Here is a 288,358-nt window from a genome sequence, read left to right as displayed (position 1 = left end):
AGTGAGAATTTTACTGAGTGACTTCCATACAAATAGAGTCCCTGACCTCTTGAAATTTTCTTTATGCAAGTAAGACTTTACTAAAATTTTGAGAAGAAAAATAAAATGTTCACTGCTGTCTACTGTGTATTATTCCTTGTCCAAATTGCACTATGTCACAGTAACCCAACAAAGTAGGCAAAATTATTATCTTCCTTCAGCAACTGAAAAACATTGAGATTCAAAATGGTAAATTGATGAGCCCAGGATTACCAAACTAATAAAAAATGAAAGTGCTTTCAAACAGCTTACCATAGCTACACTGCCCCAGGCCCACATTAGGAGACAAAGAACTCAATGATCCAAACAGCATCTCTGTAGCACAGCCATTTACTACATTAGCTTTAAAACAGAAGTTCTTATGGGTTTGTGACATAAATACAAACATTTCACATTTACATACAGAACATTATAGGTGTTTTAAACATTATATTTGTAATGTCTCAAGTCTTCAATATAAACTACAAAAAGAAAAGAAAAGCCAGTGCTGGTGGCTCACACTTGTATTCCTAGCTACTTAGGAGGCTGAGATCTGAAGATCCCAGTTCAAACCAGCCTAGGAAGAAAAATCCAGGGCTGGGAATGTGCCCTAGTGGCAAGAGTGCTTGCCTTGTATACATGAAGCCCTGGGTTCGATTCCCCAGCATCACATATATAGAAAATGGCCAGACGTGGTGCTGTGGCTCAAGTGGCAGAGTGCTAGCCTTGAGCAAAAAGAAGCCAGGGACAGTGCTCAGGCCCTGAGTCCAAACCCAGGACTGGCAAAAAAAAAAAAGGGGGGGGGCGCAGAAAGAAAAATCCAACGAGACTCTTACCTTCAATTTAACCACCAAAAATCCAGAAATGGATGTGTGGCTCAAGTGGTAGAGCACTAGCCTTGAGTAAAGTAGTCAAATGGGAATGCATGGGGACCAAGTTCCGGACCCAGGAAAGGCACAAAAATAAATAAAACCACCCTTAAACTAACTAAATTTGTGTGAGTTAATTGCATTTGATCAATTAGATGGAGGCTGTAAGGTTTATTAAAGTAGGTAGCCGATGAAGGAGAACACCACGTGGTATTCAGGCAAGAGAGAAAAGTTTATTACTGAACTGCTTGGCCTGTGGCCAAGATCATATAGGGCTGGAGAAAGTACTGGACGGAGACTTAAAGAAGCCTGGGGCTGGGTGGACCTTGTATTCCAGCCTCTTGGTACTTTAGTACACAGATTCCCTCTGGCTACTTCCTGCTGACCAAAGGCATGGATGTTGGGGTAAAGGCGGAGATATGGCCCCCTCCAGGTGAAGGTAGCAGGCAGCAGCTGTCCTTGGCGGTCGAGTCCCTAAATGAAGCCTGGAGGAAGTCTCATGAGGCAGGGGCTGGGCAATAATTAAAAAACAAAAACGACTGAGATGTCCCTAGCTACTTCTGACATCTGGCGATTAGGTGGGGGAGAGCGTGCTAGACTAGGGCTGGATGGGAGAAGCTAAGAGGCCTGAGGCTGCCAAGCCCAACAGCCCTGAGTCTCAGACTCACTAGAAACACAAATAGCAAGTAACAACGGCAAGAATGTCAACTCTGTCCAGTTAGAAGGTAGACAGGCACGGACATTAGATGAACACGCCTTCATCTCTTGATCTCCCCGCTCTGATTAATTTTGAACAGGTGAGTGTAAAGTGACTCCATTTAGGATGCGACATCATCTCCTACTCCTCTCTAAGGGCCCTGGTTCCCCAGACTGGCCAGGCCTTATCCAGGGCAGGGGCAGCAGGTGTGGCCAGGTGGATCTGGGTGTTACCTTGGAACGAGGGGTCGGCAACTGCCTCCGGGTGTGCCAGTTCCCTAGGTAATGCAGGTACTGGGTGGAGATTTAAACCATGCACCGGCATGGGGTGGGCAGACCTGACAGAGGCCAGGGTCTCCTGGTCGGCGCTTAATCAATCAGGGGTGTTCATCCGACAGACAGCTGGGGGGGAGGGGGGGAGGGAGGAGACGGAATTGTCAGGGGTGTGGATGGGCTCTGGTTGGAAACCCAGACCCTAGATCCAGCTCAGCTTCCATCCCCAGACCTCGGCATCTGGCAGTCACCGGCTGCCTGCCCTTTGACCCTCACTGCACGTGAGAGCAATGGAGGCACCGCCCAGGGCGAAGGCCAGGCGTCCCCTCCTCACGGGCGCTGGCCAGCACCTGCTGGGGACTCCCTGATGTGCTTGGGGCCCCGCCCCGCCTTGGCTTGCCATCCTCAGGGCACAGAGCTGGGTACAGCAGAACCTGTGCTAAGTACTCTCCAAGTGCCACCTCCGTCACTAAGGTGAGCACTCACCAGGCCTAAATGGTCCCGGGAAACGGCCCGCAGCAGCCCGGCGCCTGTATTCTGAGTTGATGGCTTCTCACAAGACAAACACAGACATGCTCATGGGCGCTTCAGGTTGGTTTTGTTTCCTTCTGTGCTGAAGAGTTTTTCAAGTGGCATCTGCTGGGTTTTAGGACAATAGTGGCATGTTGACTCATTTTATAGTTACATGGCCAGATTATTTTGACCCAGAATCAAGCATACTGCTGTAAGAAAACTGAGTCCTTCTGAAACTATTGAACGTTTTCTCCTTCATATGGTAAGAAGTACTGGCTCCGCAGACTTGTCTACGCAGAGTTCAGCCGACCCAGTGTGCCTCAGAACTCCCGACGAATGGAAAACTCGGGCTACAAATACCATACATGCCAAATTACTCTAATCACCATGTTTATGTATTTCATCCATTATATTATTAGTTCACATTATTATCAGTTCAACTGCTAGGGGAAGACAGCATTCACGTTTAAACACACAACTAAAATTTCAGCTTGTAATTATCAACTATGCAAAAGATTATGAGTTGAGACAATTCACATTAATTTCATGATTTTCAGATTCAACTTCTTCCATTATAAGATATTTAATAGCTATTGTTTCATTACATTCTTTTAGTGGTGATGGGTGTGAAAATATTTGCAGTTCATAGTTGAGTTTGATTTTAAAAGTACTGAGTCTTGTAATTATTTAGAGAGAGGTTTCAAATAGGAAGATAAAATAAGTTCACCACTTTAGATTCAGTAATAATAAATCTCCAATTCCCTGGTGTCTATTTACTTTTTCTGTCACTAAAGCCTACCTTTATGTATTTAAATATCAATGACATATAAATCAAAAGTATTTAATCTGCTTAATGGTTTATGGAGGCAGTTTACTGGAATAAAAAAGCAGATCGTGAATGTTGTATTCAAATAGACCTGGAGGAATGATAAAGACTAGATAGATACGTGATAGATACATAGATAAACAGCTAGACAGAGAGAGACTGGGATAGGGAGCAGAATAGAGGTAGAGAAATAGAGAGAAAGAGTCAAAGAGATAGCTATCTTGAGACATAGGTATTGTTTCTTATAGTTACTTATTTGCTTATGAGAGAGATTTGTTTTACTTGTTTTCTGTATTTGGTTCCTCAGTTTTTCTTTAATGAGTCTTCAATTTATTCTTTCCATTGGGAACATCATTATTTTAACACTTCTTTAAAAAATTTTTATTTATTATTTTTATTTTTTTTTCTGTCTTCTTTATTGTCAAAGTGAAGTACAGAGGGGTCACAGTTTCATATGTAAGGCAAGTACATTTCTTATCCCACTTGTTACCTCCTCCCTCATTTCCCCCCAGGTCCCCCCTCTCCATTCCCACCCCCATGAGTTGTATGGTTGGTTTACATCAATTGGTTTTGTAAGTATCACTATTGCAATGGTTTGTCTTTTTATCCTTTGTCTCTCAATTTTGGTGTTCCCTTTCCCTTCCCTATTGCTAGTATATGTCTATACATTATCTGGAGTATTAAGATCAGTTACAGTAATAGCAGAAATAAAACCACAAGAAGGGAATACGAGAGAAAAAAAGGTATGGTTTCACATGGAATGTTGAAATCAATTACAACAATGATATACCACTTATTTCCATAACAGGGAGTTCATTTTGCTTAGCATTATCTTATGTGTTCACATGGGCCTAGCTATTGAGCTATTGTGATCTTCTGCTATGTCTATCCTACAGATGTACTAATTATTCCCTACTCATAGGGAAACCGTAGAGTCCATGTTTCTTTGGGTCTGGCTCACTTACTTAGTATGTTTTTTTCCCAAGTCCTTCCATTTCCTTATGAATGGGGCAATGTCATTCTTTCTGATAGAGGCATAAAATTCCATTGTGTATATGTACCGCATTTTCCTGATCCATTCGTCTACTGAGGGGCATCTGGGTTGGTTCCATATTTTAGCAATGACAAATAGTGCTGCGATGAGCATAGTTGTGCTGGTGGCTTTAGTGTGGTCTTGCTTGTAATCTTTTGGGTAGATGCCTAAAAGTGGGGCTGCTGGATCATAGGGGAGATCTATGTTTAGCCTTTTGAGGAACTTCCACACTGATTTCCAGAGTGCTTGAACAAGGTTACACTCCCACCAACAGGCCACATCCTTGCCAGCATCTGTTGTTATTAGTTTACTCAATAATGGACATTCATACTGGGGTGAGGTGGAATCTCAGCATTGTTTTGATTTGCATTTCTTTTATGGCCAGTGATGTAGAGCACTTCATGTGTCTCTTGGCCATTCTCATTTCCTCTTCAGAGAAGTCTCTTTTTAGGTCTTTGGTTTAACACTCTTTTCATATCACTCTATAAGTTCCTGTCCTATCTTCTTCTTCTGGTGGTGATATATTCTATTTTGTGCTTTGTGATTATTCTTTTCTTTAATGGGCTACAATCTTCAGATTGGATAATTTACATTTATATTAATTGTATTTTAATTTAATGTAGGGTCTATATACAGTAAAATGCATAAATATGAAGTGTTCTGATGGATTATTTTGCACCCAGGCCCTGAGTTCAGACCCATTACCAGCATACCCACACACACACAAATCTTCTATTAAAGGTGTTTATTCTTGTTGCACTTAATTCAGAGGCCTGCTACCTGGGGGAGCAGCGATCGGTGGGGAAGGGGCCTGCCCTGCTTTGCATTAGCTCAGGGATCACCATAGGCCAAATCTGTTTGGACTTCCTGCTTACTTGCTTAGCAAAAAATAGCTATTCTTCCTTTGCTGCCGCAAGAATCCATCTGCCTACTCAAAGGTTTGCAGGTGCTTCCTCCTACATTGCCCGACTGCCTGCACCAATGTTGCTGTCCTGGATGTCTACCCATCACCCCCATCAGCCCGTCTGCTCCCAACACCTCATGGAGGAATGCCACCCATCACCTTCACCCTTCTGTCTCTCTCTACACCTGCTCTACAGCACGGCTTGTGCCCTCACACCAACTGTCACGCCTCAGCCAAGACCATGTCCCCTGGGTCTCCATGACCTCATCCCGTGTCTCCATGACCGTGTCACCTGGGTCCCCATGACCGCATCCCCTGTGTCTCCATGACCGCGTCCCTCTGTCTCATTGACTGTGTCTCCTGGGTCTCCATGACCGTGTCCCCTGAGTCTCCATGACCGTGTCCCCTGTGTCTCTATGACTGTGTCCCCTGTGTCTCCACGACCACGTCCCCTCTGTCTCAATGACTGTGTCTCCTGAGTCTGCCTGACCGTGTCCCCTGGGTCTCCATGACCTCATCCCCTCTGTCTCCATGACCTCATCCTCTCTGTCTCCATGACCATATCCCCTGGGTCTCCATGACCTCATCCCCTCTGTCTCCATGACCGTATCCCCTGGGTCTCCATGACCTCATCCCCTCTGTCTCCATGACCGCGTCCCCTCTGTCTCCATGACCACATTCCCTTTGTTTCCATGACCACGTCCCCTGGGTCTCCATGACTACGTCCCCTGGGTCTCCATGACTGCATCCCCTGGGTCCCCATGACCACATCCCCTGGGTCTCCATGACCGCGTCCCCTGGGTCTCCATGACCGCATCCCCTGGGTCCCCATGACCACATCCCCTGTGTCTCTATGACCGTGTCCCCTGTGTCTCCACGACCACGTCCCCTCTGTCTCAATGACTGTGTCTCCTGAGTCTCCCTGACCGTGTCCCCTGGGTCTCCATGACCTCATCCCCTCTGTCTCCATGACCTCATCCTCTCTGTCTCCATGACCGTATCCCCTGGGTCTCCATGACCTCATCCCCTCTGTCTCCATGACCATGTCCCCTGGGTCTCCATGACTGCGTCCTCTCTGTCTCCATGACTGTGTCCCCTGGGTCTCTGAGACCACATCCCCTGGGTCTCTATGACCTCATCCCCTCTGTCTCCGTGATCACGTCCCCTGTGTCTCCATGACCTCATTCCCTCTGTCTCCATGACCGCGTCCCCTGGGTCTCTATGGCCATGTCCCCTGGGTCTCCATGACTGCGTCCCCTGTTTCTCCATAACAATGTCCCCTGGGTCTCCATGACCATGTTCCCTTTGTCTCCATGACCATGTCCCCTGTGTCTCCATGACCTAATCCCCTCTGTCTCCATGACTGCGTCCCCTGTGTCTCCATGACCACATCCCCTCTACACTGAACACTCTGTATTTCACTCCTCACTTCCCCAGCACCGAGAAGCTTAATGCAGGCCTTGGGTTGACAGGAGGTCGAGTCCTTTCTCCATGTGGTTTGTGTATTTACTTGAGGAAAAATAAGTGGAAATAAAGGTCTCCGGCCTGTTTCTGATACCAAAGGCTGGGAAATTTCACAGCACTGAAAACAAATGGATCGAATGACTCATGATCTACAGCAGGGAGTGAAATCTCCTCAAGTCAGGATCCAATTTCTGAAGCCACTGAGGAGGAGCAGCAGGTCTGAGTCCAGTGAGACGGAGCCAGGGAGAAGCCCTTGGAGGATGGAGTCCCATCAGAGAAGGGACTGGCGGTGGGAGGGGAGTGGGGTGCCGCAGCTCTCCCCAGGACGCTGCTTATTTTTCTGGGCCAGCTGGCACGGCAGGTGGCTGCCGCGGGTGGTGGTGCCACCCAGCCAGAGAGCTGAGCCGGCTGCTCGCCAGGGCCGCAGGTCCTCTCCCGTGTCTATTCTTTGCGGACATCTGGTACAGCCTTGATCTTTTTCTTGCACAGACATAAGCAGAAATAGAGATCACGTACTTACATAAAGAGAGTCAAATCAAGACTAAAAAGGTCAAACACTGTAATCCCAGCTACTTGGGAGGTGGAGATCAGAGAGCAGGAGGAAAATAGGCTTTTTCGTTAGGATTTTCTAAGAACTGAAAGGAAACCTTCATTGAAAATGAGGTTAAAATAATAGCTCCTCAGTCAGGAAAATTCTGACAGCCCCAACTGTCTCGCTAACGAGGTAGTGTGTGTTTGTGTGTGCATGTGTGTGTGCGTGTACGTGTGTCTCCTAGCCATCATGTACGGTTCTCTCTGGGTCATGCCGTATCACGACGCTCAGACACCAGGCACCACACGGGCAGACAGAACCACAGGTTCTATTCTGGCACCACAGGAAGAGGCAGACACGGCCGGCTCAGGAGATTCGATGTTTGGTGCTGTGGCTCACATGCCAGCCCTTCAGCTCCTGGAGTTCTATTTCTAGAATAAAAGCTTCTCTTCCTTGCCTGAAGAGCTCTCTGGCCACGCAGGCTGCTGGGAGCACGAGGGAGACCATGAAACACAAAACACCCGCAGGCCAAGGTTCCAGTGCAATTCCCCAAGGGGGCAGAGTCCCCACCCAACGCCAGCGGTGTGGGAATGCAGCTCTAAGAGAGAGAGAGCAGGCGAGGGGGGCTGCCTGCCCAGGAGGCCGGGGGGGGGGGGCGTGGGGTGACCCCGGCATGGGGACGGGGCGGGGGGTGACCCTGGCGTGAGGAGGGGGCGTGGGGTGACCCTGGCGTGAGGAGGGGGCGTGGGGTGACCCCGGCGTGAGGAGGGGGCGTGGGGTGACCCCGGCAGGAGGAGGGGGCGTGGGGTGACCCCGGCATGGGGACGGGGCGGGGGGGGTGACCCTGGCGTGAGGAGGGGGCGTGGGGTGACCCCGGCATGGGGACGGGGCGGGGGGTGACCCTGGCGTGAGGAGGGGGCGTGGGGTGACCCCGGCGTGAGGAGGGGGCGTGGGGTGACCCTGGCGTGAGGAGGGGGCGTGGGGTGACCCCGGCAGGAGGAGGGGGTGTGGGGTGACCCTGGCGTGAGGAGGGGGCGTGGGGTGACCCCGGCAGGTGGAGGGGGCGTGGGGTGACCCTGGCGTGAGGAGGGGGCGTGGGGCGACCCTGATGAGGAGTGTCCGCACTAAGGGGCTGTGGGGCAGGAAGGCATGACAGCCAGGCCCCTCAGCCCCACAGGAGCCCCCCTCCACATGCGATTAAAGTGGGAGCCGCCCCCTCCCTCCCAGGCCCCCCTCGGGCAGGGATGAGGCCCTCCCTTGCTCCAACGTTCCATCTGTTTGAATTATTTAAAATAACTTTATAACCAGATAAAACTTGAGGGTGTTTCTATTTCAAAGTTAATATCCGTGTTGTTTCGGTTTCCTTGCCAAATGGTTGGCCCCGGTGCTGAAGTCAGCTGAAATTCCACTCCGCTAGACGGGACGGGAGTGGAGAGGTTATCTGGGAATGGGCAGGCATCCTTGCCAAACCCAGCGTCTATTTCAGTCTCTGAGACATCTGCTATGTTGAGAAAGGACTCTGCCCCATCCTCGCTCACTCCCCCCAGCCCACCTGCTTCTCTCAGCTTAGAACTGTCCTCATTCCTACTAAGGGTGAGCCACGCCCGTGGTAAAGCACCGTCTCTTCAGACACGATTTGGGGATGGAGGACGTCGACCCCAGAGAGGGAGGGGCGGTGGGGAGGCTGGGGTGGAGGGCTCCCCAAGGGCCACGGTTAATTGTGCACACTGCCCCTCCATGCGTTCACTGTGGATGAAAGTCTGCGTGGGAGGGGCCGGGAAGAGGGGGCCATGCACCCAACATCAGCTTGAGCAGTGAGTACCCCTACCTGCAGCCCTGGCTTCAGACATGCCCTCCTCACCGCAAGATGCCCCGGGCGTGGATCAGTGGGAAATGCGGTACTTCTTCCTCCTCCTCCTCTTCTTCTCTTCCTCCTTCTGCTCCTCCTCCTCTTCTTCTTTTCCTCTTACTCCTCCTCTTCCTTCTCTTCTTCTTCTTCCTCCTCTTCCTCCTCCTCCTGCTCCTCCTCCTCTTCCTTCTCTTCTTCTTCCTCCTCCTCTTCTTCCTCTTCCTCCTCCTCCCCCTCCTCCTCCTCCTGCTCTTCCTCTTCTTTTCCTTTTCCTCTTCCTCCTCCTCTTCTTCCTCCTCTTCCTCCTCCTCTTCTTTTCTCCTCCTTTTCCTCCTCCTCCTCCTCCTCCTCCCCCTCCTCCTCCTCTTCTTCCTCTTCCTCCTCCTCCTTCTCCTCCTCCTCTTCCTCTTCCTCCTCTCCTTCTTCTTATTTTGTAAAAGATGATACACAGCAAGCTGACAGTTACATAAGTGAGGTCATGGGTACATTTCCTTTTGAAATTGAAATTCCTCTCTCATTTTCTCCTGTTTCCTCCCACAGCCCACCCCCACCAAGTTGTAAGGTTCATTTCCAACCTAGTGTCCAGTTGCATTGGCTCACCCTTTGCCGCCGTTTCCATGATTCCCCTCCCCCTCCCCAAATCAGATAAACTTATATACAAGACAAAGGGTATGGAAATCAAAAAGTGTCAACAGAGAATAAACCAAAGGGACGAGGAAAAGAAAGGAAATAACCACAAACACAACATACACACACAAAAAAGGGGGGGGGGGACTTCTTGTTTCCATTTCTTGGAGTTCATTTCCACAGCATCATTTTATAGTCATATACACCTAGCTATTGTGATCCTCTGCTAAGAATACCCTAGACGTGAGGGAAGCCACGCAGCCTATGTTTCTTTGGGTCTGGCTTGCTTCACTTAATATGATGTTTTTCCAAGTCTTTCCATTCCTTATGAATGGGGCGATGGCATTCTTTCTGATGCAAGCACAAAGTTGATTGTGTATATAGACCACATTTTCTTGATCAATTCATGCACTGAGGGGCATCTGGGTTGATTCCTTTAAACATAGACCCTGGGCCCAATGCCTGTGGCTCATTTGTAATCCTAGCTACTCAGGAGGCTGCAATCTGAGGGTCAAGGTTCTAAGTCCAGGTAGAAAAGTCTGTAAGGCTTTATCTGCAATTAACTCCCCCAAAGCCAGAAGTGGAGTTTGGGTTCAAGTGGTACAGCACCAGCCATGAGTAAAAAGCCAAGCAAAAGCAAGAAGCCCTGAGTTCAAGCTTCAGTACCGGTACTCCCAGAATGCATACCACGCAGTAGATATCACAGTATTGACTGGGAAGTGCAGACTGACTTCTGTTACCGTGTGACCCCACTAATAACCCCCCAGGATACAGAGCAGAGCGAGTGCACCCAGTGGGGCCACTTCAGCGCCCCTTGTGGAGAGACGCAGCGAGCAGTCACTTTCTCTAGAGAGCAAGGGGATTATCCACACTCACACAAAATCTCAGCAAGAAAACGGGGTCCTGCCACGTGGAGTTTTAGTCTGAGCACTAGAAAGCTTCCAAAGAAATGGAAGAAGTCGAAATTATGGGCAGTACGAGCCTTTTAATGACTCAGCTGGTACACAGGTATGCGTCTCATTAAAAGTCACAGAACTGTTTTCTTTTCCATTGGGTTCTTGAAGGATTCAAATCCAAGTGCCACTGACATTGCTGGAGGTCTCAGTGGCTTTTAAATTTATTTCAGAAATATAAAATAGGATGGATGGATGTGGGGGCAGCCTACATATTCCTAGCCACGCCTGTGGTGAGAAGTGGGCAGGGAGAGGAGCTGAATCCTGGCCATACCTAGGTGTGGTGAAGCTTCCGTGCTCAGAAGGCCAGGACTGCGTGAGCCTTCTTCACGGGGGCGGGGGGGGGGGGGGCGGGGGGGGGCGGGGGGGGGGGGGGTGGCAGGGGGGGCCGGGGGGCTGCCTTCTGTGTTATTATAGGTAAGTGAAGCAGTATGTAGGACCTGGCTTAGCTCGTAAACCATGTAATCATTTCATGAACAGCCTGCAACAGGACAGAGGCACGGGCCATTCTTGAAGCCATCTCCTCTGCTGACTTCACCTTGCTGGCCTTTGCAGCTCTAATTGCCCGAAATAGCAGTAGGTCCTCAGTGAATATTAATTAAGGGTGATGTGGCATTCTAGGTTGCATTAAAATTCTAAATGACATTACCAATTATCAGAGCATTGCCTCTATTTGAGATGTCTGACCCTCCTTAGCAGCTCCACTTTCTTTGTGCGAAACCCTCTGGACTGACTTCCACAATTCAGGTCCACAGCACCGCAGGCTTCGGTGGCCCAGGCTCTGCTCCAAGACATCACCGCACAGGACCGGGGCAGTGGACGCCGTGACCCCTGGGGGAGAGGTGGTGGACAGGTGACCCCAGCTCCACAGTCACCCCATCCCTTGGAACAGAGTGTCTACAACCCCCGTCTGGGTCCACACTGACTGTGGTTTAGACTATTTCCCCACTATGTCTACACGCCTGCCACAAAATGTGTCATTAAATCAAGACGAGTTCTGCGGTGCAAAGCATTTGACTGTGTGCCCGCTTACTTATTTTTAAAACAAACACTGGTTATAATGACTCAGTTGATTTCAAGACCTACTGATAGTCCAGGACCTACCGTGTGGAAACACTGCTCCAGAGAGATTTACCTAGGTCACAGCTCCTCTGCTCCAGAAAGATTGAGGCAGGCCACAGCATCCCCTTCTGACTAGTAAGGTGAGTCCACTAAGGGGAAGGGGAGAGCTGGAACATGGAAGGACCATCTGTGTTTGGAGGGGGAGGGAAGAAAAGGGCTGCGCACACGTCTCTCACCATCAGAATAGAACCCGCACACTCCCAAGGCAACACCAGGCCTGCGTGAGTCATCGCAGAGCCTCCAAGCAGCAAAAAACCGCAGCCCCCGCAGACAGGAAGGGAGGGAGGAGGAGGGAAGACCAGGCAAAAGAGGAGGGGCGGAGGGGCAGATGGGGAAGAGCCCAGGGGAGGGAGGAGGGCGGAGGAGGAGCAACAGTGTAAGCCTGAGGTCAACGTAAATGCTCGGAAAAATCCTCCCTTGTTTCCAAGGCTGTGCTGGACTTCCTGCCCTCCCCTCCCCCGCCGCCCCCGCCCTCCCCTCCCCCTTCTCCGCCCTCCCCCTCCCCTTTCTCCGCCCTCCTCTCCCCTTCTCCGCCCTTCCCTGCCCTCCCCCGCCCCCGCCCCGCCCTCCCCGCCCCCGCCCCGCCCTCCCCGCCCCGCCCCGTCCTCCCCTGCCCCGTCCTCCCCCTCCCCCGCCCCCGCCCTCCCCTCCCCCGCCCCGACCCGCCCTCCCCCTCCCCTTCTCCGCCCTCCCCTCCCCTTCTCGCCCTCCTCTCCCCTTCTCCGCCCTTCCCTGCCCTCCCCCGCCCCGCCCCGCCCTCCCCGCCCCCGCCCCGTCCTCCCTGCCCCGCCCTCCCCTCCCCCGCCCCGCCCTCCCCTCCCCCGCCCCGACCCGCCCTCCCCTGCCCCGCCCTCCCCCTTCTCCGCCCTCCCCCGCCCTCCCCCGCCCCGCCCCTGTCCTCCCCTGCCCCGCCCTCCCCCCCGCCCCGCCCTGCCCTCCCCCGCCCCGCCCTCCCCTCCCCCGCCCTCCCCGCCCCGCCCTGCCCTTCCTCGCCCTTCCCGCCTCGCTCTTCCCCACCATCTCTCAGCCGGGGCTCGGCCGCCTGACCGGAGCTCTCGACTCCGGCACCCGTTATAAAACCTAGCGCGGGTGGCTGCGACCCGGCGGCCTGGGCGCGCAGGGCCGAGCTCCGAGTCCGCACTCGGTCCCTGCCGGCTGCCGTGGGGACGGAACTCAGCGCAAGGGTGGGGGGCTCCTGGCCTGTGAGGGATGCTGTTCCCCTCCCCCCGCCCTCCGCCCCCCGCCCCCCCGCCCCCGCCCCCCGCCCCCCGCCCCCTCCCCCGCCCCCCTCCCCCCCCCCCCGTCCCCCTCCCCCTCCGCTCTAGGAGCGCTGGGCCTTCCCGCCGCCAGTGCCCGCCCTCCACGGCTCCACAGTCGGTCGCAAGCGGAGCGCGTCCTCTCTCGGCTACGCCGCACGCTTTCAGGTTACTCCGGGAAATGTCGAAGGCAGAGGACACGACTGGGAGCTGAGGCGGCACTGAACTGGCGGCGACACGCGTGGCTGGCGCTGCAGCAGCGACCCCACAGACGCGGGAAGAGGAGCCTTCCGGAGCCGGAGCCGGGCTCCCCGGGAGGCCCCGCCCCGTCCTCCGGGAGGCCCCGCCCCCCGTGGGAGGCCCCGCCCCGCCCCCCGTGGGAGGCCCCGCCCTCTCCCTGTGGGAGGCCCGCCCTCTCCTGTGGGAGGGCCCCGCCCTCTCCCTGTGGGAGGCCCCGCCCCCGTGGGAGGACTCGACACGTACCTGTGTGAGCCCCGCCCCTACGCTTGCCCCACCACCGTGGGAGGCCCCATCCTCTCCCTGTGGGAGGCCCCGCCCCCGTGTGAGGCCCTGCCCCTGTCCCCGTGGGAGGCCCCGCTCCGTCCCCGTGGGAGGCCCCGCTCCGTCCCTGTGGGAAGCCCCGCTCCATCCCCGTGGGAGGCCCCGCCCCTGTCCCCGTGGAAGGGCCCCGCTCCGTCCCGTGGGAGGCCCCGTCCCGTCCCCGTGTGAGGCCCCCGCTCCGTCCCCCGTGGGAGGCCCGCCCCTGTCCCCGTGGGAGGCCCCGCTCCGTCCCCGTGGGAGGGCCCCGCCCCCGTCCCCGTGGGAGGCCCCGCCCCATCCCCGTGGGAGGCCCCGCCCCCGCCCCCGTGGGAGGCCCCGCCCCTGACCCCGTGGGAGGCCCCGCCCCATCCCCGTGGGAGGCCCCGCTCCGTCCCCGTGGGAGGCCCCGCCCCGTCCCCGTGGGAGGCCCCGCCCCCACCCCCCGCTGCCTCGGCCCTGGCGTGTCTTCCTGTCCCGTCTCACGGCTCCCTTCTGTCCGGGCACGGAGCACTGAAGGACCACCACAGAAACTCGCCCCAGGTCTCCCCCTTGACGGAAGCAACAGAGCCTGGAATCAGAAGGAAGAGGCGGCACGTCACAGTGGTGAGAGGCTCCGAGTCAGGGGGCGGGGCGCAGGGGGCGGGGCGCAGGGGGCGGGGCCCGGGGGCGGGGCCCAGGGGGCGGGGCCCGGGAGCTGCTTCCGCCTTCGGAGCCATCCCCAGGCAGCTAGGAAGCCCTGCACGCCGGCGGGCACCGGACAGGCCTGCAATCCGGCCCGTGAGGCGGAGACCGGGAGGAGCCTGGGACCCCCGTCCCGTCCCTGGCTGGTGCGGTGCTGCGTGGCCCGCCGCTCACCCCGGGGCAGCGGGAAGCCCGAGCCGGAGGGCCTCCGCCCCAAGCGCCACCCAGCTTGCTCATAATGAACGCACACGCACACGCACACACACGCACACGCGCGAGCACACGCCAGGAGACCCTGGCAAGTGGCCGAGGACCCAGTGCAGAGCTGAGTAGGACAAGACACCGAGATCGGAGTTCCGCGGGGAAACCTGGCAGCACCGCAACCTAAGAAAAGGCAATTGCTTCCCACTCCTGCAGCTGCAGTGGGGCGGCCCCTGGGTCCCGCCCTGCCCCCCCTGTGTCCCACCCTGCCCGCCCCTACATCCCATGCGTCCTGCCGTGGCTCCCACCCTGCCCCCCTGGATCCCGACCTGCCCGCCCTGGGTCTTGTGCTGCCCCACCCTAGAGAAAACTTAGGATTTAGCCAACAACAAGCAGAATTCACCCCAAGGAACTTAGCCAACATCAATAACAAGAACAGAAAGCCTTTAAAGCAGAATAAGCCCTACTCCTCCTGGGCAGCCAGGGGGCTGTCTCCCCTCCATCCAAGAAGCGGGAGGAGTGAGAGTCTTAAGGGGCCTTTACTGTCCCCAGGCGTTGGGAGACCTGGGGAGAAACAGGCCTTGAGGGGGGATAGGGTCGGGTAAGCTCGGAGAGGGGGGGTCCTCTCCCAAGTTAATTTCCCTGCTCCTCACCCCTTGTTCTACGCGGTCCCAAGTAGACCAGCTGAAGAGATTAGCGTCCGCCAGCCAAGGCATGGCGTGCGTCAAGGTCTCCCAGACCCTTTTGGCCTGGGGGTCTGAGATGTCTACACCTATGCTCTGGAGCAGGAACCTCAGCACCCTAAGCGCCGGGTCACCATGCTGCGTTTGAGATTGCCCCATCTTTTCCGGGGATACCCTCACCTCTCGGAACTCGCTTGACTTGGCTCACCGATAGCTTCACTTCTAAACCCTACGCTTCCCTGGTGCCCCACGTTGGGTGCCAGCTGTCGGGGTCTTTAGCTCCCAGTGCTCTCCTGACCTGCGGGAGAGATGGGGAAGCACGCCCCAACGGGGGTGGGCCAAGAAAGGAGAAGGGTGGACAGACTGCTCGCACCCAGCCCCCCTCACCAGAGGACAGTCAGACCGCGTCCGGGAGAATGTCATGGGCATGTCTGGCTTTATTGAAAGAAGCTCCGCTCTTAAATAGGTCAGAGAGCGGCAGGAAGGGGAGGGGTGTAGGCGTTCCTATGTAGGGACTGTGAGGGGAGGCCTGAGCTGTCCGTCAAGGGTGGAGGGGCCGAGGGACCCATCCTAAGAGACGGCCTAATTCTACGTCACAGCTCACAGGACCGCCTCCGGGTTCACCACCAGGCGCCATCTTGGCACACGTGGTCCCAAGGCTGGGAGGCGGGGCCAACCAGAACCACCTTTCTGGTTTCCGAGTAATAGCCACACATGACCCCAGGGCCGGAAGACAGGCAGGGCCAACTAGGACCGCCTTTCCGGGTTGCGGCCTAACAGCCACACGTGGCCCAAGAGCTGGGAAACAGGCGGTGCCGGCTGGGACTTCCTCTTTCTGATGCAAGGCATCCGATGTGCCCCCACACTCTGGGCCCTGCCCTGGGTCCTGCCCTGCCCCCCCTGCCCCCTTGGGTTCCGCCCTTCGTCCCGCCCTGCCCCCCCTTGGTCCCACCCTGCCCCCCCTGGGCCCTGCCCTGGGTCCCACCCTGCCCGCCCTGCCCCTCCTGGGTCCCACCCCTGCCCGCTCTGCCCTCCCTGCCCGCCCCTGCCCCCCCCTGGGTCCCACCCTGCCCACTCTGCCCCCCCTGCCCCTCCTGGGTCCCACCCTGCCCGCCCTGCCCCCCCTGGGTCCCACCCTGCCCGCTCTGCCCCCCCTGGGTCCCACCCTGCCCGCCCTGCCCCCCCTGGGTCCCACCCTGCCCGCTCTGCCCCCCCTGCCCGCCCTGCCCCCCCTGGGTCCCCCCGTGCCCCCCCGGGTGCCGCCCTGCCCCCCCCCCCCCCCCCCGGTCCCACTCTGCCCGCCCTGACCCCCTTGCATCCCGCCCTGCCCCCCCCCCCCATCCCACCCGGCCCTTTGTGGGAAGCCCCAGACCCTGTGCCTTGTCTCCTTGAGATCTCGCCTCCGCTGACACCCGTTTACCCTGTCAGCCCAATGTTTGCCCTTTGGGGTTGGGTTGTGCTGCTACTGAGGCTCGAACTCCCACCCTTACGCCCTCAGTTGGCTTTTTCCGCTCAAGGCTGGTGCTGTGCCACTTGAGCCTCGGCTCCACTTCCAGCTTTTGCTGGTTCTTGGAGATCAGCTTCTGGCTTTGAACCACAGTCCTTAAACCTCCGACTCCTGAGTAGCTAGGATGACAGACGTGAGCCACCGGTGCCTGAGTGCATCGCTGCCCTCGCTGCCCCTCGCTTGAGCTAGCTGCGTTCTCCTCTGCGTGCCTCACCCTCATCTCAGCCTGACTTCCTTTGCTCCCAAGGTCTCTTCCCAGTATCTGCCCCTTTAAAACATTACCACCCCTCAAGGCCCAGATGAATTACCTTCTCCAGGACCCAGCGATCTCTAACTTCAGTTGGAATACCTGCTACATAGGACAGCAGTGTCCAGGTGTGCATCTCCCAGGAACGTTGGGGTTTCCCTGGATTATAGTGATAGATTATATTAATACACACAGAGAGAGAATACATAGAAAGTGGATGATAAAGATGATAAATGATAGACAGGTGATAAATGATAGATGATAAAAGGCAGATAGATGATAGACAGGTGATAGATAAATGATAGATAGATAGATAGATGATAAAAGGCAGATAGATGATAGACAGATGGGAGAGAGATGGGGGGGGGTTCTAGACCGTCAGGGGGGAAGCCTGGTCCTGGGATGGGGGAGCTGTGGAGAGCGCTGGGCCCAGGGTCTCGGTGGCTGCCCCTTACCCTCTGCCCCTCCTGCGGCCCAGCCCCGGCAGCTGTCAGGGATCCTGGCTTATCGGTGGACGGGAAGGGGGAGTCGCTGGAACTCTGGTGAAACACTGGTGCTCAGCGATCGTAAGTTGTTCCACATCCTCCACCCTGATGTCCCTGGAGCTTCCGGGAGGCAGGTGGGTCTGTGGAGGGAAGGTCTGGGGCCGGGGAAGGGTGTCTATGGGGAGAAGAGTCTGGGTGGGAGGGATCTGGGAAGGTGGGGGGGGAGTATGGGGCTGGGAGGGTCTGAGCCCCAGAGCAAAGCTGTCCCCCAGAATAAGCAAAAGAGAAGGCAGGACAATTTCAAATTAAATACTAAAGCAAGAAACATAAAAGCAACATTGTGCTGCTCCCCAGTGTCTATGCCATTCCTGAACAAGAAGAGCAAATGGTGTGCAGTGTGAACTTTCTCTTCTTAAAATCATTCCAGCCATTAAATGACTTATCTCACTTTTATACACCTATCTCATAGCTACACACATAAATGATCGGGTCTTCCTTTTACTTTTTAACTGGTAGAAGGGTTTGGCCCAGAGCTGCACTTGCCCTTGGCATTTGAGCCATGACTCCAACCTGACTTCTTGCTGATGATTGCATGATAAATGGTACTATAAGAATGCAATCAGAAAATTTTATCGGACAAACGCCCACTCTTTAGCAACAAAAACGTACATAAAAATATGAAGGAAAAGAAGGTGAGAACTTGTTTTTTATTTAATTTTTATAGCTACTATAAAGGTGATGCACAAAGGGTTGACAATTGCCTAGGTCAGGTACAGAGCACATTTCTCTGTGGACACTGTCTCCTCCTAAAGGGAGCTCTGGTATTTGATAATGAGGACTGCCTGTCGGCCTGTGTGAGCAGCACCGTGGCCGTGTCTCAGAGCGCGCCCTGCTCCTGCCGAGGTGCCGTGAACTCCACCGAAGGTGGCGTGCGGCCCTCAGCCCCAGCAGAGCAGTCTCACTGCGTGACAGAAGTTATGGAGAGACAAGGCAGTAATGCTTGCCATGGCTACAGGGAAGCTCATTACCAACAATAATTATAGAAACAAAAAAGTTACAGGAACAAGAGTCAATTTTTTCACTGGACAGAGCAATGGTGAAATAGCCAAAAATCCTAAGGAGAAATAAACAGAAGTACGCATGTCCCAAGGACTGATTCACCTCTTCCCATCCACCACAGCCAATACGTCCTCTTTTGTAGATGATGAAAATGTGTTACAGTGAAATGAATTCAACTCTTTCAAAGTTGGCTTCCAGCATTTAATTTTTTAAAAATTGCTGATGCAAAACACAACTCTGGCATAATTCCCTGTACAGTTACCCAGGGGCCCTTCATGGCCCAAGCTAGTGGAAATGCATAGGAATTAATTACCATCCAATTTATTACCTTCCACATCATCTTAGCTCCTGAAGAAACCAGTTACCTGGAAAATTATGTATTTTTGGAATAGTTGTCAAGTTTAATTTGGTTGAGTTGTAAGGCAGAATCAGCAAGCATTTCCTGTTTCTTGTGCCTAAAGAGCTACAGATGTGTCTTCCACAGGGTGGGGGCTGGGCGGCTGGAGAATTCCTGGGCTGGGTGGGCGGCTGCGGCAAGGCTACCCAGAAGTTAACAGCTCAAAGTACGGGAATCGCCACCAAGGTCCGCAGCTGTCCACAGCTAGCTGCTCGCAACACACCTGGGTTTAGAACACCATGGTGAATGATCAGATCTGTGCTGTGCGGAATGCATTCCATCGAGGGTGCAGTCATTTTAAAAGCCAGACTCCTATTGATGCAGAATCAAAGTGTCTTCTGTTTGTGTAGTCTTCATCAGTTTGGTGGAGACAGCTGCGGTGGTTCTGACACCAGGAGATTGCAGGAGTCTCCAGAGTTTCCTTTATGTATCCTGTGAAAATATATGCATACATGAATACACATATCACATGTGTACACACACACTGTATACAAATATGCATGTATGGACATCCCCTGGATGTACACGTGTGCATGTCGTATGTGTATACATCATGCACACCATCCACATGATATACACACCAGATGCATATATGCACACAGCATATGCTTATGCCCTAATACATGCTATATACACGTACATTGCATGTACCATACATATCATATACACATATACATGTATATGCATACATGTCATCACATATGCACACCTACTATACATACATACACAGCATGCACATATAGACACATCAATGCATCTGCATACACGTCATAGACATTCATAAACATTGTATGTGAATGCAGACATCATATGCATATATGCATAGTATACACACGTATGTTGTATGCGTATACACTTATAGGTGTGCATCATACAAATCATACACACATATGCACACACACACTGGGGATACCCCCAGTACAAGAGCACTAGCCTGTGCATGAGGCTGTAGGCTGGATCCCAGACATTATATATATAAAGTGTGGTTCTGTCCAGGTGCCATCCAGAAAATTCAGTGACTAGGAAAGCAATCAAAGGAAGTTCCAAAACACATATTTGGCACTCACTCTTGTCCTGCTGCTCAGCTGGGGTGGAGAAGCCCAGGGTGCTCCGCTATGGTCAGGGTGCTCACGTGGTGCCATCTGCAGTTTCCCTGCCCTTTGTTTTGTGAGAATCCACCTCCTACAAAGCAGTGGAAGTGAATGTGCTTAACAGCGGGGCGCAAAGTCGGGGCAGGTGCTGAGAGGCATTGTGGGAAAAGGGAATCCGGAGTCGTCAGCGTCTGAGAGGGAGAAGGGGGACACAGATGAAGTTCTGTCAGTCAGGTATGGCAACACTGCAGCTGACTGTGTAGTTTGGAGTTTTGGATGCTCAGTTCTATCACCTGTGTGGTAAACCGAGTCATGTTAGCGCGCGTCCTGAGTGTCTGGGGAGCCCGAGAACCGGGTAGCCATGAGGAGCTGGGGCTAGGCAGGCATGTCTTCCGGATCAACCTGATAGTGAAATTTGACTGGGTTAAACTTACCCGGGTCCTGTATTTTCCCTGGAGCCCAAGCCTTCCCAACATCACCCAAGAGAGAAGCTTCCAGAGCTGATGAGAGTGAGAAGCCTTTTCAGATCGTTTCAATGACTTCAGCTCTTGCCAAGTGGCAAACTGCCTGGGCCCGAGACAGCATCGCAGGGAATCGATGTGAGTTCTTCCTAAATCGATCCCAAGACCCACTTTTCACCCAAGAGACAAAATCGTCAGGTAGAAGCCCAGAGCGGACTTTACACACAATTCAGCTGGAGCCAGGCACTGATGTCATGAGGGGGACCCAAGCTACCCAGGGGACCGGGAGCTGAGGAGTGAGGTTCAAAGCCAGTCAGGGAAGGAGAGTCTGTGAGACTCTTCTCTGCAATGAACCACCAAAAGGCCATCGGTGGAAATGTGGGGCAAGCAGCAGAGCAACAGCCTTGAGCAGGAAGAGCCAAATGAGAACTGGAGGCCCTGGCTGGGTTCACACCCCAGTACCAGCACATTCGCCACACACACACACACACACACACACACACACACACGGAGGTCATGACTTCACCACCTTGAAGAGTTTATTCAAGAATGCATCTAATATTAGACACTTGGAAAATTGACTTTTGGTAATGTGGCCTGTTTTCTATGAAAAATATATGGGAGGAATTTCTTTCCGAGTTATTCTATGCTAATCTTTGCTTCTCTACAGACCTGAGACCATTAACTCCTAATAAGAGGTAAGGTCTTCATGACAGAGCATACCCCCTGATAACAGAGCAGGCCCCCTTAGAATGTTCTCCTTTAAACAGTGTGTGTCCCCTTATAGCAGTGTGCCCCCTTGTAGCATAGGATGTCCCTTTATAAGTGTGCCCCCTCATAACAGAGCATGCCCCCTAACAGAATAGTCCCCCTCCGAACAGAGAATGCCCCCTTATAACACCATGTGCCCCCCTTTTATCCCTCCTGCCTGGAGGCATGGGGTCGAATCTATGGTTTGGTTATTGTGTCTCTTGGAGGCCATGTCTCTGTATCCATACTCTGCTTCCCCGTTTGTATTACAGTTCTGGGTTTGATAAAGTTTACCCAGAAACATTGCTGTAGTTTCTTTGACTGACAGTTACAGAACCCTACTCCAAGCAAAATTGTGAGCATCCACCACCACTGGCTTTGAACATCAAGACAATGAGCAAAGAAAATCTAATGGCATGAACACTATCTGGGAAATGTTGCAAAAACTTTTTTTTTTCCTTTCCATTTTGTATTGGTACTGGGGCTTGAACTCAGGGCCTGGGTGCTCTCCCTTAGCTTTGTCTGTAGGCTGGTGCTCTACTGCTCAAGCCATACCTCTACTTCCAGCCTGGTGGCAGATAATTGGAGACAAGAATCTCACCGACGTCCCTGTCCAGGAGTGCTTCAAGCCTTGATCCTCAGATCGTAGTGTCCTAAATAGTTGGGGTCACAGGTATGAGCCATGAGTGCCTGGCTCATCTCATGGCAGCCAGAAGTATAACCATTTGTGCAACTGTGGGTTTTGTTTGTTTTTGCCTTTTCCAGATGTGTGTGCTTCTGGACCCAAGGCCTGCTCAGATGCCCACCTTTCTCCCTTGTCCCCAGCACCAGTGGCTGTGTCTGGGCCGGGCTGAGCACAGTGTCCTGTCCCCAACACAGGTTCTCCTTTCTCAGCCCCGGAACCAGGCATAAACAAGCAAAGGAAAGAAAGCTCAGTCTGTTGCAGGAACCTGGTTTCTGCCGCTGTCAATCCCTGGCTGGCCTGCCCACAGCCCCCTCCCAGCCAAGGGGAGGGTGGAAAACTTTACCTTAAGGAAGACAGAACACAGGTGATGAGGAAACGCTGGCAGCGAGGCAGTGTTGGAGGGAGAGCGGCTGGCCCGGCCCGTAGCTGGGTTAGTTGCTAGCAGAGGACAAACGTCAGCTTGGATGGATATGGGCTTTTCAGAGACATCCAGTGGTAAACACATTTGTGTTTTTTAAAGACTGCATGGCACAGAGTTCATACTCAATGGATGATACACAGCGCAAGGTAAGAAAGGAACCAGGGCAGCGTTTCTCTAAACACAAACTGGAAAGGGGAGGCTGCTCAAATGACTTCAGAATATTCCTTTTCAACTCATGTAAGACTGAGCCCAATAATAGCCAATCCTATCTTTTTAATAGAAAGAAATCTCACTAAGCCAATACAGTATTGGGAACAAGTGGATTTATCTTAGTACCATTTAGTCATATATCAAAGGTTAGACAGAGGCAAAGGTGATTCCAAATTCATTCACCAAGGCAGCTCTGCCTGCAGCCCTGGTACACAGGCCAAGCCATCTTCCCTCCCAGTAGCTGAAATGAACCCTGCCCCTGGTGTCTGGGCCAGATCTGTGATTTCTTCTGCTCCCAGTCTTCTTGTAGCTTCTCACCCGGCCTCAACCTCTTAGATTATAAGACCATTTAATCTAAAAGAGAGAATAAATAAATAAAGTCTGCCCAGCCAAGGGATAAGGGACTTGTACGAAGGCCCACATATCCTCCCCCACACAGAAGAGGTGTTTCTCACAGGGGCTTTAACAAGTGAGTCCAGCCTGGGAGAATACAGGAGGAGGCCCCTGCCAGGTCCCACAAGGCCGCTGGAATGTGCGCCAGCGCCCCGTGCTCTGGGTCAGCCAGTTCACCCATCCTCAGTCCTGGTCCGGGAAGGAAGGGTGCCTGCCAGCCAAGACAGCCAGAATGGGCATTCAGAATCTTCGCCTGACACAGAAATATGACTCATGCACGATTTCATGAAGCACTGGATTTGCATCATGGTTTCTTGCAATCCTATTTGGAGTTTCCAGCCCAGAAGGAAGGACTGAAGGGAGAGTCAGTGAACGTAAGACATAAGGGGGTGGGCATTCTCTTCATGACCACCATCCACATGAACAGCACTGCCAAAGTCAGGCTACCAGTGAGGCTTTAGGTATAGTCTCTTATTTTTATGTTTGTTTTTCTTGTAGGCTTGGGGATTGAACTCAGAGCCTTGCACTCTCACTAGCTTCTTTTTGACACTACCACTTGAGTCACAGCTCCACTTCTGGTTTTCAGTGGTTAATTGAAGATAAGAGGCTCACAGACTTTCCTGCCCAGGCTGGCTTAGAACTGCAGTCCTCAGAGCTGAGCCACCTGAGTGGCTGGAATCGCAGGCGTGAATGCTGGGGCCCTCCCGCCTCTGACTCCCTTACAGAAGCTCTCTACTTTGAAGCCATCTCGTTTTAGCAATTAAGAGTAGTAAGATGCATTAAATGGACCCATACTTGCATTTTCCTAGTAAACAGAACATGTAAGAATAATTGCCCCTGCCAGAAACAGCAAAAAACAATTGCCCCTGCCAGAAACAGCAAAAAACAAACAAACAACCCCCCCCCCCGTATATTCCAAAAGAAAATAGACTTTGTCTATAGGCAAAGTATAGGTCTGCAAGGCTATCAAGTCCACACCTTACAGCAGTCAAGTGTGTCCTGACTCAGTGTCCACTCTCCACCAGCAAATGCCTATTCGAGAGGAGAGCTGAGGGTTGTGTGTATACTATTAACACAATAGAAAACAAAGCCCTTATCAAAGGAGAATCTCTTACCAATTCAGAAATGGGAATGGGACCCCAATGTTGAAAAGAGATGAAAAAGAGAATGTAGTTTCCTTAAAAACCCTTGGCAAGATCTGAGCACAGATGCTCAGCGAGCAGAAAACCCAGAAGAGAGGCTTCTCAGCTTCTCATCTCTGCCTGCTTATTTGCTCAGAACCTATCCAGATAATCCTCTGTTTTATATTGCTGAAAAGTAGCTTTCAGAGGCTTTCTGAAAGCCTCAAATACTTGGGTGTCAAATATCTCATTAAACTAGAAGCTTTTACCTGCTTCCAGACAATAGAATAACTTTCAAAGTGAGAATCACATAGTTTTATTAAGAAACTGCAGCCTTAGACTTCAAATACAAAGTAAAAAACGTGTATGTTTTATGCATCCTGTGTAATACAAGTGAATCTTATATTTTTTACACTGTACTTTTTAGAGAACTACAGGTACTTACCAGGTTCATAATTATGAACTTTAAAACAGAAACTGAGTCAAATTGTAGGCTGAATTAAAAATGTGTCTTATTTCCAAATCACAGTGGGGTAGCCTGCTCCTGTTCACTGAGCACTAATCCTCTGTGTTGAGCAGACAATGCATTCTCATGTCATTAAAAAAAACAAAAACCCAAAATCCCTAAGCACACCGCCCTTCTGTACCTACAATAAATGCTAGGCTCATTTAGACTAAAGTTTCATTTACATTTCCTATTTTATGCTCTTTAAATTCAATCCCTTAACCAAATCAGCATTTGATCCTACTCTGGAAATTCAAGAGGATTTGAACTTGGATAGTTCTGTTTGTGAATCACTAGCTATCTCTGGCCTCCTCTCCTCCTCCTCCCTCCTCCACCCCCCCAATAGGGCTTGAAAGTGGGACCTCCCACTCTTGTCTGGCTGTTTTTGCTCCAGGTTGGCATTCTACCATTGGAACTACACCCCCACTACAGCTTTTTGCAGAAATTGAGTGACCTCCAAAACTGACTAGAAAGAAGGAGCAAGAATGCTGTCATGCTGAGGAGCCCCTGGTGAGCGAGGGAGGCAGGGAGGCCCAGCCAGGGGCGCCTGCCCTGGAAGGAGGGGTGGGGGTGGGGAGCCTGTGGGTGGGGGGGTGGGGGGGGGCGGCGGGGAGCCTGACCTGCTCCTCTCACCTCTCATTCTACTTTGCCTTTGCTTCCTACCCCACACATGGCTTAAGTGGTATGGTAGCAGCTTTGAGCAGAGAAAGGAAAAAGCTAAGTGTGAGGCCCCGAGTTCAAGTCCCAGTACTCAACCTCTCTCCCTCCCCCTCTCTCACCTGTACACAAACGTGCACACCCCCCCAGGCACCCGGGACAAGGTTGGTGGCAAAGGGCTTGCCGGGTTCCATCCCCAGCACCACATAACACACAATGCCCATCAGCAAAGAATGCCACGTTTTTAAACTGAGAACCTAAGTTACGGATCAGCATTATCTGAAGTGGGTTTCATTTATTTAAAAAACACTGAGACTAGCACTTTCACTTTGGAAAACCTGGCAGTATTCTCTAGTCAGGATCTGTAATTTGAGTTTTGTTTCTTTTGTTTTTTCCAAAGACAAAAATGTATTATCAAGGTCTCAAAACATAAGAGTTGGGCAATCTGGAAATGAATTAGTTGTTCCTTTGTTTTCTTTGGTGTTTAAGTGAGCTGCACCATCTTTCTGTCCTTGGAATAATTTGTATTGCAGTGCTCTTGGGATAAATTAAAAAGGTCCTACTACAACTGGTGGCACACTTTCCACTGAGCAAATCTATCAAACCAACACTTTGTTAAGTTGCTTACTGGACTGAACAAACTCTTTGTCTTTATTATTAGTTATTACTTTACTGCAGGGGGAAATGGCTGGACCTAGAACAAATCATGTTAAACGAGGTAGAAAAACTGCCCATGTTTTCTCTCATATGCGGAACCTAGATCTGAACTACACCGGGACATAATAAATTACACAGGACTTAAGGCATTACACAGTGAGACCAAAGGAGGATGCTCTTAGGGGAGGAACACAAAGGCACAAAGCTTATGTGCCTCTGATCATACAAAATCCTATTTATCTAATGAACTCCAGGAAATGGAAATGAGGTTTTTTTCTTTGCCGTGGTTTCTGGTTTCTTCCTTTTTGGTCTTGTTTATCTGTCTCTGGGAGGGTGAGGAAGGAGCACAGAAATGGAGGGACAAATGATGAACAGTGCAGCAGTGGTCCTCACTAGACACTATGTTGAAAATGAACTACACAACCTGTGGGTGGGAATGTGGGGGAAACCTGGGAGAGAGTGAGGGAAGGGGGTGACACTGTCCAAACCAAATGTACGCCTTACCTGACTTATGTAACGGTGACGCCTCTGTACATCACCCTTGTAATAATAAAAAATTAAAATGGTTTTTTAAAATTAAAGGACAGGTTATTCAGTTGGAAATGGTTGTTAGTTTTCAAGTATTTTTCAGAAGCTTAAGAGAATTTCACTTCAAGGAAAACTTTTAATGAGCTCTGATTTATGCTTACAAATTAACCACTTGTGATTATTTCTTATTTTCCAGAATGTGTTCAGATACTCTACCAATGTTACATGGCCTTCACTGTAGCTTATACAAATTTCCAATCTTTAAAGAAATCTCTTAAGTGTGAGGATATAGATATTAAAATGACCAGTAATTGTGTTTTTCATGAACAAGTATTCTTGCTATGTCCATTCATGTTGGAATACAAAGCTTAAGCTCATCTCAAAAGTGAATGCTACATCCAGCAATATATGCAAATACTTTTCTGGGACTCCTGTGTAAACATCATCACTTACAACACATCTTATAATGTCATGGCCTGGCACAGACTGAATTTGTGTGTATGTGTGAAACTAGAGGGACACTGGGGATTATGTAGCAAACTGAAAACATGCTGCAACTGGGAGTAGCATTTATTCATCAGCCATCTTGTAATATTACTTTAGACAATTGGACATAGATACTTTGAGATTCAACATTTTTCTGGAGACTGTAAGGCACTGTTACAAGTAATTTATTATGCTTGAAAAAGCAATGAAGAGATTAATTCTGAGGATTTTAAATCAATTCAATACTATTATACATTGAAGAAAAAAGTCCTTGCACACACTTCTCTCACAAAGCCAGTAGTTCTGTATTTACATAGAATCATTATAGTAATTTTCAATGTTAATCTATGGTACAATAATGTTATTTCAGAACACATAAAAATATAGCTCTTTTTCTTGGCCATGCTCTCTCTTTCAATGGGAGCTAGAGAGCTAGCTCATCAGTTACCTCAGGACTTCCAAACGCAAAACAGAGAGGTCTGCTCCACCACACTGTGGGCCAGAGTCACACGGAGTAGATGGAGGGCTCGTCCTCGTCACTCAGGTCCGAGTCATCGTCGCCTCCTTCGATGACAGACTTCTTCCCCTTGCAGCAGGACACAATGAAGCCAATCAAGAATACCTGCAGATGAAAACCAGCCACTTGTTAGGTTTCAAATCTAAAACTGCTCAGAAGCAATGAGTTTCATCTTCAATGAATCACCAGGACAGAGGGACTTTAAGACACAGGGACGGAGTGTCCATCCTTACCCCAAGAAAGGCCCAGTTCCCGAAATAATAAGCCGCGCTGAAGAACCAGAACTTGTGAAGGAACAGATATGTCCGGGTGACTGTACATTGATCTATAAAAGCAAATAGAATTGGGGTCAGGTGGTTTGTTTCTTATAGATGCTAATTTGTTCTGAATCTCAAAGATTTTTAGCAAAAGCTAAGAACCCAAATAACACAGCCTGTCAGAAGAAAGAGAGTGGACAGCAGTTTAGGCCTCTCCAGAGACCACCTCAAACACTTCCATACAGAGCTAAACTGCCACCGGCAACCCTACTCCTGGGCATTAATCCAACAGAGCACAAACTAGGCCACACTAAGGCCACCAGCACAACCATGTTCACTACCGTATTGTTTAACCAAGGCATGGAATTAACCCAGATGCCCTTCAACAGACAAAAGGATCAAGAAAATATGGTATATATAAACAATGGAATTTTATTCATCCATCACAAACAATGATACTGTACCATTCATAAGGAAATGCAAAGACTGAAAAAAATCTATTAAGTGAAGTAAGCCAGACCCAGAGAAACAGAAGTTATATGGTGTCTGTCACTTGTGGGAGCTAGAATATGCCTATAAATATATAAGTAGACACTCTGGGTGGTGAGCAAGGGGTTACAAATGAATTAGCTCAAGTATAAAAGACTCTAGAGAGTACAAATAGTATAATAATTCTCTGTCCCTGTCTCTGGCCATATTTCTTAGAAGTCTCAGGCTCAGCAAACTGTGAAGAAAGTGAGCAGGTCCATCAGCTATAAGGCTTCAAGAATAATCTGGGAAATGGAAAGTCATACCTCAAAGATCTCCAGTATAAGCCATAATAAAATTATATAAATAAAATGTACTCAATGCCAGACTTATGAAACTCTAACTCCTCTGTACATTATAATAACAAAAAGTTATGCTGGTACTCTACCACTGAAGCCACAGCCCCACTTCCCACGATGTGGTAAACTGGAGATAAGCATCTCATGGGCTTTCCTGCCTGGACCTCAATTCTCAGGTCTCAGCCTCCAGGACAGCTAGGATTATAGTAAAGAGCCCCTGGCATGCCAGTTTCAATTCTCATCATCTCTAAGTTTGCAGACGGTAGATAAAAGTGGCCTACCTTCAGGGGCATTGGCATCACACCTCTTTGTCCCGGGAAAGGTAGAATTACCTTTATGGTCAACAGAAGTTATATTGCTCTGAAAGATAAAAACATAGTTAAAAGTATAAAAATCGATACATTAGTATAGTTAAAGTTAAAGAGGAATCACATTATGAACTATATACTGTTTTCTATTAAATAAATTTATTTAAGATTCTTAATGGGAAATTTAAGAGAAATTACTACTAGAACAAAGATCTATGATAAAACTTTACATAAACGACAGTTTCTTCCAAGAACAACAACAACAAAATTCATTTCTAATCCAAACATGCATTTAAAGAAAATACAAATAAGTAGCTAAGTAGGTAAGGAATGTCTTTTTCCATGCAAGAGCAGCCCTCCCTCTCTCCTGCCTTCCCTCCCTCCCTCTGTCTCTCCACAGGAGAATGTTTACAAAGCCTGGCCCAGTGGAGGAGGCCCAGGACAGCAAGGACAAGCAGAGGGAAATATGGTCCAGGTGAGCAGATGGTGTCTCCCACAGAGGTCATTCAGGTCATTCCATCATGGTCTGGGCCTCACCTGTCCTACTTATGTGTTAGCTATCAAGGATTTTCAATGAACTAGCTTTCTAGTATTTAGGGACGTTATTCACAGCACTGAGAGAGGGTCTAATGAACCTAGAATATTGTTATTTCTATTTTCATGTTAAATAAAGAACAAAGGAAGTGTTGAATTAATAAAGGTTCCTTTAAAGGAACACTTGATCTAGGTAGGCCCTTTCACAGATGTGAAATGCTAGGAAGTTGATCAAAACATAACTTACGGGGCTGGGGATATAGCCTAGTGGCAAGAGTGCCTGCCTCGGATACACGAGGCCCTAGGTTCGATTCCCCAGCACCACATATACAGAAAACAGCCAGAAGCGGCGCTGTGGCTCAAGTGGCAGAGTGCTAGCCTTGAGCGGGAAGAAGCCAGGGACAGTGCTCAGGCCCTGAGTCCAAGGCCCAGGACTGGCCAAAAAAACAAAAAAAAAAAACATAACTTACAAAAAAGAAACACAAAATAAATGTTGAATCAGAGATGGTCAAAATACCATAAATTGTCAGAGAAAACCATCTAATTAAAACGAAAAATTAGGGGGCTGGGAAGATGGCCTAGTGGCAAGAGTGCTTGCCTCATATACATGAAGCCCTGGGTTCCATTCCCCAGCACCACATATATAGAAAATGGCCAGAAGTGGCGCTGTGGCTCAAGTGGCAGAGTGCTAGCCTTGAGCAAAAAGAAGCCAAGGACAGTGCTCAGGCCCTGAGTCCAAGGCCCAGGACTGGCAAAAAAAAAACCACACAAAACAAACAAAAAAACCCCGAAAAATTAGAGTTTACTTTTGAGAGCTCAACAATATCAAGTAGTCAGCAGATAGGATAGTACCTATTGTGTTAAAGGAAGGCACACTTACTCACACAGGGAGTCTTTTCAGAGCCTCTCCTGGGGTTCCTAGTAATAATGACCACATACTGTGCTCACCAAAACATTTCAGGGCTTATGTTAGTTACTTACAGCATTGTTTTAGAAGGAGCATTATGAAATGTAATAAAATGGCGAGATGAAGCTCAACAGCTTCATGCCATAGGATCCACTTAAAGAACAACTGCAATGAAATACTGCGTGTTAAAGAAATATGAAACAAGCAGGACACATCCTTGCTACTTACTTAGGAGGCTGAGATTTGAAGTGTTTGAAGCCAGCCCCGCCAGGAAAGTCTGTGAGACTCTCATCTCCAATTAACCACCAAAAAGCTGTAAGTGGAGCTGTGGCTCAAGTGGTAGAATACCAGCTTTGACTGACAAAGCCTGGTGCTGAGTCCAAGCCCCAGTACCAACCAGTGGGTGTAAACACACTGTGCACCAACACACATAGACACATACAAAATGTGAAACAAATACAATCGCTCAAACATGGAAAGAAAAACCAGTCAATGACATTGAACTTCACTGACGAGTTAATAGGAAACCATCAAACTTAGAACTGATTCTTGAAGCATTCTGTACTTACCTCTACTAAGTAATTTTGGCTTCCATACATAACGTACTGGGGAGCAAGGCTGTAAATCATGTAGCTAGTATGGAGGACAATGAGCAGAAGGATCATGCAGAGAAACAACAGGGCCTGAGGCCTGGTTCTCCCCCTTCTAATCTTATATAACTGGTAGGGAGAGATAGAGACAAAGTATCAGCATTGTATTCTATCAGTGAAGCACAAAGTCCTGCTCTGTCCTCTGGGAGACTGGAATAGTTCAAACCCACCACTTCTCTGTTCCAACTTAATCATTAGGAATCCTTTTGTCACTGGAGATAATTCTGCTCTGTCAAGTGTTTAGATGTAGCCCTTATGTTTATTTTAAAATTATGGCAGAGCGGCTACATTCAAAAGGCCCTATGAAAGAGTTCTTAAAACCCCAGCTCCAGAGCGGGGAGCCAAGGGGTCACAACTATAATCTTACTACACCAGAAGTTGTGATCTGAAGAACTGAAATTAGAAGCTAGGCAAGCAGAAAAGTCTGCTACACATTACCTCCAAAAGAACCAGCAAAATGCTGGGCTGGAGGTATGGCTCAAGTGGTAATGAGCCAGCCTAGCAAGTAAGGCATGCAAACCCCAGTGCTGCCAAAAGGAAAAAAAAAGTAAACTGAAAAAAAACAAAACAAAACCCAGAACCTAGCAAACTTAAGTATTACTATGGCTGGATTCCAGACTGGCCCTGTAAGCTTGTTGCTCAGTAGAGGTTCATACAAATGAAGGCAGCTTTGTGTCTCTAATTCTTTCTAAGATTAGAAATACCAATTTAAACTTCAAGTGCTAGTAATACATTCATAGATTATGGTTTTATATAACATCACTGGCAAAACCAGATGTCATATGTTTGTAGAAATACATTTCTGTGACAGAATCATAAATCGTCATATCATAGTCTACCATAAAATATAGTGTACAGGAATAGATTTTTTTTTCACCTACATCAACTCAAATATTAGGTGTCTACAGCATGGGAGGGGTGATCTGCTTCACTGCAATGATGAACCAACCATATTCCCCTCCCTGCCACTTCACAGGCTGTGCAGCTCAGACCAACACAACGCCGATTCCAGAAGAGATGCACATAAGATCCCTTAACCTGCTCATGGCTCAGCTCCCCTTGTGCCTTGGGTAGCCACTTGCCAATCACCAAATATGAACCACCAAAAGGAAAGCTAGAGGTCTCTAGGAAAGTGCGCCCCCTCTACTCTCTTCCAATAGAACACAAACTGGACCAATGGAGCTACAGCAGCTCTACTGCAATCATGAAGGAGAGACAGGAAGGATAATGGATAATGGGTCTGATGCTTTCCCTATGTATCGAGAAGTCTCGGAGTATGAACTATTTTACTCACAGCTAGAAGTAGTGTCTACCTGGCTCGGCGTATTCTTTCTTAGGGGATTGGTGCCTTGAGCTTTTCCCCCTCAAGGCTGGCACTCTACCACTTGAGCCACAGCTTCTGGCTCTCTGCTGGTTAACTGGTGATTGGTCTCTCGAGTTTGTCTGTCTGGCTCTGAACTGGGATCCATAGAACCCCGTGGGCAGCTATGATTACACCTAATCAGTAAAAAGCCAGAAGTGGAGCTCAAATGGTAGAGCACGCCTGGACTGAAAAAGCCAAGCAACAGGGAAAGGCCCTGAGGTTCAACAAAACAAAACAGAGCAAGAAACACTTCCACATTACAGTGAAATGAAAAGACTACTAGTCCCATCACTCTTGGCATAAAGAAAGCTACAACTTACACAGTTTACATACAATGTCATATCAGAGAAAATGTACATAACAAGAACATTATTTACTTACTCTAATCCAAAAGAACCATATGCCAATATTTCGAATTCCTGCCATTGAAGTAAAAATAAAGTACATAATAATAATTGTTATAAGAATATAATCAAGAGGGAACACCTGGAAAAAGATAAAATAATATTTAATACACAAACTATAAAGCTCTAGAAGTCATATAACATTAACTGGAAATTTCATTATTTGATAAATATCAATATATTAAGCATGATGATTTAGATTAAGCTACTATGATAACAGCACAAAATAGAATCCTCAAAAATATTAACTAGTATCAAACTATTATCAAATTGTTTAGTACCATTACCCTAAGAAAAATCCTAAAGTAAATTAAACTAAAGCCTACATTTTTATAGGAAGTAAAGGATTTCATTAAAATTGAAAACAAGCCTGGTGTTTGTATCTCATGACTGTACTCCTTGTTACTCAGGAAAGTGACCTCTGTGGATTAAGATCTGAAGCCAGGCCAGGAAGAAAGTCCAAGAGGCTCCACCTCCAATGAACTAGCAAAACAACTGGGCTAGATGCATGGCTCAAGTAGTAGCATGCCAGCCCAAACAATAGGGAGCCCATGGGGCCTTGAGTTCAAGCCCAGACCCCCACCATGTACACACAGACAAAACAAAAATTATTTGGGGAAGTTCATCTTACGGATTGTTTCCCCAATTGAATTTTGCTTAAGAATTTTGCAATGTTTCAATATAATAATCTTTAAAACAATATGCCTATGAAGAAATTACATGCAAACCAAAACTCAAATTTGCAAAGAGCCAGATATACTTCAAGTACTGACAAGTTTTCATCATAAGCAACTAACTACATGAGACAGAGTGAAGGGTACAAAATTGATGACATTTTATTACTGTCTGTAGTACAGGCAGCTTGCTGGAGTATGGAGTGAATGCTACTTTACTTACTGTCTGCAGTATAGGAAGTTTGCTGAGATACGGAGTGAGCAGTACTTTATTTACTATCTATAGTACAGGCAGCTTGCTGGGGTGTAGAGTGAGCGGTACTTACTGTCTGTAGTACAGGCAACAGCATATTCAGTGGATTACTCAGGTTAGCTCCGAAAATTATGAACCCAGAATCAATTCCAGCTGAATGAAGAGCTTTATCTAAACTACATCCACACAGAAAGAAAACAGTTAATCTGTTAAACTATCTTGTCATCGATCTATAAAGAACATCATTGTAACTTAAGCAGGAAATTCAGTTGCAGTAAAGAAAACAGGCAAAATAAATTAATCCCTCACCCAAATTTCTAAGTATTAAATTACACAGGCTAAAGAAATACTGCTGATTACTGGGCTTTTTAGCAGTTCTTCAAGTTAATACTATAGAGTACACTTCAGGTAGCACAGCTATTCAAGATGAATGTGGTACACAAATGGAATTCATGAGGAAGGGTATAAAATACGATAGAACTTCTACAAGTGTTATATAAATGCATCTATTGTACTTACTTTGACAGGAAGAGAGAAATTACAAACAGCAATGCAACTAAGATGAAAAAGATTCCCCAAATGATCTAAAAGCAAAAATATATTCATTACAATAGAGTTCTAAGAGTTGGATTAAAAGCACAAATCCATTATGCTCAATATAAGTTGCCAGCATATAACAATGATGTAACCAAAATGATCTGAGAGTTATTTAAATTTAGTATATAAACCCAGACATTTATACCTACATTTTCATTTTGAGATTATTTGCTGAAGAACATATATACAACACAGATAAAGCATTTTAAGTTTTCACTATAAGCCAACAAAACTATGATCAAATACAAGGTTTCTTCTTCTCTTTCATTTATACATGAGAAGTATACACACATACAATATCAAGAAACTCATGTTTATTATTTCTCATAGAAATACTACATACATTTAACTGCTGAGAGTGAGAGCCAGAGAGAGATAAATAGATTATATTCAACAGAAGTAAGTCTACAGGAGTGACACTTTGCTAGAATGAGTGCTGACAGCCCGAGGAAAGTGCCACGTGCTTTCTGTGGAGAATGTGTCCAGCATCAGGACTGGTGTACCCTTTGTGTGGTGTGGTCTGTCCAGGGGGAATGGCAGGGCCAGCCTTTGGGGTCTGGCAGCCTTGTGTTGGTTGGGCTCTTTTTTTCCCCTCATGCTTTCCCCAGTGCCAGGGACAACTGGGCTCAAGAGTTGGCAAAACACAGAGAGGAAAAAAAGGAGACTTTCAGCAAACACAGGTGAAGTATTTTCAGCTTCCTATGTGACTAGAATTTGGCACAAAAAAATCAGATACAAGCATGAATTTTAGGGAGATTTTCTTTTATTTCACAAGATTGCTGAGGTGAGTTTCAGCCTGTGGAGGGGAGGAAAGATCACCTTGCCGGTCATTTAGGGATGTTTTAAAATTACTTTGGGTTCATATTCTAGGGACTTCTTCAGACACTGAGACCAGAGCCTCCTGGGAAGACGAGCTGGCAAAGAAAGGATCAGAAGCCCACAGCCATCTATTGAAATAAAGCAACACTGCACGTCACTGAATATACCGGTGTTCCTTATGAGAGTCTATTATTTAGGAAGAGTTAGTTTCGGGTGGGGCACAGTGATACATGTCTATAATCCCAGATACTTAAACAGAAGAGGATTCAATACAAAACAAGGCTAGCCTGGGCAAAAGTATGAGATCCTATCTGAAAAATAAACACAAAAGGTCTGGGAAGATGGCTCAAGTGTGAGAGGGCTTGCCTAGTCCCATCCCCAGTAGCACCGAAATAAACAAAAAAACATGTAAACTGTTAGTTTCAAAAGGGCAGAAAAGGAGAGAGAAAATAAGGCAGCTCAACACCGGCCCAGGTTTATTAGGAAAAACAAATCTGTAATGGGGAACCCTCCTCCAAAGCTAGAGACTCCCTCTTGCTTACAGTCTGCATGCTTACAGTGGGGCCAGGGGCAGGGGTCTCCAGCACCCCACACATCAGAGAAGGGCACAAGGTTACACTGGCGGATGGAGGAGCCGAGCCAGGCTATCTGCTCAAGGTCCAAATGGGGAGTACACCTGGCTCCAGTGCATGCCATGGGTTTATCAGGTCTGGGGAAAAGGGGAAGGCATGGGTGGTAGTGAACCAAGGCACTGCTCTGGGGCCTCACGGTCAGGATGCGGGGCTGTCTGGACCTCACGCAAGGTCAGGACACCGGCTGGCTGGACCTCATCATGCAAACCACACACGCACAATGCCCTGCAGGACTTCATCTCTACAGGAACAAAGGTTCCTCAGTAACGACATAATCCCTTCTACAAGATTTGGGCATCTGTATTTGGTGCTTAGATGAAATAGAGGCAATTCTTTTGTACTGAGGACCAACAAATCACAGCACTTCCTGGACAACTGTTAATAAAAACTCACTCTTCGCTCAGACTCTAATTAGTAGTCCAGCACAGCACATAAAAATGCACTTGAAATTAAGATTTCCTTCTGTCGATACACATTTTGGCAAGCAAAAAGAAAGTAAAGAAATAAGGAAAAATTCTCTTACACCAATCTGCAGGGAAGCATGATCAACAGTTGCACCGTTAGATTACTTAACAGAACACATAGTAAACGGCAAAGAGATAAATCCTTTATAGAAGTGCAAATATTTAACCCAACTTAAATCAGTACTTAGAGACTCGCGCCAGTGATGACCACATTGCGCTGGTGTTATTAACTATAAAGGTAATACCAAGAGTAAAATCTGTGAATGTTTTCTCTTCTGTGCTATCAAGAAACTACCATCACGTGTCAGAATCAGCTTTTCAACACGTTGGAAATCCACCAGAGACATGCAGCCTTCCGGGAACGTCTCAGGAGAGCGGCTGCGGTGGCCCTCTCAGAGCTGCCGCTGCCTCCCAGAAGCTCCTCTCAAGTCCACGGCCAGAGCCATCACTATGCGACCTGGCTGTGGCTCCCTGCGAGACCCCACTCGCACGCCTGTCTGCACTCGCACGCCTGTCTGAGCTGGTACTCACACAATGCTAAAAGCCTCTGCCCAAAAGTGCTTGCCAAAAAATATTATAAGCCATCTATGAACCCCAGGAGGTTAAGTCAGCAGACGGCAGGAAAAATTAACCAACAGGCTTAAGATATAAACCTCAGGAGGTGAGATATTCCTAAGGGTTTGCCAGGAATCTGGAAGGTGTGTGTGAGCAGGACGAATGTGAGTCGGCCTGACGCACAGCTCTGGCAGACACTGAGGGTCTGCATTACAAGCAGTACAGGCTGAGCTGTAGGGCTGCTTGGCCTTGAAAAAGTACACCAACACACACAGACGCCAGGCAAAGATCAGATTGGCTGTCTGTAGGAATTTAGGAAAATCATCATCCACCGTTAGCGAGCAGGGACTGCAGTGAGCACAGACAGGGAAAGACACAGATTTTACATGATGCGTTCTCAAAAATCACTGAGCCATGCATGACAGCAGAGACAGGACTAACAACAACCTTGGGACAGGGGAAAACCTGATTTCCTGTTACCACACTGGGTCATTTTTAATTGGACTTCAGAGTCATAAATGGATTTTGGACCGGTAACGGGCAATGGAAAACAGTGACAAGCTAGGCAGAGGGGGCTCATGCCTAAATCCTGGCTGCTCAAAAGAATGAAGTCTGAGGACCTCGGTTTGAAGCCAGCACATTAACCACTAAAAGCATCCCCAGGAATGGAGATGTGGATCAAGTGGTGGAGTGCCTTGAGCAGTAAAGCTAAGGGACAGCATCCAGTTCCTAAGTTCAAGCCCAAGATGCCATGCTTATGTCCGTATTTGGAAAGAGCTTCTGCGCTTTCACTCAATCTGACTTTGTTCTATGTCCTGTATAGGGCACTGTACACTGCAGTGGTCCCGGCCCCTCCGTGAAGCTGTGTGGGAACGTGCACGCACCCACGTCCACGTCCTCAAGGCTTCCCCACAGTGAGGACAGCCAGTGGCTTTCCTCCCCCACAAAGAAGCTCGTCTCAGGATGCAGGACACGTGAGGAGAATAAGGAGAATGAGGTTCCTTTCAAGAGCCTTTCTTAATGCTTTCCTACATGTTAAAAGATTTAAAAAATCCACTTTGCTCTTTTACAGAATATTATTTTCAAATTGGCAAAGATTATCAGGATGATTTCTCAATGCAGACCCACTTAGTTCTTGATTGCAGTGGTAATTTTCCCTGTTATCTATTAGGAGCCATTTATTCGGTTCATTATTTAATAACTGAACACCTAACAAAGGGATGAGAAGGACAAGGACACATTTTGACGGACTAGTTGGGGAGATCTAATGAAAGTTAAGACCATAAGAGCTATACTCTTTTCAGACACATGTATGCAAAGATAGTACAAAGAATTACAGTATGCCCTTCAGCCAGATCCTCCAAATGGCAGGCTTTTATTTGATGCTTTTATCATTTTTTCTATAATCAGAGCTGAATTCTTGGAGAATAAGTTACAGATAAAATGACTTAGTACTATCAATGTCCTAAAAGCAAAAACATTTTTTTCATATAATTATAGTTTAATAATCAAAATTGGGAAATTAATATATATATACACACACACACATATATACACACAGCACTCTTATCTAATTTTTTTTTTACTGTTCCATTAATGTTCTTTACTTTAAAAGAAGGTCCTTTTCTAGACCAAAAGGATCATGATGGTTGTGTCCTTTAGTCTGGAACAGATCGTATTTGATTTTCTTTCCTAACATAAGACATTCTGAAGAGGAGCAGTTGTTTTAGAGAATATCTCTAGATTTGGACCATCTTCTTCTCGTGATTGTATTACCCCTTGGGACAGCAGTGACAGGGAAATGATCCTGTGTCCTTCTCAATGCATCCAGTCAAGAATCATGTCATGTCGTGGGTAAGTGGACTGAAGTGGCTCAAGCTCTATCACTGAAGTGTAGGAAAATTCTATGACATACTTTTATTTCTGCTTTCCACTCACCCTGAATATGCAGTTACTTTGCAAGTGAAAGGAGTCTTGGTTTTGTTTTGTTATAATCTTGTACTGCTTAGGGAGGGCAAAGGGGTATAACCATTTGGAAAACACAAACCAGCAGATTCTTAAAAAGTTAAATGTAAAATCAGAAATTCTACTCCTTAGTTTTACCCAAGGGAAACCGATGAAAGCACATACCCACAGAGATCTGGTGAAACTTTCCTATCAGCATCATTTACTATGGTCTCAAGCTGGAAAACACCCAAAGTATTTGCTGACAGTGAATACATACATAGCATTATGACACAGCCACACAAGACATGCCTGGCAGCGAAATGGAGTGAGACACTACAAAAACCTCAGCAACATGCTGAGTCCCACAAACAGGGTGCTGTGCGGAAGCCGTCCTCCCGTGCCTTTCAAGGCTTCCCTGGTCTGGAAGGCATTGGTGGCTTTGGGGATTGTGCAGATATGCTTTTTATCTAGAAAGTTGTATCAAACACTTACTAAAGCCGATTTTACAATTCTTCTCAGCATATGTTCAATTAAATGGGACATGTATATTTTTAAGAGAAAACAGCTAATGGCAAAGATTGGGTTATTAATACTTGTCAGATCTTCCAGTGAATTCCGGGTGGAAATGAGCTGGGTGGATGCCCTTACAACTCCTGTTCTGGGCTCAGGGCACAGATCAGTGGCAGAACACTAGAACACTCTCAATGCGCAGCAAGCCCTGGGTTCGTTCAGTCCTCAACACTGAAAAATAATTTCTTCTAAGTCATCATCTTCTTCTAAATTAATTAAGTTAATTATGATATATACTCTTCCACTTCTAAAAGGGAACAGGTAATGTGCTTGCTTTCTAGGCATAACAACCAGACAGAGTAGCACCACAACCCAATCTGGCTGGCTCTAACTGGCTCTGACTGGCCGGTCTATGCTAGGTTTCTCTCAAACATTTTTTTTTTCTTTAGTGCCAGCATGGTGGCTTGAACTCAGGGCTTCACACTCTTGCTTGGCTATTTTGCTCTTGAGCCACTTGAGCCACAGCTCCACATCTGACTTTTTGGTGGTTAATTAGAGATAAGGGCCTCATGGACTTTCTTGCCTGAAGGGCATTGAGCCTCAGATCTAAGTAGCTACAATTACAGGAAGGAGACATCAGCACTTGACTTGAAACAAATTAAAAAATGTTTAGGCAAAACCCATTTTCTAGCTCAACCTTGCTTAATTTCACTTCTAATCAGTGTAGTCATTGTACTGTGTGAATTGCAACTTAATATTATTGCATGCAAAGTGTCTGGAATGTCCCTTCCCTAATAGAGAACTGGCAAATTTGGAAATCTCTAGCTAGCACCTTGAGGTGCTTTTTAGTGTGAGTCGTATTATAACTGCCTTCATTCACCTAGTACTTAAATTCAAGTACCAGACTCCTAACAATTAGAGACTGGTAAATAATGGCTTCTAAAAATGAGAACATAATGGTCTTCCATCCAATAATCCCTTTCGTATTTCCAGAAACTTATCTAACAAGGAAGCAAATTCTTGAGTTCTAATAGGGATCCTCCTTTCCTGATTACAAACTTGCAAAATAAGCTAATAGCTGTTGTTGTACTGATCTTCATTTTTATTTACCTTTCCTAGTTAGAGCATTTATATCACATGGGAGTAAGTAAAGCTCTGAGGGTTTCATATCTTGCCCAAACCACCAAACAGCACAACTGTGACTCAAAGCCAGACAATTTCAATAGCACATTCCCTGCTCTCAGTGTCATACTGAAGGGCTCAGAAGGACAACCACGTTTTTGAAGAGTACTACAGAAACTTGAGAGAAGAATGACTGCCTAATTTTTCCAAACTCCATTACCTTCAGAGGACGCAGAGCGCCACAAAACTTCGTCCACCAGCTGTTTTCAATGAATTCTAAGCGCCTCTCTCTTTTCTTAAGTGTTCGTAACCTTTCTTCAAACTGCTTTAAAGCACGTTTATCCCTGGCTGGCAAAGGTCGACCATCTCTGCTCTGCAAATAATAGAACAAATTGAAGATGTTTTTCCTTTTACCATTAAGTCTCAATAAAGTACTCACCAGATTTAGCAGACCAGACAACAATTTTTTTTTTCTCTCTTGGGCAATTTTATAACCTGAAAAACTGACAACTTCAATGTTCAATGTAACACTAAACACAGCTCAGTCCAACTCAGCATCAAAATGTAGATGTGTACATATTTTACAATAGCATTCCTGTTGTGTTTTCTAGAAACATTGTTAAGTTCTGAGAATATATTTGTTAAACATTCCATACAAAAGGAAAGTAGTTATAACAAGTATGAATTAGCTGGGTGCCAGTGGCTCACACCTATAATATCAGCTACCCAGGAGGCTGGGATCTGAGGATAACAGTCCAAAAGCAGCCCAGACAGCAAAGTCTATCAGACTCTCATCTCCAATTAAGTACCCTAAAGCTGGAGGTGTAGCTGTGGCTCAAGTGGTAGGGTGCCAGCCTTTAGAGAAAAAACTAAGGGACAATGTCCAGGCCCTGAGTTCAAGCCCCAATACAAGCACACAAAAAAGGGCTAACTACTATGTATTTTCTCTTTAGTCCCTTTACCTCTAAACTCCTTCTCTTTCCTTTATTGTAATTTGGCTCTGACCTTGCTCTTTTCTGAACTGAGAGGTCTAGGAGCCCAACTCAAACACACAGGCAGAGAGCTGGGCTTGAGCAGAAGCAGAAGCGGCCTAGTCAAACACTGAGTCAGACCTAGAAAGCGTCATAACACACTGCACCACACAGGCGGCAGGTTGGGCTCTGCAGCAACTGCCAGGAGCTGGTGCTTCCTTGGTCTGCAGGCACCTCTGCAAAACAAACAAACAAACGTGCTTTCTGTGGGCCACCAGCATGGCAGCGCAGTTCCATCTATTTTTGTGAGGTCTGAACTCAGGGCCTGGGTGCTCTCCCTTAGCTTTTCTGTTGACAGGTTAGCACTCTACCATTTGATCCACTTCCAGCATTTTGCTGGCTAACTGGAGACCAGAGTCACATAGACATTGTCGCTCAGGTTGGCTTTGAACTATGATCTCAGATCTCAGTCTGCGGACTGGCTAAACAGCCTCTTCACATATCAGTATTACAAGGCTCTTATGAAACAAACCATCCGCTTCTACAACTTAATAGTTTCTCAAATGTGATCACACATAATAATCACCTGACAAGTATGTTAAACACAGATTTCTAGGCCTTATCCTCAGAGAATATAATTCAGATATTGAGAGGACCTGAAGTTTGTTTTTCTACCAAATCCCAAAGACAGGCTGATTCCACTTGTCCAAAGACCAGATTTCCTATACACAGTAGGTACTTTTATTACCTTCACTTCTTTAAGTCAAGTACTTTGTGCCAAGTACATTAGGTATTTTCAAATTGCATCCCAGACACCAGAGTGGGACTTCCCAAAGGCCAAGGGATACAGCAATAATGTTTCAAGTAGGATGTGACACCACACATGGAATGGAAGAGGAAGCAGCAGCAAGATCCTGCTCATGAAGCACATGTTTTGTACGTTAGCTGTTGAAACCCTGCTGGGAATGTCCAATCTGTCAGTGTATGATCCTACACTATACAGAAGATACATTTTAAAAATAGGAACATGGTTCCTGAAGGATACACTGCACAACATCCCAACAATGTAAGAAAAGGAAGGGTTGGCAGGTGCTGGGATCCCGCCAGAGGCCACTCCGGCCCCCAGGCCCATCGCAGCACCGTCTCACCTTGGATCGGATTGTCTGGATGTGCTGTTCCACTTCCTCCATGTCCTCAGTGTTCTCTAAACGCTCGTATGTAGCACTTCTGGTGCCTTTTATCAGATTTAAGGGCAAGGCTGACATGCCATAGGCCTGAAAGAGACAGAATTGAAATATGCTGGAATGTCTCTACTTTAAAAAAATTATACACAATTGTGAAATGTAAAAATAATCACTTAGAGAAGAAACTTAAAAGTGGTCTATAGTGAAATGGTCACTGGACAGCATGGCATCTGGGAGCGAGTCTTGCACACATTGTGTCAGAATTCTCTGTCACACTCCTATTTAGGTGCCTCTGTTCATCACAGTATGTCAGGGACAAGTTGCACATTTAAAGTACATATATTGATGAAAGTAGTCATCAAAGACAGTGTGAATTAGTAAAAAAAATTGTATATTATAGTCTATAAAAATGGAAATAATTTTCTCCAAGCACACACAGTAAATCTTAGAAAATACTTTTGATATATATGTGACATTTTATAAGCATACTGATCACCAAACTTTTTAACCATTAGTGCTGATAATATACATACTACTGCATATATTATTAACTCCATACTCCAGTCCCAAATAATACCTTTCTCATAATTATTAATGTACTAATAGCCTTGTGGCTATTTACTCACAAACATTATCAACCTTAAACTGACTGGCAACTGTAACTTCCTGACTGTAACAACAGGGTCTGAAGCAAACAAAAGCTTATAACTTTAAATCCATTTTTTTCCCTTTTTTTGTGATAGTTCTGGCTGGCTTGAACTCAGGAGCTTTTTTGCTCAAGGGTAGCCCTTTACCACTAGAGCTACAGTTCTACTTCTGGCTTTACAAGTGATTGATTGGAAATAAGAGTCTCACAGACTTTCTTGCCCGGGCTGGCTTCAACCACAATCCTTAGATCTCAGCCTCCTAAATGGCTAGGATTACAGTTTTAAGTAGGCCACCGGCGCCCAGCTCTTTCTTGTTTTTCTTTACTCAGTCTCCTGTGTAGGCAGAGCCATAAGAACAAGGAATGCAGGCAGAAGTGACCAGGATGATTGGTGTAGGACAGGCCTGAATCCCCTGTATTCTTTTGGTCAGTACTGGCAATATGGTACTTGTGTAGAGTCCAATGTCAAATATTAAATCATCTGGTCTTCCTGGATGATCTTCTGGTCTCACTTTCCACAAATCCATCTTCTACATTGCTTCCAAAGAGATTTTACTCTAACATCCAGGTCTGATATGTTGTTCTTCCAAGGTCCTCCAGGAACAACAAGGGTATTTTTCAAATCAGTTCCACTGTATGTACATACACACTTTCTTGATTCATTCATCCATTGTGGAGCATCTGGGCTACTTCGATAACTTGGCTATGAACAAGTGTACGAGTGTCTTTACTGTATCCTGACTTACAATCTTTTGGCTAAATGCCCAAGAGTAATATTATAGGGTAAGGTTTTTTTGTGGTTTTTTGCTTTCATCTTTTTTTTAATTGAGTTTAAGTTACTACATATTTCACAGTACAATTTTAACCTTTACAGTGATGAAAATCATCATTCTCTACAAAGCTTACAAACTCTATGAACTTTAACAATAAAACAATTTCTTCCAATTCAGGTGATATGTACATCTGTTGCCTTTCTCTCTCATTCCCTCCTTCCCATCAACGTCTGTTGTAGCTGATGGGCCCTATGCTATATATATATATATATATATATATATATATATTTTCACCCGCTTTCTACTCATTCTGTGCCCTCCTCCCACTTCCCTCAGGTGTGCTCGTGTATGTCCCATATATGAGGTAGGGAATATAGAGTCATCTAAAAATAATAGGACATTTTCAGAAGAGGTCCTTTGTTTCCTTATCTGTGGGGTTCTAGGAGGTGCTTGGGTCTTGAGATTTGGTGCTGTTTTCCCAAGGCTGTCCTCTTTTGTTCCCACTGTATTTTGGTATCTTGAGTCCTATTTGCTTTGTCATATCTCCTTGCATTTTACATCTAAAACCCACATATCTGAAAGACCATAAGCCTTGGTCTCTCTGTTCTTGGCTTATTTTGTTCAACATGACTTGTTCTAGTTCCATCCACTTCCGAGAAAATGCTATTACTTTATCCTTTCTAATGGCTGTGTAAAATTCCATTGTATACAGTTACCACATTTTTTGATCCATTCATCTGTAGTGGGGCACCTGGCTTGTTTCCATATCTTGTCTATTGTGTCCTTGCCATATCCTGGATCCTATTGCTCAGGGTATATGCCTAGGAGCTGTATGGCTGGGTTGTAAGGTATGACTATGTTTACTTCTTTGACGAACCTCCAGACTTCTCTCCAGAGCAGTTGTACTAGTTTACATTCCCACCAGGAGTACAGTAGGGTTGTTCTTTCTACACATCCTCGCCAGCATTTATTGTCTGAATTCAGAACATAGGCCATTCTGACTAGGGAAAGGTGGATCTCAGCGTTGTTTTTATTTGCATTTCCTTTACGGCCAGGTATGGTGAGCATTTCTTCATGTGTGTTCTTTGCCATTTTTACTTCTTCTTCTGAGAAGTGTCTATTTAGTTCCCTTGTCCATTTAGTAATTGGTTTATTAGGTTTGGGAGGGATTAGCTGCTTGAGCTCCTTGTATATGATGGATATTAGGCCTTTCTTACATTGCTGGTAAATATCTTTTCCCAATTGGTTGGCTGTCTTTCTAGTTTGGTAGCAATGTCTTTAGCTGTGCAGAACCTTTTTATTTTAACGTAGTCCCATTTGTCCAATCTGTTGTGCCCCTGGGACTCTGTTCAGGAATGTAGGGTAGTTTTATGTGTAATTTTCTGAGGAATCTCCAAACTGCCTTCTACAGTGGTTGCACCAACAATGTAATACACTCTCACCAGCAATGCAATAGGGCTCCTTTCTCCCACATCTGTGCTAACACTGCTGCTATGACTGCAAAAGGGCCTCCAGAACCAGTGTGGAAGATCAGAAGGCAGCAAACTTAAGTGTATGTGTTTCGTCTAGATGGTTTTAAAAAGTTACTTTTTTCAACCAGAGGTAGAATTATGTTCTTGTGAATAGATTCCAATTAATGTAAGCCAGCATATCTGCCAATATATTCATCTTACTTCACGTCTTACAATTTTCCACCAGTCTTAACACTCCAGTTTTATACTACTTCAGTCATACACAGTCCACACTGCTAATATATACCACACCTTCCTTAGGGCAACTGCTTCCCACCCTGCATCAGAATAGGCCAGCGTCATTCAGGTTTCAGTTATTATGACCTATCTGAGGCTTCCCTGAGCTGCAGATGCCTTGCTTGTAACACATGGCATCACTGGTCCATACACTTCTTTTTATGCCAGTATTGGGGCTTGAAGTCAAAGCCTGGGCACTGTCCCTGAGCTTTTTGGCTCAAGGTTAGTGCTCTCTACCACTTAAGCCATGGCTTCACCTCAGGCTTGTTGGCTGGTTAACTGGAAATAAGAATCTCATGGATTTTCCTGTTTGGGCTGGTTTGCACTGTGATCCTCAGATCGTAGCTTCATGAGCTGCTGGGATACAGGCATGAGCTACCAGTGACCGCCAGGATTCACAGGTCCCTAATCGCTAGATCTGCCATCTCTGGCTCTCATATCTGAGCCAGTCTCCTGACAACAGCAGGAACTATTGGGTACATCAGGACTAAGTCCCAAGTCTGTTTCCTTCACTCTTTATTCTAGGAACAACTACTTAATCATGTATCAATATATCTCTGGGAAGAAGATATTTGACCAAAAATCTTTGAAACAGGGAGTTTATAATAATAACATGAAGTTATTTTCTTACATGGATCTTTGTTAGAAGAAATGGACTGCCTAGTTTAATGTGAACTATTTCAAAAAACAAAATAAAAAATGGTAACAATTGTAACATGAAAACAGAATACCATGCTTTTCTCTGAATTTTTAATTGTTGGTAGAGCGGGAGTAAGGAAGAATAAGCACTCAAGCAATCATCCTATATTGAAGTCTCATGTTCAAGTTTCAATGACTATCGGGAAATGTAACTATAAATATCTGCATTTTAATAAGCTTGTAATAAACATTTACAAGACATTAAGGGCTTAAATAACCATATTTTCAATTTAGCCTCAGACTAAAAGATAGCTTGAAAAAATATGCAAAAACAGTATCCTTTTCAGGAACATTTTTTTTGCTGCTTACTACTGCCCTCTAGTGAATTTCTGGAGAAGCAGCAAAGCTAAATCATAGAGTCGTATAAAATGCTAGGCTTGGCTACACTGCCTCAGAGTTTACTTATTTTGACTTCCAAGAATAAATCACCAAATTGTTTTAAAATCATATCTATGATTTTATAAACTTCTTTTTTCCATGAGAGAGACAAAAGCAAAGAAAACACCAAATCCTTAAAAGTAACTGCCGGAAGCCCAAAGAGAAGCTGTGCATGGGATGGAGGCGAGTTCCTGAACCAGTGCCCAGGAGGACAGACGTGGGGAAGCCAGAGCGGCCTGCTGCCTGCACAAGCACACACAGGGCCTCTCCTCCGGGCCAGCCATTCCCCGCAGGCACCACCATCCTAGTTCATTTGTTCCTAGGGAATCTTCCCACAGGGTCAGTCTTAAAACAGACACATACGGCTTGGGTGTGGCACACGAGGACACAAAAATGATACTCTCCCAGGTAAACCTTATCACCTGCCAGACTGCAGTGAATGAACTGCGTGCTTTCACACATGATGAAATAACTTCCTGAGTCCCCAAGCTGAGGAGCGAGGAGCCACTGGGCTGAGGGTGCCAGGACGGCACGGAGGGAGAGCGCCATTCGCATGTCAGGCACGCGGGGCACCAGTGGGTTGGATTTCTTGTTACAAAGCGGATTACTCCAAGCTCAGGGCTACAGAGGAGCAGCAATTTATCTTCCGTAGTTCCAGGAGCCTGAAGTCCATAAGGAGGCTGGCAGGGCACTGGCCAGGCTGCTTTCTTTTACAGTTTCCAAAGAATCCATCTTATTTTTTGAACTCTGGGCCTTGTGCTCTTGCTTGGTTTTTTCACTTAAGGCTCGTGTGCCAGCCATTTGAGCCATAAATCCACTTCCAGCTTTTTGCTGACTAATTGGAGATAAGAGTCTCACCAACTTTTCTGCCTGAGCTGGATTTAAACTTGGTCCTCAGATCTCAGGCTCCTGAGTAGGTAGGATGACAGGTGTGAGCCACTAGAGCCACCCTCTTGACTAATCTCTTTATCCACAACTTGTCTCATTTTCCTAGAGTTATCAAGTATCATTTGACCTTCAAAGGCCACTGTCAAGAATTTCTAGCCAATTTAAATCTGGACGAGGCTGTTGCAGCAAGTATAGAAGAAAAAGACAAGAAACCTGGACTCGGCAGAGAGAACTCCAGATCTAACTACTGATTTTTTTCAAGTTTGTGATTGCTTCTTATAGGGAAATAACGACTTGCTGTTGTCTATTCTGTGAGATGGGAGGATAATCATCAGCTGGTTTCAAATGGCAACTGCCTTTTGTGCTAACACTAAAAAAACACACACGAGTATCCATAGCAAGCAGCATACTAAAACGTGTATTTCTAAGGCTTACTATGTTTTATGGCCCATGAGTAACACATAATACATGAGACCCTGCTGTTACCTAACAGTCCATTTCTTCTATATCTAAGGAAGATATATTGAGAAAACCACTATTTTTTCACTAAGAATGCTCTAAACATAGACTTTATTCATCTGAAAAGGTTCCAGGTTATTTTAATACTTCTTGTACAACACTAATGCAGTAGGGAGAATGGTATACAAAAAATTATGCCTTTTCTTCTATAATTTGAACAAAAGAGCTAAAGCAGCAGTCTGTACATAAGCTTGTCAATCCTTTTTAATTCATACCAACAATAGAGTTGGAGACTATTAAACTCTGTATCCTAGAAAATACTAAGCTATATAAATACCTAATTCTATGTATATTCTGGATATTAAGCCCTTATCACATATAGCTGGCAAAAATTTTTAGCTTGGTAATTATGTCTTTTGTTGTGCAGAAACCTTTGAGCCTAATGCAATCCCATTTGTCAATTCTCTTTCCAATAGGCTGAACCCCTAGAATACTACTCAAAGTTCTTGCCTGTGCCAATAAGTTATAATATAATGTCTTCTCTTCTTCCTGTAGTAGTTCCAAGGTTTGAGGTGTGACACTGAGGGTGTCTGATCCATTTTGAGTTGACATTAGTATAGATGACAGAGAGGGATCTAGTTTCAGTCTTCTGCATATGAATGTACAGTTTTCCTAACTACTGTTGGTTGAAGAAGCTTTTGTCCAATATATATTTTCCCTTGTCAAATATTAGATGGCTGTAGGTATATGGGTTTATTTCTGGGTCTTCTAGTCTGTTCCATTGGTCTTCGGGCCTGTTTTTGTGCCAGTATCAAACTGTTTTTATTACTATAGCTCTGTAGTAAAGTCTGAAGTCTGAAATTGTGATGATATATCTCCAGCACTGTTTTTGTTTTGCTCAATAAACTAAACCCTCAAAGAATCAACCCAATTAATAAATGGGGTAAAGAGCTAAGCAGTCTTTTCAGATTAAGAAGTAAAAAAATAGCCAATAAATATATCAAGACACGCTCAATGTTGCTGGTTGTAAAGGAAATATAAATTAAAACAATACTGAGATTCCATCTCACCCAAATAAGACAGGCCACCATTAAGAATACAAACAACAACAGATGCTAGCAGGGATGTGGGGGGAAAGGAACTCATGGGAATGTAAAGGAAGACATTTTGCAGAGTCCTCAAAAATGAAACATACAACTACGTGATCAGCCACACCACACCTAGGCATTATTATTCCAAAGATACTGCTGCACTATTCACCATAGTCATATTATGGAAATAGCTCAGCTGGCCTACAACGGACAAATGGATCAAGAAAATATGATTGTGTGTGTGTGTGTGTGTGTGTGTGTGTGTGATACACAATGGTATTTTTCTCATCCACCAGAAAGAACATGATGTCACTTGTAGGGAAATGGACCAACTTGGAAATAGAGTTATCTGCATATATACAAAAACATATTAACTAAAGTAGGGTGTCAACCTACACTTTAACAAAATGAATTCTAGGAAGCTGGAACATGTGGGGGGGGATTTTGAGGAGTGGGTAGACAAATGAAGAGAAAAGGGGCTGGCAAGCAGTCATAATATTCCATGTACATACGTGAAAATTGAGCTGGATGGAATTGGGAGATGGGGGAGAACTATGGAAGCATGACAGTGACCAAGATGCACTGTACTCATAAACTAACACGCTGAATTGAAACTCCTTTGTAAAACGACATTAATTTAAAGAAAAACCAAAATATAATCAGATTCTAAAAGTAAATATTCTCAAATAAGGTAAATCTACTGAACTCGCAGCAGATGTTGATATTAGTAGCAGACACTGAATTAGTAGTAGATAGTTCCAGTTATTGACACATATCTATGCACCCATTATTATAGAGTTTATAATCACCTTTAGGGTTCCCAAGTTATACAATTTGTTTCTAAATACCTAGTTTCATAAGCATAAATAAAATATATATGACTAAATGCTTAAAACTTTACCATCCTTGTCAGTTAAAAATAATGGAAAAGTGGGAAAAGAGAAGTGAAGACAGACCAGGCTGAAGGGATTACTAAGATAAAAGAATTACTTTGATTTTCAGGCAATGGTCACATGACACTTACCGTGTACGTTATTGCTGCCAACATTCCAATTAGTGTGAGAGAACTGATGGAAAATGACAATGCAGCCAGGCCATCTGCAAAGGAGGAAAAGCGTGAAACACATATTCATAAAACACTCATGTGCTGATACTCATTTAGTACAGTGTAGAAATTATGACTCCTGCCCAGTGCTTGTGGCTCATGATTGAAAATCTGTGAGACTCTTCTCTCCAATTAACCAACAGAAAACTGGAAGTGGTGCGATGATTCAAAGTGGTAGAGCACTAGACTTGAGCTGAAGAGCTCAGGGACAGCACCCAGGTCCAGAGTTCAAGCCCCATGACTGACAAAAATAAAAAAAAAAAAAGAAATATCTATCTATCTATCTATCTATCTATCTATCTTTGATGCCTGAGAAATGTAGAGAAGTGAGATAAGGAAATAAAACTAGAAATAAGAACAGTTGAGTGACTGTTTTCAATCTTTAAAAGCAGCAGATACAGTGGCACAAGTGAAGTGTACTCTAGAATATGGTGTGCTTAGGATCATAAAAAATAAAATTGGAACTAAAGAAGGTAAGGTTACCAAACTCAGAATAATGCGACCTATCTAGTCACTGGTTCAAGTTATCCTATACTCAAAAGACACAATGACTTATGAAATCATGTCCAACCAGAAGAGCAGTGCTCAAAGTCCTCAAGCAATTAATAGAAATAAAAGAAGCAATTTATTTCTCAACAGTAAGATCACTGTTCATAAATCCTGGCAATCTACCAATAGATGCCAGTGCTGTTCTTGCTGGCATCACCAAGGTACTAATGGGCTACAATGAACAAAATGAAATCTTAAGTGAAAAAGAAGAGGCAGATTCCAAGGTATTACTTAATGTTTTCCATTTGATTTTTTTTTTTTGTCTCTTCTTTTTTTTGGTACTGGGGATTGAACCCAGGACGTTGCACTTGCTAGGCAAGCGCTTTGCCACTGATCTACAAAAAAACAAAAAACTGATGGCCAAAGAATGGACATGACCAATCAGAAAGAATAAACATGAACACAGTAACATTTCTCAGTGCAAGAGCTTATAAAAGTATCCTAGGTGTCTTACAAAATAAAGTTGGTCAAAATGTACATTTTTTGAGTGATATTTTAATTTTTTTTTTTTTGCTATCTCATTCTAATGGCAAAGATTAGTTTCAGTGAGTAAATCACTTTTTATTTGCTCAACCCTGCCTTTTTTTTCTTTACTTTCCTTTAAAAAGCTAGGTCACAGGGATCAAGTTAAAGAGATCTTATGGAAAAGCAATGCCAAATATTTTGGTGAAATAAATTTAAAACAAAATATTATTTAATTCATGTAATTTTTTTACTGCATAAAAATACTGTAGTGCACAACAATATAGGGTTGTCTTGATAATCAACCAATATATGCAGCACATTCTTTAACATATTAGAATATATTATAGAATAACCCAGTGAATCATATGGAAATGGTAAGGATCTTTACTACTTAAATATTTCCTTTTCTTTTTTCTTTTTTCTTTTTAATGTGCTAGTACTGGGGCTTTAACTCAGGGCCAAGCACTGTCTCTTAGCTTCTTTGTTGAAGGCTGGTGCTCTACCACTTGAGGCACAGCTTCCCATATGGATTTTTGCTATTATTGGAGGTAAGAACCTCACAAGTTTCTTGCCTGGGGCTTGGCTTCAAACTGTGATCTTCAGATCCTGAGTAGGTAGGCTTGAGCCACCATTGCCTGGCTGAAATAATTCTTTTGAACATGGTAATTTTATGCAGAAGCCAAGAACACAGTTTTATAATAGCTAGACAGAATGGACCTAACACTCCAGAGCTCCTGATTTCTCCAGCACAAATTTAGTAAGAACTATATAATCAACCTCTTAGCAAAGTAATAATGACTACTTCTCAGAAACTCCAAAGAATTAGAAAAGGTTCTGTGGATTTTTCTTTAAAGAATACTTACGGCTACTTCCAAGTTCTTCAAACAGGAATTTCACTTTCTCCCACTCTGTGGAGTTCTTGTTACTGGGAAGTGACAGTGGGACAAAAGCACTGCAAAGGAGAAAGTGCTATTTAGTGGTTTTACAAAAAAAAGCGCAGATGGGTGCCAGTTGCTCACATCTGTAATCCTAGCTACTTAGGAGGCTGAGATCTGAGGACTGCTGCTTGAAGCCAGCCTGGGCAGAAAAACTCATGACACACTTCTGTTACCAGTAAGAAGGCTGGTAGTGGATCTGTGGCTGAAGTTTGTAGAGTGCCATCCTTGAGCAAAAAAGTAAGTAAGGTACAGCAGCCAGGCCCTGACTTCAAGCCCCAGAATCAACACAAAAAGGTGAGAAAGAGAGAGAACTTTAGTTCCTGAAGGCATGCTACAGGTACCAATGTGTAGCACAGATTACAACTTTTCCTCAATTAAAACATCATATGCCTAGTCTCTCTTAGCTCAACACAGATGACCTCTCTGGAACGAGAAAGGCGAATGCTTCCCAGCAGACATGAAACTGAAGGGGTGAATTCAACAGAATGGAAAGTTGAGACTTTAGTCACCAGGTGGAGTTCTACCCATCTTCCAGATGGTCTGCCTCTTCCTTTCTGCTCGCTGGAACATCTCTTGTTCTGACCCACATCCCTTGCCCGAAATCCTATGATCACGCCAACAACACACCTGCAGTGACTTCAGTGCACTCGAGTTGGGGAACAGACAATGCACACATCGTCACTGGCTACCATAGCTTAGAGTATAGGTCAGAAATTATTATTATTATTGTTGCTGGTCCTAGGGCCTGAACTCAGGGCCTGAGTGCTGCCCCTGACCTTCTTCTCAAGGTTAGTGCTCGACCACTTTGCTTCCACTCCACAAGGGTTCCACTTGAGCCACAGTGCCACTTCCGGACTTTTCATGATCCTCAGATCTCAGGCTCCTAAGTAGCTAGGATTACAAGGTATGAGCAATTGGCCCCGACTTGAGAAAATCTTAACCATGGCATCCAAGACTCATAGCATATCAATGGCTAGTGTGATGTCTTCTCACCAGCCCACGTAAACACTCCAAACAGCACACTGGGTTTTTCTTTTGGTTTTGAAGGGAAAGGAAAAGTTTAAATTTACATCATACTTTTTTACCACATGCTTCAAATATTCCCTGATGATTTCAGTACCTCAGTTAATGTATTTTACTGACTGAACTGTATCTCCTGAGCATCTAAAGGTTTTTGTTTGTTTACTCGTTCACTTTGGTTTTCAGCTTGAACTCGGAGCCGCAAGCTTGCCAGGCAGACCCTCCAGCATACCCTAGCCTAATATGCTCAAGTGTTACTGGGGAACTAGGTTTAGGGTGTGCCAGAGCCTAAGTGAGTTTAGAGGAGGTCATAAGAGGGAGCCTTCATCTATGGGGTCAGGGTCCTTATAGGAGTCCAGAGAACTCTTAAAGCAACTCAGGAAAAAGAGCAGAAGACAGATGCTCCCAGAGACCAGGAAGAGAGACACCTTCCCCATCAGAGAACAGAAGAGGGACCCTGCCCATACCACAGACCAGGAAGAGACACCTCTTCCCTCCACTGACCAGGAAGAGAGACCCCTTCCCCATCAAATACTACGAAGAGAGACCCCACTCACCGCAAGAGCAGGAAAAGGGACCCTACCCATAGCACAGACCAGGAAGAGACACCCCCTCCCCACCACAGACCAGGAACAGACACCCCTCCCCCATCAGAGAATAGGAAGAGAGACCCCACTCACCGCAAGAGCAGGAAAAGGGACCCTACCCATAGCACAGACCAGGAAGAGATACCTTTCCCCACCATAGACCAGGAAGAGAGACCCCTCCCCCATCAGAGAATAGGAAGAGAGACCCCACTCACCGCAAGAGCAGGAAAAGGGACCCTACCCATAGCACAGACCAGGAAGAGATACCTTTCCCCACCACAGACTTATCACAAGAACAGGAAGGGATACCTCTCCTCATCATAGACCAGGAAGAGAGACCCAACTCACCACAAGTCCAGCAAGAGGGACCCTGCCCATACCACAGACAAGGAAGAAAAACCCCTCGCCACCACAGGCCAGGAAGAGACACTCCTCTTCATCACAGACCAGGAAGAGAGCCCTCTTACAGACCAAGAAGAGATCCCTCCCAAAGGCCAGGAAGAGAGACCCCCTCCCCAACCACAGTCCAGGAAGAGACCCCTACCACCACAGACTAGGAAGACTCTACTAACATCTTGACCGTGAACTTGCAGCTTGCACAACCATGAGAATCATTCAGCTCGTGTACTGTATGCTTACTATTTCTCAGTTACTATTTCTCCTCCAAATCAGGACTGACAAACTACTTGGTTAGCTATATTTATATAAATTAAAGTTTCATTGGAACATCTTTTACTTAATTTTATTTTTTAGCCAGTATTGGGGCTTGACCTTTTTCACTCAATGTTAGGCCTCTACCGCTCTAACTACAGCTCTACTTCTAGCTTTTTGCTGGTTAATTGGAGGTAAGAGTCTCATGGAATTTCCTGCCTGGGCTGACTTGGAGCCTCCATGCTAAGTAGCTGAGACTGCAGTCATGAGGCACCTGGCTAGCTCAAACATCTGTACTGACTGACCACCTCCACAAAACAGACCAAACCTGAAGTACTGAGGAGAAAATGGCCAACTCCATAAATGCCCCAGGCCTCACCATTAGAGAAGCATTTCAGTACACTGCTGTGGCCAAGGAAGGGACCACCACTCAGACAAGTGAGGACACTTACCATCCTGAGGAAAGGGAGGTACGCTACCCATAAGTGGATGAAACAATCACATTTGTGTAAAACCCAGAGGATTTGTTGTTATTCAGACAATTCTATTTCCATTTTGAGGTTGGAAAAAAAATAAGACTTACCCAACTAGAAGAAGAAGTCCACAAATCAGAGCAAATCCCAAGGTGTACTTGAGCGCAGCTTTAACCTGCTACATGTCCATGGAAAACAGGTCATTCAGCAAACCCTGACTGCACAAAAGTCTTACAACAGTACAAAACAGCATGCATGCCAAATGTGCATTGAAATCAACAGAACAAAGGCTCAAAGAAACCTTTGAGGTTGCAAAGAAACCTTAAAATTTAAAGAAAAATAACTGGCATACAAAGTCTTAAGAACCTTTGCAAAAAATAAGTTTTTAGTGTCTGGCCCTTGTGAGCAACAATATACTGAAAGCATTGTTGATTACCCAATGGGTATTGTCAGTAAAATTATCCAACTATTTAATAAAATATTCATATAAACAATATCAATCAGAAACAATACTTCTAACATAATTCTTATCAAAATGGGTTATAACCATAGCAAACACTTCATGTGCTGTTGGAGTATGTTTTTGTGTATATAAAGAATGTTACATACAAATACATATGCATACATAAACACAAATACTTTACAAGACTATATTTATATATGTGTATCTATACTTACATACTTTGATACATATGTGTAATTTGGAGGGAGGGAGAAGAGTCGTCATTTTATGTAGCCCAGGCCAACCTCAAACCTGTGATAATCCTGCCTCAACCTCCTGAGTGGTCAGATTACAGGAGTGCACCAACATGCTTGGTTATGTATGTATACATGTATATGCATGTACCACACCAAGCACTATTAGAAGAACCTCACACTTTGACTCCTTTAATTCTCATAACAACCTAAAGGCAGCTGGTCTCATCCCTACTTTACAGACAAGGAAACAAAGGCCCCAGAGATGAAATGATTTCCTCAAGCCTCACTGGTCACAGGGGATTAAACAAGGAATAGAATAAAAACCTTGGGAATGTGTAGGCTGTGTTTGATTCCATAATGGAATCCAGAGGACTAACAAACATGGAAAAATCTGAACAGGGACCAAAAGGTAATATTCTTGGAGAAGAAATTGAACCTACGAGCATCACATTATCTATTTACTTACATCAATGAGGTCTCCTACAAGGGCATCCTATAAACGTTGAACTGATGTTTCATGTGGTAAATTCTTTTTTTTTTTTGCCAGTCCTGGAGCTTGGACTCAGGGCCTGAGCACTGTCCCTGGCTTCTTTTTGCTCAAGATTAGCACTCTGCCACTTGAGCCACAGCACCACTTCTGGCCGTTTTCTATATATGTGGTGTTGAGGAATCGAACCCAGGGCTTCATGTATACGAGGCAAGCACTTTACCACTAGGCCATATCCCCAGCCCTTCACGTAGTAAATTCTTATCCACAAAGGAAATAAGAGGGTCTTTAGGAAAAAAACTGGAGGACACATAAGGAGGATCCTGAGATCAGCCAAAGGGTAGGGAGGTGACAGAATAAATCATGCTGAAATTCTATGAAATGTGTGGCCTATGACACATCCCATCTTACCTTCCAAATATGAACTCACTTAGTATCTGTAAATAATAATTTGTACTCTGTTATAAATCCATGTCTTATTACTTTCTATCACAGGACACCCATTGTCACTCCGGGGTGCTATTTAAAATGCTCCTGATCCTAATGCAAAAAGCTCTTAAGATTTTAAGCATGATTAAGCATGATGCTGGGTTTGGGATCCATTGTTTGGTTTTGTATTTTAATAAAACAGAAACAAGGTATAAAATATTTTTCTCTCATGTTGCCTTCTCATTGAAAAAACTTTTTTTTTTCTTCTCAAATTTTTATTATCAAACTGACGTACAGAGAGGTTACAATATCATACGTTGGGCATTGGATACATTTCTTGTACTGTTTGTTGCCTTGTCCCTCATGCCCCCCTATTGTTTTAACATGTATCTTTCAACATGCTATTTTCTTTTTTGATCTTACCATGTCTTAGTAGACTATATTCTGTTTCTAAACCATCCATGCTATCCAGAGAGAACACCTGACTATAAAAAGTCAATATATTTTTAAAGTTTTTCCACAATTATATTTAGTAGTATTTTAGTTAAATCAGGCCTGGTTGTGAATATCTATAATCCCAGCTATTTAGGAGGCAAGAGATAAATGATCAAGGTCAGAAGTCAGCTCAGACAGTTAGGGTAAAGAATCTGATATTCTGTCTATGTCTCCTGTAGTTCTATTTGATATTCAATATAAATCCAGGCTTAAAAATATATGAATTATCCAAGTGCTGATGTCTCAGGCCTATAACCCTACCTACTCAGGAGGCTAAGATCTGAGGATTGTGATTTGAAGGCAGCCACCCCAATTAACAGCAAAAAGCCAAAAATGGAGGTGTCATTCAAGTGGTAAACCAATAACCATGAGCCAAGAAGCCAAGCAAGAATGTGAGCCTCTGAGTTTAAACCCCAGGCCTGGCATATACAAAATAACAGTATCTACTGAGCATTTGAAATTTAGCTAGTTCCAGCTTTGTAAGTGTAAAGGACCATGTAAATGTCAAAGACAGTGTGAAAAGGAAATTTAATATTGTGTTTATAATGATTTGATATTTGAAACATCTGAAATATGTTTAATATGAGACAGTTAAAATTAAACTGAATAGTTTCTTTCTACTTATTTTAAGTCAACCAAAGGCCATTTCAAATTTCACATGTGGCTTATATTATATTTCTATTAGACAAAAACTGATCTAAGTGAACTCAACTGGAGTCATGTCATATCTTGAAAAAGTAATCATTTTGAATGAAAATGATAAAAACTTAGAGAAAACTTACAGTGCATTTCCTAGCATCATCGTCATCCTTTTCTTCATAGTAGAAATACACAAAAGGAATCCAGAAGAATACACAGAACAGAATCACAGAATACAGAGCTGTGGAAATAAACAGTACACTGGAGTCTACTGAATACACACAAACACAATCCATCCGTGTGTGTGTGCATGACCACAGACTTGTCCTTCATCAGGGTGATCTATCCATGTGTGTGCGTGTGTGCATAACGATAGACATGCCCTTCATCAGGGTGATCTATCTGTGTGTATGCATGACTACAGACTTGTGTCTTACAATGTGTCAATAACATTTGTGCTTTATTTATTTATTTATTTATTTTTGGTCTTGGATTCAGGGCCTGAGCACTGTCCCTGGCTTCTTCCCGCTCAAGGCTAGCACTCTGCCACCTGAGCCACAGCGCCCCTTCTGGCCGTTTTCCATATATGTGGTGCTGGGGAATCGAACCGAGAGCTTCATGTGTAGGAGGCAAGCACTCTTGCCACTAGGCCACATTCCCAGCCACACTTGTGCTTTTTAACTGTGACTCTCATTGCCCATGTGTTTTTAAATCTCTTTCTGATATGAAAGAACACCTAAGAGATGGGCTATGGCTATCTAGATTTAAGTACATTAGGCATAGTTTATAAAAAATGAACAGTGAACCCTGGGCATGGCAGCTCACACTTGAGGTACAGCTACCCCAGAGGTGAAGCCCAGAATATGAGGCCAACTTACAGAAAGCAATTAGAAACCACTAAAAGAACAATAATATATAATAAGAGATAAACAAGTAATTGGCAGTTTGGGTTATCGATGATAAAACTCAAGCTGTAAAAAGCAAGTTCAAATTTAGGAACACTTGAATTTACTACATTTAGATCTTGAGTCTTATAACTCCTCTCAAAATAAAGACCTTTCTAATAAAAAGTCGTGACATAACTAGATCTGCTTTCCAATATACAATCAATGATTCCTTTCGCCATCTAAAAGACTACTATTATTCAGAAGACCCACATTTAAATACATCAGTTGGTTCTACAGTAATGAGCATGAGAACACAGTGAAAGAATAAATTCCAGTTGCTGAGGATTACAGGCATGAGTCACCACTCTGGCTACGGTCCTGGTTTTCAGGTATCATGGATACAAACTTTACCCTGAGAACTGCCTCTGCTCTGCCCCAAAGGTTCTGGTATATTGTGTTTTATTTTTGTTAAATTCTAGAAACTTTCAGACTTCCTCTCTTATCTCTTCAAAGACCCACTCATCTTTAGCATTGTGTTGTTGATTCTTCACAAGGACACACATCATTTGATGCAACCATCCCTGTTTGGGAGATCTGTCCTATAGAAATATAGGCTGGTCCTTGAAAAAGAGCAATAAGCCAAACCCCAAACCAATAGACAGAATCAAATAATTAAAATTAAAACAGAATTAAATGAATTAGGAGTACAAAAAAAACATAGAGAGAATCAACAAAACAAAGAGTTGGTTCTTTGAAAAAAATGAACAAAATTGATAGATCTTTAGCAAATCTTACAAAAAAAAGAAGAAAGCACACCCAAATAAACAAAATCAGAGATAAGAATGGAAACCACGACAGAAACAACCAAGATTCAGAATATTGTTAGGGAATATTTCTCAAACATTTGTGCTAACAACTGGAATAAATGGGAAAATTTCTAGCAAATATTGATATGCCCAAACTAAACCAAGAAGATTTAAGCCAAATAAGTAGACCAATATCAAGTAATGAAATAGAAACCTCCCATCCAAGAAAAGCCCAGGACCAGATGGATCCACAGCAGAATTCTCCAAGGCCTTCAAAGCAGAACTCACACCAATACTCCTCAAACTTTTCAATGAAATTGAAAGCGAAAGCTCACTACCAAACTCCTTCTTTTAAACCCAGCATAACCCTCATCCCAGAACCAGACAGGGATTCATCAAAGAAAGAGAACTACAGACCCATTTCTTTGATTAACATCGATGCCAAAGTTCTCAACAAAATTCTGGCCAAACGGCTCCAACAACTCATCAAAAAAATTGTACACTATGTTCAAACAGGACTCATTCCAGGGATGCAAAGCTGGTTTAATATGTACAAGTCAATTATTGTAACTTACCACAACAGTAGGAGCAAAGACAAGAATCACATGATCATTTCTATAGACACAGAAAAGGCATTTGACAAAAACCCAACATCCATTTATGATGAAAGCTGTGGAGAAACTAGGACTCCAGGGAACATTCCTGAATATAATAGAGGCTGTGTACAACAAACCTACAGCTAGCATTATACCTAATGGTGAAAAGTTAAAGTCATTTCCTTTAAAATCAGGGAAATATTTAGGTGGTCATCCTACTTCTGTCCTGTTAAAACCCTGTGGAACCCCTGTACAGCATGGACTCCATTAACAGGGCAGGTTTCATGGATCCAGGTTTAGGATCAGGCTTATGGAAAGCCAACTGGCCTCAGCCACTTGTTCCCAAGCCTGGCAAACCTACAATCAGAATCGGAACTCATTACCATTATGGGAAATGAAGCCAGTGGAGGTCCACATTCAAAACAATGCATCTGGCCCGAATGGAAAGTCACTTGTTTGTACAATTACTTCATGGCCTGCTGACGTGACACTCACAAAGGCCATGCACCTGGAGGGTCCTGAGGCAAACGGGACATGAGGAAGGGGCTGACTAGGCGGAGGAAGGAGTCACCACAACAAAATATGAAAGTAAGTAAACCTAGTGTACATGTCTTAATGTCTTCCCACTACAAAAGAACAAAGGGGGCTAGACAACCATAGCCCATTTCCAGGGGGGGCATGTGTTAGAATGAAACTTAGAGGATGTCTGGGAACACTGTATACCTCACAGTACTCTGATGAGGGACTGAGGGGAAGGACTTTTGCATTAAGAAATACATTGCTTGCTGTAACCTCTCTTGAGTATCTCTGCCCATCAGACACTTGATCTGGCAAAATCACCACTAACCAAGATGTCTCACTTTCGCTGTACTTGAGTTTGTGTATGCCAGTTCATTTTTCACCATGCAGCCCACACCAATGAGACGGAATATGTGATGGGCCCCCTGAGTCTGAAGCCGCGCTGCAGGATTAATGTCCAGAACCATAGCCATCTAATGCCTTGGCTCCAGCTTGGGAAACACAATGTACTTTGAGGTCAGCTATGTCCACTATTAAAATGATCTCTGTTTTAACGTGATCAATTTTTTCATCTGTAAAAAGTGAAAAACACAGAAGAAAGTGAAAGGTAGTGTTCATGAAAAATAAGCCTTGAACTTGGGACGCTGGAAGGATTAAATAATGAAAATGTTGCTTATCTATTAGGAGAGACTAAATGCACTGTAAAACCTGACAGAAGTAAAGGATAAAAAGAGTGCTTGGGGGCATCAGTTTCTGGAATTTTAGTTCTCAGGACCCCAAAAACACGCATTAGGCAATGAGAGAGTAACCAGCATTTCAGAAGACAGTGGCCTTGAAATGGCACCTGCTTTAGCAACTGCACAATCCTTTCAGGGTCACAGCAACAGGCCTGACTTCAGGATAATAATCATGAACATTACCCAGTTCAGATCTGCTCTGACCTCACTGGCATCAAAAAGTGTACTCATCATTTGACTTTTCATATAAGTTTCTTTAAGCCAGTCTCTCAAGCTAATTTTATTTTTCACCCCGAAAGTTCTTCAGAGAAGTAAATCCTAACCCCAAAGGCATCTACAGTTTATACAGATTCAATGTTTCACATTTAAAGCAATAGTAAGGACATCGTATCTTCCCAGGGTTGAGAATACAGACTCTCCTTGGGAGGTCTGAAGAAGATACTCCCTGAAATCCCTTTCTCCAGGGCTTCTCCTCTCCCGTGACCCAGCTGAAAAAGGCTACCTAATGTGAAATTTCAGTCTACAAGGCAGCCACAGCTGTAAGACATTAGTTCAGTGGTAAAATGTGGTTCTTGGGCTGGGACTGAACTACCATAAGGTGTCTTATCACCTTGCCACAGGAGCCCAGGAAAACTACACTTCAGTGATACTCAGGTAACAGAACTCCTCTGTCATAAACATTTTCAAAGAAGTAGTTGATATATCATTCCAATGAATTTATACTGAAAAGGCAACATTCTACTTAACATAGAACCATTTTAACAGCTAAAATAAATTTATTCTATGTTAAATTTATCAATCAGAAACATTAAATTCTATATTAAAATACCAGAAGCTTTATCAAAGGAGTCAAACTTAATGGTTCCTATACTTTTAAGTCAAGAGCTAAGGCAAAGATTAGACATCAGCTAAACTGAAATCCAATGACACTCAAAAATATTCAAATTATTTCAATTTTAATGTCCTACTGAAATCTTTATTTGCCATCTTGATTTATTAATTTTAAAACAGCATCCCTTTCCTAAATCTGCATTTATACACTGTTCTAAAATCATAGGTTTTATGGTTACTGAAGAGAAAGACATATTTAGGTGGTCATCCTACTTCTGGGAAGGGAAGGAAAAGGGATAGAGGTGGGCACCATGACCATGATCGATGGATGAAAATGGCAGTGCAGAGTACAATAAAGTCAGAGGTGAAAACTCCCCAGGGGTGACCTCTACCATTGTCAAGACAACATGCTACCCAGGTGCTAGGGATCATGAGGGCCTGTAATGCTAGCTGCTCAGGAGACTGAGATTCGAGGATGGCAGTTTGAAGCCAGCCCAGGTAAGAAAGCCTGTGAGACTCCCCAATTAACTACCCAAAAGCAGGAAGCAGAGCTGTGGCTCAAGTGGTAGAGCACAAGCCTGGAGCACAAAAGCTTAGAGATAGTGCCCAGACCCTGGATTCAAGTCCCAGGACCAGCACAACAAAAGGAAAACATTCTAGAAACAAAGATATTAGTCAAGGGCATAAGTAAGAAGTGTACGATTTAAAGTAACTAGACTAAATCACCAAGAAATGTTAACAAGTGAACCCAGGCACAAGTAACTCATACCTGTAATCCCAGCTACTTAGGAGGCTAAGATTTTAGGACTGCGGCTTGAAGCCAGCCAAGCCAAGAGTCTGTGAGACTTTTCTTATCTCCAAATGACATCCAAAAAGCTAGAAGTGAAGCTCTAGCTCAAGCAGTAAGTAAAGCCAAGTAAAACAAAACTAAGCATGAGTTCAAGCCCCAGTACCAGCACACACACATAAATATACACACACAAAGAACAAAGAACTTAAATGAGGTATAGTGAGTTAAAACACTGTAGGCAATGGATGATAAATGCTATAATTTCATAGGTCATATCAAAATTAAAAGTTTATAGCTAGCTCTAGTCCACAGTTTGATTAGCAGCCCAAGAAGAAAATGAACCAGAGATACTTACTATAGTAACCATACAACACTGTGTCCTCAATCCGCCTGCTGACATTGGCATTTGCCCAGTCCTAGGACAGAAAAAATAAAAATATCAATTTTACATTCATTTCCTTAATACTTATAGATGACTGGCTGTCATCTCAAAATCCATCATTAATTCAAAAAAGATATGGTCCATATATTCAAACAATGAGAGGTATAAAAAAACAGATAAATTTCAGTGTATGCATGTTGGAATAATGCATGGTTCTGTGGAAACACAAAGTCAAAAGGCAGCCAGCACTCTGCAGGTTGAAGTAGGAGGATTCCAAGTTCAAAGTATTATACAGGGAGACTCTGTTGCAGCACTGAACTCAGACTGATGATGAGAGATTTCCCAGATTACCTACAATGAAGCCTGGATGAAGAAAGGATACTCTCAGGAAAAATCAAAGAGAAAATAGTAAAAAAACAAACAAACAAACAAAAAAAACAAGAGAAAGCAAGTCTGAGAAGCTGTAAGAAGCTAAACACACATTCACTAGAAATGCTGGACAGGGGAGAGAGCAGGTTAGGTGGAAGAAAGGCAGGGCACGTGCTACAAGGACTTGAGAGGCAGCTGAGGGTTGTGGACACTGTCAAGAGCAAGCGAAAGTAGTGATAAGCCAGGTGGCTGTGGCCCATGCCTATAATTCCAGCTATTCAGGAGGCTAAGATCTAAGTATGGAGGTTGGAAGACAGCCAGGGTAGGAAAGTCTGTGAGACTCTTATCTCCAATTAACCACCAAAATGCCCAAGTAGAGCTGTGTCTCAAGTGGTAGAGCAACAGCCTTGAGTGGAAAAGCTTAGTAGGATAGTACTGGGGCCCTGAGTTCAAGCCCTAGCACTAGCACAAGAAGGAAGGGAAGGAGAGAAGTAGGGAGAGAGGAAGGGAGAGAGGGAGGGAAGGAGGGATTGGAAAACCAATCTCATGTATGACAAGAACATATATACATGAACCTGAGCATTTGCTGAGCCTTAGCCAGTAAACTCCAGTCTGCACCTAGACTTTTGCTTAAGAGCTCTTTACCCAATAGTATTCAGTATACTGTTGTTTAACATCTTTTTCTAAAAATCTGGAGACAATCTAATTGTCTCGGAGAAAGATGCTAAATCATACTATTGTGCATTTATGGAATAGCAGTCTTCCAGGTGCTGGTGGCTCAAGCCAGGAATCCTATCTACTCAAGTAGCTGAGATGTATTATAGTTCAAAGCCAGCTGGGGCAGGAAATTCTGTAAGATTCTTATCTCCAATTAACCAGCAAAAACCCAAAAGAAGAAGTATGGTTCAAGTGGTAGAGTGCCAGCCTTGAACAAAAAAGCTAAGTGACAATGCCCACACCCTCAGTTCAAGCCTCAGTATTGGCACACACATGTACATATACTAAATAAACCTAGAAGTTGAGAAAGATTTGTGTTGAAGATCAAATTAGGAACATTACATCAACAGGCTAGAGAATAATTATATCTATCGCTGTCTATTCAACATCCCAGGAAGTTCCCCAGACAATCCCGGAAGGAGCAATGTCCTCATGAGAAGTACTTGCAAGCTATTCTTTAAAATTGGGTAAGGACCCAACTTCAGAAAAAATATATATAAAACAGAAAGTCTGAAGGGTCTTAGCAGTCAAGTCATTCAATTTAACAGTCCCCAAGGTTCTTGAGTCTAATTCTTGAGGAAGTAGAGTGTAACTGTTATTGTTTTAAAGCTGCTAATATGGTAAATGCACATCTCCCATTCCCATCAGTGCATCTGGCTTCTCTACCCAGGCATCACTCCAAGTAGCTGATATGTCATACAGGATGCTTGCTTCTTGTTCATCTTGAGAATTGCTCCGATCTTCATAGGTTTTATACACTGTTGTCTCTCAAAGCTCACACTAGCAGAAACTTCAATTAGTTAAAACACAAAGGAATGTGAGACAATCAAAAACAATAAAAAATATAAACTAATAAATTTAGAGTGTTTCAGAAGAAAGGAAAAGTATTCAAAACTTCTGTCCTTCAGGCTGTCCTTTCAAAGCCCCCTTCCCCACCTGACACTGCTTGTTACTGCACCCTCACTGTAGACAGTGGTTCATCAAGGGGTCCTTTGTTCCCATGAGCCTTTGGCCATGTCTGCAAACTAGGGTGGAGGCGGCCAGAGCTCTAGACATCTAGTCGACAGAGATCAAGGCCCATGCCAAGCATCTGCAATGCACAGGAGACTCTCTACAACAAAGAATTCTCCAGCACAAATGTTACTCATGGAGAAACACTCCATGTCTCTAGGAATCTGGATCCAAAAGATGTGAGCTTTTTCAACTTATTACCAAACCTAAAACCCACTTCTATTAGTAGGCCTTCCAAAATGCTAGGCCTTCCTTCTTTCAAAGTGCCCCAAATCACATTTATGGTCACCTATTCATTTGGTAAGCCCTTTGCCCAGTCAAGGAAATTCCATACTCAATGACACTCATCTCTGAAAAACATCTCTTCCTTTACTCATGCTTAAAGTATGCAAATTTTAGCAATTCCTATTCAACACAAGGAGATAAATGTGCATGCCTATAATCCCAGGTGCTCAGGAAGCTAAAATATGAGGATTGAGATTTGAAGCCAGCTCAGGCATGAGCTCATAGGTGGTCAGGGACAGTGACTAGGCCCTGAGTTCAAGCTCAAAACACATCGTATCTATGTCAGAAGACAGTGCAAGGAAACTCACTGAAAGCTGCAGGATTTCAAGGGACAGTAGGTATGGGCTAAGAGAGAGAGCACTAGAGGAAGTCATTCTGATTATAACCAGGAAATACTATGGTAGCACTGTGTATACATGGGTGCAGTCACACACATGCACACCCGCACACACATGTGCACATATACATACACATGCACATACATACATACACACTCTCTGGATCAACAACAGGATTCCTCATACTTGCAGAGGTGTTGGATTAGTAATTCTTGCAACAGCTAACCATCTGCTTCTGGCCTCCCAAACTGCATTCCCACTCTCTATGCTTGCATTTTAATGCTCAATTATCCCAAGACAGGAAAAAAGGAAGGACAAAATATACTGTACTACTATAATCAAATAGCTGCTAAGAGTGTGAAAGGAAAAACAAAGGACCAACCACATAGTATGGTAGCACTCACCTTAAATGTGCCATTTTGATTTTTCATGTAAGAAACCAAAAATATATCCACGGGCAGAAGAGCCGATGTAATCAGTGCAATTGCAAGGGAAAAAATTGCTGTTATGGTGGAGACAACTTCACTTTCCCTTTGACTTTGGTATTTACGAACGTAAGTCCAGCAAAATGCCAAAATAGCCTGAAAGAGAACAAAAGGAAATGATGGTTACTATTTTATGTATTCTCTAACACTTGAAAGTTTCCAATGGGACACTTTATGTGTGTGCACCAATACCGGGGCTTGAACTCAGGGCCCATTCTCTACCACTTGAGCCACATGTCCACTTCTGGCTTTCTGCTGGTTAACTGGTAATAACAATCTCATGGACTTTTCTGCCCATACTGGTTTTGAACCTCAATCCTCAAATCTCAGCTAGGATTACAGGCATGAGCCACGGGACCCTAGCCTCCAGCGGGAGAGTACTGTATCAGAGGAAGATCTTTTCCCTGTGCAAGGAATATCCAGAAGCCATTACAAACATGGTCAAGATTCCAGAATTTCGAGCCTCTGTCATGAACTGAACACCACACATGCAGGTGCACCTGTGCACTCCTTGTTGGTAGCAGTACTCGGTCACACAGACCCTTAGCAAACTAGATGTAATTATGCACGGGTCATAATGCAGGGCCCGCAGGGCCACAACGGGAAGTAGGTCTGGATCTAGCTCCCACTCATCTTTCCAACCGAAAGGAGATTTATCTAGCAGTTATTCTATCCTATCATTAGTGAAGCATCACCAAATGGAACTTGGAAATTAACTCTGTCTTGCTGTGACAATTTAATACCATCCATCTATAGATGAACTGCTGTGCAATTACTGTAATGCAAAATTTAAAGGACACAAGAATGAAAATATATCCATTCCTTAAAAAAAAGTCTACCCACAAGTAATGAAGTTGACATCTCCAATCAAACAGGCAGACACAAGGCCTCTCCTGACTCATGCAGAGCACAGTATGTTGGTGAGCCTCTAACTTAAGGGACCCTCAGCATTTCCTCGAAGGCTGTTCAAGCAGGCTGCTGAGCCCCACGCCCTAAGTATCAGACTCTTGTGGTCTGGGATGGGGCCTGGGATGGTATCTATCTGTGATGTGCTCCAGGAGGGGGTGCCGCTGGTCCAGGACTGTGTCAGAACCTCTACTCACTACAGGCCTTGCAGACAGAAACTAAGTCAGTGGTTTCTACCTTCCAACAGCCCCACTGTCCATCATGTCACCCCTCCAAGCAACTGTGCTTCAAGTGCCCAGGAAGCCCACCTGGGCCAAGCTCAAGGCCCACTGATTCAACCTCAGGCCTGAGGACCCCTGCTCAGGACTTAGCCCCTCTTTTCGGGAGCCTAGTCACAAACCTGAAGCCTGTGTTCTCCCTGCTCAGGACTCATCCTCTCCTTTCCGGGAGCCTAGCCACAAGCCTGAGGTCTGCGTCCTCCCTGCTCAGGACTTAGCCCCTCTTTCCGAGAGCCCAATCACAGGCCTGAGGCCTGTGTCCCTCCAGCTTAGGACTCAGCCCCTCCTCTCCGGGAGCCTAGTCACAAGCCTAAAGCCTGTGTCCTCCCTGCTCAGGACTTAGCCACTCCTCTTGGGGAGCCCAATCACAAGCCTGAATGGAACAAACAAAACAAAGTAGCTTCACAGATTCAAAGTTCTACCACAATCAAGATGGAAGAACAGTCTCACCACCCCAGAAAATTCCCTTTTGTCTCCTGTAGGTATGCCCTCTCTCTGCTCCCAGGTCCAGACAACCATTGCCTGTTACCAGCCCTATGGTGTCAGTTCTCAGCATCATTTGTACTATCAATGTGATGGCGTTTGCTTCTTCACTTGATGTAAGTCATCTGAAATCCATCCAAGCAGATGTCTGTCATTACTTCACCTTTCATGCTGCTGTCTTTACATCTCTTGACAGCAGAAAAAAAATAAGTGGCAAGAGATTTATAAGCCAGATGCTGATGGCTTGTGCCTATAATCCTAGCTATTCTGGAGGTTGAGATCTGATCACAGTTTGAAGCCAGCCTGGGTAGAAAAGTCCAGGAGACTCTAATCTCCAATTAACTACCAAAAAACGAGAAGTGAAAGTGTGGCTCAAGTAGTAGAACACTGCCCTTGAGTATAAAAAAGCTGAAGGACAGCACCTAGGCCAAATTCAAGCCACAATACTAGCAAGAGTGAGCGTGAGAGAGATTTAAGACTCTAGAATCTGGATGGTGGAGTAAAACAAATAAAAAGTGAAAGGATATGCTAAAATTGTGGCTCAAGTGTTTACTGATTTTGCTGTTTTGAGAAAAAGTGGTTTTTTTTCTCCCAGAAAATGTTATTTATGTTAACATTTAATATGTATGCTTTAAAATGAACTCACAGACCTTTTTGTTTTGTTTTGTTTTTTGTTTTTGTTGCCAGTCCTGGGGCATGGACTCAGGGCCTGAGCACTGTCCCTGGCTTCTTTTTGCTCAAGGCTAGCACTCTACCTCTTGAGCCACAGCGCCACTTCTGGCTTTTTTCTCTATATGTGGTGCTGAGGAATCGAACCGAGGGCTTCATGTGTATGAGACGAGTACTTTACCATATTCCCAGCCCCATCATAGACCTTTTAAATATTCTTGAATCTGTTTTGAATTCATTTGGGAACTGGGCCTCAGCAATAATATATTACACAAAGTGTGGGGTACACTTTGTTGCTGGATTACAAGAATGAGAAATTTGCACTTTTGCAGAGTTAAAAGGAAGCTTACTTCTGCAACAGGGCAGAAGTTATGCCAGAGACGTGGACTTCTGGTTTTAAGAATATCAAAGATCTAACAGAAATCAAGTCATAAAATAACAGTAACGCAATGTCCTCATCTATAAACTGGGAATAGGAGTTTTCATGGCAAGTTTCAAGGATTAAATAAGATAAAGAGTTCTTAGTACAGTGTTTGGCCATAGTAACCAAACAAATAGCTGATGAAGTAACATCTTAGAGGATTTTTTTTTTTTTGGCCAGTCCTGGGCCTTGGACTCAGGGCTTAAGCACTGTCCCTGGCTTCTTCCCGCTCAAGGCTAGCACTCTGCCACTTGAGCCACAGCGCCGCTTCTGGCCGTTTTCTGTATATGTGGTGCTGGGGAATCGAACCTAGGGCCTCGGGTATACCGAGGCAGGCGCTCTTGCCACTAGGCTATATCCCCAGCCCCTCTTAGAGGATTTTTAAAAAGCTAATATGTAACTTGTTACCAACTAAGGAAGTTTTTTTTTTTTAATTGTGCTTTAATTGGTCTGGGCATGATGACACAGTAAAAAATAAATTTTTATTAAACTCTGACCTGTAAGTTTCTAAAACATTGGGAAGATATAAAGCATGGATCCTGCTGCCTTTCATGGGAGAATGCTGCCACCTGGATACCCCCTCATCTACAGACCGAGTACAAAGACAAGCGACCATTCTTTTCAAGCAGCAGGATTCTGACTTGAAAGATGTCATTCAGACTAACAAGGTTTTTATCAAACAAGAAAACTATTGCTTCAAGCACAACTAACAGCATTCATTACCTGGAGTGAAAATGCTAAGGGATAGCACACAGGCCCTGAGTACAAGCCCCAGTAACACACATGTACACACATACACACAAAAGACCATTAGTCCAACTTTCCTTGGAGTGGCTCTTTTGCGCATGAATGGTTCCTTGTAACACATCCTGATGGCCATTTGGAAAACACTAGTTCAATGAGCTAGATACATCTTCCCATATTTTTCATTACATAATATCAAAACAGCATGCTCAATCTACTGAAAAGTTGTCAAGCTCACAGTGGTAGTTACTAGTTTTCCATAATTGTAGTGATAGTGGCCAAAGCCAACTGGTTCCCAGGAGAGTAGCTTACTGTAGCAGAATGAAAGACTTACCAATCGTTTTTTATTCTACTTTGCAACTGACCTTTAAGAAGTTTTGGAGTTTTTGGTGTATTAGCAAAGAACACTCAATACTATCCACACACTCCTCTACTTCCAACCACATACCATCAAAACTGGATTTCCTTCAGATATATTTGAACCAAAATAACTTATCTCAAAAGCCTGACTGCAAGCTGGGCAGTGGTGGCTAGCCTGTTCTCACAGCTACTCCAGAGAGAATCATGGTTAGAAAACAGACAGGCAGAGAAGTCCAATTCAACACCAACAAGCTAGAAGTGGGGCTGTGACAAGTAGTAGAGTACCAGTGCAGAGTAAAAAAGTTCCTCAAGACATGGGTAAAGTAAGTTGTCGAAGAAACTGGAGAACGTAGCATGAGGAACCCTTCCTTAAAATTTCAATACTGTTTTTTGTACAACCTCTGCTAAAAGATATTAATAAAAAATGTTTAAAAAAACAACAACAACACTGTAGGGAATCTGATCAACTAACAGGTTGTTCTTGTGCCAGTACTGGGGCTTGAACTCAGGGCCTAGGTATTCTGAAGTCTCCTCACCTCCCTTAAGGATGGTGGCCCTTATCACTTGAGCCACAGTTCCACTTCCAGCTTTTTGCAGCTTAATTGGGCATAAGCATCTCCTGGACTTTCCTTCCTTGGGCTGAGTTGAACTGTGATCTTCAGATCTCAGCCTTTTTTTTGGCCAGTCCTGGGCCTTGGACTCAGGGCCTGAGCACTGTCCCTGGCTTCTTCCCGCTCAAGGCTAGCACTCTGCCACTTGAGCCATAGCGCCGCTTCTGGCCGTTTTCTGTATATGTGGTGCTGGGGAATCGAACCTAGGGCCTCCTGTATCCGAGGCAGGCACTCTTGCCACTAGGCTATATCCCCAGCCCAGATCTCAGCCTTTTGATTATCTAGGATTACAGGTGTGAGCCCCTGGTACAAGGCTCAGACCAAAGACTTTAGTTTATTCTGTTTTTATTCACTTAGTAATACAAGAAATGAAAACAGTAGCTACTAATAGGAAGGCATGTCCACATTGGGGAAATGATTCCCAAGGAGATGGGGAGGTATAAAAAGAATTTAGCAAATTGAACTGCTTTAATTTTGGGTATGAAAATAATGATCAGGCTATTCCGGGCCAGCATAGTCAGATATTGAATAATCAGCCACTTAAGTATATTTTTTTAAACTTTAAACAATAAAGATTTTTTTTAAATTAAGATTAAAAAAAGCCCCGAAAGAGCTGGAATAAGACACCTGAGGTCACACTGGCAACAGCAAACCCTGACACTGCACTGGTCCGCTAAGGGCTGGGCCCTACACCAACATGGGGACCTGGCCTAGAGTGACAGGACCCCACTGACAGGACCCTTGCCATGAAAGGCAGGGAGGGAACTTAACCTGGAGGTCAGAATAGTGGTAGAATGGCAGAAGGTGCCCAGAAGACTGACTTAGACCCAAGGAGGAGGATGGGGGGGGGAGCAGAAGGGAGGACTGGGGGACAGAGGGGAGGAGGAGTGGAGGACAAAGGAGGGATGGAGGGGAGGGTGGACAGGAGGGGAGGTGGGAGGGCAGGCCCCGCCTTTCCCCCCACCCCCCCACAGGGCCTTCACCCCCCTCACCCCCATCCTCAGGTACTGCCCCCCTCAGCTCGGCCCCTCCTCCGGCCCCTTTTCCCCCCTCCCCCGCCCCTCCCCCTCAGCTCCGCCCCTTCTCCCCTCCTCTCCTCAGCCCCCCCTCCCCGCCCCTCAGCTCCGACCCCGCCCCGGGCTCGGAGATCTGAGCAGGAAGCCCGGCCGCCCCGGCGTCACCCGGCCCAGGAAGCCGCTCTCGGGGCCGGCTGAGGGCGGGCGGCGCCGCGCCGCGGTCCCAGGGTCGCGGGGTCCCAGGGTCGGGGTCCCCCGCCGGGTGCCCCGCCCGCCCTACCAGCAGCAGGAGGCCGAATATGCACCAGCCGGTCACCAGCTCGGCCGAGGCCGCCCCGGCCGCCGTCGCCGCCATCTTCGCTTCCGGCCGGGCGGCCTTCGCGCGGGGAAGGGGCGGGGAAGGGGCGAGCGGGAGCGGAGCCGCGGCGGGCGCGGAGCTACGCGCCCTAAAGGTTAAAGGGGCGGCGGGCGGGGCCGGGTTGCCGAGGAGACGCGGCTCGCCAGCGCCCACTGGCGACGGGTGGCTGGGCGGGGCGGGGGCGGGGGCGGGGCGCGCTCGTGACGTCGTGACGTCGCCGCGAGGCGGCTCCGGGGGCGGGGCCGCCCGGCGACGGCCAGCCGCCCTGGGCGCGCCCCTTCTCCCCGGAAGCGGGCCGGTCCTGAGGGGCCCGTGGAGGCCGAGCTCCGCCGGCTGCCGGGGGCTGCCCGCTGCGGCCCTGTGGCCCGCTGCAGCGTGGTCGGCCCGGTGTGTGTAATGCTCGCCGGGAGGAGACGGCCGCGAGGTCCCCACAGGAAAGAATTTATGGGGGAGGGGAGTGAGCAAACTGCGGGTCTGCGTGAGATGGAGGCGCCCGAGAGAGAGGGGACTGTGGGTGAGTGGGTTATTGGGCGGGGGGGGGGGGAGGGAGGCGGTTCCGGAAATGACGTCAGCAGTGCGGAAGTGGCCCCGGCCTGGGGCCCTTCGCTGACTGGTGTCAGGCAGGGGAGGAGGGAGCCGCGGTTCGCCCGGGTATTCGGAGCTAGCTGTGCGTGCCGACCTGCTGCCCGGCCGGTCCGGCCCCGTTGTGTAGACCTGTGCGTGTCTGCCCCGCACGCCGAGGACCTGGAATATTCACCACGCTCCCCCAGGCCTGCTGCCGAACTCGTGCGAGCCACCCGGCCGAAGGAACTGCACCCCCGCGAAGCGGTCAAAGCCTGAAAGAATGGAGGACGACGAATGAACACCGTGCCTTTCGTCATCTTCCCCGTGTTGTGGGGCCTCCTGACCGAGGACCGGTTTGTAATGAGAAGCAAGGTGTTGGTTGAGGGACGGCCGGCATGCCGCCAGGAGGAAGGAAAAGGAACCGTGCTGTTTTCACGTGAAGCAGCACACCCCCACCATACGCTGGCTTTACCCCGGCCGGCTGGCGCCATCTTCTCACTTGGCCCTCCTGTGGTACACTTGGCCATCTGGAGACCTCATTCCTACCGTTTCTTAAAGTGAGGTGAAACCTTTGTTCTAGGTAGTCGTTTACTCAGAATCCTATCAGCCCGTGTCACCAGTGTTGAAGATCCCAGATTCTTGGCATCTCCTGCAAAGAAGTGGATGAAGACACACAAAAGTGTAGAGCAAAGGATGTGATAGTGACAAAGTAATCCATTAAGAGAAACCACAGGCCCAAGCTGTGGTTGTGATTTCAGCTTTCTGGGGTCTGGCATGGGAAATTCAAACCCCAGTAAGTTAGGGGAATCTGCGTTGTTCTCATAACTACATGTTGTTCCCATGGACCTCTGACCACTCTCCCCTTCCTGGCTCTCAGGAAAATTCCACCCCTGGCCTTACCTGACAGCACAGGACTGCCAGCAGCATCCGAATACCCCTACTGTAAAATCCCAGACAGGACAGTTCTGACAAATTCCCAACAGGAGAGGACAAAGAAATTCCAAAGAGTCTCACCTTGGAATGTATAAAAACCTAACCCCCATCCCCCACACTTTGTTTCTCTGATCCTGCTTATGCGGAGCCCCTCTGCAGCTATGATGAGAGCCTGCTCTGCTGAGATCTGTGCTTCTTTCTCTCTTTTCCTCTTCCTGATGTTTGCAACACTCATCACTCGTGTTCTAACAAGTACTAGCACCCCCCCCCAAGAAAAGAAATAAATGGCTTCAAAATCCATTACACTCTTCCTCAACCTAAGATGCTTTCCTTTAAAAATTTATTGATTGGGGAAAATGGGGAAAACAGCAGAAGGGGTAATATTGATCAAGATTCATTGTACACATTGTCTTGTTGACTTGAGACTCCCCCCCCCCTTATTTTTTTGCCAGTCCTTGGGCTTGAACTCAGGGCCTGAGCACTGTCCCTGGCTTCTTTTTGCTCAAGGCTAGCACTCTACCACTTGAGACAGTGCCACTTCTGGCTTTTTTCTCTATATGTGGTGCTGAGGAATCGAACCCAGGGCTTCATATATACAAGGCAAGCACTTTACCACTAGGCCATATTCCCAGCCCGAGACCCCTTTTTAAAAGAAATACTGTGATATTTTTTTTTCTGAGTGAACATTGTAATGCGTTTGCTGAGGACAGAAAACATTGCTCCCTTGGGGTTGCTGTAGTTTGCATTCACAATTCATAGAAATAATAGTTTGATTTCTAGAGTTTGATCCATTTTATGTTCAACTTAGAGGCCATAAAAACATTCAGTGCCAACAAATGTTGAAGAAAGGCCTTCTAGCAAAATCTAGATCCCTTTGACGTGTATACACAGAGCCAGAAGCAGCAGAGGTGTCTATCGCCTGAGCAGAACAGTCCAGATGGGTTGGGCTTGGGAAAAGATCACCATGCCTTTGGCTAGATATTTACTGCATCTGACCTCAGAAAGAAGAAAATTATAAAAGTGTAAAGAAAAGGAAGCTGCGATTTAAAAAGTCAAAATTCCATGGATGCCACAAGATTACCTCAGTTTTCAGCCACACTCAAAGGGGTTCCTTACTGCTGTGTCAGCCTACAGGAAGAAAGGCCACAGATCCACAGAATGTTGCTCACGTGAAAGAAAACTTACCACTGATCTGTAGAACTTCCAGGTTTTGTGTGTTCTCATAGCAAGCCTTAGAAGTTCTACTACTCTAGCAAGATAATGCAATTATGTTTGGTTTTGTAAGCTAAAAACTCATGGGCACCTACATTGGTGTTAATTTTTCAATAAAAATTTGATTACAGACAAAAGAATGCTGGAAGTACTTGGTAGAAAAGTTGGTAAGGGAGCAACTATTCCCTGTCACTACTCTGTCTTTCATCTTTCCTTACCCTAAAGCCAGATGTGGGAGGAGAGAAGATGATTCACCCATAAGGTTGAATCTCAGATTTCCTGAGTTTGCGGAAAGTTCTGCATTTTGTTACCATGGCTGAGGGCAGCTGACATAGAACTGAATGGAGGCGAAAGGATGTGGGCTAGCATTGTATCCCAGTCACCAAGGTAGGACTCTGACCCATGGCCAGACCAGTGGTATTGGAGACTCCAAGACACTCAGTTAATTGGGCCAGGATTTCATTTACCACACAGTGTCTGCACTACACCATTCAGGAAGTGAAGTGTAGCACTGAGCTTCAGTAGGCCTTGCTCTTTAAAGTGGTTGAGCAAGTTAGACAAAGCAAGCAAGAGGACATACAGAAGCAGAATTGGCGGTTAGTGGCTACACATGATTATTATAACTCCAATAAACAAGGTAATCTTGACCAGAACACATTCCAGGTTTTCCTTTTCAGATCTAAGACCAGACTACATTCCAGGTTTTTGCGCTCTTGTGAGTTTCACTCCTATCCACTGAATTCTAGTAACCTGGTATTCAGTTTCCTAATTTACTTTGTCTCTATTTCTGGAATTTCCCCATCCCCAATGGGGCCCTCTGGGGGGAGTCATCAAGGTGAGGATGTCACAAGCATAGCACTTGTGTTCTCCCATCACCCTCTCGCTCATTATCCCCTTGTCTCATGTTGAAGGCTGTAGTTCACAGATCTTGACACTCCTCCATCTTTGCTCATTCCACTAGAGAAGGCATCCCAGAGAATGTTGGAAGCTCCTATAGATGAAAGAAATTTTCAGAGCAGTCCCAAGCCGAGAAAATAGATTTACAGAAGAAAAGAGACAGACCTGAAACAAAGTATTACAAATGAAAATGCCAAAATTCTCAGAAGTGCTCCCGGAGGAAAGATAACCACTCCCTTCTCCTACTCCCCAGGCAGTGAAGAGTCTTGGTTGGATGGCTCAGAGGAGGCTTGAGGACTGGAGGTTTGAGAATATTTCCTCATTCCCTTTGTGAGGTACTTTAGGAAAACAATTATATAAAGTAGAAGATAAAATTGCTAAAAGTAATCAGACATAGAAATTGAAAGAAAACATTGAAGATGTTAAAGAAGAAAGAATAGGTGGGATGGACATTTTATGTCCAAAGAATTGATGAGATCAAAGAAAGGAAGTATTTTTTTGTCAAAAGACACAAGTCAGGAACTGGTGCCTGTAATCTAGCTACCCAGGAGGCTGAGATCTGGAAGTCACAGTTTGAATCCAGTCCAGGCAGAAAATTCCATGAGAGCCTCATCTCCAATTGACCACCAAAAAGCCACACGTGGAGGTGTGGCTTAACTGTTAAACACCCACAAAACCACACAAAGGCTTAACTGGATTGGTGATAAGGACTGGAAGGTACAAGACCTACTGGAGGGAGGGGTCTGTGATCTGAAACATGCCAGAGGGCGACAGAGCACAGCCTTGAATAGGGATCCAGGCTAACTACGCCATGGGAAGTGTAGCGTCAGCTGTGATTGAAATTAGGTTTGCAGCACAGAAGTTTACTATGCTTCCAAATTCACTCTGTGCTTTGCACCACTGGATATTAGCTTATGTTCAGATTTGTTGCCGTTTGGACAATGAAAACATTAGACTATGGAAATCCAAATCAGACACTTTTAGCTTCCGAATTTATTTTTAATTCATTCTGCCTGTACCTATTCTTCCTGGATAATCATCACTAACAAATTCTAGGTTCTTTTCTTTCATTCCTTTTCCTCCTTCCCTTCCTTTTTTAATTTTTTTTTTTTGCCAGTACTGGGGCTTGAACTTAGGGCCTTGTGCTCCAGAAACTCATATTTCTAAATAAGGAAAGGTCTAATAGCCTTGTTTTAATTAAAATCCATTGCTCATTTTGCATTGTCTGTAACAGCAACTGATGGTATCTGATTTAGAAAAGATGCTCACTCTCTTCAGAATAATTACTTCAGTTTTAATTTTATATTAAAATATAGTTCGCCTATTTAAAAGATGCTTCTCATTTCAAAACCATGGATAATTTAATGTTTAAAAGTTTATTTAGAATTGGGCAGGGTGATTGCTGGTGGCTCAAATCTGGACTGTGGCTGAAGTGGTAAAGTGCTAGCCTTGAGCAAAAAATACTTGGGGACAGTTCACAGCCCCTGAGTTCAAGCCCAGGACCAGCACAAAAACAAAACAAAAAAAAAATTCTAGTATTTAGCCCTAACAACATAAAAATACTAAGTCATACTTAGGGAGACAGGCCAAGTTCGAAAATCAAAATATAGTGTCTTTCATACGTGCAAGCTAAGCCTAAAAGACATATTCATGGACATATACATACCCACATATATGCGTATGCATGACTACAAGGGAAGACTTCAGAGAAGAGGGGGAAAGAAACATGAAAAATAGAAAGTAAAGAATTCTGAAATGTATTTTGGAAGATGTTGAATTAGATTGTTTGCAATGAAAATTTGGAATTGCTTTGGATAGGGGAAGAAGGGCAAGAGAGAGCGATAGAGTAGTGACATTGATTGGATATATTTTAAATGTGGAAATGTAACAATGAAATCCACCTCTGGCTTGCACTGATGGCTCATGCCTGTAATCCTAGCTACTCAGGAAGCTGAGCTCTGAGGATTGTAATTCAAAGCCAGCCTTGGTGGTAGTAAAGTCCATGAGACTCTTATCTCCAATTAACCACCAGAAAACCGGAAGTGGCACTGTGACTCAAGTGGTGGAGTACCAGCCCTGAGCTTAAGAGCTCAGGGACAGTGCCCTGCCCAGAGTTCAAGCTCCATGACCAAGACAAAGAAAGAAAGAGCAACAGAGAGAGAGAGAGAGAGAGAGAGAGAGAGAGAGAGAGAGAGAGAGAGAGAGAGAGAGAGAAGGAAGAAAAGGAGGAAAAAACAAATCTACTTCTGTATTATAATGTAAATTGATTTTTAAACATTGTGTGTGTGTGTGTGTGTGTGTGTGTGTGTGTGTGTCACATGCACATGTGCCAGTACTGGGACTTGAATTCAGGACCTCGTGTTCTTACTTAGCTCTTTTGTTCAAAGCTGGTGCTCTACCACTTGAGCCACACTCTAGCTTTCTGCTAGGTAATTGGAGATAAAAGTCTCCCAGACTTCTTCTTCGGGCTGGATTTAAGCCATAGTCCTCAGATCTCAGCCTGCTAAGAGAGTTACGGATGGGAGCCAGAGGTACAACTTTGCATTTAATTTTGAAAGGAAAAATTTATTCATTTTAATTTTAGAATAATACTCTCTGATGTAATTAACCAAGGCCTGATAATCCAAGTGACCTTAATAAGACTGATTCCATATCTAGTGCATTTTTAAAATTCCATTTTAGTAATTTAGCTAGCAAATATTAGGAACTGAGCCAAATCTAAAGCTAATATATCTACTAACAAGACATTAGGCAAAAGAAGACATAACCAACAACATAGAAAATTTTAGTTTTAAAAATTATTTTTATTAATACACAAACATGTGAAACACATGTCCCCCATTCACTTTTTTTATTTTTTTAGTTTTTGGACACAATCTGTCTATATATCTCAAGTTTGCCTAGAACTCAGACTCCTTTCTCAGCATTGCAAGTGCTAAGATTACATGCATGAACCATCATACTCTGCTTGGAAGAGATTACAGGCATGAACCATCATACTCTGCTTGGAAGAGGACTTTGCATCTGAGAGTTGATAGAAACCTTTTAGAAATCTCATTTGCATCTCATGATAAGAACCAAATAATAAACTTTTTCTTTCCTAAGTCAATATACCAAGTAATATCTGACCAATTTTTTTTTTTTTTTTTTGCTCAAGGCTACCACTCTACCACTTGAGTCACAGTGCCACTTCCAGCTTTGTCTGTTTATGTGGTACTGAGGAATCAAACCCAGGGCTTCATGCATGCTAGGCAAGCACTCTACACTAAGCCTATCTGACCAATTTTTATAATGCTAAAATGTATTTGGTATTGAAATATAGAGCTTTATACAAAATAAGGAAATCTACTTCTGGTGAACATTGCTCACTTTTTCTTGTTCTGGAATCATCTGATAACTATATGTTCTGGAACATCTGATAACTATATACAAATCCAAGTTTTTAAAACTACCTTTACTGTAGGGTTCTGGAGATCCTGAGAAACCAGTCTTATTTACTCAGATTCAACAAAACATAACTAGAGGCAAGTGAAATCTGTGTTCAGTCTGCTGAGAAATTACTTCAGGGTGATTTGAGTAATTAAGCTGCTTCCACATCCTTTTTAGGCCTCTCTCTCGCTCATGCTCACCTGTCAGCATGGACAGGCTTACTGCCATGCTGCTAACAAACCTCAGGTTTAATAACCCCCACACACCTTGATGTGTTCTCATGGGCCTAGGAGGTGGTTTTGCATAGTGTGTGAGTACACCGGTACTGGGGCTTGGATTGAGGGCCTGAGCACTCTTTCTTAGCTTTCTTGTTCAAGGTGGGGCTCTAACTTGACACACTACTCCACTTCTGGCTTTGTGGTGTAACTGGAAATAAGAGGGTCTTGGAGCTGCCTGGGCTGGCTGTGAACTTCCATTAAGCTGCCCAAGTAGCTAGGATTAGGGACATAGGCCACCAGTGCACAGCTCCCCTTTCATTTTTCTTTTCCAATCAAGGAATCACTTTAGTACATTCAGGTCGTCATCCGACTTAGTGCAAATGGGCCATGAAATGTCAACTGCAAAAGCGTTCAGATGGTACTTTAAATGATTACGATGATTCAACCTATGATTACATAAAATTAATTAACATAAACTTAATTGCATAGATTAATTAATTATGTAAAATTATTAATTTAGAGAACTCACAATTATTAAATGTTACTTTGTTTTGCAAAATAGAATACTTCCAGGCCAGCATCAGTGGCTCATTCCTGTAATCCTAGGCTGAGATCTGAGGATCATGATTCAAAGCTAGCCCAGAAGGAAAAGGCCATGAGACTCATATCTCCAATTAACCACCAACAAGGTATACATGGTAGCTAAGTGCTAGAGCACCAGCCCTCAGTGAAAGCAAGAGGCTCTGAGTTCAAGCCCCCATACTGGAACAAAATGAAGAAGTCAGAAAGACAAAGGTGATCCACAATGTAATCAGCAAGAACAAATTGGACACCAGAGGGAAGGCTGTGGTGGAGCCATGATGAGCGTGCCCCAAGATTTTGAGTGACTTTCCTGAAGTCTGGGAAACTCATCCCTCCCCGAGAAGAATGTAGGTCTTCTTTGGGGGCCATTCCAGTTTTGCAGGACTAAAAATGAGTTTTGCCTGAGGTTTGCTAATTTCCTCATGGATCCTTTTTTTTTTTTTTTTTGGCCAGTCCTGGGCCTTGGACTCAGGGCCTGAGCACTGTCTCTGGCTTCTTCCCGCTCAAGGCTAGCACTCTGCCACTTGAGCCACAGCGCCACTTCTGGTCATTTTCTGTATATGTGGTGCTGGGGAATCGAACCTAGGGCCTCGTGTATCTGAGGCAGGCACTCTTGCCACTAGGCTATATCCCCAGCCCCTCATGGATCCTTTTAAATACGTCCATATGACTTGAGACAGTCTCAGAGCAACTGCCTTTGTGACAATGAGAAAAACGAATTCATAGAGCCTTTCAAATAGTTGCACAGCACTGTACTCACTAGCTAGAATGTGCACTGCTGTGTTGTATTACAAGGGTCTCATTACTTACCTGTTTCCTCCACATGGACCTCCAGGCCTGAAGTATTCATAATTTCTTTTCAAATGAATGAGTGAAACAATCACTCTCAAAAACTAAAATACACATGATAGAGGGTTATTTTTGATGGGAGGGGATGGCTAGTACTGAGGCTTGAACTCAGGGCCTGGGTACAGTTGGTCCCTTAGTTTTCTGGCTCAAGGCTGGTGTTCTACCACTTGAGCCACAGCTCTAGTTCCAAATCTTTTTTTGGTGGTTAATTTGGATATAAGAGTCTCATGGATTTTTCTGCCCAGGTTGGCTTCAAACTGGGATCCTCAGATCTCAGCCTCCCGAGTCACAAGCATTACGGGTGTGAGCCACTGGTGCCTGGCTTTTACCTTTGGTCAATGCTACCCCGCTCTTAAGGTCTTGGTAGAGAACAGGTGGTTTCTGGGTAGGAGACAATCAAACATTCTGTAATCCCTGTTCTCTGAAATTCAAAGTGGAGAAACTCAGCTGTGGACCACAGTACTTTAGAGTAGGCCTCTGGGTTTCTAGGAGGAGCTGCTTCTAAATAAACCAGAAATCTGAAATAAAATGCTGACTTTGTCTTCAAGCATTCTGGGAGGGCCTGCTCTGACATTCTGGAAGATTACTCCAGATTCTGATGCAGCAGTTAGGATTTGGGTAGAGGGACCAAAAAGATAACTTAGGCTGAGTGCCAGTGACTCACCTCTATAACCCTAGCTACTTAGGAGGCTGAGATTTGAGGATTATGGTTCAAAGTCAGCTCAGGCAAGTAAGGCCATGAGACATCTCCAATTAGCCACAAAAAAAGCCAGAAGTGGAGCTGTGGCTCAAGTGGTAGAGCCCTAGCCCTGAGTGAAAAACTGCAGGAACAATGCCCAGGCTCTAAGTGCAAGCCTCAGTTCTCTCTCCCTCTGTCTCTCCCTCTCTCTTTCTGACACACACACACACACACACACACACACACACACACACACACACACACACACACCCCAGAAAACAAAAAGGGCGACATGACTTTGGTAGAACCAAATTTTATGAAGGAATTATTCTATTTAGATGAAATAGTTTAGTTTGCCTCCTTATGGATGAATTTGGTTTTTCCTCCCCCTGCAGTCTCCCGTGCTGGTCTTTCTTTCTGGGCTTATTTATAGAAGAGACTGTTATCTCTCTCGCTGTGATATCCACCCAGCTTGTCACTCCCACATGTCCTGGTTCTGAGCCAGCTCCCAGCTCTGGTGCCCAAGCATCATGCAGCCTTCCCCTCCATCACACACCATCTGCTCCGTTTGCCTTTTTGGGGGTACTCTGGCTGCCACGTTTTTCTTTTTTTTGCTAGCATTGTAATTTGAACTGAGGGCTTCATACTTGTTCAGCCTGCTTGCTTGGATGGTGCTCTACCACTCAAACCACATCTCCAGCCAGGATTTTTGCTGATTGTTTTGAGGATGGAGTTTTGTAAACATTTCTGCCCAAGTTGATTTCAAAGTGCGGTCCTCCAGATCTCTTCTTCTTGAGTAGCTATGGTTAAAGGTGCAAACTATCAATACCCAGCTACACTTTCAAAATTCACAGACCATATCCTGCTTTCTGAGCTCCAGGTATTTAGCTGGTTAGCCACACTTCACAGGGGTAATATTAAATGATCAGCAGCTATGCTATGAGCTTTAGGCTTTATTTTCCTATTTACTATCAAGTGTAGGTTGGAAACTTCTACATTCCAAATCCCCAGACATGTCAATGAATCACTGCTTTCTTTAGAATGGTGTCCATCTTTCTATTTCTAGTATGGCACAAATACCATGCATTGATTACAATCTTCAAAGATTCGAATTCCAGCCCCTTTTCTTGGTTTCCTTCACGATGCATCTGTACCAAGAGCTCACACCTGCAATCCTAGCTGCTTAGGAGGCTGAGATGGGAGGAAGACGGTTTAAAGACAACCCAGGCTTCAAATCTCCACCTAACTAGCAAAAATCTGGAAGTGAAAACGTGGCTAACGTGGAAGAGCACCAACCTTGAGTAAATAAGCCAAGTGAGAGTGCAGGGCCCTGAGTTCAAGTTCCAGTACCGGAGCAAAAGAAAAATAAAGAACGTTCACAAAATTATAGCTCCTAAAATCCTCTAGCTACCCATTCATCTTAAAAAAAACAGACTGAGCTTTCCTTCTAGGAGAATGGTTGTAATCGCTATTGCAAAGTTTTGTGTCTTTTATTTCTAACATCTGGATTGCCTTAGGGTTTCCATTTGTTGAATTTTTTCCCTTGGAAATTCACTATGTTTTTGTATGTTAAGTAATTTTGCATTACATATGATGATTCTGGAACCTGGTAAAATCCTGTATATTGTTGATTTTGTTTGGGTAGAGAAAATTTAGCTCAACCTTTTTTTTTTTTTTTGGCCAGTCCTGGGCCTTGGACTCAGGGCCTGAGCACTGTCCCTGGCTTCTTCCCGCTCAAGGCTAGCACTCTGCCACTTGAGCCACAGCGCCGCTTCTGGCCGTTTTCTGTATATGTGGTGCTGGGGAATCGAACCTAGGGCCTGGTGTATCCGAGGCAGGCACTCTTGCCACTAGGCTATATCCCCAGCCCCTTAGCTCAACCTTTGTAAGCAACCTTGGTTTTATGGCAACAATGTTGTTGTCTTCTTTGTGTCTGTCCCTTGTCTGCGCCACTGAGAGGCAATTCTTGTGATTGAGCTGTGGCTCATCTTAGAATTTACTTCTCAGTCTTATCTCTGCTTCTCTTTGGCTGAGACTTGTGTTGAATAATCTTTCTGCTGTCCAGAATTTATCCCTCATTCTATAGCTTCTAAAGACTCCCAGTTCTCCTGAACAAATACTTTGGAATCTCTCAATGTTTATATGTCCTCACACTGTTGGGAAATTCAGCATAACCTTGGCATAACATTTCAAGAAATTAGCAGAAACCAGGTGCTGGTGGCTCACACCTATAATCCTAGCCACTCAGGAGGCTGAGATCTGAAGACTGAGTTTCAAAGCCAGGCAAGGAAACCTGCATGACTCTTTATCTCCAATTAACCACCAAAGAGCCAGAAGTGGAGCTGTAGCTCAAGTGGTAGAGCACTAGCCCTGAGCAGAAAAGCTCAGCGACAGCATCCAGGCCCTGAGTTCAAGCCCCAGGACCAGCACACACACAAAATCAACAGAGAAAAATAGTAGTGATATCTACCCCTTATTTTCTTGTAAACATGGTGCATTTTCACTCTTTTCCTAATCTTTCTACCCAAAATTCAGTGTTTCAGTGACTGGTACTATGACACTATGCATATGACAGACATATCACTGTGTTATGATGTAAAATTCACTGATTTCATAGATTTCAGATGGAGGCTGTTGAGTTGTATAATTAGTGAGAGTTTTAGCAGGGCTTGGGGAAAAGTGAGAAACCTAGGATTCCCTTCCAACTCTGGTGCAGATGAGGCTGCCCCCTATTTAGAATTGCAGATGCTCTCTAGCATCTAAGTTTCAGGCATTGAGTGAGAGATGTGTGCAGGGTCTTGTCTGGACTCTGTACCTAAACCATGGGATAACGTGAGTTCACTGTGGCCTCTACTGTGGGTATGTATATGTTTGCGTGTGTTATGCCTGTGTGCCTGTGCATGTGCCAGCATGTTCCATGAGCATGCCAACTTGAATTCAAGGTCTTGTGCTCTTTCTCAGTTTGCTTCCTTCACTGGTACTTTGCTACTTACACAATGCCTCCAGCCTGGCCTCTTGCTGATTAATTGGAGGTAGGATCTCATGGGCTTTTCTGCCTGGGTTACATTTGAACCATGCTCCTCCAAATTTCAGCCTCCTCAGTTGCTAGAATTATGGTGTGGTGTCCACTATTTCTTCAAGTAACTTCTCCCTCACAAGCTCTATTTAGAACTTCACACATGATGTAATTGGCAAGTGCCTGTGAGCCATTTGCATAATGCAGAGGCTAAACATTGACTGCTTCTCACTTCGTTTCTATGGTTCACAGTGATATCAAGTTCCTTCTAATAGCTAACCATTCTTCCTGCTGTAGATTATTTATGTAATTATTTCTTGGATAGTGTGGTAGAAATCTTTCCGGCTATCACAGAATATATCTGCATATGTTGAGAAATTGCCGAGTCTTTTGACAGCTTGGTAATACTGAAAAATAAATTCCAAACACATTTCTTAAAGAATTTAAATGTGAGGCATAATCTTATGACATATTTGCATTTTAGAAGTCAACATGTAATTAACTTCTATGTGTTTGGCTTCTTTCAGATAGTCTTTTACTTTGATATCATTGCATTTGATGTATTATGTGTATTAAGAAATCTCTGGTATCATAAACATAGTGCCATGCTTGTGAAGGGAACTGAAAATATTACTTCTTTATTTACACATATATTGTTATTGCAGAGGTGCTGCACAGAGAGTTCACAGTTACATGAGGCAGGCATGGGGTTTTTGAACCAGGTTACCCCTTCCTTTGCTCTCCTGCAGTTTTTCCCTCCTGTTCATACCCCAAGTTGTATGAAATATTACTTCTAATGGAATTTTGATTTCTACTCCTCACACTTCACATTCTTTTATGTTAATACAATAAATGCTTTCAACATAAGGGTGTTTAATCAACACTAAATCACTTTACATTTTAGAAGAGAACCTATATTCATTCTGAATATTTATCAGATGTGCTGGTGTTATTATGGTCTAAGCAGGGAGGTCTAGGATGTAGTAACAGAAAAACCTATAGTTATCTATCAGCTTTCTCTGCATAGATACATTAATTTGATGCCCCCTGCATGGCAAGCAAGTTTCAAGGCACTTCAGAGCAGGACTCCCTGTTGGTGGTTTGTAGTTTTGAAGTCTTAAAGCTAAAGAGGCAAATGCATACGTAGATAACTCGAGGTTTTTTTCTCCTTAGAGGAGCAAGGTATCTTTTTTATTTCGGAAAACTGAGAGCATTGGAATGGAGAATATGTTTTGGACAAGTTGAGTTAAATGTTCCGTGGCGCTCTCTGGGTAGTTAACATAATTAGGAGTCTGGGAAGGCAGAGGGGACAGAACAGAGGGTGGGTCACCTCAAGGAGAGGCTGCAGGAGACTTGAGATTGGGCATCCACACCAGAGGGCTAGAGAGGCACACTCACCACCTAGAAAGCTGGTGAAAAAGGAAAAAATAGCATCACAGCAGAGTAATAGGGAAACAACCACAGAGAGCGGAAGCCTCAGGAGCTGCATTTACCATGAGGGGTGCCTGGGGCTCCGGATGCCAAGCACCGTTGATCAGGGGCTGTGCCAGCCTAGGCAATGCCATGGGTGGCGGTGTGCACCAGCCAGCACTGGGCAAGGACCTTCGCTAAAATGAGCTGAGTTCAAAATCCCCTCCAACCACACTCCAATTTGGGCTCCCTCTACAGTTCTCCATCTAAAGTGCACTCCTCAGAAAGACAAGCGGAGAAGTGTGGGGAGTTCCCTCAATGTGTGGGATGCCTCTGCCTGCATACGCAACTGCTGTGATTAGAAAGACATGGGCAAGACGATGTTACCTCATGAGTAGCCATACTCTTAAATTCATCCTAGACCATTTGCTGTGTTTCATCTTATATGAAAATTAAGTAGCTAATATCTTTCATACTTGAGGATATTTCAGTTCTTTTTTTTTTTTTTTTGCCAGTCCTGGGGCTTAAACTCAGGGCCTGAGCACTGTCCCTGGCTTCTTTTTGCTTTTTGCTCAAGGCTAGCACTCTGCCACTTGAGCCACAACACCCCTTCTGGCCTTTTCTATATATGTGGTGCTGAGGGAATCGAACCCAGGGCTTCATGTATACGAGGCAAGCACTCTACCACTAGGCCATATTCCCAGTCCCCCCCACCCCACCCCGAGATTTTTATTATTTCTACATAGGCTTCAATTCTGGAACACTGACGATTTCAATAGATACAAGAGGTATATAAACCAAGGATAAATTAAATTCCATGTGATAGATTTGGCTTTTTTCTGAATCTCAGCATTTTGTATCTTGTTTCATGGAATTTATTTTTATGGGCAAGATAAATATAATACAGAAAATGCTTGACTAGAATACTGAAGCTCACTTCCTGGGCTAAGGGAGAGAAGAAAAGTCAGTGGTAAAACAGATCTCCATCTGGGAGCTGCAACATGCCCACCGCCCCCCGCCTCCCCATGCCAGCAATCCCAGCATTTTGCACAATCTGTCAGCTATGCTTTGCTGATGAGGCTGATTCAGCACTTCCGAATTATGTCCTTTAGCAGATTCTCCTTTCCTGCCCGCGTCACTCTTTCGTGTGTCATGGTCAGGGTATGCCACCATTCACAGCAAGATCCTGCTAATGTAGACACGAGTGTTCTGTCACTGGGAGCATACATGCTCCCCTGCAGCAAATTCCATCTCCAGACACCACTGTGACCACGGCCTGTCATTCTGGCTGCGGGCAGAGGTGGTGCAGGCTGGCTCCACCATCCTCGCCAAACCCTGCTTGGAAATTACTGAGGCAAAAAGGGCTGGGGGCATGGCTTGGGTGGTATAATTCCTGCCTCGCAAGCACAAGACCCTGGGTTCAAACAAAAAAGAACGTTTTTCTGTTTCAAATTAAGTTCAGAGAATTGCAACTAAGTTTTTTTTTTTTACTCAAAATTAAAAGATGCTTTTTTAATCCTAAGGAAAGCCTCATTGTTAGGATGAATGAAATCTCACCTTTCTAATATTAATATCTTTATTAAAATTTGTTTTTCTCAATGGACTTGTTATTCACCGAACTTAAGTTTACACTGTAAGTGTGTGCAGCTGATGCTAAAGGCAGGTCAGAATAAAAGCATCTTAAGTACTTGTAGCCCTTGAGTGTGGCTGTGGGTGGCTCTGGTGTGCCCAGAGATCGTTCATCTCTCACGGAAAACTAATTTGTCAAATGAACAACAGTCTTGCATAGAATGCTGATTTTTCCCTGGGACTAGGGTAATAGCAACTGTTTTAGAATTTAAAAAAATTAGAACTGAAAACACTAAAGCCACCCCCCCATCCCCCGCCCCCCCCCCCCCCGCCCCATTTACTTCCTCTACTGGAAGCAGAAAAGTCAGCTCCAGTTCCAGCGCCCAGAACTAGATGGCGCCCAACAGCTGTCAATCTTCACATCAACCCTAGCTCCTCAGCAGTGCAGGGCTCAATAAAAACGCCACTTTTCTCCCGTTCCTCCATAGACTTCTTTTTCTTGGTGCCAGTATTGGGGCTTGAACTCAGGCACTGGATGCTGTCCCTGAACTTTTTTACTCAAGGCTAGTGCTCTACCACTTGGGCCACAGCTCCACTTCTGGCTTTTTGATGGTTCATTAGAAATGAGAGTCTCATAGACTTTCCTGCCTGGGCTGGCTCTGAACCATGAATCTCAGATCCTACTCTCCTGAGTGGCTAGGCTTACAGGCATGAGCCATGGCACCTAGCTCCACAGACTGCTTTTTTTTTTAGGGAATTAGAGACATGTTTCTTTACCCTTATTTATTGTCTTAGTTATTCCTTTCCCTACTTCTTTTTTTTTTGGCCAGTCCTGGGCCTTGGACTCAGGGCCTGAGCACTGTCCCTGGCTTCTTCCCGCTCAAGGCTAGCACTCTGCCACTTGAGCCACAGCGCCACTTCTGGCCGTTTTCTGTATATGTGGTGCTGGGGAATCGAACCTAGAGCCTCGTGTATCCGAAGCAGGCACTCTTGCCACTAGGCTATATCCCCAGCCCTTCCCTACTTCTTGAGTGATTATCACCTGTAATATCATCAGATTTCCTAGTGTTCAATACAGAAACGTGTTTCTAGGGTGATGATTAAGGGAATATTTGGTAGGTTTTTGACCCATGAAGACAGGCAGGCTGTGGAAGAAGCGACAGGCTCTGGCACCTCTGTTGCCAGCATAACTTCTCTTTCTTCTCTAAAGATTTTCATGGCCATCTACCTCTCAAGGAATTTTTCCATAGAGGACAGATGGAAGGATAGAAGCAGAGGAAAAACACAAACGTAAAAAGCTCTCAGGCCAGCATGGTTCAATGAGCTGGCACGGTTTGAAGCACGTAGCACATGTTTCCTTATTTCTGGAGCCGTCAGTGTTGGTGTTTGTGAGTGGCTCCGCTTTGTACTCAAGGGCTGCAGCCCCAGTGCACAGTGCTCCAGATCAGCAAGCGTGCAGTGAAGAAGGTGGCCACAGGGGACAGGCTGTTGTCAAAGCTGCATGTCCCTGGATGTGCCAGCACGCCCTGGTGGGCACCAGTGTGCACACACCTCCACTGCCACTGCCGGGCCGGATCCTCCCTGTGCCTTCCTCCTCCAGGTCCTGGGTGCCTCCCATCCCGCGGGGCCTCGGGATTCGAGGGTGAGAACAGCAGTGCCCCTCCATGCCACCTGCCTGCCTGGTGATGGCCCCTTGATGTGCTCTCCTTCTGTGGGGTTTCACTAGTCCCGGCTGGTGGTTGTGTGTTTCTGTAGCACCTCTCCTCCGTGAGCATACCTGTGGCTGGCTGTGGTCTCCCCAGGGTGTACCCCCTTCACAGGGCCCCGGTCAGCCAGGGCCTGGCGTCCAGCCCCCCCATCTGCAGACAGCCAGCACTAGAGATGTCCCCTTGAGGGCATGCTCCTTTGACTTCTTGTTCCTAAAGCTCTCCATCTCCAGGCCCCTGAAGAGGTGGTGAGAGGCAGTGGTCAGCGTGAGCGGCAGGGAGAGGCAAGGGAGCAGGAGCCCAGGTGAGCCCAGGGTCTCTGAGACAGAAGATTGTGATTAAGAGTTCCAACCTGGCCCACCCTAGTTGTGTGTGTGTGTGTGTGTGTGTGTGTGTGTGTGTGTGTGTGTGTACTGGGGCTTGAACTCAGGGCCTCACTTGGCTCTTGGCTAGTGCTGTATTACTTAAACCTCACCTCTAGTTCTGGCTTCTTACCATTTAATTAGCGAGCAGTCTCTGGCAGAGTTGATTCGCCTGCGCTGGCTCCCAACTTCTAACCTCAGATCTCAGCCTCCTGTGGAGCTAGGACTACCTGTGCCCAACCTCCCTCCTCCTCCTCCCCTTTCTCCTCTTCCTCCCCCTCCTCCTCCTCCTTCCTTCTCCTCCCCTTCCCTCCTCTTCTTTCATCTTCCTTCCTCCTCTTCCTCCTCTCACTCACTTTTCTTTTTTTTTTTTTTTTTGGTGTAGGAACTGGGCTTGAGCTCAGAGCTCTACCACTTGTGCCACAATCCACTTCTGTTTTGTTTGCTTTTTTTAATCAATTGGAGATGAGTCTCACGGCCTTTCCTTCCTGGGCTGGCTTTGAACCACTATCCTCAGATCTTAGCCTTTAGGACTACATGCAGCAATTACATACAGTGTCTGGCCATTTGAAGCATTCTTTTAAAACGTCTTTTGCTGGGTTCTGATGGCTCACACTTGTAATCCTAGCTACTCAGGAGGCTGAGATCTGAGCCTTGCGGCTCTGCTGTGTGTACGTGCGTGTGCGTGATCGCCTGCACCGATGTGGCTGGCTGTCGTGCTGCATGAGCACGTGGCTCCTGGTGGAGTCTGCAAGACTCGCGTGGCTGATAAAGGACCTCCACCCACATTCGCCTCTCGCTTCATTTTCTTCTCTTTCTGCTTCCATGTACTCAGGAATAATTAGCACCGGGGCTTACTATCTACTCATCAGAGGCCACATGTGCATGCATACGTACATACATGCATGCATACACACACACATGCATGCATGAATACAGTGTGTGTGTGTATGTGTGTGTGTGCGCGCACGCCAGTACTGCAGTACTGGAACTTGAACTCAGGGCCTGGGTACTGTTCCTTAGCTTTTTTTTTTTTTTGCTCAAGGCTAGCAACCTACCATTTGAGATACAGTTCCTTGTCCGGCTTTTTTGATGGCTAATTGGAGGTAGTCCCGAGGGCCTGGCTGGCTTTGAACTGCTTTGAAGGCTGCAGATCTCAGCTTTCTGAATCGTTGGGATTACAGGTGTGGCCACCACTACCTGGCTGAAGGAGGTTATGTTTGGGTCCTGTGTACTAGTAAGAAATACTGATTTTCAGAGATACGAACACAGGTAGTTTTCAGACAGCCTGGCAGAAGGACCTGAAAATGTCACCATAAGGCTGGGCAATTCAGGAATAAGTCCTGAAAAAAGGAAAAAATATTCCTTAGATATTTCAGAACTTAATTATTAAAAGCATAAATCATACACAGTTTTATTCCCTAATCCTAGCAGTAATCCATTAAGGATAAAGATTTATAGTCCTTGTAATTTTATCTCAGGTCTATAACTGCTAGTTCTATTTTTGGCTTTATAAATGTGTTACCATTTTGTCTCACTACCACAAAAGTATTTGCTTCAGTGTCCTCCAGCCATTGAATTCCACTTGGGTGTGTTGAGATTTAAAACATAAAGACAACTGTATAGTTTGCTTCCTTGGCTGACTTTGAGGGGCTTTTTGTTCATCATAGTATCTTAATATCCACCACTGTTACTTTTTTATTTAAAATTCTGTTGTATTTTTGAGGCATAAAGCCTGTCTTTCTTTCTGTTTTCTTCCTTTTTTTATGCCAATACTGGAGTTTGAACTGAGGACCTCACGTTCTTGCTTAGCTTTTTCACTCAAGGCTGGTGTTCTACTGCTTGAGCTACACCTCCACTTCTGGGGTTTTGACTGTTAATTGGGAATAAAAGTCTCTTTGACTTGTCTGCCCACATTGGCTTGGAACTGAGATCCTCAGATCTCAGCCTCCTAAGTAGCTAGGACTACAGGCCCCTAATGACTGGTGCCTGGCTGTAGCGTGTTTTGATAATGTGTACACGTGGTGAAATAATGAGACAAACTTACATATTCATCAGCCTTTCATAGTTACCTTTTTAATGTCTGTGTGTATATGTGTTGAGAACCTCAAATCTATGCTCAGCAGCTTCTCAGTATGGAATACTATCTACTGCATTCCTCCCATTGCATCTTAGATATCTAGACTCATCATTCTGTCTTCAAATTCACAACCTGTGACCTTCTTCCCATTTCTTCTGTCCTTCTTCATGGAAAACTCTTCATTCTATTTATTCATCTTTTTCTTTTAAAAAAATTCTGCATATAAATTAGGTCATGCATCTCTTACTTCGGTGTCTGTCTTATTTCATTTAGCAAAGTGTCCTCCAGCTTTATCCACTTCACAAATGACTGTATGTCCTTTGCACAGGCTTAAGTTCCATTACAGACAATAGATAAATACCACAATTGTTCCATTTACCTGCTACACCGTCAATATCTTGGTGATTTAAAAAAAAGCAATACAGCAATGAACTTGGAGAGTAGAGTTTCTGTGCTCCAGATGACATGCTAATTTTACTCCACTGGGAGTGCAGACCCAACCAGGGATTACTGAGTCTGTGGTACTTCCATTTTAATGTTTGGAAGAACTTCCTGTGCTTTCCCACATTGTTGTTGGCAATTTACATTCCCATCAATAGTGTACACGGCTCTATACACTCTCACCAATGTTTATGGCTTCTTGGCTTTCCAGAAACCCCCTCTATTTTGGCAGTATGGGGGTTTGAACTCAAGGCTTTGACCTTGCTCATCAGGCACTCTACCATTTGAACCATGCCTCCAGCCCCTGACATTTTGATCATAGCATTCTAAAAGGTGTGAAGTAAATCTCACTGCGGTTTTGGTTCATGTGTCACCAATTATGAGGGAGGCTATTCCGCTTATGGTTCATTTGTATGTCTCCTCTGGAAAAGTATATATTTGGACCCATTAATAATCAGGTTATTTGTTGGTACAGGTTTGTTTTTATGACTGTGCTGTGTGAATTCCTCTGTATTCTAGGAGTACTATGGTCTCTCTCTCCTCTCTCTCTCTCTCTCTCTCTCTCTCTCTCTCTCTCTCTTTCTCTCTCTCTCTCTCTCTCTCTCTCTCTCTCTCTCTCTCTCTCTCTCTCTCTCTCTCGTTTGTTGGCTGTGGGGCTTAAACTCAGGGCCTGGTTGCTGTCCCTGAGTTCTTTTGCTTAAGGTTAGAGCTCTACCACTTTGAGCTACAATGACACTTCATATTATTTGTTTCTTGTGGATTTATTTCCCATTAATTTTTTTATTATTGTTCTAAGTACAAATGTCAAGTTCTTTTTGGCACTAAAATAAACTTAGCGAACACTTGAACATAGCCATGTCCAAAACTTCCTTCAGACCTGGGGAAGGGAAAATGCGAGCCCACTTGGCATCACTGTTGGGATGCAATGCAGGCTCCTACTTTACTTGTTTGCTCTTTTGTGCTGTTGGAGCTTGAACCCAGGCCTCACACTTGACTTTAGCAACATTACCAGCCCATTTGTTTTTCATTAACTTAGCTGGGGATGGCCTTGAACTTATGATCCTCCTGTCTCCACCTCCTGAATAGCTGGAGTGACAGGCATAGACCATGCCAGACTAGAAACAGGTTCTCAAATTCATAAATATTGTCCACCGTAGTGTCCACCCTACGCACACTGGGTTGTGCAACCTGGTGCAATAAGGGCACTAGGACTGTCTCTTCTGGACTGTCTATAGAGGTGACTTCCCAGGTGGAGGGGTGCACGAGCTCCAAGGCGCTGGTTTTCAAACATCAGAGTCAGAATCACCAAGACAGCTTCTCCAGCCATCGAGTGTTGGGCCACTGCAGTAGACCTGGGGTTGATACAGCTCTGCAAAGCCAAGAAAAAGCTTTAAAATACATACATTTGTATGGAGTAATAGGAATAGAAAACTTACACTATAAAAAAGTGAGGCATGGAAAATAGTTATTTCAAATAATCAAAAATAATTCAGATAAATGACTAATATGAATGAATATGAGCACTTTATCACTATTGAATAGCATGTTCTATATTTCTGGTGATACTGCAAGTATCAACATACTTTAACAGTGTATATTACTAGTCAAGACAGAGTAGAGACTTGAGGATTAGACCACAGGAAGTGATCTCAAATTTTATAACTCTAGACTCACACAGGTGAACAGCAGGAGTGTTTGTACCTAGCGATGTGGAAATCATACCTACAGGTGATCAGGAGCATAGCTCTGCTTGTGCCTGGTTGTGTGGAAGTCGCACCTATGGGTGGTTGGGAGCACAGCTCCGGCTGTGTCTCACTTGTCCGGAATGGCCCCTGAAGGCTCTGGCTGTGTCTCAGTGGTCCAGCGTGGCCCCCTGAAGGCCCTGGCTGTGTCTTGTTGGTCCAGCGTGGCCCCTGAAGGCTCTGGCTGTGTCTCAGTGGTTCAGCGTGGCCCCCTGAAGGCCCTGGCTGTGTCTTGTTGGTCCTGCGTGGCCCCTGAAGGCCCTGGCTGTGTCTTGTTGGTCCTGCGTGGCCCCCTGAAGGCCCTGACTGTGTCTTATTGGTCCTGTGTGGCCCCTGAAGGCTCTGGCTGTGTCTCGTTGGTCCTGTGTGGCCCCTGAAGGCTCTGGTTGTGTCGCGTTGGTCTAGCGTGGCCCCTGAAGGATCTGGCTGTGTCTCGTTGGTCTAGCGTGGCCCCCTGAAGGCTCTGGCTGTGTCTTGTTGGTCTAGCGTGGCCCCCTGAAGGCTCTGGCTGTGTCTCGTTGGTCCAGAGTGGCCCCCTGAAGGCCCTGGCTGTGTCTCGTTGGTCCAGAGTGGCCCCCTGAAGGCTCTGGCTGTGTCTCGTTGGTCCTGCGTGGCCCCCTGAAGGCTCTGGCTGTGTCTCGTTGGTCCAGCATGGCCCCCTGAAGGCCCTGGCTGTGTCTTGTTGGTCCAGAGTGGCCCCCTGAAAGCTCTGGCTGTGTCTTTTTGATCTGGCATGGTCCCCTGAAGTGGGACCGTGCTAGAGCCCCTGCCCCTCTGTTGAATCAGAGGGAGCTCTGGTGGGCTCTTGCTCTACCTTAGCTTTTTCACTCAAGATAGGCATATTATCACTTGAAGCACAGCTCAGCTTTCAGTGTTTGGGCGGTGAATTGGAGACAAGGCTCTCACGGGCTGTCTTTGAACCTTGGTCCTCAGACCTCAGCCTCCTGACTAACTGGGATTACAGGGTGAGCACTGACATCTGCCCTGAGATGGTGTTTTTCTCTGCAACCATCTACATGGGAGCTTCTTTGGTGGTTAAATTACATGGATGATATAGTTTTTCTATATAATAGACATACGCAAATTATGAAAAAATTCCTTATCACTATTTTTGTCCTGCCTAGGCAGAAAAGACTGTGAGATTCTCATTTCCAATGAGCCACCAAAATGCCAGAGTTATTGCTGTTGTCCAGTGGTAGAGCACCCACCTTGAGCACAGAAAGCTAAGAGTCAGCACCGGCCCCTGAATCCAAGCCCCAGGAGCAGGACACACTGGAAAGCAAATGTGCATGGCATGGAGGTAGACGTGGGTACTGGCTACGCACAGGAGAGGCGGAGGCGTTCCTCCACGGGCCTGCTTAGGAGGTCTCCCTGGCCCAATGCCTGTGTGTGTCCTGAGCTCTGCACTGGGGTCCAGGTCTTCCTCCGGCTCGGAAGCCTCTGTGACCAAACGGATGCCGTTCCCCTTGCCAGAAAGCAAAGCTTTAAAAGTGTCACTTAAGAAATCCTATTACACAGCGCAGTCTGCGGATGATGCAAGTTAATCATAAGAGGAGAGGGAGAAAGCCTAGGAGAAACTTTGCAATGGGAATAGAGCGGGCACAGGCACGCCTCTCCTCACCGGCTGGTCTCCTGAAGCGATCTGCCAGCAGCATGGAGACGCAGCACCCAGACTCTCCCTGCTCTCCTCCTTGTTGTTCATGTTAACTCCATGGTACCTCCATTGGGGCTGCTTCTAGAACACACCGAGCCCATTCTTGTCTCAGAATGCCTTTGGCCTGCAGTATTCTCCCCTCCTACCTCTTTCTTCTCCCGGGTTTTGGCTCAACCATGGCTCCTGCAGTGAGGCCTCCTGAACACCTCTTCTCCAAGGGAAGTTGCTGTTGCCCGAGCCACCACAGCACAGTCTCCAACCAGCTTTGTTTCCTGTAGTGCAGGTGTCCCCCTGACATGCAGTCACTTTTCACTTCTTGCTTCTTCAGCTACGGCCCCTCTCTTCCCTTGCGGAATTGATGCCATAAGGGAAGGAGATTCATTCTGTTGTTCTATCAGCATCACGCCTGCTACAGAGCAGACCTTGGTAAATGTGTCCTAGGGCTGGGTGCCAGTGGCTCAAGCCTGTAATTCTAGCTGCTCAGGAGGCTGAGGTCTAACAATCAAGGTCAACCTGGGAGGGAAAAAGTATGATTCCCTAATGAGCCAGCACAAAGCCAGAGTGCAGATGTGGCTCCAGTGGTAGAGCGCCAGCCCTCAGGAAAAAATCCAAGGGTCAGGGCTGGGGCCCCGAGATGAGGCCTCAGTTCTGGGGCACAGAAAAGGCAACTGACTGAATAAATAAAGTTGAATGCCTCATAAGCAACACTTTTAGGGGGAATTCAGTACTACTGAGCAATTAGGAGATGATTTTTTTTAACCAAATTTTATTTCAATCTTCTTTTTAAGAGTGGATTTGAACTCAGAGCCTCTGACCTCAGCTGGGAAACTTGAGCTACAGTCCTGAGCCTCAGTCTGCAGACTCCAGGACTTGGGTATAGAGGCCACAAGCTGGTGCCACCTCACCCAGCATCCTGTCTGGCTGGCCTCTCTTTACCGCTGGTCCTCAGGCCAAGGCCTCCACACAGACACACTCCAGGAACTCCACACAGACACACTCCAGGGACTCCATGTAGACACACTCCAGGAACTCCACGTAGACACACTTCAGGAACTCCATGTAGACACACTCCAGGAACTCCACACAGACACACTCCAGGAACTCCATGTAGACACACTCCAGGGACTCCACACAGACACACTCCAGGAACTTCATGTAGACACACTCCAGGAACTCCACACAGACACACTCCAGGGACTCCACACAGACACACTCCAGGGACTCCACACAGACACACTCCAGGAACTCCACACAGACACACTCCAGGGACTCCACACAGACACACTCCAGGAACTCCATGTAGACACACTCCAGGAACTCCACACAGACACACTCCAGGGACTCCATGTAGACACACTGCAGGGACTCCACACAGACACACTCCAGGAACTCCACACAGACACACTACAGGGACTCCATGTAGACACACTCCAGGAACTCCATGTAGACACACTCCAGGAACTCCATGTAGACACACTCCAGGTACTCCATGTAGACACACTCCAGGAACTCCACACAGACACACTCCAGGAACTCCACACAGACACACTCCAGGGACTCCATGTAGACACACTCCAGGTACTCCATGTAGACACACTCCAGGAACTCCATGTAGACACACTCCAGGAACTCCACACAGACACACTCCAGGAACTCCACACAGACACACTCCAGGAACTCCACACAGACACACTCCAGGAACTCCACACAGACACACTCCAGGAACTCCACACAGACACACTACAGGGACTCCACACAGACACACTCCAGGTACTCCATGTAGACACACTCCAGGGACTCCACACAGACACACTCCAGGTACTCCATGTAGACACACTCCAGGAACTCCATGTAGACACACTCCAGGAACTCCACACAGACACACTCCAGGAACTCCACACAGACACACTCCAGGAACTCCATGTAGACACACTCCAGGAACTCCATGTAGACACACTCCAGGGACTCCACACAGACACACTCCAGGTACTCCATGTAGACACACTCCAGGAACTCCATGTAGACACACTCCAGGAACTCCATGTAGACACACTCCAGGAACTCCACACAGACACACTCCAGGAACTCCATGTAGACACACTCCAGGAACTCCACACAGACACACTCCAGGGACTCCATGTAGACACACTCCAGGAACTCCACACAGACACACTCCAGGAACTCCACACAGACACACTCCAGGAACTCCACACAGACACACTCCAGGGACTCCACACAGACACACTCCAGGGACTCCACACAGACACACTCCAGGAACTCCATGTAGACACACTCCAGGAACTCCACACAGACACACTCCAGGGACTCCACACAGACACACTCCAGGGACTCCACACAGACACACTCCAGGAACTCCACACAGACACACTACAGGGACTCCATGTAGACACACTCCAGGAACTCCACACAGACACACTCCAGGAACTCCATGTAGACACACTCCAGGAACTCCACACAGACACACTCCAGGGACTCCATGTAGACACACTCCAGGAACTCCACACAGACACACTCCAGGAACTCCACACAGACACACTCCAGGAACTCCACACAGACACACTCCAGGGACTCCATGTAGACACACTCCAGGTACTCCATGTAGACACACTCCAGGAACTCCACACAGACACACTCCAGGAACTCCACACAGACACACTCCAGGAACTCCACACAGACACACTCCAGGAACTCCACGTAGACACACTCCAGGAACTCCATGTAGACACACTCCAGGAACTCCACACAGACACACTCCAGGAACTCCATGTAGACACACTCCAGGAACTCCATGTAGACACACTCCAAAGACTCCATGTAGACACACTCCAGGAACTCCACACAGACACACTCCAGGAACTCCATGTAGACACACTCCAGGGACTTCATGTAGACACACTCCAGGAACTCCATGTAGACACACTCCAGGGACTCCATGTAGACACACTCCAGGAACTCCATGTAGACACACTCCAGGAACTCCACACAGACACACTCCAGGGACTCCACACAGACACACTCCAGGAACTCCACACAGACACACTCCAGGAACTCCACACAGACACACTCCAGGGACTCCACACAGACACACTCCAGGAACTCCACACAGACACACTCCAGGGACTCCATGTAGACACACTCCAGGGACTCCACACAGACACACTCCAGGAACTCCACACAGACACACTACAGGGACTCCACACAGACACACTCCAGGAACTCCATGTAGACACACTCCAGGAACTCCATGTAGACACACTCCAGGAACTCCACACAGACACACTCCAGGAACTCCATGTAGACACACTCCAGGAACTCCATGTAGACACACTCCAGGAACTCCATGTAGACACACTACAGGGACTCCACACAGACACACTCCAGGAACTCCATGTAGACACACTCCAGGAACTCCATGTAGACACACTCCAGGGACTCCACACAGACACACTACAGGGACTCCATGTAGACACACTCCAGGAACTCCACACAGACACACTCCAGGAACTCCATGTAGACACACTCCAGGAACTCCATGTAGACACACTCCAGGGACTCCATGTAGACACACTCCAGGAACTCCACACAGACACACTCCAGGGACTCCATGTAGACACACTCCAGGTACTCCATGTAGACACACTCCAGGAACTCCACACAGACACACTCCAGGAACTCCACACAGACACACTCCAGGAACTCCACACAGACACACTCCAGGAACTCCACGTAGACACACTCCAGGAACTCCATGTAGACACACTCCAGGAACTCCACACAGACACACTCCAGGAACTCCATGTAGACACACTCCAGGAACTCCATGTAGACACACTCCAGGAACTCCATGTAGACACACTCCAAAGACTCCATGTAGACACACTCCAGGAACTCCACACAGACACACTCCAGGAACTCCATGTAGACACACTCCAGGGACTTCATGTAGACACACTCCAGGAACTCCATGTAGACACACTCCAGGTACTCCATGTAGACACACTCCAGGAACTCCATGTAGACACACTCCAGGTACTCCATGTAGACACACTCCAGGAACTCCACACAGACACACTCCAGGAACTCCACACAGACAGACTCCAGGGACTCCATGTAGACACACTCCAGGGACTCCACACAGACACACTCCAGGAACTCCATGTAGACACACTCCAGGGACTCCACACAGACACACTACAGGGACTCCATGTAGACACACTCCAGGGACTCCACGTAGACACACTCCAGGAACTCCATGTAGACACACTCCAGGAACTCCATGTAGACACACTCCAGGTACTCCATGTAGACACACTCCAGGAACTCCACACAGACACACTCCAGGAACTCCACACAGACACACTCCAGGGACTCCATGTAGACACACTCCAGGTACTCCATGTAGACACACTCCAGGAACTCCATGTAGACACACTCCAGGAACTCCACACAGACACACTCCAGGAACTCCACACAGACACACTCCAGGAACTCCACACAGACAAACTCCAGGAACTCCACGTAGACACACTCCAGGAACTCCATGTAGACACACTCCAGGAACTCCATGTAGACACACTCCAGGGACTCCACACAGACACACTCCAGGAACTCCATGTAGACACACTCCAGGAACTCCATGTAGACACACTCCAAAGACTCCATGTAGACACACTCCAGGAACTCCACACAGACACACTCCAGGAACTCCATGTAGACACACTCCAGGGACTTCATGTAGACACACTCCAGGAACTCCATGTAGACACACTCCAGGTACTCCATGTAGACACACTCCAGGAACTCCATGTAGACACACTCCAGGTACTCCATGTAGACACACTCCAGGAACTCCATGTAGACACACTCCAGGGACTCCACACAGACACACTCCAGGAACTCCATGTAGACACACTCCAGGAACTCCATGTAGACACACTCCAGGAACTCCACACAGACACACTCCAGGAACTCCATGTAGACACACTCCAGGAACTCCATGTAGACACACTCCAAAGACTCCATGTAGACACACTCCAGGAACTCCACACAGACACACTCCAGGAACTCCATGTAGACACACTCCAGGGACTCCATGTAGACACACTCCAGGAACTCCACACAGACACACTCCAGGAACTCCACACAGACACACTCCAGGAACTCCATGTAGACACACTCCAGGTACTCCATGTAGACACACTCCAGGAACTCCATGTAGACACACTCCAGGGACTCCACACAGACACACTCCAGGAACTCCATGTAGACACACTCCAGGAACTCCATGTAGACACACTCCAAAGACTCCATGTAGACACACTCCAGGAACTCCACACAGACACACTCCAGGAACTCCATGTAGACACACTCCAGGGACTCCATGTAGACACACTCCAGGAACTCCATGTAGACACACTCCAGGTACTCCATGTAGACACACTCCAGGAACTCCATGTAGACACACTCCAGGTACTCCATGTAGACACACTCCAGGAACTCCATGTAGACACACTCCAGGGACTCCACACAGACACACTCCAGGAACTCCACACAGACACACTCCAGGAACTCCACACAGACAAACTCCAGGAACTCCACGTAGACACACTCCAGGAACTCCATGTAGACACACTCCAGGAACTCCACACAGACACACTCCAGGAACTCCATGTAGACACACTCCAGGAACTCCATGTAGACACACTCCAAAGACTCCATGTAGACACACTCCAGGAACTCCACACAGACACACTCCAGGAACTCCATGTAGACACACTCCAGGGACTCCATGTAGACACACTCCAGGAACTCCATGTAGACACACTCCAGGTACTCCATGTAGACACACTCCAGGAACTCCATGTAGACACACTCCAGGTACTCCATGTAGACACACTCCAGGAACTCCACACAGACACACTCCAGGAACTCCACACAGACACACTCCAGGGACTCCATGTAGACACACTCCAGGGACTCCACGTAGACACACTCCAGGGACTCCACACAGACACACTCCAGGAACTCCATGTAGACACACTCCAGGGACTCCACACAGACACACTCCAGGAACTCCATGTAGACACACTCCAGGGACTCCACACAGACACACTCCAGGACTCCATGTAGACACACTCCAGGGACTCCACGTAGACACACTCCAGGAACTCCATGTAGACACACTCCAGGAACTCCATGTAGACACACTCCAGGACTCCATGTAGACACACTCCAGGAACTCCACACAGACACACTCCAGGAACTCCACACAGACACACTCCAGGGACTCCATGTAGACACACTCCAGGACTCCATGTAGACACACTCCAGGAACTCCATGTAGACACACTCCAGGAACTCCACACAGACACACTCCAGGAACTCCACAGACACACTCCAGGAACTCCACACAGACACACTCCAGGAACTCCACGTAGACACACTCCAGGAACTCCATGTAGACACACTCCAGGAACTCCATGTAGACACACTCCAGGAACTCCACACAGACACACTCCAGGAACTCCACACAGACACACTCCAGGGACTCCACACAGACACACTCCAGGGACTCCACGTAGACACACTCCAGGAACTCCATGTAGACACACTCCAGGACTCCACACAGACACACTCCAGGGACTCCACACAGACACACTCCAGGAACTCCATGTAGACACACTCCAGGGACTCCACGTAGACACACTCCAGGAACTCCATGTAGACACACTCCAGGAACTCCACACAGACACACTCCAGGAACTCCATGTAGACACACTCCAGGGACTCCACACAGACACACTCCAGGAACTCCATGTAGACACACTCCAGGGACTCCACGTAGACACACTCCAGGAACTCCATGTAGACACACTCCAGGAACTCCATGTAGACACACTCCAGGAACTCCATGTAGACACACTCCAGGAACTCCACACAGACACACTCCAGGAACTCCACACAGACACACTCCAGGGACTCCATGTAGACACACTCCAGGACTCCATGTAGACACACTCCAGGAACTCCATGTAGACACACTCCAGGAACTCCACACAGACACACTCCAGGAACTCCACACAGACACACTCCAGGAACTCCACACAGACACACTCCAGGAACTCCACGTAGACACACTCCAGGAACTCCATGTAGACACACTCCAGGAACTCCATGTAGACACACTCCAGGGACTCCACACAGACACACTCCAGGAACTCCACACAGACACACTCCAGGGACTCCACACAGACACACTCCAGGGACTCCACGTAGACACACTCCAGGAACTCCATGTAGACACACTCCAGGGACTCCACACAGACACACTCCAGGGACTCCACGTAGACACACTCCAGGAACTCCATGTAGACACACTCCAGGGACTCCACACAGACACACTCCAGGGACTCCACACAGACACACTCCAGGAACTCCATGTAGACACACTCCAGGGACTCCACACAGACACACTCCAGGACTCCATGTAGACACACTCCAGGGACTCCACACAGACACACTCCAGGAACTCCATGTAGACACACTCCAGGAACTCCACACAGACACACTCCAGGAACTCCACACAGACACACTCCAGGAACTCCACACAGACACACTCCAGGAACTCCACACAGACACACTCCAGGGACTCCACACAGACACACTCCAGGGACTCCACGTAGACACACTCCAGGAACTCCATGTAGACACACTCCAGGGACTCCACACAGACACACTCCAGGGACTCCACGTAGACACACTCCAGGAACTCCATGTAGACACACTCCAGGGACTCCACACAGACACACTCCAGGGACTCCACACAGACACACTCCAGGAACTCCATGTAGACACACTCCAGGGACTCCACACAGACACACTCCAGGAACTCCACACAGACACACTCCAGGACTCCACACAGACACACTCCAGGGACTCCACACAGACACACTCCAGGAACTCCATGTAGACACACTCCAGGGACTCCACACAGACACACTCCAGGACTCCATGTAGACACACTCCAGGGACTCCACACAGACACACTCCAGGAACTCCATGTAGACACACTCCAGGAACTCCACACAGACACACTCCAGGAACTCCACACAGACACACTCCAGGAACTCCACACAGACACACTCCAGGAACTCCACGTAGACACACTCCAGGGACTCCATGTAGACACACTCCAGGAACTCCACACAGACACACTCCAGGAACTCCACACAGACACACTCCAGGGACTCCATGTAGACACACTCCAGGAACTCCATGTAGACACACTCCAGGGACTCCACACAGACACACTCCAGGAACTCCATGTAGACACACTCCAGGAACTCCATGTAGACACACTCCAGGAACTCCACACAGACACACTCCAGGAACTCCACACAGACACACTCCAGGAACTCCACACAGACACACTCCAGGAACTCCACACAGACACACTCCAGGAACTCCATGTAGACACACTCCAGGGACTCCACACAGACACACTCCAGGAACTCCATGTAGACACACTCCAGGGACTCCACACAGACACACTCCAGGGACTCCACGTAGACACACTCCAGGAACTCCATGTAGACACACTCCAGGGACTCCACACAGACACACTCCAGGGACTCCACACAGACACACTCCAGGAACTCCATGTAGACACACTCCAGGGACTCCACACAGACACACTCCAGGAACTCCATGTAGACACACTCCAGGACTCCATGTAGACACACTCCAGGAACTCCATGTAGACACACTCCAGGACTCCACACAGACACACTCCAGGAACTCCATGTAGACACACTCCAGGAACTCCACACAGACACACTCCAGGACTCCATGTAGACACACTCCAGGAACTCCACACAGACACACTCCAGGGACTCCACACAGACACACTCCAGGGACTCCATGTAGACACACTCCAGGGACTCCACACAGACACACTCCAGGAACTCCATGTAGACACACTCCAGGAACTCCACACAGACACACTCCAGGAACTCCACACAGACACACTCCAGGAACTCCACACAGACACACTCCAGGAACTCCACGTAGACACACTCCAGGGACTCCATGTAGACACACTCCAGGAACTCCACACAGACACACTCCAGGAACTCCACACAGACACACTCCAGGGACTCCATGTAGACACACTCCAGGAACTCCATGTAGACACACTCCAGGGACTCCACACAGACACACTCCAGGAACTCCATGTAGACACACTCCAGGAACTCCATGTAGACACACTCCAGGAACTCCACACAGACACACTCCAGGAACTCCACACAGACACACTCCAGGAACTCCACACAGACACACTCCAGGAACTCCACACAGACACACTCCAGGAACTCCATGTAGACACACTCCAGGAACTCCACACAGACACACTCCAGGAACTCCATGTAGACACACTCCAGGGACTCCACGTAGACACACTCCAGGAACTCCACACAGACACACTCCAGGGACTCCACACAGACACACTCCAGGAACTCCATGTAGACACACTCCAGGGACTCCACACAGACACACTCCAGGGACTCCACACAGACACACTCCAGGAACTCCATGTAGACACACTCCAGGAACTCCACACAGACACACTCCAGGAACTCCACACAGACACACTCCAGGAACTCCACACAGACACACTCCAGGAACTCCACGTAGACACACTCCAGGAACTCCATGTAGACACACTCCAGGAACTCCACACAGACACACTCCAGGAACTCCATGTAGACACACTCCAGGAACTCCATGTAGACACACTCCAGACTCCATGTAGACACACTCCAGGAACTCCACACAGACACACTCCAGGAACTCCATGTAGACACACTCCAGGAACTCCATGTAGACACACTCCAGGAACTCCATGTAGACACACTCCAGGACTCCATGTAGACACACTCCAGGAACTCCATGTAGACACACTCCAGGACTCCATGTAGACACACTCCAGGAACTCCACACAGACACACTCCAGGAACTCCACACAGACACACTCCAGGAACTCCACACAGACACACTCCAGGAACTCCATGTAGACACACTCCAGGAACTCCATGTAGACACACTCCAGGAACTCCACACAGACACACTCCAGGAACTCCATGTAGACACACTCCAGGAACTCCATGTAGACACACTCCAAAGACTCCATGTAGACACACTCCAGGAACTCCACACAGACACACTCCAGGAACTCCATGTAGACACACTCCAGGACTCCACACAGACACACTCCAGGACTCCATGTAGACACACTCCAGGGACTCCACGTAGACACACTCCAGGAACTCCATGTAGACACACTCCAGGAACTCCATGTAGACACACTCCAGGAACTCCATGTAGACACACTCCAGGAACTCCACACAGACACACTCCAGGAACTCCACACAGACACACTCCAGGAACTCCATGTAGACACACTCCAGGACTCCATGTAGACACACTCCAGGAACTCCATGTAGACACACTCCAGGAACTCCACACAGACACACTCCAGGAACTCCACACAGACACACTCCAGGAACTCCACACAGACACACTCCAGGAACTCCACAGACACACTCCAGGAACTCCATGTAGACACACTCCAGGAACTCCATGTAGACACACTCCAGGGACTCCACACAGACACACTCCAGGAACTCCACACAGACACACTCCAGGGACTCCATGTAGACACACTCCAGGAACTCCATGTAGACACACTCCAGGGACTCCACACAGACACACTCCAGGAACTCCATGTAGACACACTCCAGGAACTCCATGTAGACACACTCCAGGAACTCCATGTAGACACACTCCAGGAACTCCACACAGACACACTCCAGGAACTCCATGTAGACACACTCCAGGAACTCCATGTAGACACACTCCAGGAACTCCACACAGACACACTCCAGGAACTCCACACAGACACACTCCAGGAACTCCATGTAGACACACTCCAGGAACTCCATGTAGACACACTCCAGGAACTCCACACAGACACACTCCAGGACTCCATGTAGACACACTCCAGGAACTCCATGTAGACACACTCCAGGAACTCCATGTAGACACACTCCAGGACTCCATGTAGACACACTCCAGGAACTCCATGTAGACACACTCCAGGAACTCCACACAGACACACTCCAGGAACTCCATGTAGACACACTCCAGGAACTCCATGTAGACACACTCCAGGACTCCACACAGACACACTCCAGGAACTCCATGTAGACACACTCCAGGAACTCCACACAGACACACTCCAGGACTCCATGTAGACACACTCCAGGAACTCCACACAGACACACTCCAGGAACTCCACACAGACACACTCCAGGAACTCCACACAGACACACTCCAGGACTCCATGTAGACACACTCCAGGACTCCATGTAGACACACTCCAGGAACTCCACACAGACACACTCCAGGAACTCCACACAGACACACTCCAGGAACTCCACACAGACACACTCCAGGAACTCCATGTAGACACACTCCAGGAACTCCATGTAGACACACTCCAGGAACTCACACAGACACACTCCAGGAACTCCATGTAGACACACTCCAGGAACTCCATGTAGACACACTCCAAAGACTCCATGTAGACACACTCCAGGAACTCCACACAGACACACTCCAGGAACTCCATGTAGACACACTCCAGGGACTCCATGTAGACACACTCCAGGAACTCCATGTAGACACACTCCAGGACTCCATGTAGACACACTCCAGGGACTCCACACAGACACACTCCAGGAACTCCACACAGACACACTCCAGGAACTCCATGTAGACACACTCCAGGGACTCCACACAGACACACTCCAGGAACTCCACACAGACACACTCCAGGACTCCATGTAGACACACTCCAGGGACTCCACACAGACACACTCCAGGAACTCCACACAGACACACTCCAGGAACTCCACACAGACACACTCCAGGAACTCCATGTAGACACACTCCAGGAACTCCATGTAGACACACTCCAGGACTCCACACAGACACACTCCAGGAACTCCATGTAGACACACTCCAGGAACTCCATGTAGACACACTCCAGGAACTCCATGTAGACACACTCCAGGAACTCCACACAGACACACTCCAGGAACTCCATGTAGACACACTCCAGGAACTCCATGTAGACACACTCCAGGACTCCACACAGACACACTCCAGGACTCCATGTAGACACACTCCAGGAACTCCACAGACACACTCCAGGAACTCCATGTAGACACACTCCAGGAACTCCACACAGACACACTCCAGGAACTCCATGTAGACACACTCCAGGACTCCATGTAGACACACTCCAGGAACTCCACACAGACACACTCCAGGAACTCCACACAGACACACTCCAGGAACTCCACAGACACACTCCAGGAACTCCACGTAGACACACTCCAGGAACTCCATGTAGACACACTCCAGGAACTCCACACAGACACACTCCAGGAACTCCATGTAGACACACTCCAGGAACTCCATGTAGACACACTCCAAAGACTCCATGTAGACACACTCCAGGAACTCCACACAGACACACTCCAGGAACTCCATGTAGACACACTCCAGGGACTCCATGTAGACACACTCCAGGAACTCCATGTAGACACACTCCAGGACTCCATGTAGACACACTCCAGGAACTCCATGTAGACACACTCCAGGTACTCCATGTAGACACACTCCAGGAACTCCACACAGACACACTCCAGGAACTCCACACAGACACACTCCAGGGACTCCATGTAGACACACTCCAGGACTCCACAGACACACTCCAGGAACTCCATGTAGACACACTCCAGGGACTCCACACAGACACACTCCAGGGACTCCATGTAGACACACTCCAGGGACTCCACGTAGACACACTCCAGGAACTCCATGTAGACACACTCCAGGAACTCCATGTAGACACACTCCAGGACTCCATGTAGACACACTCCAGGAACTCCACACAGACACACTCCAGGAACTCCACACAGACACACTCCAGGGACTCCATGTAGACACACTCCAGGTACTCCATGTAGACACACTCCAGGAACTCCATGTAGACACACTCCAGGAACTCCACACAGACACACTCCAGGAACTCCACACAGACACACTCCAGGAACTCCACACAGACACACTCCAGGAACTCCACGTAGACACACTCCAGGAACTCCATGTAGACACACTCCAGGAACTCCATGTAGACACACTCCAGGACTCCACACAGACACACTCCAGGAACTCCATGTAGACACACTCCAGGAACTCCATGTAGACACACTCCAAAGACTCCATGTAGACACACTCCAGGAACTCCACACAGACACACTCCAGGAACTCCATGTAGACACACTCCAGGGACTCCATGTAGACACACTCCAGGAACTCCATGTAGACACACTCCAGGACTCCATGTAGACACACTCCAGGAACTCCATGTAGACACACTCCAGGTACTCCATGTAGACACACTCCAGGAACTCCATGTAGACACACTCCAGGGACTCCACACAGACACACTCCAGGAACTCCATGTAGACACACTCCAGGAACTCCATGTAGACACACTCCAGGAACTCCACACAGACACACTCCAGGAACTCCATGTAGACACACTCCAGGAACTCCATGTAGACACACTCCAAAGACTCCATGTAGACACACTCCAGGAACTCCACACAGACACACTCCAGGAACTCCATGTAGACACACTCCAGGGACTCCATGTAGACACACTCCAGGAACTCCACACAGACACACTCCAGGAACTCCACACAGACACACTCCAGGAACTCCATGTAGACACACTCCAGGACTCCATGTAGACACACTCCAGGAACTCCATGTAGACACACTCCAGGACTCCACACAGACACACTCCAGGAACTCCATGTAGACACACTCCAGGAACTCCATGTAGACACACTCCAGGAACTCCATGTAGACACACTCCAGGAACTCCACACAGACACACTCCAGGAACTCCATGTAGACACACTCCAGGGACTCCATGTAGACACACTCCAGGAACTCCATGTAGACACACTCCAGGACTCCATGTAGACACACTCCAGGAACTCCATGTAGACACACTCCAGGACTCCATGTAGACACACTCCAGGAACTCCATGTAGACACACTCCAGGGACTCCACACAGACACACTCCAGGAACTCCACACAGACACACTCCAGGAACTCCACACAGACACACTCCAGGAACTCCACGTAGACACACTCCAGGAACTCCATGTAGACACACTCCAGGAACTCCACACAGACACACTCCAGGAACTCCATGTAGACACACTCCAGGAACTCCATGTAGACACACTCCAAACTCCATGTAGACACACTCCAGGAACTCCACACAGACACACTCCAGGAACTCCATGTAGACACACTCCAGGACTCCATGTAGACACACTCCAGGAACTCCATGTAGACACACTCCAGGACTCCATGTAGACACACTCCAGGAACTCCATGTAGACACACTCCAGGACTCCATGTAGACACACTCCAGGAACTCCACACAGACACACTCCAGGAACTCCACACAGACACACTCCAGGGACTCCATGTAGACACACTCCAGGGACTCCACGTAGACACACTCCAGGGACTCCACACAGACACACTCCAGGAACTCCATGTAGACACACTCCAGGGACTCCACACAGACACACTCCAGGGACTCCATGTAGACACACTCCAGGGACTCCACGTAGACACACTCCAGGAACTCCATGTAGACACACTCCAGGAACTCCATGTAGACACACTCCAGGACTCCATGTAGACACACTCCAGGAACTCCACACAGACACACTCCAGGAACTCCACACAGACACACTCCAGGGACTCCATGTAGACACACTCCAGGACTCCATGTAGACACACTCCAGGAACTCCATGTAGACACACTCCAGGAACTCCACACAGACACACTCCAGGAACTCCACACAGACACACTCCAGGAACTCCACACAGACACACTCCAGGAACTCCACGTAGACACACTCCAGGAACTCCATGTAGACACACTCCAGGAACTCCATGTAGACACACTCCAGGGACTCCACACAGACACACTCCAGGAACTCCACACAGACACACTCCAGGACTCCACACAGACACACTCCAGGGACTCCATGTAGACACACTCCAGGAACTCCATGTAGACACACTCCAGGAACTCCACAGACACACTCCAGGGACTCCACACAGACACACTCCAGGAACTCCACACAGACACACTCCAGGGACTCCACACAGACACACTCCAGGAACTCCATGTAGACACACTCCAGGAACTCCATGTAGACACACTCCAGGGACTCCACAGACACACTCCAGGAACTCCTGTAGACACACTCCAGGAACTCCACACAGACACACTCCAGGAACTCCATGTAGACACACTCCAGGACTCCACACAGACACACTCCAGGGACTCCATGTAGACACACTCCAGGGACTCCACGTAGACACACTCCAGGAACTCCATGTAGACACACTCCAGGAACTCCACACAGACACACTCCAGGAACTCCACACAGACACACTCCAGGAACTCCACACAGACACACTCCAGGAACTCCATGTAGACACACTCCAGGAACTCCATGTAGACACACTCCAGGAACTCCATGTAGACACACTCCAGGGACTCCACACAGACACACTCCAGGAACTCCACACAGACACACTCCAGGACTCCACACAGACACACTCCAGGAACTCCACGTAGACACACTCCAGGAACTCCATGTAGACACACTCCAGGAACTCCACACAGACACACTCCAGGAACTCCACACAGACACACTCCAGGAACTCCACACAGACACACTCCAGGAACTCCACAGACACACTCCAGGACTCCACACAGACACACTCCAGGAACTCCATGTAGACACACTCCAGGAACTCCATGTAGACACACTCCAGGAACTCCATGTAGACACACTCCAGGGACTCCACACAGACACACTCCAGGAACTCCACGTAGACACACTCCAGGAACTCCATGTAGACACACTCCAGGGACTCCACACAGACACACTCCAGGACTCCACACAGACACACTCCAGGAACTCCATGTAGACACACTCCAGGGACTCCACACAGACACACTCCAGGAACTCCATGTAGACACACTCCAGGAACTCCACACAGACACACTCCAGGAACTCCATGTAGACACACTCCAGGAACTCCACACAGACACACTCCAGGAACTCCACACAGACACACTCCAGGAACTCCACACAGACACACTCCAGGAACTCCACGTAGACACACTCCAGGACTCCATGTAGACACACTCCAGGACTCCATGTAGACACACTCCAGGACTCCACACAGACACACTCCAGGAACTCCACACAGACACACTCCAGGAACTCCATGTAGACACACTCCAGGAACTCCATGTAGACACACTCCAGGAACTCCATGTAGACACACTCCAGGGACTCCACACAGACACACTCCAGGAACTCCATGTAGACACACTCCAGGACTCCATGTAGACACACTCCAGGACTCCATGTAGACACACTCCAGGAACTCCATGTAGACACACTCCAGGGACTCCACACAGACACACTCCAGGAACTCCACACAGACACACTCCAGGACTCCATGTAGACACACTCCAGGAACTCCATGTAGACACACTCCAGGAACTCCACACAGACACACTCCAGGACTCCACACAGACACACTCCAGGAACTCCATGTAGACACACTCCAGGAACTCCACACAGACACACTCCAGGAACTCCATGTAGACACACTCCAGGAACTCCACACAGACACACTCCAGGGACTCCACACAGACACACTCCAGGGACTCCACGTAGACACACTCCAGGAACTCCATGTAGACACACTCCAGGGACTCCACACAGACACACTCCAGGGACTCCACAGACACACTCCAGGAACTCCATGTAGACACACTCCAGGAACTCCATGTAGACACACTCCAGGAACTCCACACAGACACACTCCAGGAACTCCATGTAGACACACTCCAGGAACTCCATGTAGACACACTCCAGGAACTCCATGTAGACACACTCCAGGACTCCATGTAGACACACTCCAGGAACTCCACACAGACACACTCCAGGAACTCCACACAGACACACTCCAGGACTCCACACAGACACACTCCAGGACTCCATGTAGACACACTCCAGGAACTCCACACAGACACACTCCAGGAACTCCATGTAGACACACTCCAGGAACTCCACACAGACACACTCCAGGAACTCCACACAGACACACTCCAGGGACTCCACACAGACACACTCCAGGAACTCCACACAGACACACTCCAGGAACTCCATGTAGACACACTCCAGGAACTCCATGTAGACACACTCCAGGAACTCCACACAGACACACTCCAGGAACTCCACACAGACACACTCCAGGACTCCATGTAGACACACTCCAGGAACTCCATGTAGACACACTCCAGGAACTCCACACAGACACACTCCAGGAACTCCACACAGACACACTCCAGGGACTCCATGTAGACACACTCCAGGACTCCACGTAGACACACTCCAGGAACTCCACACAGACACACTCCAGGAACTCCACACAGACACACTCCAGGAACTCCACACAGACACACTCCAGGAACTCCACAGACACACTCCAGGAACTCCATGTAGACACACTCCAGGAACTCCACAGACACACTCCAGGAACTCCATGTAGACACACTCCAGGAACTCCATGTAGACACACTCCAGGAACTCCATGTAGACACACTCCAGGAACTCCACACAGACACACTCCAGGAACTCCATGTAGACACACTCCAGGACTCCATGTAGACACACTCCAGGAACTCCATGTAGACACACTCCAGGGACTCCATGTAGACACACTCCAGGAACTCCACACAGACACACTCCAGGAACTCCACACAGACACACTCCAGGAACTCCACACAGACACACTCCAGGAACTCCATGTAGACACACTCCAGGAACTCCACACAGACACACTCCAGGAACTCCATGTAGACACACTCCAGGAACTCCACACAGACACACTCCAGGAACTCCACACAGACACACTCCAGGAACTCCACACAGACACACTCCAGGAACTCCACACAGACACACTCCAGGAACTCCATGTAGACACACTCCAGGAACTCCACACAGACACACTCCAGGAACTCCATGTAGACACACTCCAGGAACTCCATGTAGACACACTCCAGGAACTCCATGTAGACACACTCCAGGGACTCCACACAGACACACTCCAGGAACTCCATGTAGACACACTCCAGGAACTCCATGTAGACACACTCCAGGAACTCCACACAGACACACTCCAGGAACTCCATGTAGACACACTCCAGGAACTCCACACAGACACACTCCAGGAACTCCATGTAGACACACTCCAGGAACTCCATGTAGACACACTCCAGGAACTCCACACAGACACACTCCAGGAACTCCACACAGACACACTCCAGGAACTCCATGTAGACACACTCCAGGACTCCATGTAGACACACTCCAGGAACTCCATGTAGACACACTCCAGGAACTCCACACAGACACACTCCAGGAACTCCACACAGACACACTCCAGGAACTCCATGTAGACACACTCCAGGACTCCATGTAGACACACTCCAGGAACTCCACACAGACACACTCCAGGAACTCCATGTAGACACACTCCAGGAACTCCATGTAGACACACTCCAGGAACTCCATGTAGACACACTCCAGGAACTCCACAGACACACTCCAGGAACTCCATGTAGACACACTCCAGGACTCCATGTAGACACACTCCAGGAACTCCATGTAGACACACTCCAGGACTCCATGTAGACACACTCCAGGAACTCCATGTAGACACACTCCAGGACTCCATGTAGACACACTCCAGGAACTCCACACAGACACACTCCAGGAACTCCACACAGACACACTCCAGGACTCCATGTAGACACACTCCAGGGACTCCACACAGACACACTCCAGGAACTCCATGTAGACACACTCCAGGACTCCACACAGACACACTCCAGGAACTCCATGTAGACACACTCCAGGAACTCCACAGACACACTCCAGGAACTCCATGTAGACACACTCCAGGAACTCCATGTAGACACACTCCAGGAACTCCATGTAGACACACTCCAGGAACTCCATGTAGACACACTCCAGGAACTCCACACAGACACACTCCAGGAACTCCATGTAGACACACTCCAGGAACTCCATGTAGACACACTCCAGGAACTCCATGTAGACACACTCCAGGAACTCCACACAGACACACTCCAGGAACTCCACACAGACACACTCCAGGAACTCCACAGACACACTCCAGGAACTCCATGTAGACACACTCCAGGAACTCCATGTAGACACACTCCAGGAACTCCATGTAGACACACTCCAGGAACTCCACACAGACACACTCCAGGAACTCCATGTAGACACACTCCAGGAACTCCATGTAGACACACTCCAAACTCCATGTAGACACACTCCAGGAACTCCACACAGACACACTCCAGGAACTCCATGTAGACACACTCCAGGAACTCCATGTAGACACACTCCAGGAACTCCATGTAGACACACTCCAGGAACTCCATGTAGACACACTCCAGGAACTCCATGTAGACACACTCCAGGACTCCATGTAGACACACTCCAGGAACTCCATGTAGACACACTCCAGGACTCCACACAGACACACTCCAGGAACTCCATGTAGACACACTCCAGGAACTCCATGTAGACACACTCCAGGAACTCCACACAGACACACTCCAGGAACTCCATGTAGACACACTCCAGGAACTCCATGTAGACACACTCCAGACTCCATGTAGACACACTCCAGGAACTCCACACAGACACACTCCAGGAACTCCATGTAGACACACTCCAGGACTCCATGTAGACACACTCCAGGAACTCCATGTAGACACACTCCAGGAACTCCACACAGACACACTCCAGGAACTCCATGTAGACACACTCCAGGACTCCATGTAGACACACTCCAGGAACTCCATGTAGACACACTCCAGGACTCCACACAGACACACTCCAGGAACTCCATGTAGACACACTCCAGGAACTCCATGTAGACACACTCCAGGAACTCCATGTAGACACACTCCAGGAACTCCACACAGACACACTCCAGGAACTCCATGTAGACACACTCCAGGGACTCCATGTAGACACACTCCAGGAACTCCATGTAGACACACTCCAGGAACTCCATGTAGACACACTCCAGGAACTCCATGTAGACACACTCCAGGACTCCATGTAGACACACTCCAGGAACTCCATGTAGACACACTCCAGGGACTCCACACAGACACACTCCAGGAACTCCACACAGACACACTCCAGGAACTCCACAGACACACTCCAGGAACTCCATGTAGACACACTCCAGGAACTCCATGTAGACACACTCCAGGAACTCCACACAGACACACTCCAGGAACTCCATGTAGACACACTCCAGGAACTCCATGTAGACACACTCCAGGAACTCCATGTAGACACACTCCAGGAACTCCACACAGACACACTCCAGGAACTCCATGTAGACACACTCCAGGACTCCATGTAGACACACTCCAGGAACTCCATGTAGACACACTCCAGGACTCCATGTAGACACACTCCAGGAACTCCATGTAGACACACTCCAGGACTCCATGTAGACACACTCCAGGAACTCCACACAGACACACTCCAGGAACTCCACACAGACACACTCCAGGAACTCCATGTAGACACACTCCAGGACTCCATGTAGACACACTCCAGGACTCCACACAGACACACTCCAGGAACTCCATGTAGACACACTCCAGGGACTCCACAGACACACTCCAGGGACTCCATGTAGACACACTCCAGGACTCCATGTAGACACACTCCAGGAACTCCATGTAGACACACTCCAGGAACTCCATGTAGACACACTCCAGGTACTCCATGTAGACACACTCCAGGAACTCCACACAGACACACTCCAGGAACTCCACACAGACACACTCCAGGAACTCCATGTAGACACACTCCAGGACTCCATGTAGACACACTCCAGGAACTCCATGTAGACACACTCCAGGAACTCCACACAGACACACTCCAGGAACTCCACACAGACACACTCCAGGAACTCCACACAGACACACTCCAGGAACTCCATGTAGACACACTCCAGGAACTCCATGTAGACACACTCCAGGAACTCCATGTAGACACACTCCAGGACTCCACACAGACACACTCCAGGAACTCCACACAGACACACTCCAGGACTCCACACAGACACACTCCAGGGACTCCATGTAGACACACTCCAGGAACTCCATGTAGACACACTCCAGGAACTCCATGTAGACACACTCCAGGAACTCCACACAGACACACTCCAGGAACTCCACACAGACACACTCCAGGAACTCCATGTAGACACACTCCAGGAACTCCATGTAGACACACTCCAGGAACTCCATGTAGACACACTCCAGGACTCCACAGACACACTCCAGGACTCCACACAGACACACTCCAGGAACTCCACACAGACACACTCCAGGGACTCCACACAGACACACTCCAGGACTCCATGTAGACACACTCCAGGAACTCCATGTAGACACACTCCAGGGACTCCACGTAGACACACTCCAGGAACTCCATGTAGACACACTCCAGGAACTCCACACAGACACACTCCAGGAACTCCATGTAGACACACTCCAGGGACTCCACACAGACACACTCCAGGACTCCATGTAGACACACTCCAGGAACTCCACAGACACACTCCAGGAACTCCATGTAGACACACTCCAGGAACTCCACACAGACACACTCCAGGAACTCCACACAGACACACTCCAGGAACTCCACACAGACACACTCCAGGAACTCCACGTAGACACACTCCAGGAACTCCATGTAGACACACTCCAGGAACTCCATGTAGACACACTCCAGGACTCCACACAGACACACTCCAGGAACTCCACACAGACACACTCCAGGGACTCCATGTAGACACACTCCAGGACTCCACAGACACACTCCAGGAACTCCATGTAGACACACTCCAGGAACTCCACACAGACACACTCCAGGAACTCCACACAGACACACTCCAGGAACTCCACACAGACACACTCCAGGAACTCCACAGACACACTCCAGGAACTCCACAGACACACTCCAGGAACTCCATGTAGACACACTCCAGGACTCCATGTAGACACACTCCAGGAACTCCATGTAGACACACTCCAGGGACTCCACACAGACACACTCCAGGAACTCCATGTAGACACACTCCAGGAACTCCATGTAGACACACTCCAGGACTCCATGTAGACACACTCCAGGACTCCACACAGACACACTCCAGGAACTCCATGTAGACACACTCCAGGGACTCCACACAGACACACTCCAGGAACTCCATGTAGACACACTCCAGGACTCCACACAGACACACTCCAGGAACTCCATGTAGACACACTCCAGGAACTCCACACAGACACACTCCAGGAACTCCACACAGACACACTCCAGGAACTCCACAGACACACTCCAGGAACTCCACACAGACACACTCCAGGACTCCATGTAGACACACTCCAGGACTCCATGTAGACACACTCCAGGAACTCCACACAGACACACTCCAGGAACTCCACACAGACACACTCCAGGGACTCCATGTAGACACACTCCAGGAACTCCATGTAGACACACTCCAGGAACTCCATGTAGACACACTCCAGGAACTCCACACAGACACACTCCAGGAACTCCACACAGACACACTCCAGGAACTCCACACAGACACACTCCAGGGACTCCACGTAGACACACTCCAGGAACTCCATGTAGACACACTCCAGGACTCCACACAGACACACTCCAGGGACTCCACGTAGACACACTCCAGGAACTCCATGTAGACACACTCCAGGGACTCCACACAGACACACTCCAGGGACTCCACACAGACACACTCCAGGAACTCCATGTAGACACACTCCAGGGACTCCACACAGACACACTCCAGGAACTCCACAGACACACTCCAGGGACTCCACACAGACACACTCCAGGAACTCCACGTAGACACACTCCAGGAACTCCATGTAGACACACTCCAGGAACTCCACACAGACACACTCCAGGAACTCCACACAGACACACTCCAGGAACTCCATGTAGACACACTCCAGGGACTCCACACAGACACACTCCAGGAACTCCATGTAGACACACTCCAGGACTCCACACAGACACACTCCAGGAACTCCATGTAGACACACTCCAGGAACTCCACACAGACACACTCCAGGAACTCCACACAGACACACTCCAGGAACTCCACACAGACACACTCCAGGAACTCCATGTAGACACACTCCAGGGACTCCATGTAGACACACTCCAGGAACTCCACACAGACACACTCCAGGAACTCCACACAGACACACTCCAGGGACTCCATGTAGACACACTCCAGGAACTCCATGTAGACACACTCCAGGAACTCCACACAGACACACTCCAGGAACTCCACACAGACACACTCCAGGAACTCCACACAGACACACTCCAGGAACTCCATGTAGACACACTCCAGGGACTCCACACAGACACACTCCAGGAACTCCATGTAGACACACTCCAGGGACTCCACACAGACACACTCCAGGAACTCCACACAGACACACTCCAGGAACTCCACACAGACACACTCCAGGGACTCCATGTAGACACACTCCAGGAACTCCACAGACACACTCCAGGGACTCCACACAGACACACTCCAGGGACTCCACACAGACACACTCCAGGAACTCCATGTAGACACACTCCAGGAACTCCACACAGACACACTCCAGGAACTCCATGTAGACACACTCCAGGAACTCCATGTAGACACACTCCAGGAACTCCATGTAGACACACTCCAGGGACTCCACACAGACACACTCCAGGAACTCCACAGACACACTCCAGGAACTCCACACAGACACACTCCAGGGACTCCATGTAGACACACTCCAGGAACTCCACACAGACACACTCCAGGACTCCACACAGACACACTCCAGGGACTCCATGTAGACACACTCCAGGAACTCCACAGACACACTCCAGGAACTCCACACAGACACACTCCAGGAACTCCACACAGACACACTCCAGGAACTCCATGTAGACACACTCCAGGAACTCCACACAGACACACTCCAGGAACTCCATGTAGACACACTCCAGGAACTCCACACAGACACACTCCAGGAACTCCACAGACACACTCCAGGAACTCCACACAGACACACTCCAGGAACTCCACACAGACACACTCCAGGAACTCCATGTAGACACACTCCAGGGACTCCATGTAGACACACTCCAGGAACTCCACACAGACACACTCCAGGAACTCCACACAGACACACTCCAGGAACTCCATGTAGACACACTCCAGGAACTCCATGTAGACACACTCCAGGGACTCCACACAGACACACTCCAGGAACTCCACAGACACACTCCAGGAACTCCATGTAGACACACTCCAGGAACTCCACACAGACACACTCCAGGAACTCCACACAGACACACTCCAGGAACTCCACAGACACACTCCAGGAACTCCACACAGACACACTCCAGGAACTCCATGTAGACACACTCCAGGGACTCCACACAGACACACTCCAGGAACTCCATGTAGACACACTCCAGGAACTCCATGTAGACACACTCCAGGAACTCCATGTAGACACACTCCAGGGACTCCACACAGACACACTCCAGGAACTCCATGTAGACACACTCCAGGGACTCCACACAGACACACTCCAGGAACTCCACACAGACACACTCCAGGAACTCCATGTAGACACACTCCAGGAACTCCACACAGACACACTCCAGGAACTCCACACAGACACACTCCAGGAACTCCACACAGACACACTCCAGGAACTCCACAGACACACTCCAGGAACTCCATGTAGACACACTCCAGGAACTCCACACAGACACACTCCAGGAACTCCATGTAGACACACTCCAGGAACTCCATGTAGACACACTCCAGGAACTCCATGTAGACACACTCCAGGAACTCCACACAGACACACTCCAGGAACTCCATGTAGACACACTCCAGGAACTCCATGTAGACACACTCCAGGAACTCCATGTAGACACACTCCAGGAACTCCATGTAGACACACTCCAGGAACTCCATGTAGACACACTCCAGGAACTCCATGTAGACACACTCCAGGAACTCCACACAGACACACTCCAGGAACTCCACAGACACACTCCAGGAACTCCATGTAGACACACTCCAGGAACTCCATGTAGACACACTCCAGGAACTCCATGTAGACACACTCCAGGAACTCCACACAGACACACTCCAGGAACTCCATGTAGACACACTCCAGGAACTCCATGTAGACACACTCCAGGAACTCCATGTAGACACACTCCAGGACTCCACACAGACACACTCCAGGAACTCCATGTAGACACACTCCAGGACTCCACACAGACACACTCCAGGGACTCCATGTAGACACACTCCAGGAACTCCACGTAGACACACTCCAGGAACTCCATGTAGACACACTCCAGGAACTCCATGTAGACACACTCCAGGACTCCATGTAGACACACTCCAGGAACTCCACACAGACACACTCCAGGAACTCCACAGACACACTCCAGGACTCCATGTAGACACACTCCAGGAACTCCATGTAGACACACTCCAGGAACTCCATGTAGACACACTCCAGGAACTCCACACAGACACACTCCAGGAACTCCACACAGACACACTCCAGGAACTCCACACAGACACACTCCAGGAACTCCATGTAGACACACTCCAGGAACTCCATGTAGACACACTCCAGGAACTCCATGTAGACACACTCCAGGACTCCACACAGACACACTCCAGGAACTCCATGTAGACACACTCCAGGAACTCCATGTAGACACACTCCAGGAACTCCATGTAGACACACTCCAGGAACTCCACACAGACACACTCCAGGAACTCCATGTAGACACACTCCAGGACTCCATGTAGACACACTCCAGGAACTCCATGTAGACACACTCCAGGACTCCATGTAGACACACTCCAGGAACTCCATGTAGACACACTCCAGGAACTCCATGTAGACACACTCCAGGAACTCCATGTAGACACACTCCAGGACTCCACACAGACACACTCCAGGAACTCCATGTAGACACACTCCAGGAACTCCATGTAGACACACTCCAGGAACTCCACACAGACACACTCCAGGAACTCCATGTAGACACACTCCAGGAACTCCATGTAGACACACTCCAGGAACTCCATGTAGACACACTCCAGGAACTCCACACAGACACACTCCAGGAACTCCATGTAGACACACTCCAGGAACTCCATGTAGACACACTCCAGGACTCCACACAGACACACTCCAGGAACTCCACACAGACACACTCCAGGAACTCCATGTAGACACACTCCAGGACTCCATGTAGACACACTCCAGGAACTCCATGTAGACACACTCCAGGGACTCCACACAGACACACTCCAGGAACTCCATGTAGACACACTCCAGGAACTCCATGTAGACACACTCCAAAGACTCCATGTAGACACACTCCAGGAACTCCACACAGACACACTCCAGGAACTCCATGTAGACACACTCCAGGGACTCCATGTAGACACACTCCAGGAACTCCATGTAGACACACTCCAGGAACTCCATGTAGACACACTCCAGGAACTCCATGTAGACACACTCCAGGACTCCATGTAGACACACTCCAGGAACTCCATGTAGACACACTCCAGGACTCCACACAGACACACTCCAGGAACTCCACACAGACACACTCCAGGAACTCCACAGACACACTCCAGGAACTCCACGTAGACACACTCCAGGAACTCCATGTAGACACACTCCAGGAACTCCACACAGACACACTCCAGGAACTCCATGTAGACACACTCCAGGAACTCCATGTAGACACACTCCAAAGACTCCATGTAGACACACTCCAGGAACTCCACACAGACACACTCCAGGAACTCCATGTAGACACACTCCAGGGACTCCATGTAGACACACTCCAGGAACTCCATGTAGACACACTCCAGGTACTCCATGTAGACACACTCCAGGAACTCCATGTAGACACACTCCAGGACTCCATGTAGACACACTCCAGGAACTCCACACAGACACACTCCAGGAACTCCACACAGACACACTCCAGGGACTCCATGTAGACACACTCCAGGACTCCACGTAGACACACTCCAGGACTCCACACAGACACACTCCAGGAACTCCATGTAGACACACTCCAGGGACTCCACACAGACACACTCCAGGAACTCCATGTAGACACACTCCAGGGACTCCACACAGACACACTCCAGGACTCCATGTAGACACACTCCAGGACTCCACGTAGACACACTCCAGGAACTCCATGTAGACACACTCCAGGAACTCCATGTAGACACACTCCAGGAACTCCATGTAGACACACTCCAGGAACTCCACACAGACACACTCCAGGAACTCCACACAGACACACTCCAGGGACTCCATGTAGACACACTCCAGGAACTCCATGTAGACACACTCCAGGAACTCCATGTAGACACACTCCAGGAACTCCACACAGACACACTCCAGGAACTCCACACAGACACACTCCAGGAACTCCACACAGACACACTCCAGGAACTCCATGTAGACACACTCCAGGAACTCCATGTAGACACACTCCAGGAACTCCATGTAGACACACTCCAGGAACTCCACACAGACACACTCCAGGAACTCCACACAGACACACTCCAGGGACTCCACACAGACACACTCCAGGACTCCATGTAGACACACTCCAGGAACTCCATGTAGACACACTCCAGGAACTCCATGTAGACACACTCCAGGACTCCACACAGACACACTCCAGGAACTCCATGTAGACACACTCCAGGACTCCACGTAGACACACTCCAGGAACTCCATGTAGACACACTCCAGGAACTCCACACAGACACACTCCAGGAACTCCATGTAGACACACTCCAGGGACTCCACACAGACACACTCCAGGAACTCCATGTAGACACACTCCAGGGACTCCACGTAGACACACTCCAGGAACTCCATGTAGACACACTCCAGGAACTCCATGTAGACACACTCCAGGAACTCCATGTAGACACACTCCAGGAACTCCACACAGACACACTCCAGGAACTCCACACAGACACACTCCAGGGACTCCATGTAGACACACTCCAGGACTCCATGTAGACACACTCCAGGAACTCCATGTAGACACACTCCAGGAACTCCACACAGACACACTCCAGGAACTCCACACAGACACACTCCAGGAACTCCACACAGACACACTCCAGGAACTCCATGTAGACACACTCCAGGAACTCCATGTAGACACACTCCAGGAACTCCATGTAGACACACTCCAGGAACTCCATGTAGACACACTCCAGGAACTCCACACAGACACACTCCAGGAACTCCACACAGACACACTCCAGGGACTCCATGTAGACACACTCCAGGGACTCCATGTAGACACACTCCAGGAACTCCATGTAGACACACTCCAGGAACTCCACACAGACACACTCCAGGAACTCCACACAGACACACTCCAGGAACTCCACACAGACACACTCCAGGAACTCCACGTAGACACACTCCAGGAACTCCATGTAGACACACTCCAGGAACTCCATGTAGACACACTCCAGGAACTCCACACAGACACACTCCAGGAACTCCATGTAGACACACTCCAGGAACTCCACACAGACACACTCCAGGAACTCCACACAGACACACTCCAGGAACTCCACAGACACACTCCAGGAACTCCATGTAGACACACTCCAGGAACTCCATGTAGACACACTCCAGGACTCCATGTAGACACACTCCAGGGACTCCACACAGACACACTCCAGGAACTCCACACAGACACACTCCAGGGACTCCACACAGACACACTCCAGGAACTCCATGTAGACACACTCCAGGAACTCCATGTAGACACACTCCAGGGACTCCACACAGACACACTCCAGGACTCCACGTAGACACACTCCAGGAACTCCATGTAGACACACTCCAGGGACTCCACACAGACACACTCCAGGACTCCATGTAGACACACTCCAGGAACTCCACGTAGACACACTCCAGGAACTCCACACAGACACACTCCAGGGACTCCATGTAGACACACTCCAGGACTCCACACAGACACACTCCAGGAACTCCATGTAGACACACTCCAGGAACTCCACACAGACACACTCCAGGAACTCCATGTAGACACACTCCAGGAACTCCACACAGACACACTCCAGGAACTCCATGTAGACACACTCCAGGAACTCCATGTAGACACACTCCAGGAACTCCATGTAGACACACTCCAGGAACTCCATGTAGACACACTCCAGGAACTCCACACAGACACACTCCAGGACTCCACACAGACACACTCCAGGAACTCCATGTAGACACACTCCAGGAACTCCATGTAGACACACTCCAGGGACTCCATGTAGACACACTCCAGGAACTCCACACAGACACACTCCAGGGACTCCACACAGACACACTCCAGGAACTCCATGTAGACACACTCCAGGAACTCCATGTAGACACACTCCAGGAACTCCATGTAGACACACTCCAGGAACTCCATGTAGACACACTCCAGGAACTCCACACAGACACACTCCAGGGACTCCACACAGACACACTCCAGGAACTCCATGTAGACACACTCCAGGGACTCCACACAGACACACTCCAGGAACTCCATGTAGACACACTCCAGGAACTCCACACAGACACACTCCAGGAACTCCACACAGACACACTCCAGGGACTCCACGTAGACACACTCCAGGAACTCCATGTAGACACACTCCAGGGACTCCACAGACACACTCCAGGACTCCACACAGACACACTCCAGGAACTCCATGTAGACACACTCCAGGGACTCCACACAGACACACTCCAGGAACTCCATGTAGACACACTCCAGGGACTCCACACAGACACACTCCAGGGACTCCATGTAGACACACTCCAGGAACTCCACACAGACACACTCCAGGAACTCCATGTAGACACACTCCAGGAACTCCACACAGACACACTCCAGGAACTCCACAGACACACTCCAGGAACTCCACACAGACACACTCCAGGAACTCCACACAGACACACTCCAGGAACTCCACACAGACACACTCCAGGGACTCCATGTAGACACACTCCAGGAACTCCACACAGACACACTCCAGGAACTCCACACAGACACACTCCAGGGACTCCATGTAGACACACTCCAGGAACTCCATGTAGACACACTCCAGGGACTCCACACAGACACACTCCAGGAACTCCATGTAGACACACTCCAGGAACTCCATGTAGACACACTCCAGGAACTCCACACAGACACACTCCAGGGAACTCCACACAGACACACTCCAGGAACTCCACACAGACACACTCCAGGAACTCCACACAGACACACTCCAGGAACTCCATGTAGACACACTCCAGGGACTCCACACAGACACACTCCAGGAACTCCATGTAGACACACTCCAGGGACTCCACACAGACACACTCCAGGAACTCCACACAGACACACTCCAGGAACTCCACACAGACACACTCCAGGAACTCCATGTAGACACACTCCAGGAACTCCACACAGACACACTCCAGGAACTCCACACAGACACACTCCAGGAACTCCACACAGACACACTCCAGGGACTCCATGTAGACACACTCCAGGGACTCCACACAGACACACTCCAGGAACTCCACAGACACACTCCAGGAACTCCATGTAGACACACTCCAGGAACTCCATGTAGACACACTCCAGGGACTCCACACAGACACACTCCAGGGACTCCACACAGACACACTCCAGGAACTCCATGTAGACACACTCCAGGGACTCCACACAGACACACTCCAGGAACTCCATGTAGACACACTCCAGGACTCCACACAGACACACTCCAGGAACTCCATGTAGACACACTCCAGGAACTCCATGTAGACACACTCCAGGAACTCCACACAGACACACTCCAGGAACTCCACACAGACACACTCCAGGAACTCCACACAGACACACTCCAGGAACTCCACACAGACACACTCCAGGAACTCCACACAGACACACTCCAGGAACTCCACGCAGACACACTCCAGGGACTCCATGTAGACACACTCCAGGAACTCCACACAGACACACTCCAGGAACTCCACACAGACACACTCCAGGGACTCCATGTAGACACACTCCAGGAACTCCATGTAGACACACTCCAGGGACTCCACACAGACACACTCCAGGAACTCCATGTAGACACACTCCAGGAACTCCATGTAGACACACTCCAGGAACTCCACACAGACACACTCCAGGAACTCCACACAGACACACTCCAGGAACTCCACACAGACACACTCCAGGAACTCCACACAGACACACTCCAGGAACTCCACACAGACACACTCCAGGAACTCCATGTAGACACACTCCAGGAACTCCATGTAGACACACTCCAGGAACTCCATGTAGACACACTCCAGGAACTCCATGTAGACACACTCCAGGAACTCCACACAGACACACTCCAGGAACTCCATGTAGACACACTCCAGGAACTCCATGTAGACACACTCCAGGAACTCCATGTAGACACACTCCAGGACTCCACACAGACACACTCCAGGAACTCCACACAGACACACTCCAGGGACTCCACACAGACACACTCCAGGAACTCCATGTAGACACACTCCAGGAACTCCACGTAGACACACTCCAGGAACTCCATGTAGACACACTCCAGGAACTCCATGTAGACACACTCCAGGAACTCCACACAGACACACTCCAGGAACTCCACACAGACACACTCCAGGAACTCCATGTAGACACACTCCAGGAACTCCATGTAGACACACTCCAGGAACTCCATGTAGACACACTCCAGGGACTCCACACAGACACACTCCAGGAACTCCACACAGACACACTCCAGGAACTCCACACAGACACACTCCAGGAACTCCACGTAGACACACTCCAGGAACTCCATGTAGACACACTCCAGGAACTCCATGTAGACACACTCCAGGAACTCCACACAGACACACTCCAGGAACTCCACACAGACACACTCCAGGAACTCCACGTAGACACACTCCAGGAACTCCATGTAGACACACTCCAGGAACTCCACACAGACACACTCCAGGAACTCCATGTAGACACACTCCAGGAACTCCATGTAGACACACTCCAGACTCCATGTAGACACACTCCAGGAACTCCACACAGACACACTCCAGGAACTCCATGTAGACACACTCCAGGGACTCCATGTAGACACACTCCAGGAACTCCATGTAGACACACTCCAGGACTCCACACAGACACACTCCAGGAACTCCATGTAGACACACTCCAGGACTCCATGTAGACACACTCCAGGAACTCCACACAGACACACTCCAGGAACTCCACACAGACACACTCCAGGAACTCCACAGACACACTCCAGGAACTCCACGTAGACACACTCCAGGAACTCCATGTAGACACACTCCAGGAACTCCACACAGACACACTCCAGGAACTCCATGTAGACACACTCCAGGAACTCCATGTAGACACACTCCAGGAACTCCATGTAGACACACTCCAGGAACTCCACACAGACACACTCCAGGAACTCCATGTAGACACACTCCAGGGACTCCACACAGACACACTCCAGGAACTCCATGTAGACACACTCCAGGGACTCCATGTAGACACACTCCAGGAACTCCATGTAGACACACTCCAGGAACTCCATGTAGACACACTCCAGGAACTCCATGTAGACACACTCCAGGAACTCCACACAGACACACTCCAGGAACTCCACACAGACACACTCCAGGAACTCCATGTAGACACACTCCAGGAACTCCATGTAGACACACTCCAGGAACTCCATGTAGACACACTCCAGGAACTCCACACAGACACACTCCAGGAACTCCACAGACACACTCCAGGAACTCCACACAGACACACTCCAGGAACTCCATGTAGACACACTCCAGGAACTCCATGTAGACACACTCCAGGAACTCCATGTAGACACACTCCAGGGACTCCACACAGACACACTCCAGGAACTCCATGTAGACACACTCCAGGAACTCCATGTAGACACACTCCAGGAACTCCATGTAGACACACTCCAGGAACTCCACACAGACACACTCCAGGAACTCCATGTAGACACACTCCAGGACTCCATGTAGACACACTCCAGGAACTCCATGTAGACACACTCCAGGACTCCATGTAGACACACTCCAGGAACTCCATGTAGACACACTCCAGGACTCCATGTAGACACACTCCAGGAACTCCATGTAGACACACTCCAGGACTCCACACAGACACACTCCAGGAACTCCATGTAGACACACTCCAGGAACTCCATGTAGACACACTCCAGGAACTCCATGTAGACACACTCCAGGAACTCCATGTAGACACACTCCAGGAACTCCATGTAGACACACTCCAGGAACTCCATGTAGACACACTCCAGGAACTCCACACAGACACACTCCAGGAACTCCATGTAGACACACTCCAGGGACTCCATGTAGACACACTCCAGGAACTCCACACAGACACACTCCAGGAACTCCACACAGACACACTCCAGCAACTCCATGTAGACACACTCCAGGTACTCCATGTAGACACACTCCAGGAACTCCATGTAGACACACTCCAGGGACTCCACACAGACACACTCCAGGAACTCCATGTAGACACACTCCAGGAACTCCATGTAGACACACTCCAAAGACTCCATGTAGACACACTCCAGGAACTCCACACAGACACACTCCAGGAACTCCATGTAGACATACTCCAGGGACTTCATGTAGACACACTCCAGGAACTCCATGTAGACACACTCCAGGTACTCCATGTAGACACACTCCAGGAACTCCATGTAGACACACTCCAGGTACTCCATGTAGACACACTCCAGGAACTCCATGTAGACACACTCCAGGGACTCCACACAGACACACTCCAGGAACTCCACACAGACACACTCCAGGAACTCCACACAGACAAACTCCAGGAACTCCACGTAGACACACTCCAGGAACTCCATGTAGACACACTCCAGGAACTCCACACAGACACACTCCAGGAACTCCATGTAGACACACTCCAGGAACTCCATGTAGACACACTCCAAAGACTCCATGTAGACACACTCCAGGAACTCCACACAGACACACTCCAGGAACTCCATGTAGACACACTCCAGGGACTTCATGTAGACACACTCCAGGAACTCCATGTAGACACACTCCAGGTACTCCATGTAGACACACTCCAGGAACTCCATGTAGACACACTCCAGGTACTCCATGTAGACACACTCCAGGAACTCCACACAGACACACTCCAGGAACTCCACACAGACAGACTCCAGGGACTCCATGTAGACACACTCCAGGGACTCCACGTAGACACACTCCAGGGACTCCACACAGACACACTCCAGGAACTCCATGTAGACACACTCCAGGGACTCCACACAGACACACTCCAGGAACTCCATGTAGACACACTCCAGGGACTCCACACAGACACACTACAGGGACTCCATGTAGACACACTCCAGGGACTCCACGTAGACACACTCCAGGAACTCCATGTAGACACACTCCAGGAACTCCATGTAGACACACTCCAGGTACTCCATGTAGACACACTCCAGGAACTCCACACAGACACACTCCAGGAACTCCACACAGACACACTCCAGGGACTCCATGTAGACACACTCCAGGTACTCCATGTAGACACACTCCAGGAACTCCATGTAGACACACTCCAGGAACTCCACACAGACACACTCCAGGAACTCCACACAGACACACTCCAGGAACTCCACACAGACAAACTCCAGGAACTCCACGTAGACACACTCCAGGAACTCCATGTAGACACACTCCAGGAACTCCATGTAGACACACTCCAGGGACTCCACACAGACACACTCCAGGAACTCCACACAGACACACTCCAGGGACTCCACACAGACACACTCCAGGGACTCCACGTAGACACACTCCAGGAACTCCATGTAGACACACTCCAGGGACTCCACACAGACACACTCCAGGGACTCCACACAGACACACTCCAGGAACTCCATGTAGACACACTCCAGGGACTCCACGTAGACACACTCCAGGAACTCCGTGTAGACACACTCCAGGAACTCCACACAGACACACTCCAGGAACTCCATGTAGACACACTCCAGGGACTCCACACAGACACACTACAGGGACTCCATGTAGACACACTCCAGGGACTCCACGTAGACACACTCCAGGAACTCCATGTAGACACACTCCAGGAACTCCATGTAGACACACTCCAGGTACTCCATGTAGACACACTCCAGGAACTCCACACAGACACACTCCAGGAACTCCACACAGACACACTCCAGGGACTCCATGTAGACACACTCCAGGTACTCCATGTAGACACACTCCAGGAACTCCATGTAGACACACTCCAGGAACTCCACACAGACACACTCCAGGAACTCCACACAGACACACTCCAGGAACTCCACACAGACAAACTCCAGGAACTCCACGTAGATACACTCCAGGAACTCCATGTAGACACACTCCAGGAACTCCATGTAGACACACTCCAGGTACTCCATGTAGACACACTCCAGGAACTCCACACAGACACACTCCAGGAACTCCACACAGACACACTCCAGGGACTCCATGTAGACACACTCCAGGTACTCCATGTAGACACACTCCAGGAACTCCATGTAGACACACTCCAGGAACTCCACACAGACACACTCCAGGAACTCCACACAGACACACTCCAGGAACTCCACACAGACAAACTCCAGGAACTCCACGTAGACACACTCCAGGAACTCCATGTAGACACACTCCAGGGACTCCATGTAGACACACTCCAGGAACTCCACACAGACACACTCCAGGAACTCCATGTAGACACACTCCAGGAACTCCACACAGACACACTCCAGGAACTCCACACAGACACACTCCAGGAACTCCACACAGACAACTCCAGGAACTCCACGTAGACACACTCCAGGAACTCCATGTAGACACACTCCAGGGACTCCATGTAGACACACTCCAGGGACTCCACACAGACACACTCCAGGAACTCCACACAGACACACTCCAGGGACTCCACACAGACACACTCCAGGGACTCCACGTAGACACACTCCAGGAACTCCATGTAGACACACTCCAGGGACTCCACACAGACACACTCCAGGGACTCCACGTAGACACACTCCAGGAACTCCATGTAGACACACTCCAGGGACTCCACACAGACACACTCCAGGGACTCCACACAGACACACTCCAGGAACTCCATGTAGACACACTCCAGGGACTCCACACAGACACACTCCAGGGACTCCATGTAGACACACTCCAGGGACTCCACACAGACACACTCCAGGAACTCCATGTAGACACACTCCAGGAACTCCACACAGACACACTCCAGGAACTCCATGTAGACACACTCCAGGAACTCCATGTAGACACACTCCAGGAACTCCACACAGACACACTCCAGGGACTCCATGTAGACACACTCCAGGAACTCCATGTAGACACACTCCAGGAACTCCACACAGACACACTCCAGGAACTCCACACAGACACACTCCAGGGACTCCACACAGACACACTCCAGGGACTCCATGTAGACACACTCCAGGAACTCCACACAGACACACTCCAGGAACTCCATGTAGACACACTCCAGGAACTCCATGTAGACACACTCCAGGAACTCCATGTAGACACACTCCAGGAACTCCATGTAGACACACTCCAGGGACTCCACACAGACACACTCCAGGGACTCCACACAGACACACTCCAGGAACTCCATGTAGACACACTCCAGGAACTCCATGTAGACACACTCCAGGGACTCCACGTAGACACACTCCAGGGACTCCACACAGACACACTCCAGGGACTCCACACAGACACACTCCAGGAACTCCATGTAGACACACTCCAGGAACTCCATGTAGACACACTCCAGGAACTCCATGTAGACACACTCCAGGAACTCCATGTAGACACACTCCAGGGACTCCACACAGACACACTCCAGGGACTCCACACAGACACACTCCAGGAACTCCATGTAGACACACTCCAGGGACTCCACACAGACACACTCCAGGAACTCCATGTAGACACACTCCAGGAACTCCACACAGACACACTCCAGGGACTCCACACAGACACACTCCAGGGACTCCACGTAGACACACTCCAGGAACTCCATGTAGACACACTCCAGGGACTCCACACAGACACACTCCAGGGACTCCACACAGACACACTCCAGGAACTCCATGTAGACACACTCCAGGGACTCCACACAGACACACTCCAGGGACTCCATGTAGACACACTCCAGGGACTCCACACAGACACACTCCAGGGACTCCATGTAGACACACTCCAGGAACTCCACACAGACACACTCCAGGAACTCCATGTAGACACACTCCAGGAACTCCACACAGACACACTCCAGGAACTCCACACAGACACACTCCAGGAACTCCACACAGACACACTCCAGGAACTCCACACAGACACACTCCAGGAACTCCACGCAGACACACTCCAGGGACTCCATGTAGACACACTCCAGGAACTCCACACAGACACACTCCAGGAACTCCACACAGACACACTCCAGGGACTCCATGTAGACACACTCCAGGAACTCCATGTAGACACACTCCAGGGACTCCACACAGACACACTCCAGGAACTCCATGTAGACACACTCCAGGAACTCCATGTAGACACACTCCAGGAACTCCACACAGACACACTCCAGGAACTCCACACAGACACACTCCAGGAACTCCACACAGACACACTCCAGGAACTCCACACAGACACACTCCAGGAACTCCATGTAGACACACTCCAGGGACTCCACACAGACACACTCCAGGAACTCCATGTAGACACACTCCAGGGACTCCACACAGACACACTCCAGGAACTCCACACAGACACACTCCAGGAACTCCACACAGACACACTCCAGGGACTCCATGTAGACACACTCCAGGAACTCCACACAGACACACTCCAGGGACTCCACACAGACACACTCCAGGAACTCCACACAGACACACTCCAGGGACTCCATGTAGACACACTCCAGGGACTCCACGTAGACACACTCCAGGAACTCCATGTAGACACACTCCAGGGACTCCACACAGACACACTCCAGGGACTCCACACAGACACACTCCAGGAACTCCATGTAGACACACTCCAGGGACTCCACACAGACACACTCCAGGAACTCCATGTAGACACACTCCAGGAACTCCACACAGACACACTCCAGGGACTCCACACAGACACACTCCAGGGACTCCACGTAGACACACTCCAGGAACTCCATGTAGACACACTCCAGGAACTCCATGTAGACACACTCCAGGGACTCCACACAGACACACTCCAGGGACTCCACACAGACACACTCCAGGAACTCCATGTAGACACACTCCAGGGACTCCACACAGACACACTCCAGGGACTCCATGTAGACACACTCCAGGGACTCCACACAGACACACTCCAGGAACTCCATGTAGACACACTCCAGGAACTCCATGTAGACACACTCCAGGAACTCCACACAGACACACTCCAGGAACTCCACACAGACACACTCCAGGAACTCCACACAGACACACTCCAGGAACTCCACACAGACACACTCCAGGAACTCCACACAGACACACTCCAGGAACTCCACGCAGACACACTCCAGGACTCCATGTAGACACACTCCAGGAACTCCACACAGACACACTCCAGGAACTCCACACAGACACACTCCAGGGACTCCATGTAGACACACTCCAGGAACTCCATGTAGACACACTCCAGGGACTCCACACAGACACACTTCAGGAACTCCATGTAGACACACTCCAGGAACTCCATGTAGACACACTCCAGGAACTCCACACAGACACACTCCAGGAACTCCACACAGACACACTCCAGGAACTCCACACAGACACACTCCAGGAACTCCACACAGACACACTCCAGGAACTCCACACAGACACACTCCAGGAACTCCATGTAGACACACTCCAGGAACTCCATGTAGACACACTCCAGGAACTCCATGTAGACACACTCCAGGAACTCCATGTAGACACACTCCAGGAACTCCACACAGACACACTCCAGGAACTCCATGTAGACACACTCCAGGAACTCCATGTAGACACACTCCAGGAACTTCATGTAGACACACTCCAGGGACTCCACACAGACACACTCCAGGAACTCCACACAGACACACTCCAGGGACTCCACACAGACACACTCCAGGAACTCCATGTAGACACACTCCAGGAACTCCACGTAGACACACTCCAGGAACTCCATGTAGACACACTCCAGGAACTCCATGTAGACACACTCCAGGGACTCCACACAGACACACTCCAGGAACTCCACACAGACACACTCCAGGAACTCCATGTAGACACACTCCAGGAACTCCACGTAGACACACTCCAGGAACTCCATGTAGACACACTCCAGGGACTCCACACAGACACACTCCAGGAACTCCACACAGACACACTCCAGGGACTCCACACAGACACACTCCAGGGACTCCACGTAGACACACTCCAGGAACTCCACACAGACACACTCCAGGGACTCCACGTAGACACACTCCAGGAACTCCACACAGACACACTCCAGGGACTCCACACAGACACACTCCAGGAACTCCATGTAGACACACTCCAGGGACTCCACACAGACACACTCCAGGGACTCCACACAGACACACTCCAGGAACTCCACACAGACACACTCCAGGAACTCCACACAGACACACTCCAGGGACTCCATGTAGACACACTCCAGGAACTCCATGTAGACACACTCCGGGGTCTACACTCAGACACATGTCAGGCCCTCCACATGGACACACACCAGGGCTTCCACATGGACACACCCTGGAGCCACCACACAGACACACGCAGGGCCAGGAACCTGGGCTGAGATGGGCCCTGGAGCTTTCCACCCAGGCTGGGTTTAAGCCTTGATCCTTCCCATCCCTGCCTCCAGAGTAGCTGGGATCCTAAGTTTGACTGATTAGCTCCCAGCCTCAATGCAGTCTTCTAAGTGAACGCAGCATTGGCTCATGAAAACACTGGCATGCATATATTTCAACTTGAAGAATCTTTCCACATCTTTGTAATTAGTTAAACCAAAACTGACAATGGAAATATTTCGAATTTTTTCATCTTCCTTTTCCCAACATAATTCATGTACGAAACATGGAATCTAGTCTATCATGTTGATGTCTGTTTCCAAAGAAGTAAAAAGAGTGCAAAGAATAAATATTTGAGCTGGCACCAGAGGCTCAAAGTCTGTACTCTACTCAGGAGAGGATCTAGTTCAAAACCAGCCTGGCCAAGAAAGCCCATGAGACTTATCTACAGTTAGACACTAAAAAGCCAAATGTCGAGCTGTGGTTCAAGTGATAGAGTGTCAGCTAGCCTCAAGCAATAAAAGCTAAAAGACTGTGTTTAGGTGCTGAGTTCAAGGCCTAGGACACACACACACACACACACACACACACACACACACACACACTGAATATTTGTCAGTATAGAATATATGTATCTTTACATCCATAAGCTACATATATATATATATCACTCAATACAAAGCTGTACTGCATTAGAACTTCTTATTGATCTATTTTTCTCTCAGACCTCCAATTAAAACAGCCAAATGTTCAACCCTTGTAAATGACCAAGGTATTAACAAAGGTAACAGGTATTAACAAAGCCAGCTGCACTTTGTAAGTTCCCCCTTTTATATGTCAGCTTGGGCATGAGTTCTGCCTGTATTATATGGCATTTGATCACTCCTGTTCTTCAGGCGCTCCAATTTTTTATAGTACTCCATCTTTATGAGGGTTCTGTAAGACCATGCTGAATGCATTCAACCTTTTCCACAGAACACACACATGTGTGCGTGTGTGCATACACACACATGTATTCCTTCACAAAGACTTCTTCTCATATTGCATGTGGTAAATAATGTAATTTGAGGTGTCTATGTTAAAAAGTACCTGTAGCTAGGTGACAGTGGCTCACGCCTGTAATCCTAATCAGGAGGATGAGATCTGAGGATTCAGGCTCAAGGCCAGCTAGTGCAGAAAAGTCTGTGAGACTCTTATATCTCCAATTAGCAGGAAGCCAGAAAAGGAGCTGTGGCTCAAGAGGCAGAGTGCCTGACTTACGAGAAAAGCTAAGAGCCAGAACTCAGGCCCTGACTTCAAGGCCCAGTACTGGCACAAAACAGCACCACCAACAAAAACAAAGCCATTTATAATGGGAGCCAGAATAGAATTGTGGATAAATTCAGTATTATTGCGTAAGACACAGGCACAAAGCACAGGAGTGGGGATGCCTGGAGACCAGGTAGCAAACAGGGAAAAGAGCAAATCAACAACTGCCCAGAAATGTACAGGACACTAGGTTGATGGTCAGGGTGTTCCCTGGTCCTCTTACTTCAGTCCTAATCTGATCATTGGAGATAAATCCTAAGTGTGTAGGTAGCTGCTCCAGGCTCTGCCTTTGCTATTCTGTGGTCTGCTGTAGCTTTCGTGTTGGGCTGTGACACAGGCATGCTACTGCCGGTCCCGTGGTCAGGGTCAGGAGGCTGGCTTTAGTTCCTGGGGAGGATTCTGTGTGAAGAGGAAGGGCCGGACCCATGAAAGCCTCTTTGTGTCTGGGGCAGAGGTCAGTTTGGATCTTTGTCCTTGTAGACTGCGCTCATGGGGACTGTAGAGATCAAAGGCTTGAGCAAGGATTGGCTTTTTTGGTCACATCAAAAACCACTGGATTAGCTTTTGATCACAACTTGCTATTGGATATAAGTGTAAAATTATGTTTTCCTGTGTCTATATAAAGACGTTAAAATGTGAATACATTTTTGGTTAAATTCTTATTCCTAGAATTGTAAAACATATACTGTATCATGGCCAGGCTCTGGTGGCTCACTGAAGTCATCTCAGATACTCAGGAGGCCGAGGTCTGAGGATCACAGATCAAAGCCAGCCTGGGCAGAAGAGACTGTGAGACTCTAGTCTCCAATTAACCACCAAAATACTGGAAACAGAGCTGTGGCCCAAATGGTAAAGTGCTAGCCCTGAGTAAAAACAGCTCAGGGACAGTGCCCAGGCCCTGAGTTCAAGCACCAGGACCTGCACACACACACACACTCACACACACACACACTACATGTGTAATATATTCTGCACACACACACTACCTGCATAATATATAATATACATTCATGTATAATATATAACTTATACACATATTACATGTATAATATATGTGTGTATGTATATGTATTATATCAAGTACTGATGTTCATTTTCCACAGTTAGTTTAAAATAACCGCCCCCCTTTTCTCCCCCACCACTTGGGTTTGAACGCAGAGCTTTGTACCTGCTAGTCAGGTGCTCTACTTCATAAGTCATCCCTCCAACACTTTTTGCTTACACTTGCTTTGGCTATTTTTATTACTTTTTGTGCCAGTGTTGGGGCTTGAACTCATGGCTTTGCATCCTCCCTTAGCTTTCCTCCCCAAGGCTTGCACTCTACCATTTGAACCACAGCTCTACTTCTGGTTGTTTGGTGGTGGTGGTGGTACTTTTTTGTTGGTTTTGCTAGTTCATTGGAGGTAAGAATACCATGCCCTCTTCTGCCTTCGTTGGCCTTAAACTAGGATCTTCAGATCTGAGCCTCTTGAGTAGCTAGGACTACAGTTGTGAGCCACTGGCCCCCAGCTACTCAGTTATTTTTGAGAGAGGCCTGGCTTTCTGCGCTAGCCAGCCTGGGCCATGACCCTCTGTTTGCACTTTCCACCCTTGCTGAGGGATGGCAGGGGGAGCCGCCACACCCAGCCCTTTTCTGTGGAGAAGGGGTCTCGCAAACTTTTTGCCTGGAATGGGCTGAATTCCTCTTGCCTGGCTCAGGGAAGTTATTTTTGAACTGTAAAATATCCAGCCACCAGTATGCAGATCTCTTTTCTGTATTTTAGTTTAAATTAATTTATTTACTTAAACCAGTAGATTACCTTATATACTTTACTCATGTAGATGATTATATTTTGACTTCTTTATTTACAAAAAAAACAACAACCTCAATCTCTTAAATGTCAAGTGATTATTTCATAAACAAATGCATGTTGGGAAAGAGAGTCTGTTTTCCTACCAGTTTTCAGCTAGCTAAATCACCCCATTACTAATAATGGATTTTTGCCAAATCGTGTGCAGGTAGGTTTAATTTAGAAGCCCTTTCACAATGGATCAACATGGCATCTTTAAGTCTGATATACTTTTCTAAGCTCACAAAGCAACTCTAAAATACTACCCGTCACTTTACCCTTCGTTTCTGTGTGTCTGTCGGTGTAGCTGAGTATCGGATAAGTATAATTATGATTCATGAAAAGCACCCAGCTTCTCTCTGGGTGCCGTCTCCTCGGCCCGCTGCCTTCTTGGCTTCAGCGGGCACCACCCAGACTGTGGGGCTGTAGTTCAGGGATGGGGTGGGGCCTCCGGGCTGGGTGGGGTGGGGGTTCCAGGGGGGTCCAGGCAGGAGTGGGGTGGGGTCTCAGGCAAGGGTGTGGTCTTGGGCAGGGGTGGAGTGGGGAGTCCTGGGCAGTGTGGGCATCCCTCGGTGGGGTGGGGTCCCTGGTGGGGGGGAATTCCCGGCAGTGGTGCCTTTCCCACCACCCTAACAGGACCTAACAGTCACCACACATGCGCGTCTGTCATGTCACTTCTCCCCTCCCTGAAAGATGACAGTTTAAACACATTTTAAAAAATTTAGCATTTTCTGACTAGAATGTGCATAGAGAAAGTGGAGGTGTGGCCCAAGTGGTAGAGCACCAGCCTTGAGTGGAAAAGCCAAGCTAGAGAGCAAAGCTCTTGTCCAGGTCTAGTATAGGCACATGGGACTGTAGACAGAAACAGGACTGGTCTCACCAAGGTCAAAGGGCCCTTGTTTCCCTGAGATAGAGGCTCGTTCTATGCGTGTCTCCTTCAGCCTTACCTCCAGGCCTTTATTGTTGTATTTTACTACCTCAATTTATTATTTGTGCTGGTTCTGGATTTGAACATGGGTCTTCTTGCTCTTACTTGGCTCTTTCTGCTCAAAGTTGGCACTCTCTAACATGAGCCACACCTCTCCGTCCAGCTTCTTGCCGATTAATTGGAATCACACTCTCACGGACGTTTCTGCATAGACTGGCTTTGAACCAGGATCCTCAGATCTCGGCCTCCTGAGTAGCGAGTATTCCAGGCGTGAGCCACTGGTGCTAGGCCAGCAGAGAAATTTTCAGTGAAAAGATATGGACTTAAAAAGTGTTAATGTGGCTCTTGAAACACCACACGTTATATGAATATTTTATTAAAAATAAAACAGCTCTAGAAGAGAAAAGAAAACATCCTGTAGTATTTAACATGTGAAATGATTTCAAGTATGTATAGATTTATGATCTGTCATTATTTTCTTTCCTCTCTATATTTTATGGTTTCTCATAACTACTTGAAAGGAGTTTTTACAAACACAGACATTTATACTGCAGATAGGTAAAAAAATGGCCTTATGGTAAAAAAAAAATGTGACAGCAAGAATGTTCTTGAGAGTCAGAAAGACAGGCAGAGTAGTCTGCATTGGAAGAGAGCGGTGCCTGGACAAGTTCATCTTACTTTGCCTTATATTCAACTCAGCAAAGCTCTTTGTCCAGTTTCTCCCTTGCATTTTTTCTTGTAAATCAAAACCAATGAAGGCATTGTTGAGGCATAGCATCTGCATAAATAAAATCATTTTAGGCTTAAGACATCCATGTAATAATTAAGATTAATTCTTTCTTGAAAGAAGATTTTATATAGATTTATATACAAATTTACTGTAAACATTTTCTAAACCTTTTTTGCGCTGCTCTGGGGGCTTGTACTCAGGGCCTCGTGCTCTTGCTTGGCCTTTTCGCTCATGGCTGGCGCACTACCACTTGAACCACACCTCCTCTTCTGGCTTTTTCTTGGTTCAGTGGAGGTACTGAATGTCCTGGGTGTGTCCTGGCTCTCAAGTCCCTGGGGCCAGGCAGGAAGATGTCCTCCAGCCGGGAGATGCCCGGGGCCGGGTAGAGGGCACAGGTGGTCCCTCTGTGGTGCTCAGAAGCCAGGGACAGGAGCACAGGGGAGAAGCGCCTTGAGTACTCCTTGAACGCATGGGGACCCTGTTTCGGGGGCTCTCCCCATTTATTCTAGAGACAACAACTTGATTCTGTGACAGACGCGTGCCTTGTGTGAGGAGCCACTGTGCTTGTGGTGGCGGAGGATTGAAACGACCCTGCTGAAGGTATAGGGTTCCAGGAAAAGGATTGAAGGTCGCAGGAAGTGGGAAAGCTTCTGTCTTCATTGTTCTTCGTTGGTGTTTTCAATAAACATTTCACAAACAATTATTTATTTCCTGGTTGGAGGGCTGTGTGGCGTGGCCTTGAAGTACGTTAATTTGTGGTGACAGGACATAGATGTATTTGACTACTGAGGGTTTTTATTAGCATACATTAGTGGTTCCAGTGAGGTTCATAAGACTTCTCCACACCTGCATATAACATAATCCCTTCACATTCACCCCCTGCTGCTCTTCTTTAGCTGCTACCCTCCCAATATAATTTCAACAGCTTCAACTGCTCTATTTTCATACATGTAAACACACTACATTCATCTCCTGCTGAAAAGTTTTGACCTGGATGCTGCAAATTTGAACATGATCTCTCACTTTCAACTCTGTTAGTATTTTATACCTACATTTCTTATTGTAGTTTTTGCATTTTCTTCTTATGTTATAGTTGTGTGTTGTCATGTGTTAATTTATTTTACCAAACATGAAAGGGAGTGGGGCCCACTTTGAACTATCTCAGTGAATTTGCTATAGAAGCACTTGAAGGCATATGTTAGATTGATGGTTTGTAACTATCTACTTAGTGAAATTACTGGATTCTATAAAGATGGCGTAAGTTGCATAGTGGTTTTTACCTAGACTATGGCCCTGGGGAGTGACTGGAATGATTACATGGATGGTCAATTTATTCTCTCACTTAAGACCAACCAATGCTTTATTTGTATGCGAGGTAAAACCCACATGGTGTCATATTTGTTATATTTTTATTACAATAGAGATATGTACTTGCTGTAGAAAATTTGTGTCATGGTTAAATGAAATGAAGATATCAGGATCTCTATAGCCTAACAGTTACTGTGTGGAGGAATTTATGATTTAGAGTTTACATGCATTTATAAAACTTTTAATACTTTTAAACGTTTAAGTTGGCTTTTCAAAGTTGGAATTATTTTGTACCCTAAGTTGTGTTAAGACTCATCTTTCCCAATGTATAAAACCGGAGGGGAAAATGGTTCCATCATGAATGCACATTTTTTTGCATATTAATTAAATTGAATGGGTTCTCATGCATTTATTGACCTTTAATTTTCCTCTGTGAATTAATTATAGCTCCATTTTTAGTGTACCTATTTTTCTACCAGTGCATTTTCCTCTCGCTCTGCTTCTTAAGTTGTTTTGAGAGCGGAACTATCTCAGCACCCGGTTTGGCCGTCAGATGCAGTGTCCCAGGCCTGGGCCAGGGGCGGGGGGGGGGCGGGGAGTGACGTCACGCACCCCGGGCGGCCCCGGGTGACACGCGGAGTGACGCCACGGCGCGGCGGCGTCACCAGTGCCCACCGGCCCCCGGCTCCCCGCTGGGCCTGGCGGAGGTGAGGCCGTCGGGGCCGGCGCGCCCTCCGCTTCCCCCCGGGGAGCCGCGAGGACTCCAGGCCCGGCCCGGGCGCGGCGCAGCGGCGGTGGGGACCTCCGGGAGGCCGTCCGGGGTGGGGACCCGCCGGGCGGGCTCGGCCTGGCCGACAGACAGCTCGCAGAGACCCGGCGAGAGCCAGGGAAGGAGAAAGAGAGAGCCGGCGACGGCGGGCGCGGAGCCCTTCCTTATGCTTTACCCACCCATTATTCAAACCAGGGGAAACTGCCAAGTGTCCGTAAGTGGGGCGCCACAAACAGAGAGCATGTGGATGCTCCAAGTGGCATTCACACCACACAGAGATACGTAACCTGGTCCTCGTGGAACGCAAATGTTAGCTGGAGCTTTTTGCTTTTCCCCAGTCCTGGCTTGGACTCGGGGCTGAGCACCGTCCCTGGCTTCTTCCCGCTCAAGGCTAGCACTCTGCCACTGAGCCACAGCGCCACTTCGGGCCGTTTTCTGTGTACGTGGTGCTGGGGAGTCGAACCTAAGGCTTCATATATTCAAGGCAAGCACTCTTGCACTAGGCCATATCCCCAGCCCCTAGCTGGAGCTTTTAAACCTTAAAAACTTGGAAGTATTTGTGTACACACACGCACACACACGCGCGCGCGCACAGAGCGAAGCGGGCCACCAGAGCCCGGCAAGCCCTGGGCCGGGTTCAAATCCAGCCTGAGTCTCGCCTCATCTGCAGAGTATTTGTCCACACCAGTGGTGGTTTCTGATCCACCCGGAAAGCCAGATTTGGGCTGAGACAAAAAAAAAAATAAAAGGATTTGGTTACTGGCTCTGCCTACTTCAAGTCACTTTAAAATTCAATAAAAAGAAATTGATGGACCAAAAGACAACCTAAACCTAAAGACAATAGTCTGTGGTTATGAAAATGGCCAAATTCAAACACTGTCCCTCAAAACAATGGAAAGCTATCTTTATTGGCCGACAGATGTTGGGTTATTCAGAAACAAAGTAGCAAATGCATAATAATTTTAGCTTATTAATTTCTCATTTTCTCCCAAAATGTTACTGTGCTCAGGAATATTTACCTTATAGGAAAAGGGATATATCTTGAGCTAAAAACAAAACTATGCATTTGTTTTTCTTAGTAAATACCTTAAAGTTTATGAAATTAAAAAAAAAAGCATTAGGGAAGATAGGCTAGGATGGGCCAATTTCCTGATGTTAAAAACACAAACTAAAGGTAAAAAGATGGGCTTCTGGTTAGGTGTTTTCAAAGCCATACTTTAAACAGCATTGATTAATTAAACGCAAACAAATACATGCAATAGAAAAATAAAGCCTGGATCCTCTTAGTTCAACTGACTTTTTAAAAAAATATTTCAGCCATTAAAAAGGTAGATAAAGCTTCACTGCTTGGCAAGAAAATCTAAAATAGAGGCAATATTTTAGAAACGAGAAACGATCACTCACAGTGTAGTGAAGGGCTGTGATTCATGGTTTTCAAATGGCTTTTGAGCTCCATGACTCATTGGACACCCTCCCTCCCCCTTCTTCCTCCTCCTCCCTTCCCCCCTTCCTCCCCCCTTCCTTCCCCTGCCTCCTGGGCCTCTTTCCACTGCTGACAAAAAATCAGGGATGGGAGTCCTCTGGGAGGAAGCACACCAGCTGGTTTGGAAACCTGATGAGAAGCGCTCACTCAGCTGGGGGGTCGGAGCTGTGACCGGGTGAGCGGGCACCAGAAGGCAGCGCTGACCCAGCGCCCACCCGGCCCGCGCGCCCGGCCCCGCTCTCTATCCAGAGCCCTCTGGACAGTGTCAGCACTCGAGAGCCGATTTGATGTATCCCTGTCGTTCTAAGTTAGCTTTTATACAGAATGATTTTCACTACTATGAATCACTAATGCAGTTTAGCTTTATTTTAATCCAGGGTCGCAACACTGAGGTCGAAAACACGGAACTGAACCAGGTTTTCTAGTGATGGGCGTACTTTCCTGAACCCTACAGTCACTTGTATTTTACAACCGCCCATGGGACACTGTGACTAAATCGGTGCACATCTATCTACCACGAGTGTACGCCTGTCTACACACACCACTGTGCGTGCAACTGACACTCGTGTCTATACATGTCTGCTTGTGTGCCAGCATCGGTCACTCGTGCCTGCACACGCACGCTGGCGTACAAGCATCAGTCGCGTGTCTGCAACTGCACGCAGGTCTGTTCAGCCCTATGGACTTGGGCTTTCTGTCTGCACACGCCTCTCCAGCGGGATCTGTAGAAGATGCCTCTCATAACTGCAGGACCCTCGAGTTCCAGGCCAAGGTGTGTAGCCCCATCCACGGAAAAAGTATTCTCAACATCACCCACACGAGTGCAGAGGAGCGGAGCCCAGGCCCGCGCGCGCGCGGGGAGGCGGCTCTGCGTGGAGTCCGGGCTCCGGGCGGGCGGGGAGGGAGACGCAGCGCGGACACCGCCTCCCCGCCCCCCAGTTGTCCACCTGCGGGGCGCGGGGCACGCGGGGCTGGGGACGCGGCCAGAGCCGGGAGGACGCGCCCGCCGCGGCCGCCACCGCGCGTCCCGGAGGCGCTTCAGATCCGGACCCGAGCCTCCGCCTGCCCGGCCGGCCCGACTCCGGCCGGAGCCGCCCGCCTCCCGCGGAGACCCCGGCCCCTGCGGCCCGCCGCCGGCCCGGAGCAGCCCCGCGGGCGCCGGGCGCCGGGCCCCGAGCCGGGCGGCTCCCCGGCTCCGCGCTCTGCGGCTCAACCGCGGCTCCAGGTAGGCGCGCGCCCCGTGCTCCTCGCCCATCCCGGGGCCCGCGGCTCTCCCTCCCGGCGGCGGTGGGGACCGAACGCGCCGGCCTCCGCCCGGGGCCCGCGCCGCCCCAGGTGGGACGGAGCCTTACCTGAAGGGATCCGGACCGCTCCGGGGAGATCCGGACCCTACCCGGCGCGGTGGATCGCGGACTCCGGGTCCGCGGGTCCCCGCGGTGCGGTGCGGTGCGGTGCGGTGCGGTGCGGTGCGGGCGGCGCGCGCCCGGCGAAGTCACCGGCGGTGCCGGGCGGTGAGGAGGCGCCGGGCGGGACGGGGGTGGCGAGGACGCGCCGGGACCCGGGCTGGGGACGTGCCCAGACCCAGAACCCGCATCGCGGGTCCCGCGCGCAAAACTCAGCGGAGCGCCGCGGCCTCCGTTCCGGGCCCCAGGAGGCCGCCGGGGACCCGGGCGACGCCGGGGCCGGGGCCGAGGTCGGGACCTGGGGCTCCGGCCCTGCTCCTCCCCGCGGCCCTTGGACGTCCATCCCGCACCTTCACCGCCGGAGCCCCGCTGCCTGCGGCTGCGGTCCGGACAGGGGGACCTCACCACGGGCGCCCCGCGCCCCGCGCCCCGCTCCCCGGCCGGGCGCTCCCTGCGGGACCAGGGGAAGTTTGCGGGTGGGAAAGACCTGGTTCTCTGGGAAAGTGGAAGGCACACGGCGGGGTGGACTCAGAGCTAAGAGGGGCAGTTATGCTGGAGGGGGAAGTTATGGGGGGACAGTTATGTCGGAGGGGACAGTTTTGGTGGAAGGGAGACGCGGTGGAACTCGAAGAGGCAAAATAAAACCACCCAGGAACTAAAAGTGAGGGGCTGAGAACCACGCTTGCTTGCTTGACCTTTGGGGAATGGAAAACTAATGGAAAGCCCATTTAACCCCCTACCCCCGCCTACCTCCACTGCACCCCTAGCCTTAACTTCCTCATTACACCCCGAACCCCACCTGCCCCCATTGCACCCCTATTCCTGCATACCCCCACGGCACCTCCTGAAACCCTGTCTTTCCCTGTTGCTCTAACCCTGAGTTACTCCCACTGCGCTCTGCACACTCTTGCCCCCCAATTCCAAGCTCCTTTGTCCCGTCTCCCCCAGGGAGAGGCGGTCTGACACAGAAGAAGAAGCCAGGGTGGTGGGCGGCCTCGGGGGAATTTGCACCTGTACCTGAGTTTGGAGGGGTTGGAATAAACGCACTGCAATGCTGATCTGCACCCCACCAAGAATGGTCAGTGAGAAACAATGGCGATTCTCACCGAAGCGCTTCGCCCGGTCTCCGGGAGCCCTGGACCTGGTGGAGGGGGCGGGGGCTGCAGCAGCTCCCCTGAACTGCAGGTGCCAGGGATGCAAGGTCTCTCTCTGGGATGAGGCTGTGCTCCTTGGGCAGGCAGCCTGGCTCCCTGGGGGGGGGGGGGGGGCGGGGAAGGGAGAGCCTGCAGAGGAAGTTAAGATGCTCCCCAGAGGACTGGAGCTGGAGAGCAAGATGGACGCCAAGGCTCACGCCTGTCATCCCAGCTACTCAGGAGGCTGAGATCTGAGGATGACAATTCAAAGCCAGCCCAGTCGGGAAAGTGTGTGAAACTCTTATCTCCAATTAGTCAGCAAAAAGCTAGAAGTCCAGCTGTGACTCAAGTGGTAGAGCGCTAGTCTTGATCAAAGAAGCTCAAGGAGAGCATCCAGGCCCTGAGTTCAAGCCTCAGTACCAGAGCATGTGTGCACACACACACACACACATACCAAACAAGAACAAAACACACACACACACACGATAAAGAAACTCCCAGGCACCTCTACGAGATTTTTTTTGCAGACTGATCTCTGAGTGGAAGGAATCTAAGTGAGGATTCCTGGCAAAAGCAGGTCGGGGGCAATAACCAGTAGAGCCCGCCTGACCTAGACAGGTGAAGGAAATATCACAAAGGCGAGGGAAAACCAAACATGATTGTATTTGTATCTGAGGCCTTGTTATCCTAGGAAACCATCCAAAACAGATGAAGGCCCGTGGAATTCTCCAGAAATAGAGAATTTTCCATCTATATCTACTTTCAGGACCCACCATTTAAATCTCTCCTACTACCACAACAGGACTTCAGTTTGGGGGTGTCCAGTGTACCCAGAGTAGAGATGGGAAGATGGGAATCACGAGGGAGAGGTAATTGGCATGAGTGGAATTCAAGGGAAGGGTGAAAAGTTAACAGGAATGTAGAGTAGTAGGCTAGAGAGATGCTAATATAGAACTCTGAACGTGCTCTGGGAAAAGGACAGATGGGCCTGGAAATGGGCTACTGAGAGGCGGCTGGGTGCGGACGGAAGAGGGGCCTGGCAGAAGAGAAGCAGGAGACACCTTCCTATCCGAAGCAACAATGAGCAAAGCCTTAGCGGTCACCGGCCTGGTAAAACAGAGCCTGAACTGGGGAGTCTGTGTGGAGGTCAGCAGATAGCCCCTGCTAGGGACATATTGGGGAGAAGAGGCTAAGGGGCAATGGATTCATTTTTGTGTATGGCAGTACTGGGATTTGCACTCAGGGCCTGTGCACTATCCTGGAGCATTTTTACACAAAGGTGGTGCCCTACCAATTGAGCAGCACCTTTACTTCCAGCTTTTTGGTGGTTAATTGGAGATAAGAGACTTTCTGGCCAAGGCTAGCTTTGAACCTGGATCCTCAGATCTCAGCCACTTAAGTAGCTAAGATTATGGGTGTGATAGATTAGCCTCAGGCTTTTTTAAGTTCCGGAAGACCTCTCTCTGTAAACACTTCACATCCGTGATAAAGTTGTCCACTTCCGTGCCATCTAGATATAAGCTCTTGTGTATGCTTGTCTGATTCTTTGCTTAGGTTTTTAACTGCATGTTTGGCTTTTTAGCTGTGTTTTTTTTTCTAAGTTTGTGGGCTACTGTAGCTTCTCTAAAGATGGTGTCAAGGTTGGTGGAGGAGCAGATGGGTGGCCCCGAAGTTTTCCTTATTTACGGTCTTACTTTGCAGCAGTGTCACTAGATGGTCCTGGTGGGCTTCTGTATCCACTGAGTGCAGTTGAGGGCGGAGTGAAAAGCCATCCATCCAGTCACGCAGCATTGATTTTCATAAAGAATGCCAGGGCACAAGGCTTCCTGCAGCCAGCCCCCAGGCTGCTCCTGCTTTCTTGAAAGTTGAAATGCTGCTCACATGACAGCCATGTCCTAGTCCATCTTCTCCTCCTCCTTCTCTTCTCACACATATACTTCTCTCGCCATTTTCTATTTTTGGTGTTAGTGTTAACCCTCCATTCCTCCACATGTTGTGCTGTACCAATGCTGTGATATGACTGTGTACAGTGTGAGATGATTGTTATATACTGTGAGATGACTGCTATACAGTCTGAGGTGACTGTTATACAGCCTGAGGTGACTGTTATACAGTGTGAGATGACTGTATACAATGTGAGACGACTGTATGCAGTGTGAGATGGCTGTTAATACAGTGTGAAACAACTGTTATGCAGTGTGAGACAGCTGTTATTACAGTGTGAATGTTATACAATGTGAGATGACTGTTATACTGGGTGAGATGACTGTTATCCAACTTGATATGACTGTCATACAATGTGAGGCAACTGTTACACAGTGTGAAATGATTGTTATACAGTGTGAGATGATGTTACACAGTGTGAGATGACTGTATACAATGTGAGATGACTATGTGCAGTGTGAGACAGCTGTTATTACAGTGTGAATGTTATACTGTGTGAGATGACTGTTATCCAACTTGATATGACTGTCATACAATGTGAGGCAACTGTTACACAGTGTGAAATGATTGTTATACAGTGTGAGATGATGTTACACAGTGTGAGATGACTGTATACAATGTGAGATGACTATATGCAGTGTGAGACAGCTGTTATTACAGTGTGAATGTTATACAATGTGAGATGACTGTTATACTGGGTGAGATGACTGTTATCCAACTTGATATGACTGTCATACAATGTGAGGCAACTTTTACACAGTGTGAAATGATTGTTATACAGTGTGAGATGACCTCTATACAGTGTGAGATGACTGTATACAATGTGAGATGACTATATGCAGTGTGAGACAGCTGTTATTACAGTGTGAATGTTATACAATGTGAGATGACTGTTATACTGGGTGAGATGACTGTTATCCAACTTGATATGACTGTCATACAATGTGAGGCAACTGTTACACAGTGTGAAATGATTGTTATACAGTGTGAGATGATGTTACACAGTGTGAGATGACTATGTGCAGTGTGAGACAGCTGTTATTACAGTGTGAATGTTATACAATGTGAGATGACTGCTATACTGTGTGAGATGACTGTTATCCAACGTGATATGACCGTCATACAATGTGAGGCAACTGTTACACAGTGTGAAATGATTGTTATACAGTGTGAGATGACCTCTATACAGTGTGAGATGACTGTATGCAATGTGAGATGACTATGTGCAGTGTGAGACAGCTGTTATACAGGGAGATAACTGCTATCCAGTCTGAGATGGCTGTTACACAGCCTGAGATGACTGCTACACAGTTTGAGATGACCATATACAATGTGAGATGACTGTTATACAGTGTGAGATGCCATTGTACAATGTGCAGTTCTTCATGTTCCAAGGGTAGATTTTATTGGTTTTGCTTGAGTCTTGCACCGACAGGCCTCTGGTGGTTGTATCTAGTAAGTAAGCTCAGTACCAGTAAGCTCAGACCACGTTACAATAAATAATACCAATCATTGTTGTTAAGAGCTAGTTTCAGTAGATGGTCGATTATCGGCATTTACATCATTTCACCACCCAAAAGCCAGACGTAGAGGTGTGGCTCACATGGTAGCTCTCCAACCTGGAGGGAAAAAGCTAAAGGACAGTGCCCAGGCCCTGAGTTCAAGCCCCAGTACAGAAAAAAAGAAAGAATGAAAGGAAGGAAAAAAGGAGGAGAAATAAAAGAGACTTCAAAGGAAGTCTTGCATTTGGCAGTTTCACTGGGGCTGATCCTGAGAGCACCTCCAACAGAGGTTAAGGATCTGGGCATGTGTTCTTACATGTGTTTTACGTAAAGGGATTTACAAGAGACTTCAATGAAGACTTTTCAAATGTCCCCAACTTAGCAGAGTAAATTGCCATTTAATCGAAGCCTGAGCAAGAGAAACCTCAAACAATAAAGACATTTCAGAACTGTACAGAGAGAATGCTCATGCTCCATACCTGCAATGATTGAAGAATTATAAAAGAAATATTAAGTATCACTAATATATTAGAGTATATCCTAAGATTTATAGATGGCAGTCTTTCAGTCTTTCAAAGTTGACACCAGTGGTTTATGACTGTAATTCTAGCAATCTGAGGGTTGTGGTTTGAGCCCCACCAGGCAGGAAAGTCCCGGAGACAATCTTTGGCAAGAAGCCAAAGTAGAGTTGTGGCTAAGATGGTAGAGTTTTAGCCTTGAGGGGAAAAAGCTAAGGAACAGTGCCCAGGCCCTGAGTTCACACACACACACACACACACACACACACACACACACACACACACTCACTTGACAAGTGTCTCTGTTAGTTTCCATTTTTCTAGGCACTGAGTGCTAGCCATGGTGGTGGGAGAGACAGGCAGAACCCCCATGCCTAGAGCTTGGAGTTGAGTGTGGACAATAAACGTATGTGCAAAGGCAAGATAAGGGCCCGCAGGGGGAGGAGTGGGGTGGGGCGCCTCCTGGTGGGTGAAGGCTGCGGCTCTTGACAGATGACAAGGGAACAGGTCCCAGGTTTACCCAGGCACCCGCAGGCTGGAGGGAGAGGGAGTGGTGCATGTTTAGGCTAATATGGAAATCAGGCTAATATAACAGGATGCCAAAGCCACATCGTCTGCTATCTCTATGCATTAGAAAACTTATATTTATAGATAAATAACTTGTGTTTCCAAAACGTTCTATAATACGTTCACAAGTGGCTGAGCCCAGGGTGAAGCCATGATTTTCAGATACTATGTTATAGTGATGATTTATTAATGAATAGAAATAACCTCAGTTTAAAATACAACCAGGGCTCTCTCAGATAATACATGCGTTTGTTTCTGTCTGTGTGTGTTTGTGCACGCGCGCTGGTGTTGGGGTTTAAACTCAGGGCCTGAGTGCTGTCCCTTAGCTTTTCCATCAATGTTGGTGCTGTACCACTTTGCTGAAGTTACACTTGTGGTTTTTTGCTGGCTAACTGGAGAGAAGAGTCTCATGGACTTTCCTGCCTAAGCTTGTTTTGCACGATGATCCTCAGATCTCAGCCTCCTGAACAGCTAGTACTGGAATGAGCCACCAGTGCAGTTAGAGCACTGGATTAATATTTGGCAGTTCATATATTTGAAATAGAATTGATCTTTTAACAGCTACCAGCTGATAAGGAGGAACTGCGTGGGTAGGCTTTGCCAGGTCACCTGAGGACCGGGACTTTCTCAGGGGGAGGAAATTAAGAAGGAAGCCATGAAAGCAGCTGTTTAGTATTTAGAACCACACATACAGTTTTAATATTGCAATTGCTGCTGCTAGCTATTCATCCAGAAATATCTAAAATCTTGAATTAATTTTAAAATGCTGACCTATGGGAATCTGGCACATGCAGCGTACAAAAGACGGTGACTTTAGTGGTTGAATTTTCTTCAAAGAGAAAGAGTCTGTTTAGACACTAGTATGCAGAATCCTTCCACATTTCACTAAACTTCAGGTAATGGAGACAGGTATGACAGTTATTTGTAGATCTAGAACTCTTAAATAGCTGTCTAATAACACTGTAAAAAACACTAAGGATTTAGGATATTTTGCTTACAATTGATTTCCATTTTGGTTACTTTACTACAATGAAGTTAAACTGTGTTCTTTTTATTACAGAAATGTTATCTAGTGAGTCTTTCATTGGAGTACTTGTAGAAGGGGAATGTACATTGAAAGGACAGTTATGTAGCATGTTAATGTGACAGTGGTGCTGAGTACAGTGTTGAGCGATGTCAGCACTGCACGTGGGTATGTAGATACATTACAGGCGTGCATTGCGTAGATCCATGTTTCTCTTTACATAGAAGGCATGGTAGACTGTGTGTGAGCATGTGTGCCTGCGTGTGTATGTGTGTGTGTGTGTGTGCTAGTACTGGGGCTTGAACTCAGGGCCTGGACACTGTCCCTGAGCCTTTTCACTCAAAGCTGGTGCTCTACCAGTGGAATCACAACTCCACTTCTGGCTTTTGCTGATTAATTGGAAATAAGAGTTTCATGGACTTTTCTGCCCAGGCTGGCTTGGAACCTTGATCCTCAGCTGGGATGGCAGGTGTGAGCCACTGCCCCTTTCTGGATGCAGTTGAACAGAAAACAATGAACTCAGCATGGCTTCTCTTCCCTTGCAGGTCTGCTGCAGGTCCGCTGCTCGGAGCACCATGACACTCACCGGCTCCTGGAGCTTCTGGCCTTGGATGGTGGTGCTTCTGTTTCAGGCCTCCACCTCTGTGATGGTCAAAGAGGAAGCAGGTACACGGTCACCTCTGTCTGGTTGAAAAATGTTACTGCTGTCCTTCATGTACTTACACATCATTAGACAGATCTTGTTAGGCTGGCCATGGTGGCAGATGAAACCGGCCTTTCCTCACCAGTGACCTTCACAAACGGAGAACTGAGAACTGCTCAAAGGACTTAGTTTTTCACGCACTATTGTGTGTGACTAGCCTTTCCTTTGTGCCCTTGGCATTGATAATTGCATGCATGTGCACCACATTTGTGGATGTGTGATATTGCCTTGTCTTTTCCCCTTTACAAATTACTTGCCCAAGTTACAAGTGCAGAAACTCACTACTAATTAGGATGAATGAGGACATGTCTAATCTTAATTAGGGAAGGTGAAAAATTGAACGGGAGGTGTAAAGGGAAATGTGGTCTAATCATATGTCAGCTTTGTAGTGTATCAGATGAGGAAAACAAAAGGTGACACATTTCTGGAGGACCTTTAGATCTAAGCAGACTTTACTTATTTACAGCTGTTCAGTTCGTCAATCTCCTCATACACATTTCCAAAGTGGATGATGTCTCAAAGTAGAGGTCAGTGTGAGACAACTGTGGTGTGTGCATGTGCACAGGTTCTAGGGCTTGCACTCAGGCCTCAGCTCTGTCCCTGCGCTTTTGTGCTCAAGGCTAGTGCTCTACCACTTGAGATAGCTCCACTTCTGGTGGTTAATTGCAGATTAGAGTCTCATGGACTTTCCTGCACAGCCTGGCATCGACTTTCTTCAGTACTCAGTCTCTTTCGTAGCTACGATTTCCGGTGCTTCTTGATCACTCTCCCTTCCATCATTCTCCCCACTCCCCTTCTTCTGCAGATTAATTTCCCACCTTCCACCTCGCCCATCACATCTGTACATCAAGCACTTTGGTACCATTCATTCCCTGACCCATCTTCTATCTCTAGGATCCACGCACGAGGTAGAACACGCATCCTCTGTCTCTAGGATTTACGTGTGAGGTAGATCATGCATCCTCTGTTTCTAGGATCTATGTGTGAGGGAGAGCCCACATCCCATCTCTAGGATCTATGTGTGAGGGAGAGCCCGCATCCTCTGTCTCTAGGACCCACCTGTGAAGTAGAACATATACATCCTTTGGCTGTACTGGGCCTGGCTTAGGTTGCTTAGTGTGATTTTTCCAGACTGGGTGTTCTGCGTTTGTACTCTGCTATTCCAAATGTTAATCGGATTATACTACGTGAGAATGACTACCAGAATGCTTGGTAGTCTCTTGGTCTAGTCAAATTAATTTCTTTGAAATGTGAGTTCAAAATCACAGGCTCATACCTGTATTCCTGCCTACCCAGGAGCTGAGATCTGAGGATCACAGTTTAAAGCCAGCCTGGGCAAGGAAGTCCACGAGACTCTTATTTCCAATTAACCACAAAAAAAACTGGCAGTAGAGTTGTGGCTCCAGGAGTAGAGCACCAGCCTTGAGCCATGAAGCTAATGGACAGCCCCCAAGACCTGAGTTCAAGTACCCTGGCTGGCACACACTTAGAATGATTGTAAGTGGTAACAAGGTCCATGGCGCCACGCTGCACTAAGGACATGCATAAAGCAGAGACTTGGGCTGACTTCTGGCTCCCTTTGGCACAAGGGATACAGGGAGACCTGACTCCGAATGTCTCCCACGTCCCCCTATACTGGTGATGTCAGTGTGGCGCAGGCCCAGGACCCCTGGAGGAGGTGCGGCCCTGCTGCCTCGGGCTGCCATGTCTGTCCCCTCCCCGTGTCCCTGCTCGGGGCCGGGCGCCCGTTTTAGTTTCCTCATGTGCAGACCTGCCCCTGTGGTCACTCACATTTACCGGAGGGAAGCGATTACATCTAAAAATAAAATATAGCAAATCTGAGGGAGAGGCTAGGGTTTCAGCCCTGCACTCTGAGTGTGTCAAGAGTTTCCTGTTGAAACTTCATGTACAGAAGATAACCGAGCCTTTCAATTACTTCACTGTAATTCTAGCGTATCTTGAGCAATTTCCTGGAACATTGTCCTGGACTGAGTAGGATTCAGGAGTAATGTAGGATGATTTGGCTATCACGTGAGTTTGCAAACACTGAAGGACAGCATTTAATTGTTCTTGTTATTTAAGTTTCCTTTATCACATTATCTGATAAGCATATTTGTATGTTTCCATACAGCCAATAACCACCAATAAAATTCAACTTGCATGTCATGGTTTTTGTTCAATTATTTGCCCAGGAAAATGGGGAAGAGAATTGTATTAAAATCTGTACAGAGCCTGGCACCAGTGGCTCATGCCTGTCCTCAGTAGCTATGCTTTGACCATGGTCCAAAGCCATCCCAGACAGAAAAGTCCAAGAGATTCAATCTCTATATGACCAGCAAAATGTTAGGCTGCAGGTATGGCTCAGTGGCAGAGCACCAGCAGAGCAAGCAAACTGAGAAAGCTCAAGGAACTGGGTTCAAGCCCTGGTACTGGCACCAAATGTGTATACGTGTCTATGTGCCAGCACACACACATACACACACACGTACACATTGCTAGAGAATCTATGAAAAATAATTTTACCATTATTTTTAGGATGTTGTTCAGAGAAGTTACCATTTCCTAAGTCAGGCAATGAATACATTTCTTACCTTTTTTTTTTACACTGCCTCCCCTTCCTTTGTTTCCCCACCTCCTTCCCTGTCCCTGCCCGCAAGTTGTGCAGCTTATTTCCTACATAGTGTCCTCTGAAACAGGGGCTACATTTTCACCCTCTTCCTCCCTTTCTGCACCTCCCCTTTGCCCACCCCCAAAAGAAAGACAACATCAACAACAACAAACAATGCTAAAGAATCTTACAACTTACTTTATGCAGTTGCTTGACACTGTTTCCTACATGACAGAAATAATTATTTTCTTAAATGGGTCTTTAGACAAAAGTATTAAATTATCATACAAATATTAGAATACAGAAAAGCAACATAAAATACTAAAAAGATTCAATATAAGTGTTCAATACTGAGAGTCAATATAAAATACTAAAATGATGAAATAACATTAAAAATGATTTTTTTAAGCTGAAGAGCTCAGAGACAGTGCCTAGGCCCAGAATTCAAGCCCCAGAAATGACCAAATTAATAAATAAATATGAAAAAGGACTCATTTTCTTTGTTTCCTTGTGCTGGTCCTGAGCCTAGAACTCAAGTCCCTGGGCACTGTCACCACTCAAGGCTAGTGCTCTATCACTTGAGCTACAGCGCCAACTCTCACTTGTCCTGTGATTAATTGGGAATAAGAGTCTCACAGACTTTCCTGTCCAGGCTGGCTTCAAACTTCAACCCTCAGATCTCAGCCTCCCAAGTAGCTAGGATGATAGGCAGGAGCCACCAGTGCTCACCTTAAAATGATCATTGTTTTTTAACTTACAGTAATGCTCTGTGTGAACTATCTAGATGGAAATGATCATCAGCCCAATCAATACATGTATAAACCCTGCCAATCTGATTTTCTATTAATTCTAAGAAGAAAACTTATTATTTTGAAATGTGGCTTTTATTTAATGATGTTTCACTTTAAACTGGGAGGAGAAAGAATGCTAACATTCAGAGAATTGTCTTCATTGTCTTTTAGAAATCCTCTGCTCCATAGGAAATCATGTGAAAGTACTGGCACTGAGCAATGTGCTTTGTAGACTTGAAGGAGGGCGTAGCCGCTGGTGCTGATGAGGATGTTAAGCACAGTTATTTGGGTCTGGGTGCTGATAAGGAGGGGATGTTAACTTTGGTATTTGGGTGCAGTGTTCGTAAGGACTGGGATGTTAACTACAGGTGTTGTGGTCTGGGTGCTGATACGGAGAGGGATGTTAACCATAGGTATCTGGTTGTATGAACACATAATGAGGGGGATATTAACTCTAGGTATTTGGGTCTGGGTGCTGATAAGTAGGTATTTCAGTGCAGTGTTTATAAGTATGGAGATGTTAACTATAGGTATTTGGGTTGATAAAGTGGGAGATGATTATGAGGCATTTGGAGCAAAGGCAAGCACCAAAGATGCTTTCCTGACCTTTTGTGACTCACTCTTAAAATAGCCATTCTCCCATTTTTTTCTATTCTTTGGTTGCCATTTCATATAATTGTCATCATATTCTGTGCAGGGTTCTTTGTCTGTTTTTGTGAACCCCTGTCTTCCTTCAGCATAGCGTTGTATTCTTTGATCTAACATGCTAACAATGTGCCCTGGGCCCTGAAGACCAGGCGTGGATCAGGAGAAGGTACCGGAGGAGGCCTGGGGCTCCCTCTGTTCAGTGAGAAATGTCTGCTCTAGCCTTTGAACTTCTTCCTTTTTCCTTTCAGAAGCAGGGCAGGACTTGAACCCAGGGTCTGACACTTTCACCCACAAGCAGGTGCACTACCACCCCAGCTGTGCCTCCAGTCCCTCTTTTAGCTTTAGACAATGCAGAGCACATAAGGCCCCCCCCATCCATTTCTAGAGGCCAGCATGCCGGTTCTGTGCCTGGCTGGCTGGTGCTCTCCCTAGGTGTGCACGGTGTCAGCTTCTGATGCCACACATAGAGAAGGGGATGCAGGGGAGAGAAGATGGGCAAGCAGAGCTCCTGCCCAGCTCGGCATGCTTCAGCCAAGCCTTGAGGCTAGATCCAGAGAGACACTGTGTGTTCCCAGGGGCATGCGGAGTCGCGGAAGTCAGCGAGACCTCAAGGGTGGACTGCCTTAATAGAAGAGCTAAAGGAAGGCTCCAGTGCTGACACAAAGAAAAAACCAGCTAGCCAAATCGTGTATTTCTGTGCAAGTCACACTAACCATGCTGAATGGGCTGGACGCAGCCGCAGGGAGCGTTCCTGCGCTTCTTTCTCGGGGTTTCAGCCTCGCTGCTTTGTGGGGCGTGGGGCTGTGTGCGTTCAGCCCTTCTCGGCCCACGGCTGCCGCCGAGACGCCCTCGGCACAGGGGCAGCAGGCACACATTCTGGGTCTAAATCAGCTGAAAACAGTAGAACCCAAAACCCACGGTCACTGTTCTTAGCTCTCACTGAGGAGAAAGGGAGTTCATCCTATTTTCAGTGAAGAACTAGAAGAAGAAGGTGAAAAGCAGATCTGGACACCTGTGGCTCCCGCCTGTCATCCTAGCTACTCAGGAGGCTGAGATCTGAGGGTCTAGGTTCAGAGCCAGCCCGGGCAGGAAAGTCTGTGAGACTAGATCCGGTCTGGCAAAAAGCCAGACTAGAAGCGTGGTGCAAGTGGAAGAGCACCAGCATGATTATCAAGAAAGCCCAGTGAGAGAATGAGGTCCTGAGTTCAAGTACTGAGCTGGCAATAAATACACAAATACATAAATAAATATCTAAATAAGTAAGGATGGGGTGGGGCTTAGGGCGAGAGTGCGAATGGAGATCAGAAAGGAGGACACTCAATGCACGCGTGTGAACTTGGAACCAGGTCACTGGAGGGGAGGGTGGGGTTGGGAGAGATGGGAGAATGATGGACCAAGGGCTGGGAATATGGCCTAGTGGTAGAGTGCTCGCCTCCTATACATGAGGCCCTGGGTTCGATTCCTCAGCACCACATATACAGAAAATGGCCAGAAGTGGCGCTGTGGCTCAGGTGGCCGAGTGCTAGCCTTGAGCAAAAAGAAGCCAGGGACAGTGCTCAGGCCCTGAGTTCATGGCCTAGGACTGGCCAAAAAAAAAGAAAGAGAGAGAGAATGATGGACCAAGACACATTGTACGCATGAACTGACCTGATTGGTTGAAATCTCTCTGTACAACTATGTAAAGATAATTTAAAAATTCATAGAAACACAGTCAAGTGGCGTTTTTCTGTGCCTCCCTGTGTGCTATAGTAAATTGAGGGCTTTCGTCTGAGAGGTGTGGAAGGTACCAATGACAGGAAAACTAGAGTCAGGAACTGCGGAGGCTTCTCTGTCATCCCGTGTCTCTATTTGGGGTTTTGTTTCCTGTGTTTTGGACATCATCTCCAAAATGTCCCTGCTGCTCCCTATTAATACATAGCAATTTTACATCTTTATGCAGCAGTTAATGATACATTTAATTTAAAAAGTGATCTAATCTCAACATGCAGGTGGCCATACTGGCAGGCATACATGGCAAAGGAGCAAGAGATGAAGGCAAAGGGTGATTGTGTGTGTGTGTGTGTGTGTATGCACGCATGCACGTGTATGTGTATGTGCGTGTATGTGAAGAGATTTAACTTTAAGCATGTGTTTAGGGAGCAAATGCATATCTCCTAAAGGGTGATCAGTTGGATGCCAGTGGAACACACAGTAATCCTGCCTACTCAGGAGGCTGAGCTCTGAGGATCGCAGTTCAAAGCCAGCCTGAGCAGGAACGCCCCTGGGACTCATCTCCAATTAACTACCACAAGAAAGCCAGAAGTGGCGCTGTGGCTCAAGTGGTGGAAAAAGCCAAGTGAGAGCTGGAAGCCTTGAGTTCAAGCCCCAGGACTGGCACCAAAACATAAATAAAGCTGAATTTTGGAATATGACGTTATTTAATGTAAAATATGTTTTTGAGAAGAAATGATGAATGCAGAGGGGGAAACAGGTTTCTAGGAACCCCATCTTACCCAACTCTGTCCTGAGCAGCCATTTCTAGGAACCCTGTCTCACCTGACTGTCCCGAGCAGCTATTTGGCCCCCATTTCCTCGACTATTTGTTCTCAAGTGTTCAAGAGTCTGAGGTTTGGAAGGAGCAAGGGGTCAAAAACTGCCAAGAAGAATGCATTTTCTTTGTGTGTGAACCGGGTTGCTCAGGGCCCAGCTGCCTGTCTGTTTCCCATGCCTCTTTCAGTACCATCCAGCCCTAGGGCAGGGAGGAGGGGACAGGCCTAGCAATCCACAGCTGCATCTTAGCATAAATTTATTAGGGACATTTATATTTACTTTTACATAACCTGGTGCAATATTTGATTCTGATTCATAAGTCTTTAAGATACATTAATATTAAACTGAATATTAATATGCTTAATTTAAGTAAATTAGAATAGCCAACTTGTCATATGAACTTCTACCGTCTTGTCATTTTTATGCAAAGGATTCACAAAACTGCCTGCATCCAGGTCTTTGTGGCTCCAATCTTACTCCCCAAATAATTAACATTTAAGTTGCTCAGGTTTTCACAACAAAGCATATGCTCTAACGATAGGACATGTCATTTGATTTTCCTGAGTAAAAGACTCTGTGTACAAACACATGGATAATGCTGCAGGAGTTGAGTTCCATTCATTTCAAAGTGACAGGTTTCTTACTTCGACATTATTGGATATTCTGTAAGTCCTTGGAAGAATTTAAATAACCTGTAAAGCAGGCTGCAAACCCACCTTCATTCCTTCCTGCTGCCTTGAGACTTGTTTTGTCATCTACTGAGACAAACAGACAAATAGACAAACAGTTGATAGGTGACAGATAATTGATAGATACGTCAATACGTAGATGTTAGATTGATAAGATAGATATGTGATACACAAATGTAAAATTGATCTCATTATAGTCACTTAGTCATTCATAGTCCTTACAAAATTTTAAGTAGGATTTGGGCTTGGGTGGGTTTTTAGATTACAGCATTTTCTCTCACTCAAGGCTGGCGCGTTGCTACTAGAGCCACAGCGCCACGTCTGGCTTTTTGCTGATTCGTTGGAGATTCGAGTCCCACAGTCTTTCCTGTGCAGGCTGGCTTTGAGGCACCATCCTCCGTTCTCAGCCGTCTCAGCTAGAATTACAGACATGAGCCATCTGTGACTGGCAATAAACGGCTAGGTGGTTTTTGGGTTCAGAGCACTGGTGAGTGACACTATTGTGAATACACTTGTCTCAAAGGGGCAGTGCCAGTCTGTTGGTGTCTCTGTGGGGTTTTCTTCTGCATTTCACCCATTTCCCTTGATCTTGAGCATTTTTTAACATATAGGTTGGAAATTTGGATATCCCCTTGTGTGGAATGCTTTTTCTTCCACACACATTTAAAGCAATATTTCTAGTCTTTTTCCTGTTGAGGTTGGGAACTCATCTTTTGTGTGCAATGCACTAATGGGATGCATGTGTTATAAATAGCTCCTGATCTTCCACTCTCCTTTTAGAGCTGTATATGATGAGTGCCTGCTCCTAGGCTGCCATTTTTACTTTGCTACTATCTTTTGATTAAATAACATTTTAATTTTAATGACCTACATTTTATCCATATCTTACTTCTTTTCTTTTTTTTTTTGTCAGTCATGGGGCTTGAACTCTGGGCCTGGGTACTATCCCTGAGCTCTTCAGCTCAAGGCTGGCACTCTACCACTTGAGTCACAGCTCCACTTCAGGTTTTCTGGTGGTTAATTGGAGATAAGAGTCTCATGGACTTTGCTGCCAAGGCTGCCTTTGAATCACGATCCTCAGATCTCAGCCTCCTGAGTAGCTAGACACCAGCGCCTGGCACTATCTTACTTTTTAAAAAAGATATATTTATTTTATTATTATTATTATTATTATTTTATTTTATTTTATTTTTTGCCAGTCCTGGGCCTTGGACTCAGGGCCTAAGCACTGCCCTTGGCTTCTTCTTTTTTTTTTTTTTTTTTGCTCAAGGCTAGCACTCTGCCACTTGAGCCACAGCATACCTTCTGGCCTTTTCTATATATGTGATGTTTGGGAATTGAACCCAGGGCTTCGTGTATACGAGGCAAGCACTCTACCACTAGGCCATATTCCCAGCCCACTATCTAACTTTTTGAATAATGTTTTCTCTGTCCTTTACACAAAAACTGTTACTACTCCAACTCCATGAAGATTTTATATTGTATCTGAACTATTTTACTTTTTATGTTTATGATTACCTGTAATTCACTTTTGTGCAAAATATGAAGAAAGAATCTGAATTCAACCAGGTGCTAGTGGCTCACGCCTGTAATCCTAGCTACTCACGAGGCTGAGATCTGAGGATCACTGTTAGAAGCCAATCTGGGCAGGAAAGTCTGTTAGACTCTTATCTCCAATTAACCACCAGAAAACTGGAAGTGGTGCTATGGCTCAAAGTGGTAGAACACTATCTTTGAGCAAAAAGATCTCAGGGACAGTGCCCAGGCCCCATGATTGACCAAAAAAAAAAAAGGAAAATATATCTAAATTCAGTGTTTTTCTGTATGAACATAGAATTAAGATACGATTAAATACAGCAGTGTTCACTTATTTCTCCTCTATCAGAACAAACCTTGGAAATTAGTTTAGTGATTGGTTAAAGTTAGATACATTCCTAATTAACGTAAAATACATAGGAATAAATAGCGTGTTGGAATAGTAGTGATAATATCAATGACACCTAACACCAACAAGTGTGTGCCGCATGCCAGACCACACTACAAATGCTGGCTAAGCAAATGCCTGAAATCCTGGCAGACACACATAGCTTTGGCCTCATTTTGCAGAAATTTAGTAAAATTATTCAATTTATTTTTAAATTGTTTTTGGCCAGTCCTGGGCTTTGAACTCACGGCCTGGGCACTGTCCCTGAGCTTCTTTTGCTCAAGGCTAGCACTCTACCACTTGAGCCATGTGCCACTTCTGGCAAAAGTTTATGTGGTACTGAGGAATTGAACCCAGGGTTTCATGCATGCTAGGCAAGCACCGTACTACTAATCCATATTTCCAGCTCAATTTATTTTTATTTTTGTTTTAATCTTAGGTTCCTTCTTTTCTTTCTTCCTTTACTCTTTCTTCTCTCTCTCTGTCTCTGTCACTGTCTCTCTCTCTCCCTCTGTCTCTCTTCCTTTCCTGGCTTTGGGACTTGAACTCAGGGCCTAGGTATTCTCCCTTAGTTTTGTGCTCAAGGCTGGCACTCTAGCACTTGAGCCACATCTCTACTTCTGGCTTTTTGTTGGTTAATTGGATATGAGTGTCATGGACTTCAAACTGTGATCCTCAGATCTCAGCCTCCTGAGTAGCTAGGATTATAAGTGTGAGCCACTTGTGCCCAGCTAATCTTAAATTTCTGATTAGATTGTATGGGAGGACACAGTTTTATTTGGAAAAGTTGGCAGAAAACATAATGCAAATAATTAATCTTCTTTTTAAACAGAAAAGACATGTCCAGCATTGAGAATGGAGGGATATCATTTTATGCAAGTCAGCAGAAAGGAACTTAACATTTCAGGTAAGCATTGTGATCCTTTGCTAAGTACCATTTTATGTAAAATTATCACTAAGTATGCAACACGCTGTAGGTGATTCTTTGACGTTGTAAAATATAATAATAATTTCCTTATAAAAATAAAAGCACAAGCCAAGCACTGGGGGCTCACGCCTCTCATCCCAGCCAATCAGGGAGCTAAGATCTAAAGATTGTGACTTTAAGTCAGGCTAGGCTGGAAAGTTCATGAGACCCTTTTTTTTTTGGCCAGTCCTGGGCCTTGAACTCAGGGCCTGAGCACTGTCCCTGGCTTCTTTTTGCTCACGGTTAGCACTCTACCACTTGAGCCACAGTACCACTTCTGTTTTTTTCTATATATGTGGTGCTGGGGAATTGAACCAGGGCTTCATGTATATAAGGCGAGCACTCTACCAATAGGCCATATTCCCAGCCCCTCATGAGACTTTTGTCTCCAGCAAAACCACCAAAAAGGCCTGAAGTGGAGCTGTCAAGTCATAGAGTGCTAGCCTTGAGCACAAAAGCTCAGGGACAGGGCCCCAGACCCTGAATTCAAACCACAGAAAAGACACAAAAGAAAGAATGAACAAAAGAAAGAAAGAAAAAGAGAGCGAGAAAGCGAGAGACGAAGGAGGAAGGGAGGGAGGGAGGGAGGAAGGAGACACAGAGAACTTTGCTAATCTCAAGCAGCAGGGTTCCATTTGAAATAATCCGTTTATAGATAAGGACAAAAAAGAATCTTGTTAACAAGTCCGTCTTTCTGTGTGCATCCCACAACCTGGAACTCCATGTGTTGCAGGCTTTGATGTGGGGGGGCGCTTCTCCCTCCGGCGGGCGTCTTGTGAAGGGGGGAAGCCCTGCTTCAGACTGGGGCGTGCGCTGCTGCTGAGAGACACCACGTGAGTAAAGCAACTGCTTGTCATTGCGTTTGTGATCATACTAGGAACACTTGTCCTTTCTCATGCATTTTACTGTTGTTGTAAGGGTGCTGTACAGAGGGGTTGCAGCCATATAAGTCAGGTAATGAGCACATTTCTTTTTGGACAGTATCACCCCTTCCTTCCCTTGCTTTGCCCAACTTCCCTCACCCACAGATTGCACACTTCATCTCCACATAGTGTCTAGCGAGTGCCACGGTTGCATTTGTTCACCTTTGTCCCTCCACTTCTGTGCTCCCCCCTTACCCTTCCCGAGACAGATAAATCAATGAACAAGACAACAAAAACAATGTTTCCTTTGGATGTGTATTATTGTGTATGCACAGAGGTATTATTTTGTACGCGCCTTTGGGTTCCTCCCGGAAGACTATCTTCCTTTGGTCTCACTGTGTGTGAACGTCTAGAGACTTGGAGACTATTTTCTAAGGCGATTTCAAGTAATTTGCTTAAAAACACAAAAACGAAGCCAAGCATTGGTGGCTCACACCTATAATCCTGGATACTTAGGAGGCTGAGAGCTGAGGATCATGGTTCAAAGCCAGCCTGGGCAGGAAAGTCTGTGAGACCTTTATCTCCAATTAACTAGCCAAATGCCAGAGCGGAGTGTGATTTGAGTGGTAGAGTGCTAGTCTTGAACATAAATAGCCAGTGAGAGCGCGAGACCCAGAATGGGTTCAAGCCTGAGCACCGGCACAAGACCAAAAAAGTTCTCAGGACTGTCATCCTCAAGGGCGTGCTGGGCTAACTGCATCTTAGTGTGGTCACTTCCCCCGAATCCGCAAGGCCACGGATGGCAGTAACTTGCCGTGTGGTTCGTGACTTTCCACTCGCACTCACCCTGGTCCCGGGCAGCCTGCGGGGACTGCCTGTCCTGGCTCCCCAAGGAAGCAGGAGGAGTCTGCCAGCCAGACAGGGCCCGTCGCTTGGTCTCTCTCGCTGTGGGGCTCCTCACCTCCCTCACAGTGCTCCCCTCACTTGTGGTGCTCCTCCTCTCACTTATGGTGCTCCTTCCCTTACAGTGCTCCTCCCCTCACTTATGGTGCTCCTTCCTCCCCTCACTTACGGTGCTCCTCCCCTCACAGTGCTCCTCCCCTCGCTCACAGTGCTCCCTGAGGACAGTGGGTTGGACCACATCTCCGACACCAGGCCATTTTGGTTTGTCAGGGAACTGAGTCCGGTTGCAGCTATTTAAATCCTTGTAAATAATCTCCCTCTCAGTCAGCGTGGGAAGAGGCAGATGGGGTTTTATGTCAAAAATGAGGATGCCGTCTGCACACAAACTTGCCTTTGTTGTTCTGGAATGTCCCAGATGAGATTCACGGAGAGAGAACCCTATTGGGTGTGTTTATCAGATACCTGGCTGGTGTGGGACTCGCACGGGCTGCCCCTCGCTGGGTCCCGCAGGTGTGTGTACGCGTGCACACTCGTGCAGTGACATGGCTATCACTTTATGCTCCACGGTGGCCTGGGCTCAGGGACAGTGGAGGGGCTTCCTTGTTTCACGGGGCTTTGCATTTGTCTTGTTCTTCAGTTGTGTGTGTGTGTGTGTGTGTGTGTGTGTGTGTGTGTGTGTGTGTATTGCATGTACGTGCAGGTACCCTAGTTATGTGAAATAACTCATTATTAAATGTATCGGGGCTCCTATATCTGAAGATCGTACTTGGATTCTTTCTAACCACACTCTCATCTTTACTGGCCGCCAGGAAAATCAATTTCCAAAGCAAGAGGGCCGTTTCTAGTTTAAGCCCGTGTCTGTGTGTGGTGAAGCTGTGTATCGCTGGCATGGCTCCTGGGTCTGGATGCTGGGTGGGCCAGGGGAGGCTCCGGCACGGGGGAGAAGGCCAGCCCACTCGCGCCCATTCCGTCTTTGCTTTCTCTCTCTGTGTGTACTCGGGACCTTGGGCTTTCATATGGCTTTTTTACTCAACCAGAGCTCTACCACATGAGCCACAGCTCCGTGTTTGGCTTTCTGCTGGTTAGAGATGAGTCTCACGGACTTTCCTGCCCAAGTTGGCTTCAAACCTCGGTCCTCCCATTTCAGCCTCCTTAGTAGCTAGATGACTAGCATGAGCTACTGGTGCCTGGCCTGACTTTGGTATCATGAGTCGCATGGCCCTGTTCACTGTGCTTATGAACATCACCGGGTCCTTCCTGGTGAGCCTTCCACACTGTGTTCTCCTCAAGAGCTGAGGGAAACGTAGGCCTTGTGCTTGAAAATGTCTCTGCTCCGTCTCTCAAGTAACTCACACAATTGCAAATGGAAGCTGCAGTGGGTGTCGTCCGCCTGGGTGGGTTACAGATGGCACTGTGGGGTCCAGCTCGCCTTCTCGTGCGGTGCCCTTGAGCCTGGCGCGGGCCACGCTGCCGTGGACCTGGGCCTCCACTCGCGCAGGGCTGAGGGTGTGTCTTGCCTTCCCGGCCCTGCTGGAGACTCTGGCCTGGGTGTGGTGGCGGTGGGGGGCGTGGGGCTGGGGCTGGGGCTGGCGGCAGCCTCAGGCGCTGAGGTCCCCCATCCCCCATCGCGTGGTCATCACTCAGCCGCCCTGGGTCGCTGAGTCCTGAAGGAACTGTGATCTGTTAGGGGCCCGGCCACAGAATTCCCTCCTTCAGGAAAACTACTAAACCCCGGCGGTCACATGCAACAGAATTTCAAAATCATCCTAACTCAGATTTTTTAATTGTGTGAAAACTTGATTTCATTACTCTAAAACCACAACTCACTTTCTGTTTTTCTAGAAAACTCAGCCATGTGAATTTGTACCAGTAACCAGTGGTTTGGTCCAGAAGCGTCTTCTAAGATGTAGAAGTTCTTTATGTTAACTAGTTAACTAGGTGCATTTTATGACTTGTGGCCACATTCAGATTTCACACAATCCCAATTATGTGGAGAAAAGTAGACTGTACTGCATTTGATGGTAAGTTTACACATCAGGTCCATCCCACCTTAGTTAAGCCCTTTGTCTTGAGTTGGAACACTTGCTCTGCTGCCCTCAAAAGAGTAATTTTGTTTCAAAGGTATAGAGATAGTTTTTGTATTTGTGAAAGCTAGTAGAGAAAAATCTTGCAAAGCTAAAATAGTCTAGGTTTTACCTGAGTTGTAAATAGAGAAGGTAAAAATGGATTTATTGGCCTATTATAGATTTATTTTTAGTATTTAGTAGTAAGTGTAATATTATATTAGTATTAAAATTAACATTTAAATATAGCATCAATATTATATTAATATTAATTACATTAGCATAATAGTTCTATCAATATTAACCATGCTATATCAATATAACATTTAAAATATATTGGTATTATAGTTAGTATATTTAATATGATTTAAGTATAATATTAACTACTAAATGTAACACTATTAAATCAAGAAACAATTATGCCGTCCTTATTGCCTTCAAGGAGTAGGTTTTAGCAGTTTAATTTCCAGAAAAACAGATAGCCATTAGGATAATGGCTCCTACATGTAACCCCGGCCACACAGGATTGACTAGCTCAGAGGACTGTGATTTGAAGTAAGCCCGGGGAGGAAAGTCCCTGAGACTCTTCTCCCCAGTGAACCAGCAAAGAGCCAGAAGCAGAGCTGTGGCCCAAGCAGTGATTTGCTAGCCTTGGGAGAAAAAGCTTAGGGAGAGAAACCAAGTCCTGAGTTCCAGCCCTAGCACTGACACAAAAAATAAGCAAAAAGAAACAGACAGCAAGCACACTCTTCATTCATCTCCTATTGTATTTGGCCCATCAAAACACGGTGAGGACTGGCTAGTAATTGACCTGAGGTAACTGCAAATGCATTGCTTTTTATACGGCTGCAAGCCTTCAAAGCAATAAACGTGACCTTCTGCGTAGGAATCAGCCTGAAAATGTGTCACGGTAATGCATGATTCCTGCGCGAGTGCGTCACAGTAACGTGATAATAACTCTAGAAACGTTTTTTGTTGGTTGCTGTAACTCGAAAGAGTCGTATATAATTGGGCACAATCCAATAGTAAGATGTCACAATTGCAATAATATACTTAGAAACATGTCAGCCAAGAAGGAGTAATGGTGCCACCTAATATCATGAATTATTTACCATTTCAGTTCTTTCAACTGAGCCACAAATGTGAATCAGAAAAAAATTATTAACACAAAATATGCAAGTGTTATTGTAGGAGACTCCTATAATTTGGGTCTACCTTGCAAATCATTTCATTTTAGTCAGAATTTCCAGTTCCCAGAATAAATTAGATTAGTGAAATGTGTATCATTTTAAGTAAAAAGAATAAAAAATTAAAACCCTGACAAAGTTAATTTTATTCACTATGACTGGATCTATGTGATTTGGAATAGAAAGCAGAGTAAAATTTCTAAATAACAGGAACATGTGGAGAATTAACATCTGAGTGGTTGACCAGCTGACCGAGTTCTTCCTCCTGTTCAGCTCAGCCTCCCAGCCCAGCCCTCACGGAGGGGCAGCTCCTGCTCTCAGAGGCCGCCCTCCCTGTGCTCCTGACGCCACCAGGAACCTCCCTAATGCCCAGGTCCTGGCCGTCCCTCGTGTCCCCTCCGCCCTCGTGTCCCCTCCGTCCCTCCTGTCACCTCCGTCCCTCGTGTCCTCTCCGTCCCTCGTGTCCTCTCCGTCCCTCGTCCGTCCCTCCTGTCCTCTCCGTCCCTCGTGTCCCCTCCGCCCTCGTGTCCCCTCCGTCCCTCGTGTCCCCTCCGCCCTTGTGTCCCCTCTGTCCCTCGTGTCCCCTCCGTCCCTCACTGTCTCTCCGTCCCTCGTGTCCCCTCCGCCCTCGTGTCCTCTCCGTCCCTCGTGTCCTCTCCGTCCCTCGTGTCCTCTCCGTCCCTCGTCCGTCCCTCCTGTCCTCTCCGTCCCTCGTGTCCCCTCCGCCCTTGTGTCCCCTCTGTCCCTCGTGTCCCCTCCGCCCTCGTGTCCTCTCTGTCCCTCGTGTCCTCTCCGTCCCTCGTGTCCCCTCCACCCTCGTGTCCCCTCCGCCCTCGTGTCCTCTCCATCCCTCGTGTCCCCTCCGTCCCTCACTGTCTCTCCGTCCCTCGTGTCCCCTCCGTCCCTCGTGTCCCCTCCGTCCCTCGTGTCCCCTCCGTCCCTCGTGTCCCCTCCATCCCTCGTGTCCCCTCCGTCCCTTCTGTCCCCTCCGCCCTCGTGTCCCCTCCGTCCCTCGTGTCCCCTCCGTCCCTCGTGTCCCCTCCGTCCCTCGTCCGTCCCTCCTGTCCCCTCCGTCCCTCGTGGTCTCTCCATCCCTCGTGTCCTCTCTGTCCCTCTGTCCTCTCTGTCCCTCGTGTCCTCTCCGTCCCTCTGTCCTCTCTGTCCCTCTGTCCTCTCCGTCCCTCTGTCCTCTCTGTCCCTCGTGTCCGCTCCGTCCCTCGTGTCCTCTCCGTCCCTCACTGTCTCTCCGTCCCTCGTGTCCCCTCCGTCCCTCGTGTCCCCTCCGTCCCTCGTGTCTGCTCCGTCCCTCGTGTCCTCTCCGTCCCTTGTGTCCTCTCTGTCCCTCACTGTCTCTCCGTCCCTCGTGTCCCCTCCGTCCCTCGTGGTCTCTCCATCCCTCGTGTCCTCTCTGTCCCTCTGTCCTCTCTGTCCCTTGTGTCCCCTCCGTCCCTCTGTCCTCTCCGTCCCTCGTGTCCTCTCCGTCCCTCGTGTCCGCTCCGTCCCTCGTGTCCCCTCCGTCCCTCGTGTCCCCTCCGTCCCTCGTGTCCTCTCCGTCCCTCGTGTCCCCTCCGTCCCTCTGTCCTCTCCGTCCCTCGTGTCCTCTCCGTCCCTCGTGTCCTCTCCGTCCCTCGTGTCCTCTCCGTCCCTCGTGGTCTCTCCATCCCTTGTGTCCCCTCTGTCCCTCGTGTCCCCTCCGCCCTCGTGTCCCCTCCGCCCTCGTGTCCCCTCCGTCCCTCGTGTCCTCTCTGTCCCTCGTGTCCTCTCCGTCCCTCTGCCCTCTCTGTCCCTCGTGTCCTCTCCGTCCCTCTGTCCTCTCCGTCCCTCGTGTCCTCTCCGTCCCTCGTGTCCTCTCCGTCCCTTGTGTCCTCTCCGTCCCTCGTGGTCTCTCCATCCCTTGTGTCCTCTCTGTCCCTCACAGTCTCTCCATCTCTCCCGTCCTGATCTGTGTCTGTGGTGGCCTCTTCCTAGTGCCTGGGCTTGCTGCTCCACAGTGTATGTATTTAATTGCCTTTGTTCTGGAATGTTCTCCCGTCATCGTCCCCTTTGGGCACAGCCAGCTCATAGACATGTTACTCATCGTGTTTTCCTCCATATGCACCCTGACACATTCCGCTCTGACTGGGAACCCTATGGAAATGTCTCCTTTGAATTGGCTGTTGTGAACGCAGCCTTGTTCCCCACACCGGTGGCTTACATGTTGCATTGAATCCCCTCTGTGAACCTGTTTCTCCTCCTGCGATACCCTCCCATTCATCTTTTGTGCCCATCAGAAGCCCCGGTGTTCTGGGAAGCCCTCACCGATGTCCTTGGTCCAGTTTGCTTCGTTGGTGGGTCGAGTTCATCTTTAATGCTGTTGTAGTTCTGATCTGAGGATGGCTTGGATCGCCTAAGCGTTTCCAGAGGTCTCCTTCATACGAGAGGTTGGTGACACCGTGTCAACATCTCACCGCGTTACTAGAGTTCCTGCTCCCCACCTGCAGGCCCGTCGAGCCGCTGCTCTCTTCAAGGCCCTTCACATCTTGTTTCTTATGAAAGGGAGCCCGGGGCTGCTGGCCATGTGTTCACATTCATAAGCAAGCAACCTGTGGGGGGGGGGGAGACGCAGCTCAGGGACGGACCTGGGGCACAGCTGGGCAGAGCCCTCTGTTCAACGCACATAACTGGGCAGAGGGGGGAGATGTACACGCACTTCTGTTGTTAATGGTTGATTGGTATGTGTGTGTACATGTGTGTACACATGCATGTGTGCTCATGCCAGTACTAGGACTTGAATCCAGGGTTTTGTACTCTTGTGTGGCCTTTTCACCCAAGGCTGACACTCTTCCCCTTGACCCACAACTCCCCATCCGGCCTTTTTTCTGGTTAATTGGAAATAAATATTTCACACACTTGCCTGCCTGGGCTGGCAGCGATCCTCCATCCTCTGGCCTCACCTCCTGAGTAGTCAGGATTGCAGCGGTGAGCCACTGGTGCCTGGCTTGCGATTGATGTTTGCTAATTGCCTCATCCATTTGTTACTCTGCCTTGGCCAAGAGTCCTTTCCATAAAGGCAGATCAGCCAACTTCATCTTCAGTCGTCTGCTTTCAGAGACATCCTCATTGCTGCTGACGGCATAGTGTGTGTGCGTGCAGACACACGCACATGCACACACATGCATGTACATAGGCTAGTGGTGATGTCCTAACGTCGACCCTTGCACCTGGCTGCAGACCCCCCAGTTTCCAGCCTGCATCATCTGAGGACCTCAAGAGCCAGGAAATCCTCGTACTCCTGTCCTGTTGCCTCTGGATCCACTGGTGATGAGAACTGAGCATTTTCTTTACTGAGGAGGGCTCTTGGCTGGGAGCAGCATCTTGCCTGTAATGCTAGCTGGTCAGCAGGTGAAGGTCAGCAGGTGAAGGTCAGCAGGATGCTCTTCAGGGCCGGCCTGGCTAAAAAGAAGACCTATCCCAACAAAAAGTGACGACGTGGGATATGCTTGTTCTTCCAGCTATGCAGGACGAAGAAACAGGAAGATCTTAGTCCAGCGCAATTCTCGCAAAATCGAGGACTCTATCTCAAAAATAAGTGGAAGGAATGTGGCACGCGTGGTGTGGTGCCCTGCCTAGCAAGTCGGAGGCCTTGCGCTCAGAGCTCAGACCCACCAAACGCAGGAGGGGAAAAGGAGGGCTACAAGGAAAAAGATGATAGGATATAGTGTCACCTTGATTTTATTTTGACCTAGCAGCATTTAACATTCATTTCTTTTCATGTATCTCTTTTATCTTTAATTAGTTGAACAAAGGGTTCACAATTATTGTAAGTTCAGCTTTGACACCAGTGAGAAAAGTAATTATGAAGAGGCGCTTCACCCCACCCCCAGATGAAGGGGCACTCGCTGGAGCGCAGGGGCGAGGAAGGCCGCAGCCCTCCTTCCTTCCTTCCACAGAGTTCCTTCTGTCCGGGATGCGCTAGGCTCCCGTGTGATGCCCTGAAGTCAAAGAAGCTCCTGAAGGAGACGGGACGCCAGGGCCACGCCAGGGCCACGCCAGGGCCATGCCAGGGCCACGCTACGGCCACGCCACGGCCACGCGGGAAGCTGCCTGGGACCAAGGCCAGGGTGTGTTGTGGCTGTTCGGGGAGCCTGCTGGGGGCTCTTCCAGCCAAGGCAGTTTGGGAGGCCCGGGCGCCCCGGTGTGAGGGTGTCTGGAAGCAGAGCTGGGTACAGAGGGTTTTCCGCAGAGCACACTGGCCAGCCGGGGACCTGAACTTGGTCGACACAAGTGAAGGTCTGGGAGGCAGCACTAGCAAACGTTCTAGAACACACGACCGCTGCCCGTGTGCCATTCTACCAGCCTCATCCGGGCCTTCCCCACCTGCCCCGAGCAGGGCCCAGGATGCTCCAGAGCCGGGCCTGGGTCTGAACCGGGGTCTGCTGCTCTTCCCCACGCGGGGCATAAGGCAACCCCGCGCTTTGAGGAGGCCCGTCTCTACAGAGCGGCCTTCCCAATGCCCCCTCAGTCTCTGCTTCCTGAAGGGCGTCTGGCGTGAGGGCGGGTTTCTGTAGGAAGTCACTGAGATGCCACGATGAGCACGTGCTGATGGGAACAGCTGAGAAGCCCCGGTGTGGCCCCACTTCACGTTCCCAGAGCAGCTTGTCTGCCGGAGCCCTGGGCAGCCACGGGAAGGCGGCGAAGGCGGCGATGTCGGCGTCTCCCAGGCCGCGGCCAGCCCTCCCCTCACACCCCAGCTGGCCCGGGCGCCTTGCAGACACGGCCCCAGCCCTGCCGGCCGGGCGGCCCCGCTGCCCGCAACAGGTGATGGTGGGTGTCAGCTGGGAGAGGAGCCACTTGCCGCCGGCTCCAAGTGTGTCCATTTCACCCGCAGGAAATGTGGCTCGTATTGCATTCCTCTCCTGGAAGATCCGCGGCCGGCCAGAGGCCCCGGGCCCTTGCACACGCATGCAGGGCTCTCCGTGCTCTCTGCCTCACACTTACTCAGGGTGCAAGAATTAATTTGGAAGCCTGCTCTTGATATTTAAAAATAGACTCTTTCCATGTAACCATCAATTTTAAAAGCAAAAAGATAAACAAATGTCTGTCATGTTAAATAGGGTCTGGGAAACTCTCTCTAGCTCTACCAAAATAGAACTTTTTTCTTTTTTAAAGAGGGCTTTGCTTTTCAGACTTGTGCTAGAATTGGGCTCAAGAATTGCCGTTGAGCTCTCTAATCCACAATTCCACTTTGGAACACTTTGCTATCAAACACGGATTGCGATGGATTTATGCGCCATTCTTTAGGGAGGGCGATTTCTCGGGGATCATCTTGCTCTGTGGTTTATGAGTACTGAACTGCACAAACGTGAATGTTCGTTCTTTTTGCTTTGCATTTTACTGCTTTACATGATTATATAGTGAAGTAAAAGACCAAAGAAGGAAGAGATGGTTTCTTCCCCTGCGTGTCGTGGTTGGGTTTTCTCCTGACGTTTTCCACATACGTGACACGCACAAGCTGTGGTTCTCCCAGGAATACAGAGCAGGCACACCACGCTCACTTGCTGTACACAACGAATGACTTCATTCTACCAAGAAGCAAACGGAGGCCAGGCCACCTGCTCCGTGGTTGTCTGGTGTCGTTACTCTTCTTGACTGTAAAACCATTAGGGCTGAGTTGTGAGGAAATGCAGCCTCTCACCCCTCTCCTTCCTCCCCAAGACAGCGGCGCCAACAGCTTCAAAACGGTGAAGTTGTTGTTATTGTTGTTGTTGTTATTTAAAATGCAGTATCTCACTCCTCTCCTTCCACCCGAAGACAGCTGTGCCAACAGGTTCAAGATGGTGAATTCATTAGTAGTAGTAGTAGTAGTACTTGTGCCAGTTCTGAGACTTTAACTCAGGCCCTCTTGCTCTTGCTTAGCTTTTTCACTTCTGGCTGGCCCTCATCCACTTGAACCACACCTCCACAACTGGCTTTTTGTGGTTAATTTGAGATGGAGTTTCATAGACTTTCCTGCCCAGGGTGACTTTGAACCATGATCTCAGCCTCTTGAGTAGCTGGGATGACTGGTATGAGCCACCAGCCCCCGCTTGAATGAACTGATTTTTTATTGTTTTGTTTCCTCTGAATATTGCCACGCTCACCACCTGGCGGGGAGGTGGCAGGGTGGTGGCGAGGTGGCTATGTAAAATCTCTATTTAAAATCTATTTAAATCTATTTAAAATCTCTCATTATGGAGTGAGGCAGCTGACCTGGCTGCTGCCAAAGCCCCTTCCAGCCTGGGGGTGCTGAGGTGGGAGAGGCCCCCCCCTGCTGGGTGCTGAGGTGGGAGAGCCCCCCCCCGCGCTGGGTGCTGAGGTGGGAGAGGCCCTCCCCCCCCCCCCCCGCGCTGGGTTCTGAGGTGGGAGAGGCCCCCCACTGGGTTCTGAGGTGGGAGAGCCCCCCCCCACTGGGTCCTGAGGTGGGAGAGCCCCCCCCCGCGCTGGGTGCTGAGGTGGGAGAGGCCCTCCCCCCCCCCCGCGCTGGGTTCTGAGGTGGGAGAGGCCCTCCCCCCCCCCCCCGCGCTGGGTTCTGAGGTGGGAGAGGCCCCCCACTGGGTCCTGAGGTGGGAGAGCCCCCCCCCCGGGCTGGGTGCTGAGGTGGGAGAGGCCCTCCCCCCTCCCACGCTGGGTCCTGAGGTGGGAGAGCCCCCCCCCCCAACTGGGTCCTGAGGTGGGAGAGCCCCCCCCCCGCTGGGTGCTGAGGTGGGAGAGGCCCCCCTCCCCCATGCTGGGTGCTGAGGTGGGAGAGCCCCCTCCCCCCACTGGGTGCTGAGGTGGGAGAGCCCCTCCCCCCCACTGGGTGCTGAGGTGGGAGAGCCCCCCCCCCCCCCACTGGGTGCTGAGGTGGGAGCCAGGCCTAGGCCGAGGCTGCCTGGCCCACCCCGGGGCGGCGCCTGCGGTGACATCTTGTAGGGAGCTTCTGCAGGTTTCTCAAAGTGAGAGACACACATTCGTTCTTGGAATTTCTTTTGGTATGTTTGGTCTTGGATTTTTTTTTAATGTTTCAGAACTTGTCATTCGCCTGCTTTAGAAGAAGCGCTTGGTTCTAAATGATTCCCCTTTGCTCCCCGAGGCGCCGGCCAGGCCCTGCAGCCCAGAGCCAGGCGCCGGCACGGGCTCCACTCCCAGCGTCACACAGGCGCGCGGCAGCGTGGGTTCCCGTGAATAGAACAGTTATAACCGAGGAGACGGACTTCAGACCCGAGCCTCGTAGGGCCGGGTTTCAGAAATCATTGTACAGTAGTTGTGAAAAGGCAATAAATGTACCAACCCATCAATTCTTGTAAACTCATGTAGTCACAAGCCTGTGAGGAAAACAGAGCAAGCAGACATGTGAGGTGGTGACTGGGCAAAGACAACTTTAGACTTTGCAGAGGAAATGTCATTTGAGCTGAGCAGTAGGAGCTGAGGACACGGGACAGACACCCCAGGAGACGGCAGGAAGCACAAAGCCTCCGCCTCAGGGAGCCTGCAGAGCTCAGGAAAAAATACACATCATTGTGCCTGGATGGGTGCCACCCAGAGACTGGGGTGGCTCAGGCTCAGGCTCTGTGGGAGGCCAGGGAGATAGATAGGTCAGGGATGGGGTAGCTCAGGCTCTGTGGGAGGCCAGGGAGATAGATAGGTCAGGGATGGGGTAGCTCGGGGTCTGTGGGAGGCCAGGGAGATAGATAGGTCAGGGATGGGGTAGCTCAGGCTCTGTGGGAGGCCAGGGAGATAGATAGGTCAGGGATGGGGTGGCTCAGGCTGCGCGGGAGGCCAGGGAGATAGATAGGTCAGGGATGGGGTGGCTCAGGCTGTGTGCTGGAGGCCAGGGAGATAGATAGGTCAGGGATGGGGTAGCTCAGGCTGTGTGCTGGAGGCCAGGGAGATAGATAGGTCAGGAATGGGGTAGCTCAGGCTCTGTGGGAGGCCAGGGAGATAGATAGGTCAGGAATGGGGTAGCTCAGGCTCTGTGGGAGGCCAGGGAGATAGATAGGTCAGGGATGGGGTAGCTCAGGTTCTGTGGGAGGCCAGGGGAGATAGATCAGGGATGGGGTAGCTCAGGCTCTGTGGGAGGCCAGGGAGATAGATAGGTCAGGGATGGGGTAGCTCAGGCTCTGTGGGAGGCCAGGGAGATAGATAGGTCAGGGATGGGGTGGCTCAGGCTGCGCGGGAGGCCAGGGAGATAGATAGGTCAGGGATGGGGTGGCTCAGGCTGTGTGCTGGAGGCCAGGGAGATAGATAGGTCAGGAATGGGGTAGCTCAGGCTCTGTGGGAGGCCAGGGAGATAGATAGGTCAGGGATGGGGTAGCTCAGGTTCTGTGGGAGGCCAGGGGAGATAGATCAGGGATGGGGTAGCTCAGGCTCTGTGGGAGGCCAGGGAGATAGATAGGTCAGGGATGGGGTAGCTCAGGCTCTGTGGGAGGCCAGGGAGATAGATAGGTCAGGGATGGGGTGGCTCAGGCTGCGCGGGAGGCCAGGGAGATAGATAGGTCAGGGATGGGGTGGCTCAGGCTGTGTGCTGGAGGCCAGGGAGATAGATAGGTCAGGGATGGGGTAGCTCAGGCTGTGTGCTGGAGGCCAGGGAGATAGATAGGTCAGGAATGGGGTAGCTCAGGCTCTGTGGGAGGCCAGGGAGATAGATAGGTCAGGGATGGGGTAGCTCAGGTTCTGTGGGAGGCCAGGGGAGATAGATCAGGGATGGGGTAGCTCAGGCTCTGTGGGAGGCCAGGGAGATAGATAGGTCAGGGATGGGGTAGCTCAGGCTCTGTGGGAGGCCAGGGAGATAGATAGGTCAGGGATGGGGTGGCTCAGGCTGCGCGGGAGGCCAGGGAGATAGATAGGTCAGGGATGGGGTGGCTCAGGCTGTGTGCTGGAGGCCAGGGAGATAGATAGGTCAGGGATGGGGTAGCTCAGGCTGTGTGCTGGAGGCCAGGGAGATAGATAGGTCAGGAATGGGGTAGCTCAGGCTCTGTGGGAGGCCAGGGAGATAGATAGATCAGGGATGGGGTAGCTCAGGCTCTGTGGGAGGCCAGGGAGATAGATAGGTCAGGGATGGGGTAGCTCAGGTTCTGTGGGAGGCCAGGGAGATAGATAGGTCAGGGATGGGGTAGCTCAGGCTCTGTGGGAGGCCAGGGAGATAGATAGGTCAGGGATGAGGTAGCTCAGGCTCTGTGGGAAGCCAGGGAGATAGATAGGTCAGGGATGGGGTAGCTCAGGGTCTGTGGGAGGCCAGGGAGATAGATAGGTCAGGGATGGGGTAGCTCAGGCTGTGTGCTGGAGGCCAGGGAGATAGATAGGTCAGGGATGGGGTAGGGCTCAAGCTCAGGCTCTGTGGGAGGCAGGAGGCTAGATCAGGGCAAGCATTTTTTTCCCCAGGAAACTTGGTGTACCTTTAAAAGATGAGCGGGAGCTGGTCACTGATGGGTCATGCCTGTAATCCTAGCTACTCAAAAGCTGCGATCTGAGGACCAGGGTTTGAAGCCAGCCCTAGCAGGAAAGTCTGTGAAACTCTGAACTCCAATTAAACCCTGCCAGTAAACAGGAAGTGGCACTGTGGCTCGAGTGATAGAGCGTTAGCCTTGAGCAAAAAGCGCTCAGAGACAGCACCCACCCCAAGTTCAAGCCCCAAAATGGACTAAGAAAGACTAGAGGTGTGGTCTGATTTTAAAGGCTCATCTAGCTGTGCTGGGAAGGGGAGAAGAGGCGCCCTGGACAGTGAACCAGAGTCCTCGGGAGACGGAGAAAGGGAGGCTCGCCTGTGGGTGGATGTAGGACAGGATAGGAAAGAGACCTGTAGCGGTTTGGCTGGTGCCAGCAAGTGGCTGTGTCATGTGGAGAATCTTCTAGAGCCCTGTGCTAGGGCTCTGAGACATTACGTTCAGCTCCAGTGACTTTAATATTGGAGGCACGGTTTACCTCGGCCGCCTCCTCTCTGAGGGCTCTCCCCTGTGGAACTCACCCACACTCCCCAGCCTCCTCTGGCAGGTCCTGCACTGTGGCCTTTCAGCTTGGCCTGCTAACTCGAGTGTTTCCTCATGTAAACTTCCTTCGTTTTTGATAATCCTAGCAGAGCTCTTCCCATCGTTTTCATAAGAATGAACTATTTGATGATTTGGGGGATGATTTTGAGGCCAGCAGAGCTTGCATGTCATACACACAGCTTTTTCCAGAAGGAAGGAGGTCACACAGGGGACCGTTGGAAGTTCTGGCTCTTAGTGAGAACACACCACGACCAGGGGAAGGCTGGCATCTGTGGCTTTTTGAGTTCATTTCTTAAATCCCAAATCAGGATACACGATCCTATTTAGTAACAATTAAGATGACATGGTGTGATTAAATGCTTCCTCTATCTCATGCCAAGGACTGTCCTGTAGTGGAGAAACCATTTGCACTTACTAATGGTTTTAAATGATTTTGATTAGGAAAGATGTTTTCAAGTGTGGATAAAAATACCTAGCATATTCAGTCAATACAAAAAATTGGCAAATATCATTCATTCTTAAAGTCCAAGCCGATGAATTCCTTCGTTGCTAGTAAAATGTCGACTTTTATACAGCTCCACGCATTTTGTAACAAGGATTTTGTAAGCAGACATTCCATTTTAAGTGTGTGGGGAATATACTGAAATAAATACATTTTCATGTGAAGTGCTTCACACCCTTTTTTTAGTGATTCATTGTTAAACTCAGAGTTGGTGGGAGTTATAGATTCCAGTCACTTGTGGGTTTTGCACCTGTGATAATGGAAAAGAGTATTTTTTAGTCTTTCCCCATGTTATAAAGCTTAGCTTATCATTTGGTGTTGAAGAAGGGTCTTTGGTGGAGGGTGGAAGATGAGGTCTGTGCCATTCTTCCTTACATAGCTCCTTGAAAAACACAGGGCCAGCTTCTAGGTTATTTACGAGGTTAGGGTTACCCTCCCCTCCTACCCCTAATCCAACCAGGGTGTTTCTTTTCTTTGTTTGAACTCTGGGATTCACTCATGCTTGCTAGGCAGGCGTTCTAGTACTGGAGCCATGCCTCTGAGCCTTTTTGCTTTTCCTTTGCAGGTAGAATCTTTTACTTGTTCCTCCAAGGCTGGCTGAGACCAGGATCTTCCTGCTGGTGCTTCCTGTGTGGCTGGGTTTACAGACATGGGCCACAGACCCAGCAGTGTTATTTATTTATTTTAAATGATCAGCAACACAGTCCATTTTCCTTATAAAAATTGGGAAAGTATAGAAAATATTTTAAAAGGTAATACAAAGAAAATATAAAGAAATGAAACTCAGCTCCAACGTGAAGAAGGAGCATTCCACTGTTACTCTCTTGAGAACATCTATTTCTTGTCCTGGGTCTCTGATCTGAACATTGCCTCTGTCTGAACTGGTCATTTCAATTATGAGGTCTGATTTTGATTCTCTATCTCTTCCCCTACGATTGCCACCTCTTCCTTCCTGCGGTGGGATCCCGCAGTGGGATCCCGCGGAGGGATCTTGAGCCTTTGGAATAATTAGGAATGACTCTAGTTTGACTTTATAACTTTCACGTAGTCGGGCGTGTGTGTGTGTGTGTGTGTGTGTGTGTGTGTGTGTGTGTGTGTGTGCGTGTCAGTGTGGATGTATACTGGAGCTTGAAGTGAGGGCTAGGGCTTTCTCCTTTAGCTTTTTCACTCAGAGCAGGTGCTCAGCCACTTGAGCCAATTCCATCTCCAACATTTTGCTGGTTAATTGAAGAGACTCACTCTTCCCTGCCTGGGCTGGCTTTGAATTGTGATTCTCAGATATTAGCCTCTCAGCAGCCGAGTGTTTGAGCCACCAGCGCCTGGCCTCATTTTTAAATATGGATTTTTATATTGATTGTTGTTAGTTTCATACATGCCTATGAATATTTAGGGAATGCATTAATATATAGAAAGTAGACAGAAAATAACTGGTTAATCACACTCAAGTTTCACTGAGCCTAAGCTCTTCAAATGTAGGGTAACAGTAATGTAAGTAGATAGATGAAGATTGCATTTTAAGAGATTGAACTAGAGTTAATGTGTTGGAAATTGAATAGAGGTGGAAAATATTCCTCTGAGAACTCCTAACTCTGTGTGTGTGTGTGTGTGTGTGTGTGTGTGTGCATACACATCTGCATGAATTTGGAGAGTAAGGATCAACTCTATTTTTCTCAATGGGAATATCACTGACGAAGCAGTGGATACAATTTCTTGTAGGAGATTACATTCCATTCAGAAACATCTGAGCATGGCTATCTTGGATATAGCAAATGGTCATTCTATCTCTCTGGTAACAGACAGCCTCTTCCATTCTAGAAACTTTGGCAAGACCTAGAGAAATCACTCTGTGCCACATTGTGGTGTACAGAATAAACAAGAAGCATGGTTTTACACTGTATTTATAGAACTCAGAAATGTTTCTTTAAAAATTCACCTGCCTAGAGAGAGGGTGGGGAGAGAACTGGGGAGGGGGGAAGGTGGGAGAAAAACAAAGGAGGTGCTAACAAGTTTGATAAGAAATGTACTCACTGCCTTACATATGAAACTGTAACCCTGTGTACATTACTTTGACAATAAATAAATAAATGCATACATTTATTTAAAAAAGAAAAAAATTAGCCTACCTAGGAAAGCAAAATATTTAAAAATTGAGAACAAAATACAAATCTCTAAAATGAAAATAGAAAGTTTTAAGAAATTTCATCCATAAACTTGGCTGAAAAAATATTCTTACTTTATACATAGATAAGTGATTTCAGTGTATATTTTAAGAGTGAAATTATTACCTATCAATAGTGATTATATAACTAAATTGACTTTGAAGTTTTTTTTTTTTTTGCCAGTCCTGGGCCTTGAACTCAGGGCCTGAGCACTGACCCTGGCTTCTTTTTTGCTCAAGGCTAGCACTCTGCCACTTGAGCCACAGCACCACTTCTGGCCGTTTTCTGTATATGTGGTGCTGGGGAATCGAACCCAGGGCCTCATGTATACAAGGCAAGCACTCTTGCCACTAGGCCATATCCCCAGCCCTGAAGTATGTTTTAAGAATAGAACTAGTACTTATTGATATTATGTCATTTTTGTCATAGAAGTATTCATGAGATAACAAAACGTTTTAAATGTTAAATGAGAAGGTACCACAGATAGTGAGATTTGGTTGTGAAGTATTACGTTTGACTCTGAGTCAGTTATCTGTCTTTCTCTGTTGCATCTGTGATTCCGGTCTCGGAGCTCACAGCAGGGGAAGAGGGCCGCGGGCTCTCCCCTGGGGACACTGCCATCCACCTCTGTCCCCCAGGGGTCCAGGTCTCCGCACAGCCGCCCCTGCAGTGAAACCTGGGCCGCCGGGCTGTGTTCATACATTCTGCTTTGCTACAAACCAGTGCCGAGTCAAATGACTTAAAGGGATCATCTTTTGAAGGATTTCAGAAAAACTTTTAAGCAATGGGGGCCAGAAGCAAACGTTGTTGGAATCGTACTTGCTGAAGTCCCCAAGCGACCCAGGTTCATCATGCTCTAACAAACACGTATTCAAGAGCTTTGGACAGGTGTGGCGGCATTTCCACAGGTTTCCACAGGCCCAGCAGCCCAGCACTCAGTAGACGCGAGAACTCACAGCCTAGCATTGTGCCGGACTCGGGGTCAGAGCTGGGGGTTGCTGCACAGCCCCTGCCACACAGGCTCCTCATTGTTTGTCCTGGCTAAGCTCCCTGGACGCCTCTTTCCTGCAGCTGGTCAGGAACCCAGAGGAAAGTGCTGGGTGGACACGGCGGTGTCCAGGGCGTCAGGGGTTATAGCTCATTCCTGGGAGCCCAGGATGCCCAGTGCTGGGCTGGGGGTAGGCAAGGAGGTGGAAAGAACAGAAGCCTTCCACAGGCACGGAGGCCGGTGACACTCTCCTCTTCCTCCTCCTCCTCTTCCTTCTCTTCCTCCTCCTCTTCCTTCCTGTTCCTCCTCTTCCCCCTCCTCGTCTTTCTTTTACTTGCTCTGAGGGCAGAACGCAGGGCCTCCAGCCTCTTTTTGCCTTCGTTATTTTCCAGGCCGGTTCTTCCTGTAGGCTTGGACCGACCTGGGTAGTGACTGTCCTTTCTTGTTGCTGGGGCAGCAGGCGTGCATCCCCTTCCCAGTCATTGTCCCCCCCTGGGCTGGCACGGCGGGCTGTGCCCTGTGCACTCAGCCATTGGTCCAGATAGAGCTTTTCATGGTGATCTCCTGATCGCTCTCCCAAGGAGCTGATTGACCTCTTCAACCTCTCACCCACAACACGACTCTCCTGTCAGCCCCACGGGCTTTTCAGTGGGACAGAGCATGCACAGGCTCTGGAGCTCACAGCACGTTGAGATGGGGTTGATTCCTGTGCGAGGAATGGGAATAAGGTTTGGGAAATAACCCGTGAAGAGGCGGCCACAGCAGGGAGAAGAGAAATTCTGGGGAAAGGACTGAGTTGTGGAAATCCCCAGCTGGCCCTGGGGCTCAGAAGGGAGAGGGGATCCAGAAGCGTGGAGCTTCTGGGAAGTTTGCGTTCCTCCAGGACTCATGATGGTGATTTGTAAAGCGTATCTGTCCCACACCCTTTTGAGTGGCTTCTGTACTTTCCTCAGGCCTATGCAGTGTGTGTGTGTGCGCTCACACGTGCACGTGCGTGCACACACGCCAATACTGGGGCTTGAACTCAGGGCCTTGTGACCTCCACCTCTGTCTGTCTCTGTCTCTGTCTCCATGCATTGCAGAGTGTGCATCTCTCGGTCTCCTGGTCCAGGGCTGTGCGGACCCGGGATTCCTGCTCTCCCTTGGCACTGAGAAGTGCCACCTACTGCAGATCCCTAGTCCAGAAGAGATCAGAATTCAAAGTAGTATTGTTTCTACTATGTTAATATATTTTATACCTGTAACATCGAACTATCATGGCGTCAAATCATCAGAAGTGGGGGTGTGCACCATGCCTCTCTTTCTCTACAGATACACGTACACATGTGCACACAGATGTGCGTACACACACAACTCCTATGTGGATGTGTTCTGTCTAAGCAAGGAAGCAAACCGGCACCTCAGGGCAGCGTGGCCTGCCCTGGTCTCCTGTGCCTGATGGGCTGCAGAGGGAAGTTCTCTGGGGTGCATGGCTGTTGGCTCCAACAGCTCACAATTTCTGCAGCGTTTAGCGCAATACCCAAGCAGAGAAGTGACCATCTCAGCATATACATAGTATCTTGTTTATATAACACCTTCTACCTCTTTCCAAAGAAAAGCAGGATTTCTACTTTATCAAAAGATACAATGAAAATGAATTTGAAAGTCAGCTTAAAGATAAGTCTCAAGGAGAGAGAAATTTAATGTGTACATATTGTGGAGTCATTTCCTGAATTCCTTTATGTTCATACAGAGACTAATATTGAGAAGTGAGACCAAGGGATATTTGGACTGTCTTGGATTGTATCTACTAACCAGAAATATTTTTTTAAAGAATCTGTAGGAGTGACAAATCAAGATAAAATCTCCTTAATACATTTGGTGTCATCATGAATCAGTATTAAGAAATCTTGTTTGCAAGAGTTCCATATGCTAAAGTTCTTTGAAAATTTTGCCTTGGAAATCAGCAGTGTGTTTTGAAATTCAAACCCAGAAGGACTCTTTCTGTCTGGGTGAATCACTGCTGTTTGTCAGCCTTCAGTGAGCACTGAGATTTCTCCTGATGGAACATTCACTGAAGGCAGGAGCATCACAACACAGACTCTAATCTGGCCCCGTGTGTGTGTGTGTGTGTGTGTGTGTGTGTGTGTGTGTGTGTGCTCCTGTCCTAGGGCTTCAATATAGCTCCTGGGCGCTGTCCCTAAGCTTTTGTACTCAACGTTGGTGTTCTACAACTTGAACCACAGCTCTACTTCTGGCTTTTGGGTGGTTAATTGGAGATAAGAGTCTCAGGAACCTTCCTGTCCAGGCTGGCTTTGAACTGAGATCCTCAGATCACTGCCTCCCAAGTCACTAGAATTATAGGTGTAAGACTTGGGCACCCAGTTTTTGCCCCTCATTTTTTGTGCGCCAAACTTTAACACCATACTGTATGCTCACAAAAAGGGAAAGAAGGAGAATGAACATCACCTAGGAAATACAGGCACAGCTGCTTCGACATATCTTTTGGCTGTATTACTATGACAATAAATAACAAATCATAAACTCATGTAGAACAATGTGGCCGAGACGCCACATTGCATGTGTCCCCTCACTGTCTTCAGCTCCTTACAGTAGCTCTTGGGTTCCCCCCCCCCCCCCCCCCCCCCCCCGTCCAGGGAGATATTTCCCGAAGGCCTCCCGGAGGACTACGCTGTGGCAGCCGTGTTTCGAGTGCGGAGGAGTGCCCGGAAGGAGCGGTGGGTCCTCTGGCAGATTGTAAACCAGCAGAAGGTGCCACAGGTAAGAGATCGGGAGAGCTGTGCCTCCGTCCTGGAGCTCATGCCCAAACCCTGTGTGTCTGCGAGGATCCAGAGGGACACGGCCCTCTGGCCTCAGGGACGGGCCAGTGGACAAGGTGGGTGCCTTTAGCTCTGTCTGAACACTGAAAAGAGTGTCTGTCCCTCACCAACAACGCCGTCTCCCATGTTACTTTGCAAGTGGTTCATTGTCAGTCCTTGGTGAATTAGATATTCTAACAACTTAATTAAAGAATAAAGACTTAAAAACCAGAATTTCTGCCCCCAGGGTGTCTAGGAGAGTGTTCATGCAGTGAATGCAGGATTCAGGGGAGCACAAGCCAGAGCAGGGGCAAGCCTAGCAGGGGTGGGGGGGGAGGGGAGGGAGCCCGTGGGAGGATCCTCAGGATGACTTGCTCCCACCTTGCGTTCCCATTACTCCTACGTGGTCACTGCCATGTGCTTACTGCTGCAGCGAGTGTTGTCCTTTCACACAGGGACAGTTCCATACAGGGAAGACTGACCTGAGACTGTCCACTTATATCCACTGTAGCCTTTCTGAGAGGCAAATTATCAAAAGGTCAGAAAATCTGATGTCAGATTCCAGGCAAAATGAAATTGTATCTTTATTCTTAAATTAGTCCACTTGACTCCTTGATTTACCCACATAGAAGAATAATTTATGTCTAAGTGTATGTTTATGTATGTACATTATATCACTGAAGCAGTGTAGCTTGAAATGGTGAATTTTATTTTCATGTAAATTCGCACTTTTATTTCATGACGGAATCTGACCGACTTCTCTGGAGCTCCACACTTCTGGCGGTTTGTGTTACCAAACTCGATGGACAGAGCTTCAATTAGGGCTCACGCACTTGAGCTTTTATTGGATTTTGCCGGTAATCTGGAAACTTGACTCTTAAAAACACTGACAGATAGTGTTCCCTTCTGCAGATTTCCATCGTGGTTGATGGAGGGAAGAGGGTTCTAGAGTTCATGTTCAGAGCTGCTGAAGGAGATACGCTGAACTACGTGTTTAAGAACCGAGAGCTCCGCCCTCTGTTCGACCGCCAGTGGCACAAGCTGGTGGTCAGGGTGGAGCCCCGCGCCATCTCTGTCTATGTGGACTGCAGCCTGATTGCAAGCCGGCAGACCAGTGCCCAGGCCACTGTGGACGCGTGGGGAAGGACAGCCATTGCCTCCCGGACATCGGACGGCAGACCTGTGGATGTGAGTGTCAATGAGTGCATGCGTAACCTTTCTTTTGCCTGATGGTCCTGGGACTCAGCGTTCCCTTAGCTTTTGTGCTCAAGGCTGGTGCTCTACCACTTGAGCCACAGCTCCACTTTGGGCTTTTTGCTGGCTTGTTGCAGATAAGATTCTTGGACTTTCCTGCCTGGACTAGCTTTGAGCTACAGTCCTCAGATCTTAGTCTCTTGAGTAGCTGGATTACAGCTGAGCCTGTTGCTTTCCATTTTACCTATTTTCTCTAGTCAGAAAGCAGAAAACAATGTGATAATTCCTTTCCGTAAAAATAAGATTATTAAATTTAATGTAGTAAAATTTAAAATACAACTCAAAACGTAAGCTTTGTCTAAAAAGTCATATGTTTCAAATACACAAGACTAGACAAAGATGAACTTAAAGGATTCCAGATTATCAGCTGTTTTCATTCAAGAACAATAGCCTATTTACTTACGTTCAAAGTAGCAATTGCCTTTGTATGGCAAGTCATTTTCCCATCCCTTGTGATGGATTTCCTGGTTCTGTTGAACAGAAATAGTCACTAAGTCTGTCAGTCATCATTTGGATGAGAAAAAATGACTAGAAAGAACTCAGATGAGAAGATCTTTAAAAATCACATTTTCCTAGAAAACAAGAGATATTATTGAAATTAGGAAGTCTGATGTTTTCCTGTGGGTATAGTGATAGGAAAAATCCCTGAGAACATGAGCCCGGGTCACGGGTAGTAACCTCAGAGGCCGTTCCCCTCCCCCCCCCCCCCACGGTGGGATTTCGCTGTAGAAACAGCATTGTGCAAGCATGGGCTTAAACACAGGGTCTGGGTGCTGCTCCTGAGATTTTTGCTCAAGGCTGGCGCTCTATTACTTGAGCCACAGCTCCACTTCTGGCTTTGTGCTGGTTATGGGCTTTCCTGCCCCGGCTGGCTTGGACCCTTGATCCTCAGAGCTCGGCCTCCTGAGCCGCTGGGATTGCAGATGTGAGCCACTGGTGCCCAGCTTCCCAGTTATTATTCTAAACACCCTCTTTTGAAGGGGTCTTTACATGTATATTGAAGCATTTTCTCTTAGCGGCTAGGCTGATCTGACTGCCTGTGATTCTCAGAGAAATTGATGTTGCGCGTGACTGTTATTTTTTAATAGATAGAGCTTCACCAGCTTGTAATCCACTGTGACCCGGACTTCTTAGCTCGAGACCCGTTCTGCAAGGCCCAGGCCGTGGTGAGTTGGCTGCTGAGGGTGGGGCGTGAGCAGGCCTGAGGTCTCCCGTAGGGTCTGACAAAGCTCGAGGAGCCAATTCTTCCGCACCAAGCGGCACTCTTGGAACTTGCACGTAGCCCTCGTGATTTCAGCCCCAGAGTCCCGTGAATTCCAGGGACCGGGCTCCCCCTTTGGGCTTGGCAGAAGGGAGGGAAGAGCCATGCCTTTCCTCCACCTCGCTCTGCCACCCACAGGCTCTCAATTCAGGGGGATCTTATTCTCACACACTTCCCTGCCCAAGCCTGTCACCCCACGGGTGCTATTGACAGGGGCTCTCCAGAGAAAAATAGATGAATAGTATATCTGGGTGTGCACGTGTTTGTGTGTACATCAGAACATGATGTATACAAGTATGTAACTCATAGGACTGTCAAAGGGGATTTCTTAGGCTTAAACCACTGGGGTCGGCTGGCTGGGCCATGCCCTATGCACACTGGTGAGCTGGGGACCCAGAAGCTGCTTGCTCCAAGAAGCCGGGAAGCTCAGAACCAGGGGCAGTGGCACGTTAGCAGCTGGAGGCGGGGGGCCTCTGCGTTGAACAGTGTCAGTAGAAAGGCTGAGGAGGCTGGGTTCTGACGCCAGGGGCGGTGGGATGGGGGTGGCAGGCCAGGGCCGTGGGATGCGGGGGCGCTGGAAGTCCAGGGGCCATGGTGCTGGCGAGGCAGCACACACCCCTGTGGGAAGCAGAGGATCAGAGCTACACCCATTTGCCTGTCTTCTTCCTGTGGTTTTGTCCCATCTGGGCCCCAGCTGGCTGGACCGCGCAGTCCACGGCAGAGCCCACCTTTCTCCGTGTGCACCGTGAGACCGCTATCCCCAGAGCCCGCAGACACAGAGCCAGGGGTGCTGGACGAAGTCTCCCAGGGTCTCCCAGCCCGTGCACGGTGCCCACCAAGCTTCAGACACATCCACCTGGCTAGTTTTCCTTTGTAACAGGTTCTTTTTTTCTGTATTCTTGTTTTGTTTTTTTCTGCTCTCGCTGCCCAAATCCACTCTACCTCCTATCTGGACTTCTGTTTCATCCCATCAACTGCCTTTCCCGTCTGCCCTCATTTCCCTTGGCAGCCTTGCCAGAGCAAGCCTCTGCACCTGTGCTCCATGGATTCCTCTCCCTTCTTCAGCAAATATTATCCAGAAGCACCGCAGCTCTCAACCCGTGCTAATAAGCAGAGCCAGGAAGCATGGGTATGCCTTTTCTTCTCAATGCCTTCAGACATCTCTGAGGGCAACAAAACTTCAGTCTAGCTCCTGAGTCTCCTCCTAAATATTCTCAACTCAACTGTACAGCTTATACTTTCTTGTGCTATATAAGTTCTTCTTCTTTGGATCTTAGATTTCCTAGAAATTTTGCACTTGCCCAGGAAATTACATAAAAATGCAGTTAACAACTTGTGATTCAAAAAAATGGAAAACTTCTCTCCTATACTTTGGGCTGGAGAATAAGAATAGACCAGCTGACACAAAGCATAGCCAAGTGTTTCAAATATGATACATTTTGTTTATGTAACTTGGCTGAACAGAGCCTTCTCCTTCCCAGTTTATGGCTCCCATTCCAAGTAAAATGAAAGTCAGCCAAATGCCTTTCCATAAATACCCAAATAGATGACTCAGGATGCCAATCTACAGACCGGAAATACCGAGACTTCCTGGAGCCATACATTCAAATCCCGAAGGCATTATTTCCCCAAAACTTTCTCTTAACTTACTATGCTTATGTGATACAATAGCTCTTAAAATTATAATTTTGTTTGATTGAAAAACAACATTAAGAAGCTTGCTACATTTAAACAGTGTGATTTTTGACTGACTACACCCTAGATCATTACATAATAGACATTTCCAACCTGATTTATGCCAAGCTATTTATGGTATTGGGTGACGGCGTAGAGGAAGCAGTTCAGTAATTAAAAGCCATCACACGACCTCACACGTTATACATAACATTTTAAAAATAATATTTGGAGAGGATGATTACAGTTAAAATAGATTGTTTGCAACTATGAAAACTGAGTAAGGAAATACGTTAGATTGCATTGGAAAGCATGGAGGGGGGAGAAGGAAGATGGTGAGATTGATCTGAGCATCATGTAAACCTGTGGGGAAGAAATGCCAATGCTCCCTCCCCCCACCCCCCCACGCCCACCGTGAGGAAGGCAAGCAAGCTGAGAGTTAAAGATGAAGATGAACATGTGGAGTTAGGTGTAGAACAGAATGTAAATTTGTTCTTTATCCCAATGATGGAACAAAGTAACCAAAGACTGTGCTTTTCATGCTGACAATTTGTTAGGGGTGAGAATTACACTTCATTCCATGATGGACAGGAAGTAAACACAGACAACATTTCACAAACAGAAATGCACAAGTAAGATGAGTCATTATAGAGGAGCCATTCAATGCATTTGCTGCACCACTGATACCAACAGTATTATGGTCTCTGTTTTGCTTGATGTTTAGAAAATTTTTGTGTATGTGACTAAAATTCTAACTTTGTCCTGGAATTTCAAATCATATGCATTCTGGTGTTAACATTTAGAGGAGGAAGTAAACTGTAGATTAAAGGTGGGTTTATTTGAGATAATCATTTTGTGTGTGAGCCAGTGGTAGAACTTGAACTCAGGGCCCCCTATTTTCACTCAAGGCTGGTGCTCTACCACTTCAACCTCAGCTCCACTTCCAGCTTTTTGTTGGTTAACTGGAGATAAGAGTCTCATCTGCTTCTCTCTGCACAGGCTGGCTTTGAAACTGGCTCCTCAGATCTAAGCCTCCTGAGTAGCAAGGATCACAGGTGTGAGACATCAGTGCCCAATTCTTGATCACATCTTTAGACATGATTCTTCACAACTATGAATTTTTTTTCCAGTCTTAAACAGTCAGGTTTCATGACTGCAGACATAGACAAAAAGAATGAAGGACAGATACAAAGAGTGGAAGATCAGTAACATGTGTTGAAAATAAATGACAAATGTGATTAAGTATTTTCCCCCTTATTGTCAAAGTGAAGTACAGAGGGGTTACAGTTTCATATGTAAGGGTGATTAAATATTTAAAGGTTAGCTGGGTGCCGGTGGCTCACAACTGTAATCCTAGCTACTTGGGAGGCTGAGATCAAAGTTTGAAGTTAGCCAGGGCAGGCAAGTCCATGAGACTCTTATCTCCAATTAACGATTAAGAAAAAAAATAAAACCAAAAGAGATTATGAGGGATGCACCCTTACTTGTTGCTTTACTCTCATTGGGATTTTGAAGGAGGTAGACAGATTTTTAATGAATTCTAAGACAAAGTCTTAAATTGAATCTGCAATTCAATTCCTAAGTATTCAGGGCAAAACTAATCTGATGAGGCCCTGATTGTCTGACTGGGAACTTCTGGGGTTTCACATGGATTGGATGGATTGTTTACTGATAATCTTATTTCATTTGAATGCAGTCTCTCCTTCCTTCCTTCCTTCCTTCCTTCCTTCCTTCCTTCCTTCCTTCCTTCCTTCCTTCCTTCCTTCCTTCCTTCCTTCCTTCCTTTGTGGTCATGCTGGGTTTAAACTCAGTGTGTCATGCTGACTAGGCAGGTGCTCTAACACTTGAGCCCCATCTCCAGCCCTTTTTGCTCTGGTTGCTTCTGAGATAGCACCTTAACCCCCCTCCTACTTACCTTTCCCGTGGGAGCTGTGGGGACAGGCCTGTCGGGATGCCTCTCTGTTTTGTGCTCCAGGCAGCCGCAAGCTTTTCTGCTTCCTTTGTGTCGGGGGTGGCAGGCGTGAGCCTCTGCACTCAGCCACAGCCTTGCGTGTGTTTTGTTTTGGTGATACTAGCCGGATGTTCTACCACTAGAGCCATACCCCTGCCTGGACTGTTTTTTAAAGGAAAATGTTCATTTCTTTTAGCCGAGTTTCACTTCATGCTGTCCTGCACACTGCAAACTGCCTAGATCAGTATTAAATCCATCATTTGGATGCTTTGGTGAAGACTATTTTAATATCTTTAAAGGTCACTGGCCTGGAGTTACATATATTAAGGACCTGTCAACTTAGCATATGGAAAATAAGCATTTTCTGCTCTACAGGCTATACAAGCATTTTATGGAAAAATTATGTTCTACAGATTCAGATTTCATGTTTTTATTTCCATTTTCATTCCCCAAATATCTATTTACATTTTTCTTGTATGTATAAATTAAAAGAGTAGCCACTCTAAATACTCCAAATCACTGCACTTATCTACTAAAACCTAAAAAGCCCTCATTAGCTCATCAGATTTGCTTTGTTGTTCGTTTCTTTTTCCTCCTTCTTCTTCTTTTTGCCAGTCTTGGGTTCAAGGCTAGCACTCTGCCACTCGAACCACTTCTGGCCGATTTCTATATATGTGGTACTGAGGAATCGAACCCAGGGCTTCATGTATACGAGACAAGCGCTCTTGCCACTAGGCCATATTCCCAGCCCATTCATTTCTTCTTATATCTGTACTAGGTCTTGAACTCATGGCCTGGCTTCTGTCCCTTAGCTTTTCCTCTTAAGGCTGGAGCTGTACCATTTGAGCCACAGCTCCACTTCCAGTTTTTTGGCCGCTAACTGGCAATAAGAAGCTCACAGACTTTCCTACCTGGGTTTTGAACCATGACCCTCAGATCTTAGCCTCCTGAGAAGCGTGGGTTACAGGCCTGCGCCTCTGCTCTTGGCCATGTCAGGTTACTTGTGACAAGGGTATGGGGGGACATTCTCACATGCAAATGCCTGAATTCTCTAATCAGGGGGAAGCCCTGGCAGGCAATAGCCATCACAGGTAGGGTGGGGACCTGTTCCTCTAACTCCACTCTTGGGATTTTAGTGCTCAGAACAGACAGACCTTGGAAATCTTATTGCATCATCAGTAATGGCTCATGCCAGCAAGAGTTCTCTAAATCTGCTGCTGAAGCAGGAGCTGAGAGGCTTGTGCCAGACCAGGTATGCGGCTCTCAGACCAGGTGTGTGGCTCTCAGACCAGGTGTGTGGCTCTCAGACCAGGTGTGCGGCTCTCAGACCAGATGTGCAGCTCTCAGACCAGGTGTGCGGCTCTCAGACCAGATGCGCGGCTCTCAGACCAGGTGTGCGGCACTCAGACCAGGTGTGCGGCACTCAGACCAGGTGTGCGGCTCTCAGACCAGGTGTGTGGCTCTCAGACCAGGTGTGCAGCTCAGACCAGATGCGCGGCTCTCAGACCAGTTGTGTGGCTCTCAGACCAAGTGTGCGGCACTCAGACCAGGTGTGTGGCTCTCAGACCAGGTGTGCGGCTCTCAGACCAGGTGTGTGGCTCTCAGACCAGATGTGCGGCTCTCAGACCAGGTGTTCAGCTCTCAGACCAGGTATGTGGGCTCTCAAACCAGGTGTGCGACTCTCAGACCAGGTGTTCAGCTCTCAGACCAGGTGTGCTGACTCAGACCAGGTGTGTGGCACTCAGACCAGGTGTTCAGCTCTCAGACCAGGTGTGTGGCACTCAGACCAGGTATGCAGCTCTCAGACCAGGTGTACAGCTCTCAGACCAGGTGTTCAGCTCTCAGACCAGGTGTGGTGACTGTCACACCAGGTGTTCAGCTCTCAGACAGGTGTGCTGGCTCTCAGACCAGGTGTTCAGCTCTCAGACCAGGCTTGCTGGCCTTACTGCTCACTGAGGGCAGCTTGGGCAGAGCCAGACACCTTGTTGGCCTTCCCCTCTCTACCTTGTCATTTGGTGTAAGGGAATCAGATCCTGTGTCTCACATCCCTAGTGGTCATAGCAAGGCAAATGGAGATGTGGTTCCTGGACTTTTACTGAGATAATTGGATTTTGTATATGTATGCTTCTACTCAGGCTTGAACTCAGAGCTTGGGCAGAGTCTCTTGGCCTTTTAGTTAAAGGCTGGTGTTCTACCACCTGAGCCAAACCTTTACAGAGATGTCAGCCTATCAGACCTACATATGCTGACTCTGAATAGAATGAACAGTGAGGAACTGCTCAACACATGCAGAACACCTGTGCAGTGTTTGTCTTTTGCAGAATGATTCTGTGTTCACAGCTGTGTCTCCTCCCCATAGTGTGTGTGTATGTGTGAATGTATGTGGTGTGTATGTATGTATGCATGGTGTATATGTGTATGCATGTATATACGTTTGTGTATGAAGTATGCATGTATGTTGGTATGGAAGCATATGTGTGTATATATATGCATTACTCGTGCATGTGTGTATGTATATATGAATGTGTGCATGTGTTTGTGTGGTTGTGAGTGTGTGTGCAAGTGCGTGTGTGGTTCAGATTCCTTCACTGCACCCATGCGGTTCCTCTAATGAGCAGCACCACGAGCACTCTCCTCCCTAAGTTCGAGCACAGGCGAGGGAAGGGGCGGAAGTCGAGGGACAGCTGGGTCCCCCGAGGGCAGGGGCCTGAAGGAGGAATTGGAGAATCTGGAGGTCCTGGGCCTGAGGCCAGGGGAGGGAAGCTCGGGGGGATGGATGTGTGCAGCCGATGGTGGAGCGCTAGCTTCCTGTGCGACTGCACACCGAGCCTCAGAGCAAGGCGACACGATGTCTGCTAACCTTGATGTTCATCTCTGCTCAGGGAGAAGCAGGATTGCCAGCAACTCCAGGTTCACCTGAGCAGAAAGGGGAGAAAGGCAAGCCGGTAAGCACAGCCCTGTCCTGTGGGGACCAAGGGTCGTTCACACGTGACATGTGACTTAAAGTCACGGCTCTCGTTTTCCTGCATTCCATGTGCGTGCCTGTCTTCAAGATGATAGTAAGACGCCCCTGCCCACTGCTGAAAATAAGAAGAGTACACTCACATTCTCGTCTCTTGTGAGCTCATGCTGGAAGGCTCGCTTGACATTTGAAAAGATCCAGAACTTTTAGCAAGCCCATGGTCTGCTTTGTAAGCCCTACTGAAAGAGGCCTCCTGGGTGAGGTTGGTTTTGAGTGACTTGATGGAAAGCACAGGCGTCTCCATCTGCGAGCCAGCTCCTCGGATGTGCTGTCTGTCCAGCACGGAGGGCACACAGGTCCCGACCGCCTGTCCTGCCACTGTGACTGCCAGGTGTTGACTGGCAGTGCCTTCTGTTCGAGGAGCTTTGAGTCTCGTTTTCTGACCCCTTATGCACAGAGGACACTAGCCTTTGAAATTCTTCCCAGCATTAAACTCAGATGAGTGAATTGATCAAGAGGCTGAGATCCGAGGATTGGGGTTCAAAGCCACCCTGGTCAGGAAAGTCAAGGAGACTCTTATCTTCAACTATCCAGCAAAAAGCCACAAGTAGAGCACCAGCCTCAAACAAACAACAACAAAAAAAGCTCAGGAACAGCACCCAGGCCCTGAGTTCAAGCCCCAGAACCCACCGAAAAAAAGTGACCATCCCACTTCTATTTTCTTTAGTATTTGTATTGCTGCCTGGTGTAACATCATTATTATTATACATCTCTGTACATTCCCATCACTGATATGATTTGAATAAGTTCCACACAGAGAACAACATATAATGGAAGCTAAAAAATATTGGAAGAAAGAATGAATGAATGCTATATCTAAAGAAAAGTCTAAGTAATTAAGGTAGCTGTTTCTCAAGACCATAAGTTTTATTTCCCTATGGCCTAGGAGATTTTTCACAGGATAGAATCACTTTACAAGGAAAAGCTATGTTTTTCTCTTTGGAAAACAAAAAGTCTTAGGTGTTGATCTGACCACTTCTATGCTGGTTAGATCATGAAGAGTCAGAACTATCCAGAAGCAATCCTAGCCAGGCGCTGGTGGCTCCTGTCTGTAATCCTAGCTGCTAAGGAGACTGAGACCTGAGGATGGAGGTGTGAAGCCAGCCTGGGTAAGGGGATTCATGAGACTCTTAGCTCCAATTAACCTGCAAAAGTCTGGAAGCAGAGGTGTGGTTCAAGTGGTAGAGTGGCAGCTGTGAATGAAATAGTCACAGGAGAGCCTGAGACCCTCAGTTCAAGCCCTATAATGGCCGAGGGGAGGAAGTATATGTACAAGTGTTGATTTATTATTTATTTGCTCCCTTTTCATACACAATGTGGTATGTTCTTAGTATGACTTTCTGTTTTTGATTTTTTTTGTGTTTGCTCCCCGCCACCCCCCCAAAACGGATGCCTGCCTGTCATGGAGTCATCCCACTATGTGCGTTTAAACACACAGCCCTGAGAAGCAGTCTCCGTCGGGACTCCTGATCAAACTACTGCAGCCCTTCTCTCTGCCCAACACTAAGCTCTATGGCATTATGTGAAATAATAATGAATACCTTTCTTTCATCCCGATTCACTTACTAGTGTTTTCTGAATCTTTGAATTTCTTTGCTAGCAAATACATTTAGCAGCTTAATTACTTAGCAACCACTTTATGTTGTGTTTCTTAAAACCCTTACTAATAACCTCATCCACCCCAGACTGAAATTCTCTGAGTTTAAGTATCAGCTAAGTTTTAATGCTCCTACATGTAAGGGAGAAGAATTATTAGCATCTCCAGTTAATTTCCCCAACTGTGTTGGCTTTATGAAATAATTGCTTTGCTCACATACTTTGAGAGAAAATAAAAACATACTCAAACTTGTCAACGTGTGGACAAACCAGTATTGGTGTTTTTCCATCTCCCACCTGTCCTCATGAGAGGGGTTCTAGAATAGACGAATGTGCTAACCCAGAAAATGCTTGTGATTTTCCCTTATTTTCTTTCCCACCTGACAGTAGTCATGGGCCCTTTCCAGCCATACCACTCTCACAGAGATTAAAGCACAGCCCCACTTGCCCAGAGACCCACTAACCTTGCAGAGCAGGAGGGTTCGGGAGAGTTGCTGGCATCTTTGTGTAGGTGAATGCAAGGACAGGAAAAGTCCCTTCACTCTTTCTCCTTCCATACTAACTGTGTATAATTGACTAGCAGGTCTTTCTGTACCAATTTAATCCAATCTGATAGAATCTCATCTAATCTACAGGGATTTGAAGGTGAAATCTGCTCAAGTATCTTTGGGTTTGTTTTTTGTTTTTTTTTTTGCCAGTCCTGGGGGTTGAACTCAGGGCCTGAGCACTGTCCTTGGCTTCTTTTTGCTCAAGGCTAGCACTCTATCATTTGAGCCATGGTGCCACTTCCGGCTTTTTCTGTTTATGTGGTGCTGAGGAATTGAACCCAGGACTTCATGTATATGAGGCGAGTACTTTACCACTGGGCCATATTCCCAGCCCCTGCTCGAGTATCTTAAATCTGAAATTAACGAACAATGCTATCTTAAGGATAGATTCATAGGCTCCTAGTATTTTGTTTCTTAATCACTGCCTAGCATAGTGACAGAATGATTTATTCCAGACAGACAGATCTCGGCCTCCTGAGTAGTTAGGATTACAGATGTGAACCACTGGCGCCTGGTGAGAGAGCTCTTTAACATTAGAAGTTCTTGATCATCTCTAAAACTCTAATGAGGCAAGTGCTGGTGCTCATGTCTATAACCTTAGCTACTCAGGATGCTGAAATCTAGAGGATTCCAGTTCAAAGCCAGTCTGAGCAGAAACGTCCATGAGATATCTCCAAAATAACCAGCCAAAAGGCAGGTGGCTCAAGTACTAGAGCGTTTGCTGAGCAAGCAAACTGGCAAGTGCAAGGCCTTGAGTGCAAACCCCAGGATTAGAAAAACAAACAGTAGGAAAAACCTCTAATGGACAATTAATATATTTCAGAGTATAGCTGGTGCTAAAGAAGAACTCAGTGCTCCTGGAACTCCCGGGGAAAAGGTATGTTGGTTTGGTATCTGAGTGTTCTTTGTGGCTATTTTGTATAAAATTGTATCAGACAGAATGAGGGAAATGCCTGGAATGGGTTTATAGTGCAGAGGTTGATAAACTGTGATCCTGCATTGGCGTGGACACCACTGTGTGACTCACGTGTGTGTGTAAATCACAATGTCACATATTTCCATGTGTCCTGCCACTATTCCACACACCAGCCAGCCTGGAGTCTCACCTCAGGCTCTGGGGTGAAAGCTCCTCCCAACCAGGCCGAACGCTGACAACAGCCAGGAGGCTTCTCAAACGCACCCTCTTACCTGAGATGACACAGATTCTTCAAATACGCGTACTGTAGACAAAACCTCATGAGATTCTGTAAATGAGGCACGGAACAAATAGTTCAATCTATCCATTAACTGTCATCGTGTGGTACTTAACTCATAAAAGGGCGCTCTTCATATTTCTTCTCTAACAGTGCACTGATGATTCTTAATAATGAATTCACTGCAAAAGGCAACAGTATTGCAAGCTAGATATTGTTCAAGCTCAGAAGCAAGTGTGGGGGTACACACCTGTAACTGGAGAATTCCAGAGGCTGACGAGGGACTGGGAACATTTAGCTTCCATGCCACCATCAGAACTTTTATATTTATATGTCCAACCATAATGGTTTACTTTTCACTTAAGACAGCCACCACTGTGACCCAGGAGCCCAGATTTTGTAATGGGTTCTCTGACTTTGCTATGCATAAAAGGAAACTTGTACCACTCCGTATCATTTAAAAATCAATTTCAAAAAATTTGAGTCTCAGTATATATTTTTCTGTTTTCCTTCCTTCCCTTCCTTCCTCTTTCTCCCCCTCCCTTCCTCACCCTGTTTTTGAACTCAGAGCCTTGTGCTCTCGCTCAAATTTCACATTCTATTATTCGATCCACATTCCTACTTCTGATTTTTGTTGGTTAATTGAAAATAAGAGTTTCTTAGATTTCTTTGCACAGGCTGGCTTTGAACCTTGATCCTCAGATTTCCATTTCCTGAATTGCTAGGATTACAAGGGTGAGGAGCTACCAATACCTGGATCAGTATAATCTTTATTTAACTTGCTTGGAAGAGGATTGCAAATTTCAGAGCATTCCCTCTGAAAGGAGAACTTAGTGGTTGTAGTTGACAGCAGTATTGACACACGTAAGCCATTCCATTTTTAAAAGCAAGCTATTAATAGGAGTGTTATTTGGTGTCTAGGACAGATGTGTGTGTGTGCGCGTGCGTGCGCAGGTGTGCCTATGTGCGGCTCTGCCATCTGTCTGTGAGGCCATTTCTGAAGTTATTGCTGAGTTTCAAGTGCGGCATTTGAAGACACACGGACCGCAGTGTGTGCCCAGGGCACAGGGCTCTGGAGGGAGCGAGGACTGGGTGCGTCCCTCAGCAGAGCCCTGGAGGGTCCAAGGGAAAGCACGCCTCACGCCCGAGATTCCAGGGGCAGAAGTAAGACAGATGGGTAGGAATTGGGGGGAGGCTAAATTAGGAAGCATTCCGTTACAATGCAAATTAAACAGAAAAAAGTACCTGACTTAAAGAAAGTTTGGATGGAATTGAGCCTCGTGGCATGATGGCTCACACCTCTAATCCCAGCGACTTGGGAAGTGGAGGTAAGAGGATGGAGGTCAGAGGCCAGCCCAGGCAGTTAGCACAGGACCCTCTCTGAAAAACACAGCAAAAGAGTGACAAGCACAACTTCCCCTGTTCTCTGGAGGCTTTGGGGTCTGCAGGTGTGATTTACAACTTGTCTTCATATTGGAGAATATCCATCTTGCTTGTTCCATGGGCTGTGCATGTACAAGGAGCCGGGGCAGCGCTGGTGCGGGTGCCAGGCCTCGGGGAGGCATGGTCAAGAGAAAGATATGCAGTAGCATGGGGAGAAATGGCATTGCAAAGCCATGGCAGCCTCATTTCCCAGCTCAGAAGCCCTGGTGCCGGGGGCCCTGACCACATACCCTCACAGTGCCAAGTCTCGGCTTCCTTTCGGTGACAGTTAAGGTGGTGAGGGTGGAGGGGGCACGCAGTCAGAACACTGAGCACGCGTGTGGACTGGGAGCCGGCTCCCTTAGAGGGGGAGGTGGAAAGACGTGGGAGGCCAACACTGATTGAGATGCAGTGTGCTCATAAACTCACATGTGGGCTGTAAACCCCTTTGTACAACTATTTAAGGGTAATTTTTTGAGTTGTGAACCTCTACACAGGACACACTTAGTGCCCTTCCCTGCCACACTAGATCACACAAATAATGTCTCTGTTTATTTTTTTTGTAGCTAATAAAACGAATGTCATGTATTTCTTTTCAGGGTGAAAATGGTTTACCTGGTGTCCCCAACTTACCTGGCCACAAGGTAAAGAGCTTTTAGACACTTGGCATGAGCCAAGACTGTTAACATCTTGACACTCTTGTTTGCATGCATAATGAAGTGGAGATTCAGAAAATGTTTTTGGTAAAACTGAATTCCACTTCAGACTCTGAGAAAGCTGACAACGTGCGTGTGTGTGTGCGTGCGTGTTTGTGTGTGTGTGTGTGTGTGTTGTGTTTCCTCCTCCAAAGTGCACTCTAAGAAAGCTTTGTCCTGGGCATCGGCAATGTGCTTCCCTAAAAAATAAGCAATACACAGTGAGCCGTCCTGACTGCCTTTGAGGAATAAGACTGCCTACATACTGTGTACCCTTCTGATGTATGCAGGTTGAGTTGAGCAGAATAGGTACAGTGGCATAAAATACTAAATATTACAAAGAGACAAATTGATGATAAATGCCCTTTCTGGGAAGAACACTCCCGTGAGTGGCACAGAGACGCGGATCCCCGCTTCCCAGAGGGTGGGCCAGGGCTCACTTCAGGAGGAGACAGCTGGCCAAGGTCCTGGGAGACCCCCAGCAGCCCCATCCCAGAGGGAGCATTAGCAATGCCATCCTGGATGCCCACCAAAGCCAGGCACATCATTTCCCTGTTCTGGAAGAGATCTGCTGGTCTCCACAGCAAGATGTCAGCAGTTATTGGGCATCTGGCTTGTTCTCTGTAGCTGAGACTGTCATAAAACAAACAAACCGAAACCCTGACAGGTCCTTGTTTCCAGTAGCAGCTCCTGTGCTTGGCTCAGGAAAGGTAATGAGACCAGGCTGGCAGCTTCTGAACTCCTCCACACCGCTCTAGACAAAACCTGCAGAGCCAGTGAGCTCTGCCAGCCAGGGACCCGCACACTGACCCGCTGGGACATTGCTTTGGACTTCCCGGCCGCTGTGGGTGGAGGCTGGATCGGGGGAACTGGGGCTGAGAGGTGGGGGCGTTGAGGATGGCAGCTTCAGCGTCAGCTTGAATTAACAGATGAAATTAAGGTCTCTATTTTTAGAAAAAAGAACGGTAGGATGGTAGATGTATGGTCTCATAGGCTTTGTGGCAAAAATCCTCCCTGCAAACATCATCCTTTTTGTTGGTAATTTTTTGACAATAAATGAAGCAAAAAGGTATTATTTAATCATATGTATGTACATCTAGATTGTACAGATGTATTTTATTCTGTGTATATATAAAACATTGTATTTACAGTGAATATGTATGTATGCCTTAAAAGCTGACATCCTGAGACTCGGTACCAGAAAGGCAGTACCAGAGTCAGTACGCAGTTCCTGGGTCTCGGGACTACAATGAAAAGGAAATGGCGACCGTGCAGGCTGTGGGCCAGGCGGGTGCCTTCCTCGCGGACCAGCCAAGCTGACACCCATGTTCGCAGGTGCAGGATCTAGGGGTGGAGCTGGGTGCATCTAACCGGTCCCCTGTGAGGGCCCAGGATTACGGAGACGGGCTTCGCAGGGACTCTGACCCCACAGAGCAGGAACGCACATTTAGATTAGTGACTGCTAGAAGGCCATGGTGCTGAGACCTGGCTCTTGTCACTGTCCCGTCCTCTGCGGGGATAGTGGGGGACTGCATGCCCCTGGGGAGAAACCAGAGAAAAGGTAAAGCTCCCTCCATGCACATTGGTGAAGGTAGCTCATGTTCTTGGAAATATTTATCGAGCTTGTTTTGCTGTTCCTATCCAAAAGATCAACCGTTTATAGAAAAACTAAAAAGATTTGCCTTCATCACCGAGACTTGATATATTGGTGATTGTCAGAAATCCTTCTACATTTACTCAAGTGGTAGTTAGACATTTCCAGTTGCACTATTCCTTTTCTATATAAAAGGTGCAGCCATTTATTAAGCATGATTCTGTCATGATGCCACTACTCCACTGAGTCTTTAAATATATGCACCTAGTTGATCAGCCATGCTTTCCTAAGTGAATAAATAAGATCTTACTGTACTACAAAACAGATTAGAATGATTTCTGGGAATTCAATAAAGCAAGGATTTTAAAGGTATGACCATGGAATGTAAAAAATGCGCAAGCATCTGTGCTGTCCTGAGTCATGTGGACTGGTAGTTACAGAGAAGGCCAGAGAAACCCCACCCAAGAGCCCAGGAAATCTGTGCAAATCGAGAGGAATCATAACCCCCTCCCCCTCCCAGCCCCCCAGCCCTGAGCCCTGACAGGACTACACAAAAGCCTCTGGGAGCAGAGCAGGAGGACCGGTGGTGATGGAGGCCATCATCCAGCTCCTGACCCAGCTGTGTCAGCTTGAGTCATCTTCTTGTACAATGGAATCTCAGGTGGACAATTCTGCATCTTAAGGTGGTGTTTTATTGTAACAACCATAAAATCACTTACTACTCAATGATGTTGAAAAACATCATTGCTTTACAAAAGCACAGCTTACTGAAAGTGCTGAGAATAGAAGTGCCTAGACATTCAAATTTCCCCTTTGTACATCATTTAAATCTGCCTGCATCTTAAATCTGTCATCTGTGTTTTTAAATAAGTCAGACATAGCTCCATCCCTTTGTTTCATAATTCTTATGTACATCAGCCACCAGGCAATTAGACAGCGGGAAGACGACTGGATCATCTCAGATTAGACGGGATCGTGCTGCGCTTAGCTTTCTTGGCAGCCGTCAGTTACTTGCCTCTTCATTAAGTATTTCTAGAGACAATGAGCATCTACCCTAATTATAAGATGAATTACACTGTTGTGAGCTACATGATCATTATTTTCCTCACTAAACTGTGAGAAAGAAGGAAAATAGCTCAGTAATAGCCACACCATGGAAAATTCCATCGAAGTATAACTATTTTAAAAGTAGGGCTCTTTTCTTAGAAGTTCTGAACATTTTTGCTTTGGAATAGCATTCATTATAAGAGTATATTTTAAAAATGAATGCTTTATTTATGCATGTTTTACTGAGATTATATCTGTTGGATAAGGGGACCTACACAAGTCAGATGCACCTCTGTCTGTCATTCAGCCTCTGATGAACTTGAAGTTTAAGAACTAATTTCTTCAGAGTTAAACTACCCCTGAAAACTTGTTTGTTAAATAGCACTTAAGAGAGGGGGAAGGGAGAAGCAATAGGAGGGGGAGAGAGGGGGCAGGAAGAGAGAGAGGAGGGGAGGAGGAGGCAGAGAGAGGGAGAGCTCCAGTAACCACTGCAGCGATGCCACATGTTGCTGACCCGGGCACTGCCACCCACGTGACGTGGGTCTATCTGTGAGGGACATTTACCCCCGACACACAGCACCACTCAGATGTGTCGGCAGCTAGTGTGGACTTTTCCACTTGCAGGATTAAAGTGGTCTTGACTGAGGGTCTCTTTGGGCTCGGTGAGCATAGAAATCTGTCCAGTGAGCGCTGCCCAGGGTGCAGGGGGCCAAGGAGCTCCTGGCAGCACAGGACCCTCATCCGTCCTTCCACCTGACAAGTCGCAGCCGGGGCTCTGCGCTTGCTCCTGGACAGGCCAGGGCTTCCCCCTCCTCCACCCTTGTCCTCCCTGCTTTGCTCCCACTCCAGGCTACACCAACAGCCACAACCAGCCACAAAACCACACAAGCATTCGGTGCCCACTTTAACTCATCCCTTAAACGACTGTTAGAAAATTAACCACGTGAGCTACCAGCACCCAGCCCAGTTTATAATTTATTTAAATACCCATTTTTAATCTGGTTTGAAATGTGATATTCAAATGAGTAAGAATTTAAAACTGCAGTTTATAATTTAAAGTATGTGTCTGCGCTGCTAAGCCATTTATGCATACTTTTTTATTTCTTTTCCCGAAAATCATCATCAGGAACTTTTCAAATGACACAATTCCCGTGCTCCTGTGCCAGCCTCCCATGATACATATTTAGGTTCTATGCTGGTTTTATGAACGTTGAGGTTGCTTGCGTTAACTTCATTTGCAGCCTTTTGCCTTTGGTGGCTGCTGCTGAAGGAATGGCAAATGCCTCTAGAGCCGGTGCTCACGGGTTCGCCACTCGCTTTGTTTTCCAGTTGAGGTGAATGCCCAAAGGCAGCCTCAGCTCCGGCCTGTGGTGCTGTTGGCTTCCACGTCCAGTGTGAAACATGTATCTGCCAGCTCCTGTGATGGAGCCAGGCTAACACGCATGACAGGTGATTTCCTGTCATTCATCTCCAATAGATTCAGATTTTATGTTTAACTCATGACCAGAGCGAGATGACCTCATCTTTCCACCAGTACAGTGAACAGCCTGCTACTTCCTAGTATGCAACTTAAATTCTGGCTTCCGGCATGGACTGTCACAAGACTATACCCCATCAGGATGTCAGGAGGTTACACCCCATCACCTGAGAGCACACAATTGTGCCCCATCACTAGAGATCACACCCCATCACTAGATAGCACGAGATTGTTTGTCGGAAGCAAGGCCATGTACTTTTCCTGTGCTTCTGCATGCTAACGAAAATGAAGTGGAGACTGGAGTAAATGGAAAAGGCGGGTCAGAACCGAAATGTGTGTTCGGGATTTCACTATTAAAACATGTGAGGTTCGAAGCCTCCTGCTCAAAATGCACCCGCGGCTGCTGCTCCCAACCTGCGTGTCCCATCGCGCTCTGTGGCAGCCGCTGGGGCCCCGCCCCCGTGCCTCCTCCTTCCCTTTACCATCAGTGTCGCCTCAACTCGGCCCAGGCACCTCTTTCATCTACCCCACTCACAAGAGGAAAGCTTCAGCAACTTTTAGAAAGCTGTATGTGCTGGATTTGACAGCCACTTAAAATGAAAATGAAGAGAACAGATGGAGTGAAATAATAACTATGACTTCAAATGTCAGAGCTGTTTATCCAGGGCCACTGAAAATTGGCATGGGAGTAGCCAATTATCCATGGTGGCAGGCAATAGGAAAAAGCAATAGTAATGTCAACCCAGAGACGTAGCATCAGCCATTACAGGTTGTGTTATTTGCTTGGTTCTTTGAGGTGCCAGTTAACAACATTATTGTGAAACACATTTAACCCTTTGGCTGCTGCACTTACTAGTAATTATAGAAAATGTCATACATTGAAAAAAGAAAGACACAAATAAGAAGATAATAATTATCAAGGACTATAATATGCCAGGAAAGTGGCCTTTATAATATGTCAGGGATATTAACTTAAGATATTCTTTTTTGGTAATGGAATAGTTCCTATGTAACATTTCATTCTTCAATTTCCTTGGAAATTTAAGCCTTTCCCTTGTGTGTCCTAGGTGATGTTGGCTAAGCAATGTTGGTATAACGATGAGAGTAGAAGCCGTAGTGCATGCTGGGCACTGGCGCTCACGCTTGTAATTCCATCCACTCAGGAGGCTGACATCTGAGGCTTAGTTCTGGAAACCAGCGTAGGCAGGAAAGTCTCGTCTCCAGTTAACTTGCCAAAGCTGGATGTGGAGCTGTGACTCAAGTAGTGGAGCGTCAGCCTTGAGTATCAAAGCTTGGGGATAGTGCCCAGACCCTGAGTTCAAGCCCCAGAAGTGGCAACAGATAAATCATTAGCACAAGAAGTAAATTTAAAAAGACAGAACGGTGCAGCATTGCTGCTTGGGGGGGCACATTGTGTGCAATATCACTTTAAACACCTGTCCTAGTCTGGCCTGTGGGACTTGGGGCCTTGGCTGACTGTGCCCTGGGAGCCAGGTAAGGATTTCTGTGCACAGGTGAATAGGGTGGATTTTATATTTTGGTGAAGGCCAACGGGCTGGGCCCTCAGTGGCACCCAGCGACATAGGTTAAGTCCTGTCACTGTGGGGTCGTGGGGTGCAGGAGAGAGGTGTGCAGAGGTTGGCATGGGCTGTGTGGGGTGCAGGAAGGAGGTGCTCCAGGGTCAGCATGGGGCACGTATCCTGCAGGGGGGAGCTCAAAGCTCATCTGTAGTTTGGGTGGGGGATGATCTGGGCAGAGGAACTTGGACTTGGGAACCCCAGACCTAATCTGACCTGGACCACAGTGGCTGTGTGCTGCCTGTGTTCACCTGGGAGACAGGGCTGGGTGTTGCTCTAGAGTCACAGGGGTCAGTGAGGAGTGAATCTCTGGGCTTTGCTTCGTCAGCTAGACACTCCTTTGAACCAGAATGCAGGTACTGGAATTTGTATGTGATGACATATTTTGAAACCATTAGCACAGTGTTCTTTCTTTTTTTTTCTCTCTTTCCCCCTTCTTTCCTTTCTCCTTCCTTCCTTCTTTCTATGTGGGACCTGGGGTTTGAACTCAGGGCCTGGTGCTCTCGACCCATCTCCACTTCCATTCTTCTGTCGGTATGTAGCTAGTCGGAGTCTTGCGGCCTCGTGTGTGGAGTGCCTTGGGTTGTTTCCCTCCTAGGTTCCTGTGGGAAGTCCAGTATTGGACTTGGAAGTGCCAGTGTCTTTACTACATCTGGTTTTCCAGCTTTCAAGTAAATGCCCACCTAGGCTGTCCAGGTCGCCTGCTTCTCTGTCACCAAGGCCTGCCTTACATCAGCCGCTGCCTTCAACCTGAGGGCCACAGAAGTGCAGTGGCCATGGGGTCCCAGTGCCGGTGCTCACCCCAAGCCCGGCCGCCCTGGGCCTGGGGAAGAGGGTGGGAAAGGCAGGGCTGGGGGAAGTCGGCCAGCTGCCAGGGCCAGAGGCTTCCTGGAATCTTCTCACTAACGCCCCTCGCAACATCACCATGTCCACGGGACCTGGGTTCGGCTTGTAGTTTGACATGCGCAGGAATCTGTTAGGCTTCCTGCTTTGTTCATTCTGGAATTTATAGGAACTGAACACATCAGTCTGATAAGAAGAGTGGATTGGGTGTCTGGTCCAAACTGATTTCTTCCAGCAAGGCCCTCAGATGACTTAATCCATGCTATTTTATCATTATTTTCCCTTAAAAAATAAAACAAATCTTCTTTTATGATCCTGATGAAGTTGTGAGTGGTAAGTTCTGGCTTTACCCTGCAAAACAGCAAGCACGGCCATCTGGCATTAAAAAAAAAAAAAAGACCTAAATTCTAATATTTTATTCACTAGATGGCCAGGCTTTTCCTGTGATCTTGCTGCTCAGATTGTCCCAAGAATGGTCAGGGACACAGTGGACCACCCATGGGGCTGCTCTGCGTGTCTTGGAGCTGCTCCTTCCTGGTCCTTGAGGAGAAAGAGCGTTCAGGTGTGTGGTGAGCAGGGAAGCTACAGCGTTGCCCTGTGTCCACTGAGGGTGAGGCCCAGCTGCTGGGAGATCACAAGGGAGAGGGAGAGCAAGCAAGAGAGACAGAGTTTTATATATTGACTAAAATATTTCTTAAGTATTTGTGATTCTTTGAGGGGAAAAGTAGATACATTCAAAGAGTAGATATTTGGACAGGCGCCAGTGGCTCGCCCCTGTCACCCCAGCTACTCAGGAGGCTGAGATCTGAGGACTGAGGCCTGGGCAGGAAAGTCCCTGGTTATCTCCAATTAACCAGCACAAATCTGGAAGGAGAGGTATAGCTCAAGTGGTAGAGTGCCGGGCTAAGCTCTGCTTCCTTCCGTGTAGAGGTCCTGGGCTTGTCTGCCCCTCCCTGTGGTCCCTTATCGCTCTCACGCATATCCTCTAGCCAGTAGGAATTAACTGTGGAGACGAGGTCCACGTGTAGCCTCAGTCAGCGTGTGGTTGCGGGAAGCCCTCCTCCTCCCTATACCCACCAAGGAAGCAAGGCGCCCGTAGGCTCCCGGAGAAGCTTCAATGAGCGTTCTGGTTTATTCAAGGGAGGGGCTAACAGTCTTATAGCAGTAATGACTGCGTGGAGAGGGACTGGCCAGATGCTAACGATAGGCTAATGAGCGTGTCCATCACGGTGATGTCACGGAACTTCCCGCAGAGGCGGAGACCTCTTGGCTCGGCCTCCCGGTCAGCCGGCGCCATCACGACACACGTGCCCGCCACCGAGAGGTGGGGGCTGGTTTGGCTTCTCTTCCGGTTGAACCCGGAAGGAGGTGGGATGGGCTAGCTGCTGGGCCAGCAACTAGCCGCCCCAGGTCTTAAAGGCATAGCCATCCCCTACAGTAGAGCATTGGCCTTAAGTGAAAAAGCCAAGCAAGACAGTGGGGCCCTGGGCCCAAGTCCCAGGACAGCACGTGTGTGCACACACACACACACACACACACACACACTTTGCAAGATGCATCACTGGATCACAACAGAGATAAATTCAGAATGTGTAGAAAACACTAAGTAACTCTTAACTGATAACTAAATGAAAGAAAATTCATAGAGCTCAGAGTGCAGGAAAATCACAAAACACATGGAACCCATGAGACACACGGGTCATATCAAAGCCAGAATAGAGGGAAAACACTTATTTCAACACTTGAAATGCAAAAATGAATAAGGTTTAGATTATATGATAAGAAATAACAGCCCTGACATAAAATAGTAAAGGGAATTAATAAGCATGATCATTAAAATCTATGAAATAGAACCCTTAGAATTTTATGGAAAGGAAAAACGATAAATGAGTAATAAAATGAAAAAATAGAAACTAGCTAAGGAGACATAAAGTAAACAGAAGAAATAAGACAGACTAGGAACAAGAAGATATGATTGCACCAAGTGTGTGGGTAAAGGAATTCCAGGAAACTAGTGTGTGCAACAGGCAAGGAACAAATCTGATAACCTAGGGAGGTCAGCCCTGCCCACTGCCAGTTGGCCGCGCTGGGAGCCGTCAGGCCCGGTGCTGGGGAGGAGCACAAGACCTGCCAGCCAAGAGGCCAGCAGAACAAATTAGCTTGCAGCAGGGCTTTCTCTAGCCAGTGTTAGCCAGACTATTTTAAGCCAAAGAAAAGATGGACAGCTTCCAAACATTGATACGTTTTAATACCAAACCTCATAAAAATTAAAAATAAACCACAACCATCCTTTTTTGTGAGTGTAGATACCAATATACGTAAATAAAATGTCAACCAATAAAATTCAAATGCTTAGCAAAAGACCCAATATAGTAATGCTAGAAAGTCCAGGAAAATTCAACCAATTAGAGCCTAAGTATTTTGTCTAATTGACAAAACATCTTAATAAAATTCAACAGCAAATGTTATCCTAAAAGGGTGGAACTTGATTAGTAATTAAGCAGTTTTAGGGTGTAGGGAGGAATATTGCCATCTCTACTGTTCCACAAGAAAATTAAATAACACATATAGTATTGGAAGACGACCCTAACTAATGCTTCTTTTTACTGAAGATTTGACAAAATGGGTAGGAAACAAAATAATTTGATAGAAAAATATTGTAATTGGTAAGAGAATTTGATCACCTTGTATCAGAGATATAATGAAAAAATAACAGGTATTCTTTGTTAGTCATGAGTATCTAGAGATGCAACTGAAAAGTCATCTGTTAAATAGTAAAAGCAGTGAGAATTTTGGAAAAATTAATGACATACAAAAACCAAATAAAAGACTGTGAAATCCAAAGTAATGTATGTTGAGAGTTTCTTAAAATGATAATTAATTAGTTTAGTGATTCAAAACTAATAGAGAAATATAATACAAACAAGAATTCCAAAATGATTTTAATTCTGTTTTAAAGTTGGGTAAAATTTTCTACAATTTCTAAGGACAAAGAAAAACTTGAACATTTTTTTAAGAATTGGGAAAAAATACTAAAGGTTGGTTTTCCAGACATCATAACATTCTATGGCATTGAATGATAGTAAAAATATGGTATTGCTTAAGATTGGTGGAATGAAACTGAGATTCCAGACATTGACCTGAGAATTTTCATGAGCTCCATGGTTCCCACGCTTTCCCTCCCAGTCCGTGGGAAGGATGGGTTATTCCATAAACGTGCTGACGGTCCATGCAAAGACACTACATCAACACGAATTAATTCAGAGGGGCGAAGATGCATGCAAAACCCAAGCCAGCCACTTGTAAGCCTTGCCAATCAGGAAACTGAGATCCATATCTCAGTTCAAAGCCAGCCCAAGTAGAAAAGTCCTTGAGACTCAATCTCCAATTAACTAGCAAAAAAGTAGGGCTAGAAATGTGGCTCAAGTAGTAGAGCGCCAGCCATGCGAGCAAGCCAGTGATATGTGAGGCTCTGAGTTCAAGCTATGGTACCGGAAAAATAATAACTTCAATATAAAATTAGCTTTATATGTGTAAAATCTTACAAAGATTTGAAATGCAAAGACTATAAAGTAAAAGATGTGTTTCATATATTAAAAGTTGAAGCCAGTGCTGGTGGCTGTAATCCTAGCTACTCAGGAAGCTAAGATCTGATCATCTCGGTTCAAAGCTAGCCTGGGTGGGAAAGTCTGTGAGACTCTTAACTCCAGTTAACCACTAGAAAAGCAGAAGTGGCGCTATGGCTCAATGCAGTAGAGTGAGAGCATTGAGCAAAACTGCTCAGGAACAGGGCCCAGGCCCTGGGTTCAAAGCCAACAAAATAAATGATTGATAAATAAATAAAGCGTTCCGTTGGTTTAAAAGACCATAATCAACTTGAAAATGAGAGTTCGGATAAGATTACAATGAACCAGAACCCAATTACTATTTGTGCTTTTTGTGCTTCAAAAGCTGTGGAAACAAGTAAACCTTTAAATGAACACACTGGAGAGGTAAGCATTTCCACGAAGAGCAGGCTCACGAGGTTGGCGAGCACAGAGGCCTCGGGTTACGGCAGCGGTATGTCATGTAAAGCAATTAGGAGCTGTGGCCTGGCCCCACCCTGCACCTGTCTCCGGACATCACCAGCAGAGGCGTGCCTGCATGTTCTCTGATGGGAGCAACTTGGCAGTGTCTGTCCAGAAATAAATAAAACTGTATAACCCTTTTAACAGCTAAAGCACCTTTGTTTCCATGCTGGGCTTGAACTCCGGCCTGAGGATTGTCATTTGGCTGTTTTACTCAAGGTTGGAACTCTACTCCTTGAGCCACATTCAACGCCTCTATTTTTGCTGGATATTTAGAGATAAGAATCTCATGCGCCTTCCTGCCTAGCTGGCTTAGAACCCCAATACTCAGCTCTCAACTTCCTGGTTAGCAGGGACTATAGGTGAGCCACCAGTGCCTGGCCTCGTCACGTTGTGAAAATCTTTCCTCTAAAGGTAATTGCAAACTGTATCACATGCACAGGACGGTGGGGGCTTTTGGTAAATAACATAAAACCTTAATCCAACTCCTACAAAAATGCAATCAAATTCAAGCGCTGAGTTCCTGAGACAGCTGCGGCGGGGCCGGCACACAGATGCGGTCATATTAGCCGGCAGATACACAGAGCGGGCCCTGGGGAGGGCTCTGGAGGATGGGAGCGGGTTTGCCGCAGCAGTGGAGACTGGAAACCGCAAATGTCACGATCAAAAAATGTGAATTATGATCTCTCCCTAGCACTGAGCACTGTGGAAATATTTAAGAAAATAAATTAGGACTATAACACGTAATGCAAAGTGATGTTTCATAGGAGGTGACATGGAGGGAAAAAATGGAAATTCAGATATATGTATGCCATTTGAAAAGGCAAGAATCCACCAGGCGCTGGTGGCTTACACCTATAATCCTAATGAGTCAAGAGGCTGGGATCTGAGGATTGCAGTTTGGAGCCAGCCAGAGAGGAAAGTCCATGAGATTCTTATCTGCAGCTAACCACCAAAAAGCCAGAAGTGGAGCTGTGGTGCAAATGGTAGAGCACCAGCCTTGAGCAAAAGTTAGAGGACTGTCTAGGTCCTGAGTTTAAGCCCCAGCACTGGGACACATGCTGCGTGCGTGTGCGCGTGCACGCACACACACACACACAAAAGAATGTGTATTGTATGTGTGTCTAGTTATGGTCATGAGTTTAGACAGGAAAAAGGAAGAAGATATACAAAGTTTAGATAACTTTAATACAAATTAAAGCAGTGAAAAGACTGTGGGTGTAGCTCTGTGGTTCAGTGTTTGCCTGGTAAGAATGCATATGTCAGGCAAGCTCTACCACTGCGTTTCATCCCCAGACCTTGGTAATTTTTTAATTAGGAAGATGACACAAGAGGGTGAAGTGAGCTAACACATGACCGTAATCCCAGCTATTCAGGAGGGGAGGTAAGGGAATCATGAATCTGAGGCCTTGGCACCCAGTTACTGGACCTTCTCTCAGAAACAAAGTTAACAACAACAAAACCCTCAAAAGCCAAGCACTCGGGCCTGCCTCCGTGCATGGCCATGGCCAGCCTGTGTGCAGCCGTGGCTTGGCCAGCCTGTGTGCAGCCGTGGCTCGGTCCCCAACATGGGGGAAAGTGACCGGAAAAGCCAACAGGATTTCAAGGATCTTGGGAGCGTATTTTAAATTATGAGCTTAATGATTTTGCTCCCTTTCCCTGTTTGGGTTCTTCCTGAAAGTGTGAAAATGTTTGTTCTAGGAATTGTATCAATGGCTGGAAATACGTTAAATTTACAGATTCCCTGTTACTGCAGTGTCTATAGGGCCCCTTCTCAGAAATGGCAGATTTAATGTATTTCTACTTCTACCTCATGGCTGACAACTTCAATGAGCTGTTCTTAACTTTTAGTTTCTTAGTTCTTTGTTTTCAGTTCTTAGTTTTTATCTTTAGGTTATTACTATGTTCATCTCTTACAGAATTTGGTTTTATAAACCAATTTAAAATGGTTTAACCAGCTGTTGCAGGTTATAAAGAACCTATTATACACACATTGCAACCCCCTCTTGGCTCCCTCCCCCTTCTAATTTTTGTTAAATATACAATTTTAACATTTCTCAGAACTTATATTTACATTTTCTCTCTTGTACCTAAAGATTTAGTCCTGCAATTAAATGGAATCAATGGTTATTTAATGCATTATTCTCTTGAGTGGCTGTTACTTCCCCTAAATTTCATGCAAATACATATGCAAAATACATTTAGCCCCTTCCAAAATTTTACTTAAGCCAGTGCTGGGTGGCTCACATCTGTAACCTTAGCTACTCAAGAGGCTGAGATCTGAGGATTAGTGGTTTGAAAGCAACCTAGGCAAAAAAGCCCATGAGATTCTTATCGCCAATAAGAGCTGTGGCCCAAGGGCTAGAGCATTAGCCTTGAGTGGAAAAAAATCAAAGGGGCTGTGCCCAGGTCCTGAGTTCAAACTCCAGCATGGAACAGCTCAGTGTACATGGGAATGGCTGGAAGCCTGGAAGCCAAGATCCGTCACCATTACTAAACATTCACAAAATCTCCTCAAACCTTTATTGGAAATTTATTTCAAAAGCTTCACTCAAAAATTCTCTCCAGGGCTGGGGATATAAGAGTGCTTGCCTCGTATACAGGAGGCCCTGGGTTCGATTCCTCAGCACCACATATACAGAAAATGGCCAGAAGTGGCGCTGTGGCTCAAGTGGCAGAGTGCTAGCCTTGAGCAAAAAAGAAGCCAGGGACAGTGCTCAGGCCCTGAGTTCACAGCCTAGGACTGGCAAAAAAAAAAAAAAAAAAAAAAAAATTCTCTCCAGTTGTGTTTGAAGCACTCTTGCCACTAGGCCATATTTCCAACCCCTGTCTTGCTTAATTTTTAAAGCTAAAAGTAGAAAAGGAATTTTTCCAGTAATGTAACCCACTGAATCAGGAAAACACATTTTAAGTTAATTACACTATTTTTAATTTTTTAAGCCATAGAAAAGTGTCAATTAAAAGTAATAGCTGCCAGTAGAAGCATAAATGACTAACTCTTTACAATGAGGGGAGGGCAGGCCTCAGTGTGGGTCCAGGGAAGCGGTGTTAACTGTCAGTGGTTATCCCTAATGAGAAGCATTAGATACAACCACAGACTACATCAGAATCTCCTGGGTACTTAAAAGGTGTGTTTTGGAGCTCCACCACACATGTGCTGGACCAGAAATCCAGAAATTTGTGATGTAACAAATACCCTGAGAACCCTCATGTAAGAAAAGTTAGAAAGAAGTATTCACTTTAATCTATCTGTCTGTCTGTATAAGAAAAGTTAGAAGTATTCACTTTATCTATCTGTCTATACACATCTATCCGTATATACACGTTGAGTAGCAACATCTGGAATTGTAATACGAAGTAAACACTGCTCCCTGTCTGTACACATTCTTACTGTAAAATATGTGAGAGAAGTGAGTGGCTCACAGAGCAGTCCTGGACCCCACTGTCACTCTGGCTTCGGCCGGGCAGCTCCCAGGTTTGTGGAGCTCACTCAGCCCTAGAGGTTCAGGTTCAGGGTTACAGATCATCAGGGAGAGACACCAGCTTCAGAAATTCCCTCCACTCCTGAGGCTGGGGTGTTTTATCAAGCCCATGTGGCTGGGTGGAAAGCAGAGCCCCCCCCCCAGAGGCTCCTCCCAGGCTGGGGTTGTGCAGATCTGTGTGCCAGACCCCCTGCGCTTGCATAGTACAGCATGTCTTCCGGTCCCCTGTCCTCTTTGTGAAACGTCCACTTGTAGTTTCTAAATTTCTTTGCCTTGTTTTACTTTAGAAAAGCAAGCCACAGCCCCTTAACCCAATGAGCATTGCACTTATCTCTGGCTAGACACTGTACTGGAGTAAAATGCCCAATGTTCTATGGAGAAGCCTCTACATTCCCACAGTGGAAGTGAATGTAGCAGGAGTCTCCTGCTGCGGCCTTGAAGCACAGACTCGCAGTGATGCTCCCAGGGCCAGACTTGCTCTGAGGCCCTGTGTGCTGTCACTGGTTTCCAGAAGTTCAGGAGCATCTGTGTGTCTGCTCCTACACCCTGGCTGGGATCCAGCCTCCTCCACTCCCAGAGGTGTGTGGTGGGGGCCTGCTTCGGCACTATGTGCCCCAGCTGTGTTCCCTCCAGCCTCTGACATCTGCCTCCTCTTGAACTGAGCTGCTAATACCACAGAAGTGCCCAGGGAATCTACTCAAGTACCAGGATTTCTCAGCCCCAGGGTGCAGAACAAGGGGAATGTGGAGAGTTTGAAACTATGGATGAGTACCCAGCTCTGACATGCAAGGATAAGCTGAATCTGTGGAAGAGAGGAACTCTCGGGTCCTTACACTGAACAATCTGGTTCTTGTGGGCACTGGGAAAGCCTCAGAAATGGCTAGGGTTGGTCCTGCTCAGAGAAACAGAGGTCACTTGGAAGATTTTAAATTTTAAATGGAAATTATTTAAATATGTAAAAGCACAATGCTATTTCCATCTTTCTTTCCCATTCCTGCAGGTTCATTATTGGGAGTTTATTATACTGGAGGAAGGAGCAATCTTACCTATCACTTCCTGAGTCCACAGGTGGCCGGATGTCTTTCCCTCGTGCCTGCAATCCTAGCTTCTCAAGAGGCTGAGTTCCGAGCTCTGTGGAAAGTCCGTGAGACTCTTAGCTCCAATTGACCAGAAAACACTGGAAGTGGACCTCTGGTTAAAATAGGAGAGGGCTAGCCTTGAGTGAGTTCAAGTCCCTATTAGTATAGAATGAACAAACAAATGATGGATAGAGACATGAGAATTCCTCAGTAAATCATGACGCCACCTCTGTGAAAATAAAGTGTCCAGAATACAGATAAATATCTGTAAGAAAAGAATTTGAAGTTAGAGTGAAAAACAACAAGACTCTGGGACAGCACTGATCTCCGACAAAGACTGTGTTAGAGAAAACGCTGGTGGGGTCTTACCGGGCCTTGCTGTCTTGCTTAGCTTGCTTGCTCACAGTTGATGTTCTACCACTTGAGGCACAGCTCCATCTGGAGCTTTTTGCCAGTTAATAGAGGTGAGTCTCAGGAATCTCTGTCCCAGTTGACTTCAAACAATGATCCTCAGACCTCAGCCTCCCGAGTAGCCAGGATGACAGGTGTGAGCCACCAGCACTGGCTAAGGAACACACGACAGCTTTCCCTTTGCCTGTTCTAACTGTCTACAACAGGAGAGACCTGACCAGAGCCTCCCCAGTGCCTCCTCCTCCCTGTGTCCTTGCTGTCGGAATTAAGAGTCCTTTGGAACTCAGCAGGGTTGGTCTTCCCACACAACCCCACCGACTCCTCACCCCCTGCATGGCATGAAGCCTGACATTAACTGTCCTGAAGCCAGCTGATTGCCTAACACTGACTCATTCGTGGGGTGTATAATTCTATGAACCTTTCAAGTATGGAATGGAAGGAACCTTGCTTATTATGTGGTTTGTAGGTTGAAGGGAGTTTAGATGTTTCTAGTCTCACACGTATAGCTGAAGGAGTTCCTTCAGTTAACATTCAGTTAGCATTTACTCACAAATTTTATAACAACAGTAATAATGCTGACAAAATAACCATTTAGAACATTATATTAACAACGATTTTAAATTTTCAAAAGGTAAAAACAAAAATAGAAGTATAGATATAGAGTATTAAATAAGTACCTATGATTTCCCACTGAGTTTAGGTTAAATTATCTGAGCATGTTTTCCAGTGTGTATGTTTAAAATTGTTATTGTAACGGTGGTGTACAGTGGGGCTACAGTCACAAAGGTCAGGTTGTGATTACAGCTCACTCCGACCCGTGTGTATTTTCTGTGACACGGGATGGCCTCAATACAACTACCACATTAGATGAGATTGCATTAGTGAAAACATGGCTCAACTTTGACAAGAACAAGTGATTTGGGGAGATTCGTAAACACCTCTCACAGCTAACAGCTCAAACTAAAGCCAAGAGATAGATTGTATGATTAACTCAATTTATGTAGATAAGGAAACTGTAGCTTGGAAAAGTGCTTTTACTGATAAGAAATGCTTTGTTCTTACTATCTTGATAGCTGTAATTGAATGAAAATTCATGGAAAAGTTTTTAGATTTACTTCCAGAATAAACGATTTTTTTCCTCTAATCCATCCACCCTGGTTAATAAAGGAACAGGTTGGAAAGAGCTGCTGGGAGCTGGCTGCTCACACCTGCCCTCCTCGCGGATGATCTGCAGCTTTCAGACTGTCTGCACGACAGGGCAGATGGTGTTTAGAGAGCGCAGGCCGCACGCGGGTTCTAGAGGACAATGAGGACACCTCCATGGTGGCTGGCGAGGGGGCGACGGCTCAGGATGTGTGCATGGCTGAGCCAGCTCCTGTGGTGCCAGCGGAACCAGGGTCTGATGCCCTGCTTGGATGTCACCGACTCTCAAGTACCCATACCAAGACTGCCCTACTCCACCTTGCTAGCCAGTGCTTAGTACTCAGTCAGCACCATGTCCTATTCCACCTTGACAACCAGTGCTTAGTACTAGGTCATCCCTCCTACTCAGCCCCCAGCCTGAAGTGTCACTGCTTGTTCTTGGAATGTGGCAGCACTGTGGAGCCCCCGGGCAGCAGCCATGGCATGCATTCAGCTCGCCGTGTCTGTGGATGTGGGGACCCCCCGCTACCTGCAGACTCTGGAGCCATCAGCCCAGTGAATCCATGAAAATCTCTTTTCTGGACAGCAGAGTCCATTTTTCAGAGGCCTGAGCGTTTTCAGCCTGTGTTATAAAGGTAAAGGACTTGGCCCAATCCCACCCCTCACTTTCTAAAGGGAGTCCAGAACTCCAGACCGTCCGTGCAATCACCACAGGACAGTGTTTAAACAGCCACAGACACTGACCAGGAATCAAATCATAGAGAACTGGAGTTTTGTTGCAGCTGCATCTCTTTAACCAGAACGATGCCCTGGGCAAGGTAGAAACCAAGGCAACGCCCACACCTCCCTCAAGGGCAGCGGCCTCAGGAAGATCAAAGCACACTGACACTCAGGTGGATCCAGTGTAGTGTTAGGAAACTAGAGGAGAATAGAAAAGGAACAGGCTGGACTCGATCGTCCACAGGCGAGGACTGTTTATTGAGGAACAGCGAGGGGCACAGACCTTCCCGTGGGTTTAGAGGTTGTGCCAGGGACTGGATTTTGGGGTGGGCTTACATAGGGCTTAACAAGGAAGCAGAAAACAGACAATGGGTCTGGTCTCTTAGGGGCCCCGGGCAAGGTCCTTGGCCAGGCCCCCAGTGGGATGCTCCACCTGGGGTGAAGGGCCACTGTCTCCTGGGGACCAAGGGTGGTGTCCCTGGCCAGACCCAGATCGGAATAACCTGCCTGTGACAGGCATGTGATAAAACTTGTTGTCTTGCTTGACCTTGGGAATGGGGCAAGAATCAAGCCTTCATGTAGAACATTGCAACCGATCATAGAAATGTTTTGTAATACATCATACTTCTGTCTCCTTTTCTGAGCCAGTACTGTGGCTTGAACTCAGGGCCTGGGTGTTGTCCATGTGCTTTGTCACCCATGATCTACCATTTGAGCCACAGCTTCACTTCCATTATTTTGGTGGTTAATTGGAGATAAGAGTCTCTTGGACTTCCCTGCTATGATCCTCAGGTCTCAGCCTCTTGAGTAGCTAGAATTACAGGTGTGAGCCACCAGCAGCTGGCGCATTGCATTTCTTGAGGGAAGATTTATTCTTCATGTACAAAGTATGACTAAAGTTAAATATATAGTACAGTGTGTAATGTTCTAATAGCTGTACCTGTGTTTGAAGCTGGTTTTATAGAAGTTATTCTTAAGTTTCCTCCCTTTGGAGAAAGGACTTAATTAGTTTTATACCACAAATACAATTAGGTGAAAAATCTTTACTCAAATCAACTTTAGTTAAAAGAACTACAGCTTGTGATACAACAAAGGTTTATCAAGATGAAGTCTGCGATCAGCTGCTCAGAAAGGCTGGGCTTCTGCTCCGTGCGCTGGGCCCTCGGGCTCCAGCACGGCATTCATCCTGGGAAGGTCATGGCTCTGAGGCGCAGGAGCGCTGGGATTCACACTGCACCCCTGTACATATGAATGCTATTTTTAAAATCTTGGCATTTCAGCAGTACTCCTTGGGTGTGTTCCGGAGTTATTTATATCTATCGGTTAAAAACTACAAGGCCAAAGCCAGACACTGGTAGCATATGCCTGTAATCCTAGCATCTCTGGAGGCTGAGGTCTGGGATTGCAGTTCAAAGCCAGCCTGGGCAGGAAAGTCAGCAAGACTCTTATCTCCAGTTAAGCCAGAAGTAAAGACGTGGCTCAAATTGTAGAGTTCCAGCCTTGGATGGAGAAATGCGAATTTATATTTGAGACTCTGGCCCAAAAGACATGCATGGACATAACATGGCCACATTCAAGATGCTCTAGACAGAGTGGTTGGGATCACATGACTGGAGCCCACCCTCCCATGTTCAAGCATTGGGACCCAGCTCTCAAGGTCACATGTACATCTGGCTACCAGAGGCAGACTCAGCCATCAGTCAGCGTTTTCTGGGTATCAACAGCAGAACACAGAAGTGCACAGTCTCCTGCGCTAAGTTGAGGCAGTCACAGGCATTGCTGGGTTAGACGATAACGTGTTTCTTGGAAAAGGAGAGCTTTCCTCGTAAGTTCCTCCACATACACCAGCCTGTATGTGAGGGTCAGTACATTATGTTCTTTTTATGTGTTCACAGATTCACAACATTTGGGCAAGGAAAGTCTCCTGAAATTGTGCTCCGTGATGTTTTGACTTTCCCCCCAGTACTGGGGCTTGTACTCAGGAATTCTCCTTTAGTTCTTCTCCCTCAAAGCTGGTACTCTACCTTAATTTCCAGCTTTTTGTGAGAGATAGGCATCTCATGGATTTTCCGGTCCAAGCTGGCTTAAACCACAACCCAGATCTCAGGCTCCAGAGTGGCTGAGCTTACAGGCATGAGCCACCAGTGCTCAGCTACACAGAGCAAATCTTAGAAGGGTTTTGAGGCCATGTAGTTTATTGGAAGAATCTTCAAATACAGGAGTGATGGAATGGGAGGAATAGGTAAGGAACCACAGAAAATGAATTCAAGTTTACCTTTATTTTTACTTTTGGCTGTTTATCACTGTACCCAGCTGAGGCTCAGCCCTGCTGGAGACAGAGAACTGTCCAGCGTGAAGAGGGCACAAATTCCTTGGCTAAAAAGAGAATGCTAGAGACAGAAAGTTTCCAGTATTGAAGATTCCATGGAAAATGTCTGCTGGAACCCAAAGCAGGCCTGGGCACAGGAAGCAGGGGACCCGATGGAGGCGGCGTGTCCTTACCATGACTGGCAGGCACCTGAGATGCTAGGAGCACTTCCACCACGAGAATTCCCTTGCCCCTGAGCTGCAACAGCAAGCAGGGTCCCGAGGGTCTCTGTGGCGCCACTGCTAGAATGCAAAGCAGCTTCGGCTCCATGGATCAGTTAGGATAGAGAGAGTAGTGCTCAGTGTGGCACAAAGAACTGTGCCACTGGTTATTGCTGGTAGCTATTGCAATACCGTGCAGGAGTGTTCATCAACACTGTCTTGTGGGAAATAAGGGATTTGTTTAACTCTGTAAAGATTTTACTACCTACCCAAATGCAACATTTTGAATGCCAAGGCTGTGCTGTTTTGTTTGGAAAGTCATTAAATCTTGGTACTGTTTTAAAAATTAGTTTCATGATTTATGGATATTGGGGGGGGGATCTTTAGGCTTTTGTTTTGTTTGTGCATGTGCTGGTCTTGGGGTTTGAACTCAGGGCCTGGGCACTATCCCTTAGCGTTTTTGGCTCAAAGCTGGGGCTCTAGCACTTGAGCCATGGCACTACTTCTGGCTTTTTAGTGCTTAACTGGAGAAAAGAGTCTCATGGATTTGTCTCTGGTTGGGCTTCCTGCATAGCTATGATTACAAGTGTAATCCAGGCAGGCTGCGGAAATCTTAAATGTAATCTAGTCCCCATATGTCCTGAAGTCTTTGTATTTCTACCAGACTAGAATGATTTATTTTATTTCTGAAAAAAATATCCCCCAATGGTCTATGGGTTTCATTTTTTTAAATATTTCCTTCCCTTGAATTTGCCCAAACACCAAGAAATAGTCTAAGTGCATAGTTGGACATCATCTGTCAAATAAGTTTTCTCCAACTCCAGAGTAAATCCTTAGTGCTGCACTTTTGTTTTCATACAGCTTTTTTTCTGTGCAGGAAAAGAAGCAGCTGGTTACTATTGAAAAATTTCTTTTGTTTGGGATATATTAAATATGCAACACAGCTATACTTCTTTCTGGCCTGAATATAGAGCCCTCCACTTTTGTTCAAAGACTTTATATGCTGGTCTCTTAGCTGCATGTGGAGTGATTTCATTGTGACATTCCTGAACACACACACACAGTGCCTCCTCAGACCGTCCTGCCTCCCTCCCCACCTCCTCCCTCCTTGCCTGCCTGCCCTCCCCAAACAATTTCAACCGCTTTCACCAATCTCCTTACATAAACACGTATAAAGTACATTCTCTCATTCACCTGAATGAGAGAAGTGAAATTGAGAGGCCTTAGGGATAACCTGGTCCACCACCCCCCCACACACACACACCAGGGCCCCCAGCACACAACAGAAACCAGGTCCCCCAGAGAGAGAGAGAGAAAGAGAGAGAGCGAGAAAGAGAGCGAGAGAGAGACCATTTTATCTCTTTACTGGTATTAATTAATTAGGCTATCTCTTGATTAATTAATTAGTACCGATAAGGATTATACTGTCATCTGTGGACTATTGACAAATAGACCCATTGCTCAACTACCACATGTGATATTAGTCTTTTCTTTATAGATGATAAAAATTCTCTGAATATTAGTGACATTAACTCTTAAGTCATCAATTGATATATTTCTTAGTTTGCTATTTTGCTATTTGTCTTTTCGTTTCATTTGTGATATATCTGTACTATTAACTTATGCTAGTATTTTTCATTCACGTAAGTGTTTCCATCTTTGTTTCACACTGGCATTATTTACTATGAATTCTTTTTAGTCATCTGTATTTTCTTCTGGTTATTTAATACTTTAAAAGTTGACGCATCCATTCAGACTTAACATGAAAGTTCCACATTTTATTTCATCTTCTCAAGCATATTGTTCCAGCCTGACATAACAATGAGCATGTTGCATGTTCTTAGCTGGAGGTCAATCCATACCAAGGAGTTTGGCACTATTGAGAACATTTTCACTTGCTAGCTTTGGGAGGGCGATGAGGAGGCTGCCGTTCTGCCAGGGGGTAGACGCTGGTGACGGAGAGTCCACAGAGTACAGGACAGTGTAGAGCCCCAATAAAGAAGAGCCAGCCAGGCCCTGGGGCTCATTCCTATAAGTTCAGCTGCTTAGGAGGCTGAGATCTGAAGGTCAGGGTTCAAATCTAGCCCAAGCGGGGCTGGGAATATGGCCTAGTGGCAAGAGTGCTTGCCTCCTACACATGAAGCTCTCGGTTCGATTCCCCAACACCACATACATAGAAAACGATCAGAAGGGGTGCTGTAGCTCAGGTGGCAGAGTGCTAGCCTTGAGTGGGAAGAAGCCAGGGACGGTGCTCAGGCCCTGAGTCCAAGGCCCAGGACTGGCCAAAAAAAAATCTAGCCCAAGCAGAAAAGTCAAGGAGACCTTTTATCTCCAATTATGCAGCAAAAAGCCTGAAGCAAAGGTGTGGCTCAAGCCCTAGACCACCAGCCTTGAGCAAAAAAACCCAAGGGAGAACACAAGGCCCTGAGTTCAAGCCCCAGGATCTTAGCCACAATACTTAGCCTCTATCTTTGGTTTCCTCGCCTATGTCACCATAGAATTTCAAAATGCTTATACGGTGCTGGACACAAGTCAACGTTATACAAGTGTTTGATAGGAATTATGATGGCAAAGAAAATCATTTGTTTTTTAAGGAACTGTATTTGTTCCTAAAATACATTTAAATGTACTTTTAAACCCCATTGCATATTTTTGTTAGGCATCAATTGTTATTGTTTTTATTATAATAAACAGATACTGTTAGTTGTTGCTAATAATACTATTATTTAACTAGGAAAAACCAGTCACCCTCGCAGACTTCCCTGTAGGCACATATCACTTTAATGTAGTGGATTCTCATTCTTTCCATCTACTTTTATTTAATTCTATTTTGGAGGGTGCAGGGACTGAACCCATAGGTTTATGCATGCCAAGCACATACCACTGAGCTCCAGCTTTGACACATGAACCATTAGTTTAGACAAAGATCTCCTTCATTTTAAGTTGCATTGTCTTCATGTGCAAAAAAAAAAAAAAATCTCAATTCACTTTCTAACTCTTGTTAAATGCCTGTTGTGCAGCATCTAAACACTGAATTTTGAGCCCATAACTAAAGAGACATTTTCTCCTGTGGATTTACGAGTCTTCCATCCTCTGTGTCTCAATAACTGCTTACGCGGCCCCCGGTGCCTTCCTCCTAACTACCGCGTGCTCCCCCGGGGCCTCACACGTTCCTTCCCCCGGGGCCCCCTCGCGTGCTTTCTTACAGGTGGACCCACGCGCCCTGAGGAAAAACTGATTTAAGATCCTTGATACTGGTTGCCAGATTGCGCTCCAGAAAGTTCTTTGCTGCTTACAGAAGAACATAAATAATCGTTGTTCTAATTTGACTCTTTAATCCCTCCTAAGCAGCCTTTCTTGGAACCTTTATATTTCTCTTTGGTTTTAGGACTCAAACGTGTTTTTTAATAAATGTTTCTTTCAAGGGATTAACAAAGTAATAGCCATGTTATAAATACCCAAACAGCATATTTCTCCTGTTTTTCCCCGGTGAAGGTTTTCAAATACAACCTTTTTCACTGAATGAATTGTTTCCTTCTAGGGTGAACTTAGAGCAAAAGGAGACCCGGGTCTGCCCGGCTTTCATGGAGAAGAGGTAGGCCACTCTTCTTTTCTTGAGCATTCTGCTTACATTTAGCCCCTGAAATGCACTGTCCAGGGTCAGGGGGACTGGGCTGCCCCGGGCGGCACCAGCCACAGCACACTTTGGATCCAGCTGGGTTTGTCCGTGGCGCCCGGAGCAGCCCAGAGCGTGGTCTCGTGACCGGCCCATCCTGGGCCCCAACTGCCCCCAGCGGCTCCCTGCTGTTTCTGGCTTGTAGAGAAGTTCCCAGCTCCGAAGACCAGGCATTACCAGGCTCACGTTCCTAGCCCAGCTGCTAGGAGGCTGAGATCTAAGGACCACGGTTCAAAGCCAGCCCATGCAGAAAAGTAGATGAGACCTGTATTTTCAATTAACCAGCAAAAGGCCAGAAGTGGGACTATGGCTCAAGGGTAACGTGCCAGCCTTGAGGAAAAGCCAAGCAAGAGTCCAAGGCCCTGAGTTCAAGTCCCAGTACCAACACAAAAACTCTTCCTTTCTCTTGGTTCTCCTCATTTCCTCTAGTGACCCCACGTCACCCTCTAGCAGAGACTTGTGTGGCAGGGCTGCAGCCGTGCAGGGGAGCCGAGGGAGGGGGCTCTGTCTGGATGCCCTCCCACCTCCCCTCTGGAAAACACCCCAGTTGTGCAGCCTCAGAAACACAGCAGCCTGTGTCATCCAGACTCTCGCCCCTCCCTTCCTGGGCCCCCTGCCCCATGTCATTCAAGCCCCCATGTGGTTTGATCACAGTCTAAAGCAGTGCTCTCCCACAGTCTACACCCAACCACCACCCCTCCATAGCTCCAGATATGCGAACTTCATGGGGGACAACCTAAACACCGGAAATGCGTTTATAGAAATGCAAGGAGTTGAAAGCCACAGGACTTATCTGTGGATAAAAGAATAACCTCATGCCAAGGCATTTGGATGATGACTGGAGCTCTACTACTTGAACCACAGCTCCACGTTTAGCATTTTGATGGTTATTTGGAGATAAGGATCTCACAGACTTTCCTGTTGGGGCTGGTTTTGAACTGCAAGCCTCAACTGTTGGCCTTCTGAGTAGCTGGTGTTACCAGCATGGGCCACCAGTGCACAACCTTGACCACTATTAGCATGTGAGAAATACAAGCGCCTGACACAGCACAGTGCCGCGGCAGCCACGCTAGCTCCATGCGCGAGCTCTTCGAGGGGCAACACGACGATGGCCACAGGTCCTTGATGGCGCGGCTGGAGTTGACGCAGAGAGCCACAGGAGTTGCCCACACATTCCAGTGTCACTGCAGACTGACACCGGCTGGCTCTGTTTTCAGAGTTAGTCAGTACATGCATGAGGCTGAGCACCCACTGCCTGGTGAGTCTCGGGTGGCCACGGAGGGAGCTCCATGTGGAGTGAGCCCAGCACATTGAGAACACCTGCAGCCCTGGGGTGGGCATGACCTCTGCCCTCTGGGGGTCCACCTGAGTTCCACACAGCCGTTGCACCTGCTCAGCACTGGAGTTGTTTCATGTAGCTCATTAAGAACATCAGAAAGCATGGCACGGCCCATTAATGTTTCTCACTCACTTCCCTAATTATGTAGGTGCTTTTAATTTCCTAAGATATTCAGGAGTCATGACCAAAAGAGAAAGAAATGAAAGTTCTTTTCTTTCTCCTCTACTACCCCTGGAAGTGAACACTCTGCTCTGTGTCATAGAACTTCTGGGGCAAGAATTGTGCTTCTTAAACCACTGCCCCTGGAAATTGCAGACTCAACCCTCTCCTTCTCTCCTGGCTCATGAAAGCAGGGATGCTGTACCCCCGTTTTCAGGAGACTCCGATAGGAAAATCAGCCTTCTACCCTGAACATTTGAAAAGTATCATTTTCTACTAAATCATGCCATGCGTCATTGCTCTCCTTTATTTTCCTTCCTTCCTTCCTTCCTTCCTTCCTTCCTTCCTTCCTTCCTTCCTTCCTTCCTTCCTTCCTTCTTTCCTCCCTACCAGCTTCCTTGCCAGCCTCCCTCCCTCCTTCCTTCCTACCTTCCTTCCTTCTCTCTTTCTTTGTTTCTTTCCCTCCCTCCTTCCCTCCCTCCCTCCCTCCCTTCCTTCCTTTTCCTTTCTTTTTTCCTTCTTCCCTTCCTTTCTTTTTTTCCAGTACTGTAAGGCTTGACCTCAGATCTTGGGTGCTGTTTCTTAGAGTTTTTTGCACAAGGCTGTTGCTCTACCACTTGAGCCATACCTCCCCTCCTCCTTTTGATGGTTAATTGAGATACAAATCTCATGAACTTTCCTGTTTGGGTTGGCTTTGAAACCCGACTCTCAGATTTCAACTTCCTGAAAAGCTAGGATTATAGGTGTGAGCTACTAGCACCTAGCTCATTACTTAATTTTCAATGCTAAAAAACCGACCCTGCAAGCTAAAGTAATTCAGTATTTATGCCAGTCCTCTGATGGCCCGTGAGCTCAGGTCCACACTCTCAGGCTATGGAAGGCCTTGGCTCTGATGGCTGCCTCAGTCCAAATTAGAATGGAGTCATGGCAAAGGAATGATCAGGAATGGTCAGGCCATGCAGTGCCAAATTCCAGGGATGGCCAGGCCCACACATTCCCAAGCCTTGGGAAGTTGGCTGCTGTCCCTGGTGGCTTCTCTGTTGCATAGTCTTTATTGCTGTCTCCAGCCCACAGCTTGGGGTTCATGTATCTTACACTCACGTCTTTTCTCCACGTCCCTCACAGTGGCCCGTGCTCTCTGGAGAGGGAAAGTCCTAGGCAGAGGGACTCTCTGCCTAGAGTTCGCACTCTCCAGGCCAGGGGCCACTGGAGCTCTGGCGGGGCTGTCTTCTCTGCAGGGCCTTGCCAGGGCGGACAGCAAATTAGCCTTAAGCTAATCACTAAGCCCACATTAAATGTTAGCAAAGCCCAATTCACCAGGACAGCACAAAAAGGCTGATATCTTTAGAAACACATCCTCAACTCTGGGTGTGAGTGTGTGTGTATGCCTGCGTGCTGCATGTGTGTGACTGTATGTGTGTGTGTGTGCATGTATATATGTGTGTGCATGTGTGTGAGCCTGTGTGTGTGTTTGTGGTTGATCTCCATAGTATTAATACACACAATTCCCTTGTAGTTTAAGCAGTGCCTACCAATCACGCATGGAAATTGTTAAAACTTGAATTGCTATTATGTGACCTTCATTATGTAGGGCCTGATCTTCCTTTTACATGTTGTAGTGTGCAGTCACATTGTTCTGATGGGGTCTACACACTGCTATCTCAGAATAGGCTGTGGCCCTTGATGCCTAATGGCCAGAGGCGCCCTCAGGTGTGGGAGCTGCTCACCTCCTGGCGGCTGGAGACCGCGTGAGGAAGCCACACGCGGCCTGGGAGGAGAGGGCCGAGGCCTGGGCCGAGAATGGGGCAGAGGGCCGAGGCCTGGAACGAGAATGGGGCAGAGGGCCGAGGCCTGGAGCGAGAATGGGGCAGAGGGCCGAGGCCTGGGCCGAGGCCTGGAGCGAGAATGGGGCAGAGGGCCGAGGCCTGGGCCGAGGCCTGGAACGAGAATGGGGCAGAGGGCCGAGGCCTGGGCCGAGGCCTGGAGCGAGAATGGGGCAGAGGGCCGAGGCCTGGAGCGAGAATGGGGCAGAGGGCTGAAGCCTGGAACATGGGCCGGGTTAAACAAGAACGTTCTGTGAACTAGGAAGCTCCTTCTTGTTTGTTTATGTGGGGTTACATAATATTAGAGACAGTGGATTTTAATCACTATGTTTAGTTTGCTCTGCATTTGTATTATGGTCTTTCAAATATCCCTTATCACAATTATGGCACATGATGCCTCTAAAATAACCATTTTAATCTTCTTATCCCAAGGCAATCTGTGGCCTAGGAATAAAGATACTGAAATCACAGAAGCAGAAGTCTCTGACAGCTGTCACCAGTGCTCAGAAATAAGAAGCAGTCACAGAAGCTGCAATAGAAATTAATTGATGGGTTAAACATCTTTAACAAATATCATTATTTTAATCATCTGATTTAGAAAACTTTTACTAGCATAAATTTCTTATATAAGGCTGGGTACTGTTGACTCACACCTATAATCCTAGCTATTCAGAAGGCTGAGATCTGAGGATCAAGGTTCAGAGTCAGTCTAAGCAGGCAAATCTGAGTGACTGTTATCTCCAGTTGACCAGCGACATCCATAAGTAGAGACGTGGCCCAAGTGGTAGAGCACCACACCAGTGAAAAGGCGTGAAGACAGTACCCAGGCCCTGAGTTCAAGCTCCAAGACGGGCAAGGAAAAAGAACCTAATTACGGGGATATCATTGTAATGTTTACAAACACACATAAAATGACTGTGATCAAATTCGTTCTACCTATACTCCTCTCTTACCCCTCTTTTTCCTCCTCCCACTTCTGAACAGTTTTTAGTGGTATCATTTTTCTATACACACACAATGTACTTTTATCATATTCACCCCTATCGCCCTCCCTTCCCTGTCCTCCTGTTTCCTCCCAAGTAATTTCCTTTTATAATCATAGAGCCATGTATCTGGTTTATAGTTGGTCCTTCATCAGTTCCGGTGGAGATAGACACCACTGGGAGGCACCCCTCCTCTGGGCTCCACACTTCAGTGATGGAAATCAGTGCTCATGGAACTCAGTACACACAGGACTCCATAGACATGGACTCAGTGCTCTCAGGGACTCAGTGCTGACAGGGACTCAGTGCTCACAGGACTCAGTGCTGACAGGGACTCAGTGCTGACAGGGACTCAGTGCTCACAGGGACTCAGTGCTCACAGGGACTCAGTGCTCACAGGACTCAGTGCTCTCAGGGACTCAGTGCTCACAGGGACTCAGTGCTCACAGGACTCAGTGCTGACAGGACTCAGTGCTCACAGGACTCAGTGCTCACAGGACTCAGTGCTCTCAGGGACTCAGTGCTCACAGGACTCAGTGCTCACAGGATTCAGTGCTGACAGGGACTCAGTGCTGACAGGACTCAGTGCTCACAGGACTCAGTGCTCACAGGACTCAGTGCTGACAGGGACTCAGTGCTGACAGAACTCAGTGCTGACAGGGACTCAGTGCTGACAGGACTCCATAGACATGGACTCAGTGCTGACAGGGACTCAGTGCTGACAGAACTCAGTGCTCACAGGGACTCAGTGCTCACAGGACTCAGTGCTCACAGGGACTCAGTGCTCACAGGACTCAGTGCTCTCAAGGATTCAGTGCTGACAGGACTCATTACTCACCGGGACTCAGTGCTCACAGGGACTCAGTGCTCACAGGACTCAGTGCTGACAGACTCAGTACTCACAGGGACTCAGTATTCAGCGGTACTCAGTACTCAGAGGACTCAGTATTCACAGGATCTCTGTTCACGACTCTGTATTCTCAATCAGTTCAGAAATAGATTGGTTTCTCCATGGGAGCTGTCAGAGGCCCAAGACCCTGTTCATTATGAGGCTTGGGTCACTCTTCATTCCGTTCTTGTTCTGTGTTATTCTTTCCTGTTGGCTGCACAGTCAGGATGTGTCTGACTGACTCTGTCTGTACTGACAATGGATTCATCTGCAGACAGAGCTCGCCTCCTGCTTGGTGTTCTGAAAGCTGTGACTAAACACCTATGAAACAAGCACCCAATGGTCCAGAGGACTTGGAAAATACTCACTTGATATTCTGTCTGCATTTCATGTGCATTTCTTGGATAGCCACTACAAATCCAGGCCTGAAAAGATATGAATTACAAAACTAAAACATACTTTAAAACAGGAAAGGTACTATGTTTCAGCACTCACATGGAAGCTATTTTTCTCCTACCTTCTTGAATAATAGGAAAAGAATGTGTCTTCCATGCCATCTCCACACAACTACGTTTCTTGATAAAAAATATCAAAATGCTTTTGATTAACTCTTGATATTTTTTGGCAAGCTTTATAAAGGCCAAATCAATTACCAATCAGAGGTATTTACAACATCCACAAATTTCATCCAAAGTGGATACATAAAGCTTATATAAATCTAAATGCTGCCCTCCCAGATGGTAAATTAATGTGATTTCAGCAGGAAGCAAAGCTGTACAAGTATGTGTTAGTGAGGATTGTGCTGATTTACTCTATCTGCACCCTGCACAGATGTTGCTTGTGTTTTGAGAGCCAGTCGTCTTTAGTTCCCTTCAAACAACAAAGGGAGAAGAAAGGGATATGAGGGTTCAGTCAGTCAGGGTGCATTTGTAGCTAGTGGCTTGCTCGAAAGCAGAGGGTGTGGGACATGCATGTGGAGGTGATAATGGCTGTGTTCTTTGTGCAGGGTTGGAAAGGCCCAGCTGGACCCAAAGGAGAAAAGGTACCCTGTCGGTGTTCTGTCTTCCCACAATGGGCCAGCCTCTCCGGGCCCCGGGACGTTATTATGGATCTAATTGTCAAAAAAAACATTGTAAAATGAGCTGGGCACCAGCGTCTCTCTCTTGTAATTCTGGCTACTCTAGAGGCCGAGATCTGAGGATTAGAGTTCAGATCTAACTGAAGAAGGCAAATCTGAGAGACTCTTATAGCCAATTGACCATCAAAAAGCCAGAAGTGGAGCTGTAGCTCAAGTGGTAGAGCACCAGCATTGAGTAAAAGAATCTAAGGGACAGTGCTTGGCCTTGAATTCAAGCCTCAGAACTGGCACAATTTTTTTTAATGGATCAAAGCCTGTTCTGTTGAACGCATCAGAACAATGTTTTTTGTCTAATTAGTCTGATAGCTGTAGATACAAGTTGACATTAGCATCTGTAAGATTTCCCCTTGCCTGATCTCACCCTTGCCTGACTGGGAGGAATTCAGCCCCCAACTTAGCAAAGGTGTGGGGGGAGGGGACTCCGCCAACACCACCACACAGCCAGCCTCCTGGCCCGGCAGGGGTGCAGGGAGGGGCTGCCTTGGTGTCTCTGCCTTGGTGAGCGTGCTCTGTCTCCTGGCACTCCTTGGCAGTGCCCATGGAGATAACGAAGGCATAGCAAAAGCCAGGGCTGTGCGGACAACATCATGAGATGATCTCACGCCTAGGAAAATTGTGTGCACTGTGATTTTCACACTGTGTTGTGCTCCATTCGCAGCACACGTACCAATTCTTGTCTGTCTTCAACATTTATCTCTCCATTAAAGAGATAATACAAATTGGCCCTTTAGTGACTGAGTTCAGCTACACCATTGTTCCTTTATCAACGCTTGGTTATTTTAATTTCATTGTTCCACAAGTAACACATACACAGTGCTAATCTTAACTTCACCGATAGCTAACGGGTAGGAACAGAGAAAACACTAAAGGCAGCATGGCCATGCCATCCACCTGGACGTCCACACGCCCCGCGTGGCGTGGAGGCAGCCAGAGCAGGCCCTGGCCACAGGGGCAGGCGTGGCGCAACTTCCATGAAGCCCACGGGGGGCACAAAGCGAAACCTGACAGGAGCTCTTTTTGGAAGTTTGAGCATTCGGCATCTACAGCTGGATATTTGTATTCATACAGACCAGCAGAGCGATGGTGGCCTCTGAGAATACGTAAACACAGGCAAAGCTCCTCCCCTCCCACTGGTGGCCGCGCAGGGCCAGCTTTGCAGGCCCCCGGCTGGAGGCAACCCTGGGCAGACCCACTTCTTATGCCTGCCGGGCCTCACACCAACGCCACGCTTCCCAGCTGCCACCTTGGCAAGTAACCCTATTTGAGAAGAAATTATTTCTGCTAATTTTGGATGACTAGCCAAAAGAATAGGAAATTAGACAATTTTAGATTTTCAAAACAAGTTCTCTTGTTGAAAAATGTGCATTTTTCTATTATTAGCACTAAAGGAAACAGAATAAAGTTTTCACTGTGCCCAGACTTAAGATAAATTCTGTTCAGACGTCCTCCAAACTTTATTAACATTGTTCCTATAGACCCCAAAACTTACAGATAATGCAAAGAGAGACTCCTGAAAATGGTAACTTTTTTCTTCTTCCTTTAGGGTGACATGGGACCCCCAGGACTCCCAGCCTTAACTGTAAGTAGTTCTGGAATAGAAATTCAAAATTGAAATCTGTTACCCTATTTTCTATTCGTCCTTTACAATGGCTGGACCAGGACTTAAATTGTACAGAATTTCAGGCTCACTGGTCAAGAGGCTGAGATCTGAAGATCACAAGTCGAAGTTGTCAGTCCAGGCAGAAAAAATGCAAGTCCTCCTTATCTCTCGCCTAAAAACGTTAGAGGCTGGGGTGTGGCCTATGTGGTAGAGGACCAACCTTGACTGAAAAACTTAGCAAGAGTGTGAGGCCCTGTGCTCAAGCTCTAGGTCCAGAAGATACCACACACGTGTGCATACACACACATACGTGTGCATGCACACACACCCACAGAATTGAAAATGACCAGCATGCACACAGCCCCCGCTTCCTGTCAGAGGCAGAGCCTGCCCACAGCTGTGAAGTCCTGCACTCTCATTCTAGAATTTGCCACAGCCTTCTGCCATGGGGACCTCTCTGAGCAACCTCCTCTGTCCTTCATGGGGGTCATCATTGTGCCCCTTCAGAGTTCGATTACACAGCCTTTTCAGTCAGAAGCAGATTACAAATTAGTGAAAGAAGTTTTATTTACTGAAAAACTGTAAGCTAGACAGAGTAAGAACTGCTATGCTCACCTTACTAAGACACGCTTCTGCATTCCCAGAACTAGTCCAAGTCCCTTGCTGATTTCCTTTGACTCATAAATGATAAAATGTCAATGTTTCCATAATCAATTTATGAGAAAAGTTCATAATGTGCATGCAATGGGATTATTCCCAGTTAAACAGTTCATCATTTATTAAGCACTTAATCATGAATATACACTGGTTTTGTATTTAGATACAATTTTGTCTTACAGATTTTCTTCATAGACCATGAAAGATTCTCATTGACTTAAAATTTTAGTCTAGGATTCTAAGCTTAATAGAAAAGAGGAAAGCTTTTTTTTTTTTAAAGATCATTTGTAGCCTGAGGCCTCTACAGTTTTACCCAAGGACATCAATTAAACATTAAATCCTTAGTCTTTGAAGGCTGATGGCGATGGTGGCAGTCAGACATCGTACAGCTCTCACTAGCAGCCCAAGTGTCCCTGGACAGGAACTGCACAGGTGGTGTGCACAGGAAAGCCAATGTCAGCGGAATGGAACTTGGTGCTTCTAATATTTATTTTCAAGGTGGAATGTAACTATTTTAGGGGAAGTTCTGTCTGCATACTATTGCATTTGTTATGATTGTGGGATTCTAAAAAGTAATGTGGTACGAATCAGGGTCAAGACAGCCCATTTGAACCTGCTTTTCCTCAGCTGAGTTATTTGTGGCTCCAGTTCACTTTTACTTTGATTTGCTACTCATTCTCAACTCTTGTTTGAAGATCAAGACACAACCCACATCTATCATTTCACCTGAAATGTATTTCTAGCCTCTTCATCAGAACATTTTATTGGACTCTGTCTCCTTTGTGAGTCTTCCAAAGCAATAGATTTCATTCTGCCAAGGAACCCGTTAGCCTAGCCTCTATTATTCCCTCAGCTGGATGTGCTGAGAGAGTACACCCTAATTTGTATACTCATCTAAAGATACAGCAAGACAAAAATACTACAAAGGGTTCTATTCTACAAAGTAAAATACTAATATTATTTGTACATTATTATTTTATATGCTTGCCATTATTTCCTTTATTAATGTTGATGAGCAACTGTTGCCTACAAAATAGACAGCACGCATACCAATCTACCATACATTGAATATTTAACTGATCTTATAATGCAGGTTCGTATATTATTCATACAGGATAATATATATATATATACATATATATATATATATTCCCGAAATGCAAAAGCAAGGCTTTATTCAGGCAAGCTGCAGCTTGGGCCTCATCCTACCCACCGACACAGCGGAGGTTAGGAGGAAGCCCTGAGCTGCAGTTGCACAGGGCTTATAAAGGCAAAAAGCAAAGTTACAGCCATCAAGTGTTCAAGCAAGACAAAAAACAGTTACAGCCATCAGGTGTTCAAGCAAGACAAAAAACAAAGTTATACCAATCAGGTGTTCAAGCAAGCAAGATTAGGACACGGATACAAATCTGATTGGCTCAGGGCTCGAGACATTCAGGCGGCGGTTAGAGTTAAGCATTCCCAGAGGTTAGAGTTCTTGACCGGCTGGGCCCTAATAAGCTTGCCCTGGGTTTGCTCATAGTTTAAACAGACAACAAAACGGGGGCTGCCTGAAAATGAGGTTTACTTTAACTCTTCATTCCCCCCTTCACATGGTGTATACCAGGTGCAGAAACAAGGACAGTCGAGTTACAAATGTGACCCATTCAAGTTAGGCTTCCTCCTTTTCTCTCACATCAAATCACCAAGTAGTTTTGACCTCATAACCTGAAAAGAAAATAAGCCAGATACTGGTGGCTCATCCTGTAATCCTAGTGACTCAAGAAGTTAAGATCTGGGGGATCTTGGTTCCAAGTCAGCCCAAGTAAAAAAGTTTGAGAGACTAAACTCCAATGGAGATGCACATGCTAGACGAGCGGATGTGACTCACAGCCAGAGGTGAGCAAGAAAGCTGACCGAGAGCTCAAGGTCCTCGGTTCAAGCCCTGTGCTGATCAGCTTTAAGCTCTGGAACCAGGACTCCAGATACACAGCACTACGTCTCAGGATAATATATTTTTAATGGAGGTGATTGATAAGTCTTCCGGGAAGCCCAAATGACACGAGACTGTTGAGTTAAGTGAGACGTGGATTTACAAGAGTTGATCAACTTAAGAGTTCATCCGTAATGGCAGATTTGGAAAATGCAGGTATTGGGACTCTCACCCCAGACATTCTACATCAGTGGATCTGATTGGGGACCCACTAAAAGCTCCCAGGTCAGTCTAAACGTGCAGCCCAGGCTGAGAGCCATTGCTGCGGGCCACAAAGGGAGCCCATTCCCCAGGGATTCACAGTGTCCATAGAATGCGGGGGAAGACTGGTTTTCATCTGAAAACCAGGTACTGTGCAGGAGTGGGACCCTGCTCCTTCCATCTCTTTTCATCAGGGAGGGAACTGGCGGGCCGTGGGGACCAGCTGGGAATGCGCCCTCCATGGGTGACAGCCCACCGGCCAGCCACTGCCCCTGTAGCCCCCCGGTGCCTTAGTGCTCTGCTAAGCTTGGGCGCAGGAGCCCCTGGGGCTGCGTCAGAGATGAAGGCTTCCCTCTCTAAGTCTGGGTGAGGCCTGAAATGTGAACCTTTCGCAAGTCCCGGGGGCTGCAGGTGCTGCTGCTACCTTCATCAAACTCGGAGTCACCAGTCAGAAGCTTCTCTCTGAGCTGACATCATCTGAGGAGCTCACAAAAATTGAATTTCCATGCTGCACAAGATACGGTCAAGCCAAGACACTGTCCTACCCATCATTTAAATTTTTTATCTGGTAATTGCTGTGTTGCACAGCCACATTTAAACAAATGTTTCTTGTTCAACTCTTTATCTACCATCTATATCTATCTACCTATCTATCTATCTATCTATCTATCTATCTATCTATCTATCTATCTATCTTTTGCCTACCTATTTTTTTGTGTGCCAGGACTAAGGCTTGAACTCAGGGCACTGCTTGGCAGTTCTGCTCAAGCTGGAAGTGCTCTACCACCTGAGTCATGCTTCCCCTTCCAGATTTTTTCCAGTTAATTGGAGATAAGAGTCACTCCGATTTGACAAGCTGGCTCTGCACTTTGATCCTCAGATCTCAGCTGCCTGTAACGAGGATTACAAGCCAGAGCCACCAGAGCCAGGACCCACTTTCAACTCTCGAGCAAACACTGGAATTACTGTTGAGCCTGTGTTTGTGTCAGAAGTGCCCAGCCTGCTAACATTTTTTTTTTGGGGGGGAGGGCGGTGGTGAGAGGCCAAGTTGCTAGAGATTACTGACACGTGGCCCTGATTATCTCACTACAGAAAACAAGCTTCCATCTCCACTAGCAAGTCCAAAAGTGGCTTTTTTTTTTTCTTTTTGGTAAGACCACAGCATTGGCAGCTGTAGGACATAGAAAATGCCTGATAGCCAGAATGTAGACGCTGTCCAAATAAAGGCAGGGAAAAGGGGAAACCCTTCCCACTTAGTTGGACATTCTTATTTTCTCTAGTTTTATTTCGTATGAAACTTTGGTTCACCAGAAATGAAGAGAGCCTGTCACTGGTGGCTCACACCTGTAACTCTGGCTGTCAGGGTGGGATCGGAAGATCCCGGTTGGAAGCCAGCTTGGGCATAACCAGCCAAAAGCAGCAGGAGGGTGCCTGACTCAGGTGGCAGAGCACCAGCCATGGGTGAAAAAGCCAAGCAGGAGCCGGAGGCCGTTAGTGCCATCCGCAGGACCAGCTTAGAATAATTCAGTCTAATATAAAAGTGTCAGTCTTCTTAAATTTTACTTTAGTTTTTTTAAACAAGACACTTGTCTTTTTGGACACACCTCCCTGGACTGCGTTTGCATCCCAAGTCTGCCCTCCCCACTTCTTCCTTTTGGCTCTAATTCCTCACGAATGCTCTCTTTGTTGGTGTCTCTTCTGCACTGAGCTCCTGGCTTCATTCTTAGTTGTGCGCATACAATCTGGGATCCCTGTGCAGCCGTGTCTGGTAGCTGGCAGGTTCTCTGCACACGGTGGAAGGGCTCCGTGGCAGTACCCACCTGCCTGGCTGGGGGCTGCGCCTGGCATGGGAGCCCACTGCCCCGGCACAGTCCCCACTCTCTGTGTCTCAAGGAGGAAGGGAGTTGAGGAGTAGGAGAAGCCACGTTGCGAGGAAGTGCGGAACAGAGGAGAGGTGGGAAATGGAGCTCAGAAGCCTGGAGGCCTTTGCACTCTTTGCAGCTTTTCCCGTCTGCCAAACGCCTGCTGCCCCCACCCCACCTCCCACCCCAGGGCCCAGCCTGGTGTCCCTGTGTGCCTGACCTGCTGCAGGCGCATGGACAGCAGCTCATGCACAGGAGCCTCTGAGAAAATCCCCGCAGGCCTGCAGGCCCCACCTCTCCCCGGCACACATGCAACGTCGCGCATACAGCGACCACAAATCTCCCCTACAAACCACCCTTCAGAGACATGTAGCTTCCTTCCTTCAGCTCAGGAGAAAAATGCATGTATTCTCACCCCTGTCGGCCCATTTCTACACCCCCGGCCGGGGCTGCCTTCAGCCAGCACCACAGGCTGGAACAGGCATTCAGTCCAGTCACAGTGCTTTCTTTCCAGAAGCCTCTTTTTTAGAAGATACCAAATTCACTAGTTCGGTACGAAATGTACTGCTGTACACGCAGCAAGCTGTTTTATAAGCTTACAAAAAACCTAATTTTAAAGTTCTAAAGTTAAAATATCTAACATTGATCTACCTGGTTTGATTCTACACCAATCGTAACCATTTAAAAGTAGCTCAACATATTGCCAGACCCTAATAATAGTAGTAATGGATAGTGGCTCCTCTGTGGCTGGGGACCGACCTAAATCCACCAGCCATGCCCCTTCCCAAGAGCGAGCATGCCAGTGCTCACCTGAAGCATCCTGTAGGTAACCCCAGGAGACCTGGGATAATTGTTACCTCTTCATGCGTGAGGAAATCTAGGGATAGAAAGTTTACATCATTTACCCAGGGTTAGAGAGAGAGCAACTGAGTTTATATTCCAATTGTCATCTGACTGGCCCTACAACTAAAGATGTTTGCTTTTCTTTCATGGCACTAGAGTTTAAGCTCAGGGCCTTGCACTTGATAAACTGGTGCTCTACCAGTGCTCTACATGAGCCATGCCTCCAGCCTTGCTTTTTGTTGATTATTTTGGACAGCAAGTCTAGTGAACTTTTCAGCACTTGCCAGCCTTGAGCTGTGTGATCTTAAGTAAAGAAGGTAGTGATACTGATCTTTTCTCATTTGAGTGCTGTGAAGTTTTATTTTAAGCCTGAGTTGCTTTATTTTGTTTGTCTTCTTTTGTGGGCAAAGAACTTTTCTGTTTCTGTTTGTCAGGAGTTTTATCAAGACTAGATGTTGAGATTTTTGTATTCTTGTGATGTTTGTACCAAAGCATTCACATTCTTTCTTCTTCAGTGCCTTCCTGGGTCCCGAGTTGTGGTATTCAGTGTGCTGGCATGGGCTGGCAACTTTATGTTTTTGACTGTGAATCCTGCTGACTGGGGATAAATTCTACTTGGTCACGAGGAACACTTTTACCACACGCTGCTCAGACTGGTTCTCTTGTGCCTCTTCCTGCTTCTAGGAACTCTGATAAGATGGCAGCAGTCATTAACTGATTGTTCCCTGTAAGCAATAGGTCGTTCTTCCTAGGCAGCTTTCAGTGTTTGGGGGGGGGGGGGGTGTGAGCGCCTGCCTGCGTGCTGGTACTGCCACTTGCACTTAGGACCAGGATACTGTTCCCTAACTTTTTAACTGTCCTTTAACTTTTCAAGGCTGGCACTCTATCAATTGAGCTCCACTCATAACTTTTGGGTAGTTAACTGGAGGTAAGAATCTCCCAGACTTTTCTTCCCAGGCTGGCTTAGAACTAGGATCCTCAGGTCTCAGCCTCCTGAGTAGCTAGGATTACAGGCCACTGGAATCCATCATGATCAGCTCCCTCACTTTACCCACACAGTCTTGGCGTGTGCCAGGAACTGGACCAAGCTCTGGGACACAGAAATAAGCCATCCTCTGTAACTGACTTAAGCAAGCAGTGAGTTAATCTTGATCATCTTAAAAACAGATTATTCACAATTAGTATGTAAGCAGTCTACAACTCCATGTATGTTGACTACTCAAACATGTAGTTGTTTTCAAGAAAACCATCCTCCTGGACTTCTATTTTTCAACAGTTGTTTCCATTAGGGTCATAGAATTAACCAACAAATAATCCTTTTTTAAGATTCCTAAGGAACCCATTGCCAGTTCTCTTAAGGTAGCTTAAATAGAGAAGTTCATGATAATTCCTGTTTTTATCCTGTCTATAATAAACTATGCAATGAGTTGTACATAGGTAAAAGTGCATACTATATATTATGAATATTTATTAGAACATGTAAATACATCTTGTACCATGGTAATCAGTAGACAATTCGATCTAACATAATTTCAAATCTTCACATATCAATGTCTGAGTTATTCATATATTCTGTCTGTGAGTTGCCTAAATTAAAATCAATACTAGTACTCCTAAAAAGTTGCTCAATTCATATTTAAGTTTTTAACCTTCTGCAATGAGTGATCCAACTATATATCGGCATTTGGGTACCTGTGGACCAACAGGAAAACCAACAGTTGTTACACTTTGTAAAATCAGCATTTTTCTTTATTTGTGAATAAAAGACTTAGGTAAGTGTGTTGATTAAAATAGGGGCTGCTCCTCTAAACTAAAGTTATTTTTACCTTCACCATAAGGAAATATAGGCAAGTTGGTACTTGTAGCCTTAGAAGATTCATGCTTACTCCTCAGAGGAGAGTTATGTTTTAGAAAATCTCACAGTCAGCTCATTCAACTTGGCTGTGATTTATTTATTTTTCATTAGATGAATGATTTGAGAATAGCTCCCTTTGCTCTTCTTTTTACAGTTTGCTTCTGTTTCAAAAGGCGTTTCAAATTTTCGTCCAATGTCTAAATTATACATTTTAAACCAGAGGAGTGTACTTACTTTCCTGAAAGTGAGATGCATGGGCATTGTGGGACATTGAGGACGTGGTTATTTTATTTTGTGTTGATATTCTCAGCAGCCAGGAAAATAAAATGTATCTCAAATGTCATTTGAAAATTACAAAAAGGGTAAACCTTTAAAAAAAAATTACTTGGACCAAAGCATGTATTTATATAAGCCATAAAGCTCATTAAAATTAGTTTAAATCCATTTTTACTAATCTTTGTGGTAGAGCTTTATAGTAATCTATAAAGTCCGCCCCCCCGGGCAATTTTCTAACAAGGATTCGAATTATACCTAAGCCAGTTAACTTTCTATTCATCCTAACACACATACTACAACAGATACACCCAGAGCTCAGCCACCCAGGTTTGAACCTGTGTGCCTTACTTTGTTTCATGATCTCAAAATGCAGCAATAATGTCACCTGCTATACAGTGTTGAAGTGATGACTAAGTAGTTAGCATGTGTAAAGGTTTTAGAGCAATGACTGCATTGGGTGCCAGTGGCTCACACCTGTAATCCTAGCTACTCAGGAGGCTCAGATCTGAAAGTCACAGTTTGAAGCCAGCACCAGCAGAAAAGCCCATGAGATTCTTATTGCCAATTAACCAACCAAAAGCTAGAAACAGAGCTGTAACCCAAGTGGGTAGAGCACCAGCCTTGAGCAAAAAAGCTTAGGGACAGCACCCAGGCCCTGAATATGAGCTCCAGTACAGGTGCAAAAATAAATAATAGAATAATTTTTCCCTTCTACAATTTTCCTAAAGCTAGCCCTGAAGATAAACGGTGAAGATGACCTATCTGACCCCAGTTCATTAACCTTCCTCCAGTATATTCTGTATGTACTTCCAAAGGTATCTTCAAATAAGATGCATAGGATATGCTTCGTCTTCCTCATGATTTCAACCAAACAGAGCCTCTGTTGTTGTCTTTTTAATTTTATTTTATTGTCAAGGTGATGTGCAGAGGGGTTACCGTTCTGCAGAACGTGTCACTAAGTTAATAAACTGAAATGGGACGCGGGAGCTTCTGGGCACCTGTGTGCTGTGACAGCTCTCATGAACACTCTTCACACTGAATTGGAGTTCCGCTGACACAGCCTGAACGCTGAGAGTACACAGCTCCATAGTTTACAAGATTCTATTTGAAAGAGAGTTCTAGGAAGTATTTCTGTGATTTGTCTCCGGGCACAGATAGCTCACACCTGTAAACCTAGCTACTCGGAAATCTGAGATCTAAGGGGCACCATTCAAAGTCCAATCAGGCAGGAACATCCATGAGACTCTTATCTCCAATTAGCCAGAACAAAACCAGAAGTTGAGCTGTGGCTCATGGGGTAAAACATTGAGCAAAACAAAGTAAGGGTCAGCATCCAGGCCCTGAGTTCAAGCCCTAGTACTAGAACTTAATAAAAGAAAAAAAGAACTGGGTACTGGTGGCTCATGCCTGCAATCCGATCTACTAAGGAGGCTGAGATGTGAGGATCACAGTTTGAAGCCAACCTGGGCAGCAAACTCTGTGAGGCTCTTATCTCCAATTAACCACCCCCAAACCAGAAGTGATGCTGTGGCTCAAAGTGGTAGAGCACTAGCCTCAAGCACAGAAGCTCAGGGATAGCACCCAAGCCCTGAGTTCAAGCCCCATAACTGACCGGGGGTGGGGGGGACAGGAAACTGTTCTTTGACCTACAATATGGTATACATAAAAAATGAAGAGAGCTCTCAGATATTTTAGTTAAGTCTCAGGAACATTTTCAAGGATCATTATTTTACTAGTAATGAAGCTGCTAACATTTATTTTCCCACACAACGTGCACACAGAGCCAATAAATTCACACATCAGCTTTTTCATTAATATACAAATTACTGAAATTTACCATCAAGTCCATTTTTGATTCATAGGTGTTCTCCATGGTTTTACAACTCAAGAAGTAACTATTTGATGTTTCAGAAGCCACCATGAAATTTTTCTCAAGCACGGTGCAGCAGTAAGAAACTTGATTCAGTCTTCATAGCCCATCTCTTGACTCTGACATCAGTAAGCACAAATTGAGTCTAATGACAAGGCTGTGATTGAAAGTGAATCTCATGCCAAGTTCTGATGGGTCATGCCTGTAATTCTACCTACTCAGGAGGCTGAGATCTGAGGTTCACGGTTCAAAGTCAACCCAGCAGGAAAGTCCATAAGACTCTTACCTCCTGTTAATCACCAGAAAACCAAAAGGGAAGTGGTACCATGGCTCAAAACCTTGAGCAAAAGAGCTCAGGAACCCAAGCCCTGAGTGGAGCGCCAAGACTGACAAAAAAAAAAAAAAAAAGCATCTTACAAGATTAAAATAGCCAATCTCTGCACACACAGATTGGCAAATTATTGCAATGTAGGAATAGGTCCTGTTGGGACAATAATGACGTCATAGCATGTGCATTCTCTAGGACAAGTTGCCAGATAAGAAAAGTAAGGCACTCCTATTTCAAGTCTGAGTTTGTATCTGTATGCAGTAACATTGAAAATACGCTTGCCTGATTTAAGTTTTTGTTTTAAATTTTTAATTTAAAAATTCAATATATCAAAACTTAAGCAAAGTTAAAGATCAAATTATAAGACTGGGCACTTGCGCCTCACATCTGTAACTTTAGCTACTCAGAGGGCCAAAATTAGATAATTGTGTTTTGGATCCAACCTAGGTTGACAAATCCATAGGACACTTATCTCCAAGTAACCAGGGACATACTAGAGGTAGAGCCTGTGGCTAAAGTGGCAGAGTACCAGCCTTGAGTGAAAGCTCAGGGGCAGTAATCAGGACCTGAATTCAGGCCCTGGTACCAGAAAAAAAAAGACTAATTTGTTCATTGACCTGCAATAGAGTGTCCATGCATAACAAAGATAGCGCTTAGATTTATTTAAGTCTCAGGAACCTTTTTAAGGATAACTATTTTGTTAATAATAAATGCTGGTAGAGTGGCACCTGTGAGCCCACTGAATGCATGAAGCCCATAGTTTTAAAAATATAAATAAACATAAATGAGAGAGAAAAATTAAATGTTACTATAAAAGACTGAAAAGAAAAATGTATTTAGCTGCCCCTTGTGACTTATGCCTGTAATTCTACTTTAGAGGCTGAGATCTGGAGGACCACATTGCAAGGCCAAATTGGACAGAAAATGCATAATTGGAGATAATGAACTCAACTGAGTTAGCTTCAAATCATGATCCTCTGAACTCAGCCTCCTAAGTAGTAAATGTTTTTTATTCCTGTTTCTACTTACCTTTGTGTTTACCTCTCACCCTTTTCTAATCTTCTCACTGTCTCTTGTTTCCTGGTAGGAACTTGTGCCCTGTCCATGGTTTCTAGGTAAACTGAAAAAAAAAACAACTCTTTTTCAGATGTTTTGTGGCATCAGATTCTTATTTATCTTGTTTTCCTCAGTGGTGACAGTCTGTCCATCATTGCACCCTGGACCTCCTCATAGAGGGAAGCCGAAGGGAAGGACATTTTCTGTGCTGTCTTTCTGACTGGGCAGAACTTTCTTTACACCATCTCTGGGCTTCCTGATTGGCAGATACACTTTATGATCGGTGGCAACCTCGCTGCACTCTGATTGGGTAGAGCTACCATTATAGCATCTCTTCTGTGCCTCCTGATTAATGGATACACTTTTGGATCCGTGGGGTCATCTCTCTGATTGGATAGGACTATCATTACATTGTCTCCTCTGTGCCTTCTGATTGGTGGATACAGTTTATGGTCAATGAGCCATCTCTTGATATATAGGGCTGAAGCATCTGAAATTTGGAGCCATCACAAAGTGTCTCACAAAAGGAAAGAAGGAAAGAAGTAGAGAGGAAGGGAGGGCAGAAGGGAGGGAGGGAGGGTGGGAGGGAGGAAGGGAAGGGAAGAAAGATAGCAAGAAGGAAAGAGAAGGAAGGAAGAAGAGAAAGAAAGAAACAAACAAAAGAAGGAAGGAAGGAAGGAAGGAAGGAAGGAAGGAAGGAAGGAAGGAAGGAAGGAAGGAAGGAAGGAAGGAAGGAAGGAAGGAAGGAAGGATCCTGGCCCTGTCATGTATGCCCTCAGGTGAATCATTAAAACAAAGACCCATGTGGAGTTGACAGACCATGGCCTTCCCACTTTTGTCAACAGAACCTCAAATGAACTTGGAAATCAAACTTTTTCATTCAATAGGTTAGAGTCAAAATTACACCAATCTATACAGAGTTTGTCATAGCCAAGAATAATTACAAAAGTGAAATCACCAAAATATGAAGTGCTTATGATACATAAATGAGAGCAGATTAGAAATTACCAGATGTGAAACTATATTGTTTAAAGTAATATAAGCATTTAAAATAAGTTTATTGGTTCTATTTCTTACTAAGGATTTATATAGATACTTTAATTCTTTAGTTAGTGTTGTCTTTTATTTTTAAAAAGTAAATATTTAATACTTAATCCTTGCCAGTGTGAGATAAACCTGACAATGCAAACTGCATTTCTTCCTCTAACAAAGGGTCAATGTTTTCCAATGGAGACATGCCATCTATCTTGTAGTACTGCCCATAACAAGTAAAAATATCTTGAATTATTTTGGTACCAAGTGGACTCTGTGGATGAAGAATATAATTATCTAAATTGGATTTTCTGTAGTAATTTCAATTACTATATCGGGGCTGCAGGAATGCCAAGTGAAGTGCAAAGGATCAGAATCTTACCAGTCATCCATCTACATGCCTAGCAAATGCAAGACAGTGCTAGTTAATGTGCAGGGTGAAAAGGAATTGAGGATACATAAACCAAAGGATATGCAAGCCCAGCCAGTGGCTCATACCTCTACTCCTAGCTCAGGAAGCTGAGATCTGAAAACCACAATTCAAAGTTAACCTAAACAGACAGCCATTGGACTCTTCAATTAATCACCAAAAAACTGGAAGTAGAGGTGTGACTCAGGCAGTAGAGTACCTAAATTGAGCCAAGAACTCAAGTGAGAGCATGAGGCCCTAAGTTCAAGTTTCCCCTTAAATTAGATCATTCATTTTCAAAAGAATCAAGTACATATATGAAATTTTTGTTCTGATGCTCCCAACCTAATCAAATGTGTTTTTCTTGCTCTCAGTGGTTAAAACAAAACAAAAAAAAAAAAAAAAAAAAAACCACCACCACCGCCAAAGAAAAACCCTGTAAAGACAGATATACTCTCTCTCTGGTTGAGTTTTTTTGGTACATTTTATTTGTAAAACAGAAAATAGAAAATCTCATAGTAGCATTATACAAATTTATACTGATTCATCTTAATTTTACATTTCAAGTCTAGGAAGCATATTCTAAAGTAATAATTATTATACTTAAAATGCTCTTTCTGAGTAACACTTTGGGGAAATAGGTTTTGTATTGACTGCAGCATTCCTAGAGAGAGAGTACAAATAACAATTTAAAACAAAACTTTTCTGTTTTACTTTAGCTTCTTCCCTGGAATGAGAAGTTATGACTATACTTTGCATCTTATCAGAAATGAAAATGTTTCCAAATGCAATTTATCTACCTTATTAACTTTACTAAACTTCCTTGCTATATTTTTTAAACAATTCAAAATTCTGCTTGGAGCCATCAAATTCTAAGTAAATTTTCAGTTAAATATTTACATTGGTTTCCATGATGATAAACCCAACTTTTAAAAAATCAGCATATTATTCTCAGAGATCTATGTGAAATGTAACACATTATAGTAGCTATCGCTCAGTAGAACCTAAAATGGTTTAGATTGTTCACACTGCTTTTTTTGTATACTTTATGCTATGCTTGCCAAGACAGCCTTGTGAATTTTTATCACTTTTTTCTTGGCAGTTCTTGGATTTCAACTCAAGGTTGCAGCCTGCTGACCATTACTCTGTCACTTGAGCCATGCCTCCAGCTCTGCTTTTTGCTGGTAATTTTGCAGATGGGGTCTAGGAGAATATTCTGCCCTAGCTGGCTCTGAACCATGACTCTTCAAGACACAGCCTCCTGAGTAGCTAGGTTTACAGGCATGAGCCCCTAGTACTCAGATTCTTCATCAAGATTTTTAATATCCAGAATTAAAATGGAAAAATATTGAAGCCAGTATAAAGGTATACAGATGTTTAAGTCATGAAAATCCTGAGTATATTCTTAAGCTTCACAAAAGTGATAAATCAATAGGCTTTTAAAATTTAAGAAATAACCTAATTTACAGTTACTTTTATAGCACACTACATTTAAAAAGATAGGGACCCTTTGGCAAATTAAGCCAATAAGAAAATGCACAGATTATATATACGATATCATGCATACAAAGATACTCAAAAAAACTATTTTTTAGGGGAAAAAAAAGATTTCCAAGCATTGGTGGTCCATGCCTTTAGTCCTAGCTACTCACGAAGCGGAGATCTGAGGAGCGCAAGCCAGCCAAGGCACACAAATCTGGCACTCTTATGTCTGACTAACTAGCAAAAAGCTGGAAGTGGAGGTGTGGTTCAAATGGTACAACCTCAGCCTTAAGTGAAAAAGCCAGGAAAGAGCACAGGGCTCTGTGTTCAAGGCCTACTACAGGCACTGAGATGGGGAGAGGAGTAAAGGAGGGAGGGAGGAGGGAGGGAGGGAGGGAGGGAGGGAGGGAGCAAAGAAGAGAGACTGGATGAAGATAATATACGCCAAGCACTTACCTCAGTGGCTAAGCAGTGTTTCTTATAATGATGACTGTCCTTGGCCTTGTGATAAAGGTGAGGTGAGCCAAAACAGCTCTAAGGGCCTAAGGAAGCAGCTTTGCTTCCTCACTAGCACAAATAAGGGAGCCTGGGGGAAGGTGTTTCTCATCTGAGGAACTAAAATGGACAGGACAAGTGCAAGCGAGTTGCTATTGTGATTTTTGGATGTGGATTAGACTAGAATAATCCATAAGAATCTATTATGGTCAAAAAACACAGCTGTACATCAAATTCCGTTTTTTTCATTCTTTTTAATTTTTAATTGTTACTGTAAAGGTGATGTACAGGGGGGGCACAATTACATAAATCAGGTAAATACTACAGTTAATTTTAGACATAAAGTTCCCTTTCTTTAATGAAAGAATCATGCCTGACTGAAGCTATGTTTGGATCCATAACCGTTAATCTCAAGTAGCTCAATGCTTAACTAAACTGGAGTTGGTTTATTCTTCATTAGTAATAGACACATTGAACTGGTCTTGGGACTTGATAAATCTTGCTCCTCTCCTTGTTTCTGTTTCTCTAATAACTCATGCTTAACAAAATGTAGCTGGTGTGTACAATGGCCAGTTGATTCACAGTGTGAAGGAGCTCAATATTCTAGCTCTTCTCCACATTTCTCGGGAGTTGTGACTCAAACGGGAATTAGTGGGTTTCATTTACTCATTCATTAAGTATTGAACATCTACCATGTGTTCAGGACTTTCCTATACGTTGAGATAAAATGAACGAAAGCTAACTCCTGCTTTCATGAAACTCATTCTCTCCTGTACAAGGTAAACGTAATCAATCCTATAAATACTATTATTTTATTAAAAATTATGATAATGGATAAAAGAAGGGAAGGAAGGAGGGAAGGAAGGTAGAGAAGGGGAGGGGAGGGGAGGGGAGAAGAGGGGAGGAGAGGGGTGGGAAAACAGTCCAGTTTGCCAGAATGTTTGGAATAATAAAGTTTATGGTTATGAATGTTCACTCTGTAAGAGCAATTAAAGAGTGATTTCAAATAAATAGTCAAATAAATAATAAATAATCTTAGCAAAACAAGAATGAATCAAACCCAGACTTAATTGATAGACATAATGAAGACCAGTGAAGACTTTAATGAAATGAAACTAAAAAGAATAATACAAATGAACAGAGCTATTTCTTTGTAAAAATGTTATGGTCTTTGAGTAGTTGTACAAAGGAGTTGCCATTTGACAAAGCAATTTGTGAATATAGTGCATCTTGATCGTTGTCAAGATCTGCTAATCCATAGACAGACTAATCAAAGAAAGAGGATAAAGACCCAAGTTAATAAAATTAGACTTGGAAAGAGGGGAATTGCAAGATATCACTAGAGTCTAGCAGATGATTAAGGACTATTCCAAACCATTTTATTCTAATAAAGTAGAAAATCCAGAGCAAATGGGTAACTTTCTAGACACATAGGACCTGACAGAGTTGAAGTGCGGGGGTTGAGGGGCCCCCATGCCCAGCTGGGGGAAGGTCAGTCTGGGTAGACACTCCAGAAGGCCGCATCAGGTTCACCAGAATCTACCAGCAGAACCACCACGCAGTGCACAGTACCGTGTGGGGTTTGTACCTGGAGGGGCTGGGTCAGCACATGGACAGACGCCTGCGTGGGAGCCGCCTTGGTGCCCAGCGGCCATGAAAGGGAGAAGGAAATGCGGTGTGCATGCAGGAAGGGACATCACGCAGCCAAGGAGAGGAATCGGTCCATGACTCTCAGGAAAATGAATGGAACTGGAGAACATAAAGCAAGATAAGTGGGACTTAGGAAAACAAGTACGGCATGCTTTCTCTTACAGGTAGAATTTTGAAGGTCGTGGAGTTGGCTCCAGGATGTGTCCTGGTTGTGATCGGGTGGGTGGTGCTCACTGGAAGTGAGGCCCATACAGCAGGTTGCTAGGACCCCCGAGGGCAGTCACCTGAGGTGTGAGCAGCCTGCAGGGCGAGGTTCACACTCCAGAGGGAGAAGAGTTGGGACAGATGCTCAGCCCTGCGCATGGCTAATTCCCATGTGCTGCAGCATATGTATAGCTGTAGTCTGCATAGCAAGTCACAAATAAACCCACTGTTTGACCTTACTAAATGGAAAGAATAGTGACTTGACCTTCATAGTTGTACATAATGAATTACAAATTGCAATTTGTAATTACAATCCTCAAATTACAATTTCTCAGTTTGGGAAAACATTGTGTCTGCATCATTGATGGATCTGCTTTACTATCAATATTAAAATGCTTTTTCTTCATGAATGTGAACTGATGCTCAGTAAAGACAATTCAGAACTTTTGCATGGCTGGAGACGCTGCTGAGGCGGGCATGAGCCTCCCCGGAGCTGGTCCTGGGCTGTGCCCAGCCCCACAGCAGGACTGCAGGCCAGGTAGCCAGAGAGCAGCAGGTCCTGGAGGATTCTTGCAGCAGATGATTTCAGCAGGATTTTTTTTTAAAATTTCTAGTTTTTCATCCAATTCCTAGCTGGTCCTTCATTCAGCAAAAGTGATTGGGATTAATCCTGTGACCATGCAGAATGAATACCAGTTGGTTTATGCATGAAAATTAGTTCCATGACTTACCACTTAGACTTTACACACAAAAGGTCTTCACAAATGCATTGTGTGTGTGTATGTTGGTACTGAGGCTTGAATTCAGGCCTTGTGATCTTGCTTGAATTTTTCCCTCAAGGTTGACAGTCTTCCACTTGAGCCATACCTCCACTTCTGGCTTTTTGCTGGTTAATTCAAAATAACCTTTAGCCTGTCGAACACATTCCAAATAAGACTGAGCATTTTTGCATTATATTGACTTTTGCTAAATTTTTATCTGCTTTGGAACAACTTCACAGCACAGAAGCTCATGGAGTGTTTTACTGGATGATGACAGGACTAAAAATGGTGGGATAAAAAAAAATAGGCAGTTATGCCTGTAGTTAAAGAAATCACTTGGCAAGATGTATAATCAAGGAAAGTTGGCTAATTATACCAACTTTAGGATGGTAAGTGTGTGTGTTTATCAGAAAAACAAATGGGTAATTCCAAATACACCAAGTGTTAATTATAATACAATCACAGAGACTGGTACTTTTCATAAGAGTGACAGGTTCTTGGCTGCAGATGAAACTCTTCCTTCTTGCCCTTAGGAAAACGATGATCATTTTACCAATTGTCAAGCTAGCATGTGCCACTTCTGATGTTCATCCAAATGCTGACAGCTCTTTAAGTGTTTTTAAACATGAGTTACTAAAACACATACACATACACACACACACACACACACACACACACACACACACACACACACAAATGTCACCAGGGGAGGGGCTCAGTTCTGAGGATAGAGCACTAACGCGGTACCTGGGTTGGCCTCGCCAGCGCCAGCTCGCTTACCACTTGGGTTTAACCAGTGAATACTCTTTCTGAGGCAGGGGTACTTGTGTAATCTACTAACCTGTGTCCTCTCTTCCTCCTACGGTCCCGAGGGGCCCCCAGGCCCACAGGGCCCCCCTGGGAAAGAAGGTCAGAGGGTAAGTAAATGGAACAACTCATAAGCATGACTAACTACTCAGGACCTGCTTATTTCTGAATACTGAGAATTCAGTAAATAAAACCAAATCCTCCCTGTGCTTGAGCCAAGGACTCTCTGTCCTTGAACCAAGGCCCCTCTGTGCTTAACCAAGTCTTCCCTGTGCTCCTGCCAAGGCCTCGCCTGTGATTTAGGGAGCACTCCACCCAGGTCAGGTCCTCTCCGCACCACCTCCTGTGCTGTTGCTTCTTCAGTCTGAGAGTAGGAAGCAATCAGGGAGACTTGACCTAGATGTTCCTCAATCACAGCAGCGGTCATTTGGGCATTGTTCCGTCATCGTTTGTAAAGAACTTGATTCTGCTTTCCAGTGAAATAGCGCCTAGCTTTATGCCACTTTAGAATCTGATGATCTTACCTGCATCTTCATTCACTTAGTGGTGAACCTCGGCAGAGTGGAGCACTAACACTCAATGCCTGGCAGGAGAAGAGCTAGAAGACAGGGGATACGGAGACTGGAGGGCAGGCAGGTGCATACTGCTGAGATGTGGCAGAGTGGGACAGGCACTGCGTGGAGCCCAGCCATGTTTCTTCCTAAGACTCCAGCATCGCCAGTCACTGAGCATGTTCTAGAAACGAACGTGAATCATTTCAAAGAAACTCCCCTCTGGAGTCAGGCGCCAAGGGCTGACGCCTGTAATCCTGCAACCTATGGGCTGAGATCTGAAGATCACGGTTGGAAGAGAGCCCAGATAGAAAACTTTGTGAGACTCTGTCTCCAATTAACCCATAAAAAGCCAGAAGTGGAGGAGTTGTGGCTCAACTGGAAGCGCACAAGCCTCGTGTGGAAAAAGCTAAGAGACAGCACCTAGGCCCCTGTGCACATGCGTGTGCGCACACACACACACATACACACACACAGAGAAACAAATAACAATGGCCCAGCATGCCCTTCTTCCTGCTTGCCTATTTGGGAGGTCCCCAAAGCTGTATTCAACACAGCTGCTGAAGCAAGGGGCCAGGACAGGAAGGAGGGAGCCAGCCTCAGTGTTAATGCTGAGCAAATGTCCCCACACCCAGCAGCAGAGGCTGAGAACCCCTTGCACTTGCCTCCTGTGCTCTTCCTGGAGAGAACTATAAATCCAAGGGACAGATACTGGGGGGCCACTTCTCATGCAGTCTAAGTAAAATCAGATGGAAAACAGACAGAACAAGATGTAGCCCAGACTACGTGAGACCAGATGATGAGTGAAACAGCACTGCCAGAGAGGGCCAGTGCACTTGGGTACTGCGGTGGGACATGTCTACTGCAGGAGAGTCTATGCAACCAGGAAACACTCTCAGGGAGGAACAGGAAAACAGATTGTCAGCTATGGTTTGTCCCAGTGACTCTTATATAGAGAAACCACAATGTACTGAGGCTCAGACATTATTCAAATAGAAGACCAAATGTCACTATTTGTATTGGAACAATATAACTTTATAGATTGTTTCAATTAACAAAGCAGAAATGTTTCATAGTTTTCTCAAATAGGGCATGGATCTTCTTCATGTTAATTGACAGGAGAGCTGCCCCATGCTGGACAAGAAACTCAGAATTCCTGAGTGTCTTCAAGTGGGAGACCCCTGGTGTCTGGGGTCCGGAGAGGCTGAGCTTCTGAGGATGGAACAGAAACACCAAACTGCCACGTTTCACACAAACGGAGGCCTAGAAAATTAAATAGTTCTCTAAGGCTGCAAAGCTATTGCGGGTCTTTCCTCTATGTAATAAGAAAAATGATATGTTTTACATTCTTACACTAAAACTGGAGTTATTTATCCTTAAAATAGGAGACTATGGCAGGCATTCATGCTTATAAACTTAGCTACCCAGGAGGCTGAGGTCTGAACATCACAATTCAAAACTAGCCCAGGGGGAAAGTCCAGAATTGGAGACTCTTATCTCCAATCAACCAGAAAAATCCCAAAGGTGGAGGTATGGCTTAGATAGTAATCTTGAGCAAATAAGCTAAGGGACAGCACTCAGGCCCTGAGTTCAAGCCCTAGTCCTAGCGCGTGTGCACGTGCACGTGCGCGCACACACACACACACACACACAAAGGAAAACCAAAACAAACAAGATATCTGCTTTGAGGACACATGGACACTAATTTTGGGGGGAAAATAGGAATAAAAGTACATCGCAGGGCTGGGAATGTGGCTTAGAGGTACTTTCCTAGCATGCATGAAGCCCTGGGTTCGATTCCTCAGTACCACATAAACAGTAAAGGCTGGAAGTGGTGCTGTGGCTCAAGTGGTAGAGTGCTAGCCTTGAGCAAAACGAAGCCAGGGACAGTGCTCAGGCCCTGAGTCTAAGCCCCAGGAATGGCCAAAAAAAAAAAAAAGAAGAACATTGCAGATCCAGCAAAACATAATGTAAACGTGTGTGGGAATATAACAAGGGAATTCCTAACTACACAACCTGTGTGTGCCAAGCAAAAGCGGAATGCCTTTGTATATTGACCTTGTGCAAAAATAGTGCTTCAGAGGAGATATGCTTTATAAAATCCTCTGCTATTTGTAAGAAGCCATGCTTCGGGGAAAAAGGTTGGTCTTGGCTATCCAAAAAATAAAATGTGTAATTATTGGGGTTTTTCTTCCCTAAATGGCAAGCCCAAGTAAGAAAGGAAGAAAATAGAGAACAATATAGGACAGCAAACTAAAAGGAAATATAAATGTGCAAAGAACTGGAGAAGGAAGTGTCCCTTAGTGCTGAGAACTGGAGAAGGAAGTGTCCCTTAGTGCTGAGAACTGGAGAAGGAAGTGTCCCTTAGTGCTGAGAACTGGAGAAGGAAGTGTCCCTTAGTGCAAAGAACTGGAGAAGGAAGTGTCCCTTAGTGCTGAGAACTGGAGAAGGAAGTGTCCCTTCGTGCAGGGAATTGGAGAAGGAAGTGTCCCTTAGTGCTGAGAACTGGAGAAGGAAGTGTCCCTTCGTACAGGGAATTGGAGAAGGAAGTGTCCCTTAGCGTAAGCAGAGAGTTCTGATGATTTCTTCAGGCTTCCCGTGGAAATTTGGACATTTCGTTTTATCTCTCCTAGTTGTCTAGTTGTGCATCTTTTGTTGTTGTTGGTGGTGGTCATGGGGCTTGAACTCTCCACGTAGGCACTGTCCCTGAGCAGTCAGCTGAAGGCCAGTGCTCTACCACTTGAGCCACAGCACCACTTCTGGTCTTCTGAGGGTTCATTGGTGATAAGCATCTCGTGGGCTTTCCTGCCTGGGCTGGCTTTGGGCTGCAGTCCTCACCCCTCAGCCTCCTGACTAGCTAGGATGACAGTCTGAGCCACTGTCGCCTGGCTGTGCATCCTTTCTTTTGGAAATTTCCAGTGGAATTTTAGGAGAGCATTTCTGGCTCAGCTGATTGTTTGAATTCACTTATTTGGTTTTATAAATGTATTTTTCTAGAGTACAAATCTAAATTCTTAGAAAACTTTATTGATATAATAGAAGTCACATCACAGTAAAATACTGTTTAAATTAAATTGTTCTCCTCTTCATTGCTTTGGGCAATCTCACATTTTATATCTTCACACACATTCTATAAAATATCGTATTTTCTCAAGTGATATAAAATTTCTGACACAAGCTAACATACGTATGTTCCTGAATCTAGGAAGTTTCAGTGGGCTGGCTTTCCACAGAAGTGACTACCTAAATCCTGGGCCCCACACTCTGTGGGGCCGAGTGGGGTGAATTTCTTTGCAATTACTGCTATGGAGATAAAAATCTTTTCAAAGCAAAATGAGGATGACATAATATAACTAAGACAGAAGTTACACTTTTAATTTAATCTCCACCATGATACATTATTCCCTTCCATTTTAGATTCTGCCCGTTACCTAACTTGAGTATGTCGAATTTAGTTTTATTAGATAGTTTCTAATTTATAAAAAAACTGAAGCAAAATTTGAAAAAGAAATGGGTGAATTCCCCACAGCACTGCCAGCTAGGGCTTTCATTTTTAATTTCTTATTCGTAAGACTTAAAGCACTCCTAATTATCTTCTTCACACCCCATCTCCATGGACCATCTTTACATTTTTCTATTCAATTTCAAGTCTAATTACCTATAATGAGTCTTCTTACAACCAATTCCTTTGCCTTATTTTTCACCACATTATTTCTAACCATTAGAAATATGAACAAGTCTAAGATACTTTTTCAGATCCTATTATTCATGTTCACAGTTTAAGTTTGGTAGTTTTCCTTTGAAAACTCAAATTAGTACAGGCTTAGAAAAAAATAAGACTGAAAATTATTTTCCTTAGTAACCTGTATGGTCCTGTTTGTTTAAGAAATGTTATAATATCACTTTGTAGAGACAGCCGTGTGAGCTGAGCCACCAGAAGGACAGCAGAAAGGTGGGTGGGAAGGGAAGGGGCCACCCATGAGAACACTCCCTCATCCAAGCTCTGACTGAGGAGTTATTTCTCTTTCAGTCGTTAGTCCTTGGCTTCACTGACTCTAGGGAATCTCCATGCTGACTTCCAGAGTGGAAGTACTAGTTTACATTCCCACCTTGAGGGTGTCTTTTCCCCATCCTGAGTGTTTCTTGTTCACCCTAGCCAATGTTTGTTGTCGTGTGTTTTCTTTTCTTGAAAGCTGCCATTGACTGAGGTGTGATGAAATCTTAATGCAGTTCTGATTCACATTTCATTTACTACTAAGGATGTTGAGCATTTCTTCATGTACCTAGAACTGTCAGTTTAGTTTGCTTCCCTATTTACTAACTGGATTATTTATTCTATTGTTTGATTTTTGTGTTCTTTGCAATTCTGAATTGAATCTTTTATTTGTTGAATAGCTAATGAAGATTTTCTCACCTTCTGTGGGTTGTCTCTTGGGTTTAACCCTCATTTATGACAAAGCACATTTCACTGAAGTTTTTCACTTATCCTCACAGTAGATATAAGCTAATGGGAGACAGCCTTGGTAATAAATCCAAGGAAGTAAAGACCAAAATTACTGATTCTAGTTTGATGGGGAAATCTGATTGCTCCTATGCTGACTTCATTAATGCATGGAAACACATGAAATCATAGCATTTTGTTTGCAGTTGTGTTCTGAATAATAACACAAAAAGACCTTGAAAATTCAAGCAACATGTTTGCACAAAATTAAGGTAAGTTCAAAACCAAAAAAGATTTTTTTGTGTATGTGCTGGTACCAAGACTTAAACTCAGGACTTCATGTCTCTCTCATGTCCCTCTTAGCTTTTTCACTGAAAGCTAGCACAGCTCCACTTTGAACTTTTTGCTAGTTAATTGGAGAATAGTTTCACAGACTTTTCTGCCCAGGCTCAGATCTCTCAGCCTCCTGAGTACCTAGGATTACAGGTATGAGTTACCAGCACATATTTGTACAGAGATCTGGTTCCTTGATTTTTAAATTCATGACACAAAGCTCAGTTCTTCAGTTACAGAACCAAGCCCAAGCCATGATTGGGAATAAGTGTCACGTAGCTGGCCAGAGTCTACGCATAGCATGTAGCATTACTAATTATTATAATATGCGTACAATAATAACGTATAATATCTGAGCTCAATAAAACCTGCCAGTCCCCAAACCATGGGAAGACTTCGTGATTTTTAGACCCCTCGAGGCTTTGTGGATCTGTCACTCAGCACAGTGGTGCAGGTGTGCGGCCAGCCAACAGCTCCCGGGGAGATGAAATCCAGCCTGTGTCCTCCTCCCAAATGTGGTCAGCACAGGGCTGCGGTGAACCAGGGCCAGGACTTCTCATTGTGTGCAGAAGACCCGAATCTGCCACCTGGTGGCCCTGGCTCTGGGCTCAAAGGAATTGTACTATGCTTTGGTGGTTTGGAGGTGACAGTAAGGGTTTTTCTTTTTTCCAGTTTGTAAAGTTCCATATAAATAAATGTACTGTAACTGGTATCAAAGGGCATGCTAGGACAGTTTGAACCTTTTCTTCTTTTGACTTCAGATAAATGCCTGCAAAGTTTGTGATACCTTAGGACTAAGCTATTTATAACAGGATGACAGGATACTTCTGGAAATGTTAAATGATTTCCAAATGCTTCATGAGGAGACTTATTCTTCCTCCTTCCATTCCTTGATGTTCTGAAAAACATCAGGTCACCATATATCTAGGCTCTATTTTAAGCCTCAAGAAAGCGATCCTTTGAATCAGTAGACCCATATTTAATTTCAGCTCTCTTAGTTTGTATTTCCAATTCCCTTTAAAAGTATTTGCCCTTGTTGTGCTATTAGTAAGAAGTCTAATATAAGACAAGATTTTGTGTCTTAAAAATTCAGCCTGCAACTTGAAGTATTGGAAGTAAACAAGCTTTGCTCTTATAGTATTTACCACGTGTTAATTGAGTTGACATTTTTATCGAGTAAGATTTTCCTAACCAAGAAAAATAAGATGATGCTAAGATTTTTGATTCCTGAGTAGTTCTTGATTGGGTGAAAGACTTGAACAACACTAGAATTCACAATGGACCATCTCAAAAATAATTGGCAGTGTGTTCTCTAATATGATTTTTAAAAAAAACGTGCAATTTTCATATATCTGTGAATTTTGCCGGTTCTGGGGCTTGAACTCAGGGCCTGACCACTGTCTCTGGCTTCCTTTTGCTCAAGGCTAGCACTTACACCACAGTGTCACTTCTAGCTTTTTCTGTGTATGAGATGCTGAGGAATCGAACCCAGTGCTTCATGCATGCTAGGGAAGCATTCTACCACTAAACCACATTCCCAGCCCCTGTGATTTTCTTCTTGGAGGTATTACTCTTCTTCTTTTCAAGCTAGTTCTGATGCTTGAACTCAGGGTCTGAGTGCTGTTTCTCAGCTCTTTTACTGAAAGCTGGTGTTCTACGGTTTGAACCACAGCTCCACTTATAGCCTTTTGTTGGTTAATTGGAGAGTCTCAGGACTTTCCTCTCCTAGCTGGTTTCAAACCACAATCCTCAGATCTTAGCATCCTGGGTAGCTAGAATTACAGGTGTGGGCCACACTGGCACCAAGCTCAAAAGTGACCTTTGGGCAAAGGCGATGTAAGACCTCTGGGAACTTGGGAGAATTCTTTTTCAGAAAATGTTGCAGAAAGCTCATTGTTCTGTGCAGAGATTTCCAGGTACATCTGGAGAGGGAGGTGGCCGGAATGGATGGCGGAGGAGAATGGAGGAGAATGGGGGTGGGGGTGGCTGTCCCTCCCTTGTCCGTTGTGAAATTGGTTCAGTGAAACCATGGGGAGCAGTTCACAGTGTAAAACACCATTCGGGGGTGAACACATAAGCCCCCCCCCCCGCCCCGCCCCAGCCTCCTGCCAGCCTGCACCTTCCCCGAGGAGGACGGGCGCCTGCTCCTGGAAACCTGTATCTGTGACCCATTTGCCCCAGTGCCCATGTTGATCCTTGTGCTAAATTTCAAGCAGAGAACTTAGGGTTAGTTTTCCCGGAATATAATTGATCCAGGGGGCAATGCATGCAGACAGAATGACCCCCACATGCCTTCCGAAGCCTGGGCCCTGCCCTGGAAGAGCAGGTAGACTTTGGGGGGCTCACTCCATGCAGGGCCACCCTGCCTTTGAGGAAAGATTGTATATTTCTGTTTAGGGTTTTTTCTCTTTAGGTGAAGCCTCTCAGGTATCATCCTAGCTGAATGGCTTTAGGCAAGAGTGGTTTTTCCTTTTTGTTGGTGTCGTTGGTCATGGGACTTGAGTTCAAGCACAGTGTATGGTGTGTTCTTTGCTATCTTACTTTTTTTTATTGTTTTGCCAATGACAAATTATCTGTTTTCCTCAGTGTATTTCTTTCTAAAATATAAAATATAACCAAAAGCAATGGGAATACTATTTATTAAAGTATGCCCAAGTAGGAACATAGTGACTGTAAGCCTCTGTGTATGTCTTTAAAATGTAAGGCAACTTACAATTCCTGGAAATAACGATGAACCACTATTCTTATTTAGAGACATTTTAAATAGCCATTTTAAACACACACACACACACACACACGTTATTTGTGTGTGTGTGTGTGTGTGTGTGTGTGTGTGTGTGTGCCAGTCCTGAGGCTTGAACTCAGGGCACTATCTCCTAGCATTTTTACTCAAGACTGGTGCTCTATCACTTGGGCCACAGCTCTACTTATGGTTTTTTTGGTGGTTCATTGGAGATAAACGTCTCATAGACTTTCCTGATCACACTGGCTTTGAACCATGATCCTCAGAGCTCAATCTCCTGCATAGCTAGGATGACAGGCATTAGCCTGACCAGCCTTAACTTTTGTGTGAAACAGATATCCAAACACCTGACTGTAAGCCGCTGAAGGGCAAGGACTATGTGCATTGTCCCCTTACTCTCCAACAACCACACACAGTGCACATTTCACAAATGCACAGATGTTTGTCATTGACAGGAGAGTTTATATTGTCTATTTCCCCAGCTCTCTGTGGTCCTTGTTGGCATGTATTTTCGCACTAAAGCTTCAGTTGTGGTTGATTCCAATATCAGCCCTTGTATTTTCAGTTATTGGTGATTCTGAAAGATTCATCATTTGGAGCCTACACATTGTAATACAAATGTGAATATTGCCATGTGCAGTGTTTAAAATTTTATCACAAATGATTTGAGGTAGTTTTGTCCCCAGAAATTTTGACATCAAATAGAATTCATCTGCATATGTCCTGAAAGGATATGAATCAAGTTTCTTTAATATGAGCTTCTGGAATTTTGATCTAGTGAATCTTATTATATTGTAAGGGGAAGATGATGGTGTAAGTTTATTTACAGTCCTACTTATTTCCAATTACTTGTTTCTCAGCCATGATTTGAGCTTGGGGGGTTTCCCCCTTCTCCCATTATCCTCTTAGAGAATACATTTGATCATATATATGTGATATATATATATATATATATATAGTGTGTGTGTGTGTGTGTGTGTCTGTCTGTCTATGTGTCGGTGTGTCTGTGCATTTGTGTGTTGATATGTGGGCTTGGACTCAAGGCCATAAAAGTCTCATGGGTTTGTCTCCCTGGGCTGGCTCTGAACTTCAGTTCTCAGATTTAGCCTCCTGAGTAGCTATGATTACAGGCATGAGCCACCAGCACCTTGTTTGGACATATATATGTATGTATGGGGTGGGGTGGAGGGTCACCCATGGGGCTTGAACTCAAGTCCTCCTCAAGTTTGGTCTCACACACACACACACACACACACACACACACACACACACATTATGTATGTATATATGAGGTGGGGTGGGGGTCACTCATGGGGCTTAACCTCAAGTCCTGGGCACTGTCCCTAAGCTTTTTTTCCCCTCAAGACCAGTGCTCTTCCACTTTGAGCCATAATTCCACTTCCAGTTTGGGGGTAGTTGATTGGACATAAGAGTCTCACAAACTTTCCTGGCTCCTCTGGCTTCAAATCTCCATCTTCAGTCCCTGAGTAGCCAGGATTACAGGAATGAGCCACCAGTGCCTGACAGGTACCATATCAAGAAATGTTTAAACTGTGGACTCAGTGACTCTAAGTTATTGGCTGATCATAATACAAATGATACTATAATCTATGTTTGCATCTTTCCCTGAATGAGTTTAATCATCTGTTTTCCCCCTTGTAAGGTCTTTGACATGAGTTAGGCCAGCCAACCAACATATTTCTCATTAGTCACACATCTTACCTGGAGTGGCTAACATTTCAAATCCCGCTTACTGCTTGCTCTGTCCACAGGGAGCTGTTCCTGTATTCTCGGTGTGATGGCATGTGCCTCAGACAGTGCTAATTAGGTCTTTCCCTGGAAAATTCATCCTGACAGTTTCAAGAATGTTTTCCCTGTGGAGTACAAGTGTGCTGAATTATTAATATCCTGTACAGGTCTCCTAGGGCTACTTACACAATGCAGTTTTCTCTATTTTAAAAACCATAGTTCATGGTGAAAGATGAAATAGGTCTTACTTCTTTTTTCTCTCCTGGGAGATACAATCCATTTTTCTCCAAGAAAAACATATTATATTCAGTAACATTATATAAATGTAAAGTGAAAAATGTTTGCACATATATAAATAGACAGGTGCTGGTGGCTCTCCCCTGTAATCCTAGCTACTCAGGAGGCTGAGATCTGACGATCATGGTTGGAAGCCAGCCCCAATGGACAAACCTGTGAGACGTTCATCTCCAGTTAATCAGCAAAATCCAGAAGCAGAGGTGAGGATCACACGGTAGAGTGCTAGCCCTGACCAAAAAAGATGTCTTAAGACAGCACCCAGACCCTGAGTTCTGAGTTCAGGCCCAGGCCCAGCGCGTGTGCGCACACGTGCACACACACACACCCCAACCTGACTTTGAGAAGACCAGTATGTCATTTGTTTTTACTCATTGTGGACGCTAAACCCACAGGTTGCAAATGATTAGTGATTCCTGGAGGTGAGGACAGGAGAAGTAGCCAGGGAGGCTGAGTGCTTCAAGATGGCCGCAGATGGGAGGGTGCGCCTACAGCAATTCATTTCAGATTCCCAAACACCTGGAAGACAGGACTCCAGCTCATAGAAACAACAAAGGTTTGATAAATGAACATGCTATAACCCTACCCTGACTTGATCATTGCACATCGCACATATGGATCAAATTACCGTACTGTGCCCCATAAACATGTACAAATGTTATGTCAGTTACAAACAAATTATGGTGGTGGGAGGACAAATGAAGAGGAGAAGCGGGGAGAATGAGGACATAGCACTCAGTACACACACGTGAACACGGAGCCAGGGCACTGCGGGGAAGGGGTGGGGAGAACAAAGGAAGCGGTGGCGTGGATCAAGACCCATGGGACTCAGAAACTGACCAGTTGAACTGAAACCCCTTTGTACAACTACTTAAACATAATAAAAGAATCTTAAACTAAAAGCAAGCTGTAATAGAAAATAATGATTACGTTAATTGTGAATGATTAGAATAGCTACACCAACGCCTACAATTCCATATTAATGAAGTATCATCTTTCATTTAGAATACCATTTATTCAGTTGTAGTTGAATGGAAGGGAATTGGGCAGCAATGTCATAAAACTATATCTTCTTTGAAAAGCCATACTGGTGACTTTCAAGGTCCATGCAAAGAAAAGATGGGGGGAAAGAAAGGAAAGGAAAGAAAATGATTCCAAAGGAAGGGATAGGAAAAATCAGAATAAACAAGGAAAGGTAGAGAAAGATGGAGAAGTTCTGGAAGGATCTGGGAATGTGAAGGGCCTCCCCCGGATGCAGAGGGCAGGGTGTGGATTCCTGTTCCCCAGCTCTGCGCCTGTTTCGGACAGCTTGCCAGCTCGCGGGGAGCTGTGCCCACCCGTCCCCTCGCCGGACCTGGAGGCTGACCCTGTATGCCTGCTGGCATTGCTGTCACCAATGCACTTTTCAATATCCAAGATAGAGATATTCACTTAGGATACAGTGCCTTTCCTACATGTATCGCGGATTTCACACATCAGTCATTGAATTCAAAATGTGGTAAGCCTTTAACAGCATCAAAAATCTGATTTCTGTTTCGCGATGTAAGAAAAGAGCCCTCAGTTTCCCAGATCCTCTGTCCTGTAATTAACACGGGGGCTCAGCTGTGGGTGCCCATCTCCTTTCCTCCTCCCTGACGTCTCCTTGTGGCCTGGCCCCAGGGAGCTGGTGAGCATGTGGGAGTGGGGAAGCGACAGGAGGGAGTCAGCTGTGCCGCAGGCCTGGGCATTCAGAGACCGTGCTGAGGCTTGCTTCCTTCTGGGGGCTTGGGGGCCGCATTCCACCCATTCCTTGAGTCTCGTTACTGCCATCACCCCATCCACATCCTCATCACCCCTCTCAGCAGCCACCAAACCATCTGTCAGATAAGTACCGAGTGCCCTGCACTTGCGTTCTTCTCTACTTAATGCTCCTGGGGGCAGTGCCGTTTACGACTCCCATGTCTAATTTAGAAGGCACGTGCCCTATTGCTGCTTGTCATCCTGGAGGGATTGAGTTCTTTCTTACTGTGCAATTGTGTGGATGACATTTCCTGAAATGGGGGGCTGGGAATATGGCCTAGTGGTAAGGTGCTCGTATACATGAAGCCCTGGGTTCGATTCCTCAGCACCACATATATATAGAAAAAGCCAGAAGTGGCGCTGTGGCCTTGAGCAAAAAGAAGCCAGGGACAGTGCTCAAGCCCTGAGTTCTAGCCCCAGGACTGGCAACAAAAACAAAAACAAACATGACATTTCCTGAAATGGGCTTGCTCAGTCTCCTTCTCCTGATAAGAGTGACCTCTCTACGTCCTTGAACATGGTATATAGGCAGAAAAATTCATGTACCACAAGGTACTGAGGATACTTCAGATAAAACAAACACACTTGTAACTAAACACCCAGATCAACAAATGGCATCAACAACCCTCTCAGCAGGGAATTGTTAGTCATACCTGTAATCCTAGCTACTCAGGAGGCTGCAATCCGAGGCTCACAGTTCAAAGCCAGCCTGGGCAAGAAAGTCCATGAGACTCTTATCTCCAAATCACCAACACAAATCCAGAAGTAGACCTGTGTCTCAGCCGTAGAGTGCTAGCTTTGAGCAATAAAGCTCAGGGACAGCACCTAGGCCTCGAGTTCAAGCCCCAGGACTGGCACAAGTCACAGTGAATTAAGTGAACTCTTTCACAGGGTGCTCAGTATAAATTTTAGAAGGTTTTGTAGGACATTATCAAATATTTTTATACAAAACAAAAAGGAAACTCAGAAAGTGGGAGAAGGCAGGGAGGGAAGAGGAGGTATGGAGGGAAGGGGAGGTGGGAGGAGGTGGGGAGGGAAGGGGAGGTGAGGAGGTGGGGAGGGAAGGGGAGGTGGGAGGAGGCAAGGAGCAAGGGGAGGCAGGGAGGGAAGGGGAGGTGAGAGGAGGCGGGGAAGGAAGGAATTGACATTTGTTGCTGCCACCAAGTACCAGACATTGCGGTGGATGTTAATTCTGCACACATATGGTAAAAGCTGCCATGTTTCTTTTTAACTGTACAGTTGATCTGTGCACTCACATTATTATGACACAGACTCCAGGTGTCTCTATTCTCAGACATCTGGTACTGCCCACTGGTCAACTCCCTTCCATTCCTGCTCTCAGGTGCCTGACTCTGAATTCCAATACTTTAGATACCTCATATAAATGGAATAATAAATACACTGTTGTGTTCCTATACCTGGTGTATTTTATATAATTCCTCAGGTTTCCTCTAAACTATAGCATAAGACAGAATTTCAGTCCTTTTTTAAGACTGAATAATGTTCCGTGTGTGTGTGTGTGTGTGTGCACATTTTGTTTTTCAATTTTCTATTGATGCCTCTTTGGATTGGTTCCTTCTCTGGCTCTCTTGGGAGCAGCACTGCATGGATGTGGTTGTGACAATATCTCTTCTTGACTCTGCTTTAATTCACCAGAGACCTTATGGGGTGGGGGGTGTCTCAGCAGGCCCGGCTCAGCAGCCTCCACGGCCCCGTGGCCACAGGAAAGACAGCAGATCTGCTGTCTTCCTCACAACACTGAGGGGCAGACGGTGGCTCCAGGATCGGGCAGGAGAGGAGCTGAGCAGGGGCCCAGCACACAGCAGCCCATCGCCCTGGCCCTGCTGTGGGCCAGTTGCTCACCTCAAGGCCGGTTCTGAGAGGTCTGTCGGTACCAGGGCAAGGCTCACGGTGCCAGTAGGGAGACATTTGGGGATAATCTCCCTCGCACTACTAGTCGTTTAGACAAATATCTCTACACAGCAGACATAGCTGTGTGCAGGGTTGAACAAGAATATGAAGGACAGTTCAAGGTGGACAGACATGAGTAGGAGGTAGAGCTACCGCTTTATCTGCCTTTCGAAGCCTGCAGGCTCGAGATGGAGCAAAGCCCTGAAAGCAGCTTCTGCATCCTGCATACTTTGGGTTTCTAGCTGTTTCCAGATTGTATAGTATTCCATTTCTGATTCTCTGAGAAACTGTGATATTTGTTACATTTTCTGTATCATTTTAGAATCTGACCACAAGGTACAGTATTCCCATCCCCCATCCTGGTCAACATGTGTTATTTTCTGTTATTTTTCCAATTAGAGAATGTGTGGTAAGGCTTTCTTGGTTAACCATTCCTTCAACAAACCTGTGGCCCAGTATGAACAGGATTTTATAGCAGAGAAATCTTGTTATGATAAAAGCAGAGGTTCTGGTCCAGGCACTTCTGAACTTGACAATGAATATTTTCTCAAAGTTTCACATCATCGCAAACCAACTGAATTCTTTGGTTCCGAGGCACATTTGTGAGGCACTGGAGCTCTGTGGGATTTTCTGACTTGCTAGAAATGTCGATTCCTAGGTCCCACCACAGACCTTCTCTTCTGAAACACTAGAGGGATTCAGACGCAGGCCAGGCCTGAGACCCTGAGGGAGATCAGATCGCCGTTAACTATCTTTTCACTGTTGCCACACAGGAAACTGCTGTGGAGCGCTAAGGGCTTCTGAGGGAACTTTGCAGGGCCAATCTGCTCTGTGCTCTACGCCAGTTTTAGGAAAGTATTGGCTTCGCCAGTGCCTACATTTGGAGCTCTGTGCTGATGAATTCAACAGAGTTGCTTTAGAGCAAATGTCCTGGAGAACAGCCTGTCCCCGCTCAGCTGTTGTTCGGCTCTGTGCCCCCTCCCACCGGTCAGCCTGAGGGGACACACCACAGAGATCACAGATTTCTCCCAGGATGAGGCAACTTGATCTTGGTCACAGGACAAAGACCAAGAATAAGAGCCAGGACCTAGAATAAGTGTTCGCCTATGCCCTGGGTGTCACTGTTAAGAATAAAATACTCCTCACGTTTTTAAATGAAGAGATCTTTTTTTCATCATGTTTTAAATGCCAGTCCTGGGGCTTGCACCCAGGGCCTGGGCACTGTCCCTGCGCACTTTTGCTCATGGCTCATGCTATGCCCGGTGAGCAGCAGCTCCACGTCCAACTGAAATGATCTTTTGGAGGAATGGAAGGTTGCACAGATAAGACAGTTCACCCTGAGGCCTCCTAGAGGAAGACCACACTACTGGGGTGAGCCAGGACTATGAGGTTCACAGCCCTGGCCACCTTCACCTGCCCTGGGAATCTGGAATCTGCTCTCAGAGGTCTCTGTTCTGACTGGAGCAGCTCCAATTCCCACTTCCAGGACAGAGTTAAGAAAGAAGCCTCCACGTGCTCTGCGAAGCACATTGCAAAATGTGCTCAAGTCTGCTTCAGGGAAACCAAATTGGTGCTGGCTAGAGCTATCTAACACAAATAGATGGCGTTAAAGTAACAACCCCAGCATTTTACTTGCTTATATGCTCTTAGAAAGGGTTCATGAGCCTCACACTGGCGGTTCACACCTGCAATCCTCCCTATTCAAGTGAATGAGATTCGAGGATGGAGGTTCAAAGCCAGCGTGTGTGTGTTCGTCCTTTGAAGATTGGAAGAACATAAACCAGGTTTAACTCTGGTTCTACCTCAGCCTGACACACACTTAAAAGAAGAACAACTCCCTCCTTAGATACTTTGACTTTGTTTCTTTGTTCTCTTGTGAATTAACAAATCACAGTGCTTCTATCCTCTGAGTAAACACTGATTAGGCCTCCAAGGCTAATGGACTTTACACTTACTAAAAGACCCAATAGGCTGATTTTTCAGAAAATGTAGACTGCAAGACTTGAATGTGGTGAGCAGGTGTATAACTTCAGAAGTTGTATTATTATTATTTTTTATTTTAAGTAGTTGTACAAGGGAGTTTCGGTTCATCATGTCACTTTATGAGTACAATGTATCCTCATCAACATTGCCTAGTTGTATACTTTGTAACTTTGCCTGGCACTTTTAGAGCAAGGAAATCAGTGAGTAAAAGGAGTCTTTCTGTATCTATATTCGTACTTCTGAAAGTAAAAAAAAAAAAAAAAAAAACTATGGAAAAGACCAACCTGATGTTTTTCCTGTTTAAATATCACTGAGCCTTAATTATGTATAAATGTTCTATCAAAGTGGTAATCAAATATGATTATGAACCATGAAATATTTAGAAAACATGTGCTCAGAAATAAATGCTTCTCACTCAAAACATGCTTTTAAACCTAAGTTTACCTTCCAAGTTTGGAAAAGACTTTATAACAAATAACTAAATAAAATGCTCTTAAATAACACTAGACACACAATTACTTAAAGTGGTACCAAAGTCTATTTCCCTATCCTTGCATTTGGAATGTAGCTGGTTGTGAACTTGGAATAGTTAAGATAAAAAGGGTGAACCCTAGTGCATGAGAATTATGTATTCTGGGTTCACTTATCCAAAGGGAAGAAAAATGCTAGTTAATATGCCTTAGACATAATGTACAATGAAGTCCCTAGAACACTTTCCAAACTTCTTTGGGTATGAGATTTACTTGGAGTAATTCTAAAAGCTAGAGTCTTTGCCCCAACCCTGAAAGATTCTAAACCAGTAAGTTAAGACCCAGAATACTTGTCACACAATTACATGCTCAGGTAACTCCCAGAAAATAAAAGTGCACATCTCTCTTTGAAAAATTACTTTTTTTTTTTTTTTTGCCAGTACTGGGCCTTGAACTCGGGGCCTGAGCCCTGTCCCTGGCTTCTTTTTGCTCAAGGCTAGCACTCTGCCACTTGAGCCACAGTGCCACTTCTGGCCTTTTCTATATATGTAGTGCTGAGGAATCGAACCCAGGGCTTCATGTATAGGAGGCAAGCACTCTTGCCACTGGGCCATATTCCCAGCCCTGAAAAACTTGTTTTTTATCCATATTGTACGTGTTATTTCATCTGAAGCCACAGATTTCGCAGCTAAAATGCCAGCCTCAGGTTATCTTCCAGATGCTTTATAAGGGGCAGAACTTCTTAAGGAAGAGCAGATCTGTTTGTTCTTCATCGTGGAGATGAAGATCTGGTCCATAATGTGCATAGTTCATCCATGTTTCAGAGCCCTATGGCCTTTGCAATTGTTTTTAAATTTAACATGTGTGTTCGAGCATGCACATGTGTGTGCCTGTGTGTGTTTTACTATTTTCCATATTTCCACTAATACTGTTGTACATATTAAAATGAAATTAAAGCATTGGATTTATTATCTGTTTTCTTTCTTTTCAAGGGAAGACGGGGCAAAACAGGACCCCCAGGAAAGCCTGGCCCCCCAGGCCCCCCAGGTCCCCCGGTGAGTAAAGCATGGGGTGGCTGTTGTGCCTCTGTGTCTGTTCCCGAAGGGCTGCTCAGTCCGGAGGGTGTGCGTCGAATCGTCTATAGACACGGCTTTCAGCACTTGGTGAGGAGCCTGCATATTCCCACAGATAGGAATTGGATATTGTGTGCCTCCAACGAGGGAGCAGTTACCTAATTTTAACACTGTGTATGGAGTGGTTCACGTTCAGGAATGCTAAGAGAGAGAAAACTTAGAATAGCTGGAAGGAAGCAAGGAAAGCCATCTATCTAGAGGCTCGGAGGGTCTGCTCCCAAGGGGTCTTCTCCAGCGCCTTAGGAAAATGCTCTTCCCTGGGGGGGGGGGGGGGGAGGCGGGGCCGTTGTCTAAATCAAAGGCCTGCTGTCATTTAGGGGGGTGTGTGGATAAAGATGAAAAGAAATAGAACTGAACTGGAAAGTCTCTCAAGGCCTAAAGCAATTCAAAGTAATTAAAAGGCTTTAATCATCTTGTAATTCTTTGTTCTGAGGCCAAATTTATAGCTTCCTGCCTTCCCACTTTAAGCAGTTTCTTTGCCAAAAAGTCAAGTTGTTTGCAAAAAAAAATAATTCCTGCAATTCTTATTTAGCTAATAAGTTGTGTGTGTGTGTGTGTGTGTGTGTGTGTGTGTGTATGAGAGAGAGACAGACAGAGAGACAGAGAGAGACACATACAGATAGGACAATGGATAAAACATTAAATGTCCTATAGAGCAAAAATAAGAGAATATTTATCAGAAATAAAATAATTTTATTAAGTTGACTTTGAGTCAGAGTATCATGAAAGATTATATATGTAACTATATCTATAATTATACATACATAACTAGATAGATGATAGAAATATAGATACATTACTCAAAATTAGCTCTCCATTATTCAATAGAACTTTCATCTTTAGGGAAACTTTTTGGACTTGAGGAAGGCTTAGTTGGCTTTTACACACATGTAATCCTTATATATTAAAATTATTCTTAATCAGAATGCTTGGAATTAAGGAACAAATCAAGGGGCTACAGGGTGGGCTACAACCCCCACTGTTAAATGTACTTTCATGAAATATCAATCCACTTTTCTGTTAAACAGCAGAATTTGTCTGTACAGAAGAAAGCTTCCTCGATTCTCCCAAATATCTCCTACCATCTTGTTCTGCACATACACTTCATTGCAGAGTTCATTTCTGTGGATATGACTGATTGCCACAGAATGGGTCCCTTATTCACCTGGCAGATCAGGTAGTCCTGGAGGCCAGTGCCCATCTGTGAGCCCCCCAGGTGGGCTGCCATGAGGAGAGGTCCCTGGGCCAGCAGAGTAGGCTCAGGCCTTGGCCTGCACTTGGGAAAACAAGAATTGTACCATGGGACTTCACTCCCATGGAGTCCTCTAAGCCTAATCACTTCCCAAAGCCCCACCTCCAAGCACCTGTGTAACTTAAAAATAACAGCACAACCTTTCCCATGTCAAGTGTGTTTAGAAAGTTCCTTCCATGTGCAAAGCCTCCCCAAGTGGACCTGTTGCTGTTGTCTTAAACATTTGTTAACATTGTAACTAAACAAAATTGTCTGACATCTCCAATGGATATAACCGACACTTTTCCCCCTTTACAAATTCCTCAAAATCCAGTTCACAAAAATTTGAATGTCAAACAAAGAAATGAAAAAAAAAGAATAGATCGCAGACTATAGTGAAATTTAGATCTATATATAGTAAATAAAACATATCAAATAAAAATTCGAATGTTTATCCATAGATTCATTAAGTGATCCTTCTAAATATGAAATACTTCTTCTGTACCTGTAAATCCTACTTGAAGAGCTTTAAAATGTATCCCCAAATAGCCAGGGCACTGGGGGATGGCTTATGCCTGTAACCCTAGCTTCTCAGGATGCTGAGATCTGCGGATCATGGTTAGAAGCCAGCCCAGGCATGAGTCCATGAGACTCTTGTCTCCAGTTAACTACCAAAAAACCAGAATTGGAGCTGTAGCTCAAATCATAGAGCACTAGCTAGCCTTGAGCAATAAAGCTTAGGGTTACCATCTAGGCCCTGAGTTCTCTCCCCCAGACAGGAATGTGTGCATGTGTGCGTGCACACACACAATTATTCCCAAATAAATAATAACACTGAATTTGAATAATTCAGTGATAATTTTTTTCTCCTTTGGGTTTAGGGTCTCTTCCTTGCTTGTGGGGTGTGGCTATCTATCCCTGAACTGAGCTGTGGTATTTTACTAACTGAGATATTCTCTAAATCTCCAACTCCTATATTTGCACTCTAATAAAAAAAAGTCTTTTCTAAAAAGTCTTCCATTGATTTCCGAATTTGATGAGAGTTAGAAAGTCTCTCTCAGGGTTGGAATGCCTTAGTTCTTTGGAAAGGGGGAAGCAGCTGCAGGTAGGATAGGTTAACTGCATTACAGGTGTGCTGCCCTAGCATTCCTTCACTTCTCGACCATCATCTCTGAGAGGAGTGATTATTAAAACCACATTGATTGAAAGATGTACTATTGTTTCTTCCTGTTGCAGACGAGGATTTTGATTGCCTTTGGTTAGTATTGTTTTTGTGCATTATCTCCTGGCTGTGGTTTAAGTGACTCAAATTGGGTTGAAAAAGATTCTGAGTGGGTGCAGCGCAAGGCGGCAGCGCCCCCTGGTGTCGTCCTGGGGAACTGCAAGAAAGAGAAAGTCCTGCAGGACTATTGCAGATGGGGCCATTGTTCAGTGTTGGAAGCTTAATTACAAGTCTACACCATTTTCAAATTTTATTTTTCAGGGTGGTGATATTTTCTGTTTGTCTTGCGGTCTAAATTCGCATAGCATCTCATCAAGTTCTTTTTACCATCAGCTGGGGAGATGGTTGAGGAGAAAACCCTTCCTAGCTTCTGGGCCTCGGAAGGCCCAGGAACCACAAGTTCCGGCATGAGTCTCCAGCATGAATGCACAGTGCCATGTGCAAGAACTATTGTGGAAAACACGTTCTGTTCTTCCAATTCTCCCTCTTTTCCCTTTTTGTGCTGGTACTGGGCTGGAACTCAAGGTCTGGGCACTGTCGAGTTTTTCTGCTCAAGGCTGGTGCTCTGCAATTTGAGCCACAGCTCCACTTCTGGCTTTATATGGTGGTTTGCTAGAGATAAGAGTCTTAAATCCTCCTCTGGATGGATTTGGACCTCAATCCTCAAATCTCAGCCTCCTGAGAGGGTAGTATTACAAGAATGAGCCATCACTGCCCAGCACAAGTCAGTATTTGAAAATACATTTTGGACTCAAGAATAAGGCAGATAACTATTAAAATACTCTGTGTTACTATGTGCATGCTTGAGGCTAATCGCATCTTGATGGGGATCTGACACGTATTCCTGACCTTTTGTGATGTGATTGGAGCTTTTGTTTCTAGTTTTCCTTTAAGCAAGACCCTAAGTTTATTAAATGACTAAAGGCCATGCACTTTAAAGATAATATCCTCAGAAAAAAATGACCCTGCCATTGACTTTAGTCAATGGGAGTAGTAATTTCATTTCTTATTAAAAACAAGGTGACATCCTCAGATTTTAAATTATAAACACTGAAGACCTAAGAATTGGAGACATGACCAGCTAATTATTTTTATTGCCACTTGTCCCCTCTGGGGGTTACAGCCCCAGACAAAGCAGCTGTTGTCAACATAGCTGAGATTCCAGCTCCCCTGTGACTATCGAGCAAACACCCAGACATGTGTAGGAGGAGAAGGCTGAGGTTTCAAAAGTGACATTGGACTCCATTTCCTAATGGCACCTCATGATCTCTATGAACAGAGGCAATAGGCAGTTATGGGCATTGCCTGACTTCCTGAGATCTTTGTCCATTCTGGCTCCACAATGGGACTTTTACCTTCACTCAGCCACTGACAATGTTTGCATCTAGGGTAATGTTCTTACAAGCAGTGATGGAAGCCAGGCACCAGTGGCTCATGCCTGTCAACCCAGCAACTCAGGAAGCAGAGATCCAAGGGCTTTGGTTCTAAGCCAGCCTGGACCAAAAGAAAAGCCTGTGGGACTCTTATCGCCAATTAACCAGGAAAAAAAAAAAGCTGGAAGAGGAGCTGTAGGTGAAGTGGTAGAACACCAGCTGTCCACGCCCTGAATTCAAGTCCCAGCATGTGGGGTTGGGGGAGAGTGAAACAGCCTGTAGGATCCCATTACAGTGAACAGGAAGTGTGTGTGGCCAGGCGAGGTGGGCCTGTGTAAGTTGGCTTCCTCCTGTTACCGGAGGCCTGCTGAGCGAGGTCTCAGGGTGGACAAGAGGCAGGACTCAGCCCTTCTTCAGGCAAGGCTTGGACACTCCTGGGTGCACATCACTTATTTCTCCTAACCTCTGGCTGGCCAGCCGGCCAGGATGGACTTGGAGAGAGATGAAAAGGAAAAGGTGTAGGGCTGGATAAGCACAATGGTGGTATTGGGGGGAGAAACCAGCATGCCATGAAAAAGATCGGTGAAAAAGTCTTGTTCTCTTACAAGAACAGTGAGGTAGATAGCTGGGAAAAAGAAGTAGCTTCAGAATGTTCTTTTTGTACATTGGCATGCAAAGGGTTAAATACTTATAAACATAATTTAGCAAATCTGCTTTCATGAAGTGGTTCATTATACCCACTGAATGCCTTAACTGCTGCAGGCTCATTCTACTCTCTGTGCAATTTTGGGGAGCGATCAGGCCACATATTGAGGATTTGCTTATTTGTACAACCATAAACTCTGTGCTCGAGGTCACTGAGTTACACAGCTCCGTGCAGGCCCCCGCAGATAGGCCCAGTGTTGGTGACAATGCTTTCCCCAATGCACAGAGTCTGAGAGATACCCAAGGCATCAGGCCATTTGCCACGATGTTTTGCCAGGTCACCACACAGCTTCTGCACCTTCAAGCCAGGGACACTTCTGATAGCTTAGACCAAACAGCCTGGAGCCAGAAATCTCCCAGCGCAAGAGGCAGGGGCCAGGCTGTGGGAGGAATCGTCTGGCTGCTCCGTCCGGTGTCCCCCAGGAGCCAGTGGCTGCCACATGATGTTCACCCAAATGACCACTTGAGCTGTAGGAAAAGTTCCTGAGAGGTGACTATGGAGACCAGAAAGCACAGTGGGCCACCACCTAGAACCTTCAGTCCCACCATGCTGATAGCATTTTTCTCCACAAGAGAAGGCGGTGCTCCGCCTGGGTGCAGTATTTCACACCTGTGGTCCTGAGGGGGCGGATTTCACACCCACAGACCTCCTGGGGACATTTTATACCTGTCATCCTCCTGGGGGGACACTTCCCATACAAGGACATTTCACACCTGCAGCCCTGGGTGGGGGGCATTTCACACCTGTGGTCCTCCTGGAAGGATAGTTCATTATCTCTCTGGTGACAGCTTTCCCACAACCATTTACTGTAATTTTATACAAGAGTCTAAACTCACTAAAATTATTCCTAAGTACTATTACTCCTCTGTTTACCTAGTCTATCTTAATCTCCTTTGCCTATTTTTATTTTGCCTTTTTTCTCACACTCTCATAAATCCTAACATTCTTTGTCCATATTTGGTATTGTGAGACCATCACAGGTTAAGTTATTGATTCAGATTTGACATTGAGGCTAACTTTACTCCTCTCTTTCTCCTTATGCGTCCTTAATGTAAGTCCTAAAACGGGCACCGGGGGCTCACACCTGTAATCCCAGCTATTTAGAAAGCTGATATCTGTTCCATGTGCATGTTCCTCAGACCACATCCCCAGAGAGGCCTGCTGTAATCCCCAATATGAAATCTCGAGTTCTCTGCGTTGGAATTCGAGTATAATGCAGACACTCAGTGAATTTTTCTCCTCTGGCCTCGGACATCATAGTTTGAAGTTTAACAGCTTCTAGCAACAATGTTTTAGAGACAGAGTAGTATAGATGTGGCCATCTTCTTCCTAAAAGTAGGTGTGGCCATCTTCTCCCTAAAACCTGTGAGAGAATAATTCTCAGAAAAACAACCTGTCATGGAGTTACAGCCACTTTACGTATCTAAACCCCAAGAAACTCTGAAAACATTTTTATTTAAAGAAAATCTCAGGATAAAATTAAGGATTTCTTTAAACAAACAAAAAAACTGGTTGCACAAATGCTTTCTGTGTAGAGAAGATTATGATTTTTTTTCTCATTACAATACAACTCCATACTTTGGGGCTCCAGTCCAAACCCCATCACTTGTTCTTTGGCTGGAACTCACTGGAGCTTTGCTGTCCATTAGCCAGCAGTTCTTCAGTCATCCGTGTATGTAGACGCTGTTTTCTCTAAGTCTGGAAGCAGCCCCTCTACGCTGTGTGCATCTGTTGGTAACTAAAACCAGCAAGCAGAAACCTAGCTTTTCCCACAGGTTTCTCAATGGCTCATTGAATCCAGTCACCATTTGGTATTCAGAGTGTGGGCAGACTGTGGGGAGGCTCTGGCCTTCGTGGGGACGGGAGCAGAGCACTGGGACACTCTGGGACGCTCTGCCTCTAGGGAGTTTACACGCCACGTGACAGGAGACAGCAGTGTAAGCTTGTTATCCATGTAAAAGTGTGCCAGAGAGGAGGATACATGACAGAAAACCCCTCTGCTTCACCTTTGCCATCAGTACCTCTGAGTTTAGGCTTCCTAATTAATTTTTTAGTACCAAAGAAAAAAATTATTGACCTCAGCCTTTTCTACTAGCCCATTAGGACATTAGAAATATTTCTTTAAAATGAACTCCAATGCCTTTTCAATAACCAACTTTCTATCTGTTCTTAAAGCAAAGCTATTTTAGCATGTTTTAGAAAGTTTATTATTACAATTTTCCATATATATGTATATATATGTATATAGTCATTGTTGAAGCTAATTGGAAACCTATAGAGCTGGAAGCAATTATGTGTAACTCAAAAATAAGTGTTTGTGTAGCCACAGAGGAGTTCCTAATAGAAGAGATGGTGTCATGCTTTGCTCAAGAAGCCATCAGAAAAGTTAGCAGCTACTCACCCATGATACACACCGTAATCACAGCTACTCAGGAGGCCAAGATCTGAGGATCAAGGTTTGAAGCCAGATCAGGCAAAAAAAAAAAAAATCTGTGAGACTCTTGCCTCCAACTAGCCAGCAAAAAGCTGGAAGTAGAGCTGTAGCTCAAGTGTTAGAAGGCTAACCTTGAGCAAAAGAGCTCAAGTATAATACCCAGGCTCTGACCTCAAGCCCTGGTATCAGCACACACACAAAAAAGGAAGGAAGGGAGGAAGGGAGGGAGGGGAGGGGAGGGGAGGGGAGGGGAGGGGAGGGAAGAAAGGAAAGGAAAGGAAAGGAAAGGAAAGGAAAGGAAAGGAAAGGAAAGGAAAGGAAAGGAAAGGAAAGGAAAGGAAAGGAAAGGAAAGGAAAGGAAAGGAAAGGAAAGGAAAGGAAAGGAAAGGAAAGGAAAGGAATTAAAAATGCTTTTAGAGTAAAGATCTGGGGAAGAGAGTTGTGGAGCAAAGGTGAGTGAGGGAACAGAGAGACAGAGGGCAAGGAGACCTGATGCACCCATGCCCTGGTACAGTTCATGACCAAGAACAGTCTGGTGAAAAGGCAAATCTATGGTCCTTGGAGCTCAATCCAAACAGTGAATGGGCTGAAAATTGTAGTGCAAGCTAAGCCAGGACTAAGAAAGTGTAGAGAAACTTTGAAAATATGCAGCCAAAGTAAAAACTTAGCAAGGACCCATCTTTTTATAATCTGCCTCTGAGCCATGACCTTTGTCCTTTGTGTGTTGGCTAGTTTTGAGATGGGGCCTCACTTCTGTCTGGGCCCTCCTGGCTCTCAGTCCTCCTCTTTATATTCCCACCGTAAGTGGGGTGGCAAATGCCCACCACCATTATACCCAGACTCCTCTGTTCAAGTGGCATCTCCTAAGCTTTATTTTGTCCAGGTTGACCTCAAACTGAGATCTTCCTAATCTCCATCTCTTGAGTCACTGAGACTACAAGCATAAACCATATCTCCAGCCAAACACGTCTTAAATCCTATTCACATTGCTGCAGAGGGATGGATTCCCAAGCTCATGTTCACTGCAGCACACCAGCCTCTCTGTGCAGCGGAGACCCGAGGACCCCCCACAGGTGACAGTCACACCAATCCAAACAAGAGAAAACACAGCCCTGTCACCGACGGACTTGTACAGCATGATTTCTGTGCAGTGAGGTGGGCCATGTTAAGAGGGAGGCACTGCGGTATTTTCCCTTTCAAATGGGTCCTTTCAGCACACACCTCAGAGAATGTGGTAGCTTGTGTCTGGAACGCCTCTCATGCCTTGTCGCCGAGGGACCCATCACTCACCCCCCTTTTTTAGCTTCTTCTTTCTCAGTGTTGATTCATGGACTATGAGACGAACAGTTCTTGCTAAACCTGGAAAGAAATGGCCCCCTGAATCTTATCCATCCATGTTGCAGATCAGAACAGAAAACAGAAATGGAGCGGATATCTATAAATGTATACATGTGTGTAAATACCACAACAAAATCCTTTTTTTCATTTAATTTATGTTAATAGAAATGTAAAATGGAAATGATGAAAAGGAAAATTTAACGTAAAAGGAAATAGAAAAAAGTAGACTGGGAATGTGGCCTAGTGGTAGAATGCTTACCTAGCATGCATGAAGCCCAGGTTCAATTCCTCAGCACCACATGAACAGAAAAAAACTGGAAGTGGTGCTTTGGTGCAAGTGGTAGAGTGGTAGCCTTGAGCGAAAGAAGCTCATAACAGTGCCCAGACCCCTAGACTCACGAGTGACCAACTCGTGCATTGAGATGACCCCATACCCTGATGTGGGCATCTCAGAGGAACCAAGATTGGTTACTCAGTCTCCTATGAGAAGGGGAGAATGAAAGACCAAAGTGATTTCATTTTGAAAAAGAGGCAGCCATGTTAGAGTTAGAGCTGATTCTGAGAAGATGAGAGTGCAGTCACTGGGAAAAACCACAACTATGTGTCCATCCAGTAGCCGACCAAACAACAGATAGGGGGCAAGCTGACCTAGCCAAGAATAAAGCAGTGCTGTTTTGAAACGTGCAGATGGCCCCTAATCAACATATCAGGCATTGCTGAAGGTCCACCAATAGGATAGCTGCCAACATGAGAAGCCCCTAAAGTTGTTTGTTCACCTGTATAAAAAGTGTACAATCCCCTTTCTCAAGGCCCTCGTCTCTCAGCTGTGTGTGGTGAGCACGTTGGCCCGAATGTGCATTTGCTAATAAATGGCACCTTTGCTTTTGCATCGATCTCGATCTTGGTGGTCTCTGGGGTCTCAGAATTTGGGCATAATAGCCACTAGCAATTGCTCCTTCCATTTTCTTCAAACCTTTCTTTTGAACCTTTACTAATATTATTAATCTTTGCATAATGGTGCTATTTGATTTACTCTTATCTTCCAAGATAAAATGTGAGGGACTTGGCCTCTGTGCCATATTCCTTCCTCCCCGAGGCCTGCATGAAGTTTTGTCTTTCTTAGACACCTGACTGGATCTTGATGCAATCTACTTGATCTAAAATAATGCTGAGCTCTCTGTTTTCTTGTGGCCCTCTTCCCAACACGTCATCCAGGGGTTGAAAGCTCTCCTCTGCCTCCCTTCCTGGAGGTCTCAGAGCCAGATGAGAGGTTTCGCATTGCTTCTTCTGGCAGCTCAGAGCTGTGCTGTGGAGTTCCCAGGGCAGTGAAAAACAGCCATTACTGAAATGTTAAAGTCTGCAGTTTCCTAGCAGACTTCATTCTCCCTCCCCAGAGTCCACAGGCAAATCATGTTCATGTCAGTAATTCAAGGGTAAAGTCATAGAAAAATTTCCCTGTATTTTCTAAACTCCACTTTTCTATAATGTGTTCATCAGAGTCCTGAGAGATTGACCCAAAACAAACCAGAGCTAATCCTTTTCCCTTCTAGTCTCCTGGGTGCAGTCTTCCAATAAAGACTTGCCAAAGATCAACCTCCTCATAGAATGTTCTGGGTTCCCACTTAAGGTCTCTCTTTGGGTTCCTGTAAGATTTCTAGAAAAGCCTGTATGACCTGATTATATGTGTATTCCATTAATTAGAGTGTTTTACTAAATAGACTCTTCTGCTTTATCTGGGTTTTCTTTTTGTCTCTTTGACTTGGACACATTATTTAAATAGATGTTTGTTTGACATATTCTTATATATTTATCTTTGCTTTGTCTCTGGCACAGGGACCTCCTGGTTTACAAGGAGTACAGCAGACCTTTGGCAGCTATTTTAACAAGGTTTGACTTCTCTGTTTCTTACTTCTTGTATACAGAGAGATTGTATATGATCCTGCTTTGAGGGGGAGCAAAAAGCCTTATGAATGCCTAATTTCTCAGACCTTGAGACATAATCCTATATACTCAGGTATCGTTCTATATTAAAAGCTGTTTCTACTTTAAAATATTTTATTCAACTTGTTATTATAAACCTGGAGTTTTATTTCTATTTTTATTTTTATATTATTCATTTATTTATTTAGTGCTGGTACTAAGGCTTGAATTCAGGGACTTGTGCACTAGCTTAGCTTTTTTTGCATAAAGCTGGTGCTCTACCACCTGAGCCACATCTCCAATTCTGGTTTTTACTGGTTGATTGTAGATAAGAGTCTCATAGCCTTTTCTGCCCCAGTTGGCTCAAAACCATGATCCTCAGATCTCAGCATCCTGAGTAGCTAGGATTACGGGTATGAGACACCAGTGGCCAAAGTCAAAATTTACCTGTATGTTTGCTAATGCAAATAAGATTGCTTCCATCCCTAAAATGGCTTTATGTAGGGCAGAAAAAAGTTGCAGGCTACCCTCAAGCTCTGAGAGTCAGGAGGTAGATTTCTTATCAATGTTACTAGGATCAGGCAAAGGCTCCCATGGCCAGCTGCTCTGCGGCCTTCATCACCACGGGAGCAGTGGATTGCTGACATGAACAGCGCCCTGATGCAAGGGTGGACGCCCCATCCGAGTCAAGGACTTCAGTGTGTCCTTGAGAGGCCCATCATCCAGTACCCAGGGCATGGGAGCTGACCCAAGGGGACCTGGGGCTGACCTGACAGACACTGGGGGCTGACCTGACACTGGGGGCTGACCTGACACTGGGGGATGACCTGACACTGGGGGCTGACCTGACACTTGGGGATGACCTGACACTGGGGGCTGACCTGACACTGGGGGCTGACCTGACACTGGGGGATGACCTGACACTGGGGGATGACCTGACACTGGGGGCTGACCTGACACTGGGGGATGACCTGACACTGGGGGATGACCTGACACTGGGGGCTGACCTGACACTGGGGGATGACCTGACACTGGGGGCTGACCTGAGAGGACACTGATCAGTGGAAAGACACACAACAGGGTCATCACCAATGCCCCATGCCACAAGGAAAGCCAGAGACAGTGCCTTCCCCTCATCTCCTCCCCCAATCTCCTCAGCAGTCCCCCCTCTGTCTCCTCAGCAGTTCCCCCTCTTTTTCCTCAGCAGTCCCCACCCTCTGTCTCCTCAGCAGGCCCCCCTCTGCCCCTCTCTGTCTCCTCAGCAGTTCTCCCCCCCAGTCCCCCCCCTTTCTCCTCAGCAGTTCCCCCCTCCTCTCTGTTTTGCTTCATGTCACTATTGCCGCATATCTCTTTACAAATCTCAGAGGAAAGATATTCCAGGCCAGGCCTCAGGGAAGCTGGAGACCCCAAAAATATTCAATGGCAAGATAATTAACACAAAAAAATCCCAATTCTTTGTTCAGAAAATTAAAGCCAACACAACAATGTAGGTAATTAGAGATGCATGAAATTAAAATCAGCCAGAAGCTCTTGGCTCACACCTGCAATCCTAGCTACTCAGGAGGCTGGGATTTGAGGATCCCAGGTTAAAGCCAGCCCAGGAAGGAAAGTCCATGAAAGTCCAGAGGAGTGGACATGGAGCTGTCACTCAGGTGGTAGAGAACGCTAAAGTTCAGCACCCAGGCCCTGAGTTCAAGCCCCAGTACTGCACGTGCATGTGCATGTGTGTGTGCGTGTGTGTGCGCATGTGTGCACAGGCACGTGCGCGTGCACACACGCACACACACGATCTTACAGAACCAAATCAGGTGGACAGAGCTGCGGTATTGCAGAGGTGTGGCTGGACCCCTGCTGCAGCGTCTCTGGCTGTAGCCTCTGGTTGTTGGGCTACCCTACTAGACTGCGCTGTTGTTCTGGCTCTGTAATCTAAGAGCCTGGGCCCCAATCCAGAGATCATCTCCGTCATGCCTGGTCCCTGTCCCCACTTCCCTACGAATATCAGAGCAAATTCAATGCTGATGACTTCTTCATGGTGATGGACAGCATGCCTAAATCATGCTTTCAGAATACCTCGAAAATTTGAATTCAAGCTCCATGACCAGTGCGCACGCATGTGCGCACACACACACACACACTTTTGCAAAATAAATAGACAAAAGCTTTCTTTGACATTCTGAAAAAAAAACTCTAAAAGTCTAAAAGTGATTGCGTAGCACGGTCAGTCACTTTTGTGCCTTAGATTTTGCTGCCACTCTGTGGAGACAAAGTCCTGGAACCCAGCACTTTCTGAGGCCGCCTCACGCACAGGCACCTGTTGCCTCCTGAGCCATCACTGCAGGCAGGGGGCCGGGAGGGGGAGGGCACAGCCAGTCCCACAGGCTGGTGGGGTCACTTGTTCCCCGTGGCACTACTGAGCCAGGGGTGGGTGGCGACATGGTGAAGGCATTTAAATGATGATGCATTTCTTGAAAGAAAACAGCTGGCTTCTGCTTGTGCTCTTCCTCTTGGGAAGCAGGTGCTGCTTAGGAATTCTCAAGACCCCACCCATGAGAAATCCGATTCCCAGAAACAGGTGTCTGTCTCCCAGGGCCTCTCTCAATTGCTCAAAATCTTCTCTAATTGCTTTAGAATCTTAAGTGGAATTAGAAAAGGCCAGCAATGTGGCCATTTCCTCGCCCCACCCAGATATATAGCCCAGAAGACTCTATGGGGAACTCCATAGGAAGGAAGGCTCTAAAAGTTCATAGTAAACAAGGAAAAGACTCAATGCAATGCATAAAATAGAGTAACAGACAGTAAGTATAGAAATTGCTAGAAGAGCGAAATCAGCTCAAACACATCAAGTTATTAGTTAGTCTGGACTAAAGTAATTGTTTTCAAATATATATTTTTCATAAGTCATCAAATCATCACACTTCAAATTCCCTCACCCTGTTCTCACAGATTCTTTCTGGAGCCTGTGTGGTCCTCCAGTTGTTCAAAATCCTGGCTGCATAATAGAATTACACGGAAGCTTTTAGAAAATAAATCTGGGTGTTGGTGGTTCATGATTATAATCCTGGCTATTTCAGAGGCTGAGCAGAGGTTCTTGGTTCAAAGCCAGCCTAGGGAGCACAAAGATAGAAGAAGAGCTGTGGCTTAAGTGGTAGAGCTTCAGCCTTGACCAAAAAAGCTAAGCAAGCATCCAAGGCCCTGAGTTCAAGCCCTAGAGCTGGCAGGAAAAAAGAAAGAAACAAAAGAAAGAAAGAAAGATAGAAAGAAAGAAAAAAAGAAAGAAAGAAAGAAAGAAAGAGGGAAAAAAGGAAGGAAAGAGAGAAAACAATGTTGAGCTAAAAACAAATACCCCAATTTATAAAATTTTAGAGATTTGAGTAAAAAATATGCATTATATATAATATACATATTACATGTAATATAGTATATAGTGAAACTCAATGGAAAAAAGCAGCTTTAAAAGAGGAGAAGATAACGGAATAAGAAAAAATAATAGGGGAGTGGATTTGATTTAAGTTCATTACATGCATGTGTGGAAATATCCCTTTGCATAATTAATGTTAATTTTAAAAAGATAAAGCTCTTTATGGATATTGTTTAAACACGTAAGGTAATATATTGTTTGTAATGCCCCATGCCCAGTAAAAGTATAAAAACATAAATACTAAACATAATACTAGCCATACTAGACATAAATCCTAAATTCACGTGAGGGTGAGTACAGAGGGAAATACAGGAGTGTGTTCTTTGTGAATATGCTAATCTCTTTCACTTTAAGCACCTTTTTTATGAAGGCTTGGTGTCATCTTTGTGTTCTTCGGTACAAAGATCTCTGTGCAGAAATGTAAAGGAGAATATCACCTTGCAAACCCTCCTGAGGTGGGGGAGTTGGCATTCTGTGTCTTCCAGCAGCCACATTTCAGGGTTTGGTGACTGGGAGGCTCTGAGAGGAAGCTGGGGCTGGGGCTGCCTGAGTCCCACCAGTAGCAGAATTCCTTTCTTGGAGGATTCCCATTCAAATGGTTTTCTGTAAATGCTGCCTGTGGGCCACAGGCTGATGCCCGGGCAGGAGGCTTGAGCAGATCTTAGCAGACATTTCTAAACAGCTGCTAGCCCTGGGTGAGGAGAGCGCCCTCTCAGTCAGCCCAAGGTCCTCACAGCAGCGGTGCGGGGTTGCCGGAGGCTCATTTTCACTCTTCCTCTAGGAAAAAGAAAGAAGAGTCTGAAAGAAAAGGATGTCACAAAAGGGGTTTAATTGCATTTGATATGCCAAAACAAAATTATGTTTGTTCCTGCACTAAGATGTTTTCTCTCTAAGGAAAGAAGGCTGTGTCACATGGGTTTCACCTATCATCATGGAATGTGACAGGTCTCAGGAAGAGCCAAAGGCACTGGGGAGTGTGAAGGGCACATTTTGATGGTGTAGCCCAATTAGTAAATGAATGCATGGTGGGGGGTGTGACAGCTGAGCCAGGCCATTGGGACAGCACATGTAAAAATCTCCTGCAATCCTATCTACTCAGGAGGCGGAGATCTGAGAACCAAGGCTTAAAGCAGGCCTGGGAAGGAAAGACTGATCTCCAGCTCACCGGCAAAAAGCCAGATGTGGAGGTGTGGTTTACGTGGTAGAGTGCCAGCCTTGAGCACAAAAGCCAAGTGAGAGCTGGAGGCTCTGAATTCAGGCCCCCATATTGGTATGCATGCACGTACACACACACACACACACAGTTGAAGATCACCTCTCCTCTTGCTTTCTTTTAGGGCGAAACAGGGCTGTCAGAGGTCCTGGGGTCTAAAGGACAAAAAGGAGAACCTGTGAGTATTTCAACTTTGAGCACAGAGAAAAATTGTAAAAAAAAAAAAAAAAGAAAGAAAGAAAGAAAGGAAGGAAGAAAGAAAGAAAGGAAGGAAGGAAGGAAAGAAAGAAAAGAAAGAAAGAAAGAAAGAAAGAAAGAAAGAAAGAAAGAAAGAAAGAAAGAAAGAAAGAAAAAGAAAATATTTTTCTGGATCATCTACAATTTCATAGTCTGTATTGTTCCTTTCATTTGATGAGTCTGATCAGAAGAAAGACAGACCTCCTGACGTCCCGGCCAGCACACAGCTAGGCAACCAGAGAGTGCAGCACTGCAGAGCAGTCTGGGCCCTGGCCCAGGAAGGAGGGAGTCAGGCGGGACCCCGACGCAGGTGGAGGAGATGGAAGAGAACGCCAGGCATAGGCGGGGTCCCCGCACACAACACTTGCAGGGACAGGGGGTTTGCTGCCCTCACGAGGTCCCGCAGGCCTGGCAGCGGCGGCCAGGCCTTTCCGAGCAGAGGGGCCCATGGGGGCCCTTCCTTAGTATCAGGACATGCCACCGCTGGGACGGGCTGGTGTGTGCAAGGCCACCATGGCTGGCAGAGATACTAGCGGCCTTTTCTGGTATAAGCAGGCTGCTAGCCCCCTGTGCCATCACCACCCTAATGCAGACCTATGCAGTCTAGGAACGGCTTCTCCTGGGGGAGTGGAAAAATCACCCACGTCTAATTCTGGCTTCCTGGGGGTCCCTCTGGCCCCAGGTAGGAGGGGAGACGAGCAATGCTGGTGCCATCACCATTCACCTGGCACGTTCTGCTTCCTCTGCTCCTCTGATTTCTGTTACTTGACTTTGGAGTCTAACAGATTTGATTTAAAAAACAAACAGGCTTTAGGAATGTTTTGCCTTTTCTTCTTTTATTTTAAAACTTGTTAGGTGCTGTCCTGCAACAACTCTTTAAGCCTTGGTTGTGTGAGGCAGGTGTTTTTAGCCATTGGTATAAGTGATCGGTGCTAATGTTCCGCTATGAAACATCATATTACAAGATTAAAATAGATTAAAAAAAAACCTTTTGTCAAAATTCTGATAGTGACACAAATTGTATGTTATCAAATGGGTGAATATACAATGGAAAATAAATAAGAGTGCCATGTTACACTCTTGAATTGTCTTACTACTTTTCTGTTTATTTAAAATTAAGCACCTATTCCTGATAGAAGGGCCACCAGCAAACATCACCGTAGCATCTCTTCCCCAACCCTGATATGAATGAAGCTTTAGTTCTCTGGAAGTTGTAATCAGCTGGAGGCAAATTGTCACAGTATTAGATAAACTGAGACTGCAGCCATTGCCCCTATAACCTTGGCAGCTGGGTGTGGTGGCTCGCGCATGTAGTTCTACCTCCTTGAGAGGCAGAGTTCAGGAGGATTGCGGTTTGAGGCCAGCCTGGGCAAAAAGTTAACCGAGACCTTGTGTCTGTCCATGAACCAGGCATGGTGCTGTGTGTCTGTGCTCGGGGCTGCACAGGAGACTGTGCATGGGAGGGCTGAGGTCCGAGGAAGTCCTGCATAGGAGGATTGGGGTCTGAGCAGGCCCTGGGGAGCAACAGACTGTGGGAGTGACTCAAGGGGTAGAGTGTGGTACTGAGTAACCTCGAGGCTCTGAATTCACATCCTAGCACCAAAAGAAAAGTGTCCCTGGGGCCACAAAGGTAGAGGAGGTGAAATAAACAACTGCTTGTTTATTGGCCATAAGTGTTTTGAACCAGGTCCTAGGGCCACCCTCTTTGAGGGAGCCCCAGCCCTGTGCATGCAATGCTCACAGGTCCCTTGCTTTCCAGGGGGAGCCTGGGTCGGGCGGATCCCCGGGAATGAAGGTAAGCCCCGGCGGTCCCCCATGCGGACACACCACAGCGAGCCTCTGAAGCAGCAGTAACTCTTGACTTTCCCTCCCACCGGCGTTTTAGGGAGACCCCGGCGACATTGGTCCCCCCGGCTGGCCCGGGAGCCCAGGACTGAAGGTATGGGTCTCTGACAGGCAGTGCTCCCTCTGCATGTTTGAAAGGGGCCTGGGAGTCACTCTTGAGGACCTTGTTTCCTGTCCAGTTTTCCCATCTGGCTTGTGTATCCCAGGTGTAGGAAACTCACCCTTTGCTTTACCACAGAAGTTAAAACTTCTTTTTTCAGAACATATTCACAATAGCATCCCTAAAAAGCTTCACAAGCAAACAATGTCATCTAAACCCAAGGCCCTGATGGCGCTGGTGGAAGGACCAGGAATCAGGATTCTCTCTAAACCACAATTATGCAGCATCATGAGATGCCTAGGCTTCCAGCTCTGAGCTCGCTCGCAGGAGTGCTGAGGGACGGGAAGGAGAGATTTGCACTGTGGGTTCTCAGCCCTCTCCGGCTGGTAAAACCAGAGCATTACGTGAAAATTCTAGAGCCATCTCAGCTATCCCCAGAGGAGATGCCCATATTAAGCATAGAAGATGAAGTGATGAGAAGTCTGCAAAGGTCACATCCTGTTCCACAGACGCTCAGGCACAGGGTGGTCACGGTGGCACAGACGCTCAGGCACAGGGTGGTCACGGTGGCACAGACGCTCAGGCACAGGGTGGTCACGGTGGCACAGACGCTCAGGCACAGGGTGGTCACGGTGGCACAGACGCTCAGGCACAGGGTGGTCACGGTGGCACAGACGCTCAGGCACAGGGTGGTCACGGTGGCACAGACGCTCAGGCACAGGGTGGTCACGGTGGCACAGACGCTCAGGCACAGGGTGGTCACGGTGGTACAGACGCTCAGGCACAGGGTGGTCACGGTGGCACAGACGCTCAGGCACAGGGTGGTCACGGTGGCACAGACGCTCAGGCACAGGGTGGTCACGGTGGCACAGACGCTCAGGCACAGGGTGGTCACGGTGGCACAGACGCTCAGGCACAGGGTGGTCACGGTGGCACAGACGCTCAGGCACAGGGTGGTCACGGTGGCACAGACGCTCAGGCACAGGGTGGTCACGGTGGCACAGACGCTCAGGCACAGGGTGGTCACGGTGGCACAGACGCTCAGGCACAGGGTGGTCACGGTGGCACAGACGCTCAGGCACAGGGTGGTCACGGTGGCACAGACGCTCAGGCACAGGGTGGTCACGGTGGTACAGACGCTCAGGCACAGGGTGGTCACGGTGGTACAGACGCTCAGGCACAGGGTGGTCACGGTGGTACACACCTGTGCTCCCATCCACTCAGTAAGCAGAGACAGGAGGGCCACAAATTTGAGAACTTCCTGGGAAAAGTTTGTGAGATCCGACCTTAAAAACAAAATAAAAATAGAAGAATGAGGAGCACAGCTCCATTGTTAGAGCACTTGCTTAGCAATTGTGAGGCCCTGGGTTTAATTCCCTGCCCCCCCCCATTCAGGAATAGTCTGTCTTTTCAACAAAGTTAAAGTGTGCCACTTTCTGTTTTAGGGTCCCCAAGGACTGCCAGGCGCCATGGGGCCACCAGGACCACCGGGAGATGTTGTAAGTACAGTCATCAATACTGTGATATTAACGTGGGAAGTGGTAGGTGGTCATGCAGGTGAGCTATGCTACATTTCTCAAAGGCATAGATATCTGAACCTCATGGAACCCCAGGGCACCCAGTGTCCTGTTATGTCCACGGAGCCCCAGCACCCCCGATGTCCTGTTGTGTCAACCAGGGAGCCCCAACGCACCTAGTGTTCAGGGCTGCTGGCAGAGCCTCTTCCACAGGCCCCTCTGGGTTCTTGGGGAATCCACCCAGTAAAACTGGCCCAGGAAATGTAAGTTAACGGAACGACTACATTGGCCACACACAACAGCAAGGTTCTTGCAGTAGGTACTAGAAACATCAGGACATAAGGCAAAGCCAGGAGAGATCAGGTGTCTCTGGTATGTGTGATTGCAGCATGAATCCCCACTTATGGGAAACACTGACAGTTCCCACTGTCTTCTGCCATCGCCATGAGAGCTTCCTGCCCCGTAAGGCACCCGAGTGTCCTGTGTCTCTGTCTCCCCTCCTTCATCTCCCCCCTCTTCTCTCCCTGTCCTCTTCCTCTCCCCTGCCACTCCTTTTCTCCCTTTTCCTTTTCTTTCTTTGTCTGTGTGTTGGAGAGGGAAAACCGAGGCTTGAACTCAGGGCCTGGGTGCTGTCCCTGAGCTTTTATTGTTCAAAGCTGAAATCCTACCACTTGAGCCACAGCTCCATTTCCAGCTACTTGGTGGTTAATGGAATTAAGCTAATTCCGTCTGTCAGTCTGTCTGTCTCTCTGTCTGTCTGTCTCTGTCTCTCTCCTGTCCCATTATATCCAGACAGTTTCACTTAGAACAAATTACCCACTTCAACTATATTTTTTCACGAGGCCAAAACCAACCCCTCTTCCTAGAGATGGTTGAAATTTTGCTCTCTTATAAAGATTCACAGATGGAATGGTGATGGTGATGATCTTGATAACAGATGTTCTGATTGCTATTCCCTTGAATTCTGAATTTTCTAGGGATTGCCAGGGAAGCAGGGGACTCCAGGACAGCAAGGCGATAAAGGAGAGAAGGTACAGTTCACACTTCATTCACTGTGTGAGGAGCATGGTGGGGAGGTGAACCCACGGAGGGTCAGGAAGTCTGGGGGGAGATGACCCGGGGTCCAGGGAAGACATTTGTGTAGAGTACGACCTGGAGACAGCTATGCTGCAATGGGGCAACATGGCCATCCCGACTGCCTGACCCTTCATGTGCCAAGAAGAGCAAAGCCAGAGATGAATACAGCGGACGGCAGGTGTGGTGCAGTGCTGAGGACAGAGGACATTAGGAGTTATGTAGGGCTGAGGACAGAGGACGGGAGGTGTCACGTAGGGGTGAGGACAGAGGACGGGAGGTGTCACGTAGGGGTGAGGACAGAGGACGGGAGGTGTCACGTAGGGCTGAGGACAGAGGACGGGAGGTGTCACGTAGGGGTGAGGAGAGGACGGGTATCATGTAGGGGTGAGGAGAGGACCGGAGGCGTCACGTAGGGGTGAGGACAGAGGACGGGAGGTGTCACGTAGGGGTGAGGAGAGGACCGGAGGTGTCACGTAGGGGTGAGGACAGAGGACGGGAGGTGTCACGTAGGGGTGAGGACAGAGGACGGGAGGTGTCACGTAGGGGTGAGGAGAGGACGGTGTCACGTAGGGGTGAGGACAGAGGACGGGAGGTGTCATGTAGGGGTGAGGACAGAGGACGGGAGGTGTCACGTAGGGGTGAGGACAGAGGACGGGAGGTGTCACGTAGGGGTGAGGACAGAGGACGGGAGGTGTCACGTAGGGGTGAGGACAGAGGACGGGAGGTGTCACGTAGGGGTGAGGACAGAGGACGGGAGGTGTCACGTAGGGGTGAGGAGAGGACGGGTATCATGTAGGGGTGAGGAGAGGACCGGAGGCGTCACGTAGGGGTGAGGACAGAGGACGGGAGGTGTCACGTAGGGGTGAGGAGAGGACGGGAGGTGTCACGTAGGGGTGAGGAGAGGACGGGAGGTATCACGTAGGGGTGAGGAGAGGACGGGAGGTATCACGTAGGGGTGAGGACAGAGGACGGGAGGTGTCACGTAGGGGTGAGGAGAGGACGGGAGGTGTCACGTAGGGGTGAGGAGAGGACGGGTGTCACGTAGGGGTGAGGACAGAGGACGGGAGGTGTCACGTAGGGGTGAGGAGAGGACCGGAGGCGTCACGTAGGGGTGAGGACAGAGGACGGGAGGTGTCACGTAGGGGTGAGGACAGAGGACAGGAGGCGTCACGTAGGGGTGAGGACAGAGGACGGGAGGTGTCACGTAGGGGTGAGGACAGAGGACGGGTGTCACGTAGGGGTGAGGACAGAGGACAGGAGGCGTCACGTAGGGGTGAGGACAGAGGACGGGAGGTGTCACGTAGGGGTGAGGACAGAGGACGGGAGGTGTCACGTAGGGGTGAGGACAGAGAACGGGAGGTGTCACGTAGGGGTGAGGACAGAGGATGGGTGTCACGTAGGGGTGAGGACAGAGGACGGGTGTCACGTAGGGGTGAGGACAGAGGACGGGTGTCACGTAGGGGTGAGGACAGAGGATGGGTGTCACGTAGGGGTGAGGACAGAGGATGGGTGTCACGTAGGGGTGAGGACAGAGGACGGGTGTCACGTAGGGGTGAGGACAGAGGACAGGAGGCGTCACGTAGGGGTGAGGACAGAGGACGGTGTCACGTAGGGGTGAGGACAGAGGACGGGAGGTGTCACGTAGGGGTGAGGACAGAGGACGGGAGGTGTCACGTAGGGGTGAGGACAGAGGACGGGAGGTGTCACGTAGGGGTGAGGACAGAGGACGGGTGTCACGTAGGGGTGAGGAGAGGACGGGTATCACGTAGGGGTGAGGACAGAGGACGGGAGGCGTCACGTAGGGGTGAGGACAGAGGACGGGTATCATGTAGGGGTGAGGACAGAGGACGGGTGTCACGTAGGGCTGAGGACAGAGGACGGGTGTCACGTAGGGGTGAGGACAGAGGACGGGAGGTGTCACGTAGGGGTGAGGACAGAGGACGGAGGTGTCACGTAGGGGTGAGGACAGAACACACAAGGGCTCTACACTCCGTCCCCACCTCTGCAAAGAATTAATGTCTCTGGCCCCCTGGGTTCATTGAGGTGTTGTTGCAGCGTATTCCCTCTGAGTCATTGTAAGCACCTAACAGTAGGCTGTCTACATCAGTGCCGTGAGGGCGAATGGCTTATGCTTCATGAGTCTGTTGGCCTTATGTCCAGTTACTCAGCACACATCTGAAGGCGTCAGTGCCTACAGCGACTGAGAGCACTGCCCGGCCTCAGCCCGGCCAGCATGAGAGGAGCCAGATGCTCTGGCCAGCCTTGGTGACCCTGAGCTCACGGCAAGGTCGTCTTGTTTCCTCAGGGGGATCCAGGCGGGACCACAGGCCCCCCCGGGCTCCCAGGTCCCAAAGGCGAGGCCGGCCCTCCAGGGAGAAGCCTGCCCGGGGAACCGGTAGGTGTCAGCCTTTTCTAGATCCCCCTGCAAAGTTCCCTCACTGCAATCTGGGGGGCCCTGGGTTGGAGCCTGCTGAGAAATGGCTGGAAACAGCTCTGAACACATGCTGGGGAGGAAAATAACTCATGCGGGACATCTTGCATATGATTTGGGGAGGAATTGAGGTCTGATGAATCCTGTGCATTGTTCCCTGCCCCCCGCCTTTTTTTTTTTTTTTTTGCCATTATGGAACTTTGAACTCAAGCTTGCTGTACTTGCTGGCTCATCTGGTACGCTCTCATCTGAGCAGTGCCTCCACTCTATGCTTTTGCTGTTTAGTTGGAGATAGAGTGACAAGGATTTTTTCTGGC

General features: G+C 47.0%; 2 protein-coding genes and 1 long non-coding RNA gene across 3 annotated transcripts; 2 read left to right on the top strand and 1 right to left on the bottom strand.

The window, feature by feature from the left end:
• Positions 1 to 26,766: 26,766 nt before the first annotated feature.
• On the bottom strand, positions 26,767 to 72,159 carry Lmbrd1 (LMBR1 domain containing 1). The gene is made up of 16 exons (XM_048354715.1): positions 71,936 to 72,159; positions 66,087 to 66,263; positions 62,936 to 62,996; positions 57,558 to 57,655; positions 54,776 to 54,843; positions 51,860 to 51,948; positions 49,902 to 49,975; positions 42,160 to 42,285; positions 40,261 to 40,413; positions 33,914 to 33,978; positions 33,468 to 33,570; positions 32,445 to 32,549; positions 30,620 to 30,769; positions 28,583 to 28,661; positions 27,451 to 27,542; positions 26,767 to 27,322 (listed from the first exon to the last, which is right to left on the bottom strand). Exons 1-16 carry the CDS (start codon positions 72,008 to 72,010, stop codon positions 27,206 to 27,208), a joined length of 1,632 nt encoding a protein of 543 aa, XP_048210672.1. The 5' UTR covers positions 72,011 to 72,159; the 3' UTR covers positions 26,767 to 27,205.
• Positions 72,160 to 72,487: 328 nt separating this feature from the next.
• On the top strand, positions 72,488 to 73,261 carry LOC125357627. The gene is made up of 2 exons (XR_007212178.1): positions 72,488 to 72,527; positions 72,784 to 73,261. It is a non-coding gene; the product is annotated as an uncharacterized LOC125357627 (long non-coding RNA).
• A 71,662-nt stretch (positions 73,262 to 144,923) lies between these two features.
• On the top strand, positions 144,924 to 277,261 carry LOC125357771 (collagen alpha-1(XIX) chain-like). The gene is made up of 15 exons (XM_048354691.1): positions 144,924 to 145,086; positions 145,184 to 145,469; positions 152,892 to 153,001; positions 163,060 to 163,134; positions 163,928 to 164,027; positions 184,479 to 184,602; positions 185,553 to 185,828; positions 186,983 to 187,060; positions 193,663 to 193,725; positions 196,770 to 196,823; positions 199,161 to 199,205; positions 222,767 to 222,820; positions 229,101 to 229,136; positions 230,776 to 230,811; positions 276,980 to 277,261. The coding sequence occupies exons 1-15, from the start codon at positions 144,924 to 144,926 to the stop codon at positions 277,259 to 277,261; spliced, it is 1,782 nt and encodes a 593-aa protein (XP_048210648.1).
• The last annotated feature ends 11,097 nt before the right edge of the window (positions 277,262 to 288,358 follow it).

This window comes from Perognathus longimembris, chromosome 9 (genome assembly GCF_023159225.1).
Source record: "Perognathus longimembris pacificus isolate PPM17 chromosome 9, ASM2315922v1, whole genome shotgun sequence".
In the NCBI taxonomy this organism is placed as follows: domain Eukaryota; kingdom Metazoa; phylum Chordata; class Mammalia; order Rodentia; family Heteromyidae; genus Perognathus; species Perognathus longimembris.
This window is presented reverse-complemented; position numbering and strand designations above follow the sequence as displayed.

What these genes read in the sequence shown, in the direction of transcription:
- Lmbrd1 (XM_048354715.1), bottom strand. Translation starts at nt 72,010, where the DNA reads ATGGCGGCGACGGCGGCCGGGGCGGCCTCGGCCGAGCTGGTGACCGGC. An exon ending in TGTTGCCTGTACTACAGACA is followed by an intron (nt 32,550 to 33,467) that starts GTAAGTACCGCT and finishes ATCTTTTTCCAG; the next exon opens with GTGTTCCCTCTTGATTATAT. An exon ending in TATGGTTCTTTTGGATTAGA is followed by an intron (nt 30,770 to 32,444) that starts GTAAGTAAATAA and finishes TCTCCCTACCAG; the next exon opens with TTATATAAGATTAGAAGGGG.
- LOC125357771 (XM_048354691.1), top strand. Translation starts at nt 144,924, where the DNA reads ATGGACTTGGGCTTTCTGTCTGCACACGCCTCTCCAGCGGGATCTGTA. An exon ending in TCTGCAAGGCCCAGGCCGTG is followed by an intron (nt 187,061 to 193,662) that starts GTGAGTTGGCTG and finishes ATCTCTGCTCAG; the next exon opens with GGAGAAGCAGGATTGCCAGC. An exon ending in CTGGACCCAAAGGAGAAAAG is followed by an intron (nt 229,137 to 230,775) that starts GTACCCTGTCGG and finishes TTCTTCCTTTAG; the next exon opens with GGTGACATGGGACCCCCAGG.